We start from the raw sequence: 277,445 nt of genomic DNA on the forward strand, positions 1-277,445 counted from the left end.
TGCAGCTGTGCTGGTACTGACCATGACTGGTTTTTGTCTGCAGTTGAAACTTTACTGGTTTTTGTCTGCAGTTGAAAAATTACTTGTTTTCTCTGCAATTGAAACATTGTGCTCCACAGGTTGCCTTCATTTTCCTTGTTTTGAGTCTCATTATTTGGCCCTTGGTCTGCTCCCTCTTGGGGACTTTCCACAATGCTGTTCAATTGCTGGTTCCTCCCCATATAAGCAACTCTGTTACTGCCAATAAACGACATTCTCTTAGCACGAATGACCCACTGTTGTGCAGTCTGCAGAGCGGGCACTGCAAGTGGAGGTCTTACCGAGATACAGGAAGCAGGGAAAGTCTGACAGATTGCCCGGGAAAGCTGGCCAGCACCTCTTGGAGGTAAGACACGGGTGTATTAGGATGGGTGCCGCTAGCTCTTCCACCGTTCTGGTGGGGCAACTAGTGAAACTGCTTAGGGAACAAGGCATCGGGATTAAGTATAAGATGATAAGAGATTTTATCCAAATTGTGGAACAGAGCAGCCCATGATTTTTAGTCTTTGGGGGCCTAAATCTTTCTGATTGGGACCAGGTAAAGTCAGATTTGCAAAAGGCCTTACATAAAGAAGGCTCAGAGATGATTCCTATAGCTACCTTTTCTCTCTGGAGGTTAGTGAGAGATACTTTACTTGGTGAACATAGGAAAGTGAAAGAAAACCTTGGGAAGGCAGCGATACCAGAAGATTCACAGAGAAATAATTGCTCCCCACTGACATGCCATCTCTGCAGCTTTTAGACTAATGAAGAAACAGCTGTTGTTCAAGTTCCTGGGATTGTGCCTTTACTTTGACACAAGATTTTGGTATCACTGCAGCTATTATCCTTGCCATTTCATTGGCTGCAACTGCTGGTGCAGCGGCAAGGATTGCCATTTCCCAATCAGTAACCGTTGTCAACATTGTGGATAAGTTGTCAAGGGAAGATTCCAATGCTTTGGCTACTCAGAATCATTTGAATTATGTGATACAGTATGGCATTTTGAATTTGAATCAGCAAACTGCATTGTTGCAGGAGCAGTTTGACATGTTGTGGGACACGCACATGGTTACTTGCTCCCCTGTGTAATCCCATACTTGTGTCACCCCTGTTCCAGCCACTCAGGCTTCCCATCACCTTCACATAATCAATCAATATTTGGCCGGACCTTTGGATGTAAGTTTTACAAATTATATAGGGCAATTGGTTACCCAAATTATTAAAATTAATGGGACCCAGATTCCCCCCCCCCCTATTATGGGAGGCACATTTTTGCAAAGATAGCAGATTTTTGGCAACCTGGTGAAGGAGTGAGATGGAACCTTGGCCATTGGTATTATGGCTTGTGGCATTAGGGGAGTTTTTTCCTTATGCTTCTATGTCAACTCTACACACAACACACTGCTCAACAATTCAGGCAAAAGCAAGCAGTCTTGTCCCTAGCTATGGACAATCTCACTTCCCAATTCTGGATAAATGAGTCTTCAATGATGGGTAAGATCCAGGGGATGTATGATCAACCTAAGACAGGAAGTTCATAATATACATGGGCTCTCCCATGACAGGTAAGACATGCATTGACATCCCGGAGGACTTAAGACAGGAGCTCATTTTATATACAGAAGGGGGACCTGTGGGGAACTGTAGCTGTGCTGGGACTGACCATTACTTGTTTTTGTCTGCAGTTGAAACATTACTTGTTTTTCTCTGCAGTTGAAACATTGTGCTCCACTGGCTGCCTTCATTTTCTTTGTTTTGAGTCTCATTTTTTAGCCCTTGGTTTGGTCCCTCTTGGGGACTTTCCACAGTGCTGATCGATTGCTGGTTCCTCCCCCATATAAGCAGCTCTGTTTTACACCCAATAAATGACATTTTCTTAGTACGAATGACCCACTGTTGTGTTGTCTTTTCAATCTACAGACCCTCCCATAGCCTAGACTAGCAGTGCCGGCACTGCACCCAGGTACAAGATGCCTAGGGTGTGCATAAATTTAATTAAGGCTTAATGTCTCTTCTTTTGCTCAGGGCAACCTGCTTGTCTCTAAAATGGGGGAGACAGGTAGCAGCTTGGCCTATCCATCAGGAGCCACAGAGTGTAGAGGAGGACATTAAGAACTACACAATCTCTGTTTTGATTTCAATTAAACAATGATTGTATGTTTTTTGGTAATGTCAATATTATACTTCCTTTTTGAAAGAGGTCGAAATAAAACAGACCTGGATGAAAAGGAGACTGACTTAAGTCAGTCTATACATACATGAAATCAACTTCAGTACTAGCCTTGATTGCTCTGTGCATCCTGCATACCTCATGCATTTAAAGTTTTAGAATTGTATAATGCTTTGAGAAATCATATAATTTCAAAACAAAAGTACCAGACACTGATGCTGGATCAGACCCAACAGGATTCATCCTCCAGCATGCTGATATGCTGACATCCTGCATTCCTCATGTTCCATCCACAAGTGTTTTGGTTGCTGTTGTCTTCAGAACAGAACATTTGCCAGGACAGCTTTGGAGAAAGCTCCTGGTTCCAATTGGTCCAGCATTTCCGACTGTCCTACACAGTGTGAACATGTTTTCTCAACATTTAGAGACTGGACCAGAAATGCTATCTCTAGCTTGTTAAACCATTTTCCCGGTTTTATTTGGACCCTTGTATAGGTATTAATCATCCCAAATCAGCCTAAAGAACCCTTAAAAAGAGAATGTCATCCCATTTCCCATAAAGGGGGTTTGGGTAAGGTTTTGGGCTATGGATGTTTATCTTATTGGGAATTGATTTGTTATTATTGGTTTTGTTCAGAGAGAAAACGAGGTTGGACTCAGGGATTTTTTTCTGAGAATATATAAGTATATAGGAGTGATAGGACAAAAGGTAGATTATTGAATCTACTTTTCAACTTTAGGCCTTAATTGTTACTCACAGGGCTATTTTTTAATTCATTGGTATAGAATATTAGATACTGATATAAAATAAGTTTATTTTTAATTCATTGTACTATTCTATTTTATCACAAGATTATACATGCTAGGTTTAATAGATAAATAAGGTAAAATATTTAGATAAAGTCTTCAAAAACCTCAGAGACCTACAGAATATGGCATTTAAAGAAAATTTTTTGAGGATTCTATGAAAATGAGACAAGCTGACTCCTGGCAATACCCAGCCTGTCTCAAAGAAGGTGATGAGCACTGAAGAACCTCCTTATGGAGATGGCTTCAGATGTGGCAAATCAGCCACTGGGCAAAAATGTCCTTGTTTTTTTGCCACAGACAGAATTCTGCCTGAAATGGGCAAGCTTGGATGCAGGTGGAGTTGACAACCTAACTCTGCCAAGAAATGGTAAGCAAGTCCTCAATAGTCCCTGCTTCACAAACATGTCTGTCATATAAATTAGGCCAGAAGGCTGGAGATGTTGCTCCAACATGTTAAAGAGTTTTGAGTGACTGTTCAGTTAATAAGGTGTCTCTGTCATTTTTTTTTTCCATTTTAGAAGCTGCTAACCTGCACTTCCTATTTACTCAGCTAATTAATTTTATTCCTTCTCAAGTCTCTGATGGAGTTGAAGACAGTGAAACATTATGAGTATAACCTAAATTATAATAATTGTTTTGTGGTTCTTGTTTATGTATATTGTATATTGGTGTAATGATATAAATGTATATGTAAAAGTTTGTTTTGTTTTGTTTTTTTAGACTAAAAAGGGGAATTGTAAAGGAATGCTGAGTGGATGTAACAATTGTCAATAAAGTGCTGTTTAGCCAATCAGCTGGGCAGAAGGACAGAAAGTGGGAGGTGGGGCTTGCTGGGGAGGGAGGAGCAAGTTTGGCAGTTGAGGAAAGAGACAGTTGACTAGGGAAGAAGACAAAGGGGGAGAGATGACTGGAGAAGCATCTTAGTGCAAATGCTTGGGGTATATGTATTATATATCAGTTTAGAGTAGTTTGTTTACCATAGTATAGGAGTTGATTTGTATTAGTTTAGATTTCTGCTCAGCTTAGAGCTGAACCGATACATTTTTACTGTAACACTTCGCCATTCTGACACGTGTAAGATGGAATCTCAAAATAGTTTTAATTTTTGGTTTCCTGGGGGCTAAGGTTGTTGAACATGTCTTTAAGTGATTCTCAGCCATTTCTCTACTAAGAATCCTGTTTAGATCTCTACCCCATTTTGGGTTATTTGGTTTTGAGATATCTGGTTTGTTTTGTTTTGTTTTGTTTTTTTAATAGTTATTTATACGTTTTGGATATTGGCCCTCTATTGGATGTGTTGTTGGTAAAAATCCTTCCTCATTCTGTAAACTGCAGATTTGTCTGAATCATGGTGTCCTTTGCCATGCAGAAGTTTCTCAGTTTCATGAGGTCTCAGTTATTAATTGTTGATCTTAGTGCCTGTGCTAATGGTGTTATGTTCAGAAAGTCTTTTGCGGTGCCAATGAGTTCAAGCCTATTCCCCACTTTCTCTTCTATCAGGTTAAGTGTGTCTGGCTTTATGTTGAGGTCTTTGATGCATTTGGAGTTGAGTTTTTATAAATATGGGCCCATTTGCCTTCTCCTATATGCAGACCTCCAGTGTGAGCAGCACATTTGTTGAATATGCTGTCCTTTATCAGTGTGTATTTCTGGCTTCTTTATCAAAAATTAGGTGTTGTTAGAGGTGTGGTTTTATGTCTGGGTCTTCAATTTGACCCTGTTGGTCAACATGTCTGATTTTATGCCAGTATCTTGCTGTTTTTTTTTTTTTAATTACTGTAGCTTTATAGTACAACTTGGAATCAAGAATGGTAATACCTTCAGCATTTTGTTTTCGATATCCTAAAGGGTTTTGTGTGTGTGTGTTTACGTGTGTGTGTGTGTGTGTGTGTGTGTGTGTGTGTGTGTGTGTGAATTCCTTTCAAGATATGGGAAGAATTGTGTTGGCATTTTGATAGGGATTTTATTGAATCTGTAGACTGCTTTCGGTAGGATGGCCATTTTTACTATGCTAATCCCACTAGTACATGAAATAGGAGATCTTTCCAGCTTCTGATATCTTCTTTAGTTTGCCAAAGATTTAAAGTTTCTATCATATAAGGCTTTCACTTACTTGGTTAGAGGAAGCTCAAGATATTTTATATTATTTGATGCTATTGTGAAAGGTGTTGTTACCCTGTTTTCTTTTTCAGTCCGCGTGTCATTTGTTTTGTTGTTGGTTTTTGTTTTGTTCTGTTTAGTTAATTTTGTATCCTGCCACTTAAAAAAAAAGATTTATTTATTTATTTATTATGTATACAGTGCTTTGGCTGCATGTACACCTGCAGACTAGAAGAGGGCATCAGATCACATTATAGATGGTTGTGAGCCACTATATGGTTGCTGGGAATTGAACTCAGGACCTCTGGAGGAACAGTTAGTGCCCTTAACCTCTGAGCCACCTCTCCAGCCCCCTGTATCCAGCTACTTTGCTTAAAGGGTTTATCAGCTGTAGTAGTTCCTGGGGGGAATTTTTAGGTCACTTATGTATACTATCCTGTCAGCTGCAATAAAGAAACTTTGATTTCTTCCTCTCCAGTTGTATCCCTTTAATCTGCTTTGGTTGTCTTATTGCTCTAGCTAGAACTTCAAGTTCTATGTTAAAGGGTACACAGAGAGTGGCAGCCTTGTCTCCTTCCTGATTTTAGTGGAATTGCCTTGAGTTTTTCTCCATTTAAGTTGATATTGGCTGTGGCCTTGCTGTAAACTGTCTGTATTACGTTGACGTATTTCCCTTTTCTTTCTAATCTCTTTAGGACTTTTATCAGGAAGAGGTCTTGGATTTTGGCAAAGGCCTTTTCTGCATTTAATGAGAGGGTCCTGCCTTTCAGTTTGTTTATATTGTGGATTACATTTGTTGATTTTTCTATCTTGAGCCATGCCTGCAACTCTGAGATAAATCTTACTTGATCATGATGGATGATTTTTTTCATGTGTTCTTGGATTTGGTTTGCAGGTGTTTTGTTGAGTATTTTGCATCTATGTTCACAGGGGTAACTGGTCTGTAATTGCCTTTCTTAGTTTCATCTTCCTGAAGAGTGGGTATCAAGGTAACTGTGGCCTCCTAAAATGCACTGGGCTATGTTCCTTCTGTTCCTATTTTGTGGAATAATTCGGTATTAGAATTTACTTTTCTTTGAAAGTCTGGTAGAATTCTGTGCTAAAATCATCTGTCCCTGGGCTTTTAAAAATTGTTATTATTATTATTTATTTTCTTTGTGTGATTATTTGTGCACAATGTGTTTCTTCATGCCTGAGAAACCAGAAGAACATGCTAGATCTCCTAAAACTGGGTTTGCAGATGGTTTTGAGCCACCTTGTGTGTGCTGGGAATTGAGCCTGGCCCCCTGGAAGAGCAGCCTAGCTCCCGGCACTGGGCTCCCCACCTCCTCCCCCAACCTTCAACCCCACTCCCACCCCCTAGACTGAGAGACTTTAAATGAAGGTTCTAGGTCACCAGGTGTTTGGGTCTGCCTAAAATGCTTGTCTGATCTTAATCTAGTTTTTGGTAAGTGGTATCTCTTAAGAAAATTATCCTTCTTTTTTTATTTTCTATTTTTTAGGTGTATCAGTTTGATGGAGTACAGGTTTTTTAAAGTATGTCCTTATGATTCTCTGGATTTCCTCAATGTCTGTTTTTATGTCCTCTTTTCATTTCTAACTTTGTTAATTTGGATATTCACTTTATGCCTTTTAGTTAATTTGGATAAGGGTTTGTCAACATTATTGATTTTCTCAAAGAAGCAACTCTTTGTTCCATTGATTCTTTGTATTCTTTTTGTTTGTTTGCTCTTATTTTACTAATTTCAACCCTGAGTTTGATTGTTTCTTGCCATCTACTCCTTTGGGGTGTGATTTCTTCTTTTTGTTCTAGAGCTTTCAGATGTGCTGTTAAGTTGCCAGTACGAGAACTTTTTATGTAGACATTTAGCGCTGTGAAGTTGCCTCTTGATGGGCTGGAGAGATGGCTCAGCGGTTAAGGGCACTGTGTGCTCCTCCAGAGGTCCTGAGTTCAATTCCCAGCAACCACATGGTGGCTCACAACCATCTGTGATGTGATCTGATGCCCTCTTCTGGTGTATATGCAAGCAGAGCACTGTTTACATAATAGTAACTAAATAAGCCTTTTTAAAAGAAAGAAAGAAAGAAAGAAAGAAAGAAAGAAAGAAAGAAAGAAATCACCTCTTAGAACCACTTTTATTGTGTCCCATAAGTTTCAATATGTATGTATTTGTTTTAATTCAATTCTAGAAAATTTTTTTTCTTGATTTCTCTCTTGACCGACTTTTCATTCTGTACAGAGTTTGTTCAGTTTCCATGCGTTTGTAAGGTTTCTGTTGTTATTAACATCTAGCTTTAAGGTAGCGTGATAGGATGCAGAGTGATATTTCAGTTTTCTTGTATCTGTTGAGATTTGATTTGTATCTGAATAAATGGTTAATTTTGGAGACTGTTCCATCAGGTACAGAAAAGCAAGTATGTCATTTTGTATTTGGGTGAAATGTTCTATAAATATATTAGGTTCATTTGGTTTACACTATCTGCTAAGCCCAGGATTTCTTCGTGTATTTTTTGTTGGATGACCTAGCTATTGGTGAGAGTGGGGTATTGAAGTCTCCCACTTTTAGTGTATGAGGATCAATCCCAGGTGATCTCACTGTTGGGAAATGGAAAACCTGGGAATAACATTATTTTGAAATATTCAAAACATACTGAAAATGGATTTAGCTTAAGAGTTGAGATGAGAAGCCAGGCATAGTGATGCACCCCTTTGATTCCAGCTCTTGGGAGGCAGAAGCAGGTGGGTCTCTGTGAGTTCGAGGCCAGCCTGGTCTACAAAGCAAGTTCTAGGACCTACACACAAAGAAATCCTGGCTGGGAAAACCAAAATAAATAAATAAATAAATAAATAAATAAAATTAAATAAATGAAAGAAAAGAAAAAGGTTTTGAGATGTCTAGTAAACAGCACTCACATGATTGTACACAGTATTATATTGCTGACAAGGCTGGCCTGCTGAAAGTCAACACCAAACATCCGGGCAATCACTGGAGGGGTGCATTTGTTCCTGGAGACTATTCCAAACCCCAGAGCTGATTGGGCTAGATACGACTGAGGAGGAAACCATCGAGCTAGACGCTTTCATTCTACTTTTCTGGGGATTGTACAATATGGATCATGACTACAATTTGTGCGAGCACCAAAAGATCATCAGGATGAGTGATATATGTTCACGAGATTGGTCTGAGACAACTGTTCCCAATTACTATGTCTTTTAAAAGTTTTGATGATGAATTCTCTTAAGCCAAACGTTAAGCCCAACGTTCTTCTTTTGTTGTCATGGAGTTTACTGTATTAAGCACACACGGATTGCCCCCACCCCACCCGCATTTTAGAAAGAAAAGAGAAAGATGCATTGCTGGTATTCTTGCTAAAATCACTTCACTCCAGTAAATGGATGTTTTAACTAAATTCTATGCCCTATAATTAGAAGTTTGACTTACCTTGATGCTGATGACAGCCTTTTCTCTAGGCAACAGCTACTTCCACACCCCTTTGAGATTTTGATGAAATTGGAGGACGGTATATATGCATTTCACCCCACAGGATGTAGGTCTACTTCCAGCATTCAGTGTTTTGTAGTTATTTTAACTAATTTTGACAGCACATGCTTTATTTTTCATAATTTCATATTGTAACTTTAAAAAAAACCAACACAAAAGAAATTTCTGAGGCATCATAGACAGGAAAAGTTAAGGGGGACATGGGGAGTGAAAGAGAACCCTCCCCCTCAGATCTAGTCTGCATTTCCTACTGGCCGAAAGTCACAAAATAACACAACAGATAAAACCATGATTGCCTAAGAGGTCATCTTTCTTTCCGTTAGTAAATCCCAAACAACAACTCTGCCTTTCCTATGATAACAATGCTTGTCGCCTTGAGCCAAACTGTACTACTAGTGCTTCCTGTGTGTCCCTAAATCTAAACAGTGCACTTCATAAAATCTTCAACTTAAAAGAATGAAAGCAGAACAGCAGATTCGTGGAAAAGAGTTGGCTAGAGATAACCCTTCAGAATGGTCTTCATTAGGAGAATCTTCAGCCCGCAGGGGCCAGGCAGGCCCTGATGGGAGCAAGCATTAGGAAGATGAGAGAAATAGAAAAGAAAGCCCATTGTATTGAAGGCAGTGGAGACTTCCCTTTAATGCTAGGCAAGGAAGGAAGTGCACTTTTGACTCTTATAAGTTTCAGTGGGGTGGGTAGCTTCAAACCAGCGAGCTATCCTGGCGTGGCTGCAAGGCCCCTGCGCTAAGTACTTTCTTACCGGAACAGCTCTGAGGGGAAGGAAGCGGGGAGGGAGAGAGGAGATAAAGAGGGGAGAGAGGAAAGGAAAGGAGAGAGGGAAAGGGGGTGGGGTGAGAGGGGGATGCAGAAGTGTGGCTTGGTTTCTGAGTTAGAGACAGGCACTTGGGGGCTCTGTGACCTAACAAAAACCAAAACCACCTTACAATACAGTCACAAAAAGAAATGCTTTACGATAAGAGAAATAACGAAACGGGTTCCTACACTTTCGCTTAATTTTCAAATTGCATTTTAATTTGGCTTAATCTTTAAACATTGTTGGAAGGGAGGGTAGTTTAGAGAACCGCAAAGTCACCGCATATGTAACCATTGTAACATCACCTAAGCGTGTGACATCTGCCTTTGTATGCTTGTCCTTTTCCTAAGCCTTTCAGTCTCCCTCCACTTGTGTGTGCGTGCGTGTGCGCGTGCGTGTGTGTGTGTGTGCTTTCGTACTTAAATCTGTCCCTGATCTTACTTAATAAATTCGATGACTTTGATTTACTCTGGTTGTCGTAGGGTTTCCATTGCTGCAATGAAACACCGTGGCCAAAGCAAGTTGGGAGGAAAGGATTTACTTGGCTTACCCTTCCATATTGCTGTTCAGTATTGAAGGAAGTCAGGACAGGAACTCAAACACGGCAGGATCCTGAAGGCAGGAGCTGATGCAGAATCTGTGGAGAGTGTTGTTTACTGGCTTGCTCCTCATGGCTTGCTTTCTTATAGAACCCAGGACCACCAGCCCAGGGATGGCACCACCCACAATGGACTGAGGCCTCTCCTATTGATCACTAATAGAGAAGATGCCTTACATCTGGATCTCACCGAGGCATTGCCTCAACTGAGGCTCCTTCCTCTCTGATGATTCTAGCTTGTGTCAAGTTGATACACAAAAGCAGCCAGTACACTGGCTTATTCTGAAGAAAAAAAAAATTTTTCCCCCTGTGGCTTTTCCTGAGAATAGGTCCAAAGGGTGGGCGCTCCTCAGGATGTTCTCAGCTCTGTCTCCTTCCTGGGGGTTCTAGATGCAGTTAACAGATGGCTCTGTAAGATTAGTAGTTGCAGGAATTGAACACAGGGTGGCATCGCAACATAATTTAAAGTACTAATGTAGCCACTTTAAAAAAGCAACATGAATGGAAATGTAAACAAATAGTTTTAATTGGTTTGTAGTTGTTGTTAGTTTGTTTGTTTGAGACAAAGTTTCACTGTGCAGCCCTGGAGGGATTAATATTCACTGTGTAGACCAGGCTAGCCTAGAATTTGTAATCTAGTTTCTGCCTTGCATGTGCTGGGTTTGAAGCTCTGTGGCCCAGTGCACAACCAAAAGACTGTCTTTTTAATCCAGTGGCACAAATGGATTTTTAAAGCTTTTCTTGGAAACCATTTTAAATTTATAAAATTATACAAAAAAACTAGTACCACAAGCCCAGCATTGGGCTGACTGTACCCTAGCATTACTTTCCTGAGCCATTTTTCAATAAATCTACACATATTCTAATATAAGAATTTTCTTTGAGAGGAGATGGGGTCGACCTGGGAGGACTTAGGAAAGGAGTGGGGAAAATAAGACCAAAATACACATGCATGCAATTCCCAAGGAATTAATAAAGTAAGAATTATATTAAAATAAAAGAAAAAAAGGTCTTCTTTTAGTGATTAGCATTATAAAACTCTTTCATTTGTTATCGTGGTGGTGGTTTGAGACAAAGTCTTTCTGCACAGCTCTGGCTGTCAGGGAGTGCTCTAGTAAGACCAGGCTGGCCTTGAACTCACATAGATCCATCTGCTTTGCCTCCCAAATACTGGGATGAAGGTATGTCCCACCATTATAAGACTACCTTTAAAGAATAAAAGGTTTTAATAAAATGATCATGTTTTAACAATGAAACATAACTTCATTCTTATTTCTATAAATTAAGCTATATTAGGCTTTCCCCAAATTATTCCTAAATTGCAGAAAGGGAAGGAATTAGATGGAATAAAAATATGACCTCTAGTTCCTAAACTCCAAGCTATAACCAAACTATCATGCTGCTGAGAGATACCTACTCTTAAAAACAAAAAACAAAACAAAACAAACAAAACCAGAATGGGATTCACCCAGTGTTAGGATATAAGTAAGCCAAATCCAGAAGTTCTGAATCTCGGTCAATCCAATGGAAATAAGTTAAAATAAGTGAAGTAACAATGTGATAAAATGAAAATAAAACACATTCTCAACACAGACTTGTACTGGAATACCCATAGCAGCATTATTCATGACATCCTGAAGGAGAAACAACCCAAATGTTCGTCAACTGATGGTCGAAGAAAAATAACAATAAACAATGTTGATCCTCATTGGGAAGCAAATAAACCTTGAAATAATTATTCCAAGTGAAAGGGTCAGGGACAAACAGCTGCACACTGTATCGTTCTGCTACTATGGAAAGTGAAAAATGAGCAAAAGAACAAGACTGGTGGTTATGAGGAACCGGGGGGGGGGGGGGGGGCTGGGTATCCCTGCTATGGCTAGATAGACATCCAACAGACACCGGGTCTCATGTAGATGACCAGGAACTTGTATCAACATTGCACAGGGCAGAGTGAGTGCAGAGAGAAATGAAATGAAAGCTGCTCAAATTTGGAGTGAAAGAAGTTGTGGCTGTTTGCAGATAATAGAATCTTATATGTGAAAAAGGAATATACTAAAACAAAGAAACAAACAAAATCAGTGGGGCTGCAGGATTGACACACAACACATTGTATTTATCTACACACTGGTACAGAGTAGACAGAAACAAGCTCAGGGTAAAACAAACAAACAAACAAAAAAAGAACAACAACAACAAAACCAAAACCTACTTACAATAAAGTTCAAGAGAATAAAATGCTTAGAAACAAATTTCACCCAAGTACAAAACATATACTTAATAAAAACTGCATTGTTGAGAGAATACCTCAATAAATTAAAAAAAAAAAAAGACTGCCTTGTTTGTTGGTTGGGAAACAGTGTTGCCAAGGTTGCACAGAGATTGATGTGCAGAAGTTACAGAGTGTGGATGCTAGCTGGCTTCCTGGTAGAGGCTGCCAAACTGTTCTGAAGATTCATAGGGAAACTCAAGAGGCTCAGAATAGCTAAAACAACCTTGAAAAAGAAGAACAAAGTTGGATGACTTACATATACTTCCTGATTTCAAAACCTACCACAGAGCAAAGCATTCAGGACATTGTGGACTAAAATTAGCCCAAACATACAGATCATGGTAAGAAATGTAAGTCTAGAAACAAACCAATGTATGTGTAATCAATTGGTTTTCAGCAAGATCGCCAAGACAATTCAATAAGGGAAAATATTGTTCAACAAACGCACTGGATAAACTAGGTAGTGACATGTGGACAAATAAAAGCAAACTCTTACCCTGTACCACACACTTAAAGCACCTGTAATCGTGAATGTGATTTAGATTGCCCAAGGTCAAGTAAATACTGACAAAAACCTGGTGCAAACCCAGGCTTTGTGGCACCTGCAAAGTCACTCAGCATTGCCAGTAACTAATGACAATGCAGTGAGACCACCTTGAAAGTCAACTTAAAACGTGGGCAAAAGTGAGCATATGATAAACTAATAGATTGGGGTGCAGGATGGCTCTGTGGTTAAGAGCACTTGTCAGTCTTGCAAACGAGCACAAGTTTCATCCCTTTCTACCCGGAGACCAACGGGGCCCTCCCACCTTCGCACCTTCCACTTGGACCTTCTGGCAGGGAACAGGGCACTGATGCTCTGTGCCCACAGCTTCCTGAGGCTCTTCTGAGAGACGAGGAGCCACAGCTCACAGCCATTTGTAGCTCTGATTCTAGGTGGCCCAGCTCCCTCTTCTTACCTCCAAGGGCACTAGGCACACACACATACATACATGGAGGCAAAACATTCACACATAATACTATAAATAAACCTAAAGCAGGTTAAATGTATTTTTATGAACTCTTGCTCATTTAATTTTTTAAAAAGATGAGAGAAAGAGAGAGAGAGAGAGAGAGAGAGAGAGAGAGAGAGAGAGAGAGTGTTAATGTATGCTACATGTTTGGGACTGTTTGTGGGACCAGAAGAAGGCACAGGATCCCTGGGAGCTGGAGTTACAAACACTTGTGAGCTACCGTGTGGGTTTGGACAATGTACATGCTTATGTGGGTATGAACAGCCCACACTGATTTCAGAAGACAAAGAAGGAGTGTTCGCATCCTAATTTACCTATCATACATCTATTTGTCGATCTATCTGTCTGTCTGTCTTTCCTATATCTATCTATGCAGCCCTCATATATTTATTCAGCTATTAGGTGGCATTAAAAGCTGAGCTCAGAGCCTAGCCCATACTGAAACACTGAAGCAGCACCCAACCCTTATTTCCACCTCCACAAGGAAACATTTCAAGCAAGCATGACATTTTAACCACTGTGGCATACGGACATCTCATTATTTACACATATTTAATTCTTTTTTTTTTTTTTTTAGATTTTTTTGTATGTGTTTGCATGCTTTGCTTGTGTGCATGTATGTGTACCATGTGCATGCTTTGAGACTGCAGAAGTCAGAAGGCATCATCAGATTCTCCTGGATCTGGAGCTATGGATGGTTACAAACCATCATGGGGGGGGGGGAGTAAGGCAGTGGGGGGGGGGAAGTTGGCGGTACTGGAAACCGAAGCTGGATCCTCTGCAAGAGCACCAAGTGCTCCTAACTACTGGTCTGTCTCTCCAGCCCCTGAAGATGTTTGTAATTAAAAAAATATTTTGGAACTCAACGAACAAACTCCCGTCTGTCCTTATAACAATGTTACAAATAAAATGAAACAGAAAACCAACAAGTCCACAGAAAGGAGCTGACTGGTAACTACCCAAAACTAGGGCGGTCTCAGGCTTTGAGAAGGAGAGCACCCCCACCCGAGGCAGCATGAGGGACCATAAAGAGAGAGCAGCTTCCCTCCAGATCCTGGGGGTCCTCCTAATCCAAGGGAGGAGCTGCTATGAGGACATAACTGCCACATACAGCATGACAGGAGGAGTGCTGAAGCCTTCAGTCCCCAGAACAAAGGGGTTTCAGAGTCCTACAGCTCTCCAAAGGAGGCCAGTGGTCAGGTTCTGTGGACTAGCCTGTGGCCTGGAGATAGGGACTGGGTTGGGCCATAGTTCACAGGTGCCCTGCTCCTGGACAACACGGTGGGGAAACTGGCCTTACCCACCAAAGCTGACTTAGCTGGGGTTCTCCTGCTGTGAAAAACTCGGGGAGGAAAGGGTCTGTTTCATCTCACCACCCTCAGATCATACTCTGTCATGGAGGGAAGTCAGGGCAGAAAGTCAGGGCAAGAACCTGGTGGTGGAGATGGAAGCAGAAGCCATGGAGGAGTGCTGCTTACTGGCCTCCTTACTTTCTTTTCTCTCTCTCTTCCTTCCTTCCTTCTTTCCTTCCTATTTTTTATTAATTTATTCATATTACATCTCAGTTGTTAGCCCATCCCTTGTATCCTCCCATTCCTCCCTTCCTCCCGCTTCCCCCCCCTACTCCCCTCCCCTATGTCTGTGACTGAGGGGGACCTCCTCCCCCTGTATATGTTTTTTTTCTTATACACTCAAGGACCACCTGCCCCGGGGTAGCACCACCCACAGTAACAATACATCAAAGATTTGCCTTATTGGACAATTGTTGTTGTTGTTGTTGTTGCTGGTTTTGTTTGTTTGTTTGTTTAGACAGGGTTTCTCTACGTAGCCTTGACTGTACTGGATTCGCTTTGTAGACCAGGCTGGCCTCGAAATCACAGAGACCCGCTTGCCTCTGCCTCCCAAGTCCTGGGATTAAAGAAGTGCATCTCCACGCCCAGCTCTTACAGGCCAATCTTATGGAGGCATTTTCTGAATTAAGTTTTCTTCTACTCAGATAACTCTAGCTAGTTTCAAGTTAACAAAAACCAGCCAGGCCAAGGCCTGAAGTGTCTGTCAGGTCTTTGATCTGAGGGATAGACTACAAGAGGGTGTGGTCTGACACGTAACTGTGGGAGCGAAAAGCAGTTTTGAATCTGCACTTTAGCATTCCAGGCTGTTTATAGAGAAGAAACAAAGGATTACTTTTATGGAAGTGGAGGTATAAGAGGAGGTCCTTGGGGGTGACAGGCATAGAATTCCAGCCCCTGGCTTTTTCTTTTCAGTTATCAGGGAGTAGGAATGGGGTGAGGTCTTCTAGTGCATAGTCAGGTGTTGATCTCTGAGTCAGAGGCTGGCATCCATATGTACGTATCAGGAGGACATTGTCCTGAAAAGCCTGTGGAGCATGTTGAACAGAAGTCTGAACATACTGAGTTAGAGGGTTAATTAAAGAGGTTCTACAGCTATTATAATCAAAACAATGATTAAAGGAGTAGTCACAAGAATGTCAGGAGGTCCATGAGGAATTTCAAAATGTGTCGATAAGAGAGTCAAGGGATAAACAGAAGAGCTCAGGGCAGCACAGGCCCCATTAAAGGAAGGAGTGCCCATGAGCACTGGCTCCTTTAAGGAACATTTTTAATATTTACGAGGGTTAGAGAAGACTGGGAAAGGCATTGGAGAGCAAAGCTAGGTTTTAGTAGATCTGTGATTTATTTATTTTTAATTAAAAGTGTGTGTGTGCACGGGCATGCACATGTGCTGAGGTAGCAGGACACCACACCTTCAGGACAGAAATGATTGCCAAAGCCACCAAGGCAGACATTCTTTATGACATTGTAGAAACACCTCTCAAACTAAATCAGGTCTACAGAAGCAGAGATGGCAGATGGAGGAAACAGGTACTTTGATTAGAATTGGAAGCGATGGTTTAAAATAGAGTACCTAACTATAATGTCTCAAGGACAGATGACCTTAAAAACCGTTGTCTGGATTTATTGAGTTTATGTATATGAGTGTTTTGCTAACATGTATGTTTGTGCACCATGTGTATTCCTGGTGCCCATAGACTTCAGAAGAGGGCCTCATATTCCCTGGAACTGTAGCTATAGACTGTTGTGACCTGCCATGTGGGCACTGGACATGAAACCCAGGTCCTCTGTGAAAGCAATGAGTGGCTTTTAACCACTGAGCTATCTGTCACGCCTAGAAATAACCCTTTAAATAAAATACCTCCTACTATTATGGCAGTGGTTATCCAGCAGGTGGCGTCTTTCAACATAATGTTTAAGACCGTGGTGAAGATCAAATCAACATTTTAGGAAAACTGCATTGACTGGTGCTAGTGGTGCACGCCTTAAATCCCAGCACTGGGGAGGTAAAGGCAGGTAGACCACTAAGTTCAAGATCAGCCTGATTTACAGAGCAAGTTCTAGGATAGCCAGGGCTACATAGAGAAAACTTGTAGGGCAGGGGAGAGACTTGCATTAGTTTAAATAGAAGGTTCCTGATCTGGAACTCTTAAGTAAACTAGGCTGGCCTGGAACTCACAGAGATCTGGCTGCTTCTACCTCCCAAGTGCTGGGATTAAAGGTGTACCACCATGCCCAGCCATATCTACTACACGGGTTAAAATCAGTCATAAGCCTTTTGTGAGTTTAGAAGTAACCACAAGTCTTATTACTTAGATTAGTTTTTTAAAGCACAAAACAGCAGGCAGAACACATAAAACAGAGGCCATAACAAGCTGGCCACCAGGCGGATGATGCAGCAGTATCAGGAGCAATTTGTTTTATTAAAAAAAAAAAAAAATCAGTGAAGGTTAAATTGCAACTTGGTAACTTTGCATTCTGAAACAAATAAAGGAACATCAACACCTGTAAAATCCAAATGGAGTGTGAGTTAAAGTATTGTTCCTGCTAACCTGACCTGTTTCATGTGAGATGGAAGTGTTAACTCTTTGTAGCTCAGGCTGGCTTCAGAATTGGTGCCCCTGCCTCAGCCTTCCTGCAGCAGTGTTGGGGTATGGGCATTTACAGCCATGGCAGACTACTGCTAATGTCTTAATATATAAGATGTCAGTGTTAAAGGGAGCTGAATGAAAGGTACACGAGAACTTTGTATCCCATTTGCACCTTTTCTGTAAGTCTAAGGTTATTTTTACAATGATTACGGTACCAAATCATAGCCTATTCTTTCTAAACGGTTTTAACTTTTAGAATGAGAATTTAAGAATTTCTAAGGACAAGTGTTTGAGCCTGTACATTGGCACACTGTCTTTTTCACACACAGGGGGCAAGTCTGTTGTACAGTAATGGAGGGGTCATAAGGGTCTTTGAATAAACAAACGTTGAAACCATTATTTCCCCTTGCCAGATGCTTCCTCTTTTTTTTTCCCCCCCAGTGCAGCAGATCTTTGAGGACCAGGTGTATGCAAAATGCATTTAATGATGAGGGCGAAACAGTTGAATATGAATCACAATCCTGCAAGTTTTCAGTAGTTATTCAATAGGGAAAGTTCTGGAAGGTGAATTACATTGGAAAATATATGAATGGCTATTGGACAGAAGGACGGTGACTTCGTGCCAAGCCTATGGGAAGGCTGCTGTTTCTTCTGCCTTCAGTGAGGAAGTCCCTAACCCTATCAGATGTCTTTGTTTTTGAAGTTCACATAGTTGGTGGTGTCTTATTTGCATGGAATATTTTAACTATGCAAAGTGCTTTTACCATATGATTTCATAACGGCTGTTTGAGGCAGAGGGATTTCCTTTTCCTCAAGTCAGGCAAAGAAGGGAGGCTGTGAGATTTCAGGCCATGGGGCCATTTAGTGCCACAGCTAGATTTAGAAATCTAGTCTGTTGGGATGCTGGAGAAATGGCTCCGCGGTGCAAAGCTCTGGTTGCTCTTCCGAGCAGCTGGCAATTTACAGTTGTCTGTAACTTCAGTTTCAGGGGACCTGACACACGTTTGCCACCCACACAGACACTGCATACATATGGTGTACACTCATTCAAGCTTACAAAAACACCCATTCATATGAAATAAAATCACACACACACACACACACAAAAAAACAAGTGTTTTTCCAACATGTTCCAATGTCAGTATGCAGACACAACACATGGGAGACCCTGGGAAAACTCAGGATCTCAGATACAGAGGGCCTTGGCCAGGGTAGGACACTATTTTCAACAGGCTTTCAGGTTAACAGTGGTAACCGCACACTGATCTGAGTAGCAGGAAATTAGACTAGGTTGGGCACGGCCTTCCCTGAAAGCACTTGGCAACGAGGGTGGAGTTTCATGCCATGCTTGACAGAAGAAGAGGCTCTTGCATTAGAAGACATCTTAGTACTGTTCTCGGACAAGAACGAGTGACTTCGAGCTTTGGGAATGGGCTTTATGCTGTGTGGTAGCTTCCTTCTCCACATCATCCTCCGGGATTAACTCAAAAATTGCGCTCTCGCAGCCAGAGCTGCAGCTAGTATGCTTTGATACTCTGGGCATTTGTTTATCTTTATGACAAGCCTTTGGCAGAAACGATCATCTCCAACTCAGTTCCTGATTTCATTTGTGCTCTGGAACTCGCAGTTGTGTTCTTATGTACAAACAAAACAAAAAAAAACAAGCTTGCTCTACCTGGAGTCCCCAGCCTCCTGAACACGGAGGCTAAGTACACAGAGTCAGGGGCTCTGTACACCAGGCATTTCCCAAAAGGACCCAGAGAATCTTTTGCTCAATGTATGAGATCTGGTTTGGTAATCACCATCCATCCTAAACGCCCGTCGCTATGGGATGGCTGTGAGGAACGCTTTGTGAAGAGGAGCTATCTGTTCCTAAGGGATAGAACTGGTGTAGGGCACAGCCATCAGGATTGCAGGGGTCTTGTATGGAGGACACATGGGCACCCTTTTCCCTCCCTCTAGCACAGATGGAAGTGGAACAGAGCGCAATCTGAAGACCCTAGGCACAGGCTCTCTCTAAACGGCAAACACGGCGTCTCACTCATAACCAGACTGACTGGTATGGTAAGGTATTACCTTTCTTTGATAAAATGCTCTTTGCTTTTCTCAACACTTAAGGTGACCTTTATAAATATGACTAAAGGACAAGCATCATGCTGTTGCTGTATCTCCAAATGTCAAGTCTACAAGCTGTCCTGGGTGAGTTTGTTGTGAGAAGCTGCATTTTAGTGGCGGCCATACCTCTTAACTAGAGGTCACCAGGGTTTAAGCGCTGGGGTGACTGTCACTCTAGCGTTAGAGGATTTTACAGGAACACACAGCTTTTCTTATGGTGGGCTTTTTAACGTTTGCTCTGATGCTACTGGGGTTAAGCTGAAGGCTTCGTGAATGCTGGACAAGCCATCTGACACTGAGGTATGCTTTTTTCCACTTTTTTTTTTTTAAAATAAAGTTATTGCTTAACTGCCCAGCCTAGACTTGAACTCTCGTAGCAGAATAGCTGGGATTATGGTACTACATTTTGTTTATTTGGAGTTAAGAATACAGGGTTCAAATATGGCCCAGGCTGACCTTTACTCTTCTTCTTCTTCCTGTCTCTGCCTCGTGAGTGCTGGGGTTACAAGCCTGCACCACCGTGACCAGCAAAAAGATAAAGTTCTTACAGATGAAGCTGTTACCACCATAAAGCACTCACTGTTTCTGTACTGTTTCACTCAGGAATCCGCTGAGCCTCACTGTGTGGAGTTTTGGTGGAAGTGGGAGAAAAAAGAGCCCTTGTCCTTAAGTAGCCCACACTTAATCTAATAAAGTAAGGCAAAAACCTAATAAGCGTGCAGTATACTAAGTTCCAACAGGTTCAGCATAGCGCTGCAATGACAACTGATCTCAGAAAGCACGTAGCCATGCATTGTGTGCATGCGTGCTGTGGGAGGGAACCAAAACTGCAGGGTATCTGAAAAATGTGGACTACAACAAATTCTACCGTGAAGGACCAGGCTGAAAAGGCAAGTTGATCCATGTGAAGTATCCTCGGAAACCAAGGCTAAAGAGTTATTTCATCCCAAGAGAAATGAGACGCCCCGAAACTTTAATGTATTTTCAAATTTTACCTCTGGAAAATCATGGGAATTCCTATCTTTCAAGTTAAAAGGAGACATTCTTTCTTTTCAGCCTCACTTTGCAGGACAGGCTGGCCTTGAACTCTAGGCAATTTTCCTGCATCAGCTTCTCCAGTGCTGAGATTATAGACATGTACTACCAAGCTCTGAATAATTATTTTAAAAATAATTTTATTTTGGAATTATTTCTCAACATCACAGATGAAAATATTTTAATAACATACAATGAAATTATAGCAGTTTTTAGACGGGTACCCTGGAATATGTTGTGCTGATAGCATTTCTAACGCAATTTTGCATTTTTCTATTACAGGAAAAAAACAACAGTAAATGTCGATTGAATTTGCTTTCAAAAGAAACTGCATCAATGAAACAGTTTTTTCTTTCTTCAAATCAGTAACTTGAAAAAAATAAAGGCTTTTCTAAAAGCATATATGAAATTGATATAGGTTTTGTGATCAGGTCTGTTGTTTCTAGGGAGCTAGTGAGTCAGAAAACCTTGGTTTTCAGTTCCCTGGCAAAGCTGTTATCGTGCATCATTTTCATGTTTTCTTTGAACCACTGTAGCAGTTAGGGCCATCCCTTCGGTAATTGCTTGTAGTACTCTATTCATAGCTCTATCTTCGGGTTACTTAGTAATCCCTGGATAAATGCGTATTTTGTTTGTAAAATTCCACTTTTGCTCTCTTTATTTCTGTAACATGTATGCATTTGAATCATAAAGGGCCTTTTTCTCTTTAGCTTCTAGTATTTCATTGCTCATTAATACTTTTTTTCTAAATAAGGTCATGCTATCTTAATCCAATTTGCAGCATGGTCAGGTGCAGTGGAGCTGGGTTTAGATAGCAAAGCTGTAAGGGAGTGTGATGGTCTGTGTTGCCAACTTCATAATATCTACAATCACAAATACCTACAATTACCTACATAAAATCTACAATCTACAATTATCTGAGCATGTCCTGACTGGGATGGGAAACCCATTCTCTGAGGGGCAGCATCTCCTAGGCAGGGGAACCTGGGCTTTGCAGGACTGGAGGAAGCAAACTGAGTCTGTGCACATACGTAGCCATTGTTCCTTCCTTATTACAGATGTGATGTGAACAACTTCCCCAAATTCTTGCTACTGTGACTCCCCTGCTATGCTGCACTACAGCATGGAACTCTGAGCAAAAAGGAACCCTCGCTCACTTTCTCCCCATATTGCTTTTGTCAGAGTAGTTTATCACATCAGTCTGAGAGAAACTAAGGCCCAGAGTGATGTAGTTTAGTGGAGAGCAAAACAAACCTCAGTATACTTTCTAAACAGAGAACTTCATGACGGAAGTTTACAGACGTCATGCAGTTTCCTGGATAGGTGTAGGAGTAAGTCCTAAAATAAAACAGTTCTGAATGGTAGTTCTGTGTCCAAAAGCCCACAAGTTGCCTCATGGAGAACCCAAGTTGGCCCTACAGTTGAATATATATAGGTATACACATTAATGTAAAATCAAAGCCCAGGACGATGCATCCAGCTACAATGAAAACCTTGTGCCATCTTAGAAGCCTACTTATTTCCAGCAACACTGTATACAACTCCGCACATGCAACAGAGTGCTAACTCCTTGTTCTCTTAGAGTTAAATCATCGAGTACTTGGGTAAATTTATTTCCTTGCTGTGCTCAACATTACATGATAATATAAAATGAGTAGGAAAGTGGGACCAAAGAAATGTGCTTTTTTCCTTGAACCAAACTTGGGTAGTAACAACTATATGCTAAATGAGTATGTGTTGAATTTTCTTGCTTCTTACATTTTTCTTGCTACAATGTCCAATTACAGACCGAGCGGGTATCTTTCCATACTGTTTCTTTTGACTTAACGTGCTGGCTGGTCTTATGTTAACTTGACACACAAACCAGAGTTATCTGAAAGGAGAGGAAAAACCTCAATTCAGAGAGTGCCTCCATAAGATCCTGCTGTACGGCATGTTCTTAAAAAGAGAGTGAGGGGAGAAGGCCCAGTGCACGAGCCAGTAAGCAGCACCCTCCATGGCTGCTGTATCAGCTCCTGCCTCTAGGTCCCTGCCCTGCTTCAGTTCCTGTCCTGACGTCCTTTGATGATAAACAGCAATAGGGAAGTGTAAGACAAGCAAACCCTTTCTTCTCCAACTAGCTTTTTAGTCAGGTGTTTAGCTGCAGCAATAGGAACCCGAAGACACCTAAATACAGGAATTCCTTTTCTTTCTTTCCTTTTTTCCCCCTTCAGATTTTCAAAACAGGGTTTCTCTGTGTAGTAGTCCTGGCTGTCTTGGCCTCACATAGTAGACCAGGCTAGCTTAGAGCTTCTGTCTCTCAAATGCTCGGATTAAAGGCACACATCACCACCACCAAGCCAAGTAAGTACAGGCATTTCTTAAAATAATTTGCTATGAACTATGAAAAATACTCAAAAGCACTGCAAAATCATTTTCTTTTACAACAAAAGCATCAAATATCCAGGGAACTTTATTTTTAAACCATATATCAGACACAGCTTTCAGTGACCCAAACATGCATAATCCAACCTGAATATAAAATGTACTCAATAGGTAAATTACATGAGACACAAAGGGAATGTAATTTTACAAATGTGAAATGATTGCTGGCTATCGCAATTAAACAAAGTAATTAAAACACTGTATGTCTGAAAACAAAAGTACCTTAAAGCCAATTATCTACAGTGAACCAAGGGAAATTCTGATATGGAATGATTTGATTCAAAGGAAATAAGGCACCTGCTATAAATTTAGAGAATATCTTTTGCTTTTAAAGTTATAACAAAATAGAATCAGTTAACCAGGACTTGCTTCAGAGGGAATCAAGTGCAGGGATTCACTTCCTGGGTGAAAAGAGGCAGGAACACATCAGCTGTGATCCTGGGGACCCACAGCAGCTTTCTTTCCAGTTCAAACACACACGTTCCTGTGTGTCCCTAGCCACCTTCACTCTCCTCATCTGAGGGGATCCAAAGTCCCCTGTGAGGTTTACACTGCTTACAGCACAGGTGGCACGTTTCCCTTCTGTTCCTTTGAAAACAGCTTATTTCAAAAGAGATCTCCTGAGGCAAATAACAAACATAAGCAGGCTTCTTCCACCCCATAAGCAGACATCGCTCCATCGCTTGGCTTCTGCACTAAGTTCTGGCTAAGTACCAGAAAACCCCAAACCTGCCTCATCACTCTCACCCTCACTATTAGTAAAAAGAAAATTTGATCATTCACAACCTACGAAGTCACACAAAGGAAGACTAGACTGATCCTTATCAGTAAATTCATGTAATTCCAAATGCTACTTTAGATTTACCTACAGCCCTAAGGGCATTTCAATCATAACTTTTTAGCTGATGTGCCTTTTTGGTTAAAAGTGCAATTAACATGCTAGGATATCATATGGCACACTGGACTCAACATGATCCAACGAGGCATTCATTTCTTGTAGTCTTTCCCCCTTAATTGTGTCTAGCACAGTAAACCCCTTGATGAGTTAATTCTGGTGAAATTCATATGACATAGGCAAACTGTCCCTAATTTCATTCCATCATGATAGCTTTTAGCGAACCTGCAATTACTGATTAAGTTACAAAACACTCAACTGAGTTTCAAATGGGCTCATAGGTGACTATACTTACTCATGCAAAATTCAAGGCTGTGTAACAGAAACATTATAGCTAAAACAGATGCGGCTGTCAGCATCTTTACTTAAATTATGTCCTTGAAGCTTAAAAAAAAAAATTTAGATGACAATGATTGTGGTAAAACTAGGCCGTTGTAGTTGTCCATTTATAAGCACCTTATTATAGGATAGTTAGATGACCCTATAATGGAGTGTGCTTTCAATTCAAGAGAGTAATAAAGTGCCTAGCTATATAAAACCTTAAGATTCCAAAATTTAAGTTAAGCTAATTGCATTTACACATTAGGGTCAACAAAATTTATACCCTGTCAACACAGATTTAACCTAATTAGCCATACGTTTTAATAACCACATAAAACTCATTCTGTACTGACGAAGTATGGTCTACTACTAGAACTTAATCATCAAATTTTATTGCTTTATTCATGTGGTGCTTTTGCAAGGCACTGTGGTATGGACTAGAAAACCTGGAATGACTCTTGAAGAAACCTTGGAATGACACATGAAGGATGATATGAAAAAGTCATTCTGAGGCAGGATGATTTACTGAATTGTTTTTAACCAGGGCATCGAACATCAGGAATGAGTTCAAGTTAAGATTCACAGGAGAATGGAAACATCTTAAGGTCAGTCACTTCACATGCCCATCCTGATACTTTGAATAATCTGGAAGATTGCTGTAAAGAGAAAGAGCAAATATTAAAACAAGTTGAATAGAACAGGCCTCTCAACTAAAAAATAATCTATTACAGTAGCTGCAAAGTCCACAATAATCGAACAGAAGGTTAAAAATGATAATCTGACTTTACTATAATAGGAAATGAAGGCACATTTATCATAATTAAATAATTAAGGGCCTGTATACGATTATTTAAACTATTATTATCATCTTGTGGTGCTGGGGATGGTACCCAGGGCCTCATGCCCTCTGGGTAAGTACTCTGCAAGTGAGCTACATCTCTAATTCAAATTATTTCTTCAATCGCAGCCTCCTTGAATTTTACCTGTAAGGTGTCCAAGAGAGCTTCCAGACACGAAATTATTTCAGAAATAACTTAAAATCACCCAAACAAACAAGTTTTTCTACCACAGACTTTTTTCTCCCCCAGTTCATTTCTAACACATCCTTAAAGGCCTGGTTTCTAACATATGCACATTTCTTCATTCTCAAAAGCTGAAACTCAATAACCTTTGGGTTATATAAATTGGTTGGCTCTTTGCCATATGTCAAGAACACTTCCAGTTTTTAGTTTAGGGGAAAAAAAGCAAGGTGAAATGTTTAATGGAAATCTCTGTAATTGTAGAACATGGCAAATAAAAGCATTTGTCTCAACAATAACAGCTTGCATAATACACACAGCAGAAAGACGCTCTGTAACACATCTGCAGAGGCAAGGGCCTATCGCCCTAAGTGCTGCCTTAGTAACTAATGTTTCTTAACATACATTTTATTAACCTGAAGACATTTGTCTCATACATTACACTGCCAAACAGGTACGTTTCCTCTACAGACCATCAATTCTTTGTTCTAGCCTTTCTTTTTATTGACATCGAGACCTTAGATACCGATACAGTTCAATCGAGTTCTAGTATCCAGATGTTTGCGACGTTCGTAAGATTTTTTTCGCAACACCACGGATAATGGCGTTATAATCCAAATCATACTTATTCCAAGAGTTATCTGGTCTTTATTTCATTTCTTCTAACTGATCATTAGGAAGACCTCATCTCTCTTTTTTGATCTTCTGTGTTCACCAGTCAAGGTGAGAGAAATTTCTGGGGGCACCACCCTCTGTGGCACAAGTAATCTGCTTCCCAAGAAACAGTTCTGTGAAACTCTCAGCAGGTGGGTTGAGAACCACGCGGGTAGGACTCACCACTGATCCGTCACCACGTCATTCCAAACCAAGGGAGCCCCCAAGCACTTACCAGAGCCACAGACAACAAAAATGAAGAGGGCCAATAACCAGGGTCCTACCGACGCCTTTTCTTCGGGGGCATTTCTCTGCAAAAAAAAAGAAAATCCAGTTTCAAATGCAGAGAAACCCCTTAGATCGATCCCGAGTTCCCACGGCCCGCACCCCAGGCCGGGTGGTCAGCCCGGGAACTCACAGATCTCTCCACCCGCCCCAGATTCCACCGCAGCTGGAGTCCAGAGTCAGGCGGGTCTCGGGAGAACTCGCCGGGGCCCCGATCCCGGCGCGGGCGGGCCTCGGCCCCCGGCCCCCGGCCCTCAGCTCCGGCCCCCGGCCCCGGCCCGGAGCAGGGTGCCCACTTTTCCTTACCGAGGTCTTGGCAACGTTTCCGCGCTGCGTAATGTTCTTGCTGTGCTTCTCGTTGGCCATACGGATCCTCTGCTTGGCGACCATCTTCGCGGCGCCACCTGCCCCAAGAACCCCTCGGACTCGCTCGCTCGCTCGCTGCTCCCGGGCCGCCAGGAGACTCGGCTCGCGGTAGCAACGCCGCCTACGGCCACTGGGCCTGGACGCCGAGCGCTGGAGCACCAGATCACCGGCAGCCGCCGACCACGGCGTTCCGAGCAGCGAGGGGCGGCGCGCCGTGGGAGAGCGGGCCCGCGCAGGGACGAGGAGCAAGAAGCCAACCACCGGGCAGTGCAGCCGGCAGCAGCCTCGAACTAGTCCGGGTTCGGCTGCCAACGTCAGCACTGGACAGACCCCGCCCCGCGGAAGTGCGGACTCCGCCCGCTCCAGGGAGGGAGGGCGAGGGCCGGCCGCCCCGCAGCCGGGCCCTTCCACGCGCAGCAAAGCCAGGAGCCGGAGCTGCGCGTGCGCGCTCGGGAACCGGAAGTGAATTGGCCGGGAGGCTGGCGGCGGCGGAAGCAGAGACTCCAAGTCTCTGCGCTTTGGGGAGACGTGTAGGGGCCGGGTTCGGCCTTCCTTGAACTCTCACCCTGGCGCGTGGGTTTCTCTTTCCGGGACAAGATGGCGCCGTCCACACCGCTGTTGACAGGTGAGTTCCGAGAGAGCGGGAGACTCTTTCTTCCGAGCGGTTTCTTTCTGGGTCTTTCCGCTGGAAAACTGCCTTGCAAGCCTTGGGAGTCCGACTTGTCTTTTTTCGTGGCTTGTCGAAGGACCCGACCGTGTTTTGGTTTATTTGGTAGTAGCATGCCAACGGGAAGTGAAGTCTCGGTCTCCAGTATTCCCTCCTCCCAGTTATCCATCCATCGCACTTTTTCTTCCACCGGAATAGCCAGATGACAGACCGTGCTCGTTAGATGTTGGACATCTGGTCCGTCATCTGGTATTGCTTGGACCTCTCTTAAATCACATGCCTGTGTAATAGAAGAAACGTGACTCCCCACGTCAAACTCACCTGAACTTAAGTAATTTAAAATTATGTACTCCCTGTTGTTTTTTTTTTTAAATGAGGGTTGTAGGACTAAATAAGGAACGAGAAATTGATAATATAGGTTACATTTCATGACGAAGATGTGTGGCTTAGGGTGGCAGCGGTGAGCCGGATAATGATGTTTTAACGTTTTCAGTTGAAGCAGTTGTGAACATTTTAGAAGTAGACCATTAGAAGACTCTGGGAATTTGAAGCTGACACAATTTGTGGTGCTTTAAAGAAAACAAACTCTTTGACAACACCGGGAAAGGTGTTTTACTATGGTATGACTTGGGTGTGTAAAGTTGAATAAAGAAAAGTATTGAGAAAAGAATGGGCAAAGGAAAAAAAGTCTTTGGTAACTATATAGGAAGAAAGACAAAATCATTAGGAAAACATTATTTTGAGAATTGGGAGTTATGTCCTTCTGAGACATGCCACCCTAGGAATGCATTTTAAGATCCATCCTTACTCTTGTTCTGTTAGACTACCACAATTTATTCACCAAATATTTGTAAGATAGTAGCTGTGATCTTCTAAACGTTATGCCAGACAGAGAGTGTTTTGTTTCCTTTATGTTTATTATTTATGTATTAGTGTGTTGGAATGTGAGCGTGTACACAGGGATGCAGGCCTTAAGAGGCTCAGAAAAGGGCATCGAATTCCTTGGAGTTCCAGATGTGAGCCCTAGCCTAAGTATGCGGGGAGAACTGAACAGAGTTCTTCTGGAAGAGAAGCAAGTACTCCTAATACTGAGCCATCCCTCCAGCCCTCTGAGACAGTTTAAATGGCATAATTATGTAATTAGTTTCTCTAGCTTCATAAAGATAACTTTATTACTAAAAAGTTTTAATATTAAAAAAAGTTTAGTATTTAGTGAACTCTTGAATTCTGTTTCAGTACATTAAAAATCTATTAAATGTTCTGCCCTTTGAGGCAGTGTAAAGTCCATCTTGTTTAGCCTAGCATATGGCTCACTTTTAATATTGACATTATTGTTTGCCACCCTCTAGGCATATACCCCCATCTTATTTTGTGCTCCCTTGGTACTTAATTGTTGGGTGAAGTCCTTTATTGTTTTGGATTATCCTGTCCTTTCTGTTGTTTTGGCAAGCTTCTTCCAAGCAATTTCCCACATTTTCTGGATAGCCACTTTCTGAGATCTTTTCCCCCCACAAAGGGAAATAAACAATAAACAAACAACCAAACAAATAAATAAAATTTTCACAAAGGAAATTCTCTGTCCAGGTATTTTCCTTCTCTGCCAGACTGTAAACTTGATGTTAGGGGCTATGTCTTATTCATCCCTGTCTTTTCAGTGCCTAGTCCAGAACCCAGCAAATAATAGACATTAAGTACAGGAGAAATAGATTGTGTCTAATCAAATTAACAAATAACCATTTTTATTACAGTATTCAAAGTTGAAGTCTTTGTTCTGACTCTCATCATGTATTTTTTTTTTTTTGTGGCTACTATGCTTTTAATGGAGATAGAAAACATATCAATGGAAAAGAGCGCTTTATGTATCATTAGCATAGTGATTAACTTGTGTTTTAATAATGTGAAATACAGTGTGCTAGACCTCAAAAAAGAAACTACAAAGTTCCCTGCAACCCAAATGTTGGAAAGGCTCCTTAATTTTTGTTTTTACCCCCCAACTTTATAATACTCAGTGGCATCTGGGGGACATAAGAAAATATGAGGCTCTTTTTAGCTGTGGTTCAGAGCTTTAGTAAAGCTGTATGGTATGTCGTCACTATGGACCCATAAAGTCTTCATCACGTATTCTTAGATGCCCCAAGATTAGTTGGCCAGATTTATACTATAGATTTGCAGGGTCAGTATTATACTCAGAGATTTCTATCCCATGTGTGTTCTCCCGCCCCCTCCCCCCCCCCTCTCTCACCAGCAAAACATACTGTTTACTCACTAGACATTCTTAGTTTAAAAATTTTAAATCCCCAAGTTCTGTTAAATTATACTTATGGGATTTATAGATCTGTGAATAATTTGGAGCTTAACAGTAACTCTTATTATTATTATGACTCTAAGTCAGAAATGGAAAAAAGACCAAAACATGTAAAAAGTCCATTTTGGTTTTTGCTTGTTTGTTTTTAAGTTTATTTATTATGTATACAGCGTTCTGCCTGCATGTACACCTACAGGCCAGAAGAAGGCACCAGATCACATTATAGATGGCTGTGAGCCACCATGTGGTTGCCAGGATGCCAGGAATTGACCTTGGGACCTTTGGAAAAGCAGCCAGTGCTCTTAACCTCTGAGCCATCTCTCCAGCCCGAAAAGTCCGTTTTAAACACTTGTTAAAAATTCAAGTATTCACATGACTCCAAAAATCTATTTTCTTTATTTCCTGTTTCTTGCTTTTATTAAAGGAGACAAATTTATCCTCAGGCAGATATTCACCAAGCTTAGTAACTGTAAAGGAAAGAACTTTTCTTTGTTTGGCCCACATTCCCAACAGAAATCTCAAGGCTGGCTGTCTTTGCCTTGGCTTAACTCTTCTTCATCCTTGCATCGGTCAGCTATTAATCAAGAGCTCAGAACCAAATTAATAGTCTCAAAATCAGGGATTCATACAGAGTGTGAATACACTATTTAATCAATACACTATTTGTATCTTGTTCACTTTGTTACATTCAAATACTTGTAATTATTCAGAATTCCTTATCAGGATGCTATATAGAGAGAAAATGTGTTACATTTTATTTAAAAGTTTTGAGTCCTCGGGTTTTTGTTCACTGTTCTAAAAGCAAAGCCATTTTTGGTAAATGTTGAAGATTGATTGATTGATTTATTCAAGACAGGGTCTCTCTGTGTTAGCCTTGACTGTCCTGGACTTGCTTTGTAGACCAGGCTGGCTTTGAACTCACAGTGTGATCCACCTGCCTCTGCTTCCCCAGTGCTGGGATTAAAGGTGTGCGCCACCACGTCCGGTGGTAAATGTTGAAGTTTTAAAGTTTCAGTTTGCTTAATTTCTGCTATCCTGTCATCAAAGTATTACCAAAACTGATTTTTCAAAATCTTTTTATTTTGATATTATTTAAAACTCATTGAAGTTGCAGAACAGTTAAAAAAAAATAGTACCTAGCTTTCTCCGATGATAACAATGTAATATAAACATTGACTATTATCAAAACTAGGAAGTTGACAATGGCACAGCAGTATTCACCAAACTACAATCCCTGCCTTGATTCTTTTGGTTTGTGTATGTGTGTGTTGCTAAGAACTTTTTATTACATTATGTCAGGTGCCAAAGATACTCAGGACAAATGAGTAACTATGGTACCTATTAGCATAGTAAAGCTCATGCTGGCCTCTAGGCTCCCTCAGAATCACAGATCCCTGGTAGAGTCCTGTCTCATCAGCTCTTCTCACCATGCCCCCAACCCTAAACCTCTCTAGCACAGGTGCCCTCCCTTCCATAGCCTCCGAGGCCTATAAAAATGTGCTGTTTTTATTTCAGCCCCACTCTCTCTTGATTATCTCCCTTTACTCTTTCAGTTCTCCCTCTCTCTCTCTCTCTCTCTCTCTCTCTCTCTCTCTCTCACCTCAGATGCCTCTGGCTGTACTCTCCCTTATACCTACAATAAAACCCTTCTCAACCATAACATGGAGCAGTCATGCCCTCATTTCATTCAGTACACAAGTTCATGAAACCACTGGCAGAATGTAGCACGAGAAACTCTTCTACTTCCTTTTTACAGCAAAATCCATCTGGTTCTAACCCTTGCCAACTACTGTTTTGTTTAGCATCACAAGAATTTTGTCATTTCAAAACTATTGTATAAGTGAAATCGTCAAAAAGATAAGTTTTGACTATTTTGCTTTTAGTTTCCTCTTTTTAGAATGTAAGTTTGTACAGCTGGCTGTGGGGTTGACTCCTATCATCCTAGCGCTCAGTAGCATTGCTGTGAATTCCAGGCCAGCCTGAAGTGTAATATGAGGCTCTGTCACAAAAGGAGATAAATCAAAATAAAAATCAAATTAAGTAAATAAGAACATGGGTATATGCATGTTGGAAAGCAGTTGACTAATTTGGCTCAAGATTTACTTGTCCAACAAAGGCAGATACCAAGAATAGGAGACTGCACGAGACACCGACTGTTACTGAGCCGGGAAAACACAGCAGTTTCTGCACTGTCTTCTGAAATGCCACATGTTTTTTTCCTAAGACTTCGGTTCTGTGGGAGAGTGTGGTTGATGTGGATTTTATTTTTCTTGCTGTTTTTTTTCTTACTACTACTATTTTGGGCTTTACCATCTGCCCTAGTATGATGTATAGATCTTAAATACAAATTTTAGAAAAACCCTTCTGGTTGTCTAGAACATCCTGAGTTCCCATAATGTTGCCAGAAATGAACAATATAGAGGACTGTGCTACCTGTTAAAAGTGCCACTAGAGCTGGGGAAAAGCTTTCCCCTTCCAGAATAGGTGGTGAGAAGATGAGATGGGGAAAAGCTTTCTGCTCTTTGTCAGTTTAAGCACATGTACTTGGGCTGGCAGTGATGGCAACAGACCAGTTTGATCACATCCGCGTGTCATGGTTGCATTGCAGCCTCATTGGGATGGTACTGACAGTTTGCCGTTCCATTCTAGATCTGTATGGAAAGCTCTTAGTGTGCTAGATTCTACTACATTTCTACATAATGTACACCTAAGTTATGGTCTTAATAAACTCCCTAATATGAAATTTCTATTTGTGGTTTATCCCTCTAATGTTTGTTAAAATGTGACTTATGCCTTTAATCCCAGTCCTAGAAGGCAGAAATAGTTGGATTTCTGTGAGTTTGAGGCCAGTCTGGTCTACTTAAGAAAGTTCCAGGACAGCCAGAGTTTACATAGTGAGATATTGATTTTTTAAATTAATTATAGTACTAAGAAAATATAGGAGCTGGGCGCTGTGGCAGCATACATCTATAATCCCAGCACTTAGGGAGGTAGATGCAGGCAGATCTCTGTGAGTTTGAGGCCAGCCTGATCTACAAAGTGAGTCCAAGACAGCCTAGGCTGCACAGAAAAAACCCTGTATCAAAAATCCCAGCATAATTAAAAATAACAACAATAATAATGTGTTTTCTTTACTTACCCTGGCCATGGTAGCTTATAGGAGGGAGATCTTTGTGAGTTCCAGAACAGTGTGGTCTACATAGAGAGTTCTAGGCCCCCTGAGCCTATATCATGAGGCCTTGTCTCAAAAAAAAAAAAAAAAAAAATCACAAACCTTTTCAAATCACAGTTTTAAAATCTAGGACATATTTTAGCACAGGAAAATTTACAAATTTCATTGTTGTTTTTTAGTAAGTATCTTTAGCATTTGATTTGAGTTATAGCAGTGAATCAAACTGGCCTCAAACCCTATGTCACTGACTCAGCCACTTGAGTATTAGAGTGATAGGTGAATGCTACCACACTCACTAGAAATCATCCTGAACACAGTGGCAAAGTTGTTTTAATCGCTAACATTTAGCATGTAGTGGGCCACACAGAAGCACATCAAATACTTTGTAAGCCACTGTGTACAGAGTTTAAGTTTTGAAATGTACAGTGCAGCTTAATAGGCTCCATTCTATTGGCAGGTAGTAATAGGGGATACCTTCCCAAACTACCTCAGCTGGTATTCTGCATATGGGAAAGTGGCATGCAGCTGTTTGCTTACATATGTCTAACAAACTTGGAGTTTTTAATGTGTTTACTTGCTTTCTATTGCTAATTGGCAGCTTTATAAAGATGTAGATATTACTTTTATTATAATTATAAATTATTTACTGTTCTTTTAAATTTTTTTCATCTCTCTCTTGCTTTTTTTTTTTTTTTTTTTTTGAGACAGGGTTTCTCTGTGTAGTCTTGACTGTCTTGGACTCATTCTGTACCCCAGGCTAGCCTCGAACTCACAGAAATCTGCCTGCCTCTGCCTCCCTGAGTGCTGGGATTACAGGCATGTGCCACCATGCCCAGATTTTTTAATGAATTAATTTTTATTTTATGTGCATCAATGTTTTGCCTGCATGTATATCTGTGTGAAGGTGTCTGATCTAGCAGTTATAGACAGTTGTGAGCTGCCATGTGGGTAGGAGGATTTGAGCCTGGGTCCTTTCGAAGATCAGTTAGTGCTCTGAACCACTGAGCCATCTCTCTAGCCTCTATTTACTGTTCTTTTGGACTGCCTGATATCTGAAATTGAGCTATTTAGTTCTTAATCAGGGTATTTTTCTAATAACAGTCTCTTAACAGTTTTGGGGGAAGAAAGAAATGAAAGGATTAGAACTAGAGCCAGGCCCCACCTCATCTATTAGTTGCCTTGCTTTCCTAGTAGCTAGGAGAAGGGTGGAAGAGTCTAATAGCAGAATCGGGAATGTAGTGGAAGCCGTGGCTTTAGTTAGTTAGTTAGTTAGTTAGTTAGTTCTCCTGGGTGCCTTAAAGTAACACTGTAGCACTAAGTCCTGTTAGGTTTTTTACAGGGTGCATCCTCATTGCCTGCTTTTCATCCCGCTGCTTCACTCTGAACCAAATGCCTACAATCTTCTGTGTGACTACTACAGACTTTCTCCACAGTCAGCTCGTTTTCTGTATTATACCACATTGGTTTTTCAAAATGCAAATCTGGTTTTAGAAATCATCCTGAAACTCTTGAGCTTTTAATCTTAAGATACAGACCAATATTACTTAACTTTGGTCTCCGTCTGAGGCCTGCTTTCTTTTCCAACCTCTTTTACCCACATACGTTTCTTTCTGTTTTTGTTTGTTTGTTTGTCTGTTTTTTTAGTGTTCTTTCTCATCTTTGCCTTGGAGTGTTTGAATTTGTTACTGCTCTCTTTGCTTAATTGTATCCAGCTAAGTTTGTGCCCCTTCCACAATGACAAAGTAGCTTTTGTTTTCATGGTGATACTGTTTTGAAGCTTTTTAAGTTGCATATGTATTCCTATCCAGTTACATGATTTTTCTGTGAAAAGGCTAGAAAGTGGACTGAAATGTTAACATTCTATAGTATAAGAAACGTTTCATGATTTCACTATATTTTGAAAGCCTTTGGCTTTTCAGTAACCTTCAGTAATAAAGCTGGATATTTCTTAGCAGAGTAACCAACCTTTTTTCCTTTGTTTCTTTAGTCCGAGGATCAGAAGGACTGTACATGGTGAATGGACCACCACACTTCACAGAAAGCACAGTGCTTCCAAGGTATAGCGTTTGTCAAATGATATACAGGAAACATACAATACGCACCAAAAGGTTTTTTGTTGATGGTGTGTCTCTTAAGATATTTTAGTTTTTATTTTATGTGTATGAGTATTTTCCTTATGTACATGTGTATGCAACACTTGTGTGTGCAGTGCCCATGGAAGTCAGAGGAGGGTGTTGTATTATCTGGAGCTGCAGTTACAGGCAGTAAGCTGTTAAATGGGTGCTAGAAACTTAACCTGAATATTCTAGAAGAGCAGTGAATACTCTTAATTGGGAAACCATGTCTCCAGCCCATTGACCAAGAAGGAAAAAGAATAGATAAGCTAGTTTCTTGGGATATTTTATTAACAAGATGGGAAGAATACTTATTCTTTGTCAAGAACAATAATCCAGATTTGAAAATCAATGGCTTAGGGTCTGGAGAGATGGCTCAGCAGTAAGGGCACACACTGCTCTTCCATAGGATCCAAGTTATGTTCCTAGCACCCACATCTGGCAGCTACACACACACACACACACACACACACACAAAGAAAGAAAGAAAGAAAAAGAAAAAAAATGGCTTGGCAAGAAAAGTATAGATGTTAGTGTAATTGAGTTTGCATTTAGTTTGGAAAGATTTCATCTTAAATGAGAAAAACTTGGAAATATGATAGTTAAATCACGATTAGTAATCATTATGCTGTCAGATAAAAATGGCACCAAAAAAGAGGAAAGTAAAATATATGTGCAGAATTTGTATCTAAACAGGCTTAATTTTTTCCAGAAAGAAACCATGGAAGATTAAGATAAAACTGAATAAAATAATAACCTGTAATTCATTACAAATTATACAATTCAGAAGATTTCTACAAATGAACTTTGGTGTGCATATAGTTATATTGTTGGTACATATAATTCCTTTAAATAATAGAATTAGATAAGAATAGAATAATTAAAATGGCTAAATGAAACATAAACTTAGCTTATGTTGGGGTGGTAGTATAATCTTTTTTTATTAAATATTTTTACATATGCATTTATATTATTACACATATATATAATAAACTACCTACAGCAAGAAGAACCATGAAACAATCAAGAATTATATATTTTCCATTCATAGTGTTTTGGCTATTTGTATTTGGCAGCCTTAAAGAAAACATCTTTCCTATCTTGGTGAGTCTAAAATTCTGAATATAAATCAATATCTATCATATCTCATCATTATCAACTTAAAACATTTTTCTAGACCTAAAAATATCTTAACCTCTAAACAGCTAAGCTTAATTGCAAAACTAAACTATCTGGTCTTCAACACCATCACAGACTAAAATTGATTACCTGAGTACACAGGGAGTAGCTTCCCAAATGAGAAGATGATAGAGACAGTTAGCTGCCTGAACAGTCACCCAAAATTCTGTATAATGTTGGAGCAGGTAGTATAATCTTATAAAGATCTGCAAAATTAATTGACTACATTCAGCAGTGTTATTGTTAGCTAAAAATTGTTATTGTTACTTGAGGCTATTGAAGGATAAAATAATTCTATCTTTATGTTAGTATGACCAAAATACCCAGGAAAACAAAGGAAGGAGTTACTTGGGTTCCAGTCAGTGGATGACTGGTCCTTTGCACTTGTGAAGACATATAGTGGTGGGTCTCAGAGGAAGTTCTTCACATCACGGAGGCCAGGAAGCAGAACTGAGCAGCAACTGAAGGTACAGGGCAAGAGGTGGCCCCAAGGAATATACCCGTAAGTGACCTTTCTCCAACAAGAGTCTGTCTTCTACAATTTGACCACCTTCCACTACTCTATTCACATTTTGATGCAGTAGATTAAGCCATTTGTTGGATGAGAGCTCTCATGACATGCTCTTATGTACATAACCCCAGGTGTGCTTTGCTAATCTTTTAGACATTTCTCAAGCCTATCGAGTCAAAATTAACCATTAGGGTAATTATATCAATTTAATTAGGAAGTACGTGATTTTAGCATGAGAGTAAAGAGACTTGCATATATCCATATGAACTCATGATTTCTTCTTATAAAGTTACTTGTGGGACTAGAGAAGTAGGTCAGTAGTTAAGCCACTTGCTCTTTCAGAAGACCGAAGTTCAGTTCCCAGCACCCACAGTGATGCGTACAGCCCCCTATAAATATAACTCCAGGGGATTCAACTCTTCCTCTGGCCTCCAGTGGCAACAATTCGCACATGGCTTGAATGAACACACTCACATACACATACACTACAAATAAAAACAAATCTTAAATAAAACGTTTGATTCCTAGTTCTGTCCAGTTAAATGGCAGAAAGTAGTAATGAAAGAATAAGGGGCATTGTGAAAGAGTGAGGAATCAACTAAAAGAGTTTAGTGCTAAAGGACAATTTGAAATTTTGAGCATTGAGATTATTCTGGAGAATAAAAATATTGATATAAATACTCCAGGATAATAAAAATATTCTCCACCTCATACCTTATATATTCATGGTATAAAAACCCTACCCCACCCCACCCCAACCCGCCAAACAGGATTTCTTTCTGTAGCCCAGGCTGCCCTGGAACTTGCTTTATAGACCAGACTATCCTCAAACTCAGCCATCTGCCTGCCTCTGCCTCCTGAGTATGGGACTTAAATGATGTACTGCCATACCTGGCTTACACATGTCACAGTAACCCGATAATTGATGAGTACAGGTTCTTTATAAGATTCATTAACAAATGCAGAAAGAATAACTGCATATTTTGTAATCAGAAATTATGGGTTTACACTAATGCCTCTCATGTTTTAGGATGTATCAAAACTGTCTGAAAGGGTGAGAATATGGTTGGGTGGAGTACTTACCTAGTCTGCAGTTGGAGCCCTGAGGCATCTGTAACAGATAGTGGGTTGTAGTCTCGTTTGAATCCAAGTGTCAGAGCCACTCCTTTCCACAATGAGGAGCCATGATGGAACCAACATGCTCAAGTGTGGCTCTCAGCCACTAGAGTGGGAACAGGTCCTGGTATTAGAAGACGAGGAAGCCTGGTCTTTTCAGGTGAGTGGTTGAGGATCAGGAGTGGATGGTTGAACTCAGCACAGCCTAGCTATGGGTAAGAGCAGAACAAGGAGATGCAGCAGCTTTCATAGGAGTTGGAACTTCCCTTCTTATAAACAGGGCTTTTGTTTTGTAGTCTTGGGGTTCAAACCCAGTTGGTACATACCTTTAATCACAGCACTCAGGGCTCAGAGGCAGGAGGATCGCTGTGAGTTTGAGGCCAATGTGGTCTACAAAGTGAGTCCACCACAGCCAAGGCTACACCAAAAATAAAAAAGAGAAAGAAAAATTTAAAAATATTTCAAAACTGAATCTTGCCAAGATTTTAGATGTATAGTTCTAGCTCTGCGCTGGAATGACCTGGAGAGTCCTTCAAAAACAGATTCAATCCAGGCCTGCTTGGGCTTTTAGCCTCAGCATTTTGATGTGGAAAAAAGAAGGGACTGGGGATATAGCTCAGTGGTAGAGCATTGCTTAGCATATGCCAGGCACTCGGTTTAGTTTCCCATACTGGAAAATAAACAGAAACCTAAAAAACGAGAAAACCCAAATCCAATTCAAGTACTCAACAATTTTATGAGAGGGTATGGCATGGCTTTCATTACAATGTACTAAAACTCCTTATCAGTTAGGGATGTATGTTAAAGTATTTGCATTAAAAATGTAACATTTGATTGAATATTTATTTATTTATTATGTATACAGTGTTCTGCCTGCATATACACTCACAGACCAGAAGAGGGCATCAGATTACACTGTAGATGGCTGGGAGCTACCATGTGGTTGCTGGGAATTGAACTCAGGACTTCTGGAAGAGCAGTCAGTACTCTTAACCACTGAGCCATCTCTCCAGCCCCTTGATTGAATTTTTAAAATATTTATTTTATGTTTTTGGGCAGCCCCACACCTTTAATCCAAGCACTCAAGAAGCAGAGGCAGAGAGATTGCTGTGAGTTAAAAGCCAGCCAGGGCTACATAGTGAGACTCTGTCTCAAAAAATAAATAAGTTATATTTGTATTTATTATTTATTAGTATCTATTAGTATATATTTGTATGGAAGTAGCCAGCATTTTTCGTTTACCAAGATTAAGAAAAGTAAGGAATGAAGAGAGAGCACAGTGGTTAAGAGTACTGGCTGCTTGCTCTTCCAAAGGGCATGGTTCAATTCACAACACTCTTATAGCAACTTACAACCTACTGGGACTCCAGTCCCAGGAGATCTGATGACCTCTTCTGGCTTCCTCAGGCACTGCATGCATGTATGCACAGATTTATATTCAGGCAAAACACTCACACACATAAAGTAAAAATAAATAAAATCTCAAAAAAAAAAAAAAAAAGAAAGAAAGAAAGAAAGAAAGAAAAGAGTTGATTTCTGGATTCCATAATGTAGTAAAATTGATATCAGTCCTAAGCATGATTCTAATACAAGTTATTAAAAATAACTATTTGTGGCCAAGTGTAGTGTCACACACCTTTAATCCCAATACTTAAGAGGCAGAGACAGGCAGATCTCTGTGAGTTTTAGGCCAGCCTGATCTACAAAGTGAGTTTGAGGATAGCCAGGGGAGATACACAAAGAAATCTTGTCTCAAAAAACAAAACAACACCAGCAAAAATCCTGTTTGGGAGGTGGGCATGGGGGTGCATGCCTTTAACTTCAGCGTCTGGGAGGCAGAGGCAGATATCTGAGCTCTAGGCCAGCCCAGTCTATATAGCAGTTTTCAGGACAACCAGGTCTACACAAAGAAACCTTGTGTCAACAAATAAACAACTGCTATTTATAACCATTGAGATAAGGGTATGATTAGGGAGTCAAAGTGAAGAAGGTAGATATGAGTATTTTGGAATAGGCTAAAACATGGGAAGAATTAATAAGGATAATGGAAATGTTCTGTCTTGTGGTTCTTGAGAATGAATTGTACTACAATAGGACAGGAGACATTGTTCATAGATTTTTTTGTGTGAGAAAGATAATTTTTAAGTTTCATTGTCTGTAAAGTGAGTGTAAGCTACCATTATTTAGTGAAACACAAAAAATATCTTAAAGTAAATTACTGAGGTAGTGCTGTTTAAAAGGCTGTATGGTCAGCTCTTGTTGTGTTTGTTGTTACCTAGCAATGGAAATATTTGTTTGCTACAAAGTTCTCGTTTAATGTCACTATACCCGTAGACATGAACATGTGTACTCACACACGTTTATACCTGGCTGGTCTTCATTGTTGTTACGTGTATTCATGTGGCCATCTCCAGTGAGTTGGGGTACTTCCTTGGTAGAATGTTGACACTGGTCACATTTCCATGGATGATAAACAGAAGCCTGCATTGCCATTGCTTTCCTGAGCTCTTTCTATTGCTTCTATATATTAAGTCTCCACATAGGGAAATTAGTGGAAGAGCGTAGTCTTTCTAATCAGGGGTTCTTTGGCCCTTGGGGGTTCTTTCCAGCACTGTTTTGTTGTACAAATAGTGTGGGCCAGTCCCTCCAAAGCCTCTGCACTGCAGCCCCTCAGCTTGCTCAGACTCAAAGACGACAGCCAGTAACTTTCACATTCAATTTCATTGTTTTGGCTTCTTTGGTTACTGTGTCAGTCTGTATTGTGCTGCTGTGGAGAGACACCATAACCATAGCAACTCTTATGAAATAAAGCATTGAACTGGGCCTTGCTTACAGTTTCACAGCTTTAATTCATTGTCATCATGGTGGGGTGCATGGCAGCATCCAGGCTGACCTGGTGCTGGTGAAGTAGCTAAGAGTGCTACATCGGGATCCACAAGAGAAAGCCAAAGGGCCTGCCTGGGGCTATTGAAACCTCAAAGCCCACCCCCAGTGACGCACTTCCTCCAGCAAGGCCACACCTCCTAATGTTCCAATCCATGAGCCTATAGGGGCCTTTCTTATTCAAATGACCACACCAAAAATTGATCTAGTTCCGAAAGTTTATCTGCTTGAATGAAACAAGTTTGCAGCATAATTTACAATGCTTGCTGACATTACATTTTAAAAGGTAAAGTATTTAAATAGACAAAACATTTTGGATTATTTTCTAAAATTTGTGTAATTATTAAGTCATTGAATTAATAGATGGTAGATGTTTTAATCAGTTTTTTAAAATTTAAAATTATTAATGCCTTGTAATTTATACTTTGTTTCAGAGAATCTGGGAAAAATTGCAAAGTCTACACATTTAGTAAGGATGGAACATTGTTTGCCTGGAGCAACGGAGAAAAGTTAGTGCTCATTTACCAACAATTTTATGTGCGCCATTAATATAACCATAGCTGGCATGATTTTAAATGCATGTACTTGGTTATCATTGATAAAGTCTATCCTTGATTGTCATGTGTAGTGAGAGTACTTTAAACACCCTGTAGGGTAGGGGTGTGTGTGTGTATTTGTCATAAATTCAGTTTCATAGTCACTTAGAATTAAAAAATAATGTGAGAAAAATTATTACTAAGGAAACCGAAAAGTTATTTGAAGTAATGTTTTAAGTTATTGACTAGGGGTTAGGGTTTCTTAAATTTACTACTATCATGACAATAATTATTTTTCACTTGTTTACTTTAGATTAGATATTTTATATTTTTGCTGTTAAATCAGTTACTAAAGTTAGTACTATTGGTTTTATTCTGTATAGAATCACAGAAATTATTCAAGTATAGAGTACAAAATTGGTCTTGTAAGAAAATATTTTCACTAAATTGTCACGTTTTTCTAAAATCAGTTTTTTGTTTTTTTGTTTTTTGTTTTCGTTTTCGTTACATTTCATAAATCAAGAAACTGCTTATTTTTCTCTTGTTGTTTTCAACCACATTATGGACACTTTTCAAAAGAGAGACGACTATATGTATTAGTCTAGAAATATGAATAGTGGTAATATATCTTAAAATCTTTAAAAAATCAAATCAAATGTGATTTTTTTAAATTAAGCATTAAAGATTGTATTAAAATATTTGATTTGCTTTTTAAGTTATTAGCTCTAATAAAATACTTGCATTATATAAACAATATAATCTGAAACACATATTAAGGGTTTTTGGGGGGGTTGTTTGTTTGTTTGGTTTGCTTTTGAGACAGGGTCTCCCAACATAGTCTCGCTAGCCTCAAACTTACTATGTAGACCAGGCTGGCCTGGAACTCACAGAGGTCCACTTCTGCCTCCTGAGTTCTGGAATTAAAGGCGTGTGCCACTATGCCTAGCTCAATTTTTATTTTTTTAATTATTTACTTGTTTACATGTATATGGGTTATATGGGAGTTTTGCCCACATGTACATCTGTGCATCATATGTGTAGTGCCCATGGAGGCCAGAAGAAGCAATAGACTTGGGACTGGAGTTCATCATGTGAGTGCTAGGACGCCAACAAGGGTCCTCTGGAAGAGCAGCCACTGCTCTTAACCTCTGAGCTGTCTCTGCAGCCCCAGCCCCAGCCCTGGAGCGTAAATGTGATATAGGAAAGTAAGTCAGGACACACTGATTTCCAAAGCTTGGCTCTGGCATTTATCAGTAGTATGCTGATCAGATCGACTTATATGATTTTTTTTAAGTCTAAATGAATTTGTTTATAAAATCAAGATGATCATGCTTATAAGGATTCAAATGAGAGATTTACAGAAAGTTGTTAGGCCACTGTATGGGATTATATAGGAAGCTTACAATATGAAATTATATTGAACTACTTTTATTATATGATTACTGCCATTTTATCATTATCGTATCACAGTAATTCTTAATAAGTCTTAATTAACTCTTAACGTGTTAGACTGCTTTTAAGATTTTTATAGACAGGGTTGGAGGAGAGAGGGCTCAGAGGTTAAGAGCACTGTTTTTCCAAAGTTCCTAGGTTCAATTCCTAGCAACCACATGGTATCTCACAACCATCTATAATGAGATCTGGTGACCTCTTCTGGCATGCAGGCACACATGCAGACAGAATGCTGTATAATAAAAACAAATAACTCTTTTTTAAAAAGATTTTAATAGGCATGCTTACGGATTTCCCCAACTATCACAACTGTTTACTCAAATTTAAAAAGTGTGCTTTGCTGTTCTGCCCCATGCCTGATTTCCCCTTGACTTGATGGCCCTCAGGTTCCCTGCAGCCTAGCTGTCTGCTCACTCCACTGGAAGTCATATCACTTCCAGATCATTCTGATAATTCTGTACTATTTCTCAATACCTTTTCGGTAAAGTTTACATTCTTTTTTAAGTCAAAGTATTCCCTTGGTGTGTTTTGAAAGTTCTTGAAGAATAGTTTTATGAAAAGTGAACAATTTGGAGCGTTCTATATTTGAAAACAGGAAGAATGTTTTGGTTAGTGCTGGCTGTTATAGATTGGTATTTTTGCTGAAGTAATTTCTTTTGAAACCAGAGTAAACATAATCAATGTCACTAACAAGGGACTACTGCACTCCTTCGACCTCCCAAAAGCAGTTTGCCTTGAATTTTCGCCAAATAACACGGTCCTGGCATCATGGCAGCCTTATACTAGTAAGTATTTTCCCCTTGGAAAAATATTCTAACAGGAGCAATTACATTTGGTGGGAGAAAAACTAGGGTTATAACCTACAAGATGGTAATGTAAGGTCAAGCAGGACACCCCCCAAACCCCTGCCAACCAGCACACACATATACACCACGTACAAGGAATATGATCTTAGTGTATGACTGAGACTGCAAGTAAGCCACAGCCTTTAAGTCGTCTCCATACCAGTAGCCTAGACTGTCCTCAAAGCCTCTGTAACCGTAGATGGCCTTGAACTTCTGATCTTCCTGTGCACGCCCCCTGTATGCTGGATTTCAGGTGTGTGCCACCGTGCCCCATCCATGTGGTGTTGCAGACTAAACCCAGGACCTCATGAATGCTAGGCAGCACTCTACGAACTGAGCCACATTCCAGCCCAGCCTTTTCCATCTAACTAAGTGCTCATTGTACTGTGACTATAACTCTTACTGTTTGAGAGATCACAGAAAACAGCACAAAAACTTTGTTCATACATTCATGGATAGAAGATTCCTTTTCATTGACAGTCTTAACACCTGTAAGCATGCAGCCTTTGCTTACATTAAATAGTTAAGACCTTTCGCCATTTCAGTTTAAGGAAACTCTTTGTAGCTTTTCTACTTACTATGCAAAGTAAAGGTTTCTTGTTAGCTCCCCTCCCAAGGCTGTTGGATGGGTAGAAGCATATGGATGTAATATAGATACACTGGACACAAGGATGATTTCTGAGGCAGGTGGATCTCTGAATTCAAGGCCAGCCTGGTCTACATAGTGAGTACCGAGACAGCCAGAGCTATATAGTAAAGCCTTGTCTCAAGAAAACACAAATAAATAAAATTTTTAAAAGATGATTTATTAAAAAGAAAGACTTATGTTCTAGTTAGAACTGATGGCTCAAGATTTTATCACTCAACTTGATATGTGATATAAAACTAATGAGTTATTTCTGGGATTTTGCTTTTAATACTTTTGGTCATGGTTGACTGTAAATAACATATCTTAGCTTATGAAGTGAAAATGTAAGTTATAAGATAAAGGAGAAGAAAAACTGCAAAGAAAATAAGGAAGGAAGAGGGAACCCTATTCTCTAACAATGACAATCTTTCTAAGTAAGTAAATGGTATTAGTTCATTGTTGGGTTATAAACATTGGGTCTTTATTCTTCAACAAGGCTTGGACTCTAATGAATCCTATTTTCCAAGTATATTAAAGGGAAATAAAGCATCATGAATAAACTTTACATAATTACAAACCTTCATGACTTAATCTCTTTGTCAGTAAAATATGTCAGAATTAATAAATAAGAAATCCCTCAAGTACTCACAAAGCTTCCCGTAACTAATCGTTCAGAGGTGTGGGCTGTCCCTCAAACGGCGGTCACAGTGTCTTGGCTTTAGCAGTAATGACTAACCCCATAACAAAGACAAGAAGGAAAATTGATGTAAGGCAATTCTTTTCAAGATTTTTGTGAGACTGAAATCTTGTAAGTGCTAGAAGACCAACACTATAAAATTACTTTTATTGTAGCTTCTAAAGATGGCACAGCTGGGATACCCAACCTACAACTTTATGACGTGAAAACTGGAACATGTTTGAAATCTTTCATACAGAAAAAAATGCAGAATTGGTAAATATATGCTTTAAAGTGCTATTTTTAATAAATTGTAGTTTTACAAATGTTTTGCCTGTATGAATGTATGTACACTTATGTATGCCTAGTACCCTTGCAGATCAAAAGACATGAGATCTCTGGAGCTAGTTATAGAAGATTGTGGGCTGCCATGTGGGTGCTAGGAAGTGAACCCTGGTTCTCTGCAAGAGCAGGTGCACTAACTGTTGAGCTATCTATCCCCCCGTAACGTGATATTTTTACTGTACTGATAATGTCATTGTATATAATTGTTTCTCTGGTATTGACGGAAAATAAGTTAGATCAAAATTTAGGTCTTTAAGGGTTTTTAAGTATATAGGAATATATTATTGTAAAAATAGTATCTTTTTTAGTTTTTAAAAAGAAAGGAACAACTTACTTTTTAAGATTCATCTTTTAATAAGACTATTAGTACTCTTGGTAGCAGATATAATGTAAGTGCTTTTATCTTAAACAGCATCATAAGCTTTAACATGATTTTACTTTTTTCTGATTCTTTTTCTTTTGACATAGGTGTCCTTCCTGGTCAGATGATGAAATTATTTGTGCCCGGAATGTTAACAATGAAGTTCACTTCTTTGAGAACAACAATTTTAGTATGGAAAGACTTACTAAATAACTTTATTATGTAACTTAAATACAGTTTTCAAAAGTTTTTTTCTTTGGTTTGTCTTCAGTGCTAAGAATCTATCCCAGGGCTTCACACATGTTAGCTAAGTGCTCAGTAATGAGCTTGCCCTAATCTAAAAAGGTAGTTTCCCTTTTCTCAGTCACCATAGGGCTGCCCTAAATATAAATTGATGTGTTTTTAATTGTTATTTATATGCATTTGCATAGATCTTAATAAACCTGAATGCCAATGATATTCTGGAGCATAAAGATTTTCTTTTTATAATAACTATATTATTAGAAATAGACAACAGCTATTAATATTAGAATATTTCTTTTGTTCTTAATTGCTGTTGAAATTCTGTGATACAATTTTAAATTTTATGTTTATTTTTATTTGTTTTTAAATTAATTTTTGAGATGGATTTACACTACATAGCCCTGCCTGGCTAGAAACTCAGAGATCCTCCTACCTCTGCTTCTCAAATGCTAGGACCAAAGGCATGTACCATAAGCAGAGGCAGATGCATCTCTGAGCTAGAGGCCAGCGTGGGCTACATTGTGAGTTCCAGAACAGCTAGATCTGTAACCCCAGCTAGCTTGGAGCTAGAGTTACTAATGGTTGTGAACCACCGTAGGGTCCTGGGAACTTAACTACTGAGTCATCTCTCCAGCCCCTATTTTTATTTTTTTTTAGGAGCTGGAGAGATGGCTCAGAGGTTAAGAGCACTGGCTGTTCTTCCAAAGGTCCTGAGTTCAATTCCCTTCAACCACATGGTGGCTCATTACTATCTATAATGAGATCTGCTGCCCTCTTTTGGCTTGCAGGCGAACTTGCAGGTAGAATGCTGTATAAATAATAAATAATAAATAAATCTTAAAATAAAAATAGCAAGAATAACTTAACCTTATCTATATTACATACTACCTATGTCAAGAGTCCTATTTCTTTTGTATATCAAAGATAGTGATTTGAGAATATCATAATCACATAAGTGTTTGCTTTGTTCCACATTATCCACATAATATTCTGAGAATAATACCAGTAGTCATACTAATAACACAATTACTGAGAATAAAGAAAAAACCATTGCATTCCTTTGTATGTACAGCATCTAATTAGTGATTGCACACTTAATTAATTCTAGTAATGTAGGAATTGGTAATTGTGCTTGTATGTGCCAAAGAAAGCATGTAGCCTCCTTTTGTGCAGCATCTAGTCACTAGACACTACAGTAGGCACCACATTTCCTTGTTTATCTATTCCTACCCTCTTGGCTTTTGCCTTAGCTTGCTTGTTTGTCTTTTTGGATCCTTGTTATCTTCCTGTTCCTGTGACCACCTTGGAGAAAGAAGGGGCTTATTTTATCTTACAGGTTATGAGTTCATCATGAAGGGAAGTTGAAGCAGGAACCTAGGGGGCAGGAACTGAGGGAGAGATTATGAAGGAATGCTGCTTACTCTCCTGTTCCCCGTGGGCTCTGTTTGTTTTCTTATAGAACCTAGGACTATGTGCCTGGAATGGCACCACCCACGGTGGGTTGGGTCCTCCTACATCAGTCATTAATCCAAAAAAGGCTCCACAGACTTGCCTACAGTCTAATTTGATGGGGGCAGTTCCTCAAGAGGTCTTCCCAGGTGATTTTAGTTTGTTTCAAGTTGATAAAAACTAATCAGCACTTCTTTAGCTTGCTACAGAAAGGGAAGTTACAAGTTTGATAGTTTCTTCTGCTACATTTGAATACCTCTTTGTTAAATGCAAGGGTTTTTTCTGTGTCTGCCCTAGTTCCCAAATAATGACTTGGAGCTCTTTATATTTATTAAAAGCTTCAGGCACTATAGCTGGGCAGGAACTCAATTGTTCTAACACTGTCCTGGCCTACTTCCTGCCATGTGTCCTGTTGCCTGCCATCTTAGTCTCGTTATGGCACCTGCTTCTTCATCCATGTTCTGATGGTGACTTCCTTGTGAGACCTCTCCTGGGCCTGGAAGTCCTGCCTTTTCCTCTCCTGCCCAGCCATTGGCTATTAACCTCTTTATTTGACCAATCAGAAGGTGATGGAGCACAATGTTGAAACATACCAGGACAGGAGATACTTCATAATAATGACTATAACCAGATCTCTGGGTACAGAAATCAGCATTTGAATACACAGTTCACAAAAACATCCTCCAACACCTTTGGACATCGGAAATTAAATAAAGAAAATAGCTCTTTATCTTATTAACTATAGTAACACTTTTGCTTATTAACATGGGTTTTTGTTGCTTAATATAGGGTAATCTATATCATCTATCTTTGTCATTATTTATCATATAAAATTTCTATATGCACATTTTACACTAGCAGCCTGAGGCCAACCTTTCTCATCTAATGTGTTCTGTGACTTCTTTTCTATGAGCTTGGCATTCATTGGAGCATATACCATGACATTGTGTTCTCAGTCCCTGAGAAATAGGTGGTATAATTAGTATCGTGTTAGTTCTTGCCCAAGTTCACACACCCAGTAAATGAGTGAATGGAATTCAAGCCTAGGTCTGTCTGACTCCCACCCCATGCCTTTTCTACTGGATTCCTCTGCCTCATCTACATCAAACTACAATAAGCATTTGAAGTTATAGTAGCCTTTTAGAATGAATTCAGAGTGTGATTTGTTTTGCTAACTTATTATAAATCTCTAATTCATTTCCTCTCATTTTAGACACAATTGCAAATAAATTACATTTGCAAAAAGTTAGTGACTTTAATTTATCACCTGGAACCCAACCATATAAGGTAACTCTTGCCTTTATTTATTAATATAGCCCATAAGTCCTTTTTTTAAAAAAGTATTTCTAAAAACATCCATCTTCTGAAAATTAAGTACTGATTTATACATGTGTATCTTAGGTGGCAGTTTATGTCCCAGGAAGTAAAGGTGCACCTTCATTTGTTAGATTATATCAGTATCCCAATTTTGCTGGACCTCAGGCAGCACTGGCTAATAAAAGCTTCTTTAAAGCCGATAAGGTTACAATGCTGTGGAATAAAAAAGGTATGATGAGTAATTTTTTCATTTTTGTTATTAAATATTAATTTCAGCATCCATATATGTATAAATAAAGGAATATAGGTGATTTTTAACTTCTAGTTTATATCTCATTGAATACTGTTTTACTGTTACAGCTACTGCTGTGCTGGTAATAGCAAGTACAGAAGTTGACAAGACAGGAGCTTCCTACTATGGAGAGCAAACACTGCACTACATTGCAACAAATGGAGAAAGTGCTGTAGTGCAGTTACGTGAGTACTCTTTAACAGTTTTCCCATGCTTAAAAACAAAGACAATAAAAATGAAAAAAAATTTTAATGCCATAAAGGCAGTACAGTCTAAATTCTCAATTGAGTGAGTAAACTCAAATACCATAATGTTTGTGATAAAATTACACTTCATTAGGAGAATAGGATGAAATGGGGGAGGAAGGGGGAAGTGGGAAAATACAAGTGAGGGGATAACAATCCGGATGTAATCTGAATAAATTATTTAAAAAGTAAACAAATAGAATTACTCTTCATTGAGAAGCGTAAAGTCATCCTCGAGCATGCCTGGCTTTGACAGACTCCAGTCAGTCTGCTAGCATTCTGCCAGCACTTGAGTAGAAGTAAATCTCTGAGTGATGTGGTTTGCTGTAGCAGCCCCGCAAGCACTTAGCGAGCACAGCAAGTATATGTAATGAGTTCAGTAATAGCTGCAGAAGCGAGAATAAAGTCCACCAATGCTGCCAGTTCACTTCTTATTTTGATAAGCTAAATTAACTGCAGAATAATAGTTATTTTACTTTAAAAATGTTTTTAGGTGTATTTATTACTTTCGTGTATGAGGGTTTTGCCTACATGTATATCTGTACATTCCATGTCTACCTGCTGCCAAGGAAGTTCACAAGAGGGCACTGGACCCCTGCAGCCTGAGTTACGTTGGTTCTGAGTCACCATTGGGTGATGGGATTTGAACTCCGGTTCTCTTTGCAAAAGCAACAAGTAGCTCTTAACTTCTGAGTCAACTCTCCAGCCCAAAATAATGGCTTTTAAATTCTAGCAGCTCCCTAATTTTTCACTTTGTATTGAGCATGTGTAAGTAGAGAAATATTCCATACTTCCCCCTCCAAAAGCCCCATATTCCTACTGAAATAAGAAATAAAACAACTTGATTGTGTCATGGTTCTTCTTGCTATAGGTAGTTTATTATATATATGTGTAATAATATAAATGTATATGTAAAAAATTTTTAAAAATTAAAAATAGAAATAAAACAGCAACATAAAATACCAAGTAAATAAAACAGATCAAAAGAAGGAAAACACTAAATTTTGTGTCTTTGTATAAATGAAGACACATTATAAACAACAGCCATTTAAACAAAGTAACATATACCAGGAAACATATAATCTATAAGGACTGTGGAGTAAAGACTTCACACTCTTCAGACAAACTCTAAACTTTAATAAAAACTTATACATGATGGCATTTCTCTTCTGATGAATGTAAAATTTAATGTTTTAATGCTAGTAAGGTTTTTGTTTTGTTTTTCAGACTAACTTGTTCTGAAGTTTGGTAATGAAAGCTAACACACAAGAACATTTTGAAAACTGTTAGGGGACATGGGAAATTCTGATACTCTGCATTTACATTTTACATGTCACTCAAATACATTGAGAGTATTTGAATCTAGCTTATGAAAAAAGTATGGATGTGTAAAAAGGAAGTATCAAAAATATACCTATATATTTGGAGACATTACTTTGTGATGAAATTAGCAGAAGAAAATACTGGCTATTTACTTTGTGGTTCTTGAAAAATTGGCTAGTCATTTGGAACATAAATTTGTTACTTCTTTTTACCAAAATAAATTCAGGTTGCTCCTCAAAATTATATATGAAACTTTAAAGGAACTATTTATTTATTTGTTTGTTTGTTTTGTTTTGTTTTTGAGATAGGGTTTCTTTGTGTAGCCTTGGCTGTCCTGGACTTGCTTTGTAGACTCAGAGCAATCTGTCTCTGCTTCCCTAAGTGCTTGGATTAAAAGCATGTACCACCACTCCTGGCTGTTCAAAGGAAGGAACTTTACTAAAGAAAATATGAGAAAACTTTTTTCTAACCTTAGAATAAAAAAAGAGATTTTCTAAACAAAACAAAAATGCTAAGAAAAAATGATAACTTTGTGATAGATAAATTATAGATTTCTGTATTAAAAGAATGTATTAACTAAGGTAAACAGCAAAAAATTTAAGCCAACAAGGGTCGGGCATACTAGCGAGTACTTTAATCCCAATATTTGGAAGATATAGGAGGGTCAGAGGTTTAAGGTCATCTTCACTTACATAGCGAGTTCAAGGCTAGCTTGAATTAGAAGAGACCATGTCCTGACTGCTCCCCAACCCCTCACCCCCACCCCATCCAAAAATAGCAAAGCATGCAAGGGATGTATTTCTCAAGTTACCTAAATGGCTAGTCAGTTACTACAAAGAAAGATAAGAATGATACAGGAAATAGTGAAATGATACCAGAAAACAAGTGAAATTAATTATTAAAAGATAACAATAATTAAACAAATGAAAATAAAACCAAGTCATAAATTTTAACCTAATAGGTTAGAAAGGTAAAAATAAACTGTATAGTGAAAGTGACAAGGAAACTAATGGACCCAAAAAATATGGCCTTGCGGGAGGTGGGGCTGCAGAGACTGATGCATCAACCAAGGACCATGCATGGTGAGGACCTGGACCCCTTGCTCAGATGTAGTTGATAGCCGGCATAGTCTCCTTGTGGGTCCCATAATATGGGGAGTAGGAGCTGTTTCTGCCATGGACTCTGGTGCCCTCTTCTTGATCACTTTCCCCTGGTGAGGCATTCTTGCCAGGCCACAGAGGAAGAGGATGTAGGCAGTCAAGATGAGACTTGATAGCCTGAGGTCAGATGATAAGGGAGGAGGGCTTCCCCTTTCTGAGGACTAGGGAGGAAGAAGGAGAGAGGGGGGATGGGATCAAGAGTAGATGAAGGAGGGGGATACAATTTGGATATAAAGTGAACAAATTAAAAATTAAAAAAAAAAAAATTTAAAGAAAGCAAGGGAACCCCTTTTAGCTCCTGATTTGTATCTTATGTTCTTTTTCTAGCAAAAAATGGCCCAATTTATGATGTAGTTTGGAATTCTAGTTCTACAGAGTTTTGTGCTGTTTATGGTTTTATGCCTGCAAAAGCAACAGTTTTCAACCTGAAGTGTGATCCTGTGTTTGACTTTGGGACTGGCCCTCGCAATGCAGCCTTCTATAGCCCTCATGGACATATATTAGTACTGGCTGGATTTGGAAACCTTCGGGGACAAATGGAAGTATGGGATGTTAAAAACTACAAGCTTATTTCTAAGCCAGTGGCTTCTGATTCTACATATTTTGCCTGGTGCCCAGATGGTGAGCATATTTTAACAGCCACATGCGCTCCCAGGTTACGTGTTAATAATGGGTTTAAGATTTGGCATTATACTGGCTCTCTCTTGCATAAGTATGATGTGCCATCAAATGGAGAATTGTGGCAGGTTTCTTGGCAGCCATTCTTGGATGGAATATTTCCAGCAAAAACAATAACATACCAAGCAGTTCCAAGTGAACTACCTACTGAAGAACCTAAAGTTGCAACAGCATATAGGCCTCCAGCCTTAAGAAATAAGCCAGTCACCAATTCCAAGCTGGTAAGTATAGCACAGAAGAAAGTGGTTCTCTGTGTGTGACTCTGCAGAACCTTTCCTCCTTGCTTGTGTTGCTTCACACCTACATAGAATATACTCCAGAGAAATCACTAAGGGCCATAGAAGATGAAGATGCCTAGCAGCTTGTATAATAAGCTGGCAAAATGGTTAATTTAAAGGGGCTCACAGTTTAAAAAACAATTTTTTTTATTCTTGCATTCCACACACAATGAAACATAATCGTGTACACCCTCTGTCTCCCCATCCAACTATCCTCATATTGCCATCCCAACTTTGCGTCTTTTTAAAAACGTAACCTGAGTCCATTTAGTGCCGTCCGTATGTGCATATAAGTATGGGGCTATCTATTGGCAAATGGGAGTCCTACCAATGGCCATATCTTCAAAAGCAATGATCTGCCTCGCCCAGCAGCTCTCAATTTCCATTAACACTTCAGTAAGGGCATGGGTTGCCCTTGTGCAGGTATTCCCAGCTGCTGTGAGTTTCTGAGTGCAAGAGCCCTGTCCTGACAGAAGACAGCATTTCACAGCACTCCTCCCCATCCTCCAGCTCTTTTCAGCTCCTCTTCTATAATGCTGCCTTGGTGACAGGGTGGAGTCGATATCTTCTCCTCTTCAGGGCTAAGCATTCATCTCTTTTTCTTAACACTTTGACCAGTTATGCATCTCTTCCTTGACTTCTGCCCATTGACAAAGGAGGCTTTTCTGACCAGTACTGAAAGCATCTCTGGTCTGTGGGTGTAAATATAAAAATTTAGAAGGCAATTGTATAACATTACTATTTAGCAAAATAACAATCTCAGGACTTTGATCAGGATATATAGTAGCAGGCATGAAATTTTCTGTTGAACAAGCCTCAAATCCAATCAGAAAGTTGTTACTGTGTAACAGGCATGCAGCTGTTGCAACAGTAGGCACATCTTGCCTAGAAGGTCAGTGTTACACTATGCAGCAGCTAGTACTAGGTAAGACCATTGATGTCTTTTCTCCCCCTGTAGTGTGCATAGCACTCTCTTTTACCTTGTTCCTGGCTTGCACAAAAAACAAAACAGCATGCTTCCTTCTTGACCAAAAAATTCTTAAAGCCTCTCAAATCCTTATTGAGATGCTTTGTTTCAACATTGCTTAACCTTTCAACTTCAGACTTTATCAGTGAAGATCTGTCATGTGATTCTTGGTGTGAAGAAAACAAAGGAGGTAGCTGTTTTCTAATGATATTAATCTCATCAAAAAGACCTCAAAGAAACTGTTGTTACTCAGTTTCATGAAAACTATGTGTCCCTAGTAGTCCTGAGACAAATTTCGTTTTTTCTATAAATCAAAAGTGAATTTGCTAGGGCTTATATAACTAGAAGATACATATCAGCTAATAGGAAGGCCTTATTTAACTCTGTTCTAGGAACAGATTTGAAATGGTTTTTTTTTTTTTTTGGGGTTTTCTTGGTGTTTTTTTTTTTTTTTTTTTTTTTTTGGCCTGTTTTCCTAAGTAATTCTGATAAAAATCATCATATGCTAGTAAAAGTGCATAATGTGCTATTGCATATGCTTTTCAAACCACGGACTCCACTTCAGATGTACTTGCTTTATATTTTCCGTAGCACGAAGAGGAACCTCCCCAGAATATGAAGCCGCATCCAGGAAGTGACAAGCCATTATCAAAAACAGCCCTTAAAAATCAAAGGAAGCATGAAGCTAAAAAAGCTGCAAAACAGGTATTTAGAGTGGTGAACTCTTCAAACCCAAGCAGAAATGTACTTAATCTACCTTTAACCAGTACGTTTTTAACAATTCTATTGCTAAAGATGGGGTTATGATGTGTATAGTTGGAATTGATGTAAGTAACTGGGTAGCTTTCTTTTGTGTCTGCCTGTGAGTTAAAACTGTTAGCATCTGTCACTTCAATGGAGTACCTGGGATGATAAAGTTTTAAGGATGGAAGATTTAATGTCTTTGGTTTATAACAAGGTCTTGTCCTGTAGTACAGGGCTGGCCTTGAACTCAAGATCCTTCTCCTCCTAAGTATTGAGGATAAATGTGTACCGCTGTAGCTTACAAACATAAAGTCACCACCACCACCTTACTTACCGTGCTGCTAAAGACTGAAGCCAGGGCTTTGCACATGATAGGCAAGTGATTTGCCTCTGGCCTACATCTCCAGTTCTTTGTAAATCAGTTTGGAGGTTGTAGTACATGATTGATTGGCTTTGTTACTTTGGGCTTGTAGCATGTAGGATATTATGGCAGAAACCTGCTGTGCAGCGAAGAGGTTGTATCCTTATGAGCCAAGGAGCAGAGAGAAGACGAGAAGGGCTAGAGACTCTGTAGGAAAGAGAAACATATTTTTGTGTTGATCCCAAGTGTGGAATTGGGAACAGACTGGTGAGAGAACAGGATGTTTATTCCCTTAGAAGTCAAACCACTTTGTGGGGGAGCTTGGATGTTGCCAGCTGAAAATATCCTAGTAGAGACTCTGAGAGGATATATATGTGCCCAAAACAAGAGGCTGAGAGAGAGAGGACTTAGGATTGTTTTAGCTGTTCATCCCTGCACTTCGAGAGGCGCTCCTAGAGAGGACTGCTCCAGAGGACTGCTCCAGGGAAGGCTTCAAGGCTTTGGGCTCCGGCTGAGGCTCTGGGCCTCAGCTGCTGTTCCAGGTTCCAGCAGCAACCTTGGTTGAATTGCGGGTTTGCTGAGGGCCTGCTGACTCACCAGGAGAATCGTTCCTCAGAACTGATATCCTTAAGGTTTCATTATTGTGCTCTTTAATATCCTTTCCCTCTTACTTAGGCTAGTTGGGTTGTAAGAGAGGTTGGCTTGTTTAATAAGTTCATAATAAAAAATAATTATTAAAAAAATTGAGCTTACTGTACTCTTCAAGAGCATTCCCCCAATGACATGAAAACCTTCTCTAAAGCCCACCTCCTAAAGGCTCCACTGTCTCTTAGTAGCACTACTTGGAAACCAAGCTTTTAACATGTGAATCGAAAGTGTTGGATTAAAAAAAGAAAGAAAGTCTAAAGACACTAGAGCTGGGCTGGAGAGATGGCTCAGAGCTTAAGAGCACTGGCTGCTCTTCCAAAGGTCCTGAGTTCAATTCCCAGCAACCACACAGTGGCTCACGACCATCTGTAATGAGATCTGGTGCCCTCTTCTGGAGTACAGGTGTACCAGCAGGCAGAGTACGGTATACATAATAAATCTTTTTTTAAGAAAAAGAAAAGAAAGAAGCTAGAGCTGACCTTGAAACCTGAGCGTTCACTGGGATTCTGTAGTATGTTTCTTACTGTAGTCTCTTGATGGAACTGTAGAGTGGAGTGTCTCTTTTTCTTGAGGCATATGTTTATTATGCCAGGCATGCTGGGGTGCACCTCTAATCCCAGCAGGCAGAGGCAGGCCAATTTCTGTGAGTTCAAGGCCAGCCTGGTCTACAAAGTAAGTCCAGAACAGCCAGGGCTACACAAAGAAACTCTGTCTTGAAAAATAATCAGAAATAAGAAAAACCTAAAAATACTAAGTAATCAGAATGGAAGTTGTGTAAAAATTTTTGTTTACATACTTAAACAAAAAACACTTATATACTTATAATAATTGACATAAATTACAGTGTTTTATGGTTCATTGATTCATGGTGACAGTGTGTTCAGCTCCACTGGGAATATCTAGTTGGTGAAGTCAGGGTAACCATCTTGTAGAGATTTAGGCAGAGCAGGTATCTTACTCTATTTAGACTACTGGGTCCATATACCTTCCTTAGTATGGATAGTTTCTAATCAATAGAAGCTCTTGCCCACAGTTCTAATGGCTGTAGTCTCTCAAGGTGTGGGTAGACTCACTCTTTGGAGGAGGAAGTAAAGCTTCCTAAGAGTATTTACTGAATGATGTTGGAGCACTCATGACCGAATTATTTTGGGTGGTGGCAGTCTGTGGGTGTGTGTAGCTTTCAAGAGCCACCTTCCAACCTTGCTGAGCATGGTCTCCTTGTTTCTGCCACTGTGCTGTGTACTCTAGGCTAGCTAGCACATGCCTAGGATTCGGGGTGTGACTCTTCTGTCTTCTGTCTCCTTGTCAAATGTATCTGGCTTTCTAAGTGGGTTCTGAAGATTGACCTTGTCTGAGCAAGCACACATAGGTAGAGGGGTATTTGATGACAGGGTTTTCCTGGGGAGATGTAGCACACACATCTCCTCACCCCAGAAAACAGAACCCACAATAGCCCAAAGTAACAATTGTACCAAAGCCCACGTTGCTCAAGCAGTAAGTTTCTACTGGGGTACTAACAGGACTATGGGTGAAGGGTACACGTATGAGGAGCAGGATGACTCAAAACGCTGCTACAGTCCTGCGAAGCCTGCCTCGAACAACCTGGCTCTCTGCACAGCCAGCAGACCGCTCCACCCTCTAACATCTCTCTCTAGGTGGCTTTCTAGAATCTTTCCCCTAGCAGTTGTTTACTCCTTTTAGAAGGCTGGGAGGGGCCCCGCCTTCAACTTTGTGCTTTTCTAAATCTGTGGCCCTTGGTTTCCTTCCTCCCCTCCTGGAAGGCTGTAGGAGGAAAATGTACTTCAGTAAGGTCAGAGGGCAACCTAAGGGGTTAGCTCTTATTCCACCTTATGGGTCTTTGGGATAAACTTCAGGCTGTCAGAATTGGCAACAAGCATCTTTACTACTACCCCATCTCACTGGTCCAGTTATGTTATTTGAAAGGTTAGAGTTGCATTATCTTCTTCTAAAGTTTGAAGTGTGAAAAAAAAAAATCATTGCTCCTTTTTCAGCTAGTATATTTCATCTCTAGGTAAGTGTCAGATTCAATAGTCCATATTCCAGTTTGATCCCTGACCACACAGTGGGAGGAAAGGACCCACTCCTGCAGGGTGTCCTCTGACCTCCACGCATGTGCCCTTGCAGGAGTCAGCTCTCTCCCGCGTGAGCCCTGGGGATTGAATTTTGGTTGTCAGGCTTGGCAACAAGCTCCTTTACCTACTGAGCTGTCTCATATACACAGAGAGTAAATAAATGTTCATATTTGTTTTTCCTTTAGGAAGCAAGAAGTGAGTTAGCTCCTACTCCTGCCCCACAGAGTGCACCACGGAACACTGTTGCCCAGTCCGCTTCTGGTGATCCTGAAGTAGACAAAAAAATTAAGAATCTAAAGAAGGTGAGACCCTTGAGTGGAAAACAGGCTTCAGAGGCTTTTACATGAGAATTCCATAATTAATAGTGGAGTTCAGGTACTTAAAACAGGGATTTAAAAGTTGGTAACAATTCTCATTGTTACTTTGGTTCTATAAAATGTAATTTAGGCGAGAATCTCAGTTCAGCTCCATCACAGATACTTCAGTGACTGAAGCAGCTTATATTGTGAATGTGAAGTAACCAGGGATAATTGCCGTCTGTGTGGGGAAGGCAGGTTTGTTGTCACTGCTGCAGGAGTAGCTCCATCCCCAGCCCTGAACACTCAACCTCCGCATTTCACTGGAGTATTTGAAATATTTTCAATTCAAATATTCATTGAAATTATTTTAAATAAAAAATAATACTTTATTCCAGTTTTTAAAACAAACACACAAAAATGGAGCTTATGGAGTATGGGGCAGCCCAGAGGATGGGGCTTCTCTTAAATCCAGAGATGTTGTCCTGTCACAGTGGAATGTTGAAATAGATGCTGAAATCTGTCTTGTACTGGTGTCCATACCCATATACTTAGACATCAGTGAAAACCTTACTATGCAAACCTGACAACCCAAGTCTCATCCCAAAACTCGGTGTTCCCTGCTCTCCACGTGTATACCACAGCCTAGGTGCCTACACACATGCCCACACAGAGAATAATTAAACAAACAGAAAACTTGAAAAACTTGTTTTGCCCAATCCCATATTTTTTTAAACTATTTTTTTTTTTAGATTTCTGTATTTACTATGTATACCATGTTCTGTCTGCACGTACACATGTATGCCAAAAGAGGTCTCGTCAGATCTCATTATAGATGGTTATGAGCCACCATGTGGTTGCTAGGAATTGAACTTAGGACCTTTGGAAGAACAGCCAGTGCTCCTAACCTCTGGCTGTTTCTCCAGCCCTACAATCCCATATTTTTAACATGTAATTTTATAGTTATATTTAACTTTTTAAAAGATCTTTATCCTAATATTTTAACAAATCATTTTTGAAAGAATTGTAATATGGTTGTTGTTAATACATAATTTACATGAGAAAGTAACTTTTTCTTCCTTCTCCTTCCCCTTATTTGATTTCACAGAAACTGAAAGCAATAGAGCAGCTGAAAGAGCAGGCAGCTGCTGGGAAACAGCTAGAAAAAAATCAGGTAAAAATCCACTTGGGGTTGGGTAGTGGTGGCGCACAACTTTAATCCCAGCACTCAGGAGGCAGAGGCAGGTGGATCTTGTGTGTTCGAGATCAGCCTGCTCTACAAAGTGAGTCCAGGACAGGCAAGGCTACACACAGAAAAACCTTGTATTGAAAGACCAAAAAAAAAAAAAAAAAAAATCCAAAAATCCATTTGGGCTCAGTCACTAGCACCCTCTCTTGTTTAGTATAAGCAGTTGTTCAGTCAGCAAAAAAACAACACAGAACTGAAAAACTTGTCTGGGAAACTATTTGCCAAATTCTTTTTAATACTTTTTAAAACTCTATGAAATGCTCTTCATGCTTTCTCTATGATGGGGAAGATTGGCCGTAGATTATGGTGGTTGATAAGAGTTTCCTCCTGTGTGCTGCACTGTCCTGCTTGCCTTTTCCCTCCTCTTCTTCTCAGTGCTTTTAAGCCCGAGGTGATGCAGGAAATGTTGCACTGGAAGCGACAGTCAGACAGCTCTGTGCATTGCCCCATAATTCAGAGCAGAAACAGTAGAGTTGCTTTCTAATCTGCTTCCCAGTGGGTCTGACAAAGTGTAAGAATAGTCATTCCACCTCTAAATTTTATCCTTTATACTGCTTTTGTTACAGATTCAGTAATTATTTTTTGTCCAATAACTTTATTGTCTGAAATGTTTCTAGTTGGAGAAAATTCAGAAAGAGACAGCCCTTCTCCAAGAACTTGAAGATTTGGAATTGGGAATTTGAAGATTCACAGAAAGCAAATTTATTGTGAGCAAACAGTATAAGCAAGCCTGTTAATCCCATGGTGTTCATGGAATGGCCACATGCTCACCTTTGACATCAGTCTGTATTTTTAACCATTTATCCTAGGTTGCATTTGTGTGATTATTTAATGATGTCTATTAAATTGACTTTTACATCTGCATCCTATATCATGTCTATGCGATAGAGAGATGATTTTTTTTTTCCAGATAAGCTTAATGAATTGACATTTGTTTTTAAATAGATAACAGTACTTCCTATATAAACAAATAAAGACATTTTAAATTTGTTTTTTGCCTTCAAGTTGTCAGTTAAGAAGTTCTAGATAACTGGGCATAGTGGTAGACACCTTTAATCCCAGCACTCAGAAGGCAGAGGCAGTTGGATCTCTGTAAGTTCAAGGCCAGCCTGGTCTATGAAGTAGTCCAGGACAGCCAGTGCTACGCAGAGAAACCCTGCCTCAAAAAACAAAAACAAAGGGAGTTCTTTACTATAAATGTACAAGATGTATTATTCTTATAAAACTATGAAGTAGATGTTTTAGTGAGAATTTTTGGTTTCTTTAAAAACATAGAAATGGCCAGGCATAGTGGTACACTCCTTTATAATCTCAGCACTCAGGGAGGCAGAGGCAGGTGGATCACTGTGAGTTTGAGGCAAGTCCAGGACAGCCAAGGCTACACAGAGAAATCCTGTTTCCAAAAAACCAAAACAGGACAACAACAAAAATCACCAAAAAAAAGCAATACATTAAAACATAGAAATGTAGGGCAATATGTTTTTGTTTTAATCCTGGGTGTGTGGAATAAGGGGCTGCTTTGGATTGCCCACAGCAGCCGACTGAGGTTTGCCTTGTGCTTTAGCAGGAGGTGTGATTTTTACCAGCTAAAGATAATTTACCTTTGGAATTCTGGAGACTCTTGAGAGGGTATAAATTCTAGAGTCCTGAGAGGGCATGTGATGGCTGCTGCCTCACCTGTTGCTGGTTGCTGGATTGCTGGTTACTTGTTGGAGATCAAATTTGCCCCAAGAAACTCAACATCCCTAATCAGCAGGAAGTAGTCTAATGAAACTGAGCCCCCTTTCCCATCTAACCTTCTTTCTCTCCTACTCAGTGTTGGTGGGTTGGAAGGGACAGGGGTATGTGGAGAAGTAGAAAAAAGAATTCAATAGAGTAGCCAAAACTCTGGCTACAAGATGTTACTATAATGTCTATTTTATAAATGAAGAAACGCGTAAGTCCAGAAAATTAAGATACCTATTGGGGCTTGAAAGATGGCTGCTTGGTTAAGGACACTGGCTGCTCTTCCAGAGGATCCAGGTTTGAGTCCCAGCACCTACGTGTGTCCATGTCTCTAAGTCCAGCCCTAGGACACCTGACACCCTCTTCTGGCCTCCATAGGCACCAGGCATGCAAAAGAAATATCCATACACTTAAAATTAAAAATAAATACTGAAGAAAGAAAGCTCCCAGTGTGAGGAAATGGAGTTGAACTCAAGTAGTCAGCCTCCAGAGCCAATATGCTAGGTTCTGTGGAACACTGACGGTGTCCTGACTGTTGGAGCATAAAATGCATTTGGTTTTACTTTCATTAACACTGCCAAATAACTCTGGCAATTTGCTCTTTCACTACTGAAGTTCTTCACTTTTATCAGTGTTGACTGTAACAAGGCCTTTGATTTTACCAAATTTAGAAAGGAAAAATGATTTTTTTAATTACTGTTACATCATCTTTTTATGTGCTTATGTGTTTTGCCAAATTTGTCAGTTCATATTTTAGTGGATTGTTTTTCCTTTATTTTTCTATTTGATTTTTCCAAAGATTTTTGTTGGTAGTAGGCTTTTTTGCTTTGTTTTGTTTTTTGTTTTAACACTTGTCTATTGGATTTAGGTGGATGTATGAGGGCAAACTGTGAGAGTCAGCTCTCTTCTATCATGTAGTTCTGGGAATCAAACTCGGGTCAGCAGCCTTGCCAGCAAGCATCCTTACCCACTGAGCCATGTTGACCATTTCAAATATTTCTTGGTTTCATCTAGGCATGCCAGAGAATTATACCTCCCTGAACTACGACTTATCAATTCTGGATAAGTGATTTGCTACAGCTAGTCAAATCTTAGGACTGAGGTGTGTATTTATAAGCAAAAGCATTTCTGTGCCAGTGATTTTTTTTTTAGTTTTATTGTTTATTTTTTAATTTAAAACAATTTTTAAATTTAAATATATTTTGATCTTATTCTTTCCCACCTAAGTCCTTCCAGAGCCTCTCCCTCTCCTTACCCACCCAACTTTTTTATTTCTCAAAAACAAAACAAAACCAATTCAACAACAAACTTTACAAAACCAAGAAAATAAAACAAACCCCCAAAAGAAAACAAAACACCAAACTGTAACCAAATAAAAGCAAGCAAGTAAGCAAGCGCACACACACACACACACAGAGCCTGGTCTGTTATGTGTTAGCTACTGAACATGAGACCTGTCCATTGGTAAAAACAGATTTTTCCCACTCCCAGCAGATATAAATGGTAGGTCTGGTGTTAATCTTTACTCCAGTGCCTGGGTTTTCATTCATTTGTTGATTTTTTTAAAAATATAAGATAAATAAAAAATTATCATATTGAAGTTGGACAAGATAAACCAACAGGTCATCCTAGGAAAAGGCACAAGAATAACAGACTCACTCAGGAATCCCCAACAACACTAAATAGGAAGCCATCACATACATGAAAAGGACAGTTGCAGACCCAGGCAGGCCGTGTGCATGCTGCTTCTGAGTTCACAGGCGCTCTGCTCATGGAGATGTAGAGGGCTTTCTTGATGTCCTCCATTCCCCTTACCGTTCCTCCTACACACTCTAACCTCCGTGACTTCCCTAGGGTTCCTGAGCTCTGAGGGGAGGGATTTGATTGCCACAGACCGGTCTCGGTCGGGTATGGGTCCTTGGGAATGAGAGTTCTCGAAGTGTCGGTGAACAAACGGGAATGACAAACAGACCAACCCAGGGGAAAGTTTAAGTCTGAGTGTATTTTGCAGGCAAGCAAGCTAGATTTCTATACACATTTTGAAATGGGGAGTGTTTTTGTGGTTACATTTTTTTTCATTCAAGGAAGTCAGCGAAGCAATTCAGGCATACAAGGTTCAAAATACAGGATGCAAAGTAACAACGTTATCATGGAGCTTGAGTCACCATTGTTAAGTCATTAGCTTGGTATCAATAAGCATGTGCTCTCTTTACCAAAGGTCAGTGTTCTCTCAGTATGCCAAACATCTGTGTGCCAAGACAGTTTTTTCTTAGTTCTACTTTTTGTCTGGAGTCACTATCTGGGGCTTTCTTAAACACTTTATTTGTAAGTCATAATGTAAACTATTAACTGGAGAGTAATTCTTAGCCATGTTTGTTTTAACAAGTGGAGCTGAACTTGGTGGTAAATTCACCTGAATGGCCCTTGGCTGCAGTCTCAAGTTAGGGTGTTCCCTAGCAACACAGTCATGTTTGAAAAGTTCTGATATGAAAGTAGGTTAGGAGAAAAAAACAAAGACTATTCCAACACAAACGAGTAAGAAAAAAAGGGGGGCTGCAATCAGTTACTCCTGGCAGGAACATCAGACCCTTTCCAGGAGGCTCTCCCTGGGCAGGGGTCGTCGCCTTGGGTTGTGCAGTAACATTTGTCACACAGACTCCACTTATACCTGTTATATGTTAACCTTGAGTAGTACAGATAATAATCCCCTCAACTATTCCCATATTGTGGCAGGTATCCTATACCCTGCCCTAATCTCATGCCATCTGCTTCTAATAATTTCTATTGAGCTATCTCTCGCCCTTCCCTAATCCCAAATACTTGTTAATTATTATCATCTGGGCCAAATCTTCATCCACACTGGCCATGTGCTTCTTCTCCACTTAACCCATCATGCCAGCTTCCTTCCTCCTGTTCTTCTCTCCTGGTATCTTTCCCAAAAGCCCCCAAACCTTAGTCATGCCTATCCCATTTGCCCTGCACAAGTGTGATGGCTTTTTATTGGTCAAACAAGAATAAGCTTAGGCAAGGTGCAAACAATTTGGGGTAGGTGAGTCTGCTCATTTGGGCAGCAACCAGACCAACCTCTAACAGGAACCTCAGAGTTAGGAATGGAGATGTGCTGGGGGTGGTGGAAGGCCTTCACTTGAGTGAGGAAATCAAGATGTTCCATCAGCACCTGCTTAGTTTGTCCCACAGGAATGGGGGATTTGAGTGAAGAGAGCCCACAACAGAAGGTCTGCTACAGAGCTGGGGACTTGAAGAATGGAGAAAGGGGTGACGATCTGCAGTTAGTTTACCTGCTTCACGGGCAGGAGTAGCCTGTTGGTTTCCAGGCAGTGTCTGCTGGAACTGGGTGCTGGCACAAACAAGGACCTTGAGAAAGGAGGTTTGGAGGGGAGGAACTGTGTGATCCACGGGAGATGAGGCCCAAGGTGAACGGAGTCTGCAGCAGTGTTCTGCTGCAGAACAGGCAGTGAGACTGGGAGCTTGGACTTAAAGGAGCAGACGGAAGGTGAACACCTGTAATTAGCCTACCTACTTCCATGCCCAGCATAAATATTTTAAAGTTTGTTTTATAGGTCTATTATTCACTGTACAGACAGATAGTCCTTGACTTACAATGGTTTAATTTTGAAGGGTTTCTTTTTTTAAACCTTGTAAGCGTGTTGATTTATAAATCGTTATAAATACACTTTCAACTTACTTTGTTTTGGACTTAGTTTCTTACAGGAATCTAACCCATTTTTAATGTAGTTACAGAATTCTAGGTCATTTTTTTTTCTGTTCTTCATTTACACTGGAACATATCAGCGACCCTGTGGTGTATCTAATGTCATATGTTTTCTGCTTCTTTCAATATTGAGTTTTCACTATGCTTTTTTTTTTTCATTGTCCAGTTACTTCAGTGAATATAGTGAGATGTTAGATACAAATAATGGCTGGTTCCACTGATATTTGTGAGTGGACCAAGAAGGCGGTACATTGGAAGCAACATCACTCATCACTCATTTGCACTTACAACCGTGTAAATTCAAATTGGTGGAAGACCTTTCTGTTGGATGTGTCTTGGGTTGAATGAATTCCCACAATATCCGTTGCTGAAACTCAGTCTCTAATAGGACAGCATTTGGAAGTGGAAAGTTTTGGGAGGTGAATAGTGCTCAATGAAATCATGAAGGCAGGGATCTCTTTATAAGATTAGGATTCTGACAAGAGACAGTAGACAGCATACATACCAACACACACACACACACACACACACACACACACACACACATTTTAAGAAGCCTTAATTGAACACTTTTTTTTTTTACCCCCTGCTAAAGAAAAGTAGTATTTGAACTGGGTGTGGTGGTGCACATCTGTAATCCCAGCACTCAGAGAGACAGAGGCAAGAGGCTCTCTGTGAGTTCAAAGCCAGCCTGGTCTACAAATGGAGTCCAGGACAGCCACAGCTACACAGAGAAACCCTGTCTCAAAAAAGCAAACAACAACAACAACAATAGTACTCATAAGTCCCAAGAGATGTTTCATAGAAAGTCTGCAATGGGGGATAGGAAGTACATATGGTGTATTCTTGTGTTATGATATGACTCTAAAACTGCTGTAAAAACAAAACAAAATATTAGCTGGGAGTGGTGGTCCAGGCATTTAATCCTACCACTCAGGATGCAGAGACAGACAGATCTCTGTTTCAGGCTACCTTGGTCTACATAGAGAGTTCGAGGATAGCCAGGACTACATATTGAGACCCTGTCTTAAACAAACAAACAAGCAATCAAGCAAATGAACCCTAATATTTAAACATCAGTGCCAAAATAAGAAAACGGGTCAAGAAGACGCTTTGATGATAAAGTGATCTGAGTTTGGGTCCTTAGCATCTACATAAAAAGCTGAGTGCTCACTAAGTCCTAAGCTCTCCTTGTTTGTGCTGGTGAGATGGCTCAGGGGGTAAAGGCACTTGCTGTCAAACCTGACAATCTGTGTGCAATTTTCAGAAGTTATATGGTAGCAGGAGAGAAACTGTCTTCATAGGTTGTTTCCTGACCTCCACACCTGCCCAGAGCACATAACTACACACACACCATAAATAAATATGAAAATTAAAAAGCCAGCCATAGTGAAATATGCCTTTAATTATGAGGCATTCAGGAGGAAAAGACAGGTGGATCTCTGTGAGTTTGAGGCCAGCCTGGTCCAGACAGTAAGTTCCAGGACTGCCAGAGCTACATAGAGAGATTGCCTCAGAGGAAAAAAAGCTGGACACTGTAATCCCATCACTTGGGAGCAGAAGCAGGAAAGTCTCAAGTTTGGGGACAGTCTGGGCTACATAGAGAGATCCAGGACTACTTGTCCCAATAGTAAAAATCTGTGAAAAAGACCAATCCATCCAAACCCAAATCATTTAAGTTGAAGAAACAATAGGAGAAAAGGACTTTCTTAGGAGATAATTGAGGATACTTTTGTGTTCCCAACCACATCCTCATTTTTAAACAGCTGAGAATGTATTTGTGATAATTCAGATATTCAAGGCTATAGTTGGCTACATAGAAGCCAGTCTGTACTATATGACAACGTCTTTAAAACAAAAAGAGAGATGTCGAACTCATGCCTGCCAAGAGCAACAATTACGGGCCCCTTTAACATCCCACCAGCAAAATCTCTCCCTCTCTCCCTCGTACCCTTCGCATTCTTTGCACACATCCAAGATGGTGGTGGAACAAGCTGGCGAAACAGGCCAGCTCTCCTTCCCAGAATGGGCGCAGACCCCGGCTGCGCAGGCGCATTCCGGCTTCCCTCGTCGACCTTGGCGGAGCGCGCCTGCGCAGTGGGGAGCAGTTCGTGGCTAGGTTTTGGGCTGGCTGCAGTCTCGGTCTGAAGGCGGCCGGAGCGGCTGTCTCGGTTAAGATGAGGCTCCTGCTGCTCTTCCTGGTGGCGGCGTCGGCGGTGGTCCGCAGCGAGGCCTCGGCCAACCTGGGCGGCGTGCCCAGCAAGAGGTTAAAGATGCAGTACGCCACGGGGCCGCTGCTCAAGTTCCAGATCTGGTGAGTACCTGCGCCGACCCCGGCCGCCCGGCCCGGGCTGCGAGCTACCCGAGGCCCCGGCTTCGCGGCCTAGCTTTGCTGCTCGGGAGAGCGGCGCCGGCGCCCTTCCGCATGGACGGTCCCGAGTCTGGGCGCTTCGCCTGGCCGCCGCCGCCGCCGCCGCCTTCCGGGCGCTGTCCCCCTCCCCCCGGCCCTCGGCTCTCACTGGTGTTCCTGACCGGGGCTGCGGCGGCCGACGACGAGGGTGGCCGAGCGGCGGGGCTCCGCGTCACTGTGCGCCGGTGGCCGGGCCGGGCCGTGCGGCAGCGCGGTGAGGACGCGAGGTGGAGCCAGCCGCTCCTACAAGCCGCGGCTCGCCTGGCTCTCCGCGGCTCCCGCACGCCTCCTGGGCGGCTCTCCACTTTTAAGGGTCTTGTGCATTCATAGGAAAAGGAAGGGAACCGGTCAGTTTTCGACGCCGCTTGGTAATTGACTTTGTTGTTGAGGACTAGCTGAGCATTTAGAACCAGGACAGGGATCCATTTTACTGAGGCGACAGGGCTTGGGGAAGATTTGAAAAGCTTTGGTTTAAAAAAAAAAAACAAAACACGTCAAAAGGCTGGAGACAGTGAAGCCTCAAACGATGGTGTTTTCTCTGGGATGCCAGAACAGTAATCCTTTTTAGAATCTGGATACTTTGCAGTGTTGTTATTGTCCAGAATTCATCTAAAGCCGACTTTTCAAAACGTGTGCCATTTAATCTTAAGTTTAGATTTTTACTTAATTATTTTGCTTAATCACTGAAGAGAAAACAAAAATTATTTCTAAAAAAATGTGGTGTTTAAACCAGAGAATCAGAAAGTAAACGGCAAGGCCTTAATTTTAGTAACTTTCTAATTACAAACAAAACTCAACTGCTACCTTTACTATATAAGCCTGGCATTTATGACAGCACGGTCGCTGATTTCTACTGACCTACACCCACAGCACCTCATACTTTTTTTTTTTTTTAAAGGAAAGTAGTAGCTACGTAACCAGCTGACAAAGGTAGTTAATGATTAAGTATGATTGTTGGGATTTAACTAGGCTTTAAAACGCTGGAGTTTTCAACACATGTACTATTTCAATATCTACTGTCCTATCTGCCTTTTCTAAGCACTTTTGTTTGCATTGGAATTCTTCAGTGTATATATATGTATATACATGCACACACACACTCGCACACGCTTTTATTTTTCCCACTTGCCGGTGCCCGTGGAGAAATCACAGGACAGCTTTCAGGAGTTGGTTCTCTCCTTCCACCATGTTAGGGATTGAGTTCAGGTCCAGTTTTCAAATCTCTCTCACGCAGCATTTATTTGGACTCTTGTTACAGTTTTACTGTGTGCATTTTCCTTAAGGTTTCCGAAAGAACAAACTCGTTTAAAACCTCACAATTGCTTTCAATGCTTACTACCGTATTTTTTTGTACATTAGGCACAGACTTGTTTAAAATGTCAAATAAGTGTGTTTTGCAGTTATCCTCAGCCCATTGTTGTTTTAGAATATATACCCCAGGAATAGCTGTATTATCACACCCTATCAAGTTGCTAATTTAGATTGGTGCTATTCCCTAGAGGTTAATCTACTCATAATAAAGGGAGCAGTAGGCTTCTGGTTTTGACAATCTTAAACACCTACTTGCAAGTTTGGGAAGGGAGAAGAAACAATATAATTGAATATAAACACCTGAAAACAAAACAAAACAAAACCCTTAACTTTAAGTGCTCTAAAGCTCATTTTCCTTTTTTCTTTCTTTCTTTCTTTCTTTTTTTTTTTTTTTAGCAACAGTACTAAAAAAGTTCATTACAGTTGATTTTTGTGGTTTATATTTATTGTAAGTGCTTTTTCTTAAATAGTCATAGCTCAGCTTACCCACCTACGAGCAGTTGCAACACAATACATAATGGCATGGGATTTGAAAGAGATGGAGCTGTGGCCAAGTTCTGCGTTCTTGTGCCTTTCCAACTGTTCATTCAGAATCTGCTGTGTCAGTAGCTAAAGATTTCACAGTGTGTGAAACATGGTCACCCAGGAAACTCCCCCCCCCCCCAAATTTTGTTCTCTGTACATGAACTCTTGTTTTTGTTTTTTTTTGTTTTTTGTTTGTTTGTTTGTTTGTTTGTTTTGGTTTTTTTGGTTTTTGTTTTTTTCAAAACAAGGTTTCTCTGTCTAACAGCTCTGGCTGTCCTAGAACTCTCTCTGTAGACCAGGCTGGCCCCTCCCAAGTGCTGGGATTAAAGGCATGTACCACCACCGCCCGGCTTTTTAACCCTTGGTTTATTATGTTAGTTGACTGAACAGTAGAATTGGGTCCTTTTGGTGTCATGGATTTCATACTGAGTATCTGGGTGTTTACACTGAATGCTGAAAAGACAGTCCTCTAGTCAGACCTGTGCTCAGCCCTGCCTCGCCTTCCTTCCTCTGACTGACAATATGCGTTGTGGAACATATTGGCTAATGGACACTTGATATTTACACAACTTAAATATTTATGCACTTACTCTTTCTTTCTAAGTGTGTTTTGTTGTTTTTATAGGCAAGAACAAACTAGCACATAAAATTGTAATTCTACTAAGTGCTTTAAGGGAAAGCTTTGATGCTAGGAGAGTCCCAGTCTGGGATCAGGAAGATTTCCTTAAAGAAATGTACTTGGACGTGAGGGGGAAGGAAGGGGACAGGGAGAGGGAGGGGAAAGGGGCAGGAGGCTTGTCATTTCTTTTCAGGACCTTAGGAGGCCCATCTTGTTTTTGAGACAAGGTCTCATACTTGGGACCTGGCACACAAACTTGGCTTTTTTGTTTTTGTTAGTGCTAGGGATTGAACTCAGGTCCTTTTGCCTGCTTGGCAAGCACTTTCAAAATTGAGCCATCTCCTTTGCCCTTGAGCAGAGATCTGATAGTGAGACTTGTTTCTGTAGGGCTTCATAGACAGTGGCCTTATTGAAGAAATTACACTTTACGTGAGAAGGCCAAGACTAATATTGACTCTAAAGAGTGGGTAGCATAGACCCTTGAGGTTTCGGCGAGCATCAGAAAGCTAGGGTTGTTGTGGAGAGGAGGAGAATGGAAGGAAATACTGAGAAGAGAGGGGGCTTTTTAGAGTTGTCCAGCTGAGAGGTGATGAAAAAACAGTAATGGAAATACAAAGAGGTTTGAGGGATCTTTAAGAGGCTGGTAATTTAGCAGCTCAAGGTGGTGAATTATAGTTGGCCACATCTGTGGACTTAGCCAATCTCAGATTGAAATATCTGAAAGATGGCAGGGTATGTGTGTGTTGGTGGTCGTGTGGTATGTGTGTTGCACTATACTGGCAGTCTCCAAACAGTAGAATGAATACACAACTATTGTGTTGAGTGTTAAAAGTAATCTACAGATTACTTCAGGCACACAGGAAGTGAGTGTAGGGTCTATGCAAATGATGAGCCTTTTTGCATTAAATCTAGCTGAGCACCTGCCACTGAGAAATCTTGCACTTAGTCACAGTCATTGTTAGTGTTTGGTGAATTTCTGTGGTTTCAGAATTTGATAGAAGCTATAACTAAAGCTTTCTTAAACATTTTCAGGCCAGTTGTGATGACACACACCTACTATCCCAATGTGAAGGCAAGTGAAGACAGCCCAGGCAACTTAGTGAGACCCTGTCTCCACAGAGAAAAAGACAGGGTTGTTCTGAACCACAGTGCTTTCCTAGCATAGTAGTTTAATGTTCTAGGTAATTTTGGCAGGTGGAAGAAAATGAGAAGCAGGGGGTAAAGACTCCTGTAGTGGTTGTTGTAAGAATGAAAACAAAACCTGGTGGTTTGTTCTGTGTCCTGGTCTGACAGTGTTTGCTTTCAGAGGCCAGAGAACTCCTTTTGTTAAGCTTAGCATCTGTGTCACTCACAGGCAGGCTCTTCCTTGGGTGGTCTTTGATTTTGACTAGTTCATTTGCAAGGTGATTGTATGGTCTGTGTGGAGTTACCTTCCTGTTGTGACTTTACTTCTCAGTTCACTCTTAACGTTCAGTTACTCTAGTGCACGTATCTATGTCTGTTACTGCCAGTTTTGCTAATAAAGAGTAGAGGATAGAGATGATTTCATAACCTAAGAAAAGAGTGCTAGAAGGTTATATATAAAACAGTGAAATTACAGCTACATTTTCACATTTACATGTGTTTGAGTTATGCACTGCATTGTGGACTTCGCTTATGTGTTACCTTATAATTGTTCCCCAGAGTTTGCTGTGTATTTGTCTCTCTCAAATTGTATTGTAAATGCCTTCAGGAGACTAAGAAATGTAATCATTTTTTTAAAATTTTTTTATTATTAATTTATTCTTGTTACATCTCAATGGTTATCCCATCCCTTGTATCCTCCCATTCCTCCCTCCCATTTTCCTCTTACTCCCCTCCCCTATGACTGTGACCGAGGGGGACTTCCTCCCCCTGTATATGCTCATAGGGTATCAAGTCTCTTCTTGGTAGCCTGCTATCCTTCCTCTGAGTGCCACCAGGTCTCCCCATCCAGGGGACATGGTCAAATATGGGGCACCAGAGTTCTTGTGAAAGTCATACCCCACTCTCCACTCAACTGTGGAGAATGTACGAAATGTAATCATTTAAAGTACTGTTGATATGTCTCTAGTAATGATGATACTCGTTTTTCTACATACCCTGTGTCACTTTTACAAGCTTATCTTCAAAATACAGGGAGAGTTGGGTAGTCCAGGTATTCTCATTAGAGCAGAGTGAATGCTTTGTCAGAAGAAGTTAATGGACTTACACTGTTGATAGTTTGCGAGCCTATTTCCTGACTCCATCCATTGATACATATTTAGCAGCCTTCCCATAGAACTGCTGCATTAAAACATTTTTTACTTCATTTTATGCATGGGGCTATGATCCATGTATGGAGGTCCAGAGAACAGTCTTAGAGAGTTGGTTATCTTCACCATGGGTTGTAGTGATTAAGCACAGGTCATCAGGCTTTCATGGCAAACACTTTTTACTTGTTGAGCGATCTTACTGGCTCATAACATTTTTTTATGTCCACCAGTCTCTCTATCTGGAAATCTTTGGCTTTATTGTGTAGAGGAATGTTAATTTAGATCATGGCTGTTCTGGCAAGAAATCACATCCAAAAGTCTTCTAGATCTGTGTGATCTGGCTGTAATACAAACACACCTTTAATCCAGGAGACAAATGCAAACAGATCTGAGTTTAAGGCCAGCCTGGTATAGATCAGGTTGCAGGTATAGAATAGCTTAGGTCCAGGCATGGTGGTACACACCTTTAATCCCAAACAATGAAGGTAAAGTTACTTTGTAGAAGAAAGCACCCATGTTTGAAAGTGATGTCTAATTGAGTGGCAGAAAAGGTGACGAATCAGAGATTTGACAGAATGGGATACGCCCCACTCTGACGTGAAGAGAGAGGAAAGGGAAGCTACTTGAGAGGCAGTAGAGACAGAACAGGCGGTTTTTACCAGGACAGTAATAGATGGGTTGCAGAGAGAGAACTCAGGTGAAGACAGAACGAACCAGAAAATGAGAAGCCAGAAGACTAGTGCAGATTGCCGAGTTAGTTTGAGGCTAAGCAGAGCAATTCAGAGGTCGAGAGAAAAGCCAGATTGAGTAAGTCAGCTGGGAGAAGAGTTTGAGTCAGAATAGCTAAGTTGAACCAGCCAGCCCAGCGTTTAGGAAGAACAAGCAAGGATGAGCTTATTAAGCAGTAAGTCTCAGGCTGAAAACGTTCTCGGCCTAGGCTAGAAGCTTCCAGGACTAGGCCTAGGGTAGCAGAAGGAGGCAGTAAGCCTCCCAGACAACAATTGAGCCAGGAGAATAAAAGTTACCTTTACATTATTGTCCTTTGAAGAAACTGGCATTCCTTTGTTGATGGGCTCACACAGTTTGGTTTCCAATCTGGTTCTGTCCTGTTAAAGCCTTATGACGATGAACAAACCAACTCACCTTTCTGGGACTGCTCAAGTCTAAAGCAGGGGAGGCAAAACTCCACAGGCTTGCCTCATATTAGAGCCTGCTTCTTTGATCGGTTTCCATGGGAATTCAAAAGAGAAATAAGAATTGAAAAGCGGAGGCTGTATTTTGCCTTCTTTCTTTTCTTTTTTAAAAGATTTATTTATTATTATGTATACAGTGCTCTGCTTAAATGTACACCTGCATACCAGAAGAGGGCATTATATCACATTAAAGATGGTTGTGAGCCACCATGTGGCTGCTGGAAATTGAACTCAGGACCTTTGGAAGAGCAGACAGTGCTCTTAACCTCTGAGTCGTCTCTCCAGCCCTTTATTTTATTTTTTAAAGATTTATTTATTTATTATTATGTATACAGTGTCCTGCTTGCATGTACACCTGCAGATGCACACCAGAAGAGGGCACCAGATCTCATTATAGATGATAGTGAGCCACCATGTGGTTGTTGGGAATTGAACTCAGGACCTTTCAAAGAGCAGACAGACAGTCCAGCCTTCGCCCAGTTTCTTGTCTTACCTGTAGTTAAAATTTCATTTGTTACATTCTGCATTTACCTCAGTGTTGCTTTAGCTTAAAGCATACATGTTTGCTTTAACACAGGCACCTGTGCCATGTGGGTCAGGCTTGGCCGCAACTACCTTTGCCTGCTGAGTCATCTTGCCCAGGTTGGTATTGACCCTGTTCAGGTCCTGTACTTTACTCTTTGGAAGTAATCCAATTCACAAAGCCATACATATCAAAACAGTGAGTTCACAGGAGCTGTTATAATAATGAGTATAAAGGGAAGACTGCTAAGGAACGAGCAAGCATATGATGACATCAGGGTCATGGGATGAGCTATATGTGGGATGGCAGAAAGTAGTGGACAGGCAACAAATCGGGCTTACCTCCCAGCTGGCAGATTAGACTTTAACTGTCCTGTTGGAAGGCTTAGCCTGAACCAAATGGAATAACCAGAGCACTTAATAAATAGTTGACTCAGGGTGTGGACCAGCATGAATTTGTATGAAATTTTTTTTTTTTTTTTGGTTTTGTGTGTGTGTGTGTGTGTGTGTGTGTGTGTGTGTGTGTGTTAATGATTTCGGGAACAGAGTTAAGCAAATCAAAGGTTTCTTGAAAACATAAGATGACAAGAAATGGAGCATGTGTTGGCTATAATAGTGTTTTGGGAAATGACTGTAGAATTTAGTATTAGGAAAGATTTCATTGGAGAATAAGCAAACTTGAAAAGTTTTTATAACATTTTATGGTTATTTATGTAGACTAAATACTTGTGTCTGTAAAACATATTAAAACTGATTGTTAAAATCATGGTCCTTGAGTAAATCAAACTATGTCAAAACTCATGAACTGTTACCTTAGTGTAGACTAGGCTCTGGGAGCTCCAAAAAACAGTAAGAGGTGGTTCTGGTCTTGAGTGACAGTGTATTTGGGGAGAATTCATGAACACAGTGGAATTGGAAACAGGAATTCTAGAAAAGTCTTTAGACTGTGCTATCTCAACTCTACCAGCTTAGTTGCCTAACCAGATACCAACCATTTCACTTCTCTTTCCTCTACCATGCCTGCTAACTATAACCAAACATCTACTTATGCTAAACTCAGACCTGTTACAAGTCCTTATGGCCTCCAAACTAAAGGTTAAAACTTGGCCAGGCTAAGGAGTGTGACTCGGGGGAGAAGGGAGGAAGAGAGGACAGAGGGCAGAATCTCAGGCCTTTACATTTAGGAAAAAATAATGTGACTTCTCCCTACCCTTTTCTTCTACTCCCTCGGTTCTGTTTTTCACAGTCCAGAGGCTACCTCCTACTTACAGGAGATGCAGCCCCTGGCCATCCCCACCATGGTGCAGAGTGCTTGCCTAGCAGAGGGCAGCCTGGAGTGTCTCTAGAACTGAATATGGGTTTTTTACAAAGTTATTCTCTATTAAGTAACATTTGATACCAGAGTCTTTGGAGGAAGTACAGTCAAAATCTTTCAATAGGACTGAGAAGAGAAAAATACATTTTATTGGAGAAATACAGGTGTGAATCAGAAAAACTGTAAGGGAAGCCTTCTCAGGTTTTCGGATTCCCTGTTTGGTCTCTCACAGTCCCTGCTGTGTATTTGGGTCCAAGTCACTTACAGAACTCTTGAGCACACGTCCAGGGTGCTGTGTAAGCAGTTCCAAAGGGCTTCTGCCACTTGCATTTCAATCAATATTTTCTGTACTCTTTACAAAGGATCAATTGATGTGAGACTTCATTATGCAGACATACATAAATTGGTGTTTGCTCTTGTCTAGCCCAAAGCTATGAAATGTAGTGTTATAACTGGCTGGTTTATCTGCTAGGGACATAATTATATGAAATTTATAAAATATATATCTGTAAAAATATATCCCTGTATCTATTGTCTGGGTTTAGTCATTAATTGTGATGGACTCTGAGAAAATGTCTTAATCTGACTTTATTTGACTTTTAAGTCTAGATACATCCACAACAGTTGATGGGAAACTTTTTTTTTCCAGCGTTTCCTGAGGGTACAGGCGGGTGTTTGAGGAGTACATGCGGGTTATTAGCCAGCGGTATCCAGACATCCGCATTGAAGGAGAGAATTATCTCCCTCAACCAATTTATAGGTGAGTGAATTTCTGTGATTTGAATACACACTTAGAACTTACATGTTTTGTAAATACGTTCAGTCACCTTTGTTGGGTTCTTGTAATTTCTTGTTTATAATAATACACAGAATACTACTTCATAGATAACAATGGGATGATGTTTTTTCTTTTTTTAAGATCTGTTATGTAATTTATGTTTGGGAATTAGGCTAAGATTGAACAAAGGCTGTTGCACCTTCTAAGCATCCATTTTCATAATTGAACCACACCCTATGCCTCCCAAATTTCCTAGAAAAATCACTGATAGTAAATTTAATGTAATTAATAACTTAGCTTTTATATCCAGAAAATGTCTTCTCATAAACATTAACAATTAAATTTTAAAATAGATAAGAAATTGTGTTTTTGATTAACTTGTTTCTTTTCTTTTGATAGGCACATAGCATCTTTCCTGTCAATCTTCAAACTAGTATTAATAGGCTTAATAATTGTTGGCAAGGATCCTTTTGCTTTTTTCGGCATGCAAGCTCCTAGCATCTGGCAGTGGGGCCAAGAAAATAAGGTATGTGGCTTTGGTGACTGTGGGCTTTTAGGTTGTAGCGAGTGTGTGTGTGTGTGTGTGTGTGTGTGTGTGTGTGTGTGTGTGTGTGTGTAAAAGAGAGAGAGACAATGGAGTGTGTATGTCCTTGGAAGAGTGAGTGAGTGTGTGTGTGGTTGTTGTGATTGTGTCATCACTATTAGATTAGATTGACCTGTCCATGTGTTCTGTTTCAACTTGCACCGTTTGTGTGTCTGGGAAAGCCTTGTACTGTCCTTTGCTTCAGCATAGAGTTGCTGAATACCTTTCAGGGCAATTGTGATACCCTTTTGGTTTACTAGGATAGGGCTGTCTCTCTAGTAAAACCTAGGCTCATAATAACTTAGTACCTGATTTTGATTATAACTTAGATCAAATCATATCTAGCAGAGCTTTTATATGTAATGTCAGCTTTTTATGCCAAATAATGTTGTTGTTGTTGTTGTTGTTGTTGTTGTTGTTGTTGTTGTTGTAGTAGTAGTAGTAGTTGTAGTGGGTATGAGTTTCCATTAATTTGTTCTTATAAAAACTCTTTTCTTAGTATTTATCCTTTGACTTCTCTGTTCATGGAGGTTTATTTAAGAAAGTGCGACCAATCAAAGAATCACTGCAAAGATTCAGTGTGAATACAGTTGGAAATTAAGCACTATTTTTTCATCTGTAGAATTTTGAAGCCCACATTTTAGACCACTGTCTGTCTGTCTATCTATCTCATTTTTGGGGGGTGGAGGACAGTTTTGTTAGCATTCAAAAGAGAAACAAGCTATAAAACCTCAGCAGCTGCCTGGAGGAGAGAAGGAAAAGGCCATGTCATTTAAGCTGGTGTGGAAGTCAGACCCGTGGTTAGTGAGCAGCAATATGGTAGAGGGGGAAGCTTTAGAGAAAGGAAGGCCAAAGTGTTAAGGAAAACATGCGCAGGATCGAGGAAGAAGAAAAAGGCGTTCTGCCTTTGTACTCTTAGGCTTGTCTTAGTTACTCAGCCAGGTGGGCAGGCTTATTGCCTACATGGCTGCAGCCTGTAACCTGCTGCCAGTTAGTCTTGTCTTTTCACTTAAAATCTGTTTTTTCCCAGTCATTTGCCATCATTGGAAATGGGTCTAATATTATTTCTCTCCTGAATGCAAGTGTTTTAGATACTTCCCTTATGAAGCAAAGTATCTTTAACAGATTCCTATATGGTTCTTCTCGAACAGGCATTGTTGACATAGACATCTTTAGGTGTCTCTAGGAAAAATGTGTCTGTACCTCATTGTTAAGCACATGTGGGTTTGCAGATCAGTGCTTAGTGTATTCTGTGCTGTGCTTACTTGAGTGTATATAGCACACTCTGTCTATTGCATTGGCTTCTATAGGAATAGTTGCCATTCTTGGTTGGCCATGGAAGAGCCAAAAGAGTTAAGGATAGAGCTTTTATGACAATGGCTTCTGTGTTCCTGTAAAAAGGTGTGACATCAAATACCACCTGGCTTAAATAGAATAGGCAGGCAAGCCCTTTCTCTTATGGACATTTACTTTTACTTTCTGAACAATGTGTTATGAATTTACATCTTCACCATATTCAACTTTTTACTATACTAAGATGAAGTGCTTCTTTTTGTTCTCCTTTTGAAGAAGGTAGATTTGCCTTCGAAGGGTGAATGCATGTGCTTCTATGTGCTGGGGCACTCTGAGCGTACAGGTGGTTTTAAAATGAGTTTTTAAAAAGCCCTTAAATAGTTTGTATGTAATAGACAAAGTTGCCAGTGATTGCATCACTATTCTCTTGAGAATACAGACATTTTGCATTATCAGATTGGTAAAGCAAACCATTCTTAAGTTGGCATTTTAAAAATTTCTCTTCAGTTACTGGATATTTTAGAAATTCTATATATAATGTGAACACTGTGTGTATGTTCTTTCACTGGTAAAGAACTGTGAACTTTTGATGTGTAGATGATATCCGAACCTGTGAGATACCAATTTATATGGACATTTTTAAAGTATATTAAAAGAAAATACTGTCAAATTAAGATTGAAACTGTATATCCACGCAAATGAACATGTCTCATGCTCTGTGCTGTCTGACTTCTAGGTTTACGCATGTATGATGGTTTTCTTCTTGAGCAACATGATTGAGAACCAGTGTATGTCAACAGGTGCATTTGAGATAACGTTAAATGGTAGGTTATGAGCAGTGTGCGTTTGTGACGACTTCTCCACGCCGAATAACAAATGCTGGGCTTTGTACTTTTCGTGAGAAAGTTCTTTGATGTTCATATAAAAGCGTTTATATGATAGGAATTGAAACCTCAAGAGAAGACTTATTGCTGCTACTTGAGGTTTTAGGGTTCCTGGACGACTTGGCTCCCATGTGTTAACTGTCTGGCTAATATTTTCAACTCCAGGGCTGTAAAATAAAACCTGTAGGGCGATTCTTGAGTGCATAGCTTTAGGGTGCTCTAGACCTGTTTTGAGTGCTTTACTTGAGAATCTTTTTAGTTTTTCAAGACAGGGTTTCTCTGTGTAACGTGGCTGCCCTGGACTTGCTATTTAGACCAGGCTGGCCTTGAATTCCCAGCAACCCACCTGCCTCTGCCTCCCAAGTGCTGGGATTAAAGGCGTGCACCACCATGCCTGGCTTTACTTGGGAATCTTAAACAGCTTACTTCAAAATAAGCTCTTAGCTGCCTCCTTTGATTCCTGTGTGCTGCTTTGCTTTTCCTCTGGGATTCTTTGTTCATTTAATTGTTTCATCATTTGTTTGCCTAATTTCCCAGAAACCTAGGATTGTTCTCCACTCCATGGTTAAGGGATTACCAGATGCCCTCAGTTCTATCTCCTACATTGCTTATAAATCTACTTCTGCTAATCTTCACTGCTGGCATCCTAGTCTGTGTTACATGACCTCATGGTTCTCCGAACAGTAGGCTGGCAAATACACCTTTAATGATAATTTAAGACGATGTCTCTGTGTGACAGCCCTGGCTGTCTTGGGATTTGCTTTGTAGATGAGTCTGGACTTAAACTTATAGAGATCTACCTGCCTCTGCCTTCTGTGTTATGGGATTAAATGATGAAAATAATACATGAAATTCAGATTTCTGTGTTTATAACAAAACATTGGAGTTTCATCAAGGAGCACTTCAAAGAAATTTATTCTCTATTTATACAGATATACCTTAATGCCATCCTTGTTTTTGCTTTTTGGTCTATAAAGCCTAAGCTATTTGCTGTCTGGCTTCTTAGAGAAAAGCTTTCCTATATCTGCTTTATCCCAAAGTTAACGTGTTTTTGTTGTTTCTGGTGTCTCGAGGATCTCTGTGTCATAGCCCCCACTGACCTAAAACTCTCTGTCCTCTTCCCACTCCCTCAAATGCTGGACCTGTGGGCACGTGCCCCGTGCTGGCTACAGTTACTTGCTTAATGAAGACTTCCTTGTTTCACTTGAGTGTTTAAAAGTCCTTAAGCAAGTTTTTTTTCAAGATAAATGTCAATGTATTCAGTGTGAGCAAAGGTCCTGCAAAATCTGATTTGGGGTTAGCTGACCGTAGTCCTGTGTTTCATATCCTGTTGCCTGTCTGATAGTTTTATTCAATACAACTATGCCCAATGTATTCGCATTGCTGCCTTGGGCTTGCTGTGTGAGTTGAATGCGACAGACACTCTTCTCTAGGCAAAATGTTTACTTCTTGGCTTTTTGCAGTTTTTTGACCCCAATTTAAATATGTATGCATCCTCTGTCTCTCTCGTATATCATCCCTTGCATGTCTTGTGCAGGCCTGCACTCCTTTCCACTTCCACAAACCTTGACTCTAGCTTAGTGACCTCTCTTTTTCTTTCTAGATCTAGTTTAGCTGATGTCCTTCCTTGACCAGTCAACAGGAGAGGCTAGTCTTTGTGCTCCTTGTAGCACTGTAGCACTCTGGTTTTAATCCCAGTATCATTTTGTAGTGATTTTGTAATGCCCTTGTTTCTTTGCTGCAGCAAAAACTTCTTAAGAGGGAGAAGCAGCACACTGTTGTATCCCTAATTGTGTATGAAACTCAATAAATATTTGTGGGTGTGATGTCTGTTGTGGAATCATCTTTAATGATTTAATGTGTTGGGCGTGGGGTTCTGGCTGTTTATTTTTGCAGACGTGCCGGTGTGGTCTAAGCTGGAGTCTGGTCATCTTCCTTCCATGCAGCAGCTCGTTCAGATTCTTGACAATGAAATGAAACTCAATGTGCACATGGATTCAATCCCACACCATCGGTCATAGCCCTACCTATCAGCACTGAAAACTCTTCTGTAAGTAGTTTAAACGTACACAGGCTGTTCATGTGTTGCCATTCATTCTTAGCACAAACGCTAGGTTATGCTGCATATATCATCATTTAGATTTCCAACTTAAAGTCAAGCAGATGGCTGGCTGTATCCTGCAGATTCTGAACTCCTTGTAGCCAGAACTGATGTGCTTTATCACATAGCTTCTCCTTACTTTCAAATAATAGTTCCTAAGTATGCGCACCATTGTTAACATATTTAAAGTAGAAAATTTATGAGCAAATGTATAAATGTGAAGAGGCTTGGCTAGCTTTTGCTTAGTAGTACCAATGTCTGGTCCTTTCTGATCAGTGGGTTAGCTTCCCAAGAGTTTTGACTACTGAAATAAAAATGTTTTTTTTCCCATTTGTTTCAGACACTAAGGGATTTTGCAAGAGCAGCGTGACTGACACTATGAAGGCCTGTACTGAAGACAGCAAGCTGTTAGTACAGACCGGATGTTCTTGGCAGGCTCGTTGTACCTCTTGGAAAACCTCAGTGCAAGACAGTTTTCCATGCTGGCACATGCTGAATTCTGCACACACATGGAGTGCAGTGATACTGTGCAGTGTCCCCGAGCCCACTGTTGATAGTTTCGTCTTCTTGACATAGCATTATTACTTGTAACTCTTTTCCTGGTGGTGTTTGAGAAAGTACAGAATTGAGTTACAACTTAAATTTTTTTCAAGATGTGTGTTAAGTCTGTTGTGCTTTTATATGAATTTTCATTTTTAAAAAATAGTTTAACATCAGTTTTCTTGGGTAAACACCTGAAGTTCCCAAATAATTTTTAAAGAGTTTACAGATAGCTCTAATTTGGCCATGTTTAATATATAGTTTTCAAAACATTGCAGATTGTAAACAGTGAATTATACAGGATTAGGGGAGGGAATCCAGTATCCAGAGTACTCTACCAAGTGTGTACCAAGTGTGTGGTGTGTGTTTGTGTGTATATTGTGTGTGAGAGAGAGAGAGAGAGAGAGAGAGAGAGAGAGAGAGAGAGAGAGAGAGATTGAGATTGAGAGGTTGAGATTATCAGGAACAACAAAACCAACTGCTTTTGAAATCCTATTGTGTAGTTCAGATGTCTTGCCTTGACCAGTCTAATGAATTGATTAATGGGCCTTTACACTAAACTAATAAAAAAAAACCTGAGCAGATGTAAGTTAAATGGGAAAATTCACTGCTTGGTGTATATGCTAACATTATTTTTAATAACCATCTGCCTAATTTTTTTTGACTTACAGATAATTTCATAACATATTTTAGATTTACACACAAGTAATGAGCTAATTTACTGTTTTTAGAACAGTTGAAACTCACCTCACTAAAGAAAAATTCAGTGAAACCTCTTTACAAAGTATGTATTATGTAAACGGAGATCATTTGACTAGCAATTAAATTGTCTTAACATCGTATATCAGAATTTTATTGTATTAGAAAGACAACATTTAAAATATTTTAATGTTTTCATACTGTTCCAGAGTTCTAAAAGGAAACAGAGTTGATAAAGACAATAAGAATGATTTAGCAGAAATAGAACTATAATTTTGAGTAGCAGTACCTAAGCTGTGGTAACAGACAGGGATTAAGAGGACGAGCCAAATGTAACCCTGGGTTTATGAGCAGAAGTTGAGAGCTTAAGGGAAGGAACTGCAGTGGGTGGCTACTAACTCTTAGATGTTAGGAGCAGCTTGACTGCAGGACGTACATGAAATGCATTCAGACAGTGCATCTTAGTGTGACAGCCTAAAGTGGACGCTGCTGTGATCTTCAGGACAGCAGGAAGATTACTGAAGTGATTATTGAAGGAAACTATGCACTATCACCCTTTTGATTAGGGTTGCAGCACTGCTAGCCCAGGCTCTTCTGGGGATAGGCATTGTCATTTAAACTGAAGGCTCCGTATATATGTACATATTGACTAGATCTTACAACCTGCTAATATGGTTGCCTACCACTTCAGACTCCACATCCCGCAATGTGTAACATCAGGGGGGTTTTCTACAAGTAATGGACATTCCATTTGTGACACAGCTAGCTTTATGGCACATAGACATTCAGAATTTGTGACGTGGATGTTCATGTGTACTCGGCAGGTCAGACTATGAAGAACCTAATGTCAAATCCAACTTTCTCCATGTTTGCCTTAGGTTGAATAATTTGTCTCCTAGTTAATAGCTTACTGGCTTAGACATCTAGTAACATTCAGCTGTTTTATCCACACTCATCTCCATTTTATTTTATGCTTAGTCATATTTAAATCCAGAATTTAAATAGTCTTCTAGACAAATAAATGAGATGCATGAATATAAAAATATATAAGGAAGAGGAGAAAGTAAACTATTTATAACTATTATATTACTAACAATTCAAAATTTATTAGTTGTTTATAAATTGTATAGTTACAGAATGTCTGCTCTATTAATCAGAAGATCGTGGACTTGTCAACAGGCTGGCTAATTATATTGGAGTTTTCAACACAGTTGCCATTGTGGAAGGTTTCGCATTAATTTAAAACTTGGTAAAACATGGCTTTAACCCTCAGTGTGGAAAGGTACAAAAACACACGTTTTAGAATGTGAGTGGCATTGGTTATGGCACCAGCCTAAGAGCTGGGAAATGTGATGAGATCCAGTGATGGTTGATTCCTAACTTGAAAGGTTTATTAGTTGGAATTTTGATTGACTGGCGCATTCTATCATTGTCATAACTTAAAATAATTCAGTTAAACTTTTTTTAAACATGATTTGATATTCTAGGGCTTTTCTTTTTTAAAAAATGAGAAGCAGGTAAAGAATTGTAAAGATTTGGGACTTCTTTGTGGCATTGTGAAAATAAATAAGCCAATGTGAAAGAGACCCTGCTTTGTATGATTAATTCTGTACTAGTGTATTTTATATAGTAAATGTGTTCAGGGAATTCTGCATTTCAAAAGTTGGTATCCAGTAACCTTTACTTTGCAAAGGCTTCTTAAGCCAGTCAATGTTTTTACCTGCCCCCTCCCCCAACCTCTGGTTGACACTAAATCTTAAAACTGTTAGACCTTAAAATTGTTTTCTTAAGCCTTCTAATTTGCAGGTACAGTGCTGAACATCCAGTGATGTTCTGGGCTGCAGTATAAAGGAATAGCATACATTGTCCATCTTCAGTTTTCCTGAGAAATTTATGTACTAGCATCCCCGAATCTAAAAAGAAAATAGCCGCATTCCTGTCTTGGTCAGCAAGTGAATTAAGTAATCTTAGAAGTAAGTAAAGATCATTTTGTTTTTAATTAACCCAGTACTTAACTTTACCATAAATGAGAGAGACCCCCCCCCCCCTTCCCCATCTCCTTCAGAATACTAGGCCTAGTTTTAAAACTCTGTCTCAGAGAAAAAACAAAGCCATTTCGGATGTAGTGTGAGGACTGGAAGCCTTGCACTCTGTGCCAAAGCTAGTGCGGTAGATTTCTGCTCTGCCTCTGTTAAGAGCGAGCAACGTGAAAAGCATCATGGTGGCTGCAGTGTGCTTCCCCACACTGCCCTTTCCGTTTCTGCCTAAGCATTTCTAGGGCAATCTCTGGAGACTCAGATTCCCTTCTCTGAAATGGAGCCTAGTAATTTGCATTTCTTAGTAAGGTTCAAGATAATGTTGATAATCAGTTTGAGCTACACTGAGCGGCTCATGGTTCAGCCCAAGAGGGGTGGGGAGGGACCTGGAAAAATTACTTGTTTTTTCAGAAAAACACTTAATAAGTCATTTGGTAAAAAGGTAATTTAGTGAACAGAGTAACACAAAAGGGGGTTGTTTCTTAGAAAATGTTATCCCAATTAATATTCTGTGACTGCTGCCTATCCTTTCCTGTGGTCTATTTGAAAGCTTTCTGGATAAAATAATACAAATCTCTTGAGATGGATACATTTTAAATTACATAAACATGATTGCTCCATGGTATAGTTAAGGGGAAGCTACTTATTACAGAACAGCCAGAGGCATCTGGAGGAGTCCAGAGCAGGAGAAAAGTAGACTGAACATGGCCAGGGCCGTGAGAGGAGAATAGCGGGTGATGGAGAACAAAGAAAAAGTAAGTGGAGCAGAAAGATGAGGGGGGGTGGGGAAAGCAGGGTTATAAGTTCAGGGTAAAGGAAGAGATGAGAAGGGCTAGGAGGGCAAGGTAGAGTGGGTTTTGAAATGTGTAACCAGTACTTGTGATGCCAGCATGAGCTTTCGTGTACTTACGGGTAGGTACCAGGGTAGCCATGTATTCTTTCTGCCAAAGGTAAGGGAAATGACTCCTTTTGGTAGAGGGGAACTGGCTTCATAGTTGCTTTTATCTTACTGCCAGAAATTCTGCAGTCCAGGTTGAACCCGTTCCTGGCTCTTTGGACTGTCTTTGGGAGTTTGGGGAATTGGAGTCTCCTTTGGACCCAATGAAAAGGAAGTGGTCATTGATTATAATATAATATAATATAACTGATTTGAATTGGTAGGTTTTCTCAGGAAATAGTGAACTTGATTTTTATATTAAAAATCTTCAAATTCTCATGATGCTGAGTACAGGAAAATGAACACATTTGCTTTTACTTATGTAATTAGCCATAATAGAACTCTGAATTAGTAGGGAACACTAAATCTGGACTATTTTATACCCATCAGAAAGAAAAGGATCCATTTTTTCATGTAATTAAAAAGTCTCATAGGGCTGCCTTGGATTCTTATACCTCAATTGTCATAACTCCTCGCTGTGCTAGTTCAGGCCTCCCCACGAACCAGCTCCTTGGCTCTGCAGAGGAGTGGATAAGGAACCCAGGACCAGGCTCCTGTTTGTGGCTCCTGCCTTCATTAATTTGTTGGGTTGGGTTTTTGTTTTGTTTTGTTTTTTGATGCTGAAGATTGAACCTAGTTTTGTGTATGCCAAACTACACCTTATGCCCTGCCATTTCCTGTTTGTTTCTTACTGGATATCCACTTGCATTTATTTATTGCTTATTCATTCATTTTTGGTCTGATACCCCCATTTCCCTTCTGCTTTTCCTTCCTTCCTTTTTTTTTTTTTTTTTTTTTTTTTTAAGACAGGGCTTTATTTTATATCCTAAACTCAGTCCTTGAACTCAGGTCTGCCTGGCTGCTTCCTTCCAAGTGCTAGGATTAAAGAAGTGTGCCTCCATGCCTAGCCTAGCCTCATTTCTGACTCTGCCTCCACCTAGCCTCATTCCTATATGAGATTACATTTCTTTTAAGATTTATGGCTTTCTAATTATGAGCTGCTCAAATCAAACACTCAGCAGTTTTATATAATCCAACTGATGGTTGTCTAGCGCTTGGTGGAGTCAGCACTTGGGTGCTTGCTTAAGAAAGGATTTGGAGCCTCAAGGGCATGTTGCTGCTGATACTCCCTTGAGCCAGCGTCTACTGAACTGCCCTGTGTCCTAGCAACTCTTAAAAGAAAATAAAAAACAACTGCAGGTTCTTTATCATTCCTAAGCTGCTAAGCACAAGACTGTAGGAAGTTGTGCTCGCTTTACCTTCCTCTTAGTCCCTAGACAGTATTAGCAAGTGCTGCTACATTTTATCATTTAGTAGCCCATAAAATCTAGAGCTGAGAGGTTGTTTTAAAGATACTAAATTACAGGCTGGGGTGATAAATCACTCATCTATCTGTTCATGCAGAAGACCCAGTTTCATTTCCCAGTACCCACATGGTGTTTCATAACCTTCTGTAGCTCCAGTCCCAGGGCATCCAAAGATACCATAAACTGCATGTGGCATACTGACATGCATGCTGGCAAAACATATACACATAAAAATCATATGACTATGTATATGTAAATGGTGTTCTATGTATGTAAATAGTACCCTATATAACCACCATCTTAACCCTAGCCTGGCCCCAGTCCTAGCACTAATTCTAACCCTCTCCCACACTTAGCTCTCTATCCTCAACCTAAATCCAATCTCTAACACAAACCACTTAACCCTAGCAGTAATCTTGGCCCCAGCCATAACTCAGGTTCTAACCTTGCATTAGTCCTAGCCCTATCTTTAATCCAGGCCTGACCGTAATCCTAACTCTAGCTCTAACTCTTAACTGTAGTTGTAGGTTGAGTGCTAACCTTTGGCCTAGTCCTAACTAGCTCGAATCTTAACCCTAGGAATAAAACTACCCTAACCTAGCCTAACCCTGATCATAACACCAGCCCTAACCTTGTCCCTGAGCCTAACAGAAATACTAGTGTAGTTACACTGATTCTACTATTAACACTAGACTTAGCGCAAGCCTAAAACCCTAACCTTAGTCTCAACACTGTAACCAGGTCCTAGCCACATTCCTAGCCTGCTCTGGTTTAAGTCATAAACCTACCCTAACCCAAATCTTTGCCAAGCCTGGCACAAACCTTAGTTCTAACCCTTATCCTGGCCTAGGCTTAGCCAACGTTAGCCTAAACTTAGCTCTAGCCCTAGTTATAACCCCAGCCGTAATCTTATACACAGACAAGTCTATTTTATATCATCTTAAGCCCTAAATTTAGCCACAGCCATAGCCTAGCCCTAACTTTTCTATTGTAACCCCGAACCCAGCAGCAGCCCTGGCCTTTACCATCTTCCTAACCTAACTCATGCCCAAACCCTACCAGACTTTAGCCCTGCACCTAGCAGCTACACCCTTTCCCTAGTCCATGCCTAACCCTAACTCTGATCTGAGATATAGTTTATGTCCAAAAGGAATCTTGACTTTTGGTAAGGAAAAACAGTAAATCATAAAACTTTGTCAGAAAAATTTTCAGCTGAGGGATGTATTAGTTACTCTTATCATTCCTGTGACAAATACCTGACAAAAGCAACGTAAAGAACAGACGGTAGCCGGGCGCGCCTTGAATCCCAGCACTCTTTCAGGAGGCAGGGGCAGGCGGATCGCTGTGAGCTCGAGACCAGCCTGGTTTACAAAGAGTCCAGGACAGGATTCTGTGCAACAGAAAAAGTCTGTCTCAAAATACCCCCCCTCCCCAGTAGAAACAAAAAATAAAAGGGTTATTTGGGGGCCACAGTTCAAGAATAAAGACTATTATTATCACAGGGTGGTCCTGGCAGCAGCTAGGAAGCCATGAGCAATGAATGCTAAAGCTCTTCTCTCTCTCTCTCTCTCTCTCTCTCTCTCTCTCTCTCTCTTTTCTCTCTCTCTTCTCTCTCTCTTCTCTCTCTCTCCCTCCCCCCCCTCTCTCTCTTGACAGGGTTTCTATGTCACCTTGGCTGTCCTAGACTCGCTTTGTAGACCAGGCTGGTCACAGCAATCCACCTGCCTCTGCCTCCCAAGTGCGCCATCATATCCAGCTTCATCGCTTTTTTTTTTTTTTAAAGTCAGTCCAGGACTCCAGATGATGGAAAGGTGTTATCTACAGTTAAGTAAGTCTTCCCACTTGAGTTAACTTAGTGTAGACCAATGGTTCTCTACCTTCCTAAAGCTAAGACTCTTTACTACAGCTCCTCATGTTGTGGTGACCCCAACAAAATATTTATTTGGTTTTTTGAGACAGGATTTCTCTCACTTTGCAGACCAGGCTGGGCTGGAACTCAGAGATCTGCCTGCCTCGGCCTCCCAGTGCTGGGATTAACGGTGTGTGCCACCACGCCTGGCTTGGGTGGGAGACTTTAATGACTGTTTCTGTTTCCATAGGGGTTATGGGTCTATTTAAATGTTTGTGTGATCTTGATCTAACTTTGGAAGTGGTATCTGTTGTGAAAATTGTCCATTTCTTTTAGATTTTCCAATTTTGTGGAGTACAGGTTTTTAAAGTGTGAAATTGTTGCTAAGAGAAAGTTATAGTAAGAAATACCTTTAAATGAGTTGGTATAAACAGAATGACCACAATGACAGGTCCACAGCTACATCATATTTAATGATGGAAAGCTGGAACAATATTCCTCTCAATTTCAGGAGCACACAGAACCTCTTACTCTTTACTACTTCTAATTAACGAAATACTGGGATGTCCTATCCAAAGCAGTAAAGAAAAAAGCCAAAAAGACATAGAAGGAAAAAGTCATGGTTTATAGATTGTATGGTTGTATAAATAGAAAACTTTACTTCACCCAAAAACTGTCAGAACCAATTGATTCAGTGAAGTTGAAGGATAAAAAAATCAGCATGCAAAAATCTTCATGATGTAACTATTTGAAAAATGAGTTAAGAAATTAGTTTCACGTAGACCTCATCAAAAGCCATGAAATAGAATACATTAATACAAGTGAAAATATTTGAAAAACAATTTGAGAAACAGATAAATGAGAACATTTCTTATTTTCATGAACGGGAATTGGTGTTCTCAAAATGTCAATGATCTATCGATTCAGTATCATAAATACTCCACACCAAAGCCACAAGGGTAAGTTCCACAAAAATAGAAAAGCAAGCCTAAATTTCATATGATGCCATGAAAGACACTAGATAGCTTGAGAAATCACACAAATGTTTGCTTCATTACGTTTCAGATTTCAAATTCTATTTCAAGGCTCTTATAATCAAAATGGTATGGTGCTAGTATAAAACAGATATATAGACCAACGGAACATAATTGAGAACTCAGAAATAAAAACTGTGTGTGTGTTACTATTTGATAACGCCATCAAGAGTAAACAGTGGGTGCATTCAGAAATTTAGATGCACCAAGATAGGAAAGATATCTTCTTCAAGGCTGTCAAATACAAATAGCCAAAACACTATTTATATACACACAGTGTCACGGTTCTTCTTGCCATAGGTAATCTATTGTATATGTGTGTAATAATATAAATATATATGTACAAAAATAAAATAATTAAAAAGAATAAACAGTGGGGAAAATAGCTATTAACTAGTACTGAAAAAATGTCATGGCTACATGTAAAGAATGAAATTGAACCTTAATCATACACTGCTTATAAAAGTTAACTTGAAATGCATGAAAGACTGTGATATAAATCCCAGAATTGACTGGATGTGCTAGTGCATACTCTTAATCCCAGCACTCAAGAGGCAGAGGCAGGAAGATCTCTGAGTTTGAGGCCACCTTGGTCTACATAGCAAGTTCCAGGACAGGCTGGGCTACATAGAAAGACCTCATCTCAAAAAGAAGCAAACAAAACACAAAATAAAACAGCTATTATCATGCCTATAATCCCAGCACTCAAGGAGGCAGAGACAGGCAGGTTTCTGTGAGTTCAAGGCCATCCTGGTCTACAAATTGAGTCCAGGATGGCCAAGGCTACACAGAGAAAAGGAAACAAACAAACAAGCAAACCACACACCGAAAGCAAATACGCAAGCAAAAATAAAGCCCCAAACTGTCAGTCCCCTCCAAGGTGTAGAATAGGTGTGCCTGAAGCCATGGTGCATTTTGAGACTGGTGTGAAAGCATTGATGGAGATTTTAGACTAGAAAAATATAAAACTCAACAGATGCAGGACAATCTTAACTGAATTTCCTTATTGAGTTCCCTGAGAATTCCTATTCCCAGAAGGTTGTGGAAAGAAGTTATGCTTTGTGAAATTTCAATACTATCCCCTCTTCCATTCTCCAAATTCACAGGCACCAGCACCTAAGATGATAGCAAATTTTCTTCCCAGTGTGCATATGCGTGTTCTCTCTCCTCCTACCGTGTGTGTGTGTGTGTGTGTGTGTGTGTGTGTGTGTGTGTGTGTGTGTGTGTGTTCTGCTTCACACTGGTGGCGACATCAGAAGCACTGTACTTAAGAGGTTAGTAACACTTCGGTGTTGAGCTGAAGGTTTCACTCTGAGGGGGTTATTCAGTGATCATCACACGAGGGGCAGGGAGGCATCAGGAGCACTAGTTTCCAGGTGCAGTGTCATGAGTGGTCTTTAGCGGTGAGTAGATAGATTGGACACGTAGTGAACACTGTCTGTGACTCCCACTAGAAGAAGAAGGAAGAAGGAGGAGGAGGAAGGGGAAGGAGGAGGAAAGATGAAAGAGAAGGAAGAAGAAGAGGGAGAAGGAAGAAGAAAGGAGGACAAGGAGGAACAAGAAGAAATGCACCCCTACTCCGTATAGGGGTTCACTGTGGAGTGTTCCAGGGTTCCACCCAAGGGTGCATTTCTTTTTTAAATTTTAAGTTTTTGAAAATTTCATACAATATATTTTGATCATATTATTTCCCCTCCCCCAACTCTTCCCAGGTTCTCCCCTAACTACCTACCCAACTTCATGCTGTGTCTCTTATAAAAGAAACAAAACAAGCTGACTTGTTAAAAAGGCAAAAGGGGACAAAACAAAGCCAAACATCACACACACACACACACACACACACACACACACACACACACACACACACACACCGTGGAGTTTGATTTTGATTGGCCGGCTACTCTGGAGCATGCGGCTTGCGGCTTGCCCTGGAGTTCATACCGTTGAAGTAATTTCCCCTTCTAACAGCACTTACCTATTACAAGTAGCTTCTTGGTTAAGAGTGGGACTTTGTGCCCACTCCTCCTCCTCTGTGCTGGTATGTTGTATGTCTTGAGAGTGTGTTGGTCTGGTGCACAGTGTCACAGTTTCTGTGAGTTCTTATGTGCATCAGTCTGGTTGTGTTTGGAAAATATGCTTCCTGGAAGGCATCCACCACCTCTCTCTCTTACCATTTTGCTGCCTTCTCTTCTGCAGGGATTCCTGCGCTTGAGGGGAAGGAGAGTATGGTAGTAACAGTCCGTTTAGGGCTGAGTGTTCAAGGTCTGTGAGCCTCTGTGTTAATTAGGATCTACTGCAAGAAGATATGTCATTAGAGTCCTTTTATTGCTTTGTTCACTTAGCAGAACAACAAGTTCTTTGCTTCATTAACTGTGGGAGGGGGGGCGAGAGGCGCTATGAGACCTCTTAGGCCAATGACTTAAAAAGATGGACCCCAAGTTGGGCACAGTGGTGTACGCCTGTAATCCCAGCACTTAGGGGGGCAGAGGCAGGCAAATCTTTCTGAGTTCTAGGCCAGCCTGGTCTACAAAGTGAGTCCAGGACAGCCACGGCTACACAGAGAAACCCTGTCTCCAAAATAAACAAGCAAACAAAAATTTCTGGAAAAGATGTAACCCACACCTAGTGCTGGAGTTTTATTTAGTAGCATGTGGTGTTTAATTAGGGTAGTGTATCCCCCATTATATAGTAATTAAATTTAACCTCTTTTTATATGTATGTATTTTGGAAGCTTCTTCAGTAGAAGGTTTCCACCTGGCTTTTCAAAAAGCCTTGAGTTTTTGTTGTCCTTCCTTCTGTTCCCTTCTCTACCCCAATCTCCCATCCCCCACTCCATTTAATCCTATTCTAATTTTCCTTTACACCATTATAATACTGTATTATATTTTCCAAGGAATAATATCTTTGTAGGAAATATATTTATTGAAAATAACTTTTTTTCTTACATAATATATCCTGATTACTGTTTCTCTTCCCTCTATTCCTCCCAATTCCCATGCCCACATCTCCTCAGAAAAAAAACAGGCTTCTAAGGGATAAGAATAAAACAAAACAGAGTAAGATATAATAACAGAAAACAAAACTATCACATCAGAGTTGGACAAGACAATATTTTATATTACATATGTACTTTAAAATTTTTTTATTGATTCTTTCTGAATTTCACATCATGTACCACAATACCACTGATCTCCCAGTCCCTTCATATCTGTTCTTAGCCCTTGCAAAAGAAAACAAAAGATAAAAATGAAAATAAAGCAACAATGACAACAACAACAAAGCCCACCAAAAAATAGAAAACCAACCAACCAAAGCCCCATCTCCCTGTGGAAGCTGTGATGTGTCACAGTGTATCACACAGTATACCCTTTTGTCCAAACATCTTTACTTGCAAATGTTAATTGCAACTTAAGTCACTGGTGTAGTTCAAGCCCTCTGGCTTCTACTATAGCAATACTGGATCCTCACTGGGACTCTGGATCCTCGCTGGGACTGTGGATCCGCACTGGGACTCTATCTTGTTGTTGCTCTGTGTCATGGAGATCCTGCAGCTTTGGATCTGCAGGACCAGCCCCTTCACATACTCTAGCAGTTCAGAGATGGGGGTGGGGGGGTAGATGTTGGGGTGGGGGGGTAGATGTTGGGGTGGGGGTAACAGCATGGCCTGGTGCTTTATATTTGATTGTTATTATTTTGCTTCCCAAGATCTGGTTGCTGCCCAGAGGAGCACATTCTCACATACACCTGTTCTTGTTGTCAAAACCTTGCTCTACCTAATTTAAAATTGGTTCTTTTTTAAAAGGGCCTACACCCTGGGCAGGGCAGAAGTGCAGGGCGGAGCTAAGGTTTGCAGGCTTTGGGGAGAGAAGGATCTTGGGTAGGAGGAGAGAGTTGCCTGAAGGGAGGGCAGGAGGGAGAGGGAATAGAATCACCATGGGATAAGTAAGGACCACGTGGGCCAGGAGGAGGAACTTCAGTTCCGCATGGAAGAAATTGACCCAGATGAACAGAGTAAGCAAGTACTTTGGGATTATGGATGGGAAGGAGCTCAGATAAAAATGGTTAAAGCAGATGACATGGGATGGGGCTGGGAGGTAATGGCAGGTAATGTTGAAGGTTAGTATCTGTCCAGCCCCAGGTAAAAGAAGGCTTATTCTAAAATACAACAGGTGTCTATGTCTTTTATTGACTTATGATAGCAGGTTAGATAATATCGCCTAATACCATAATAAGTATAGACTATTAAATAATAAACATTATTAGTTATTTTTAAAATTTAATACAAGTGGGCCAACTCAGAGCCCCGGAGGTTGAGTTGGTTAGTCCTCCAGCACTCTTGTGCCCAGTCGCCAGGGCCAACTCTACTGTGCTGCCAGACAAGGTACAGGACCCACTCTACAGAGTGTTACAGCCATGGAGGGGCGGGGCCAGCTCTCCCACTCTCCCACTCTGGGGCCAGCTCCATTGCCTGCCTGCTGCAGGTGGTGGTGGGAACATACGTACAATTTTAAAAGTAACTCTAGTGACTGAGTGACTTGTGTTAAGTGGTTGACAGGTCCTTGTTTTTAATCTTACTTAAAAATGATTTAAAAAAAAAAAAGAATGCATTGGTTCTAACATTTAACTTTGAGATTTTCAAATTTTTTCTTTTAAAAAATATGTGTGCTTGGGCCGGAGATATGGCTCTTCCTCTTTCTCTGTCTGCAAACCCCCCCCCCATGACAATTTCCATGATCTTATTCTCTAAGACTGGTGAAACTACCCGAGAGCAGCACCCCCACAAAAAAAAAATAGTGCTTCCCCCCCTTCTTTTAATTTGGCTTGAATTGGCTTATATCTTTGGCAGAGAAGATATTACCTCTGTCTTAGTTGGGATTTCTAATGCAGTAAAGAGACATAATAACCATGACATCTCCCTACCCGCCCCCCTTTCTCTCTCTATCTCTCTCTGTCAGGGTTTCTCTATGTAACAGAGCCCTGGCTGTCCTGGACTCACTTTGTAGACAGGCTGGCTTTAAACTCACATAAATCTGCCTGCCTCTGCCTCCCAAGGGCTGAGATTAAAGGCAGTGTGCCTGGCCTCACAGCAGCTCTTATAATGGAAAACATTTTCTTGGGGCTGGCTTACAGTTTCAGAGGTTTAGCGCATGGCAGGAAGCAAGGTGACACACAGGCAGACACGATGCTGAGTTCTACATCTGGATCAGGTGGCAGAAAGCTCAAGTGAGCTACACTGGGCCTAGCTTGAGACCTCAGAGCCCACCCCTAGTGACATACTTTCTCCGACAAAGCCACACCTACTCCAACAAGATCACACCCCTAATAGGGCCACTTCTTTCTCTTTTTTTAAAGATTTATTTATTTATTATGTATATAATGTTCCACCTGCATGTACACCTGTATGTCAGAAGAGGGCACCAGATCCCATAAATGGTTGTGAGCCACCATGTGGTTGCTGGGACTTGAACTCAGGACCTTTTGGAAGAGCAGCTAGTGCTCTTAACCTCTGAGCCACCTCTCCAGCCCTAGTGGCACTCCTTGTGGGCCAAGATTCAAACATATGAGTCTCTTAGGGTCATTCCTATTCAAACTACCACACCTTCCCTGGTTTGATGGGAACCCACTAACACACGTCTCTATGCCATGTTTATTTTCTGGTGTTGAAGATGTGACTTAAATTCCCACCTAAGAATATAAACCAACAAGACTCACAGTGATTCTAAATGTTTACATGAAGTATTCCTTGATATTTCCTGGTCATTTGGTCTAGTCTTTGAAACCTCATGTGTAAGCATTACAGCTTTGAAGGAAAAGGTATCCTGGCAGTTGAAAGCCAAGAAATACCACAGTCAGCACTAGTGAGATGGCTCAGAGGTTTGGAGCACTGTCTGCCCTTCCAGAGGTCCTGAGCTCAATTCCCAGAAACCACATGGTGGCTCATGACCATCTGTAATGTCAACTAATGCCCTCTTCTGGCCTGCAGGTGTACATGCAGGTAGAACATATACATAATAAATAAACAAATCTTTAAAAAAAGAAAAAGAAAAAAGAGGGCTGGAGAGATGGCTCTTCCAAAGGTCTTGAGTTCAATTCCCAGCAAACACATGGTGGCTCACAACCTTCTATAATGAGATCTGGTGCCCTCTTCTGGCATGCAGCCTACATGTGGGCAACACATTGTATTCATAATAAAATATATATATATTGTTTTTTTGAGACAGGGTTTCTCTGTGTACCCTTGGCTGTCCTGGACTCACTTTGTAGATCAGGCTGGCCTCAAACTCACAGTGATCCGCCTGCCTCTGCCTCCCGAGTGCTGGGATTAAAGGCGTGCGCCACCACGCCCGGCTGCAGCATAATAAATCTTAAAAAAAGAAAAGAAAAGAAAAAACAAATACCACAGTCACACTGAACAACAAACCTCACAGTAGATTTATTGGGGGTGGGGCAGGAGGAACCCAGGATGGTGGCTGCCTCTGTTCTGGTGAGAAACAGCAGAGAGCTGAAGAGAAGACAGTTTATATAGACTTTTTAAGGGTGAGTGTGTGTGTGAAGCTTTCCAGGATGGGATTTGAAGTCCAGAGCTTGGGCTTTTTACTCTGTAGAGTGGGGGTAGGGTCCAAATATTAGGGCAGTTAGAGTATTCTGTGGGTGGAGCCTGGTGGTTGGAGGTCCTCTGGGGAGGAGCCTGGCCATGTGTATGCCTCCAGGAGCTTTACATGAATGTCCCTTAAAAGAACCTTAACAAAACAAACAAAAAGCCATGTGACACTTCTTTAATCTTTTTCGTTTATTAGATTTGTAATTGTTTCCAATATATTCTCCTTTACACCGGAATTCTGGCAGAGGGCAAGCAGTTTTAGAGAGAGTGAAGAAAGGTAGGAAGGTTGCTTTAGCTTCTCCCAAGCTTGACTCGAGGGGAAATTCATGCACCCTTCCAGCTTATGGAGCAGCCGCCGGATCTTTATTAAGCTAGCCAACAGCAGCAGGTCATCTCCACTCAGGAACCTCAGGGTTGGGATCTCCTCTAGGTTGTGGAGCTTGTCAGCACAAAAAGAGAAGGGGCGAGGTGAGTGCCCAGGAGTGGGAGGGAGTGGGCAGGGGGGAGGACCTAGGCACTGGTCATCTGGAGTGGGGGCGATGGGACCATCTTACTCCCTCTGAGGAACAAGATTGTCATGCGGTGGAGACTTGAGAGAGCAAATGGGCTTTAGATGCTTTCACAGCTTTTAATTTATTCAGGAAGTTTAGCCAACATCTCCTGAAGGGAGCGTGAGGCTACCTTAAATAGTCTCTTTCCTAGAAAGTGCCTCGTGGGGGGTGGAGGGGAAGGGTGATGACGTATGCTCTGAAGGCCCAGGGTGACTGACACTTTTTTTGTTCTCTTCAGTGTGTCTGGACCACCAGAGTCTATTCCAAATCTCCTCTTCCTTAGCCTCACTTGCCTTCTTCACTTCATTTCCTCAGCTACTGAAAGGACCTGTTAGGACAGCCTGCAGCTTCCGGTTCACCTGAAGGACCCCATCCTCAGTGGGGGCATTAGAGAGCAGTACAGCACAGCATCTTTGAGCTCCTACCTCCCCCCCCCCAAAGAAATAGTAACTGAAAACAATGGGGAAAGTAAAAATCCTTAGCATTGTATTCTTCATTTTTTTTTGCATATTTGCATCAAAATGTCTTTTTCATATTAAAATCCATTTCCAATCGACGAGAGAAGCAATTGGACTGGGGGGAGGGGTGTCCAAGAGAGGAGACATTTTTGTGTTTTTGAGAAGAATGCACTTACCGTGAGCGTAATGTACCAAAAGGAGGCTATACATTACTGTAAAGGCTGGAATTAGTCGATTGCGTTGTATATTTCTAACCAAGAAAGAAGTTTCTTTTTTTTTCTTTTTCTTTTTTAACATATATTTATATTATTACACAGATATACAATAAACTACTTACAGCAAGAAGAACCACAAACAATCAGGAATTATATAAATGTTATACTCTTACTGTTTTGGCTATTTGTATTTGGCAGCCTTGAAGGAAACATCTTTCCCATCTTGGTGGGTCTAAAAGTCTGACTGAAAGTCAAAATCTATCATATCTCATCATTATCAACGTAAAACATCTATCTAGACCTAAAAACATCTTAACCCCTAAACAGCTAAGCTTCCTTGCTAAACTAAACTACCTGATCTTAAGAGCTGATCCAGGTAGCCAGCGAGCTGGACTGACCAGGGCCTAGAGTCATGCTGAGCACAGTTCAGGTTGAGTCTGAGTCTCCCTCTCTTTGATGGTCCTAAGCTATGCTGCCTGTGCTGAATAGTGAGGTGCCATTTCCATATGAAACGCGTGAATTTTAGGAGCTGGAGTCACTTGGGAAGTTTGAGATAACCTTCTCCTTTACACACACACACACACACACACACACAGAGAGAGAGAGAGAGAGAGAGAGAGAGAGAGAGAGAGAGACAAAAGGAAGCTTTTCAGAGCTTAAAGAGGTGTGCTCCAAGTCATTTTGCACATGGAAACACACCAGCTTCTGAGGTTCTCTCTCTGCAACTGTGTGGCAGCTTTTTTTGCTCAGTGCTTCTCAGTGCTTAGTATTTTACATTTTCACAGACTCCTCACAGCCACTATCAGACAGGAATCACTATTTTACAGTTGAGAAATTGAAGCTAAAGGTCCCTTGCGTAGCCAAGGAGCAGAGCTGAGATTTGAAATCACAGACAGTATCTTGCTGTCTGCATTCTTAACCACTGCAGGATCATCATCATGGAATGTGTGCTTTGACCAAGCTTGGGCAATGCACCAGGATAAAGGAAGCCTAGAGAGCCTGCCCTGTCCTTCCGGAGCTTGTTGTCTCTGAGAAAGGCAGCCATGATGGCAAGAGAGTAGCCTGGCTCAGCCAGGGCAGGGCAGGGACAAGTCCTTGGGGAGCTCAGAGCATGGGAGATAGTGACTTGGTGAAGACCTGGGCAGTCTAGCAGTGTCTCCAAGGAGTCAGAACTTGCAATTATCTTAACATGATTAGATGTGCCTTCTTAACATGATTAGAACCCAGGTTTCCTGGGCCAGCCTAGTGCTTTCAGCCATAGCACGGAGGAAAGAGAAACCTCACAACACACACCCTAAGACAAAACTGACAAGGCAGCTGACTGCAGTCACACAGTGAACACTCATGGGCACTACTAGGAATTGAGTCTGAACTGAAAGGAATTTTAAGAGAGACAAAAATGTAAGGTTGCTGAAATTATACAGGAGACCTTCATTGTGAACTCCAAAAATTCTCAGTGCACAGATTATGCATAAGTAGATTCGATCAGTAACAACCTCAACTTTGCACTTAAAATCTAAACGACTTAAACTATTTTTTAATGCGCATACCATGACTTTGGTTCCAACGCTGATTCTCGCCTGTTGGCCCATTGCTAGAAAATTAACAGAGACCTTGTCTTGGTCTAGGATGCGAATGCCAATGAAACGGTTCAGAGCCAGAAAGACCGGTTTAAATGAAACGAAGGATGAGGAAGGCATGGAACTTGACCAGTTCCAAGTTCGTATTCTATTGCCAGCTTGATCTGAGTATTGGCCTCCCAAGATGTTGATGTATACCCTGGAAGGAAAGCAGAATCATCAATAACAGAGCTGGGAGTGCTGGCTCACACCGGCCATCACAGCATTCAGAACGACGGAGACCTTGCCAGACCGAGACCTTGGTTCAAGAAAACAGAAACAGAAAAGCCTCATCAATAATAATAGCGCTATAATTCAAGGCTGAGTTAGCTCTGTCACTTCCTATAAAGGCGTATGAATGGTGGAATCCTTAGGTAACTTTAGAAGTAATAACTATTCACTTTGCACTATTTGAGATACTGGGTTCCAATTGGAGCATCCTCAAACTAAAGTAGGTATTTAAAAAAAGGCTGGGAGGCAAAAAGGAAGCCCCAGAGGTTTCATCGTTTCCCTCTGCTCCTGACAGAGGGAGGGACCAATGGTTAGATTTTCATCAGGCCAAAATTCAGGACCATGAGTGTAAATTTGGGGAGTACCCAGATTAGTCCTTAGAGAGACAGCTACAAGACAAGTAAGTGCCCTCCTTTTCTCTTTTTTGGGGGGATGAGAGAGTGCTGGTGATTGAGCCCAGGGCCTGGGGTTCAATGCATGAGCTGGGCTGCACCACCGGCCATTGAGCATGAAGCTTTAGGGGCCTGGGTATGGAAAGCAGGGGGTATGGTGGGGGGACGACTCTGAGTTCTGAGTTCACTGCAATGGAGAAAAGTTCTACAGCAGAGCAAAGACATGACTTGAAGCAAGTACAGATACTTCATAGTGTTGCAATTTTATCAGCTCTGGTAAGTGTTGCCAGTTATTGTCAGTTGTCCAAATGAAATTGAAAAGGCAACTGTGATGGCTTACTACCACAATCTAGCACTTCAGAAGATGAGGGCCACAAATTTCAGAACAGCCTGCTCTGTTCTAGGCTGGCCAGGGCCACAGAATGAGACAGTATTTTGTTTTGTTTGGTTTGGTTTGGTTTTTTGTTCCTGACAGAGATTCTCTGTGTAGCCTTCCTTGGATGTCCTGGACTTGCTTTGTAGACCAGGGTGGCCTTGAACTCACAGCGATCTGCTTGCCTTTGCCTCCCTGAGTAGTGGGATTACAGGCTTGTGCCACTGTGCCTGGCTGAGACCGTGTCTTTAAAAAATATTATACACCTTTCTGAAAGGCTTGAATTGTACCTGAAGTTGGAACCCAAATTTTTCTTTTCAGATTAGATGAAATAATATAAAGTCATAGAGTGTACATATTGCTAAAATAATCAGGAACCATGATCTTTCTATAGAAATTCCTATCTCTATTATTATTATGTGTGTATGCGTGAGCTACATGTGGTGGGGGAGCCTGTGAGCCACAGTGAGCGTGCTGAGTCAGGAGATGACTTCAAGCACTCAGTTTTCTCCTACCTTCATCAGCAGATTCCAGGGATTGAACTCAGGATGCCGGGGGTGCATGGAAAAATGCCTTTACCGGCTTTGTGGCTCTAGGGATTTTGTTTGTATGTTATTGTATCAAGCAATGAGCAACACAGTGTTGTGTGTCTCTGAGCTCTGTTACTATCTAAAGACCACTAACTTCAGCCAACCTTTCTAAAGCTGTTCTTCTTATTGAAGAGAAAAATAAAGTCAAACAATAACTGTAGGGGAAAAAAAATAATCAAAAAACCAAAACAGCAGCAAGGACCTAAGAAACTTACCAGACATTTCCATTGGGGTGGTAGCAGGAGCTCCTGCCAGAGGAGTCGAGCAATGCCAGAATAGCGGGGTTGGTGGGCGTGTCTTCCTGGATGATACAAGTAAAACCATTTGTCTTGTTGGGCACTTGGATAATGGCTAGATTTCCAGAAGGATAGCTGAGATCAGATAAGGTCCTATGAGTGATGTTGGACTACGCGTGGATTAAAGTTAATTTACGAGGGGCTCTTACGCTTCATGATTTCAAAGATCTTTCAGAAAGATCTTTCTCTGTTACTTTTAATACAAAATAATTGTACGCCTTTGTATGAATCAAAATATATTATGAAATGTAAAACTTCCCAACAATATAGTGAACAAGAGAATTTAGAAATATGTGAGAGGATTGTGCATCATGATAAAATTAAATTTATCACACGAATTTAAGTTTGGTTCAACATCTGAAAATCAATTAATATAATATATTACATTAATAGAATAAAAAGCAAAAAAAGCATGATAATTTCAATAGGTATTTATTTAAGTGTGTGTACGTGTGTGTGCATGTGTGTGTGTGTGTGTGTGTGTGTGTGTGTGTGCGCGCGCGCGCGCGTATGTAGGAGTGAGAGGACAACTTGCAGGACTGGGTTCTTTCTGCATCATGTGGGACCTGGGGATTGAACTCGGGTCATGAGAGTTGGTGGAAAGCACCTTTACCCACCAACTTGCTGGCCCCATCTAGTCAATTTTACATGAAAGTTCTAACCATGGAAAGTTTAAGTAAGGAAAACAGTCAGATTGAAAGGGGAGGTAAAAACCATATTTGGAATCTGTGTGTACAGAGATCCTTAGGGACACCACAAAACGAAATTTCAGAACCAATAAGTGAGTTCAGGCAGACTGTAACTGTAGGCTGCAAGAAATCAACCGGACTTCTTTATCTAGCAGAGAACATTCTGAACACCAAATTAAGCAAATGAGTCTACTCACACTGGCATCAAAACGAAAGCACACTAGGTTTGTCTCAGTGTTGATCTGGTCCATTTGCAAAGGCTGTTCGGAGATAACGCTAATCCAAGACTGATTTTGAGTCATTTTGAAAATCAGCCACAGCCTCTAAGAGAGCTAAGACTTACATGAGATAACTAGTAACAAAAGCTGGGTGAATTCCAGATGAGGAAATGGATGTAGAGAGGTAACTGGGTAGGATGGGGTATCGGACGGGAAACCAAGTGGGGAGTGGTCAGATGTGGGGAGAGGGCTGGGAGAGTAAAGGGAAACTGAGCGGGGACATCTCTGGGACAAGCTGGACACATGCCACAGGGTAGGTTACAGGGAGGGTATGGCGATGTCTCTAGCTGAGCCTCCTAGCAGCGGGGGACATGGAGGAAAAGGAGGCCACCTTCTAGCCAGGCAGGACTTATAGAGGTGGGAGGGAACACCAATGCACCCACAAAACCTTTAACCCAAAACTTACCCTGCCTACAAGATGTGCAGAGCTAAAGACAGAGACGGAGGGAATGGCCAACCAATGCCTGGCCCAACCTGAGACCAACTCCTGACACCAATAACAATACTCTGCTATGTTTACAGACAGGAGTGTACTGTCCTCTGAGAGGCCCCACCCAGCAGCTGATCAAATCAGATGCTGAGACTCACAGTGAGCATTAGGCAGAGCTCAGGAAGTCCTGTGAAGGGCATGGGGGTGGGGGTGGGGAGTGAAGGTGGGGGGTGGGGGGAAGCAACATGGTCTAGAAGGACCTGGAGTGGACAGAAATGCCACAAGAAAACCAACACAGTCAACTAACCTAGACCCATGGGAGCTTTCAGAGACAGAAGCACCAAGCAAAGAGCATGCACGGACTGGACCTAGGCCCCCTACACATATGTAACTAATGGGCAGCTTGATCTTCATGTGGGTCCCCTGGTAAGGTGAGTGGGTGCTGTCTCGGACATAGACTCTGTTGCCTGTTTTGGCTCACTTTCCCCGAACAGGGCTGCCTCGTCTGGTCTCAGTGGATGATGATGAACTTCAGTCCTGATGTGACTTGATGTGCTGGGGTGGGCTGGTTGGAGGGAGGCTCCCCTTTTCTGAGGAGACGTGGAGGGGGGAGAGGGTGGTAGGGAGGGACAGGAGGAGAGAAAGGAGGGGGCTAGATCAGGATGTAAAGTGAATATATAAATAAAAAGTAAAATTTTAAAATGTTGGGTAAATTATTTAATGAAAACAAAACCTCTGTTTTTTCACAGAGGTTGGGGGGGTGCTTTGTCAATTGCGACCATGGATGCCCCTTTCTGGTTTTCTGTTAGGGTTTGGCTAAACATTTGGGATATTGACTGAAAATGACTGTTCCACAAGGAGGCACTCAGTTAATGGAGAAGGGTTTCTTGCTTTTTCTTTTTCTTTCTTTTTCTTTTTCTTTTTCTTTTCTTTCTTTCTTTCTTTTTTTTTTTTCTTCCTGCTTTTCCAGAGATACTTTTATCTCTGGAAAACTCCATGGCCTGTCTATCTGAGTGACCTGCGATGAAGTGGCTAATGACTTTTGCTACATGGGTGTTGGGGGCCAGAATATACCAAAGCTGAAAAATGTTCAAATTTCTTATGTATAACTTCCTCCCAGGTATTTAATGAGAGGAAATAAGGTGTCCGACTGTAGCAGGCAAGGCAGAGCGCTGTCCTCTGACCGCTGAAGCAGGCTCACAGGTCCTGCATTGTACAAAAAGTGCTGTGTCTCAACATGTATTGCATTTTGCATGCTCCTAACATTACATAAAAGAGCAGGTACAAAATGAAATATATGCTCGTTGATTTCAAAGAATAATACGTGTAAAAGCCTATAGACTGGGAAGGCAAGATAAGGGACATTTTTAAATGCTTTTTTCTGGGTGGTAGGATTCTAGGAGTGTGTTTTTCTGTATTTCCCTCCTCCTTCCCCTGGTCTCTGTCTTTCTTGTGCTGTCTTTCCCTCCCTCCCTCTCTCCATCCCTCCCTCTCTCCCTCCCTCCTCCCTCCCTTCTTCCCTTTCTTTTCTGCTGGGATTGACACTCATGCCCCTGCACAGCTCTTTTTTTTTTTCTTTTTTTCTCTTTCTTTTCTTTTTCTTTCTTTTTTTTTTTTTTTTTTTTGATTTTGGGATAGGCTCACTCTGAGTTGTCCAGGCAGGCCATGCACTTGCTGTCTTCCTGCTTCATCCTTCTCCATCTCAGCTTCTCCCACCTCGGCCTCCCCCACCTCAGCCTCCACACTTCAGCCTCCCCATCTCAGCCTCAGGCTCCCCACCTCAACCTCAATCTCCCCCACCTCGGCCTCCCCCACCTCAGCCTCCCCCACCTCAGCCTCCCCTACCTCGGCCTCCCCACCTCAGCCTCCCCTACCTCGGCCTCCCCACCTCAGTCTCCCCCACCTCGGCCTCCCCCACCTCAGCCTCCCCTACCTCAGTCTCCCCCACCTCAGCCTCCCCCACCTCGGCCTCACCTCACCTCAGCCTCCCCCACCTCAGCCTCCCTGCACCTCAGCCTCTCAAGCAGCTGGGTCTACAAGCCTACGCCTTCAGGCCCTGCCCGTTTTTCTTTTCGTGAAGTAAAGCTGATGCAATAACACATGGAAAGGAAGGATACAATATTTGCGTTGTCCCATCCGGAAAGGAAGTGAGAAACTTGCTTCCGTGCTTGTAATACTTCTCCAGGAGCTCGTTCCTTATGTCCTACACGCACAACAAAACAACACAAGCTGAGGGCGATGAGCTGATGCATGGAGCACGGTGCCACAGAACATTTCTTTACTTACTGTGCTTGGTCTTCTTCAACAACATGGCATGGTCAGCAGCAACTATAGATCATCCCTCATGTCTGCAGTATAACCTAATAAACCCCTTCTGTCACCACTTACGTGTTGACTTTTTTAAAAATTTAATTTAATTAATGTATTTATTTTTGGTTGCCCAAGACAGGGTTTCTCTGTGTAGCCTTGGCTGCCCTGGATTCACTTTGTAGACCAGGCTGGCCTCGAACACGCAGTAATCCACCTGCCTCTGCTTCCCTGAGTGCTGGGATTACAGGCGTGCATCACCATGTTCAGCTCCTATTTAAAATTTGTATTTTTTTAATCTCATATATGTTACCATTAAAAAGTGAGAAAAAGAAGGAGCCACATCACAAAGATAGCATTCATGTCCTGACTATAATGGCTTTCCGTATCTGTGGAAGTGTGGAAGGAAGGTCAGAAACCTGACCTACTTTACCCACTTACTTGCTTTTGTACTTGTATGCTGGGGCTTGACCCAAGGGCCCTGCACATACGAGACAAGCCCCTTCCACAGAACGGCATCCCCAGCAGTAAGCCTGCCTTTAGGATGGAAAAGTACCCCAGGCTAATGTACAGGAGCTGCTCCATTTATTTGAGCATATGACTGTGGTGGGCACGAGATGGTGGAAACAGGCATACGGGAGCATCGCTCTTTAGTATGGCTCCAGGCTCTGCCACTTTAACATGGAAGTTCAGGGTGAAAATGAATTTGTATCTGAGAATATGAAAAACCAAAGATTTGGCTTAGTGCTATACATTCCTGATCTTGAATTGTACCGAAATGGACACAAGTATTTCTGGAGCGAAATGATCTAAGTTTTCTGATAAACATTGTCATTTACTTTGGGAACTCATTGTTCCATCTGGAAATGATAGCTTCTCCCCCCTTCACTTCTGAAGCTCTGAAATACGGAGTAATTCTAGATAAGCACTACAGTGCACTGTGTCAGCAAACAAACACGTATGCCATCGCCACACAAGCTGAGGCGTGGAATAAAAGATTCTAATAGCTCTGCCCCCAGTGTGCCCACTCCAGTGTGCTCACCCCAGTGTGCCCAGTTCAGTGTGCTCACCCCAGTGTGCCCAGTTCAGTGTGCTCACCCCAGTGTGCCCAGTTCAGTGTGCTCACCCCAGTGTGCCCAGAGAACAGAGTCTACTCCAGTGCGTCAAGCCAGGTATCAACGCTCTGCCAGGATGCAGCTGACAGTATGATTTCATGGTAATTTTTGTGCGCTTTTTGTCTGTTCGTCATTTAGCCTCTCCCGTGGGCTCATCTGTTGTGTAGTGTAATGTCTTCTTTCTATCAAAGAGACACCCCTCCCCTCCTCTCAGTGAGTAGCTGCAGTGCAGTAGCGTTCCTTAGTGCATGGTTGGTGTTCTAGTTCTGTTTGTCACTACTCACTCTGGGTGGAGGGAAACTGGGTCCCTCCTGGTCCTTTTTTTAAAAAATATTTTTATATTAATTTATTCATATTACATCTCAATTGTTAGCCCATCCCTTGTATCCTCCCATTCCTCCCTCCTGCTTCCCCCCCCCCACTCCCCTCCACTATGTCTGTGACTGAGGGGGACCTCCTCCCCCTGTATATGCTCATAGGGTATCGAGTCTCTTCCTGGTGACCTATTATCCTTCCTCTGAGTGCCACCAGGCTTCCCCATCCAAGGGACATGGTCAAATATGGGGCACCAGGGTTTGTGTGAAAGTCAGATCTCCTTCTCCACTTAACGGTGGAGAATGTCCTGTCCATCGGCTAGTCTGGGTAGGGGTTCGAAGTTTACTGCCTCTATTTTCCTTGGCTGGTGCCATAGTTTGAGGAGGACCCCAGGGCACAGATCCGCCTGTCATACAGTTTTCCAGGACCCTCTGGATCCTTCTATTTCCTCATTCTCCCAGGCTTCTCTCACCTAAAGTCTCAATAGGATGTCCTCCCCTCTGACCCACTTTCCTGGTAGGTAAAGTTTTTCATAGGGACGTACCCCTTGGACTAGTGTCTCGATATAAGCGAGTATATACCATTTAATTCTTTTTGCTTCTGGGTGAACTCACTCATTATGATAACCGGCTTTGGTCCTTAGAAACACTGCTGAGTTGAATGTCCCTTCCTGTGTATGCATGCTGGCATCAGGTTCCTGTAGGGCACCGTCGCACTGCGATGGCTGTGTAGTTCTGGCAAATGGTGGTCGGCTACTGTCTGGTCCTCTCCCCAAAGCTTAGCACTATCAGAGTTTTTATTTTTGCCAGTATGGTTAGCATGGAACGAGCGCTCATTTCTCAGGCGACTAAGGTGGTTGAGCAGGCTTTCATATGCTTTTAGTCAACCGCATTTTCACTTGTGAAAAGTTGCTGTTCAAGTTTTGGGAACTGGCTCACTTTCCTCTAAGGTTCATGTCACTTGTTTGTTTGTTTGTTTGTTTGTTTTCTGAGACAGGGTCTCACTATAGAGCCCTGGCTAACCTGGGACTTGATATGCAGACTAGGCTGGTCTTGAACTCAGAGAGATCTGCTTACGTCTACTTCCCGATGCTGGAAAAATTAACTTTTTTTTTTTTGCATTGATTTATAAAAATTCTTCATAAATTTAGGGTATAAGGCCTTTATATTCCATATGTAATTTAACTGATTCTTCAGTTTCAGCCTGTTTTCAAATTTTTAATTTTAATTAATCAAATCCTTAGCAAACACTGCTTTTAGATCTAAATCCATTCTATGATGTTAAAAAAAAATACGTTGTGGCAGCAGAAATTGGACTGAGTTATAAAAAAAAAAAAAAGACAGGAAGTGAGGGTGGAATGGGAGTAAGAGTTGGACCTGGGAGGAGTTAGGAGGAGGAGCTGGTCTAAGCCAGTCCAGGCCAGGCAAAACTAACGCAGAGAGACCCTGCCTAAAAGAAACCAAGATAATGAATGAATGAATGAATGAATGAATGAATGAATGAATGAATAAATAAATAAAGCATATGGCTGCCCCATTGAGACTGGTCTAGAACTACACATTAGAGAGGCTTTGTTTCGTCACAGTTGTGCAGCGGCACTGCTGTCCTCAGTTAGGGACACAGGCTTGCTGAAGTCTGATTGTAGGCTGTGCTGTGGCTCAGCTCACCCCTCCCAGCATCGCCCTGGCTCCATCACCATGCTCTGTCGAGGCCTACCTCTCTATTTGGTTTTCTTCCAGAGTGTCTTGGGGATTCTAGGCTCTTTATACTTCTACATAAGATTTAAAATCAACGTAGGAAGACTTCCCCCAATATATGTAAAATCCACTCTCCTCAGAACTTGGTGGAGATTGCATTGGGTCATTTAAAGGGAACAGTGTCTCCTTTAGAGGTCTTCCTCTTTAACTTCAGGAGCTAGCGAGCGTCATCGGGGTGCAGCGCAAACACAGAACACTTCAAATGCTAACACCACGGTTCTGAGGAAGTGGTTAGGGCACTGGTGATTTTTCTTCCTTTCTTTTAATTTTTTAAGAGTTCCAGATAGTCTTTCATGTGTAACTGCCACATTTTACGGCCAAAAGGCTTTAGCTAAGAACACCAATGAGACAAAAAGTGTAGACACAGTTGCAATCTCAAATCTGCATCAGTTCTTTCTAAGAGATAGCAGACCAGCCGTCAGTGAAGCTCTGGGGGTAGTTTTGTATGTTTTAAGCAAAATTGATTTCTTAAAAAAACAAAAAACCAAACTCACAAGCAAAAAGTTGTAAAAGAATTACCTTCCCACACGTCTTTCTGGAGTCACAGCAGGTGATGGAGGCGGTGCTGATCTGAATGTCCACTTCTTCCTCAGTGCTCACCCTTGGGGCCACATCCACAGAGAGCTGGAAGGAAATTGTTTTCAAATGCTTCGGATCTAGTGAGAGAAGAACAGCATGAAAGTACATGTAATTTAAAAAAAAAAACCTTTATAATAAAATAAAATTCAAATCCTGTTGCAAATGTATTGATTATCAAACTTGTTTAAAGGAAGAAAATAAGGACCTTTATTAAATTGAAGCTAGGGAGGAGATTCTTTGATTTAAAAATGTTAAAAATTTCTATTAAATAAATAAATAAATAAAAGAACATTCCTTTGAGAGAGCTTTCATTATTTGGAATTTCCAGGCTTTTAGTTCCCTCCCCCTCTCTCTCCCTCCTCATTCTAGTTATTTATTTATTTATTTATTTATTTATTTATTTACTTTTGAGAAAGGGTCTCAACTATATAGCCCCAACTGGCTTGGAACTCACTATGTAGACCAAGCTGGTCTCAAACTCCCAGAGATCTGCCTAGGTGGAGTTTAAAGGTGTGTGTGCCACCATGCCTGGTGGCTGTTAGTGTCAATAACAAACCATGGGGTTTCAAGAAACTCCCTACAATATTAGATATTTCGTTACAAAAATACAAATACAAAAATACAAAAATACTTCCTTAAGTACCCTTTTAATAACAGAAGAGACTTGATGCCGATGCTGACTGGAAAATTAAATTATTTCTTCTAAATCAGATGGCCCGTGAGGAGGCCCTCAAACACAAAAAGCTAGGATTTCTGGTGCTGAATTCAATTCTTCTTCAACTGTCCCAGTCCTGTACCCACACTGACTAGCCCTGGTGAGTACAGGAAGGGTGGATTCAGGTGTCTTTTAACAGACTGTCCACATCCAAGTCTGAGAGCAGCGCAATGTATACTTTCTAACACAAGAGACACAAATTTGATAACATCCAGCTACTATCTAAGAGGTGTTCTGAAGATGATACAAATTTATTTCAACCAATAGTGATGAGACAGAGACCAAGAACAGAGGGCGTTTAGACTTCTTGACCCTGGATTTCTTGACCTATTTCACCAGATACAGATGTTATGATGCTTTCAAATGAACATTTCCAATATTATTTTAAAATATGCCAATTTTATGGGTTGGCCCAACACCCGAGCTTTCTGATGCTGCACAACACCCATGACAACAGGCTTACCTTCATCGGGTACCGTGGTGCTCGGTTCAGTAGATAATATGGCAAAATGTCTAGCCATTTGACGCTCTTGTTTTCTACAAAATCAAAACCATCAAGCATAAGTCTGAATTGCGGTTGAAAAGTGGAAATAGTGAGCTACAAATTTCAGCTGCTCCAATCCCATCCTTTGTTATTTTAATATTTTATCACTTATGAACCTAGTTTATGAACCAGAGCATGCAAGTGGGCTTACTGGGCACGTCGCTCCGGCATTAGGAATTCTGAGTTGCCCTGGTAATTCACTCTTGGCAATGTGTACGTGAAAGCAGTGAGCCTACTAGTTTTTTTTTTTCCTAATATCGTCATCATATGTATTACTATTTATTATTTAGTATCTGCGTGTGTGTGTGTGTGTGTGTGTGTGTGTGTGTGTGTGTGTGTTTGTGATTGTGGTGCTAGGGATTTAATTCGGGGCCTTGTGTACACAGGGGAAGCGTTCTACTACAGAGCTGAGTCCCTGGCTCTTCTGGGACCTTTTGAAGCTCATGACATCAACCAGGAATTACAACGAGCTTGCTTTAGCTCATTTCTGTATCTTTACAAGGAACACATTCTCATAATTGCACATTTGGAGAAACCAGGACTCATTTTATGAGATGCTTTTCAGTTAGCACATCCTGTCTGGCTCAGCACCAGGGCTGCGCGTTACCTCTGCAGAGCTTTTTCCTTTGCCTTGAGTATATCGACTTCACTGCCACGGGATGCATGAGGCGTAATACTGATTAATTCCACATCAGGGCTTTTGATGTTTAGCCTTTCCTCACTGATATAATCTAGAAGATTTTGTAACTGAAGACAACAGCAGTCCTGAAAAAACAAAGACGCTATGATCTTGCCGTGGGTTCTAGGTAGAGAAGATTACAGGGGATAAAACCTCCAAACCGCCAGTGAGGTGTGAACAGCAAGGGGCCATAACTCCTTTTTCTTCTCTTAGTAGCTTTGGTGAGATAATGTTCACACACCACTACACAGTTCACCTGCTTCAAAGAATCATTTCAGCTGTTTTTTTTCCCCCCAGTATTTTCAGAGCAACCATCACTAGTCATTTAAGATGAAACCTGCACCCATGAGCAGTCCCCTCCCTCTCCTCAGAGCTGCCATAGTAGTCACTAATCTGCTGCTTTGTTTGCTTTTGAGACAGTCTGCTTACTCTCTATGCAGCCAAGGATCACCTTGAGCTTGTGGTCTCCCTGGCTACACCTCCCAAGCACTGGGAATACAGCATATGCCGCAATATGAAGACCCAGCCTGCCGCCTCCAACTTAGGTTTAAAAGCCATCTGATAGTAAAGACAAACAAGGTTCGTTCCTGTTCTGTGATTCAACCTCTGTTTTGCACAGATTAGGCTCCGCCCCACTCGTAGCCTGCCTGCTCCAGGAATGGCAATCTTGTCTTCGTATAAAAGAAGCTAGTAACTATCTTGGAACTCTACCTTTGTTTCAAAAGGGTTGTTCTGGGTGTTGCTAGGATCACCTTGCATCCCTGTCTGTGTTTTAGGAGGTCCTTAGGACTAACTTGTTATGACATTCTGCTCCTATATATAACCCTATTTTGCCCACCAAATACCCCATTTGGGCACCCCCCCCCCACCATGAGCTATAAAAACTTTGTCTTCCTCACATCCAATGTTGACCTCTCAAACCCCACCCCAGGGAGCCTGCAGCTTGTGCACATGAATAAAAAAAGCTTGTTTTAATTAATTGATTGTTTTAACTAACTTGGCCATGGTGATCTGGGTTGGTGGTCTTTCTCCTCCTACCTTTGGGATTAACACCTGCCCTCCTCCCACACCTTATGCAGAGACAAAACCCAGGGCTTTGTGCATGCTAGGCAAGCACTGCCAGCTAAGCCCAGCCCCAGCCCCAGCCCCTAACCTGCCTTCTGTATAAAGACCACGTTAGCCACTAGAAGCCCAGCCCCCAACTCAGACAGAGACTCCCTGTTAAACACCACAGGTCACAATAAAGCCCAGACCAAAGGAGGGGGGCACGACAAAACAGAGACCAATAATAACTTTGGATAGATGCGATTTGATCAAGTCCCCTTGGTGGGGAGGCCCTGCGGACACACAGAGGAAGGGGGGGCAGGCTATCCAGATGAGACCTGATAGGCTGTGGTCAGATGATGCGGGGTAGGGGGTATCTGATTCTTTTGCCTGCTTTTGGGACCCTTGTCCTCCTACTAGGTTGCCTTGTCCAGTCTTGACAGGAGGGTATGTGTCTAGTTTTACTGTAACTTGTTGTGCCATGTTTCGTTGATCTCCCTAGGAGGCCTGCTCTTTTCTGAAGGGAAAGGGAGGAAGAGTGGATACAGGGGAGAAAGGGTGTGGAGGATGAGGGGCCAGGAGGAGGGGAGGGAGGGGAAACTGCAGTTGAGATGTAATAGATGAATGAAGAATGAATCTGTGTAAAACAAACTCTTAGAAAGCATATTCTTCATTATGTTAATCATGGAAGTGTTTTTTCCTGCAAAAAAAAAAAGTTGTCAAAGTGTTTAAAGAAGTGGTAGTCAGTTGGCAAGGAGTCAGGTGAATGCAGTGAATGAGGCAACACCTTCTAGCCCAAATCATTCAACTTTTGAAGCAACGCTTATGCAAGGTGCTAGCATGGACAAGAGTCACACCCTTTCTGCTCACCAGTGCTGGCAGCCGATGATGCCTTTTTATCTTTTTTTCTTTTTTTACATCTCTCCAATTTACTGAGCACACTTCAGATACAATGGTTTCACCTGGACTCATAAAACACCAGCAGACTGCCAATCAGTGATCTTGACCATGACCTCTACTTGGTGTAAGTTTGACTTTAAGAAGTGCTTTACAGCTGGGCATGGTGGTGCACGCCTTTAATCCCAGCACTTGGGAGGCAGAGGCCAGCAGATCGCTGTGAATTCGAGGCCAGCCTGGTCTACAAGGCAAAGTCCAGGATAGCCAAGGCTACACAGAGAAACCCTGTCTCGAAAAAATAAACAAACAAAAAAACCCAACCAACCAACCAAAACAAAACAAAAAAACCCCAAACCAAACCAAAACAAAAAAGCAAAAAACAAAACAAGAAGCGCTTTGGAGCCTTTTCTTGGTCTAGCCACAAAGCTGGGTGTCACTGGTTGTCATACAATCCACTTTTATTTGCATCTCACAATTTGATTGAGAAATGGTTTGTTGAAGTTGCGTAGAATAAGAAGTTAGTTCAAAATGGCACATTTCTCTCTCTCTCTCTCTCTTTTTTCTTCTAGTTTTCTCGTAAGGCATCCATGTATCAAGTTTTTTTTTCCTCACCTTTCTGGTTTGTTCCAAATGTGGAGTGAGCTAACGGCTAACGGCCTCTGAATGGTCTGTGTTGAGTTCTGTGGCAGCTGTAAGACGATCAGCTTTGGTGATGCTTTCAAACGCTCCCTGTCAACTTCACATGCCCAGCCACTGCATTCCTCATGCTCAAGACTCCGTTCTACTTTGGGAAATCTCTTGCATGACCACAAGACTGAAAGCAGCAGTTCTGCTCTTCTTCCTTCCCTCCCTTTACTCTCTCTTTCCTCCCCCTCCCCCCCCCCCCCGACTCCTGAGCTTTGGGATGACATGTGTGTGCCATAACACCAGGCTAAGCCATATGTTCATTTCTCTACAGCTTTGTCAACATATTATCAGTCTTTTAGGTAGTTGGTCTGAATACGATGGGGTTGTGATTGGTATTTCCTTGACATAGCTGTGAAGAAAAACCATGTAATCCTTAAAAATGATAATGTAAGAGAAAGAAGAAGGAGAAAATACCACACATATTTAAAAATAACCCAAGTGCCCCGGCCATATCTTATTTAGAACTAACTTACACGTACTTTTTGTTTAGTGCGAGTGCTGTCAGAACAAATGTCTATATTAGCAAGACATGATGGTATCTCACTTCCGCAAAATTCACACCTGAGTACCAGGTCTTCTTCATCCTTCAGAGAAAGGGAGAGGAAGAGAAAGAAAGTGAGGAAGAGACTTAAGGCCCAGTAGGCTTAGGAGGAATAGGAGTGGGGTTGGGAGCAGTGACTCTCCAGCAGGGATGCAAAAGCAATGGGGGATGTGCCAATTTATTTGAGAACACTTGTCACAGAAATACTTGATGGAGAACTTTTAAGGATCTGAGAGATCTTGTAGCTGAAGGGACCAAGCCGACAAGATCTGTATGGTCGAGTACGTGTGTGACATCATCTCCACTCAATGGCTGGAAGGGAATAAAGAGCCGGAGATGCGTTTTGCATGCTGCTCTCTGGTACAGCTCTGCAGATCAGAGTCCAGAGCGTTGGAGCTGTGCAAGTGCAGAAAGGATGACCTCAGAGTCCTCTGGAGGGGACAGAAGTATATAGTATGTAACTACAGGTAGTTTTTAAAAAAGGTCTCAGGTGTTTAGATATATAAACTTGTCCTGTAAGTGCTAGTTAAAAAAAAACAAAAAACAAAAAACAAAAAAACCTTGCCATCCCTGCATACGTGCATGCTACTTTTCTTTCTCTGTGGCAGAATGCTTGACAGAAACCACTTAAATGAAAAAGGGTCTCTTCTGACTCATGGGTTAGAGGATACCGTCCATCACGGCAGTGACTGCATGGTGGTAGGGGTGGCTTGTGCTGGTGGCAACAGGAAGGTGAAGTTGCTGCTTATATTACCTCAGCAGTCAGGAGATAGAGAGCTCGGGCCTGAGTGGGGCAGTCCATGTGGCCCACAAGATCCACTCCTAGTGATCCACTCTCGCTAGCAAGGCTCCATCTCCTAAAGAGTGCACAGCCTGCGGAAACAGCTGGGGACCAGGTCTCCACATACAATGAGCCCACGAGGGACATCTCACCTTCACCGAGTACAATTACCAACATTCTACAGCAAGCCAGTCTTTCCTTTTGGGGACCCCTGCTTGGAGTTCTGAACTCCACAAGGAAATTCAAGATGAGAAGAAGCAGATGAGAAGAAACAACCAAGACAGAAGTCATGGTGGGTCAGGTAACTATGAGGGGTCACTACAGCAAGGCCATGTTGGCATCTGCTACAGCTATGATTGCAGAGGATCATGGGCAGGTGTGTTGCTGAGCCTCAAAGAGATCCTACAGAAAAAGACTCAGAGCTGCCTTTCTGGTCATGAACATCACTGGCACCTCTGTATTTTCCATCAAGATCATTTTCTGAAACAAGTATCCAATTATAAAGGTAGTGAGTTAGCTAGGGCAGCTAGAGATTGGCCACTTAAGTAAAGACATCTCTAGGCTGTTAAAACCATCTCACAGGGCTGGAGAGGTGGCTCAGTGGTTAAGAGTTCTTCTGCCTGCTCTTTCCTGAGTTCAATTCCTAGCAACCATATGGCGGCTCACAACCATCTATAAGGTGATCTGCTGCCCTCTTGTGGCCTGTAGGTGTATATGCAGGCAGAGCATTGTATGCATACATTTTAAGGGGAAAAAAAATCCCACAATAAGCTTGATGCACTGCCAAAACCAGTGTTTAGTGAGCAAAATCTTGCAGTGGAGAGATGATGGTGAAAAACACAGAACTGCTATGAGAGGATGACTATTTCCATACAGGAGACCTGGCAGTGCATTCTTTGTCTCATGGTTCTTTTGTTCCTGCACCTGAGAATGAAGCGAAGTGGAGATTCTCTGAAAGACCATGAGTGGCACTGGCATCTTCATGTGAAGAGAGCGTGGAGAGGAGGGCTAGGTAGGCCAGCTGCTACTGGTCCTGAACTCAACTAATATGAAGAAGAAGAAGAAGAAGAAGAAGAAGAAGAAGAAGAAGAAGAAGAAGAAGAAGAAGAAGAAGAAAAAGAAGCCACACAGCTTTTCTTTTTTCTTTTCTTTCTTTCTTTCTTTCTTTCTTTCTTTCTTTCTTCATTACATTCTTTCTTTCTTTGCCATTTCCAGCCCTTTATTGGGGGTTATTGGGGTTATTTGACCCAAATAAGTATAATATATCAAACCCAGAGATGAGGGTATTGTGCACCCCAAAAGATGAACACCCGCAACCCCAGCTGGGCAAAATAAGTTAGCTGGCTGAGCAGGCAGTGGCAGCTGGGCTTGCACACACAGATCTAAAGTGCATCTTGGTCCTATGGTCCCCAGGTCTGTATGGCTCTTGGCAGGGCCACTGGGAGGGGCAGTCAGGAACCTCCTGGCGGCATTAACACTGTGCCAGCAGTGGCTGCACATGGCCTTTCCTATGGTCAAGGCCATCTCTGGGAGCAAGAGGAAGGGGATAACCCTACCAGATTAAGAGACTTCTCTGGATATAAGCACTTCTGGCTTGGAGGAAGGGAGAGAGCTTTGTTCAGTTAAAAAAAAAATCCAGTGTGAAGAATCTATAGAGTGACTATCAAGTTTTCAAACTGGGGCAAACAGCTCATCAAATAGTTGTTGGTGCTATGCTGCAGGGTGTTTAATGTGTTGTCCTTTGCTAGAGCCACACAGCTCAACTGCTGTGCGAGATAACAAGGCGCTGCACATCAGCGCATTCACACAGAGGCTCATCAGCCCTGCATGGGTGTTGTGGTGGTGCTGCGGCAAAACTGGGGTCTCCTTACTCTGCCCAAGGCAACACCTGGTATACATATCCAAGAAGAAGTTGTCAAGGGCCGTTAGAGCCAGGAATGCACATCCTCTTCACATGGTCATATACTATCCAGATTTGGGGATGACCATTCTTCCAGTGGTCCCTTCACCACTCTGGCCCAGTGGAACGACTAAGGAAACCTTTATCTAGCTTATAAAACCCAGGCATTAGTTGGTTCCTTAATATCATTAATTACGCCACAGTTTTGCCTGGGTTTGCAGGCTTTGCAACTATGATTAATGGTTGAATTACGTCTTCCCAGAAGATATCTAGAACATCTAACATCCGGTACCTAGGAACGTGACTTCATTTGGTCGTTATGAAGGTCGCTAAGTTAGAATGGAGTTATGGGGACAGGCCTTAGTCTAGGTTTACTGGCGATGTCAGTAGAGACATTGGACCTAGGGACCCCACAAGAAGCCATCAAACACTGAGGCAGAGACTGGCAGGGTGAAAATGCCAGCCAAGGATGGTTACACACTGCCCACCAGCCCCTGAAGCTGGGAAGAGTGAAGAGACAGTCTCCTTACAGGGGTGACCCTGTTGATACCTATATCCAGACTTGTAGCCTCCAGAGTAATAGGGCAGCGGTTCCTTTGTTTTACAGCATTTAGCTAGTAGGACTTAGGAAACCACCTTCAAAGCTATTCCAAATAAAGGAAACCTGTGCTTTGATTCTTTTAAGGTATATTCACCTCGATTGTACAAATCACTGTGTGGCCCCATAGAGCCCTTTACAGAAATACTAAAGCATATGAAGTGAATTACCTTGACCTTGATGTCCAAATAGGGTTGATCTTTTCTGTATGCCAGAATGGTTGGTGGCCCAATGCTAGGTAATGTCCTTAGAGGAGATTCAAACAATTTCATGAATTCTTCTTTAAACTACATATTAAGAAGAGAGAGGGAGAGAGAGAAAACAATTGAAGATTGAATAAGTCACTTTACAAGAACAATGAGGAAATAGCTCTTACCTCCATCTCACAAAAAGCCTGTAGTTTGGGCTCTTCAGGATTAATTATCCATTTTTCTGAAGAGAAAGGATAGACATTATACTCAAGGATAAATACACACACACACACACACACACACACACACACACACACACACACACACACACACACACCCCAAGCCCTGCTCTGCTTAACCATATACATTCTCAGCACTGTGCAAGTCAGGTTTGTCCCTTACTGACAATTTGTCTTTTCCAGCAGAAGAGGATGAAAACAAAACATCCATTTACCTCTTAGCTCAGAAGCCGACCTTTCTTGCTCTTTCTTTGTGTCAAGGAATTCTTTTGCTAAAGACAACAGAGAAGCATATATGTATCATCAATCTTAAAAAAGGAGAAACAAGTTGAAGTGAAATAAAATGTATCACAGAAAAGTAAGTGCCCGTGTTTGCTTCATGGTGAACCACGCTCCCCTCCTAAATACTGACTGAGCAATAGGAGCAGCAGCCAACCACTCTGCATAAACTTCTAGGGTTTAAAGCAGCTCGAGCTGGGATGGTGACTCCAGGGATAAAGAAGATGACTGCTGAGATGGGACAGCCATCTGTCTCAGAGAAACCAGGGGCAGGAAGAGTCATTAGGAACTGGATTAAAAGGTGGTTGTCAGGGGCAATGTGTGGTGTCTGAAGAAAACACTAAACACATTTTTTAAATTTTATTTTTTAAGTTAATTCAGCCATATTACATCTCAATTGTTATCCCATCCCTTCTATCCTCCTATTCTTCCCTCTTGCTTTCACCCTATTCCCCTCCCCTATGACTGTGACTGAGGGGGACCTCCTCCCCTTGTATATGCTCATAGGGTATCAAGCCTCTTCTTGTAGCTGGCTATCCTTCCCCTGAGTGCCACCGGGCCTCTCCATCCAGGGGATGCGGTCAAATATGGGGCACCAGAGTTCGTGTGAAAGTCAGTCCCCACTCTCCACTCAACTGTGGAGAATGACCTGTCCCTTGGCTAGATCTGGGTAGGGGTTCGACGTTTACTGCACGTATTGTCCTTGGTTGGTGCCATAGTTTGGGCAGAACCCCTGGGCCCAGATCTGCCTGTCATAATGTTCTTCAAGGACCCTCTGGATCCTTCTATTTGCCCATTCTCCCATACTTCTCTCACCTAGAGTCCCAATAGGATGTCCTTACCTCTCTCCTGCTTTCCTGGTAGGTGAAGACTTTCATGGGACATGCCCCTTGGGCTAATGTCCAGTTATGAGACTAAATATGTTTTAAGACATCGTGTTCAACAGAAACGCTAGCATAAGCATAAGAATGAATGCAAAAAGATTATCATGAAGGCCTTATCTGGACATAATGAAACAGCTAACCTGGGAATGTCTAGTGGCCCTATGAGGGAGTACTCAATAGTCATTTCAGAGAAACAGTCACTCATGACATGCAGAGGTGGCCATGCTTTTCATGTGGGCTGCTTGTAACAAAACACCTGGAAGTGCCAGCAGACTTGGTGTCACATGAGGCCCTGTTTATGGGCTCACAGATGTTGCCTTCTAGCTGTGTTCTTCTCAGATACCAGAATAACAAGGCAGCTCTCTGGATCCTGCTACAAGGGCTCCAACCCCATTTGTGAGGGCAGAGCTCTAATGACTAAATGAACTCCCAAGAGTCCAGCCTCTGGGCATGACTGTGTTTCAGTGTAGGGACTTGGAGGAGAGGCTCTGGTACACAAATATCCAGAATATAACATTCTTCTCTGGCCTGCTAACTCTCATAGCCATCTCATCCACATAAAACAAACTCATTCCAATTCACTAGTCTCCAGAGTCTTAACCATTCAGGACCAACTTAATGTCCAAGTCCAAAGTTTCATTTAAGCATCACCTAAATCAGGTCAGGCTGAGGCATACATCAACTGTCCTCCAGCTGTAGATAGAGGAAACAAAACAAACACAGGCTCCCCAAATATAAAGCTGGACTATGTAGAGGAGTGACTCCTCAAGGGAGAAAGAGAAAAGAATAAGTGGGCAGGGGTCTCTAGTTAAGGCTGAACCCATCAGAGAAAACCTTCAGTCTAACGTTCAAGAACACAGGAGGATGTTCTACCTTCTAGGCCCCTTAGGGCTGAGACCTCACATCCTAGACCCACCCAATGGAGGTAGCCTTGCCCCAGAAGCAGTTTTCTGTCAGGTCATGAAGCTGAGATTCCAGATGGCTTTCAGGTTGAGATCTAGGAGGAAATAACTGTGATCGTCTCTGCTAGTGTCTTCCCTTCTTCTTCTTCTTCTTCTTCTTCTTCTTCTTCTTCTTCTTCTTCTTCTTCTTCTTCCTCCTCCTCCTCCTCCTCCTCCTCCTCCTCCTCCTCCTTCTTTTTCTTCTTCTTCATTTTTGGTTTTTCAAAACTGGGTTTCTCTGTGTAGCCTTGGCTGTCAGGGACTTGATTTGTAGACCAGGCTGGCCTCTGCCACCCTGAGTGTTAGGTTTCTAGGTGTGTGCCACTGCACCCGGCTCTTAGTGCATTCTTTAAGCCAGTGGAGATGGTATCAAATGGACACCATTAAGGGTTGGCACATATCCCTCCAGAGGGGCAGCCCCGTGACATGCATTATACCTGCCTGGGCCCTGCTAGAGCTAAACCTGGACAGCCAAAGACTACAGCTGCAGAACGGAGAGCAGAGTCTCGGGGAGCAGAGACTTAGCAATTCTCTTCCTCCTGTCAGGACCCAAAGGTGATCTAGGGATGTGGATTACTGAATGTCTTTGTTTCTCTTCTCAATGTGGTCTCATTGAGTAAATCTCCTGTACCTGCTTTTAATATAACTTGCATGTTTAATTATCCTTCTGAGGACAGGTGGTTGAGCCTGGCTTGTGGGAGTTTCCAGAGCCAAGATTCTGACCCTAACAATTCTTGTAACAATCATAAGACATAGTATAATTTCTATCTACAGGACTCTGAGAGCATTAAAAAGAGCAACCATATAAAATACTGGGGAGGTAGCAACGGGTGGTCTCAACAACTCCTGTGATAAAGAGACACATGGGGATCAGCTCTTTAGGCAGATGATTATAACACACGACTTTTCCCTCACGGCGCCACCTTGTTGGTATCCTAGTAAGCTTTACCTACCAGCTTGACACAACATGGAGTCACCTAGAAAGGACTATCAGTGGAGGGGTTACATAGATCATACTTGCCTGTGGGCATGTGTCTTACTTTTATTTTCTTTCTTTCTTTCTTTCTTTCGTGTGTGTGTGTGTGTGTGTGTGTGTGTGTGTGTGTCTTACTTTTCTATTGCTGTGCTAAGATACCAAGATCAAGGCAACTTATAGAAGAAAGACTTTATTGGGGCTTACAGTTTCAGAAACTGACTCCATGGCCAATATGGCAGAGAACATAGCAGCAGGTAGGCAGGCATGGTATTGGAACATTAGCTGAGAGTTTACATTCTTATCCAAATGTAGGAGAAAGAGAGTACTAACACTGGGTGGTATGGGCTTTTGAAACAAACAAACAAAAAGACAAAAAACAAACAAAATTCCACCTCCAGTGACATATCTCCTCCAACAAGGTGAAACTCCCAAATCTTTTCAAATAGTTCAACCAACAGGGGACCAAGCAGTCAAATATATGAGCCTATGGGGGTCATTGTTATTCAAACCACTACAGCATGTCTATTAGGGGGTTTGTACTGATTGTTAATTGAGGTAGAAGGGCCATTGTGGGTGGCTCCATTCCCCTGGTCAGGCTGTCCTAGGCTAGGTAAGCATGAACCAGCGAGCTGAATTCCTCCATGGTTTCCCCTCTGTTTCTGTTTGAGTTCACCTTCCCCGAGTTCCCGAGTTCCCTCAACAATGAACTGTAAAACCTATAAACTGTAAAACTTCCTTCTCCATGATTTCCTCTAAAGATTTATACTAGGTAAGTTAATGTTTAATTTTTTTTTTCTTGTTGTGCTGGAGGTTGAGCCCACGGCCTTTTGCATCCTAGATAGGCACTCTGCCACAGTCTCTGTTCAACCTCAACCACAGCTTTAATACTAATTATTAATGGTTTGGAAAGTTTTTAAAGAGAGTATGTATGACAGACATATTTTATAATAAACATTAAGATATATATCAGAAATACAATGAGATTTTCAATCTCTCTCTCTCTTTCAAGACAAGAGTTTCACTATGTATCCTTGGCTGGCCTTGCTTGTCTTAACTTTCTGAGTGCTGTGATTAAAGGTAAGTGCCACCATACTCTGTCTCAATGGCAGATTATTTTTTTTATGAATAAAAACATTGCCATTTATCAAATACTATGTGCCAAGTACTTAAATATTTAATCTCATTTTGATTATCAACATTCCTGTGCAGGGTTATTTTTGCTAAGATGTAAAGTGATTGAGGCTGGATGAGATTAACAAATTCACTCAATATCTTAATGATTATTTACCTGCCCAGGCTCCGCATCAGCTCTACTGCTATTCCACATCAGTTGAGTTTCCAGTTTGAAACCCACCCTCCCAACAAGCGCTAAGCAAACTACTCACCTGCAATTTTTATAGCAGAAATTTGTTGAAGCCAACTTTCTTCTGTTTGTACTGATGTCTGAACTCTTTCAAATAAATTTGGGTACATTCTGAAATTTAAATCAAAATGTTGAGTATAATTACATGGCAGTTAACCCATCTACTGTATATGTTTTTAGTTGATAACATATGCCCATAGGAAGTTCTGATGTTTTAAACTCTTTTCTTCCATTCTTATATTTTTCAGTAAAGTTGACATGATATGTGAATTAAATCAATTCTTTGTAAAGGCTTCCTTCCTGAAAGTCCTCAGATTTGACGTCCATGAGGGACAGTGAGGAGAACTGACCTTTGGGTCAAGAGTTTTATTAGGAGCTATTTAATGCCATAGGCAGGCAGGCATGGTGAGGCATTCTAAAATGAGTTCCAGTCCATGGGGTTAAGTGGTAAAGGGGAGGCCCCATGACATGTAGCTGATGTGGACAAGTAGGCCACAGTGCAGGTCAGTTATCTCTGATTCCTAAGTGGCAGAGAAAGTGGGAAAGCTTTGGCCTTTCCATGACTGTCCGTTATACAGGATGTGACCTGTTGCTTCTGGTTGCTTACGGTGCTTGGTAAACTTCCTCTGAAGAAATGAGGATTACAGACTCAGACAGCCACAGGAGCATGCTTGACATTTCTTTCACGGCAGCTATGAGGATAGAGAAAGAGTCATGCATAGATTGAGTAGGTTTTCGGCGAGTTTTCTGACGTCATCTTCTCTCATAGGATTTACTAGCACCGGAGCTGTGCATATGTGGAACTCTGCTTGCTTGTGCTGGTGATGTGCACATTTAAGCATTGATGTGAATTTAAATTAACACAAAGTGTTCACTTTCATTAGTTTAAAAAATGATATAGGGCTAGGCTTGCTGGCCAGGCAGTCTTGGCGCAATGGTGAACTCTGGCTTCAGGGAGAGACTGTCTCCGAAAAGACAAGGTGGAAACCAATGAGGAAAGATGCTGCTGGCTTCCACAGGTTTATGCAGGCTTACCTGCACTGGCACACAAACATGCACACACACACACACCACACACACATGTGAGCACACACAAAAAATTATACAAACTTTTGTTTTGTTTTATTTTTCCAGGCAAGGTTTCTCTGTGTAGCCAGGGTATCCTGGAACTTGCTCTATAGACCACGCTGGCCTTGAGCTTGCCTGCCTATACCTCCAGAAAGCTAAGAAATTATACAAACCTTTTGTTTAAAAAGTGCTAATGTTAAGGCAAACACATTTTAATTAAACAACCTTATTCCTTCTCTGCGTGGTCTAATCCGTTGAGATATCACTGATATGTTAGGGAAGTAGGAATTTAATAACTCTAGTGGTAATAAGTAAACATTTTTTCAATCTCCTTCATGTCCTTATATGTTAATTAAAAAACTGCATCTTCTAAAATGATCAAACAACTTTGTTTTGTCCATTTCACACTGTTACTTTTTAGCACAGTTCAACTGTCTTCACCTGCCTTTGGATACTTTGTTCCCCGCACATTGCATCAGTGAGGTGCTTTTGTTTTTCAGCTCTGAATCAACTGTGTCCTGGAATAGGCAATGAACTCCTCTGTAGAAGCCACCTGTGCAAGTCTCCGAGGCAATCCTGTTTATCTCACCTTCCTGAGAGACAAGCTGTGGGAAGTACCAGTAAAGCACCACGGGAGTGAAATCCCTAGGTATTTGCTGTGTATCCCCCCACCCCCAATGCAAGAGCTAACAAAAATAAATCCATTATTCCTTAAAGTGTCCTTGCCTTCCTTACTCTTCCACCGAAGATTTTTCATGGACCTTTTAGGTGGCCTTTTCACTGGCCAGGAAATGGAGACCCCTGGAGACAAAGGGGCCATCTACAAAGTCAGGGAGGCCTCTTTCTCCATCCAAAACTTGTTTTGTCACTTTTGTCTGTGTCTTGATCCATCCCATATGTGTCTATGGTTCCATTGTTGTGAAGAGACACCATAACCAAGGCAACTTTTATACATCATTTAGTTGGGGGCGGCTTACAGTTTTAGTTCATGATCATTATGATTGGGAAGGAAGCTCGCAGGCATGGTGCTGGAGCTGTAGTTGACAGCTGATCCTCAGGCAGCAGGGAGAGAGAGAGGGAGGGAGGGAGGGAGGGAGGGAGGGAGAGAGGGAGGGAGGGAGGGAGGGAGAGAGACAGACAGACAGACAGAGAGACAGAGACATAGTGAGAAAGAGATGGAGACAGAGAGAGACAGAGACAGTGAGAGAGATATGGAGATCTGAGAAAGGGGGGGGGGGAATAGATCTGATAGAGCTGACATGGGCTTCTGAAACCTTATAGATCACCCTCCACTGATCCACTTCCTTCAACGAGGCCACACCTCCTCCAACAAGGCCACACCTCCTCCAACAAGGCCACACCTCCTCCAACAAGGCCACACCTCCTAATCCTTCTAAACTTTCTCAACCACTTCCACTCCCTGATGATTAAGCCCTCAAATATGTGAGCCTATGGGGGGCATTCTCACTCAAACCACCACAATCCGCCTTCTAAAGTTTGCTCCGTTTCAATGAAAATAGCAGCAACACAAATGAAAACAGAAGTTGAACAGATGTTCCTTGCATTTTTTAGGGTATTAAAAAAAATTCCACCCATAATCTCACCAAGTTCAGTAAAGAATACTTCGAAATGCATGTGTGTGTATATGTGTGTGTATGTTTAGTTTAGTTGTGTGTTAACATCTTAGACTTATGAGGCACAAGAATCTTGTCTGGAAGAGAGAGCTCTCCATGGGCTTGAAATAACATAGCCCAAAACCAGGGCAACATAGCAGCTCAGTACACAATCCTCTCCTTTCTTTCTGCAGATTTTACTGGGAAAAAACAAAAAAAAAATACTCTTTAAACACCTGGTGCTAAAAACATGCTCCAACTGATATATAAGTAATACTTATCTCCCTGAAAAAAGAAAACATGACTATAGGTCAAAGGAAAACCAGAGCAGAGAATACAATATCTTAAAACAAGAGAAAGGTTTTCCAAAGGAAATTTCTGAGTAACTTCTATCTTCATGCAATCAAATATAGAAAGGAGGGCAAGTTGAGTACTCATGAGAACTACATTGAAAAATATCACTTAAAAATTTCCTCAGCAAACAGAAAAGAATGGAAGGTGGCAAACTGGGAGTCAAGGTATGTGGCTACAGGCACTGCCCAGAGAAAGTGAATCGGAAATCTTACTTTTTAGGCAACAAGTTTTACTAATGTCAGATTTCATGTTCTGTAGAGGAATTTTAATTCAGAACCTGCCTGCTCTGGCAACAGATGACAGCCAAAGACTTCTAGGTCTGTGTGATCCAGCTAGAATGCAAATATGCCTCTAATCTAGGAGACAGAGGCAAACAGATTTGAGTTCAAGGCCAGCCTGGTATAGAGCGAGTTTCAGGGAAAGAAAAGCTTAGGTCCAGGTGTAGTGGTACACACCTTTAATCCCAAACAATGCAGATAAAGATAGTCTGTAGAAGAAAATTCCATGTTTGAAAGTGATGTCTAATTGAGTGGCAGAAAAAAATGACAAATCAGAGAAAGATTTGAAAAAAAAAATGGGATATGCCCAACTCTGACCAGAATAGAGGAAAGGGAAGCTAAGAGAGCAACACTGAAAATGAAAAAGGGAGAGAGGAGGCCGTTTTACTGGGACAGTAATAGATAGTCAGGAGAGAGAGAGAGAGAGAGAGAGAGAGAGAGAGAGAGAGAGAGAGAGAGAGAGAGAGAGAGAGAGAAAGAGAGAGAGAGACAGAGAGAGAGACAGAGAGAGAGACAGAGAGAGACAGAGAGAGAGAGAGAAAGAGAGAGAGAGGGAGAGAGAACTCAAGTAAAGACAGACCGAGTGAGCCACAGTGTAAGAAGGAACCAGAAGATTAGAGCTGGACAGATGGAGTTAACTTGAGGCCAAGCAGAGCAAGTCAGGGGCGGAGAGAGAAGCCAGATTGAATAAGTCAGCAAGGAGAGGAGTTTGAGGCAGAACAGCTGAGCTGAACCAGCCAGCCCAGAGCTCAGTAGGAACAAGTAAGGGTGAGATTATGAAGCAATAAGTCTCAGGGGCTGCACACATTCTAGGCCTAGGTTAGATTGTACAGAGGCTAGAAGCTTCCAGGACAAGGTCTAGGTTAGCAGAAGGAGGCAGTAATTACTGAGACAACAACTGAAGCAAGCAAAGAAAAGTTCCTTTTACAATGTCCTTGTCCATGGACTCAATATACTGGCTTCTTAACATGTAACTCAGGATGTTTATTAGTTTTCAGTTTTTTAAAATCAAACCATACTCCAAGTACAATCAATTGTCACTAACAACATACATATTATAAAACTGCAATGTAATATAATTTTATATGACTGTGTAATGTAATTTGGTTCTCTCCCTACCTCTCTCTACATGTAACTTGTTAATTAGAAAAACTAAATGAAGAGAGATAGAAGAAAGCAGTAGTGAATTTGGTGTTAATATTTTATAAGCCAACACTGATGCTGATAAATCGAAAAGGAGAGTATTGGTAGAAACTTAAGACCATTGTTTGACATTTATTTAATGTATTATACATGTACAACTTATTTGAAAAGGTGAGAAATAATGTTATAACTTTTTCAGGATGGTCAGAGATAGAAATTGGTAGTCGGGTCTTTTATAAATCTTACTAGATACTAAATTACTTAATTATAGAATAAGCTTTATTTAGTTTTTTGTATATGTTTTCAAAGGAATAGATAGGTGGATAGAATAGATAGATGGTCTTCAAACGCTTCAGAGATCCACAGAAAATGACATTTAATAATAAAGGCCTTTGATGACAGAGAGACACATCCGTTCCTGGCAGCACCTCCAGTCTAATTATGCGGGCATCAAGAAACGATAGGGGCAGATAGCCACTGGTCTGAGGAACTTTGCTTATCTCTATTGCTGATGACAGAATGACCATCCACTATGATCAAGCCTGATACTGAGAAATTGGCTGCCCAGCCTTGCAGAGATTATATGAACCATTCCTTTAGGATTCCTGCTTCAGAGCAGTCTGTGAGATGCTTTGGGCCTGCTGGCTGAAGACTGGATGCCCTGATGATGGAGAGGAACTTGTGACTATCCAATCAGTCAGCTCTCTGTCCTGTCAATATTTTTAGAAGTTGCTTGCCTGCACTTCCTTCATATTAGATAGTTTTTCCTTCTGGGGTCTCTGATGAGGTTGAAGACTAGATAGCCACAGTATTAATATAAGTTTACTTTAAAAAACATTAACCCCCCCCCAAAAAACTTTAGACATTAGGATAAGAATCAATGGCATAGGATAGATAGTGGAATAATTTCTTAAAAATTGTTAACTACAAATGGACTGACTGGTCTTTGTAAATTTAACTTTCTGGATAATTCTTATAAGTACTTTCTTGTATATAGCTTATTTTATTTAATAGAAAGGGGGAGATGAAGGAAAGATAAACATGTTTTTTGTTTAGATCACAAGTGGGGAATGAGAAAAAGACTTATGTGAGACTAGGCAATGTTTATCCCCTTAGAAATTGAACCACCATGTGGGGGAGATTGGCTATTAACCAGCTGAAAAAAAATCCTTGAACAAATCCTAAAAGGAGGTATAAATGTGAGCCAAAAGCAAGAGGTGGGGCCTTTGGAGACTTGGGATAGTTCTGGCTGTTCATTGCTCCACTTCAAGACACTCCTAGAGAGAACCGCTCATGGGAAGGCTTCAGGGCTCCTGGCTCTGGCTGCGGTTCTGGGTTCTGGCTGCTCCAGGTTCCAGCAGAAGAAATCCTGCTGATTACATCAGGAGAATCGTTCCTCTGAATTGATATCCTTATGGTTTCATTATTGTATTCTTTAATCTTCTTTTCCTATTGTTAGTCGGGTTATAAGTGAAGTACTCTCAGTTAACACGTTTGTAGTAAAATATATTTGTTAAGAAAATTGAGCCTACAGTAGAGGTTTAAATTTTTTTTATAATTCTAAATCCTAGGAAGATAAAAGTAATATAAATACGAAGGAAATCGGAGAGGAACCCCATATTTAAGCCAGAATTTGATAAATCGACTGAAAATGTACTTTAAAACGATCATTGATGGGACAGAGAGGCACCTTCACTGGTAAAAACTTGACTTGTGAACACAAGGCTGTAGATTCCATGCCCAGAATACATGTTAAGAAGCTGGGCACGGCAGTTAACATTTGTAATCCCAGCAACAGGGAGGGAAAGACTAATGGGTCCCTGGGTCATGGCTGGCCAGCTAATCTGACATTTTGGCTGACCTCCAGTCTAGTGACATAGTACCTAAAGATGATGTCTTAGGTGACTGTTGGCCTATAAGTTCACTTAGACACATGGGAACACATGCAACACACACACACACACACACACACACACACACACACACACGCACGCACACACACGCACATGCACACACAAATGGAAAATCAAGACTGTTAACATGTCCCCTATGCCTGGGTGAGTCAGGGAAGAGAGGGTGTGGGGTGGAGAAGGTGGGGTGGGGATGGTGTTGGGCGTGGTAAGTACAGCTGCCTGCTGAAACCAGAGGCACTTAATCCTGCTGGAGCCTGGAGCTGGATTTACAGACAGTTGTGTAACTTCCAGGCCCAACTCAGTGCTTCAAACTCAGCTCAATACATCCCCTTAACTGCTGAGCCATTTTCCAGCCCCAGCGCTTACTGCTGTGTCTGCAGGGTCTCTATTTACTTTGTATCATATTGATAACAGACAGGTCATATTTATAGTTGGATATCAAGTGAAGACAATAATTTCATCTTTATCTCTTACCAAATGCCTACCAATGTGTGTGTGTGTGTGTTGCTTGTTTTTTTTTTTGTTGTTGTTGTTTGTTTTGTTTGTTTTTGGTTTTTTTGGGGGGGGTATTGTTTTTCGAGACAGGGTTTCTATGTGTAGCCTTGACTGTCCTGGACTTGCATTGTAGAGCAGGCTGGCTTCAAACTCACAGGGATCATCCTGTCTCTGCCTCCCGAGTGCTGGGATTAAAGGCTGTGTTGCTTGTTTTTTAAGTCCTTTGTTTTATGCTATGTAAGCCAGAGTGGCCTTGAATTTGGGGTCTTCTTGCCTCAGTCTCTAGAATGTTGCGACTAGCATGTACTAGCATGCTTGGGAAAAACACAAACCAAAAACTTTTGAGTAAGTTCTAAGTGCCTTGGGTTACAAGTCTATCTAAAAAGGTAAACATTATCTGTGTTATAAAAGTCATGACAATTGGAAACATTTTCTTACCTATCTCCAGGAAAGTCTTTCTTAAATGTTTGAAATATTTTAGGGTAACCTGTTGAATGAAACATTAAACAATTTAGCCACTCCATGACACGGGTTCTCTAAGGAAAAAATTGTCCCCAGGGAAAGACAATCGAGTTGTCCTAGGAGTGTGTGTATGATTTTGTGTGTGCACGTGCTTGTGTGTAATCAGGGATAGAGAAGGTCAGGGATGCCGATAAATAAAATATTCTAAAATGCACAAGGAGACCACCCTACCCCCCCAAAGTAAAGATATACCCGCAGTAAGAGGCGAACTTTCAGAGTTTGAGAAGCCTGTTGTAAATGCTCTGCATCCCTTATGAATGAGACCAGTGGTCCAGTGGTGCCAGCAAGGAAGTTCAATGCACAGGAGAGAGATGTGTGTTGGTGCAGAATTGCTTCAGTAGCTCACTACCCTACAGGCACTGGTGCTCCCTGAGAGACCCCAACGCAACTTCCGCCTTTTGCATTTACTATGAGATTTCCCCTTATACCCTACACTAGGAGCCAACAAGGCACTCAGCCAAGACTTGTAGTGTATGTGCAGTGAGCGTGTGTGTGTGTGTGTGTGTGTGTGTGTGTGTGTGTGTGTGTGTGTGTGTGTGTGTGTGTGTATGCCAGCCGCCCCTCAGGCCAGGATCCCAAGGCAGGAGAAGCCAGACGCTACTTTTATGGGATGAGGCGCTGCTGGAAGCAGAAAGAGAGGCCTCGCTGGTTAACATTGGTCCCTCATCGCTCCATAGGGGGCTGGACAGCTCGCTGGGCGGGGGTGTGGTGCTCAGGCTGGGGCTGCGCACGCTAGTTAGACGCGGACGAAATTTTGGTTCAAGGCCTTCACTGATGTTCATGGCCTTCCAGAGGCCCTCTTCGTCCAACAACTCAGAGAACGGGTCCAGGTTTTCCTGGTCCTCGCTGAGCCCCTCCTCTCCCCCCTGTGTTCCCTCTGCCTCCGCCTCCTCCTCTGCCTTCTCTTCTCCCTTTTCCTTCACCATCTCCTCTTTCCCCATCAAGTCATCTTCTGGCTCCTTTGGGCTGCCCTTCCGGGCATCCCACAGGCTGGGACGCTGCCGGCGCATGTCTGTCCACAGTCCCTGAGCACGCGCAGCTATTGAGCGTCTGTCTCCCAGGGCAACCTCCGATCCTTCTAGGTTTAAATACGCAGGGCCCGGTGGTGTTTGAGTTGGAGCCTAGGCAGGACCCACACCACAGGGCCCCACTCCGCACTAAGCTCCTTTCTGCTGCAGTTATCTAAGGTTCTGAGCTCCTCCCAGCCTGCAGAGAAGCAGCACCCCCTTTCGTTGGCGCAGCCCTTCCCTCTTCTTAACAGGGTGTGGTTTCTGGAGATGGACACACCCACAATGCCGCTTGGTATTTGAAGGAGCAGTGGAATTTGATTTTTAGTAGAAAGATACCTATTGGAAATTCCAGTAAAACTCTGCTTACGATATGAGACACCACCAAGCCTTTGGTCTGTAGTTTGCTAACTTGACTTACAAGAGTATTGTCTTATGTTTTTTAGTGAGAGTTTTTAGAATCCTGTATATTTTGCAGCTGAGATATTTCGGGTCACTTTAGCCCTAGTTCAGCTGATAGCCCGAAACATCCCTTTGCCTTGGAAATAAAAAACACTTGCGGAATCTGGTCATCGCTGACCCATTCTGGGGCTTTGGTTTCAATTCATGGTACTTAAAAAAGTGTGTGTGTGTGTAATATTTGCTCATACTCAAAAAGGTATCCAGGATAACAGGATAGTACAGTGGACATCTGGCTGACTCAGTCATCAGATGCCCAAGGTCAGGCCTAGATGTCACTTGACCTCTGCCGGCCTATTCTGGATAGAAACTGGGGAAAATGATGCCGTTAAGATATTTGTGAATATGGAATGGGTGACCTGTAACTATGAACAGAGTTCATCCAAAGACCACTGGGAACACAACTGTAGGGACAGAGATGCTGGGTTTAGCCGCAGCATTTATGCCTTTGGGAGGTCCAATCAGAGGACAGACTTCCTTCAGGTGGTTTGGGAGAGGCTTTATGGAAGGGCTTCTGTCAGAAGCAAGGGCAGCTCCATGATGGGGATTATGTGGGGGTACAGTGGCCCTAACTTTTATTTTCATATCGACAAGCCTAAGCCGTTTTGTGGTCGTTCACTGAGCAGCGTTTTATGGACGTTAATTCAAGACTATATTTATTAAGCGCTACTGTGAGCCAGGTCTCTGATGGGTGCAGGACCAGGACAGTAGGCAGATGAAGCCTGCTTAAGTAGCTGGCAAGTGTACCTAACTACTTTTCAGGGTTCAGCAAGAAAACCGGCATTAGGATTTAAGAGAGGGGAGTGGGTGGCGTAAATTGTCCAACACCCCAGGGGGGCAGGGCAGACAGAAACCGCATGGAGTGAGTGTCTTGAGAAGAATGAAGGATCTTGAAGGCCAGTGAAACACCTGTCACAGGCTAGTGAGGTGGTCCAGATGTTTGGGTGGCATTGGAAAAACGGGTCAAATGTGTGGATGGACAGGGACATGAAGGTCACAGGTCCAGGGCACTCCAGAGACCCTGAGGAACTGGGGCAGTAAGATAAGTGACACATAAGAGGAAAAAGTCCTCTTCAGACATATTTTAAACTTTGGGGTTGGGGGCTAGGGACGAGCCCAAAGCCTGTAGTAAGGACCTTACAACTGAGCTTAAACCCCAAGAAGAGCGCTCTGGCGTTATAAGCAGTTTCTTAGATCCTGAAATTCAGAGGGCCCTCTATGTAGGGAAGTACTGATGAAAGAAATACAGCTGTGTTTCTGTTTCCAGGGATCTCACCGGCGGTCAGGCTGTGGGGAGAGATGGGGGTCACGGTGGGTATGTTTAGTCAAGGCTACCTGTCTCTGAAGGGCTTCTGAGATGGTAACATTTTCCCACTTACCTTGTAAGCTACATTTAAAGGTTACTCTTTTAAGTTTATTTTATTTATTTATTTATTATTTATTTTTTAGCACTGTCCAGCCTCTTTTAAAAAGTTTTAGGGACTCTCTTTCTACAGAGAGCAGGGTCTTGTTTCCTTAGATGTCACCCTCTGATCATTCTGACAAGGAGTCACTTGGCACTCCCCGCTCCCGAGTTCCAATGTCCTCTCAGGATCTGGCACTTGAGGTTATATAAACTCCACGACTTCATTCCTTGATGTGTAAACTGGAAAACTCAGCCAGTACCTTTCTACTTAGTTGTTCTGTTAGGTTTTTTTTTTAATTGATCCTGTGTTTTATTTATTTAATTTTAGATGCATATAATTGTTTAGAAAATACCAATAACTTCTATAATCTATAAAATAATGTCTTGAGAACTTCAGATGAACACTCATATGTATTGCTTTGTTTTGTTTTTCAAGACAGGGTTTCTCTGTGTAGCCTTGCACTCATATGTATTTTTAAAACCCACATTTTCCCTGACACAAACATATAGTGTCATGTAGTTGTTTCTCTGTTGCCACGTGTCGTTTTGTTTTGTTTTCCTTTTTCTGTACTGCCATGCTATCAGTACTTTGAGAAAGGCAAGACTTCAATTTCTGTACAATTCAAATTTCTTGCTGATGCGCAGAATATTGGAGGTGTTTCTACATTGTCGAGGCATCTCGGGTGTAGCCTCCCTGGTCATTTTTACGAGACACATTCTCGGAGCAATTTCCTGGCCGTTTGGCTTTTCCGTTTTTTCTGCTTCTTCTTCTGCTGACGTAGCAGACGAGCTGACGGCGCAGGAGCGGTCACGTGGATGTATTCCCTCGGGGCTTGGGCACCCCATCCGCACTTGTTCTCTTCTTTTTGAGCAGTTATGTTTTTTTCTGTAATGATCCCTGTTGCAAAGAAGAGTTTTCTTAATGAGGAGTGAAAAACAACACTTCTCTGTGGGTGTCCGCATGAGTGTTTAGAATGTGATTAAGAAATACGCTGGTTTAGTAAAGTGGCAGTAACAGGTTCCTCTCTAAGATCCCTGACCTCTTGGTTTCCCCGCTACTGAGCAGGCCTGAAGTCCAATTAAAGAACTCCTTTTAGAAGGTGATTTCAGAGAGGCCACATCTGTCTCTTGATCAGCAGTGACGTCATCGTCTGCTGTATCTTTGTTCTTGATACTCTATTTGAGACTGCCTGGGAGGGCTGAGAGGCGAAGGAATCAGTGTTCTCCTACTTTCTCACTCCCTCTGTTCATCTGCTTTCTGTTCTTGCATTCAGTTCTAACGTCAAGCCTCCACTTATCACCCTTTGGATCTGAAAACCCAGCTCTACTTGTTGTGTTTGGCCTGCCTGTGCAGTAACAAAGACATAGATGCTATAGATGCTCTTTATCCTAGCTGATGCTAACGACTCCAGGGCCAGCTCTTCTTCTCCTTCACTCTTCCAGGCTTTGTACTCACTCCTGGACTAGGCACACTGAGCTCATTTTAAAAAATAACGGCAGAGGGTTGCACCACTGGTAATTGTTCTCAACATCTGGGAAATAGAAAAAGAAGATTTCTGCTGTCACCCACAAGCCTTTTCACTGAAAAGGGACCATGTGACAATTACTATATCAGAATGTTAGACGCGCGATGGATTAAAAACGAGGTGTTGAGAAATGGGTGCAGTTATGAATAGGGATTTTTGTTTTGTTTTGTTTTTTGCACAAGAGACAAATAGCAGAGGGCATTGGGTTTGTTGGGCACCTCTAGAAGGGTTACCGGTTGCCTCTGTCCCCAAACAAAGAATTGGATGGGGACATGTGAGTAGTACCGGAAACAGGAGCAGTTTATTAGACAATGGTATATTTCCAAATGAGGAAGTGGCCTGAACAGAGAGAGTTTATCATATGGACCGATATGCACACAAAAAAAATAAGAGCTCTACATGCTTTTGGTCATTTGCACAGCACAGCATAGGCTTTCTTGTGAATGCTCCGTTACATGTAGTGCTATACAATTCTACACATGGAGTGTCTCATTAACATCTTAAATCTCCGCCAAAGCGTGTTTGTTTTACGGTTATCATGAACCATCCATGACCTTCAGACTCTGAAGTGCCAACTAGTGGTTTTCATATAACAGGTTTGCAGCTTTTGAGTAAGGCTCTCTGAATCTCACTCTCTCCGTGACCACATAAGACCTTTCTAGGTTATTTGAACCAGCCTTGAAGGAAGGGAAGAAGATGGCTCAGGGCATCATCACCTGGAAAGATGTACATGCACAGCAGGGGCAAATATGACTGATGTGAAGGAAAAGCCCCGAGGAAGGGCTTCATTTCTACAAGCTGCTGTTCCTCTGAGAAGGATGTGGCCTATGTTTAATACTGCCCTCTGCTAGCTTCAACTAATCCATTTAACTGGACTCACTGTATTCTGGGGGCACAGAGACTCAATGAAAAGATATGGTAGAATGCTACAGACCTCAAGTCAAATGTCACCTCATAGGAACCCCTGAGGTGTTACCGTATCACTCTTTTTTTAATTTTTTAAAAATTTCTTCTCTAGAGTGGCCCTGTCCTGTTGACTCCTGGCCTTAGCCACTTTAAGATTCATTGCAGACCTGTAATCATGGAAAGAGAAGAGCCACCTAGCGGGTGGGGGCAGGGTGAACACCAATCAGACTCTGTTATTTGCCTGGGCTGCTAACACAGAGTACCATAAACTAAGGGACTTAAAGAACTTTTTTTCTCCCAGTTCTAGAAGCTGGGCATCCATGATTGAGAGGTTTCAAGAAGGTGGAAATCCTGTCACACCAGAGTCCTATAATTAAGATGTCACTTAATAGCAACCATTTCCGTAGAAGTGATATAGTCACATCAGGAGTTAGGGCTGTGTGTGCAAGAACCCGGAACAGCCCCTAGCACAGTAAACACAAAATCTTCCATTTCCAGTTTTGGTTGTCTACAGTCAAGAAGACAACAGTGTGGAGACTACACGTGTCTTGTTAAACAACTTCCCAGGAAGAAGAAACGTAAGCAGCAGGGTAACAGCTGTAGGCGAGGCATTAGCTGAGAGTATTTATAGAGGAGAAGGAAATGGCGGTACGGTCGCAAGCTCCTGCCTGATGGACTGAGCCATGTTGTCCGTCTACCGCCCCAAGTTTCCAGCAAATGAGCAAGTTAATGGAGGGTTAATGAAGTTTATATGTCAGGGCAATGCTATGTTATGGGAAGATTTCAGGGCACAGCCTCTATGGATATCATAATATGAAGTTTTGGTATTGTTTGTTTCTTTGTTTGTTTGTTTTACTGTTTTCTGGATATGCCTTTTCTTTTCACTCTTTGATGTAAATAATTTAAATTTCCATTTTTTTTTCTTTAGGCAGAGTCCCACTATGTAAGTGAAACTGGCATTGAACTCACAACCCTGCCACCTCATTCTTCTGAGTGCTGGGATTACAGGTGTGGGTGTGCCATACCAGCTTAATCCCATTCTTTGATCTAAGTGCTGACCGTGCAGCAGCTCCTGGCATCCAAGGGCCGCACAATGGAGTGCTACAATCTTGTGCTATTTCTTAGGGCAACTTTACTGATGAGGCTAAAGCCTGCAGCACAGCAAGTGTGTTTTAGGAGTGTGGGAGGTGTTCACATCTTCACTGGCCTAGCATTGATGTGTATTTGTGGATAGGTCAGCAAGGCCTAGGGCCATGTCCCTTAAGTCTCTTACCTACTCCTGTGTTCAGACCCTGTGGAGGTTGTGTTCTCTCTAAATCAGCCGCTACATCTTGCATAGCCTGATGGTCCTCCTGATGTATGCCTCCCCCTCTGTGCCTTGCCCACCTAACACCTCTTTATCTTTTATAAATTCCGGGTTACATCCCCAACCGCACAATTTTCTGCTATTATTCCTGTCAGAGAACATAGACCATGCATAGTTTCTGCTCACACGTTTGTATGTTTGCACTTGCTATGATGCTGCTATGTCGTGATTGCAACAAAGATAGGAAGTGAATATATCTTTTCCTCTTTCCCGTGCCAGTGGCCAGATCAGGGCAAAGTTAGTGTTTTTAGGTGAAAGTTAACACAACCCCATATTTCAGAGGTAAAGAACTGGGATTCAGACCCTGACAGTTCTTCTCAGACCATGAGCTGGTTACAGTGCAGGCACCAGAATGTAAGTCCCTTGGTTCCCATGGTAAGGCTACCTTCACAAATCACAAGATTTCAGTGTGTCTTTGGCGTTACTGTGATCAACCCAGAAGAACTTTTAAAAATGTAACTTATATATGTCAAGATGTGTACAATTTACGGGTCTATAACTTGACAAATTTTGTATATTTTAAGGCATATTTTAAGTAAATATGTGTGCATATGTATATATGTATCTATACATAAAGCTAAGCTTCTCCATAAGCTATGTGGTAATACAGTCACTCACTGTTTTCTAATAAAACACATACACCCTTACCTGCCTGGGTTGTGCAAAGTTATCCACACAGCCTGCTGTTCTGAGACGTGCACATGGGATGATCCTGCTTTCCTGGTGGGTAACGTGCGTCACCGTGCCCTCCAGGTTATAGCAGCTGGCCTTTTCTTTTCTCATTTCAGCAGCTTTGGTTGACTAGGATAGGCCTCATTGGTTCGCTGCCTCACAGTTCTAGAATCCCAGTCATCTTCCCTCCATGGCGTGGGTACTCTGCAGATAGAGTTTCTAGGAGAGACCCCTAGAGGGCGCCAGGTGCTCTGTGCAAGCCCGTGAGGAGTCAGGCACATGGAATAGCTGGTCTCAAGTGCCCCTCCTACCTGTGCTATGCTCCTTTGCAGTATCAGTTTGTGATTCCCCTCATCCTCGTTGTCCTCCTCCTCCTTGTCTTCCTTCTTTTCCTCCTCCACCTCTCCAGCCCTTGGCTCTGCTTTGGTGAAAATGGCAAATCACAAAGCAAGCTGGACGGCGCCTTTGCAGAGGGAAGTTTACCTATGAATATCACGTGCCAGAGCCTGCGCTGATCCCCAGCAGATGACAGGCCATGTGGGGGTAGAGACAAGCTATTGCAGCTGAGGGCCCTTCGATGGAACAGTGTGCCACCCAGCTGAATGTAAAGGAGCTCTCCAGTACGTAACCAGCTAGCCACAGGGGTGAGCCAACTGGCTCAGGTCGGAACTGCAGAGCGCGGCGACAGAATTGCGAACTGTTTTTTTTTATTATTATTAATTTATTCGTATTACATCTCAATTGTTAGCCCTTCCCCTATTTCCTCCCATTCTTCCCTCCCTCCCACTTCTCCTCTTCTCCCCTCCCCTATGTCTGTGATTGAGGGAGACCTCCTCCCCCTATATATGCTCTTAGAGTATCGAGTCTCTTCTTGGTAACTTGCTATCCCTCCTCTGAGTGCTGCCAGGCCTCCCCATCCAGGGGAGGAGGTTAGAAAAGGGGCACCAGAGTTCGTGTGAGAGTCAGATCTCACTCTCTACTCAACAGTGGAGAATGTCATGTTTGTCGGCTAGGTCTTGGTAGGGGTTCGAAGTTTACTGCCTATAGTCTCCTTGGCTGGTGCCTTAGCTTGAGGAGGACCCCAGGACCCAGATCTGCCTGTCATAAAGTTCTTCTTGTAGGTTTCCAGGACCCTGTGGGTCCTACTATTTCTCCATTCTTCCATGCTACTCTCGCCTAAAGTCTCAGTAGGATGTCCTCTCCTATGACCCACTTTCCTGGTAAGTAAAGTTTTTCATGGTATGTATCCCTTGGACTAGTGTTTTGATATAAGTGAGTATATACCATTTGTCTCTTTTTGCTTCTGGGTGAACTCACTCATTATGATAATTTCTAGATCAATCCATTTGTCCACAAATTTCGGGAATTCCTTGTTTTTAATAGCTGAGTAGTATTCCATAGTGTAAATGTAGAGATTCCATCTTACAACCATCAGAATGGCTAAGATCAAAAACTCAAATGACACCACATGTTGGCGAGGATGTGGAAAGAGAGGAACACTCCTTCATTGCTGGTGAGAATGCAAACTAGTACAACCACTTTGGAAAGCTATCTGGTGCTTTCTCAGAAAAATGGGAATAGAGCTTCCTCAAGACCCAGCTATCCCACTCCTTGGAATATACCCAGAAGATGCACCAGCACACAACAGGGACATATGCTCAACCATGTTCATAGCTGCTTTATACATAATAGCCAGAACATGGAAACAGCCTAAGTGTTCCTCAGTAGAAGAATGGACTAGAAATTGCGAACTGTTAAAGGCTGTCTTGTTTGAGTTGAAAACACAAAAATCACCGTGTTTTGAGAAAGACTGTTATGTAGCAATAGACCTAAAGCCTGTGTCTCAAAGCTCCGATGCCTAGAATCTTCAAGGTCTGTGTCTGTTGCCTATTTTTTTCTGCTTGTTTTTGTTTTTATTGCTCATGTAACTTTATCTCCTTGATATTTATTATTTGTCTTATATACCAGACATTATTGGAAGCTCTTCTTGTGGAGCTCCTGTCCTCTCCAAGTCCTTCTATAGAAAAAAATATTTCAGGGCAGCAGAGTTAAGAAACAGAGGGGCACCTGAAAGGAAAGAGTCACCATCCCTGTCTGATCTCCACCTCTACCTGGTTGACACCCAGGAGTTTTGACATAACGGACAAGATTGTTTGCAAAAGGATTATACGCCCTTTCTGACAAACTTTGCCAGTGAGGCTGTTAATGGTTTATGAACTATGCCTTTTGTCTAACCGCCTTGTGACCTATTTATTGCTGATATCCCTTCGAGGATTTATGTCCACTAGGAGTCCATTCCTGGCCTAGAGACCCGCACAATGAGCATAAAAGTCTCCCCCCCTCCCCAAGAATAAAACTGAGGATAAGAAAAATACTTTCCATAATAGCTCAACATTAGAGTTCCAAAACATGCAGTTTGCTACTTCTGAGGCAGTCAATGAACCCTCTCCTAACACCCACACACGGTTTTCTTATGTAGGTCTCTTTGTTTGTTTGTTTAATCACAACATACATATTTTAATTAATGTATTTATTCACTTAACATCCAGATCATAGTCCCCTCCCTCCTCCCCCCGGTTCCACTCTCCCTCCCTCTTCCCTCCTGACCTCCTCTACTCCTCAGAAAAGGGAAGTCCACCACAACAACCCACCACAGTACACCTCTTCCCCTGGGGCCTGGCAAGGGAGCCCCTCCAGGGAGAAGTGACCAAAAAGCAGGCAACAGAATCCATGTCAGAGACAGCACCCGCTCAACATACTTGAAAACGCACATGAAGCCTGAGCTGCCCATTGGGTACATCTATGTAAGGGGCCTAGGTCCAGTCAATGCATGGTCTTTGCTTGGTGCTTCAGTCTCCTCAAGAAACCACCCAGCCTCCCCGGGCCCTTGTTAGTTGGCTGTGTTGGTCTTTTTGTGGAGCTCCTGCCCCCTCCAAATCCTTCTATCCTTCCCAACTCTTCCACAAGCCTCTCTGTGCTCCACCCAACGCTTAGCTGTGAGTCTCAGCATCTGTTTTGATCTGTTAGTGGGTGGAGCCTCTCAGAGGATATCTATGGTAAGCTCCCACTTACAAGCACAGCAGAGTATCATTAATAGTGTCAGAGGTTGGCTCTTTCCCATGGGGTGGGTCTCAGGTTGGGCTAGGCATTGGCTGGGCATTCCCTCAATCTCTGCTGTATTTTTATCCCTGCACATCTTGCAGGCAGGGTAAATTTTGGGTCAATATTTTTGTGGGTGGGTTGATGTTACTCTCCCTCGTTAGGCATCCTGTCTGGTTAGAGCGTGTCCTCTTCAGTCTCCATGGCCCCTACTGCTAGAGGTCTCAGCTAGAGTCCCCCTCATATTCCCCCAGAAGCCTACTCTGCTCTTGGCCTCCAGCTTGTCACAGAGATATCCCCACCCATGGTTTCTCTTTTCTCTGCAAGCCCTCTGTCCTCCCGCTCACCCCTACTCCCCCCAGATCTGATCTCCACCCTATTTCTCTCTGCACTCCGTCTCTTACTCTGTTACTTCTCTTTAACTATTTCTGCTGCCTGTTTTTACTTCCCCTTCTTAGTGAGATTTAAGCAACCTCCCTTGGGTTCTCCTTGTTATTTATCTTCTTTGGGTCTGTGAATGGTAATATTGTTATCCTTTACTGTAAGTCTAATATACACTTATAAGTGAGTACATACCATGCATATGGGTCTGGGTTAGTCACTCAGGATGATCTTTTCTAGTTATAACCATTTGCCTGCAAACTTCAAGATGTCCTTATTTTTAATAGCAGAGCAGTATTCCATTGTGTGAATGTATACAATGGGATGTTCTTATTCATTCTTCAGTTGAGGGACATCTGGGTTTTCTCCAGTTTCTGGCTATTTAGAATAAAGTGTCTATGAGCACAGTTGAGCAAATGTCCTTGTTGAATGGTGGAAAATCTTATAGGTATATTCCCAGGAGTGATATAGCTGGGTCTTGAGGTAGATCTATTCCCAATTTTCTGAGAAATCTCCAGATTGATTTCTACAGTGGTTGGACAAACTTGCACTCCCACCAGCAATGGAGGAGTGTTCCCCTTGCTCCACATCCTTGACAGCATGTGCTCTCAGTTGTATTTTTGCTCTTAGCCATTCTGATGGGTGTAAGACAAAAAAAAAAATCTCAGAGTCATTTTGGTTTGCATTTCCCTGATTACTAAAGCTATTGAGCCTTCTCTCTCTCTCTCTTTTTTAAAGTGCTTCTTGGCTATTCGAGATTTCTCTGTTGAGAATTTTCTGCTTAGCTCTGTGCCTCATTTTAAATGGATTATTTGGTTTGTTGGTGTTTAATTTCTTGAGTTCTTTATATATTTTAGATATTAACCCTTTGTTGGATGTAGGGTTGGTGAAGTTTTTTCCCAATCTGTATGCTGCCGTTTTGTCCTTTTAATGGTGTCTTTTGCTTTGCAGAAGCTTTTCAGTTTCATAATGTCTCATTTATTAGTTGTAGATCTTAGAGCCTGAATTGTTGGTGTTCTGTTTAGGAGGCTGTATCCTGTACCAATGAGCTCGAGGCTCTTCCCCACTTTTTCTCCTAATAGGTTTAATGTTTCTGGGTTTATGTTGAGGTCTTTGATCCACCTGGACTTGAGTTTTGTGCAAGGTAATAAATATGGATATATTTGCATTTTTCTACATCTGGACACCCAGTTAGACTAGCACCATTTGTTGGAGATGCTTTTTTTCCCCATCGTATGGTTTTGGCTTCTTTTGCAAAAATTAAGTGCCTGTAAGTGTGTGGGTTTATTTCTGGGTCTTTCATTTAATTCCATCAATCAACCAACCAGTCTAATGCTATGCCAGTACCATGCAGTTTTTATTACTATTGCTCTGTAGTACACTTTGAAATAAGGGATGGAGATACCTCCAGAAGTTCTTTTATTGTATAGCATTGTTTTAAATATACTGGGTCTTTTGTTTTTCCACATGAAGTTTAGAATTATTCTTTCAAGGTCTGTAAGCAATTGTATTGGTAGTTTGATGGGGATTGCATTGAATTTTGGTAAGATGGCCACTTTTACTATGTTAATCCTACTGATCCATGAGCATGAGAGATCTTTCCATCTTCTGATCTCTTCTTCAATTTCTTTCTTCAGAGACTGGAAGCTCTTGCCATACAGGTCTTTGACTTGCTTGGTTAGAGTTACACCAAGATACTTTATATTATTTGTGGCCATTGTGAAGGTTGTCCTTCCCCTAATTTCTTTCTCAGCCCATTTGCCATTTTTATACAGGTCTTCATGTACATCTTGTCTTTCTTTTTAACCAGTACATTTTCTATGTCCGATCCACTTCAAATCATCTTGAACTTTGTTTCTGGGCAGACTAGCTGCACCCAAGTAGCAGCCTTGCCCATCCCAGCCTCCTCAGACTGCACTGCAGGCAACTTCAGTTGCATTTCCCGCTTCAGGTGGCAATGTGAGGTTGAGGATGATATAATCTTTCTTTGGAGAGAATTATGCTTGCTTAAGAAGATATGCAGCCATGCTTATAATAGCAAACAGTATAGAACCACCCAGCTCTATTGGTGATAGCTGTGATTTGTAGCTAAAGCAAGGCTGTGCATATTTCTACATAACTCCTGTGCTTAAAACACGATTGCTAATGTCTCTGTCTCAGTTCTTCTGGGATGCTATAACAAAGAGGAATACACCAGGCAGCTTATAAAACACGGACATTACCTTCTCTTTATTCTGCACAGAGGTGAGGCCCAGAGAGGCGGCTGCCACTCAAGTCAAGACTCAGCAGCACAAGGCTCATGCAGGGCAGTCCTGGAGTCTAAATCAGGGGGCCAACATGGTTGGGTTCTGGTAAGGTTCTTCTTCCGAGTTGCTGACTGCAGTCATTTTTTTAATGTTCAAAACAGGCTAGCTAGAGCTCACCATGGAGCTCTAGCTAGCCTGGAACTTGCCATCTAGAGCAGGCTGGTCTTGAACTCACAAGGCTCTCCCTCCTTACCTCTGTCTCTTCAGTGACGGGGATTAAATATGAGACTACCACACCTGGTTCCAATCTCAACTGGTTTACTAATTTGAAATGAAACATTGGCTTTTAATGGGAACAAGGTTGAATCCATGGAGCCACGCCGTGATACCTTGCATGCGCAGGCTCACTTCTTCGGCCTCTCCTTCCCTTGGTCTATGCACTGTGGCCAGGTTGGCTAACTACCTTGACCCCTATACCTGTCCAGATCCCTGGGGCCCATGCCCCACCCCCATCAGTGCCTCCTTTACATTGTCCTCACGCTGAAACTCGGTGAAGCTCCACTCAGCCGTGGCTTCCCTTGAAGAAACCGGACTCTTGGTTGCTTGTCTCGGAGCTTCCGTGGGGAGTTCTCATGAGTGTAATTATTTAGTTGCATAAGCAGCTACTTAGAGAGATCCTGCCTGACAGAAACTTAAGCTCCACCAGGGCAAAAGGCGCCCCCTCGTGGTTGCCGGACTTTGTTCCCAGCGTATGACACGGTCTTTCGCTTCACTATAAACCAGAAAGTCTCATTGTCCCTCTTGTCCTCCTCCCACGCCTGGAAACTTTCCTCTTCCCAACAGTCCCCACCCCACCTCCATTTCTCTAGCTAACTGGGCTTAATTAGAGTTGAATGTATACACACGGTTGTGGGGTATTTTACTGGATTATGGGCAATTTACCAGTGGCTACACTACTGAGGAATATGACTTTTCCCCTAGCATTAACTGACAACAGTGTCTCAGTTTGTGGTGGGAGCTTGTAGTCCTCTTTCCTAATTAGTGCAGGAATATTGGCAGATGCATCTTACGAAGATCTTGTCCATGTAGCCATGGCTGCTATACATTTATGAGTGCAATGGCCGTGCCACAGACAGAAGACAGAATTTCACAGCACTTTCCCTCATTCTGCACTTCTTCTTACTGCCTCCTCTTTCACAATGTTCCCAGAGGGTAATATAGATATGTCATTTGGGGGCAAGCATTCTATGGTCACTTAATATCATCACTTTTTTCCAGTTATGAGTTTCCTTTATTAACTACCACCCAATGTAAAGGAAAAAAAAAAAGCTTCTTTGAGAAGTATTTTGAGAACAGTACTAATGTATGGGTATAAACATAAACATTTAGAATCATAATTGTATGTATCTAGTTAAATAACAAAAGTAGGTCTCCCCCCCCCCCACTGGGGTCTATGACTTTGCCAGTCATGGGCTTTCAGGCTTATAGTATCAGGCATGAATTTCCTCCTGTGTAATGGGCCTCAAAATTCAATCCAAAAGTGACTGGCTATCCCAATGGTGCTCATTCCACTATTGTACCAGCAGACACAATTTTGTCTGGGAGATTGGGAGATTGGTCCTGTAGCACGCAGGGTCCACCATTTGATGGGATCGTTGATGATGTTACTTCTCCAGGGGCCCGCATAGCATCTTCCGGTATTTAAAGTTAGCTAGCAGGCAGGATGTTTTCAAGCTGGTCCTAAGTTCATCTATCTATATCCTGTGAGCACAGTGTGTGATGTCTTCAGCAATAGGGTCATACCATGCAGATCTGGTAGGCAAACAAGAACAGTGGACGGCAGTAACCTGTATTGTTTTGGGGGCCTCTGGGTCCTCTCCGACCAGTAACTCACAGGGAGGTATCCCATGCTTGGAACTGGAATTTTTGTTTAATAACCAACCTATGCCTTCTAGGTGCAGTATTATCCATGCGGGATACTTCTATTCAAATTCTCTCTCTTTTAAAAAAAAAAATTTATTTGGCCAGGCGGTGGTGGTGCATGCCTTTAATCCCAGCACTTGGGATGCAGAGGCAGGTGGATCACTATGAGTTGGAGGCCAGCCTGGTCTACAAAGTGAGTCCAGCCCAGCCAACGCTACACAGAGAAACCCTGTCTCAAAAAACAAAACAAAACAAACAAAAATTTAACATAAATAAATAAATATTTATTTATTTATTTATTTGCCAAGTAGCAGGTTTCCATAGACTTTTCATATATCCCCAGTCTTGGTTCTCTCCCTCTGTCCTGACCCCCACACACCTCCCAGCATAAACCCTTCTACATCCAATACCCCCCCCCCCCCCCCGCCCTAACCCTCCACTGATGTCCTTTTGAGGTGGAGAATGGCCTCCATGCATCATATATTGAAATACTCGGACCCAGTTGGTGGAACTGTTTGGGAAGGATCAGTAGACGTGGACGTGTTGGAAGAGTTGTGCCACTGGAGGAGGACCCTGAGCTGTTAAAAGTATGGACCGTTCCCAGTTGGCTCTCTTTGCCTTGAGTTGTGGATCGGACTGTAGCCCTCGGCTACTGCTCCAGGTCTCTGCCTGTCTGCTTCCTGTCAGGTTCCTCGCCGTGATAGCCATGGACGCTGAAACCGTGAGCTCAGAACTAAATGCTTTCTTTTATAAGTCATCTTGGTCATGGTCTTATCACACCAATAGAAAAGCAACCAAGCCACCTTGCCTCACCCTTTAAGCTACAGTGTCCCCTCCTCTACTGCCATGTCATGTGTGCTTTACTAACCCTCTCCATCTTCAAGACCCACCCTGCCCCTCCCATAGGCCCTTTCTAATTTCCTGACTTCTGTAGACACACCAAATTTAACACATACTTTTAAAATTTGAAACTAGGATGTACAAATAAAGGAGAATATGCAGAATTTATCTTTGGGGACAGTTCCACCCATTTACCTGCAAATTTTATGTTTTCTTTATAGAAAAGTAACACTCTATTTTGTGCGCACACTACGTTTTCATTATCCATCCACCAGTTCGCAGGCATTTGGCGAATTCTACTTCCTGGCCTTAGTGAACAGAGCAGCAGTTGATATGCATATGCAAATACCTCTGCTGCAGGATATAGATTCCTTTGAGTGTGTACCCAGAAGTGAAAGAGCTGGATCGCATGCTAGTTCTTAACTGCACACTGACTTCCGTGGGGGAATTTGTAGTTCCAATAGTAGATAACAATTCTCTTCCCAGCATCCTCATCGACATTCATTGTCAGTTGTCTTCTTGATGAGAGCTATTCTGACTGGGATGAGATAGAATCTCTAAGTCATTTCAACTTGCACTTCCCAAACCCAGGCAGACATTATTAACAGCAGCTAATAAGACACCAACAAAGCGCTGACCCTGACATCTTCATGTGGCCCCACGTTCTGCTTTCTTTGTGCATATCACATGAGATATTTTATGTCTTCATCTTTTGAATTAGATGAAATCTTAGAGAAACTACTAGTTCTTCCTTTTTAGGATATTGAGAAGATTAAATGATATGGTATATGTAACAAACCTAGTATTGTGCTAATTCTTAGTTATTATCCTAAGAAAAATTTACCATTTTTATTCTTAGAGGAAAAAAAGAATAATGGATTACATTTTACAGTTTAATGTCTGCTATTTGTATGTTTTTGGCAGTTTTGTCACATTGTCAGTTTATTTCTTTTCTCCCTTTTGTGAAATACACATTACAACAGGCTGTAGTAATACATATGAACAGGAGGGGGCAGCATACCGTCACACTAAAACCTCAGCACACAGTACCAAGAAAAAGCGAAATTTCCCGCCCCCTCCTGCCAACATAATATTCCATGGGAGGGAAGTACTATGGGAAGTCACTCTGGAGGACAGCACTAGCATTGTCACCACGCACGCCTGCCTTAGGGAGGGCAGAAGACCACCTCCCCAAACACTGTTCCCTGTGCTCCAGTTCTCATGGGTGCCCTTGGTACTCCTGAGCCGTTCTCCTCAGGTAGGAGGCGCAGACTCGGTATCTTTCCTTTGGAAGTGCTGTCTTAGACAGTGCTTTAACATAGTGTCTTGTCCCTGGAGCACCCAGGAGGGCTCCAAACCCAGTGTTTCCTGGCAATATCTGCCCAGCTCCTGTTGGAAAGTAACTGTCTGTACCCTCCGCTCCCCCCCCCCCCACACACACCCTGACACTCCCCTGCTCCCCCACCTTCCCATCCCCCGCCAGGGACTTGCTCATCTTTATGGCTTAGTAGTTTGCAGTGGTGTGTCCTAGTGAGGCAGAAGCTGGGAGAAGAGGGACAGTTATGACCATGTTGCTCTGGAACAGTATGACTTTCTCATTATGACCTGCCTAGTGAACTGTCTGTAGTAACTGTTTCTGTTTTCACTTTACATTTTTCATGTTTTTGAGCATTTCACACATGAGTACTATATTTACATTATTCCTGCCTCTCCTGCTCCCACCTCCAATTTCTCCCTTGTTCCTCCTATCCCTTACTCTCTCTTGAGTTCATGACCTCTTCTTCTATAATTATTATTGTTATGCACACACACATGCACACACACACACACAAAGAGACAGAGACAGAGAGAAAGGGACAGAGACACAGACAGAGACAGAGAGAGACAGATAGACATACACACACATACACACACACACACACACACACACACACACACACACACAGGGAGGGGAGAAAGCCTACTGAATCTATTTATTTAGTGTTGCTTATATGTACATGTGTTTAGGGTTTAGGGTTGGCCACTTGGGACTGGATAACATATCAGTAGAAAACTGATTCTCCCCCTCACAGAAGCTATTGACTCCCTCCAGCTCTTCATCTAAGGATGGAGCCTTGTGAAATTCCCCCATCCATGCTGGTATGCCAGCTGGTGGTGTCACTATGCAGGTCTTGTTTTGGTGACTACATTGTTGAGATTTCAGGGGCGCAACACCCCTGTCATGTCTGGGAGGTAGCATTCTGGCTCCTACCATCATCTTCCCCCTTTTCCATGATGAGGTTATGTTGTAGCTGCACTCACTGAGGCTGGCACCCCACACTCACGTATATTCTCGGCATTTTGACCAGTTGCAGATCTCTGTAATAGCTTCCATCCTTTGCAAAACGAAGCTAAGTGAGAGCTACATTTACCTGTGGATGTTAGGACAAGTGCCTATAATGCAGTTGGAGAAGTTATATTGATCTTGGAAAATGGCAATAGTAGGATCATCTCTTCTGCCATGGATAGTTGGCTAGGTTTACAGTACCAAATATGAGTCCCCTTCTATTTTTCAGGCCTTAGATTCAATTAGAAAGTTGTTGGATTCTTCCAAGTTCTACTGTTGGACCACTGGGAATGTCTTGCCAGGCCACTCATTTGCACTCCTAGGTTTTACAGATGGGTAGGGTTGCTGACTGCTTCTCTCTCTTGGCATCTTTCATAGCACCTTCTGATTCAGTGGGAGGCACTCTTCGGGAAGAAGGCTTTTCTGTCAGTTCTAGTGTAAGACTCGTGTCGGGAGAGCCTTTTTCTAGAAGCTCCAATGAGACACAGAGTCCGAGATCCATCTTTTATTGATCTGACACGATGGGGTCTAGCTGCATTGAAGAAGGAAAAGACCCTGAGCAGCAAAAGCAGTGGGTTTTTACACCCTTTGCAGCCGCAGACTTCCCCAACAGCGGTTAGTACAAACTTGATTGGCTAACAGGGTGACCTTTAAGCTGATTGGCTGGGTGAACAGGGCTAAGGGAGGGAATCAGGGCCTGACTGCAGGAGGGAATTTTTCATTTGTTCTGGTCTCTATGACCTGTAGCTCTGATTGGTTGGTCTCGGATGTGAGCTCCTAGGAACAGGTTGTTAGCTGTATGTTTTGTGGCTCTCCCTGAAAATGGTGGAAATTTACAGCTTGTTCCTAAGCTGGCCTATACAGGAGGTCCAGGGAAAATGGCATTAGCAAGGGTAATTTCTTCACCAGAGCAATTCCTTCAACTCCTGTGACTGAAGTGTGTGTTTCTTCAGCAACAGGTCTTAATTCCAAGTTTTGGAGGGCAACCAGGGCCAATGGCAATAGCTTATATTGTTTTACATATTGCCTGGACTACCTCTAACCAACAACTGGTGGGGAGATTTCCCATACTTGGTTCTGGGGTTTTAGATGTCTATTCTTGAGAAGAACATCACCACTCTGTGTGGTATAATCACACACACACACACACACACACACACACACACACACACACACACACCTTGTTTCCCTATGGCTTTTACAAGCCTCTTTTATATTATTTATCTGTCCTTTCTTCCCCAGCTAATTTCCCCTTCATAGTACCTTGTCCTACCCTCCTTGCTTCTAAAGTTACTTCTGCATACGGTCCTATTACTATATATACAGAGCTAGAGATTTGGAGCTACAATGCAAAAATAAAAGAGTATGAAGTATTTGTCATTCTGTGTCTGGGTTACCTCCCTTACCATAATTGAGAATACGTTTTTAAAGTATTCTCTGATAATATTCTGAATTACTTGGTGCGTGGGGTAATGTTTGCCTGTTTGTCTCTGATTTTGTTTATTTGGGTCTCCAAGTCCCTTCATTTGGTTAAGCCAGCTAAGGGTCTATCAGTCTTGTTTATCTTTTCAAGCAACTGGCTCTTAGACTGGTTCTTTGTTTGCTCGTTTCTATCCCACTGATTTATGCCTTGATTTTGATTATTTCTTTTCAGTAGCTGGACTTGGAATTTAATTTTAGTATCTTTTTTTCTTCAAAATTCTATATTTTTATTCATTCATTTATTTTTATTGTCTTGAGATAGGGCTTCTCTGTGTAGCCTTGGCTGTCCTAGAACTTGTTCTGTAGACCAGGCTGGCCTCAAATTCAGAGATCCACCTGCTTCTGCCTCCTGAGTGCTGGGATTAAAGTTATGTGTTACCACTGCCCAGCTACTTCTCTCTCTCTCTCTCTCTCTCTCTCTCTCTCTCTCTCTCTCTGTTCCTATTTTTAAATGTAGGTACTTAGAACTACACATTTTCTTCTCTTTTTTTTTCTCTTTTCAAAACAGGGCTTCTCTGTGTAGCCTTGGGTGTGCTAGACTTACTTTGTAGACCAGGCTAGCCTTGAACTCACAGAGATCTGCCTGCCTCTGCCTCCTGAGTGCTGAGATTACAAGTTTCGCCACTGTGCCTGACTACATTTCCTTCTCAATACTTCAATACTTCTTTTTAATATGTCTTGGAGGTTTTGGTGTGCTGGTTTCATTTTCATTAATGCCTCAGAATTAAAAAAAAAATCCTTCTTGACTTCTTTGACATTAAGTAGTGTGTTGGTCAATCTCCTTGAGTTTGTGTGCTTTGTGGAGATTCTTTTGCTGTTGATTGCAAGCTTAATGCACTGTGGTTACATAAGATACACAATGTTATATGTTTTTCTGTATTGGGATTTGGTTTTGTCCCAGTGTGTGGTATATTTTACAAAGGCTTGCACAGGGCACTGACTCAAGCTTTTTGGTGTTTGGGTGGAATCTCTATGATATGTTAGATCCATTTGGTATATGGTATTTAATTCTGATATTTGTCTATTTTATTTTTGTCAATATGACCTGTCTACTGGAAAAAGTGGAGTATTGAAATCACCTAATGCTACTGATAGGGGGTCAATCTGTGTCTTGAAATCTAGCTGTATGCTTTGTGTTAAATTGGGCATGTCGGAGTTTGGTGTGTTGATGTTTAGGAGTGTAATGTCTCTTGGCTAATTCTTTCCTTCATCAGAGTGAAAAGTGTTTATCTTTTCTGAGGAGTTTTTGGTTTGAAGCCTATTTTTTCAGATATCATGACAATACTGTGTGATTTTCCCAGGTACAATTCACTTTTCCTTTTACTCTAAAGTGGTCCTTATACTTGAAGATCAGATGAATTTCTTGTAAACAACAAAAACATGGTTTTTACTTTTCAATCCAACCAATGGACCTCTGTTTTTGGCTTGGGGAGTTGAGACCACTGATATTTAAAATCATTACTGAAAACTGTGTGTGCTTGCTGTCATTTCGTTGTTCTTTCTGAATTCTTAATTCTATTTTGTGTGTCAGTAATTATAGTTTCTTTGTTTCTTTCTTTTTTTCCTGTAGCCTCTTAGTTGGACTCGGTCAGCTTGACCCTCAGTTGGCACTGTTTGGAAGGTTATGAAACCCTCGAGGGTGGAGCCTTCCTTGCTGGAGGAAGTGTGTCACTGGGGTTTGTTTTGAGAGTTTATGGTCTTGCCTCATTTTTAGTTTGTTTTCTCTGCTTCATGTTTATGGCTCTCTCAGCTTCTTTCTCTGACCACCTGCTGCCATGCCTCTCCACCATTATGGACTCTTTCTGTACCCTCCAGAACTGTAAACCTCAAACAAACTTCTTGTTTTATATATAAGTTGGTTTTGGTCATGGTATTTTATCATAGCAACTGAACAGTAACTAATACAGTCTTTATTTTCATTCAGCTATATGTGTATGCTTTCTTGGACCTTTATTAGGAATTTATTTCTCCCTCTACGATCATTCAAGTAACTCATGTCTTCTGTACAATTCTTGAATTCTTTTACCATGTTTATAATTTTTCTATTAAGTTCTGTATACTGGGGATCATCTAAGCAATTGTAATTGAAGAAAAATTCTACAGGATTAGTTGGTTTTTAGGGAGTGGTAGTGGTGAGGGACATATTGTCATAGTCTTTCATATTGTGTTCTGTGTGATGGAATTTGAGCATACAGACTTATTTTGTTGGCTACATGGATTTATTTTGTTGGCCACATGTCTGAAATGACAATCTAGCTGCCTGTGTTGAGTGGAAGTTTTGCTGTTTCTCAAACTTGGTTGATTTCGGATCAGAAATGAAGAGTTTGTAGGTCAGCCCTTTGGGTATTTAGTATTCGTTTTTAATTGGAAATGCTGGGTTGGTTCCAATTTGGTGGTAACTGGGAAAGCCTGCGCATGGGCTTTGCCTGAACATGGAAGGGACAGACTCACTGATAGAGCATGTGAGCTTGACTCCCTGCAGGGCCTGGACAAAAAAAAAAAAGGGGCGGTGCTGCGGAGACTCACCATGAGAACATGTGTGGACGCAATCTGGGAGTACAGAGATGCAGGCCAGGGTGTGGGATGACTAATGCAGAGAGTCTGCTCAGAGGTTTGCCTCCTAGCTGGGCCTGGGGCATGGGGATGGCGAGGGAGAAGGACTAGGGAACTCACCTAGTAGGCACATATAGTGATGCGACCTCAGCATGCAGTGACCCAGCTGAGCATAAGGGGCGGTGTGGGAGAAGACCTAGGTGTGGCAGGGTTGTGGGAGTGGCATGGGTGGACGTCTGGAGCAATGAATTACTCAGCTGGTACACATGCAGGTGCTGTGGTAGCTGGGTCTGGGCTTGTTGTAATGTTTTTTTTCTATATCATAGAAATAGTTCAGATTTGTAATAGAGGAGGAAAACAAAAAGAAAATTTGACGTGCTAATAATCATTCACCCAATATTTAATAAAAGGAATATCACATTCCTCCCACACTGTGCCAGTGACCATTTATGTCAGTGTGGACCATGGAGGGAGGCTACTGATGAGGATGTTGTCTTTAACTGTTTCCCATCTTTTGGGGGAAGTTGTTTCCGGATGTTTGCACTGTTAAAGATAGTCTGGAGACTATCTCTGTAGCAAAGCCTTAGCCTACACATTTAAGAGTGCTTTAGGATAAATTCCCAGAGGAAAAACTTTTGGGTGATAGGTAATTTATACTGTCACCAATAGTGCCTTTAATCAGATGAAAAGTTTTAATTAAACATCACACCAGAAAGCTATAATTTTGTCTCACTACTGTCATCACTGCTCAAAACATTGGGTGAACTCTATGTTTGGTGATCCCCAGCTATGACTCATACAAGAAAATAAATCATCTCTCATCCTGCCTTTGATCTCTGACTCTTCTGGAAAATCTAATTTACCATGAAAGCTACCATGGAGGATGTTCATGTCAACATGTCACCAGCTCCAGGAGGGAAAATGAAGCCTCTCACTGCACGGAATAGTGGCACAACAGAGAAGTGTCCAGTGTCCCCAGAGGCTAGCTCTTCTTGCATGTGTCCTGGTGGAATCCTCAAAAAGGAGTGATAGCCCTGTTCTCTCACGCTGCCCAGGTGTGGCATTCACTCTCAATTGTTCAGACTGAGAATATTATTTCCTCTTTCAGCAATCATTTCTTTAGGCCATTTTAGAGATTAAAGAATACACTTCATGCTCCCCGCTGTTAACTGCCTGCACATGCACTGTGTACAGTGGTCATCACCTTTTGGAGCCAGGCTATAAGCAAATAATGAACATTTACATGTCTATTTTATTTTTTAAATATATTTTATTAATTTATTCATATTACATCTTAATTGTTATCCCATCCCTTGTATCCTCCCATACAGGACCAAGAGTGGCTCCTGATCTGCCCGGCAGGACTAGAGATTGCGTTGGGTTTGCCTGTCATTATATGCTAGCCTGGAAAGTCCCGGGGAAGTGGTGATTAGGTTTAATGAGGGAGGTGGCTAACAGCAACCCACGCCGCTCCCTTGGTGCTGCCATTTGCCTGACTTCATCATGTGGACATCCTCAGTAACTCCTAGGAAGTTTCCAAACAAAGCTTCAGGTTGTAATTCAGGGCCCTTTGCCCCATGACCTTAACCCTGGTTTTCCACCCTTACCAGAAGCAGTGTGGCTGTACCACCACCAGGAGGCAGCACGAAGGGCAGGGAAAGGGAGGCTCTGCCCCACTCCTCCCACCCCCCACCCCCACCCCCAGTACGGATGCAGGATCTTCCCCACAACCTGCTAGTACGTCTTGTTCCACGCTGCTAGAGGAGGAAAGATTGTCACTACTCTCCTGTATACCTCAAGTCATCAGTGTTGGGACACACAGTGCTTGGACCTCTGGAACCAGGCAAGGAAGTGGCCACGCAGGGCCTCAGCTTCCATTTGTAAACCCCCGGCTAAGCTGATGTCCCTTCCCAGGGCCGTCGGAATGACTGAGTAGGATGACGAACATAAAATATGGAGAGGAGGCTGGCATGCGTTAGGCATACTGCTGACAGGTGGCAGGACAGTGAAAAATGGTGACAGAAGAGAATAGAAGGGACTACAAAGGTGTGGACAGACTAAGGGCATTGACAAGGGAGTCTCGCAAAGCTGGCTTCACAGGCCTCATGGCACACGGCGAGCTCCATGGAGGGTGCAGCGTAGGGACTGTGCGCTCTGCAAGTTGCAGCTGGGCTGGACTGGTCCTACCGGGTGGACACGGAAATGATGGCGTCCTTAAGCCTCTGTCCTCACTCTAATCTCCAGTCTACACGCCCCACTCCAAAGTTCAGTTTAAGCAAAGACCAAAGGGAAAAGCAGGCGAGCTATGAAACCAGAGGTGACAAAGCCTGAGGCAGAATGTGGAGGGGCCGTTTGGAGCCAAGAGAACTCGCTCAGCACAAATGCTGGTCGATAGGGTTGTAGCTGTCTGTGTAACAGCAAATAGCTATCCGTTGAGGATTGACAGAATCTTTATTCCTGGCAAACACACCAGGCCAGCGTGAAGAAGAGCGGTGAGAGAGTTCAGGCAGATGACGTCTCGAGGTCATGCCGACCTGTGGTAATCTTGATCTGCTTCTCTTGGCCAATTCATCCTCCAAACTGGATGGTAAACACTCACATGGTATCCTGAGTGCACACGCAATCCAGACCACATCACTGAGGCCTCTTGCTGGGGTTTGGGGCTGTTGCAAGTCTCAAAAAGCATCAGAAAACCTAGGAATCAGCTTTTCCTTCCGGCAGCAGGAAAACCACGTGAGATCTCAGACAATGCTGAGTCATAGAAAGGAGCTTGCTGAGGTTTTGAGTGATCACAGAGAGTGGGAGAGAGATAGACAGAGGCACAGAGAGAGACAGAGACAGAGAGAGACAACTCATTATGGTGTGAGGAAGTTAGGGTTAGAATAGTTTACCGACCAAACAGAAGTTATATGTAAAAGGAAATTCCTGGTCTGTAGTCTGTATGACTCCCAATTTCTCTTTAAAAAAATAATTTTTATTAGAGTTTTATTTATTCATTCGTGTGCATGTAAGCTATGTATATGTGTGTGGGTATGTGAGCACCATGGGATGGATGGGTGTGTGACAGTAAGAGGACAACTTGTGGACCATGTGGCTCATGCTTTAGCTGCTGATCCATTTCACAGACCCATTCTTGACCAAAATGCTTATGAATGTAAAAAAAAAAAATGCTTGCCTGTCCCTGCAGGCCTCTCTCCCCACTATCTGCATGGTTTCTAAGATCTATAAAATTGGATTTGAAATTGGATTGTGAATGTGCTAACAAATGCATAACAACAGGCATCCTTACACACATACAAGTTTCGGGCAAATCATATTCATGTATGTTGGAGATTGGTCTGATGTGTTCTGGTGCTAACTGCTGGCTCACAAGAGCTTGTACATACAGCCCTGAGCCTTCCTCCCTGGTTAGCTGGATAAATATACCAGGGCAAGGCAGAAGGATGGGGCAGAGTGAGGGTCCATGGGACTTTGGGCAGACGGAATCTTGGGAGAAAGGAGAGACCGGACAGAGGAAGAGCAAGGAGGAGAACACCATGGGACAGAAATAGAATCACTTGGGCCCAGAGGAGGAATTCTGAAGTTCCTCGTGGAAAGAGATGGAGAACATTAGCAAGTATTTTGGGATTATGGATGTGACGTAGCCCACAGAGAAATTATTAGAAGCAGATGGAATGGGATGGAGAGTGGGAGTTATTGGAGGATGACTTAGGGGTAATATCTGCCTAGCTCTAGGTAAAGGCTTATTCTTTTTTTTTTTTTAATTATTTTTATATTCCACCCAAGAAATATCCCAAAATCCATGTTTCTTCCATGTAGTAAATGCCTTTCTCTTCTTCAGTTGTTATTGATGTACACATAGTAAACAATTCATAGAAAGTGTTGAATGAAATAATCTCTCCTAAAGGAATCTCAGTAACATCTGCAATTCCCTTCATTTCTTCTTTAAAAGGGCCAAGTATGTTGCCAAGTAGACCAGGCAACTTTTGATCCACCATCTGCATTAATTTTCCACTTGGCACAAATGCATTTACTAAATTCACCATAGAATTTACCATAATCCTCACCTAAAAAAATAAACAAAACAGTTGGTCCAGAAGGACGGTAAGTTGATTTTCTGCAATCCTCTGTCCACGGCGGCACATGCTGCACCTGGGCGCAGGTGACAGCCGTGGCCAGGAGGACCCAGGTGAGGAGACTTTGGCCCCGCATCTTTCTAGCTGCCAGCAGCTCCAAAGGACTCCCGCAGCAAACCTGACATGGACCAGCTCTGCCCAGAGTTCATGTGAAAGTCAGTCCCCACTCTCCCCTCAACTGTAGAGAATGTCCTGTCCATCGGATAGATCTGGGTCGGGGTTCGAAGTTTACTGCACTTGTTGTCCTTGGCTGGTGCCATAGTTCGTTGCTCACAGTTTTAGAAGGTTAGCTCCTGATCATCATGTTAGAAAGCAGACAGGATGGTAATGGAGCATTAGCTGTGAGCTTTACATCCTGATATGGAGAGAGGAGAGAGAGAGAGAGAGAGAGAGAGAGAGAGAGAGAGAGAGAGAGAGAGAGAGACACAGAGAGAGAGACAGAGACAGAGACAGAGACAGACAGAGACAGAGAGAGACAGAGACAGAGAGAGACAGAGAGAGACAGACAGAGAGAGACAGACAGAGAGACTTTTGAAACTTCAACTCCCACCCCCAGTGAAATATCTCCTCTAACAAGGCCACACCTTCTCCAATAAGGCCACACCTCCTAATCCTTTCAAATAGTGTCACTCCGTGGTGACAAACATATTCAAATCTATGAGCCTATGGGGGCCGTTCTCATTTAAACCACCACAGTGACTGTTTTCCTTTGATCGTGTGTATAGCAATTAGGAGTAAAGTTTCCAGGTCAGCACCAGCTTGATTTCTCCATGGTCTGTAACTCCATTATGTGGTGTCTTTAGCAATAAGGTCTTACCATTGAGTTCTGGCAGGAGACAAAAGCATTGGCAGTGGTCTGTGGCCAACAACTCCAACTCAAAAAAGGTAATCCGTTCCTGGCCTTTTTTTTTTCTTTAATTATCATTAGTGTTTGGTGTCTAGTAGAGCATTGCCACCTGCCCATAAATGTACATAATTATATATGGAAGCTTCTACAGTAATAGGTAAGACTTTTTCAAACTTTAATGCTAATTATACTTGCCTATATTCCAGCTCATTTCTAAATTTAAATGAGGATTCCAGAACAGCAAAGATTATGAAGATGCTTCCTATGCTTGTATATGCAGGAAGAAAGCTGCTAAAAATATTACACAGCTGTGTGAATTTACTCAACACCACTAAGCAGGACACTTAAAATGACCCCAGTGGGAAATTTCATACGTGCATTTCACAACAAAATAATTCAGAAATATCAGTAGAAAAGTATAAAAAAATTATACTTGTGTTTTCTTCAAGAACTTCAGAGTTAGCAAATGAGTTTCCCCAAAGGGGCTATTTCCTGCCTCTGTTAGTTGTATTGGTCTTATCAATTAAAGATAAAAATGCAGTACAGGAAGAGTTTTTGTGTCTTACCAAGAGCTGATTTGGGGCAGGAACCCCTAGAAGGGGAGCCCCCTCAGCCTCCTTTCTGTGGGCCACTAATCCTTACCCTTCAAGGTTTTTCATCATCGGCTCAGCACACGTTCTATCAGCAGACTATATCCTCGGAGAATCTGGGGAGGATTTGCTGATGCCTTGGCCATTTGCTCTTCCAATAGTCATTTGGTACTGTCTCAGGTGGTCAGAGAAGGACATTTGTTGTCATTTGTTTTTTTTCTTTGTTTGCCTGATAACCATTCGGACTGAAGTGAGATGCAATCTCAAAGTAGTGTTTAAAGGGTGTGTGTGTGTGTGTGTGTGTGTGTGTGTGCGCGCGCGCATAGTGCCACAGTGCCCACTCTGACAACTTGCAGGAACTGCTTCTCTCATTTCACCACCTGCATTCCAGGGATTGAATTCCTGTGGACTGGCTCACTAGCAAGCGCCTTTACCCTCAGGGTCATCTCACTAGCCCGCAAAGCAGTTTTATTTCCATTTCCCCGGAAGCTAAGGATATTGAACCCGTTTCTTCAAGCATTTATTAACTCTTTGTACTTCTTCTTTTGAGAAACAAATGTTGAGTTCATCAGTCTATTTGCTGGATTGGGTGATTTGGATTTGGAGTAGTTAATTTTTGTAGCTCTTTATTTATTTTATTTTCTTTTTTTTGTTCTATTTTTGGTTTCTTGAGACAGGGTCTCTCTATGTAGCCTTGGTGGTCCTGGACTCACTTTGTAGACCAGGCTGGCCTCAAACTCACAGAGATCTGCCTGCTTCTGCCTCCCGAGTGCTGGGAGTCCAGGCGTGCGCCACCACGCCTGGCTTTTTGTAGCTCTTTATACATTTTATGAACCGTTAATGCCCTGTTTGACAAAGACTTGTTTTCCATCTAGCAGGCCTCCTCTTCACTCTCATGATTACTTTGTTTCTCATGAAGAGGATTTTTAATATCCTATAATTGCATCCATCAATTCTTGGGCTCGGTTTCTGTTTTACTGGAGTCCTTTGTAGGAAATGCTTGCCTGCACCTATATCTTGAAGGTATAACTATGTTTTCTTTTATCAGTTTCAAAATTTAAGATCTTACCTTAAGGCCTATCATTCAGATCCAGATGTAGTGGTGTAGGCCCATATCCTAGCATTTGTGAAGCAATGACAGGGGACTCAGAAGTTCAAAGTCAATTTCTAAGCTACAGAACAAGTTTGAAGCCAGCACAGATTACAAAGGACATCAACTAAAAACACAAACAAAACCAAAAAACAATTTTTATTTTTGGATTTATTTTGAATTGGTTTTTGTGTAGGGGGAGAGATGTGGTTCTTATTTGTGGAAATCTAAGTTTTCCTAGAACCACCTGTTAAAGTGGTTGTCTTCTTTCCGATGTGTTTTTGACAGTTTTGTGATATACTTAAGACTCCTCCTCCCCCCTCGGGTCCTCTATCTTAGTCTACTGTGCTGTGTTTTTTTGTTTGTTTGCTTGTTTGTTTTTGTTTTTGTTTTGCTTTGTTTTGTTTTTGGTGCCAGCACAGTGCTTTTCTGTTTACTATTGCTTGGTGGTTTAATTTGCGTCAGTACTGTGATACCTCCAGCATTGGTTTCTGCTACAGATGCCTTGGCCACTCAGGGCCTTACTTGGCAGTTTATTTTCGTTCTGTTCAGGAGAATAATAGATGCAGGTAGCCGTGGCTTATTTGGTCTAGTTATTGGTTCCAGGCAGATCTTGTGGAGCAGGATTTAAAGCCAATCAGAAAGTGATTGGTTACTTTGGCCCTCCTTCCCACTTCTCCTGAGTTTTGGGATTACAGGCATGTGTCACCACCTGAGCCTTTGAGTGGCCTACTTTGGAAGCCTCAATCCCAAGTATTACTCGTGGAGGATGGAAACACACTGTGGCATGAAGCCATAGATGTACAGTAACTTTTCACCAGCGACCATGCAATGGAACGTGGGTAACTGCTGCTCACATGAAGTAGAAAACCATTTATGCAAATGCGAAGACAGTGAGACTTAGACAGAGGGTGGAGTGAAAAGCAGAGCAAAGTTCAATACGTGGAAGGAGAAAGAAGGTGAGTGGAAAATATCACAGAGGGGAAGAGAAAAGAGGAAGAGACTAAAAAAAAAAAAAGTTAAAAAAAAAATAGCAGGACAAGAGAGACAGTTCGATGAGTAAAGTGAAAGCACCAGCCACAAAAGCCTGATGACCTGAATTCAATCCCCAGAAGCCAGAGTTTGTTTTCCTAGCAGGCCTCAGGCTGAATCAAGTTCCAGGATGGCCACCAAGGGCAAAGTCGTCATGTCCATGTCCTGCCCATCCCCCAACCCGCCGACCCACATAAAACTTTCCCGGTGTAATTCAGCCTCAGGCTGCCTGGACCTTGTATCTAGTCACTGTCTGGCCCTCACTCAGGGCCTGTGGCAGGACAAACTGAAGCTCCCCACCTTCATGTTTCCAGATCTTTGGCCCCCTGGGGCAGCTAAGTTCTTAATAACAGATTTTCTCAAGACCCGCCCCCCCTCCCGCCCCCATACCCACCTTTAGAGTCACAGAACATGGCAAAATGAGGTTCCTTTTTCCCCAATCTGCTCTTGGTGTCTAGACTGGTGTGTAGCTCTCACTGTCCAGCCTTCATCTGGCTCAGCTCTAGGGAGTGGTCTGCCCCACCCCAACCCCAGGGGAATTACAGCTGTTTTACTTCCTTCCTTCTCAGTGTCATGGTTCCCCACCCCCACCCCCACCTTTTTTTTTTTTTTCTGGTATCTTTTACTTCCTTTTATGATTAATTCACTTCCAATACTTTGAAAGAGCTATTGCAGGTTGTTTAGGATAATTAAGTAATGCAAGTCAATTGTTAGTTGATCAACTCATGGTCATGTTAATCACTAGTCTATTTTTGTTACAAGTATATACATCCTAGGTTTAACAGATAGATAGGATTCTATAGACAGATGAGGCAAAATAGGTAAAGTCTTCAAAAACCTCAGAGTCATACAGAATATGGCATTTAAAGATGTTTTAATTATTCTAAGGATTCTTTGACATTAAGACAGGTTAACATCTCAAAGAAGATGATGAGAATCAAAGAACCCCCTTATGGAGATGGCTTCAAATGTGGCAAACAAGCCACTGGGGGAAAAAATGTCCTTGTTTCTGCCACAGACAGAATTCTTCCTGAAATGGGCAAGCTTGGATGCAGGCGGAGTTGATGGCCAAACTCTGCCGAGAAAGGGTAAGCAAGTCCTCAATAGTGCCTGCTTCACAAATATGTCTGTCAGATACACTGGGCCAGAAGGCTGAAGATGATGCTCCAATGTAATAGAGAGTTTTGGGGTGACTGTTCAGGAAGCAAATTGTCTCTGTCATTTTTTCATTTTGGAAGCTGCTAACCTGCACTTCCTGTTTACTCTGGTAATTAATTTCACTCCTTCTCAAGTCTCTGATGGGTTGAAGACCAGTAGTTTAGTCTGTAAATTAAGCTTTAGTTGCTTAGGAGTTAAGAAGATGCTCTTAGACCCAGATATATGGTTTTAGGTTGATAGATAGGAGCTTTGATAGATATTGATTTAGGTTCAAAACTTTAGACTCACCAAGATAGAATATAAAATATTTTCTTCAAGGTTGCCAAATACCTTTTGACTAGGCATTTTGTATGTAAGTCTTACTTACCTATTGGTTTTTCTGCTTTTTCATGATTGTTCTTAATGTATATTTTTAAAATGGCCTTCTTATTTAGACAGAAAAGGGGAATTGTTGGAGGGTGGTCTGTTGTATTTTGATATGAATTACTGCTTACTGTCTCTATACCCCAAGGTTGCTATGTAACCTTGTCTAAGGAACTTTCCATTTGGTCAATAAAGAGCCATCACACCTGGGCAGGGCAAATGGGATAGGCATGGCTAAGGTCCCTCAGCTTTAGGAGACAGAGAGAATCTTGGGAAGGAGACCAGAGAAAAGCAGGAAGGAAGGAGGCTAGTGCCATGGGTTAGGTAGAGAAGCACATGGCTGGCATGGATGGAGGATTTGGCCCAGATGATAATTAGCAAATATTTGGGATTATGGATGGGAGGTAGCTCAATAGAAATTATTAGATGCAGATGGCATGGCATTGGGGCAGGGTATGGGATACTTGCTCCAATATGGGAGGTAGTTTAGGGGACTAACATCTGCCCAGCCCCAGGTTAACCAAGGCTATTTTAAAATATTAACAGGTGTCTGTGCTTCATTGATTGCTGGTGTGTTAGAAAATACCAGCATAATAATAATTATAGGCCTGATAATAAACATTATTAGATCATACTGATAAATTAGCCACAACAGGAAGCCCTTTATGTCTCTTTTTGGAATTGTCTGTCTGTTTTTTAGTTTGACAGTTTCCTTCCCTAGGCCCCCACTAAGCCAGCCACCTGACTCAGAATCTCTGACGTGCAATCTTTGATGCTGGAAGAAGCCCTACACATTATGTTTGTTTATTTATTTATTCATTCATTCTTGAAATGGAAACAGCGATGGTGTCAGTGTGCATGGACTCCAAGTTCTTGTATGTCATTTGGAGACTTGACATGAACAGCATTCATTTTAGCTGGGTGCATGCCTATAATCCCAGCACTCGGAAGGCAGAGGCAGGCAGATCTTCGTGAGTTCCAGGCCAGCCTGGTCTACAAAGTAAGTCCAGGACAGGCAAGGCTCCACAGAGAAACCCTGTCTCAAAAAACAAAAAACAGAAGAAGAAAGAAAGGGAAGGAAGAAAGAAGAAAGGAACGAAGGAAGGAAGGAAAGAAGAAAAAACATTTTAAGCCTCAAGTGAGCAGCAGCAGGTTATTTGTTTTAAAGATGGTGTCAATGGGTGGCTTCACGGTTTAAGGGGGTCAAGGTCACAGAATACAAGACTACAAAGCAAAGCTGCTCTCTGTGCCCAGGCGCCACCTGCAGCTCTGACTCCTGGGAGTCAAGAGCTGAAACATGACTCTCCTGTCACAGACATCCCAGGCATCCCAGCGTCACTGCCAGCAGAGGCTGCCTGCATGGTGTATCTGCCTTAACTCTGGACTTGAGTGCCTTCTCACGGAAGTTAGTGCTACATATAACATGCGGAAAATAGCTCTTTTACGTTGCTGGTTAGGGATCACGGGCCTGGGGCTGACTCAGGGCCACAGTGCTGGCCCCGTGGCAAGTTCCAAGAAGCTGAAAGGCATCACTGCAGAGATGATTTCCGCAGAGTTAGCTCTGAGGCGCCGTTGTAAGAGAGTTAGCTGTGTGGTGCTCACACAGCCCTGGCTGCTCTTCACACTGGCTGGGCCTGAGGCTTGAGAATCCTAGCTAGTTGCTGGCTCAGGAGCTTTTCAGGCGTTTTCTGTCATTCCTACTGGGCAGCTAGCTTCTAAGTCCTAAAACCACACAGCCCAGTTCCTCCCCAGTGACGATGATGGTGCTAATAGGCAACTTCTGTTCTCAAGGTTGGTTTCTTTAAAAAAAAAAAGACTAAAATATTTTCTTCTAGACTCTTTTGATAAATTTGCTACAAATGGATTGGAATATCACACAACCCTCCCTAGGCCAGATCCACCACTCCAATCAGCCAGGTTTTAATCAAGGGCAGGACAAAGAAAAAAAAAAATCTTACATAAAAAAAAAAAAACAACAACAACAACCAAAAAACAAAAAACAAAAAAACCAACTTAGCCAATAGATCACATGATGCCTTTTTGGCAATTATTCTACATACTGTTTAAAACTGCACTGGCAGTTGGAATTACGTAAGAACCAATTTTGACTTACATCTTTTTCACTGTTTTCACTTCCTCTTGAAAATCAAATCTGGGGAGTCTCAGGTTTTTGTTGTTGTTTCCTGTCAGAAAATATCATTTCAGGAAAGCCAGAGGGTAAAGGTCACGATTGGTGATCTCCAGTCCAGACAGGTTATGGGCCCTTCTAACTGGAAGAGCTCGGCTGTGCTGTCTGTGGGTTTACTGAACTTCCTTAAATCCTACACTAGGGCCTGGCGGTTTAGAGCACCTCAACTCCACGCCACTCCTGTCACTTGCCATCCTGGCTACCCCTCTTTACCTCTTCTGCCGATCTGAACTGTGCTTTTAAAAGGCTGTGTTTCTACCATGTCCTCCTTTCAAGTCTTCTTTGTAGCTCTTTCCCTGCATTGCGGACTCCAGGTAGAGTCCTGACTTCAGGTATAACAGGAAGGGTTAGCTAGGAAGCAATGCTGCCGGGCTCAGTTCCTTTATACTCACGCTGCCTGGGTACCGTGGGACCACCTGGGAGCAGATAGGTCCTCACCTGCTCCTGGATGCTGGCTCACTTCCACCAGTGTGAGATATGATGTAGTTAGCGCCAACAGTGGTTTTTCTTCACTTGCAAAATGTATTGTACCTAATTTTGTACATAATAAATCTTTTTTTTAAAATTTCATTTGAAGAATAGCCTAGGATTTACCTTAGCAATGGTTTAGTTAGGGTTTCTATTGTTTTAATAAAACACTGTATCCAAAGGCATCTTGAGGAGCCAAGGGTTTATTTTTCTGCTTCCACACCAGAGCCCATCACTGAAGGAAGTCAGGGAAGTAATTCAAGCATGGCAGAAACCTGGAGACAGGGAAGGGCCAATGAAGAGGCCACAGAGGAGTGACTCTTATTGGCTTGCTCGCCCACCTTTCTTATGGCACCCAGGACCACTAGCCCAGGGGTGGAACCGCCCATGACCTGGGCCCTCCCACAGCATCATCTGTTGTGTGCATTTTCTCAGTTGGGCTTCCCTCTTTCAAAATGACTCTAGCTTGTGTCAAGTTGGCATAAAACTAGCCAGCACAGGACGTCCTTACTTGCCAGAACTCTGTTATATAGCTTAGCATGTGCCTCGTAGAGACTGAAGACAAAGCCATCACTTCCAATGGCTGTGAGGTTAGCTTAACCACTTCACTGAGGGGACACTGAATTCTCTAACGAAGTTCAGGGCCAATCTGAATTCTTTGATTTCTTCGGGCTTGGAAGGGGAAGAGTGTGGCACCATGAATGGGCCTCAAGATTTCTGGTCTCTAACTGTGCCTCTTGTTTATTTTGGAAAATGGGAGGAATGTTTTTGCAGGTGACAGCTGGCAGCCAGACAGCAAATGGTCCTGGGGATGAGATTTGCACCACTAATGACAACTCATAGCATAGACAGGGGTTTAGACATGAAGTTTGCCCCCAACCTTGGACAAGAGATTTGTCCTCACGGAGGCACAGTGGACGTACCAGCTTAGAGGTAGTGGTGTAGGTTTTATTCCATCCGTATATAGTAGATGCTCTGTAGATATGTATGACTCAAGCAGGAAAATAAAGCGTTAACATTCATTTTTTTGGAAAAAATTTTATTAAAAAATTAAAGTGAGTGTGGAAGTGGGGAAAGAAAAAACCAAAAAACCAAAACCAAAAACACCAAACCCACACAACTGACACATGCTTTTAGAATAGCAAGCATGTGACACTGGTTATAGAGTTTTCCCAGCTACTGATCTACTTTTTCACATCAGTCACAGTCAAGGAGGGCTTCCAAGGGAAGCCATATGTAAACAGGTCATCCGTACTATGGTGAGCAAGAACTATGTGAGAACCCCCAACTCTCTGAAAGCCTGAGAGCGACCACACCTCAGGAGTGCGTCCACGTGGAGTTAAGAGTTCTGGTTTGGATGTGGTGGGTGTGTGCAGAGGTTGTGGGAGGAAAACAGTAGAGACCAACATTGTCAGCAGACGATGGCCTTAAAGCACCTTTAGATCCTGGACCCTTTCCCACAATTTAAGCCAGCAACCCTCATACTCTGAGAAGATGAGGCTGGTCAGCTTTAAAGGTTCTCTATAGCCCTGTGCTGGAGAGGAGTGCTACAGGTGAGTCTGTGTAAACTGGTCAGCCACTCGGCCTCGGCCTGAAAGGTAGTAAAGCAATCCCTGCCTCCTAAATATAAAGGGGACCTCATGGAAACCATGGTGCTTTTGTGAGCTCAGGATGAGGCAGGTGGGAGGCAGCCCTGAGGAATCTGTCAAGAGCTGTTTCAGGAAGTAAATAGAATAGAGTTGATTTGAGATCACAGAACAACTTCCGAATTACTAACAGGCCAACCCCACTTCTAACAGGTTCAGTGAACTTTCTTTCATCAGTGCCAGACAGGAAGCTGCCGTTCAAACAAAATATAGGACAGTCGTGGGTCCTGACTTGGGAAGACGTACTGAATAAAACGTATTAAAAAAAACTTTATTAAACATAGAGCACTATGCCCAAATAACTTGCCAGGGTTACGAAAGCCTCCTGGAGCCTTACTGACAGCATGTGGATATTGTGACATTGATTCCAAGGTTCCCGTTATCTGCAAAGAGATGTGCTATGGCTGTGTCAAAAACAAGGCAGTCACTGTTCATGATGGCCGCAGCCACGCCATCGTGAATGGAGCGGGGTGTGGCCTCCCAGGTCAGTCTCCGCCGGTTCCCGTTCAACTCCAGTCTGTAGGCAAAGTTCTCAGCTTGCTTGCGGGTGCCGATGAGGAGGACGATGGCGAAGAACTGCTGGTGACCCTCGTACTTCTCTTGCTTCTCAAGGACCAGCATGAAGTGGTGGCCGAAGCAGGACTGCATCATCACCCAGTCCACAGCCCCTGGCAGGTTAATGTCTGTGGCCAGAAAGACTATGTCCTCTCCCTGGAGGGTAGTGATGCTCTTGTGTGCATGCATGAGATGGGACATCACGGCTTCCAGGGACCCCTGCCACTTGCAGGAGGCACCAGGACAGGGACAGGAATAGGGACGGTATTCACAGATGTCTTCATGCTCCGGTTTTTCCGTATGGTGGAGAGTCAGGGAACAGCCCGTGGTAGCATACTGCAGAGACAGAAAGGAACATGCTGCGTCATGGCGTCTTCTCGAGACCTCCTCCCCCTCCATGTCAACATCTATGCATACCCACCCACACAGGCTTCCTGGGCTCAACTTCTATCTTTATCTAAGCTACTTTTGTTCCAGCAGAGTCGACTATTTAATCAATTTCTACTCGCTGCCAGTAGCATCGTGCCTAGAGTCCCTGCAACGGTAAAGGATGAGAATTAACATTCTTTCAAGAGTATCAAACAAGCACAACTACTGAGAGTACACGGCCCCTTTCCCATTTTCGATAACCCCGACTCCTTTTAAGAATACAACTGCTTGGAAGTGGGGTGGGCAAGGGATCCTGCATCACCCCTAGGCTTCTCCTGCGAACAGATGACTTGGGTGATAGCACAGTCTCGCCCCACTCCTTCCTGACTTAGACTGATGGAGGTCATCCAGTGGAGAAGGGTCCCTTGTGGCTCCGTGTTCTCGAACGCTAGCATGGCCAAGCACGGGTGGAGGAGGCTGGAAGGGGGAGCAGGCTTGCTGTCTCCTTTGTACCTACTGCCCTGCAAGTGCTGTGCCTACAAGTTTTTGTTTTGTTTTTAAAGAAATCGCATTTAAGACTAGTTGAGGTGAAGGGCACCTACCCTCTCCTTGAAGCCCACTAGATTTCCCTGAAATCACTCTCCCCCGCCACCCGTGATCAAGAAGAGCACATCTCTTCCTGATGAGGTTGGCGAGGTCCTCCTTCCAGGCTGGGAAAGGGGCAGCTGATCAACCTGTAAACACTCTGCCCTTCAGATACTCCTTATTCGCATAGGAACAACATACTTATTTTCCTTCCTATTCAGGACACTCTCAGTAGAGACATCCTGTCTGTGATGGCAGAAGGCCAACCTTCGTAAGAACAGCAATGGTCTTTCTAGTTGCTGGCGAGAGGATCCGTCCACAACAGATACCTACCCCGTGCTCTGCACTGTGGTCACAGAAAGAAGTAAGAAGCAGCAACCACTCTTTAGGTAAGAGGAGGAGTTAGCCTCCGATCCTTGGAGCACAGCGCGGCAGAGCGACTGTGTAGCTTGCTGCACTGATTCTCCAGTCCTCCCTTGAAGCATGCAGGTACCAAAGAAGGGACTGCATGCACCAGGCCATCTTTCTAAGATGCTAAGAGAAAAAAAAAAAGCAAAACCACCAGCGAACTCGCAGTTGGTTCTGCTTCTCCTTAGCCTGACTTAGACGCCCCTTATCAACTTAGCACAGGTCCAGTTCCATTCCTTACAGAATGTCTTTCTAGCAACTCTGTGTGTGTGTGTGTGTGTGTGTGTGTGTGTCTCGTCTCCACACGGGGCACCAAGCTGACGTCTCTGAGAGGATACAGAAGCCAAGACAACAACAGCTTCTCCCCACGGGGAACTCAAAGACACTGGAAGAAATACAGCACATGGGAGTGGGGCATGGGGGGCGGGCGTCTGCGCGCCGTTGCTATGGAGGGTGAGTGAGACAGAAAGCTTCTGTGCTTCAGGCTCTCCCTAAAATACACAGAACTCTTTCAAAACAACAAAACAAAACAAGAAAACAAACAAACAAGCAACAAAAACAAACAAGCAAAAATTAGCTCACGCCTCCACCACCTTGGCTGAAGTGTCTCTGTTTCTGGTTTGCTGAAAGGAACTGCTTGTTCACATTTCAGAACAGTAGACTAATTTTAAAAGTTCAGGTTTAAAAAAAAAAAAAAAGTCTTGGTCAGAAAGAGAATTAGAGTTACCCATTTCTATTTACATTTTACGTGCTCAACTTTTCAAAGCCTTATAAACAAGTCCCTGTGAACTGTTTTAAATCCAGGGTGTGGGCAGGACACGGAGCCTCCTGGTGGCCTCCTGTGGACAGTGGGTGAGGCACTTCAGTCCTGAGTTTGTAAAGCACACAGAGAGACAACAAAAATAGCAAGATCTTCTTCCAGCCTGGCTCAGTGTTTGAACCTGAAGACGGCTTCAGAATAGGATGCTGACCTTAGCTGCCAGGGTGAAGCCCAGGAAGGAGACAAAGTTTGGCACAGAGCATCCCGAAGAGCATCTCCTGAGCCTCTCCCCACAGCCTCGGACCACTCCACCTCCCACAGCCAACACCCACAGCGAGTGTTTCTACCCTAGCGCAGCTTGGGAACTTGCCCTGCTCAGGCAGCAGTATTTATGTGCTTTTACTTGGTTTTCACACGTACAACTGAGGGTAGCTCCCCAAGTCACCCAGAGAGAAGAGGCATCTCCTTACAGCTGCATGGACAGCGGCTTTCTGAAAATGACCTGCTATAGCCTCTACTAACTTAAACATGCTTTTAAAGCCTTGGGTGTTTTAGTCTGTTTCTTCTAGCCCAGCTGAACTTCAAGATCAATCTGTTTCTCTCATTTTACCCTTGTGGTAGTTTAGGATCACTGAGGCCATTTCTATGGTAACTGGATTAAAGATGGTCTCTAAGAAGAAAACACTCAAACGTTGTTTTTGTGGTGTCTGTGTTAAGTCACATTACCCCGTTGTCTGGCTTATCCATGCTGTATGTGCTGTAGTGGCTGACTACTCCACACAGGCACGGCTCAATGATCTAGGGCCATTTGAAGCAAACGATTCTCTTCCTGACATTTGGGGTGAGAGGGCTTCTGTTTACAGGCCTGGTTCTTTCCTGTACCCAAGTGCTGCTGAGAGGGGCCCCAAGGCTCCTTTGCAGAGAGGCTCCTGTGTCCTGGGACACACCCACAGCTATAAATGAGATTTCTCCTTTGGGAAAGATGTGCTCATTTCCCCCAAAGGGCGGGGGTTATTTTTAAGTAAACCTCTCTAAAGAAGGGGGGAGGGAGGAGAAGGAGGAGGAGAACATAGAGATTGGGGGGGGGGGGGGAAGAGATGAGAGAGGACCAGTGGGGAGGAGTGAAGCAGAAACAAATGCAGAGACATCAGGCCTAGGACATCTTTGTAGCATCTGTCAGGTGCTGCCATGCAAAGGTTTTGTGCAAACATGCTCTGCCATTGAAAGGCTTTGTGTTTAAGTCATTGCAGAAAGCAGTAAATATTTCCCATTCTTTTCCAGGCAAGAAGTGTACAGGCTGGTATTTAGGGTGGAATTTAGGCAGGGTTTCCCTTTTTGGCACAGAAATCCTTTCGTATATAAATACAGAACATGTTCATACACAAATACATATAATGAGACACCATGGCATACTGAACACTAGACATTTACCTATAAACAGTAACACTATTTGTTTATAAAATGAGCCTATAAGCTAAATACTCTTCTCAGCCAGACTGCCAATGAAGGCTGGATGCTGAAGAAGGTGTAGACCTGCTCGTTTAATCCATTTCATTACATTTGACTCTGTGTAATTGCAGTGTGACACGTTGAACACCGACAATCAGGCATCACCGACAACAGAGGTGCCAGGAGCTCCATGGCAGAAGTCGGTTCCTCTGGGGCGCCATGAGGTAACTGCCCTGCCTCCACCTGCTTACCTCCAAGGAAACAGCTCAAACTCATTAGCAGACTATCTGCCAGTGTCTCAAATGAGAATGCTTCAAACAAATACAAACTAGACCATAACCGATATTCTACTGTTGGATGTGAATCAAATCCAAGAAATGACCTTTTTCAGAGTAAGCACAAGCAAAAATCATGCTGCTCCAACGTGAATAAGCTGCAGTGATCACAAAAGGCACAATGACTCTGCAAAGGCCATTTCTAGGACAGCCACTGAGCGAGCTGCACACACTGCAGACTGGAGCCCAGCCTCTGCTGTCTTATTTCCTGATTCCGGGAGAAGATGTCCTAGATTTTAAGAGAGACACAAGGAGAGACTTCGGAGTCAGGCAGGGTGCCTGCAGGTTACATTTAAATGTTTAACAATATAGGTCTGAGTTGAAAAAGCATAATGAAAGCACACATGAGGAAGAAGGAACTAGCTACTCTAGATAAAGGCTATTAGGAATGTTTTTTTTTTATACTATTACTGCAACCTTTTACACCAATACTGCAACAGTTTTCTATGCTTAAATCATGTCAAAACTTAAAATGTAGGAAGGAATCCAGAAGAGATGTTACCATGTTTACATTTTAAGGGACAAAGGTTTCTAATGAGTTGGTTGAATGCATTGAACTTTCTCCTAGTGTTTTCCTAGCATACAACATCTATGTGGAAATAAACCAAAGTTATTCATTTATTTTTTTTTCAAGGTTCTGTTAGACTCACTGTAGTGAAACAACATAGTTTTGCAATGAAGAGATAAACTGTTATAAAACCACCACCACCACCACCAACAACACAACACTGCTTCTTTGGTCCTCATAAAAGACAAGCATTCACTGTCACCTTCTGATCCTTCCAAGGCTGGAAGTCCCTGCTGGTTTGTGGCCTGCTTTGCCATTTCTGGCCCCTCCAGTTGCATCATCACCAGACAAGTCTAATCCATTCTAAGACCCCATCTAAAAGGTGAGTTCCAGGAATGAAATCAGCCCAGTCCACCATTTTCTCTCACAGGCCCCAGTGAAGTGTGTGAGTTCAGCAGGAGGGACCTGTAAGTTATGAGTGACCAGCAGATATGCAGGGAGCACCCAGCTGCTGTCCGTCTTCTCAACACTCTTCAGAGCTGTTCAAATGGGAAGTTCAGGTGAACCCATAATAGTATGGTAAGCTCAGCATGGCCAAGAGGACTTAGGTTTACCAAGCTGGTAACCCATACTGGGGACTGGACTAGGGCCCTATACACATGAGGCAAATGACATACTCTCAAACTACATGTCCAACCTCAAAATAACCATTTAAAAAAACACAGAAGACGTCTAGGGCCTGGAGAGACAATTCAGTGGTTAAAAGCACTGGTTGCTGTTCCAGAGGACCCAGGTTCAATCTCCAGCACACAACTTACAACTGTCTGTAACACAGTTTTAGGGGGATCTGACACCCTCATACAGACATAGAGGCAAAACACCAATGCATGTTAAGAATAAATCATTAAAACATTTTTGACCTTAAAAACAAAAGACAGTCTTCTAGCAATTCAATTTAGGGGTGTGTGTGTGTGCATGTGTGTGTGTATGTATGAGATTAAAATGTTTATTTGTTCCCCAAATACCACCAAGTGATCATAGATTACTGCTCATCTTTTTATAGGCCTAATCATTTTGTTTAAGTTCTGACTTACTGGTTCTATTACCTGCTCCTTGCCTACCTGGTACTCATTGATAAATGAATAAATATTAGGTTTATTTTAGATGATGGACAGTCTCACACCTTGTTGATTTTAACTCCAACTGGAAATCTTACTGTAGGTTTTAGTATTAAGGAGGGATTCAGTAGTTTTGGATCATGTAAAAAAATCTTCATATTTTTCAATGTCATAATTACAGGTTTCTTCTATCATTCTTGGTAAAGATGTTTCACATTATTTTATTTATATAAAGGACTAGAGTAGGTGTTTATAACTCTTCTGAAATGTCCCACAGACTAGAAACAACAGTGCTGCTGTCCCTCTGATGGTTGTATGCTGCTCTTGAAATAGATTTATAACCACGGGTGGAGTTATCTGTGTTTAGAACGCCAGTCCTTGGGCCTCGTTTGACCCTGAGCCTGTTTCTATGATTAACAGTGAAAGAGTGTATACTTGCTGAGTTCACCCCTGAACAGCAGGATAGAGTGAAGTCGTCCAGCCTGGGTCTGGTTAGGTCTTCCTCTGACTTTCCCTGCATACTCCCGTTCACTCCAATGGTAAATTCCTCCCCTCCCCTCCCAAGGCAGGGTGAAGCCATATTATCAACTAGCCCGGCAGGAATGGTTGCACAGATAATAAATGAGAAGACTCTATTAATCAACCCCAGAACTGCCACACAGTGCCATCAAACACTGGTGAGCCTGAGACCGTTCTAATTAAAATCTCGGGTTCACAAATCCATCCTTTGTTCCTAAGACAAAACAGATCACACACTACAGATAGTTTTCTTAGTAAATGGTGTGTTGGTAGGAGATTTTGGGGGGGTAATTACTATCTCAGAGATCTGAGAACATTCTGTGTTGGAGGCAGGGAACATTTGGCCCTGCACATGTGGACATGTGGTCAGCCACAGTCCGGTTTTAATCTCAGAAACTTTGAGCAAACGTTGACTCCTGACCATGTGTTTCCCATCTGCCCACAGGAAGAGTTCGTGAACAAGTACACACCATCACTGGGAATGGCTGGGTGAGATCCTTTGGGTGCAGACTAAAGCACTCGAACAGACCGCCAGAGGCAAAGGCTTTCTGCCATGCTGGGAGCAACCGACCCAGTCCCTTTCAGTGCCAGGTTCCCACCTGCACAATCCTACTGACACACACACACACACACACACACACACACACACACACCTCCTTCCAGAATTATTTGTTGCTTAATTGAAGCTCAAATCTAACTAGGCATTCTGAATTCGACCTGGCAACCTTAGAAGAGGACCCCTCTGTTAGCACAGCCATCCCCTCCCAAAGCCAGCACTTGAGTCTGCAGTGGAGCCAGGCAGAGTGAATGGAAGACAAGACAGGTGGTTCTAAGAAAAAGCTACTGCTTCAGACCCGAGCCTGTGTTGTGGGGACCAACAAATCTAAGCGTATGCGTATCTTACAAGGCAGGCTAATTGCGTCTTGTTTTCTTCTCAAAGAGGTTAGGAGGGCAACAGGAGGCAGCGCACCTGTGAGGCACCGAAGAGGAAGCAAGCAGCTGGCCTCCTTGGAGTCCACAGGCGCAAAGTGCAGCCCGCACCCCTGGTGACTCCTCTTTGTTCCTCTGTTTCAGGTAGGGTACTGCTGCTCTGTTAGCCTGTCTGTCTGCTCTTAGACTCCAGGAGGGAGAATGCGGACAATGGCAGGTGAGGCAAACAGGCGAGTCACTGAAAGGAAAGGACCTGGGGGTGGAGGAGGATGTCAGACGTGACTGAGGTGACTAAAATTAAGTGGGTCATGAGCAGCAACCAGCTCAGGTCTGAGTTCACTGGAGGGAGCACTGAGTCACCAGCAACACTAAGGCGGGAAAGGATGACACCACTGATGGGGATGACGGAAGAGATGGAACTGCAAACACTTTCAGGGTGTAGACTACTTTGGCTTTACCAACAAAGACTTGACCCTTTCCCGTGTACTACATGCGAAACCCTAGAGACAGCATCTTTGGGAAACGGTCATCTTATGCCCATGGATTCGGGTTAGTAATAATTAAAAAACATCACAGCAAGGAAAGGAAAGTAACAATGACCACTGAGAGCATCCCGATTGAGCAGTTCTGGTGCTGTTAGGGAACTGCAGTGCAATGCAGCCAGCGCATGTGACCTCAAAGGGTATTTATCAGTAGATCGGAAAAGCCAAGAAACAGCATGAAAACCTGCATTCTCATTTGTCTTGCCTCTTCTTGTTGGAGGAAGGTATGAGTGAAAGAAACCATTATGTTACAGGCATGTTTGCAAGGAAATTTACAGAATGGCATCATCCTTATTTTTACCAGGGGGAAACTATTGGGCATTTTGATTTTATATCATTTTCTGTTCAGTTGTACATTTGAAAGGAATGAGCACTGTTTCCCCAATAATAAAAATGCAGATAAAAGTTATAACATAAAATGTGTAAAACGAGATATATAAAGTAAATATATATATAAAAGTGATGCCTAACCAAACCAGGCTTTAAAAGATTAGAGATCTTGTTAACAGTGCCACATAAGTAGCAAGGCCTTATCTTTCTCAATTAAACAAGGAAGCAAGGAGAGAAAGAAAAATAGATTACAGAAATTAGAAAAATGAAAAAAGTCTCATTCCATGATCTAATGTCAGGGCCATGTTACCTGGCTTTAGGAAACCCGTTGATGGGCAGACACGATCAGGAGAAAGTGAAAGAATCTGTGGGAGAAAATGATTCTTTTATTTTTTTTCTTTCTCACATTTATACCTGCAGTGACACTACACCCATCCTTTGCTTCCACTGAACATCTGACTGTGTGTGTATTTAGTGCCATGGCAGGCCTAGGTGCTTTGCATGAATTATTACCACCAATCCCCAACATCACCTTATTTCACAAATGAGCCACCATGGAGGGACTTAGGGCAGTCACCAGCCAGCCACAGTGGGATGGAATGAAGACGTAAACCAGGTTTGATTAGGGCCTGCTGTTAAAGCTATCACAGCCAGGGAGCTTGGCTGTAGGAGGGACCAAAGATAGCACCTTTGTTCACTCCAAGTTTTAGAGCGACACAAACCCACATTTTGCCATGGGAATGCTGTCCATTCTATCTCTATGGCAACTTCTAATCCCACAGATGCACACAGTCTAAAAAGTCATTGCAAAAAAATCTTTACCAAGCTGGAAGTGAGTAGTGAAAAATGATAACCTGGCCAACTGTCAAGGAGCCAGAAGGAAAAGGTGACTGGTGCAAAGTTAATGGAGTACTACTAGGTCGTTTTCAGGAGCTCCAATAAGACCCGGGAAGAACCTTTCGTACGAAGACACAGGTGCGGAATGGAACCTCATTCGAATATCCCAGGGATGATGGCATCTCACCAGCAGTACCTGGTGGTGGTGGGCGCTGCCATTCAGGTGAGCAAATGCACAGCTATCTTGTGCCTCTCTGAAGTGAAGGCCTTACATATTGGAATAATAAACACTGCTTAGCCTGGCCTTCATACGGTCACACCAGCATGACATTTTGCACAGGGCTTACAAGAAAGAGCCGTGAGGAACAAGGACAGACTCCAGTTCAATCTCAAGATGCCACTGCATAGGCCAGATTTGCTGTATCTTCCGGTTGGCCTCTGGGCTGTAGGCTGTAGTGACAGTTTACTCCAGTTCCAGATCATGGCAACCCTGGTAAAAATTCTTTGGTTGGCTCCATTAGAATGAACATTAGACTTTAGCACAGCTATGCAATATTCTAGCACTTTGGTTTTATTGGACATTCAAAAGCTGTATTGTCAATCTTGTTCTTGAAAGTACTGAGCCTTGGAGTAATGGGCCTGGGTTCTCACTCTTCGTGTGTAATTGTAAGGCTCTGAGACCACCTGGTCAATTGCAGGCGGCTGTAAAGGCTGCAGAGGCGGCTTCCAAAGGCAATGACTCATGGGAGAATTTTTGAGATTAAGAAGAAATGTTTGAAACTATTTTTGCTAACGGGGGTCCCAGCACAGTACCCCCTGGCCTCTATGGCCCTTTTAATTGGATGTCAAGGTACCCACTATTTTAACAATGAACTAATTGACTTAGGGAAGTTCATGCCTAAACCACAGCCAGGACTTCCGAGAACCCAGCTCTTCTGCCCTCTCTCTAGTGATTTTGTTTCCCATGACCACTTACCAGGTTCTAGAATTTTAGGGTAGAAAAAAAAAAAGCCTCTGGTGTAATCATTTAGCCCTAGCCCTGCTTCTAAAGACCCAGATGTCCAAAAAACATGCTACTTTGTACAAAGTCAAATATCTAATCACTGCAGCAACAGTTACAGTCTGTGGGTGACCAGACTGAATACCCCCTAGAAAATAAAGATTAAAAGAACCTAGGTTACAAAAATCACTGCTAGGGCCCTCAGCATTCCAGATCAGGTATGCAGAGAATGCAGGAAGAGAGGCTGGCCTCAGTAAACACTGCCTAAAACAGAACCAATCAAAGGCGGTCTGTCCCCAAGCAGCAGGAATTTGGCCCGTGGATATGGATAGCTTGGCCTGTTAGTGCTGGCTTTACGTTTGACTTGGCCAAAGTGGAGAGAAAGACGGAGAGGGAGAGGGATCAGGGGTTGAGATCCGACATCCAAGTCCAGTTTCTGGTTTCTCCCCCTTTTGTCCTATGAACACCTGGCACAGCTGCCTCCACATTCCCTGCTCTCAGGCAAGAGCAAAGGATGCCCTCTTTGGGTTTGTTTTGTGATACAGGGTCTGACTATGCTGCTGCCTGCCACTGGGCTCAGGTGACTCAGCTCAGTTTAGAGCTGCCCTCTTTGTAGGGGGGGAGGGGTGCTGAGCTCCCCAGCCTCTCTGCTTCTACAACAGTTCTCAACCCGGGGGTCGAAAGACCCTTTCACAGGGGTCACCCTAAGAGCACTAGAAAACATGGGTATTTATGTTATGATTAAAAGTGGCCAATCAATAATTTTAACATTGGGGCCGAGACATAAGGAACAGATTAAAGGGTCGCTCAGTGGGTCAGGTCGGAGAGTTAAGGAGGTTGAAAACCACTAGTCCCCAGGCTTCCTGAGCCTCAGAGGCTATGTGTGCAGCTTCCTTTCCTCCTGGCCCTCTAGTGCCCGGGAGTGTTTCAAAAGTTTGTCTAGATTGGACTACCCCTTTAAAGAGTCAACTATGTTGCCTGACTTTATTTATTCATTTATTTATTACGAAGCAACATTCTTACAATCTAACCTCAGAAAAGACTTATCTAGAGGAGGCGGCTTTCAATTTCAGCAATGATATGCAGTCATATTACAGGAACTTTCAAAGAAGACAAGTAAAAAATGGAAAACATGTCATATAATTATACAAGCAGACCAGAGAGGATTACTTATATTCCTATGGTTGTGGAGAGAAACTCCAGGATGATGATACAAAAACGCTCCTGAGGGACCAGTGAGATGGCTGAGGGATGTCACTCAGCAGGTAGAGGCATCTGTTACCAATTTGATGACCTGAGTTTGATGCCCTGCCACGAAGCATGACCCAGGTGATGAGGCTCGGAGAGAACTGACTCCCACAAGCTGTCCTACAACACGCCACAGTGTGCCCCACACATGCGCAAACACATACAACAAATAAAAATACATTAGAAATACACTATCGAGTGGTGAACGATGTGTTGTTGCCATGTCAACCTTCACATGGGTGTCTACACCTGCTCTCACTGAGCTCCAGGACAGGCTGTCTAAAGCTCTCAGCTACACATGAAGAAGGGACCGAAACACCCCAAGTGAGCAATATTTTGATAAAAATCCTTAAAGGGGAAAAAATCTGAATTAATTCATATAGTCTCCTATACCAAAGGCATAGTAACACTTCAACATTTAATTATGTGGCCTCACACTTTATTTGTCAACACTTTCATTATTTATAATCCCATAGTCCAAAGCTGTGTTGGGACAGTGTCATCTGACGAACTCCTCCAGTAAGATGGGTTTGTTACTAGTGTCAGCCTTGAATTATAACTTGGAAGTTTGGAATCTAATTTCTGATTCAAAATTCTCATGTAGGAAGGTGTATACCAAAGATGTGTGCCTGACTGTGTGAAAGTTGGCAAGTTAAATCATTCCCCCCGCCAAGTTTCTCTGTGTAGTTCTTGCTGTCCTGGTCTCAGTTTGTAGACTAGGCTGGCCTCGAACTCACAGAGACCTGCCTGCTTCTACCTCCCTGAGTGCTGGGATTCCAGGTTTTCGACACTGCACCCGGCTTGACAAGTTAATTAACACTAATATGTCTACAGACATGAGGTTTTTCACCTGAAGACAAGTCAAACTAATAAGTGCTGCCTCCTGCAAGTTAGTTGAGACAAAGAAGAAATGTAATACATTTCACACAGCCTCCCTATTTTCCATGGAATGGAAACTGACTTCCTTAGAAGTCAAGCAGCCCAGTGCTTCATTTATAGATGAGGAACTCAAGGCTCCCTCTGCCCGCTGTCCACACTAGGTGGTCTCTCTCAGATATATGGAGAGAGCCAGGCAACTCTTGAGACTCTGGGCACTGAATACCAACACTATTCCTGCATGATTTAGCTCACGGAAAGACGAGTAGGTGGGGACAGTGACAAAGCAGTCCCCAGAAATTCCAGGAGCCTCAAACTGCACAGGCTAAAAAAAAAAAAAAGCCAGGTACACAGACCTCCCTTTCCAATCGGACATGGGCCTTATTTCTTAATATTTCTCATCTCCAATGAGTTGTTTTGGTTGCTGCAGGAAGAACACATCCAAATTTGGCTTACCCAAACCAAGTGGCTGAACTGCACTGCTTATCAAATGTAAGAGGTGCCCACTCCAGGTTTATAAATATCACAAATATGCACACACAAAAGTAACCCTAACACCTACTGTAAGCTTGCTTCCTGGTCTGTGTGATGTCTTGGCTCAGCTGCATTCTTACAGAATAGATTTCTAAGAAAAGTATTCACACCTGTGCTCTTATTTGCAGATGATGTGATAATATACAATAATTAACCAAAAAAATTCCACCAGGAAACTGCTACACCTTATAAACAGTTTCACCAAAGTAACTGGATACAAAATTAGCTCACAGAAATCAGTAGCCTTCCTATACACAAATGGCAGACTGTGTCAAGAAAATGTGGTACATTTACACAATGGAGTGTTACTCAGTCATTAAGAAGAATGAAATTTGCAGGTAAATGGAACTAGGAAAAAACTACCCTGAGTAGTCATGAGGGATGGAGGGCACACACACAGACACACAGCACGCACAGGGCCTGTAGAGCTCTGCAAAGGGCCTTCTGTGTACATTACAGCTTCCAGTTTAGTGTTTTTATGGGATTCCTGAATGTAAGAACAAGTGAGTCTCTGAATCTTGTGCCTTCTTCTGGGCCCTTTTACTTCTGTTTGTTTGGTCCAATTCTTGATGAGTTAGGCAGTCTTTTATCTTATTATTATAATCCCTTAGGAGCTTTTTCTTTTCTAATGAGAGAAAGAGAACGGATCAGGATGGGAGGTGGAAAGGGAGTGGGAGGAGCAGAGGGGAGGGGAAACTAATCAGGATGTATTTTAGGAGGGGAAAAAAAAATCTATTTTCAATAAAAGGAGAAAAAAGCCATGGGAATATTTTATCCAAATTGCAGAGATGCAAGCACTTGAGCTGAGTGAATTAGTAAGCATTATAAGGGGGGGGGGGGAGAAGGAGGCTAAAGGCAAACAATTTAATAAGGTGACCCTACAGCCTAAACCCTCATTCAAACCCTCATTTAAATCAGCTATTTTAGCAGGATTTGTAGCTGGGCAGAAAACCAAATTAAGTCACTCATTTTACTGAGTTGACTCTGAAGCCTAAAATTAAAATCTCCAGTGAACTATTTTTAATTTAAAACAGCTCTTGCCCTAAAAACTAATCATTATGCAAAGATATGCAAGACAACTTAAACAGTCGCAGGTAGAACAATTACTTTCATTAAAAAAAAAAATCTCAGAAGTATTATTTCCACATATAAGCTCAGAAAATGTAACTCCTTGGTACAGGTCTAGATTATAAAGAGGTATATAAATGAGACTGCGAGGATTTTTTTTTTAAAGTAAAGGGATTGATTCAGGGTAGGTAACAGGATGTTACAGCAAGCACAACTGCACAATGTAATCCTATCAGTCAAGTTTCAATGTGAAACAGGTGAGGATGTGAAAAGCTAGTTGTTAGGGGAAAAAAAAAAAAAACCCAAAACCAAAACGAAAAAGAAAACCCCAAACCCATTATCTCTGTGTGGGTCTTTCACAGCTTTCAGACACAGACATTAATGATTCTATATTTAGTTGTAAACACAGGTCCTAAACACAAACCGGTGGAGACCCGAGACAAAGTCCATGAGCTTGGACTTTCGCTTGTGGTTTGCTCTCAACGCCCCCCTCCCCCACCCTGAGAACACAGGTACTTTTAAATAAAATGCTAGCACCGAAGAACACTAATTAATAAAGCTCCTGGGTGTGAGTTCCTTACACTTACTAAAACACAAGCAAAAAACAAAACAGCAGACACAACTTCAGAGTCCTTCCCAAACCCTGGGAAGCTGAGAGAAGGCGTGGCTTGCAGGGTTTTCACTGTACCCTAGAAGCACGCACCCTTCCCCTCTGTAGCTCCATTTCCCAAGAGCTTCCAGATATAAGGTGCTGGGTCCAGGAGGAATTCAAGACCACTCCTGCCGGAAACTAGTGCTGGAAACTGTCTCTTTCCCTCCTCCACAATCCCCACGGCTAGCTTCCCTGTCCACGTTTTACTTTAAGCTGTCCAGATCTACAGAGCACACGCCTGCAGTGGACGCTGGCGGCACTGGGGTTGGGAGAGCCGCGATGCTTCTAGGCGTCAGCAAGTGACACTTATCTAGAGCCTGTGCTCTGGCAAACATCAACCCTGAGCTAGTTCCCAAAATGGACAGGTGGGCATGGAAACAATGGGGAAGGTATACACGCACACGCGTGCGCGCGCACACGAGAGAGAGAGAGAGAGAGAGAGAGAGAGAGAGAGAGAGAGAGAGAGAGAGAGAGAGAGAGAGAGAGAGACAGACAGACAGACAGAGAGAGAGAGACAGAGAGACAGAGAGACAGAGACAGAGACAGAAACAGTGATGTGCGTGATGTGCCATTCGCCTCTTAGGGCTTTCGAGTGCCCTGGAAGACACCGGAACTCTGGAAGGTCGCTTGACAGATTTGCGGGTGGTCGCTGGACTTACCTTACAGGGGAACAGAACTGCCGAGGCCACCTTCTCCATAGCCAGGTTCCTGATACTGGGCGTTAAGGCGCCCCTGCACGTCGGGCAGCAGCTCAACTTCTGGCGGCATTGGTTACACACCAGGTGCCCGGCCTGGCACTGCAGAATGGGGGGCAGGACATAGTCAAAGCAGACCGGGCACTCGAAGAGCGAGGTCAGTTCGTGGTGCTGCGGGGACACCGGGCCGGCCCCGCCGCCGGCCCCGGGGGCTGAGATCACCGCTGCCGCGGCGGGCACCGCGGACGAGCCGGGGCCCGCAGCCGAGATGGTGGCGGCGGCCGGGGGCGCAGCCGAGGACGGAGCGTGCGGGGTTTGAGGCGGCGGCGGCGGCGGCGGTGGCTGCTTGCTGCAGGGTTTGTTAGCGCTGGGGCCGGTGGAGGACGGGCGGCTCATCGCGCTCCGAGCCCACCATGGACCTGCGGGCGTCTGCCTGCCGCGGGGCCGCCCAGGTTAAGGCGGTGCGCGCCCCGCGGGTGGCCGGCTCCGGGACAACGCCACGGCGCCCAGCCAGGGGACCCGGCGCGGACCCGACCGGCACCAGGGCGGGGAGGCGCGGGAGACCGGACCACGCCGATCCTTTCCGCGGCGCCCGAAGTGGGTCGACGCTCTCGGGGGCTCGCGGCCGTGCGGTGCCCTCCTCCGGCGGTGTTCTGGTGCGCAAGAGAGCCCTGGCCCACCCGCTTCAGGAGCGGCAGCTGACGCAAGCCCCGGGGGCGCGCGCGGACGTGACGCTAAGACACGTGTGCGGCCGACCCGGCGCGCTGGGACTGGCAGAGCCACCCGGGCGGCCCGCGCAGCTCCGCCCGGACCAGCTGGCAGCGCCGGAGCGGTTTCCTGCTGAGCCACAGAATCGCTCTTGTCGCCTCCGCGCGGGGTCGCTTTCTCGGCGGTTGCAGAAGCCGGCAGCCTAGGAAGAAGTCGTAGCCGAAGTCCTCTGACCCTTCCCACAGGAGCTACGCCAACCAGCACCCGGCTAGAAGAGCAACTGCTAGTGGGGCGGGGGCGTGGATCGAGCGCGAGTGCGCCTGGGGGCGGGGCAGGGGCGGGGCTCGGAATCCCCACGTTTCTCTTGGAGTTGAGTCATTGATACGCGGGAGAAGCCTGCGAACCAGCTGCTCGGCGGGTAGCCTGCCACGCGGAGGCGGGGTGGGGCGGGACCCGGAGATGGGTGGGAGCAGCGCGAAGGCCTCCGGCGAGGGCCCGGCAGTTAAGTGAGCTGTCCTGTGGTCCTGCCTCGAAGGCTAGGAGGTAAACTCGGTTTTCCTTCGAAAGTCCACTGTCGAAAGCTGCTTGGAATTAATTGTTTGCCTCCGATTTAGAGAACCTGGCTGGACCTCTTGGGCATCTCTGGCTGACTGGAGAATGAAAATCTCCAAGGAATACCAGTAATATGGATTGGGTTTGTGAGGCCCAGAATGACATGAGACCCTTTAGTACCCGAGTCCCTTAATGCTTAGTCCTGGTCCAAGCCTCAGGCTTTGAAGTTTACCTGGGGCTTGAAGAGGAAGGAAATGGGTGAGCTCAACGCACCCGTTACCAACTTTCAGCTTGGCAGGATTGGTGCTGGATTCCTCCTGGGTCATCCCTGTACATCTGGACATGTGGAAGGTCTCATAGATGTAGACTCAGGTAATAAAGGACACCTATGGGGGCTGGAAAGATGCCTCAACTTGCTGCTCTTAGAGTACTAGACTTTGGTTTCTAGCACCTGCAACTGCCTATAACCTCAGCTCCAAGGGATCTGATACCAGTGTGCTCGCGCGTGCATGCACACAGACACAGATGCTCATAAATAAAAATAAAACATAAGGCAGGGCATCTACAGCCTACCTTCTCCCTCTAGTAAATAAGAGAACTCTACAAGGGTTCCCCTAATCTCAATAAAGTTCGTTTCCTGGCACTCAAATATGTGGGACCCACAGAAGTTAAGAGAGGTCCTGAGAGCCTGGGAGTGAACCGCCCATTTTAATATACTGGATACATCCTGCTCATAATTGCTTGGGCAAAAGCTTTATGCTTGAACTGATGACACTGGAACTGGTAAGGCGAGTAGGATGTTCTTTGTAGAAGAAACAGATCAGTCAGGGCATCCTGAAAATAGTGCCCCTGTGATTTTGATCCAGTTCCTTTTATATTCCTGATTTAGTTTGTATGTGATTGTCTGTGTGCACATATGGAGGTCAGAGGACAGGTTTGTGGGAGTCAGCTTTCTCAAGTTGTCAGGCGTGGTGGCACCCTGCTGAGCCACTTTCCTGACACCAATTCCCTACTCTGTAAATGTGAATTTAAACAATTCAAGTGCGGGTTAAAGGAGTTTCCTGTTTGTTATTCTTGTAGAGCCTCATCTATCATAAGCACCTTGTAACTGTTAGCTGCAGTCTAAAATACAGTGAACATTATTAACATTAGTGAAAAGTCAGTGCATAGGATCTGTCCAAGAAACATGCCACTCAAAAGAAAACGTTAAATTTATAAAGATCGGGTGGGCTATCTAAAGCCGTAGAGAAACTTGTTAGGTGTAAATGTGATTTAGTCACCCAGCAAATACCCCCTAGCATTTGTGCATGCCAGCTGCTGTCCGGGCTCTGAAAACGGCTCTTAGGCAGTTTAGATACTAGGAAGGAAGCAAGGCCTGTAAAACCACTCAGTGGAAAGAAGCTCAGAATTGTAGGGGTTGGCCAGGCATGGGGGTTACAGTCCTGTAGTCTCGGCTTCCTGGGAGGCTGAGTGAGAAGGATGCCGAGTTCACGGCCTACCTGAGCTACAGAGTGACTTGAAGCCCAGCAAGAGCCGCTGGGCCATACTGACCTCAATTGTAAAGAAAGGCCAGGGGTGTGGCTAGCGGCCTGGGGCTTGTCTGGCTTGTGCAAGGCCTTAGGCTCAATTCCTAGGAGAGCAGAAGGGGGAAAACAATGTAGAGTGGGCATAGGGTGGAAAGGCAATGTGGATGCATCACGGGTGCACGGGTGGACTGGAAATGGGAGTGTTGGCGCCCAAGGCTAGCATACAAACAGCAGCCAAATGAATAAGGCATTTGCTTGGAATCACTGTGGATTTTCTCTCTCTCTTTCTCTCTCTCTTTCTTTCTTTCTTTCTTTTGTTTTGCAATATATGGAACTTGCACTTCTAGACTGGTGCTGTGAAAACTGCGAAATAACTGGTATTTCTTGAGCCCCCATGATGTGGACAAAGGCTTTGTAGATTCCGCAGGCACCTTATAGGCTGGATACTGTGGCTACAGCTGAGGAGACGGGGACCTAGGAGTTCAGTTTGCTCAGAGTCACACAGCTCCAGAGACCATCGTGAAGTGTTGCCTTGTGTGGGCCGTCATCACTGCCTCTCAAGAGGCAGATAATTATGTTTATTCACTTTTCACCTCTGCTGGGGACAAAGAATGTAAGAGCAATGGCAGTAGATAAAAGCGCCCACAGTCTCACCTTTGTGGGAGAATATGTTATATTATTTTCCACTCAAATTAGAACCTTAGTGGTTGGAAATTTATTACAGACTGCATTTCTTTGTCCCTGTCCTCTGTCAGAGACTCCCCATTTTTCAGAGTGTGCTAATGCAGAAATGGCCTCTTTGCCTTGGCCATACTGACAAGTCCTATCAGGCCCTGATAATGTAAAATGAAGTGTGGTTTCAGAGGCTGCTGAGAGGGAAAAAAAAAAGAAAAAGCAAACCAAACAACAACAACAACAACAACAACAACAAACCAGGAAAAGCAATTCTCTCCTAAGAGGATTTAGTTTCTAAAACTACAGCTGACCTATCAACTCTTACCCTGGCAGATGAATCACCTGGTCCAGAGCATCGTTTTCATCTAAACCAGGGCACTGCTGATTAAATGGAACAGGGTAATTACAAACAAAAGCAAAAGCAAAGGAGAAGTCTGTGTGCAGCTGCTGACAGTGGAGAAGAGGCCAGCTTGACAGCATCTGTAACCTTCCATGCTGCTAGACTGGGCTTTCCAGACTCAGTGCTCCTCCCTAAGGGGCTTGAATAAGAGGTGGCCTTTTCATTTTGTGAGCCTGAGCTCCTCTCTTATGTAGAGAACATTTAGCTCAGAGCTTCCACTTTATGAGTATTCAATGTGTGCTGTGTGCGGAATTGACTTGTTTTGAGATTCATTTGCCCTGGGGAACTGTTGGTGTTCCTGGGCCTGGGCTTAATGGGTGACCTTGCTGGCCTCAGAGAGAGGGGGTGGGCCCTTTTGTAATCTCTTGGTCCGTGATTCATTTTCCATATCTGGATGAGAAGTTAACCTCCTCTCACCCACTGACCTGCTAAGCAGGAGACTTCTCTTTATCCATCTCCTGTTCTGTGCTTTTTTTTTTTTTTAATGATTAAAAAAACGTACTCATTAAGCCGGGTGTGGTGGCACACGCCTTTAATCCCAGCACTCGGGAGGCAGAGGCAGGCGGATCGCTGTGAGTTCGAGGCCAGCCTGGTCTACAAAGCGAGTCCAGGACAGCCAAGGCTACACAGAGAAACCCTGTCTCAAAAAACCAAAAAACAAACAACAAAAAAAAACCAACAAAAAACGTTGTACTCGTATAGGTGTTTTGCCTGTTTGTGTGTCTGTGTGTGCCTAGTGCCAGAAGAGGAGGGTATAGGTCCCCTTGAAATAGGGTTACAGAGGCTTCTAAGTAGCATGTGGGTGCTGGAAACTGAACCCAGAATTCCTGGAAGAGCAGCCAGTGGTTTTGGTTTTTGGTTTTTGGTTGGTTTTCTCCTCCTCCTCCTCCTCCTCCTTCTCTTCCTCCTCCTCTTCCTCCTCCTCCTCCTCGTCATCCTCCTCCTCCTCCTCCTCCTCCTCCTCCTCCTCCTTCTTCTTCTTCTTCTCCGTGGCTCCAGTGGACATCTCCTTTATATGCATTTTATACATATTTTTTATTATAACTTATTTACCTCTCAATTGTTCTCCCCTTGCTTGTGTCTTCCTGTTCCCACCCTTCCTCCCTTTCCCACTCTATTCCCCTCCCTTAGACCTGTGACTGGTGGGGTCCTCCTTCCCCTCCGTCTGACCAAAGCCTATCAGGCCTCATCTGGATAGCCTGCATCCCCTTCCTCTGTGCTCCCACAGGGCCTCTCCGCCTAGGGGCAGTGATCAGATCAAGGGCACCAGAGTTCGTGTCAGAGGCAGTCCCTGCTCTCCTCTCCTCTTCTCCATGTGGAGAGTGAGCTGTCCATTGGCTACATCTGAGCAGGGGGTCTAGGTTCTCTGCTCACAATGTCCTTGGTTGGTGCATCAGTTTGTGCAGGGCCCCCTGGGTGCAGATCCACCAGCCTTCATAGTCTCCTTGTGAGGTTTCTGACACCTGCCCCACTCACTGCATCCTCCATCTCTTCTGTACAACTCACAGCTCTTAACCAAGAGTCGAGCTTTGAGTCTTAGTATCTGTCCCGATCCCCTGTTGGGTAGAGTCTCTCAAAGGACATCTATGTTGGGCCAACATCCACTTATAAGTAAGTTTGTACCATGTGTGTCTTTCTGAGTCTGGGTTACATCACTCAGGATGATCATCTCTAGTTCCATCCATTCGCCTGTGAATTTCAAGATTTCCTTGTTTTTGATAGCTGAATAGTAAGTATCCCATTGTGTAAATGTACCATACTTTCTTTATCCATTCTTCAGTTGAGGGACATCTAGGTTGTTTCCAGTTTCTGGCTATTATGAATATAGCTGCTATGAACACAGTTGAGCAAATGTCCTTGTATGGTGGAGCATCTTTCAGGTATATGCCCAGGAGTGGTATAGCTGGGTCTTGAGGGAGCACTATTTCCAATTTTCTGAGAAAATGCCAGATCAATTTCCAAAGTGGTTGTACAAGTTTGCACTCCCAACCAGCAATGGAGGAGTGTTCCCCACCAGCATGTGCTGTCACTTGAGTTTTTGTCTTAACCATTCTGATGGGTATAAGATGGCATCTCAGAGTCATTTTGATTTGCATTTCCCTAATGACTAAGGATGTTGATATTCCTCTGTTGAGAATTCTCTGTATAGCTCTGTATCCTATTTTTAAATTGGGATTTTTGGTTTGGTGGTGTTTAATTCTTGAGTTCATGATATATTTTGGATATTAGCCCTCTGTCGGACAGCCAGTGGTCTTACTGAGCCAGCTCCCCAGTTCTTGAGCCTCCTTGTGCATTTATGCTGGAGATGGACTGAGTAATTCTTACCTTAAACTCTCAGAGCAAGTCTGTAACTATCCTGGTAGGAATAAGGATATTTGAATTTCTATCTCCCCTGTTGCCTGTCAGACTTTGGCCTGGGAATCTCATGCTGTAAAAAGAAGGCTGAAACCTGGTGCTAGCCAGACTCAGACACCTGAGATTTCACACACTTACAAGACAGCTTGTTAAATCACCTTTAAGGAGAGGCCAGAGCAGAGACAGTCATGGGTCAGGGATAGACACCATCACACCTGGGCTGCAGTTATTTAGTTAAGCATGCCTTGGCCCTGTACTTGAACCTAAAGCTCCTGTCAGGACCCCCAAGATGGGCTTGGACGTGGTGGGGTCACTGGATCTCTTTGCTGTTCTTCTATAGTGTGACAGCACGGAGTGAATCTGTTTTCTCTGCTTTGTACTGTTTGCCCTTTTAATTGGCTTATTGAGGGTAAGTGGCCAAGTGCCTGGCTGGTTGGGAACGCCAGAGCACAGGCGTTGGCACTAATAACTCTGCTAACAAATCTTATTTGAAAACAACTATAACAGCAAACACTCAACACTTCCCTGGGTGAGCCCCTAATCTTACCTTGTCTGCTGAGCACAGTGAGAAATGCGACAGTCAGCAGACGAGTGGGCCCTTACTTCTGCAACTTACAAGTGGTGTGGTTTTGCAAACTGGGCAGCTTCTGCAGTTAGGCAAATAGTTTGCATCTGCAGAGCAGGACCTGGGAGGTCTTTCCAATTCAGGTCTAGAAATGACTATGGCTTGTTTTAGAGCTTGACATTTTCTGATCAGGGGAAAGTTTATGGGAAATTTGGTGATGACTATGAGACCCCCCCACCCCCTGTCATGTTGTTGAGTTAGGACAAACTTTGCTTTCAATGACTAGAATAACAATAAAATGCCACTTCTGAGATGATGTTACAGAAAGGACCATGATTTCTTCTTTTTTTTTTTCTGTCTGTGTCTCTCAAAGTCAGCTCCACTCACTGCTACTTCAAAATACTATAAATTAGGTGACATAAAGCAAGAAGCATTTATTTCTCACAGTTGTGTAGGACTGGGAAGTCCAAAATCAAGGCATACCGGTTAAGGGTCAGTGAGGTCTGGCAGTTCCCCTCCCCCACTGTCTTTATGCTCTGAGACAGGAAGCCTGCTCTCTGGGCATTCTTCATTAATTAAGCTCTGATATGACATTATATAATATTAATGTGCCATCATCCTAGGGGGTTTACTGTTGGGAGTATGCAAAAATTAGGTCCCCACTATTCTCCGAGCATTGTTTGTAGGTGTAACCAGCTACTATCTTGACCATTAACTACCCAAAGCGCCTCAAGGCCAGCAGCTGACGTCTCTGATCACCAGCTATTGAGCACCCCTGCCATCTGTGAGTGAGTTTGGGAGTGGATTCACCCACAAGCTGAACCCTGTGGCTACTGTAGCTCTGACAAACTATTGGTTGCACTTGTGAGACCAGGAGCCAAGAGCCCAGCTGAGCTGAACTTGAGGCCAAGCCTGTTTACTATTTTCAACCACCATTCCCAGATAAATTGTTACATAGACGTGTGTAATACACCTGTCCAAATTCACAGAGTGTGCGTGTAAAAATAAACCTGAAGTGCAAAGTTTATACTTTGCCCCAATAAATGATTTTTATTTTCTATGTAATTATGTGAGAGAAAAGCTATGATTACAATTTGATGAATATTGTCTATAGTTATAAACACAGAACCTGACTACAAATGCACGAGAGTTCTTTTTACTAAAAGGTAATTTTCAGAGACTTATCTTTCTCTTAGGTATATGAATGGTTTAAATAATCTGTACTGCCTGCATGTCTGCTGCCTGGGAAGTTCTGAAGAGGACATCAGATTTTCTGGAAGTAGAGTCTGGGTGCTGATAGCCACCATGTGGGTGCTGATAGCCACCATGTGGGTGCTGATAGCCACCATGTGGGTGCTAGGAACTCAACCCAGGTCCTTGGCAAGAGCAAGAAGTATTCATAACTACTGAGCCATCTCTCTAGCTCCTAAAATTTATATTTCAAATGGTAATTAAATGGGGTAAAAGATGTGATTGAATGCAGTCATCATTTAGATTGGAAACAGTTTCAATGTTTATCAACAGAAAAATGAACTAAGGGCAAGAGAAATGCATCCTAGAAAATCTTGTGCAATTTGTAAAAGGTTTCTAAAACTAATTGTTACATGAAGAGAAATTCCTCAAACCCCAAATGTTTCCAGTTATGTAAAAAGAACCACACAAAACCAAAGCGCAGTCTCATCATGAAAACATGGAAAGGTCTGAAAGACAGAGAAGGACGGCACAGAGTGAGTAAGCATGGAGGGTTTTTTTTTTTTTTTTTACCTTCTGTTTCTATGCTTCTGTAATTTCTCTTTTTATGCAGTGAGAATTTATGAATGTGTTTTTATGTTTCTACAAAAAGATGACCTTGCTTTTCTGGAATCATTTAGTGTAGGGTTTATTTAGCTGCAGGATTGGTACCAAGATGGTGATGCAACATCAGCCAGCCAGAAGAGGTGGAACTTGCACCGCCATGGTCTGCAGATATGACTCGCTAAAATCTTTAGATTTTATTTGTGTGTGTGTGTGTGTGTGTGTGTGTGTGTGTGTGTGTGTGTGTGTGTTTACAGATACTCACAGAGGTCAGTAGAGAATAATCAGATACCCAGAACTGGAGTGTACTGCCTAATGTGGATATGTGGATGCTGGGAAGTGATCTAGGGTCCTCTGGAAGAGCAGCAAGTGCTCTTAACTGCTCAACTATCTCTCCAGTATCTGAAATTGGTGCTTTAACAAGAGTAATTCAAGGACAGTGAGATAGCTCAGTAGGTAAAAGACTTGCTGAACAAGTGTGAAATTCAGAGCTCAATACCCAGAACCCACTTAAAAGTAGAACACCACCACCACCACCACCTCCACCATCACCACCATCACCACCATCACCACCACCACCATCACCACCACCATCACCACCACCATCACCACCACCTCCACCATCACCATCACCTCCACCATCACCACCACCTCCACCATCACCACCATCACCACCACCACCACCACCATCACCACCATCACCACCACCACCACCACCACCACCACCACCACCATCACCACCATCACCACCACCACCACCACCATCACCACCACCTCCACCACCTCCACCATCACCACCATCACCACCATCACCACCACCTCCACCATCACCACCATCACCACCACCACCACCACCACCACCATCACCTCCACCTCCACCACCGCCACCACCAATAACAACAAAACCAACAAAATTACAATTCAAAGACAGAATGACAGTAAAACTTGGAAAAAAGAGAGGTGGGGGAGGAGGGAAGATAGAGAGAGGAGGAGGGGAAAGTGTGCTAAGATGGCTTGGGGGGTCCAAGAAAGGCTTCCTGGGTCAAGCAGAAAATCAGCCCCAGGCAGAGATAGAACTGTAAGCCAAGTTGTTTCGTCTGGGTGTCCTCATTGGAGACATTTCTAAAAGATAGAGAAACCTGTGCATGTATCTTCCTCTCAAAGTTCCCAGGGCCCCACAAATATACTGTTTTTCTCCATATTCTTGGATTTAGTGCATGGCCCAGCTACTGCCCCTGTATTCCTGCTGACACAACCCCAGCGAATGCATAACAGGTGCCGTGTGTTCTGGTTGAAATCCAGTTTGTCCCATCTGAATCTCTGATTGAAGATCCGTTGTCACTACAGCAGTGTTAGTGGTGGTGGTGGGGCTGCTTCAGGAGGTGATTGAGTCCTTAAAAGGGATTGATAGTCTTCTCGGGAGCTAGAGGCAGTTTCAGTAAAGTCTGCCCCTTGCGTGTTCCCTCTTCCCCAGAGTCTGCAGTCTTTCTGCTTCTCCGTACACAAAGCCTTCCTCAAACACGGAGCAGATTTTCGTACCAGGCCCTTAGATCCATTGGTTTCCCGACAGAGGAGCCAAAATCAACTTTCATTCCTTATGAATCACCTTGTCTCAGGAGCAGCCAGCCAGCCATTGGCATCTATAAGAAATTGGTTTCAAGATGCCCTCCCAACCCACACACAAATCCACGCTCAAGTGTCAGGTATAAATGAGCAGTGTTTTCATATAACCCATGTCTGTGGATTACTTAAAATGCCTAATGCAGTAAAATGCTGTGCTGTTCGCACAGTGTGGCTGTTCTCCACAGGGAATAATGACCACTGATGAAAAGGTCTATGTATGTTCAGTATAGATGCTTTCCCATCAAGTATTTTCTTGTACGTGCAGAAGGCTGACTGTATTCCATTATAGCAGTGTGTAAAGAACTCTGCAGCCGGGAATAGTGAGACACACGCACATGTACTGTGTGTAAAAATAGATGTTTTCTTTGTGCTAGTCTTGAGTCAGGTCTGCTGTATCTTTTTTGGTGTGCACAACATGGAACTCGTTTCAGGCAGATCTGGGGATGTCTTGCCTGGAAAACTAGGGAAGGCAGTGCCAGCAGGTCTATGAACCTAGAAACAGGTGCCTGGAAGCTTCCAGAAGTAGGCAGCTAATGCTCTCCAATTCCTTCTCATGAATAATTTACTGCAGTCTTTCTCTGCAGACTGCTTCTTGCTGCTTCCCAGGACACAGGGTCAAAAGCAGGTAGCCCACAGTTTTCCAGTTACAGCTTTTATAGCCCAGGAAGGACAAGACATCTTAGGTCTTAGATTCAGGTTCAAGTCTCAGGAGAGACCATTTGCTTGGCCAGGCTAGGTCAGATGACTGTTCCCAGTACAGTCAGCTAAGGCTGGGCAGACGGGCTCTCTGGGCAAATATGGCTATTGGTTCCATGTTGGTAGATTTAAATAAAAAAAAAATTGAATGAGGGAAAGTTAGGGCTGGTCTCATGCTCCAACAGTTATCCCTTGTATCCCTGGGCCAATTAAGTGATGAGCTGTGGTTAGTACAAATAAATATGAAGTTTTGTGTGTGTGTGTGTGTGTGTGTGTGTGTGTGTGTGTGTGTGTGTGAAGTACTATAATTTAACATAGAAATATTGATGTGGTTTTAAAGAAACAAATAGTTTTGAGTTTTGTATGGCATATGTACTTCCAAAGACGATGAAGAGGTTCATAAAAAGAATGAGCGAAGGCAGTCGAGGCTGCTCAGGGTACACACAGTTTTGAGTGATGGGGATTGAGATTAGGTGGTTAGGTTGGTCCCTTGTCATGTTGCTGTGAGAAAATGCCTGACAAAAGCAAGTGAAAGGAAAGAGCTCGTTGAGGGGGGATGGTGGGGCAGCAGGACAGTGGCTGGATGAGCGCCTTGCATCCTCAGTGGGGCCGGGAAGTGCACTGCACTGAGTGCTGCAGTTAGCACAGTTAGCGCGCTCTTCTTTACCCTCCTGGACCCCAGGAAAGTCTGCTGCTCACATGTAGAGTGGATCTTCTTCCCTTGTGCAACCTAATCTAGACAATTCTTCACAGACACACTTTTAGGTTTAGTTCTGTGGTGATTCAGAATCTCCCCTAGTTGACAATCGAGAGTAACCGTTACACAGTAAAGGATAAACTTCAACTGAAAGGAAGTAAACACAAAAATACACAATGAAAGGAGAAAGTGGGCGTGTTCTGGGGGTCACACAGCTTTGGGTTTGGCTCCTGTGGTTTAATACTATCACTTGGAAATTGACAGTAATAGAGCTGGTGTGTAGTGGGCTGCTGCTGCTGCTGCTGCTGCTGCTGATGGTGATGGTGCATGTGCTGTGTACAGCGTTCACCTCGTGCTTGTTAAATGCTGTCAAGTGTCACTTTAGGGAGCCACTCTGGTTTCAGTAAGACTGACTTTATTGCTGGAGAGTTAGACACATCACCCAGACCAGGCTACCCATATAACACCCGAGTCAAAGATATTTCTGTTGGAAATTGTGGCAGTTCATATACAAGCCTATGACACATCTAACACTAACGAGGGCTTCTTTGCATGTGATGGTTTGTGTACGCCCCAGACTGCCCAGTCAGGTAGAACAGTCTACCTGGCCACAGATAGGAGGAGGGAAAGTTCCCCCACCAGGTAAATGGGAGGTACTCACACTACACAAAAGGATGTCTCAGAGTAATGTTGACACAGAGGGAAAAAGAGCTAAGAAGGGTATAACCAACTCATGAAGTACCTGGGGCCCTCGATCCAGCCATGACTAATGCTATTGAATTACCTCCCAATTTTAAAAAATCAATCATGTTATCAAATATTGTTGAAAAACATAGTCTTCCACTACCAAGAAGAGACTTGATACCCTATGAGCATATACAGGGGGAGGAGGTCCCCCTCAGGAACAGTCATAGGGGAAGGGAGTAAGGGGAAAATGGGAGGGAGGGAGGAATGGGAGGATACAAGGGATGGGATAACAATTGAAACGTAATATGAATAAATCAATAAAATATATTTTTAAAAAGATAATTTTCCATGGCTTCCTCCTGCTCTTGTTCATGTTGTCGGACAAGAACACAGGCCCCATCCCTACTCTTTGGCTTGAGCCATTTCACATACCTGGTAAGCAATTGTGAGGAATAAAATGGCTTCTTCCTCCAGGACAAAAAGCAAACTTACTTTCTTGTTTTGAAATACACTGCTTTGTACATTTTTTAAAAATTAAAAATAAAGTTATTTTAATACAGTACATTCCGACCATGGTTTCGCCTCCCTCGTCTCCTCCCAGATCCTCTCCACCTAAGCGGACTTCCTCACTGCTTGCTGTGTTTGCGAAATGAGATGGGTTTCATAAGCTAAGCCTGCTGCAACGAAGACTAAGGAAGTTGCAACGAAGACAGCTGTGTGAACATTGTCCATCTGGGCCATGTTATTTCATCTTGCAAGACTCAGCATGGCCCAAAGTGAAAGCTGATGCCAGGCTGCATGTGCCATGAATAGCAAGGTCATTAGCCATTGCTCATTGGCCATTGCTCATTGATCAGGATCTGCTACCAGCACCCTTAAAACAATTACAGACTCGCTGGTTTGCTTTAAGTGTGGTGTAATAAAACACCAGACCTGGCACCCTTCACCTATTTTTGTTTATATTTTCTAAGATTTATTTCATGTGTGTGTGTGAGTGTGTTGCCTGTATGTATGTGCACCAAGCACATGCCTGCTGCCTTTGAAAATTAGAATCAGGGGTCAGGGTTCTGGAACTGGAGTCATGGATGGTTGTGAGACACCCTGTAGGTGCTCTGAACTGAAACGGGCTCTCTGCAAGATCAACATGTGCTCTTCACTGCTGAGTCAACTTTCTAGCACTCATTTTTGTTTCCTAGGCGGTGAGGAGTTGAAGTCCTTTTGCTTACAACAGAGACATTCTAACAAGTGATCTCCCTTATCCACTGAGAGAGTGCATGTGAAAACACCCACCATTGCTTCTCAAGTGGACTTGACCTCATAATGGATTGTTTTACTAAATAGCTGCATCGAGGCTTAATGGATGTATGACCCCCCCAGTCATATTTAAAGTGTACGGTCTGGTCAGTTTGACACCCGTGACACAATCAAGTTGATAAAGAAATTGCATTTTAATCATAGTTATTTTTTATTTTTAAGACAGGGTCTCATTAGGTCAGGCTAGCCTCAACCTGAGAGAAATACATCTGCATCTGTTTCCTGGATATTGGGATTAAAGGTGTGCCAACACACCTGACATCTTTAACCTTTATAACAGGACTGTTCAAACCAACACCCTGGTGGAGGAAACCAAATGCTCACACACCCTCTACACCACATCAACATTCAGCCAGTTTTCTTTCATTTACAACTTTCCTACACTTTAATTTTGCTGGAATATTTTAAAGTAAATTCCATATGCAACATTATTTTACATGTAAATCCTTAAGCCTATATCTTCAATAAAGACTTATTTTTTTTTACTTCAATGTGATTATAGTAGTAGTATCAGCTCAAAAGAACAAAAATAAACCCCACAATAATTTTAAACTACCTTTTTTTTTTTTAAAGGCAGTCTCTGGCATTGGCTGTAAAAATGTCTTCCATTGTTTTAACACATCAAGGTTCAAGCCAAGTCTGCCGATTGCATCTGATTGATGAGTCCCTTAAGAGTCTTTTCATCAGCTGCTGGAGAGGTGGCTCATTGGCTAGAGTATTTGCTGCTACTGCAGAGGACTCCAGTTTGGTTCTCAGACTCTACATGGTGGCTCACCATCACTCATAATTCCAGTTCTGGCAATCCAGTACCCTTGAGGGCACCAGATGTACACATGCCACATATACGTTCACATATTCTCAGTAGATCTTTTTTTTTTTTTAAAGACCATCTTTTAATTTGTTAACATTTTCCCCCACTTACCATTTCCCCCTGTGGTACTGGGGATTGAACTCAGGGGCCTTGAGCCTGCTAGGCTTGCATTCTATCTGTAAGATATATCCCCCCCCCACCCCTTTTAATCAACTTATTGATTGATAAAATTTATCTATGTAACCCAGAGTGGCTTCATCATTTCATTTTAGTCTCCTATGCTTGAGATTGTAAATGTGCGTCCCTTTCTTTCTGTGCTGGTGTTTACTGGGTCTCTTCTTGGCGGGAACTTTTCTGGGGGTGATGTGGACTTGTTGCATCGTGTCTCGAGGTGTATAGTACCCTGTTGCCCTTGGATTACGATGATAAGATTGCTCGCTCACTACTGAGGATGAGAAAGGCAAGGCCTTCTGAGCACCCCAGCCAAAATATTGATCCTTCTGTCCTGAGGAGCAGCGTCACCAAAGAACATCCACCATCAGGCAAGGTTACTCTGTGTGTGTGTGTGATGGGTGAGACACAAAGTAACGCCAAGCACACACAGTAACCACTGTTCCAGCTGTAAATCCCTGTCTTGCCTTCAGAGGGTGGCTGCTGCTTCTCCATAATCTACAGCTTTAGCTCCATTTAATCCCTTCTGCCTTTCAGGTGGTGGTGTACACCTTTAATCCCAGCACTCGGGAGGCAGAGGCAGGTGGAGCTCTGTGAGTTCGAGCCCAGCCTGGTCTACAAAGAGAGTTTCAGGCTACACAGAAATCCTGTCTCAAGGAGGAAAAAGATTTTAAAGTAGGGACACAACTCAGTGTAATTAGGTAGAGGGCGAATTACAGAAGTGGTAGCCATCTCTGACCCTTATAAAACTGGATGTATACTCCAGTTACTGAAGCCTCTTTACAATAGTCCTAACCCCAATAGTTAGTTGTTTCAGTTTTCTAAGGGTGTTCTGAAGTGCAAACTATGCTACAAAGTGGGAGGGTTAAGCAGTAGTCTCTTAGTGTCCTATGGTTCTAGATGATAGAATCCCAAGGTAGAAGCCGTGCCCTGCCGAGGGCTGGGAAGCGCCCTCACCACCAGCTTTTGATAGTTTGAAGTCTGCCTCGCGGTTTGCAATAATTCTCAATGCTGTCTCCACCTTATGGTCTCATGGCATTGGCCTTGCATCTGCTTTCTCTAAGTTTGCCCTTTTATAAGAACACCAGTCATACTGGATTGAAACCCTCCTGAATGGCCTCATCAAAACTAGACTACCACCAGCCAAGGACAATATAGGCAGTAAACTTCAAACCCCTACCCAGATCTAGCCGATGGACAAGACATTCTCCACCGTTGAGTGGAGAGTGGGGTCTGACTTTCATGCGAACTCTGGTGCCCCATTTTTGACCACGTCCCCTTGATGAGGAGGCCTGGTGGCACTCAGAGGAAGGATAGCAGGCTACCAAGAAGAGACTTGATACCCTATGAACATATACAAGGGAAGGAGGTCCCCCTCAGTCACAGTCATATGGGAGGGGAGTAGGGGGAAAGCGGGAGGGAGGGAGGAATGGGAGGATACAAGGGAGGGGATAACAATTGAGATGTAATATGAATAAATTAATAAAATATTTTTAAAAAACCAAAACCCCAAAAACAAACAAACAACAACAACAACAAAAACAAAAACAAAAAACAAAACTAGACTACCTCTGTAAAGATCCCATATTCAAATCCTATATTCTGAAGTACTGGTTGGTAGGACTTCAACAAATGCCTTTATGGGGACATAATTCCTTCCTTAATTTATAACCATTAGAATCTTTGTAGTTGATGTCCATAGCCACCATTCTGAAGGCAAGTGATACTTACTATCTTTCTACAGAGATTTTATTTTTAAAGCGAGTCTTTGATCAGTTTTCTGCACTCATATAAACAATTCTGGTGTATGAACTTTTCCTAGGGAGATATGCACAAACGTCTTTTCCTATTAGAGGATACCACCGACAGACAAAGTAATGATTCTACTCAAGTCCAGCTTGGTGAATCAGTGGGCTTATTTGGATTCCTTATGGGAGCATATGCGAGGGACCGCTCACAGGGCCAAAACAAATGCATCACTAGAGTCCCACCCCAGCCCCGATGATAACTTCCCCACAGTTGCAGAGAAGGAGTTCCCTTTTCATGGCTACCCTATGCCCCTATATACTCCAAGACGATTCTCAAGACCTCATACAGCTGGGCTGAGGTAGAATAGAGGTATAGGCGGTGGTTGGTATCAGCTGGGATCTTGGGCGAGTGTCTAATGAACCTTCTCAACACCAACACCTGCTTTCAGTGAGGGGGGGGTGAATGTCTACTGGCTCCTTCTTGGGGATGTCTTGTAGGTACTTATAGCTGCTTTTTAAGATGACAGTGGTGGCAGAGGAGACCAGAATTCCACAGCCCTTAAGTCAACGTGTCTTTAGGCTCATAAGGATAGTTCAATAATTTTAGGAACAGGTCCCAGATTTCCTCTCTTCAGAGGATCTCACTTTGCCTTGAGTGAAGGATTCATCTGAGTTTAACGTCTTAGCTACAATAGAGGATTCAATTAACTTCTGCCTTAATGTCAACCAACCACGAGCCTTGGAAATAAGGCTGGACTGACAATCTTTTCCAGCCAAACTCTGCACGCTCTCTTTGTGAGGGGTTTGTAAATCTTCATATGAACCTGCAGGTAGAAGGACCCCAAACAGTGAGGTTCAGGGAGAGGACCAGGGATAAGAAATACAGAAGACAGATAGCTGGGACCAAGAGGTTCTTGCATAAGCCGATGACTTATGCCAAGCAAGTTTATTAAGCAGCCCAGGTTCTTACCAGACCTCGCCAAATCTGCCCCCTGGGCAAAGACGGAGAACAAGCATTCCCTTTGTCCTTTTCTTGGGGGTTCCGAGAAAGCCTTGGACTGAGCTGGCTCCCAGCAGTTCATCAGGACAGTGAAGACTTGGGATAGCTCTGAAACACAACAGTATTAACTTCACCAATAGAGGTCCAATTCTAATATCCATCATATTAAGTAACTACTCATTAATGTTTAAAAAAATTTCAAGTAATTGCCAGCGAAGGCCTATTAATAATGTTTATTATGATTAGGATGCTTTGAAAGTAGCTGAAGCCCATGGTAGTCATTTGTGGTGTGTGGTACTGGGATTACTTGTTGGCTTTGAGTTCTTGATTATGGCAACTTACTGTCCCTAGAGTACAGATTAGGACTTAACTAGCTCCCTTAGTTTATAGCACACTGTCAGAGCTGAAGTGTTTAAAAGTAAATTGCGGATGTTGCAACCAAGTCACATGTTCTCAGCGCACTTGGAAGAATACGTACTAACTACATGTATATCAGAATATAAAGATCAGGCGTAAAGGTGTGTTTCCTTTATCTGCTATTCCATGACCTTGGACAAAGCAGTTATGTTTTCTGGCTTTCAGTTTTGCTCTCTATAAAATAAAGGTCCCTGTTAGGTGCTCCTTTCAGCTCATGCCATCAGTTATAGAATTCAATTCCAAGACCTAGTATATTCATATTCATATGCATAAAATAAAATAATTCAAGGCAATTCATGATTGCATAAAGAAGTGGTCTGAGGGTGAAATTGGGCTGCCAGGAAAGACATTCTGAGAAGGTGAGGCATAATGAGTCACCAATAAATTATCCCCCCCCCCTGTGTTTTGGGCATTTGGTAATTTTATTGACCTTTAGAATTTGTGATTAGTGAGGAGGTGAAATGTTAGTTTTGCTTGAAGTTGACAACTATTGCAATGTAGACCTGTGTGTTGGCTTCAAGTTCAAGTGTCCTACTAGTATATAGCTTTGTCCCCTTTCCAGTGAAAATTCTGTTAAAATGGCCATTTCCCACAGTAAACTCTGCATAAAGGCAGCATATAACATTGTTTTTAGAAAGCAAAGAGACAAACACATGCTTCTAAGTGGTGTGTGCAAGTGGTTCCGATGTGAAGTGTCCCCATGGGCTCGTGCACTGCACACTTAGTCCCCAGCTGGTGGTGCTCTCAGGAACACTGTGAACCTGTAGGAGGTGAGGCATTGCTTCAGAAAGTGGGCACTAGGTCACTCCCACTTCCTGTTCATTCTCAGCTTCCTGAGATGCCATGTGACCAGCCAGCCTTCTGCTCTTGTCACCATGTCCCTCCCACCTTCTTTCTGACTCATCTTATCCTCCATGGACTCGGCATCCCCATGAACTGTGAGCTAACCAACGCTTATGCCTTATATTGCTTTTGTCAGGACATTTTATCCCGGCAGTAATAAGGAAAAAAAAAAAACTGAGACACTTTGATTGAAGTAGCATTCAAATCACGAACACTGCCTGAAATACTATTTGGGTGAGCCCCAGAGGCATATTTTCTGTGCTTCATTTGACAGCATATGCTTCATGATAGTTTCCGGATTTCCTGCTAGAGAAAGAATGTAACCACTTTCTTTGGTCTGGAAGGACAGCGAATACTGAGAAAGAGAGGTAGGGAAGTCAATTGACATGTTCCTAAGTGCTAAGCAAATGAAGTCAGCCATGAAGCCATTGATAGGACACAAGAAAGAAAGCCTGCAGCCATGAGAGACAGCAGTTTGCCCCTGTGCCAACAGCAGAGGTTCACTGACTCTTACAGTTTGTTTTCATGTAATGTTGGGCATCCAAGATTGTGTGTCATACTGAATATTTGTGATTAATTAGAACGTCGATTGTAAGATGAGCAGCAAATCAATCTGTTCAGTATGGGCATTTGGACATCATCATCATCATCATAATCATCATCATCATTATTATTATATTAAATAGGAACATTAGGCACATCTGAGAATGAAAGCCAGTAAACCTGTAACCAAACACGGAGGGTTCCTTGTAAGTGCAGTATCATTAATCACAACCAGAAGGTAACTGAGTGGAGGGAGGTTCATTGCCCACAGCATGTAAGGAGTCCCCTGAACTAACTCTAAAACTATTACACCTTCCCCTCCACCCCTCCCCTCTCCCTCCCCCAAACAAATCCAGGGATTTTGTTTGTGAAGGCTACACAGATTCATACTGAAAATACATTGGGGCAAGGCATGTTCTCAAGTATGTTCGGTTTAAGGTGTGGATTACAGAGCATGCTTAACAAGGTCTTGTTAATAGTTTTAAGAAGATGGCAGATACACTCCTGGATGTAGAGAAATGTTAATCCAGAACATCGCTGTTCTGGCAGGATATCACATCCAAAGATCTTCTAGGTCTCTGTGATCTGGCTGGAATACAAACACACCCTTAATCCAGGAGACAGAGGCAAACAGATCTGAGTTCAAGGCCAGCCTGGTATAGAGCAAGTATCAGGTAAAGAAAAGCTTAGGTCCAGGTGTGGTGGTATATGCCTTTAATCCCAAATGAAGATAAAGTTAGTTTGTAGAAGGAAGCGCCCATATTTGCAAGTGATGTCTAATTGAATGGCAGAAAAGGTGACAAATCAGAGAAGGTTTGACAGACTAGGATACACCCAACTCTCACGAGAAGAGAGAGGAAAGGGAAGCTACTAGAGACAATTTTACAGAGAGGAGGAGGCAGTTTTACCAGTCCGGTAATAGATGGGTTGCAGAGAGAGAAAAGACTGAACAGGCCAGAAAATGAGAAGCCAGATGATTAGAGCAGATTGCTGAGGTAGTTTGAGGCCAAGCAGAGCAATTCTGGGCTGAAAGAGAAGTCAGATTGAATAAGTCAGCTGGGAGAAGAGTTTGGGCCAGAACAGCAGAGCTGAACCAGGCAGGCCAGAGCCCAGAAAGAACAAGTCAGGGTGAGCTGATTAAGCTGTAAGTCTCAGAGGCTGAAAACGTCTAGGCCTAGGTTAGATTGTGTGGAGGCTAGAAGCTTCCGGGACTAGGCCTAGGCCAGCAGAAGGAGGCAGTAAGCCTCCCAGACAACAATTGAGCCAGGAGACTAAAAGTTACTTTTACACCTGGAGATGATTAGTTCAAGGTCACAGGACACATTGTGTGTAGTGATTTCCTGCAGATGGAAATATTTCCTCCTATCAGGTGAAGGAGCACTTACGAGATTTAGAAAGTAAATAAAACAAGACTCAGGCAGCTGAGGCAGTAGTCACAAGGCTCCTCCCCAGTGTTACATAATCAGTAATAACTGCCTAGGAAAGGATACCCTCCGACCTGTGGAACGGCCTGCAGGTGGGTTCCAGGGCTGCAGGTTTGTTGAGTCATCCCCCAAGCTGGAGTAGGTTGTAATGATGCAGCTGCCAAGTGATCCCTGATCCTAAAGTGACCCCTCACCCGCACTGTGTCAGTAACTCTAAAACTCGAGACGTCACTGAGCTAGACTTAAATGGAATTATTCCATCGGTCTCCTGTCCTCACCCTGTGTGTCGTGAGTAGGCATTTGTTCCTATCTCCCCAAGGCAAAGTCACACAACGTAGCATAAGTCTAAAAGGTTAAAGTGGTGAACAGAAACACGTCCAAGCATGCTTAGCTTGAGTTAGAAAGATGGCAGCAAGAATATTTGATGGGTGTGGCCATCTGTTTCCCAAAATGTTTTAGCTGACGCCTTGAAGCATTGTTAATAAAGGGTTCTTGCCTCACTTAGCTGCTAGCAAAACCTCTTGCAGGAATGTAAGATTATATAGTTATTTGAGATTTTTGGCTCTTATTTCCCTTATAAATGAATAGATGAAGATATTTTCATCCATCCAATAGGAATGTTGTGTCAAGTGAGAAAAAAAATGGCTTATAAGGTGTGCAAATACATTTAATTAAGGTTGGTTCTTATGTGTATTCTTTCCTGAAAGCCTTCACACCATCGGTGATAAAGGTCAAATCCAGCCCACAAATCCCTTTTTATGGCAGCCTTTGTCTGAAGTGTCAGCATTCGCCCTTGAGCTGAGGCCCTGAGCGGCTCAGCTGGTCCCTGCGTGCTGTTTTCCGCCTCGCTCTCTGGCTGACCCCTGAGACATCCACATGTACGGGGGCAGGATGCAGGATGCAGGAAGTTCAGTTGACCCTCAATACTAAGTGCTGTGTTCCCAATCTTCTTGTATCAGACTCTGTTCTGTGGTGAGAACTGGACAGTACCGAGTCTAGAGAGTCCACGGATACATGGGCGTGTACCGGAAGGACTGCAGCCAGGCAACGGGGCAACGGGGCAACGGGGCAACGGGACTCCCGCATCTCTAGTGCTTTCCACGATACTTAGTAACCTCTTGCTTGTCTTGCTGGTCCCCAGGATTCTGTTGCAAATTCTGGCTTTCCAACTGTACACTGTACTAAAACTGTGATACAGAAGTCCAGCAAACAATGTTTACTAGGCCAGGTAGTAATGAGAAAGCTGTGTTTTGGTGGCTCAGTTATATTTCCTCGAGAAACAGCCGTGGGAAGCAGTTTTCCTGTGGCCTGTTGGTAGGCGGTGTGGAAGTGAGTTAAATGACCATGAAGCTGTGCACAAACGCCAGATCATGGGTTTCACAAAATGTAGTGAGTCCTTGGTGGACCTTAACATCTCCAAGCCTGGGAGACTATTGCCTAAGTGGTTATATTGAGGCGGCGTATGGCTCTTAGCATAGAACGTGCAGTTCGTCCTTTGAATTCTCAGGAGGGAAGTGTGCTTTGATTGACAGTTTTCTGTGAAGGCTTGCCCTTGGAGTCAAAAGTAAATGCTGACACTCGCTCACTCACTTCAAAGGATAAGGGCCACAGTTAGGAAGACGCCTGCTTTGGGGGAGACCTTCTCACAACTCCAGAAGTGTTGCTTCTGTCACCTACCGCTAAGCATCTCTATGGCAACTTATCTACTGTTTTGGTCAGACTGCTAGGGAAAAGTGTGTGCAGGTGTGCAAGAGTCCCTCTTGTTTCAGGGACTCTCCTTTTTAGCTGTCTGTTCTGTAGCTGGTAAGAAGAACGAGTGATCTCAAAAGCTTTGAGCAGGATATTGTAAATGGTTAGAGCTGAGTGGATCTGAAGAACTTCTGGTGACCAGGAGTGACCCACATCTGCACTATTAAAGGGGGGGGGACAAGAAATTCTTATTCTTGCGATTAGAAGGAGAGCTATGGGATGTCATCCAGGCTCTCCTTACCCTTTGAAAGCCAGCTGGCAGGCAGGATGCTCAAGAGGACCTGGCGACGGAATGAAAGTGTAGTCTCAGCTTGCTTGAGGCTTTCAGGGGTCGGCAAGAACAGAGCAATGTCCACAATAATTCTGAAATGTCTTTTGCCATTGTTTTACTGTTGACATTTACACGCAAAACTTTCCAGCAAAAACTGCCCGAGCCCAACACCTGCTGCCGTGAAGCCAGGGCGGGGCAAATACCAGGTGTTTTGTTGGCATCCTTGTCAAGCTGGCTCATTCGGCTGTGTAGCACAGCAATGCTTCAGAGGACAAGCACCGGCCTCCTCCTCAGTCTTGAGCTGAAAATGACTTACCCTTCAGAACACCATTTTACTTGAGATGACTGGCAAACTATGGCTATTCAGATGCGAGCATTTTATTGATTTTTTTTTTAATGAAGTGATTGCGCATCAGGGGAACCAACTGCCATTTGTTACTAATGACAAAATTTATGCTTACCAACAAAATTTAGAATTTTAGAAAGCTTATATCCACCTCATAAGATGGACAGCTTTCCAATGCGTACTTTTCTGACCGTATTTGTGTTGCCATTAGAGAATGCAGTTGTAGGGTAACCGCATAAGGAAGTGTAGGACGATTTGGAAGGTCTGCTTAAGTTGGTTTGGTTTAAACCCAAACCTAAATAATGTAGTGCATGGTGTTATGGGTATCCATTCATGCTGCAAGGAAGAGAATTTTAATGTAACGGAGTTTTAAAAATTCATCAATATAGTGCAAGTAGCATTTAGGAAGCTATCAGTAGCTGAGTCTGAGTGTAGTACGTGAGTAAAATAGCCAGTGATCTGTCAGTATTAGAACACTACTCTCTGGTTTGTGTTTGTTGGAGACTGGGTTTCCTTCATCTACTTCAACCAAAACAACATGCCATGAAATTAACTGATTAAGTCATACAATTAGTGTATATTATATATACAAATGTAATATAAATATTACATATTTATATTTATTATATATTTTATGTACTAACACATACTATTTTATTTACATATTTATTCACATATAACATATATTTTTATATAACATATTATACAAATATAAATATTTATGTAAATAAATAAATGCTATATATTTATTTATATGACATATAATTATATATATTGTATAAATATATAAATATATAAATGACTGATCAGCTATGCCAATCCCAGGATACCCAGGAGCCAATGACTGAGTGACAAGTCCACTGGCCACAGTGGAAATTGGCCTTAAGGGTCAAGAGGAGGGATGTCAGCTAAAGCTGTGTGTTGGCCAGCCTTCAACAAATCACTTGTACAAGAATCTCCCCTTCTTTGGGCACAGGGAAGTGAGAAGCCAGACGTGGAGGCACACTCTTGTGATCTCAACATTTAGGAAATGGAGGCAGGAAGATCTCCAATTTGAGGCCAGCCTGTGCTACATAGCAGGGTTTTGTCTCATAAAAGCCAGTGTGCAAGAGGTGGGGAGGGGGGTTGGGGCTCAGTAGTTGAGGGTGCTTGCTACTCTAGTAGAGGGTTCAGATTTGGTTCCCAGCTCCAACACGGTGGCTCACAACTCCAGTTTTAGGGGCTCTGACACCACCTTCTGGCCTCTCCAGGAACTGCAGGCACATACACACACTTGCAAGCAAACACATAAAACATATTTAAAATTTTTTAAATTATTCTTTTCATATAATATATTTTGATCACGTTCTTTCCCCTCTCCAACTCCTCCCTGCCCACCCAACTTCATGTTTGTTTTCTGTCTTCAAAAAACAAAAAACAAAAGCAAAAAAACCTCCCACTCCAAACAAAAACCAAATATCAAACAAACTAATGAAAAGAAACACATCTGAACCAGTGTAGTGATGAGGAGAACATTAGGATAGATAACAGGAAGTAGCGGTGGGTTCCTTCTGCCTCCTACACCTCCACACTGGTTGGTTGTGTGAGCTGGAAGGCTGGGCCCCTCGTTGCTTTCACATCTCCCTAACAGCTCAAGAAAAATAAAAGTACCTTTACATTACATTAAAGTGCATTGTATTTAAGCCTAATCTTGCCCAGCCTTTTGTCTTTATCATAAGGACCCCAGTACCATCCCCAAAGTAAAAGAGTTACATTGACTAGCTTGGGAGTCAGGAACAGCGGCCCTTTGTTTGAGCGTTGATTCCTTGTACACATCACAGCCGCTCTCTGTGTCGAGGCAACTGTTCCCGTTTGGGGCCTGTGCATCTTATTATCTGTGAAAATAAAGCTTGTCTTTGGAGTAGTGAGCCTCCCAGTGACAGGAACACGTTGTTTGTAACATGCTGAACACATCAGGTTTATCTGCTGTTAAATGACGCAGTTCTACTGGATTTAGTGACCAGTCATGGCATGCACACTGTGTGCTGGGATGGTGGGACCTGGAAGATGATTCTGTCACAACCTCCCTCTCCAGGGTTAAGGCCAACGCCTTGTTTTTTTTTTCTTGTAGTGTTATTTTTGGAGTGCTGAGTGTGAATGCGGAGTTTCGAGTATGCTGAGCAAACAGTCACAACTTCTGTCTCTGTATGTAGAGACACTGGGGGTTACTGTTATGGATAACAATGCTCATCAAGTTCCCCTGAACTTTTGAGGGAAGAAGCAAGGATTGACTTCAACTTGGGTGTCTAAAGACGGCATCAGGGCGACAGAAAACTAATGGCTGCTGTTTGTATTTGTCATTTCCTTTCACCCGATTATACTATGTGAGTGCTAAAGTGTAAAGTCCTCGCACATGGACTAACTTACACACTCCTTGCAGCGTCTCGGGAGAGACACACTGTATACGTACACAGAGGTGAACTGACATGTATGAATTCACATGAAAATGTGGGTTTTCATTTTTCATAAAGAGTTGTGGAGTGCTCAGTTTGGGGTAGAGCAGAAACAGAGGGAGAAAGAGGAACCGGTGGGGCAGGAGGCTAAAAGTGGCTGCATTCTGTCTTGGCTTTCTCTGAGACAGAGAACAATTTGCCAAGAACAATTAACATAATCATCTTGATTTGGAAGAGTTTTAATGTCCGCCAGCAATCTTTTATTGTCTTCTAATGGCCTTTCCTGGGCCTCTTCCAACTCCATCAATTTATTGGCAGTCTGTCTGAATCAATAGCAGGAGGAAGGCTCTCCCTTCAGTGTGCAAGCCAAGAATAGTTTACCTGGTATCAAAGATGAAGAGTTATAGTGGTATAGAATGGAAAGATGGGATTTTGGCTCCATCTTATTTTCCTCTGAGCCTGGAGATGCTGTGATATAGAAGCAGAGATGAGATGGGAGCATCCCACAAATATGCACTGCTGTCCAATGTTTTATAATTGTGTCTTTCCTTCTTGCTGCCACTGTTTATTATTAGACACATTGCCGGGCACTTGGAGAAGGGCAGCACAGACACAAAGCCTGTGCTTTGTGGGATGCCACTCAAGCAACAGTGAAGTTCAAAGTGAGACACCCATTGTTGTCCTGGTCCCATCCTCCCCCTGCCCTTAAATGGCAGCAGGCCACTAAAATAGTGGTAGGCTGTTCTTCCTTCCCAGAATGTACCTGAGTATGCCTTCCTTCTTCCTAGAATGCACCAGAGTTCCTTTCCTGCCTTTCCCAAAGTGTAGCTGGATATACATCCCAGCTGAGACAATTCTCCTGGCCAACTAAATCCTGCTGCCTAGATCCTGCCTCCCCTCGTTGGATCTACAAAATTGTAATGCCCACACTGGCCACTACTGTCTCTGCCCTGTCCAGAGGCAGTCCGATTGTTTCTCTGGGATAATAAATTTCCTTTGTGCTAAGTGCTTGCTGTCCCAGTGTGTTTTGTGCTGACGCTGCAGTCTTCATTGGTTCGTTGACTCAGATCAGTCTACAGGACGCTGACCTTGTTCCCACCCTTTCTGGACCAAGCAGCGCCTGTTCTCTTTATTCTACATTGGCTGGGGTTCCCCTTATCAGTGGTTCTAAATACTCCCCAGGACACCGCGTGACTGCTGTTGATCATCTGGCATCTCAGCTCATCTTGTAGGATGGGGAGACTGCATCTGGCCACAACGGACTCCTCCAGATGACCTTTTAGGCATATTGTGTTTGGGCTCGGGGGTGGGGCAGTGTGTAAGTGTTCCAGCCCTGTTCCAGCAGGTGGAAGGTTTTCCCAATGCAAATGCAGTAACTCTACTCCAGGAAAAGACTCCCCCAACGCATGTGTTACAGCTCTACTGGGAAAGGTATCCTGGTGATCTGGAGCCAAGGAATACCACGAAGTCACACTGCACAACAAACCTGACACAAGAGACCTATTGGAAGAAAAACCCCAGGGTCAGAAGCAGCAGGAACTGAGAAGAAGGCCAGGTTCCCATAGTGTTTCCTAGGTGACAGGAGCTTTCCAGAGTGGCCTGGGATTTGTGGGATTCTGTGGCCTGATCTTGAAGCTCAGGGATTGGTCGTCTTTCTTGACACTGGTTCAGACTTGTGGTCAAGTCAGTGTCAGGGTGTTTTTGTTTGGCTCCCCTTTCTCTAGGTTCCTTCCCTATTGATCATCTAGATTAATCCTGAAATCTGGATTGGCCTCATATTGCCTCCTCAAAGTCCAGTTGACAGGCACTAGATTTTTTTCCTGGACATCCTCTTGCTGAAAGAGTTGTGGGGACGCACCCTCTTTCCATGACTTCCTCCTTGAGGTGCAGGACCGCCTTCCTTGAGACTACTTGACTGCCTCAGAGGCACACCTTTGACTTCAAGGGTGGCCCTCATCACCTCTACAGGTGGGAACTGCCCGCTCCATCCCAACCGTTTTATCTCTGGGATGTCTCTCCAAGAATCTCAAGTGATCCCCGCTCGACATTCAACCCTCTAGACTGGTGCATCTTAGCACTCCACAATAGCCCTTCTACCCTAGGTAATCAAACCAAATGGCTGCCTCATGGCTCCCAATGTTATTTGGGACTTTTACAACGTCAGTGAGTGCACAGAAGAATGGAAGAAGTTCCCCAACCCCCGTGTCTCCACGTTTCCCTACCTCCACTCCAAGATTTCCCTTTGTACTTTCTGTTCCCTGTCTCATGTCTTGCTGGCTATCAAACCCTCCACTCCCCTATACTCCAAACCTTCCACCTTTTGTCCCATGGATGAACCTCTACCCTACTCCATCCTTTTCCTCATCAGGGACCTTTCCTTGAATCTCCTGCTTCCTCTACTCTCCTCTTTCCCCCATCAGCTTGGAGTTCACCAGGGTTAGAAGGATTGTCCTCTGCATCCTTGGTCCCCACTTCCCCCTGTCCTCCTCTTCTGCTCAATCCAGTCAACCCCTACTAAGCCCCCGCCCACATACTCACTCATGCAGAACCCCTTCACACACACACGCAGCCTCAGTCTTTCCCCTTAGAAAGGGGGTGGTAATCCAGAGCCTCACTCGTGTCCACTCCCATTTGCCTTTAGCGAATTTTCCCAATTGAAAGACACCTGGGGTCTTTCACGTCACCAAGGTGGGGTAGTCCACCTCCACCAAAGAGTTTTGGTATCTTACCCAGGCATATGACCTTAGCTTTCATGACATTTATGCCATTCTTACTACTAACAACCTCCTGCCTGAGGAGCACAGATGTGTCTGATGAAATGCTCAAGACTGTGAGGACCAGATCCACTAAATTGATAACACCTACCATACTGGTACCTCAGTGGTTCCCCAACACAGACACTGAATAGGATGATAATGACAAGGACCACCACAGAGCCAGGATCACTTTGTCACTTGTCTCCTTTCTAGACTCAGGGGAGATGCCCTCAAGGGAATTAGTTTTTTTTTTAAAAAAAATCCAGGACATAACCCAGGATAAGTTCGAAAACCTTTCCCAATTTCTTCAGAGCTTCACTAAGGCCTTGCTACAACACACAAATCTTGACCCTGTCACCCTCAATAGCCAACAACTCCTCATGATTTACTTGTCTGTCTCATCTTATTCAGAAATAAGAGCCAAACTGGACCTTGGATCACTAACACCTCAGGCCAACATCTTGGCCCTGCCATTAAGGTATTCCATTATTGGGATGAGAGTAGCCAAAGACACAACTCCTAGCTAAGGCTCTCCAATCACCTTCTGGTCGTACCCACAAAAGAGTGTTGGATAACACCAAAAGGAGATGTTGGGTCACACCAAGGAGAGCTGCCAGGTCCTTGATTTAAGTGTGGTAAAGGTCGCTGGGCCCAAGCTTGCCCAAACCCTCACTGGTCTACCCATCCCAGCTGCAAATGCAGACAGGAGGGCCTTTGGGCTTCAGATTGCCTGGGGGTGTTCCTCTTCTGGGGTTATATGAGCCCACTTTAGCCTCTCCCTAAACATGCTTTGTGGTGAAAGACTGATGGGCCCCAGGTTCTTCTATTGACCTGACCAAACCCACACTAATACCCAAGCAAGAGCATAGGGTCTCACTTTTGGTATCCCGTTGCCTTACCTTCCTTCCTTCTGGATACAGGAGCTGCTATTTTAGTCCTGAGGGAATATTGGGATCCTCCTTTTTGTTCCCCTTCTTTGTAATTGGGGTCCATGACCTTATTATGCCCTCGTGTCCAGCTCTCCTCCTTGGCCAAGACATCCTCTCCAAGGTAGGCATGACTTTTACTTTTTATCCTAGGGATTTTTCCACAAATACTTTTGCACGCCTCCTCCTCCTTTAGTGATTATGTTGCCTCCATTTGCTCCCATTTTTCCTTACCCTCAAGTTCTCCTATTCTCTTACCTCTGTCTGTCATAGATCCCAAGGTGTGAGACACTGCTTCTCCCACTTTGGCCTTCCACCACAAGGCAGTTATCATCAAACTGCAAAACCCTTCTGCCTACAGTTCCAGACCACAATGCCCCTAACACTATCCAGCCTCTATGGCCTCAAACTCATCACCAAGACCCTTCTCTGAAAAAGTCTTGTAAGTCCCACATCCTCCCCTTCAACACTCCCATCCTGGTTGTAAAAACACCAGATAACTCTTTCTATATGGTCCAAGACCTATGCCTTATTAGCTCCACTGTCATCCCTCTACATTCATGTGGCATGTCTGTAATTCAGCCAGATCACATAGACCTAGGTCTTTGGGTGTGATCCCTTGCTAAAGTAGCCATGTTGCTGGATCAAAATTCCCCTACTCTACACACTTCTCCATTCTGGACCTTAAGGCGCTCTCTCTCTCTCTCTCTCTCTCTCTCTCTCTCTCTCTCTCTCTCTCTCTCTCTCTCTCTTTGTGCCAGGAGACCCCTACTCTCAAGACCACTTTGCCTTCACTTGGATGGATCCAGACACCCAACAGTCCCAACAAGTCACCTGAACTGTCCTCCCCAAGTGCTTTAGGGACACCCCTCACCTGTTCAGCCAGGTCCTCTCTGCCATCCTAGCCCTTCTCCTGCCTTTCCATTCCCACCTCCTTCAGTTGACCTCATCTGAAGGCCCTGCCTCTCCAGTAGCAAGACTGACACAGATACACTCTGCAATGTCCTAGGCTCCCAAAGATACCGTGTTTCCACCTCCAAGGTTCAACTTGTCTGTACCCAAGGTACCTGAGGTTCTAATTGACACCAACTGATAACTGCTTCACCTTTGGTTGCCTTTCTCATGCCCTCTTCATCCCCTTGCCCTCTCCCAAGTGTGACGTTCTGTCTTTCTTGGGGCTAGCTACTTTTCTCTGTTCCTGGATTCCGGGATATTCCATTCTCATGCACCCTCTATATCAATCAACTTCAGGCCTTCCTAGTGAGCCTCTCCATCCACAAACCCTTTTTTTAGAACTTAAACAGACTCTCCCTTCCACCACTGCTCTGCACCCCCTCAATTTCTTTAGGTCATTCTCTCTGTATGCTATGGTGAACCAGGGCTTTGCTTTTGACCTCCTGGGCCATTTTTTTTGGAGGGAGGGGGACCCCCTTTCTCTCCATTTGTCCAAATCTATGGAAACACTACCCATTGTTGCCGCCCACATCTTTGGGCTCTTGGCATGGCTTCCTTTCTTATAATTGAATCAGATAAACTAACTGAAGACGCTCTTCTCACTGTTCACTCCCATCACCCCTTTCATAGCCCCTCACATGTAAAGGACTCCATTCTCTCCCCGCTCCCATATTCTATCCCTTCCAACTTTCCTCATTGAAAACGCTTCTTTTTCTTTTGAAACCTGCCCCCTTAAACTCTGCCGCCCTCCTCCCTCTCCCACAACTCTCCTCCAGACCCCTCCACTCCTGCACTGAGACCCTCAAGGAACTCCTACCACATCCGTCACATATCCAAGAAGGCCCACTACCTACCCCAGACCTCAGCTTTTACACGGGTGACAGCTTTTCCTTTCATTGTCAGTGACGTCATCATCTCTGACAACTCCATCACTGAGGCGGCCCCTCTTCCTTTTTACACCACCAATCAGCAAGCAGAACTACTTGCCCTTGCCAGACAGAACTTCTCACCCCTCCAACGTTGCTTTTCTAACAGTCTACACAGGCTTTGAATATATCTTCCATATCACACCCAGCCATATGGGCAACACAAAAGGAAACTCAGTAACAATTCTTCGCACATCCTTAACCTACTCCAAGTCACCCTCTTACCTTCCAGGATTGGCTTGGTCCATTGCAAGGCCCACCAAACTGCCACCAAAGGATACAGTCGGGCCAATATAGCAGCGGGCCAGGCTGCTCTTCCCCACCTTTCACCTCCTTCCATTTCCCAACTTCAAGCATCCTTGCTTGAAGACCTCAACAATAACTCTTGCCCGGACAGGGAACATACCTCAAATGGAGACATGATCTGATACCTATAACAGCTTTTTCATCCAAAATACCACATCCCTCCTACCCTCCCTCCAAACCCACCTAACTTTCCTATGTGATCTGGCCCATACTTGGGAAATCTGCCAAGGAGCCAACCCAACCCTTCCCTGTGTCCTCCAGCTTTCCCCACGCACCAAGTACAGAGTTATACTTAGATGTGGCAGGCACTTTGATTTTTTACAGATGCCCACTGTCAGTGCTTCAAATGCCCCCTGGTCTGCCTTGATACCTTTTCTGGCTGGGCTAAGGCATTCCCTATAAGCAACAGGAGGATAACAGCCATAATGTACCTTTTAGTATCCAATATTATCTCTTGATTTGCAGTGCCCTCCTCACTCTGATCCACTAATGGCCCCGAATTCACCTCACATATCACCTTGGCCCTTACCCAAGCTTTACAGATTCCACTACCAATCTTCTGGAAAGGTAAAGCACACCAATAGAATGGTTAAAGCAACCTTTCCTTTGAACTATACTTAGACCGAGCCAAACTCCTCCCAATCCCCCCAGTGCTCCTTTGCCTCTGAACAATGCCCTGAAGACCACGTGATTCGTCTTCTTTTGAACTCATGTTTGAGTGACCCTTTCTCACCTCAGGTTTGGACCTGTCTCCCCATCCCATACCTCATAAATGCTTACCCCATTTCTTATAATTTGATCACTCATCTGGACATATCCTGACCATCTTCTCCCCCAGGGCACTCGTGGACCCTCCATTGCCCTTTCCAACCAGGAGAGAAGGTACTTCCAGCCCTTCTTACCATCCATCCATCCATCCATCCATCCTTGCTCTTGGAACCCAGGTGGCAAGGTCCTCATACTGCAGTGCTCACTACTCCAACCACAGTCACTCTGAGAAATTCCATTCTGGGTCCACGGATCCCATCTTAAACCCTTTATTTTGTCCCCTTTCCCATACCATCCCTCTGCCTCAACCCATGTCCTCATTATCCCTCTCCGGGCCTTGCTCCCTCAGGATTACCCACTCCTGGCTACCTCCTATTCCCAAACGAGATGATCTTTCCCCGTCTCCTCACACTGCTGCTTCTTCTCCACTCACATAATTGCCAGTGCATCAGGCAGTCCCAAGTAGAGGAATCTTTCATTGACCAAAAGGATTTTATTTAAATTACCTGTTGGGCCTCCTGTGCCAAGACTAGGTGCAGTGTCCCAGTTAGGATACCTAACCATCCCTGCCCTCTTTTTAGCAATCAACCAAACTTCATCACCTTACACATGTTTCACCTTCAACTAGACTTCCAGGGACTGCCTTACCTACCCCAACTATGGGGGATATCCCTACTATTCCTGTAAAAAAATCACTGGGCAAGAGGTACCAGAATCCCATCAGGAACATCTCTATCAGCGACCATCACCTCCAGGCCACAAAAGACAATGCCCTCTAAATATACATCGATAATTTATGGGAGGACAGATGGGTCACAAGGGCCCAGGGTAAGCTTTATAGCTCTTCATCCACACCCCCTGGCATGACTCATATCCTCTGTCAGCTGGTCCCTCTGACTCCACTTGTGTAAGTGAGGCCTGCCCCCTGGGTTCAGAATGTACCCAGACACCAAATCCTTATCACAAAGGAGATTTGCTACCCTAGAGTGGCAAGGGTGTGGGGTGCTGCGAAGGCAGACAGCAAGCAGCAGCAGCAGCAGCAGCAGCAGCAGCAGCAGCAGCAGCAAGCAAGCATTAAGCAAGCAAGAAAACGATTATTTCTGCTTGTTTTCTCAGGAGTGGGGTTTTAAGGAGAAAAAGGGGGAGTCTGTGTTAGGGTGAGTTGGTAAGTACTGATTGGACAGATTAGCCAAATAAAAATATTTGATTGGTGGAACTTGATGTTTTGTCTCAGGAATGAGTCTGTGGCCAAATAAGGGGATGGGCCTTGGGGGGCTACCTTTCGGAATGTAATCTAATGGTTTTTAGAGAGGTGGGAGGAGGGGATGGGAGGGAAGTGCAAGACCTGTCAGTGCCGTGTTTGCCATGCTCGGGCCTGTTAGAGCTTTTCAACTAGTTGTCCAGGTCTCGTCAGACATCAGGCACTCTGAGCATGTGCTACAGACACAATCAAACTGCACCCAACCGTGCCACCTACCTGTGGATGCTCTGACTCCCAGGGTTTGCCCATCACTAAGATCCAAACCATCTAGCAAACCCTCTCCCTCCTTAACTTTATGAGCCCCTCTCTCAACACTTTGTTTTCCTTGCACCTCCTCCTTTCAATGCCCTCTCCTAGCTTAGGTTCCTATTGCTGCCTCCGCCCTCATCCAGACTGCCCTGTCTATTTCCCCACGCACCTGCCTCCCCTCCACCCTTTAGCCCCACCCCCTAAATCTGAGCCCTCCCCCAACTTTCCCACACCAGTCTCAAAATTTTGCTATCTTCCTCCCCACCACCTGACCCTTCTTGGCCATCCCTGCTTTCAAAATGTTCCAATCTCTCCTCCTACCTGCACACCCCAGAGAAAGCTATTCGAGTGCAATGGAGCCTCTCTAATTGCATTACCCCCATACGACTGGCCCTTGCTTCTTTGCATCAGTCATTTCCCAGCTAACCTGTACAGACAGTCCAAATTCCCCTGGATTCTTCCGAGAACTTGCTTTCCTAGGGCACTCTTTCCATCACTCACTGTAGGAGTCAGACTGGCCACTGCTCTGACAGGCACAGCCATGGCCAGTGTCACTCTTGGATAGACATTTGGTCCTCACTGCCTAAGACTTTGAATCCAAATTGCAAGTCATCCTGAAATTGCACAGCTGGGTCTTTGAATTCCCTCCAGCCACTTTACCTTTGGCCTCCTTACCTCCCTGCCTGAATTACCTTACAAAACCACCGTACTCTAGACTTACCAACAGCAGAAAAAAAAGAGGGCACCTGCCTATTCTTTAGGGAAGAATGCTACTATTATAGCAGCGAATCACCTGGTTTTGGGAAATGTTCTTAAGTTAACAGAACTGCACAAAAGAACGGCTCCTCGTTCTGGGTCATCAAGTTGGTTCCATCACACTTGTGCTACTTCTAGGCTCCTTTATCCTCATTGCTCTCCTACAAGGCTTTGCTCCCATCTCCTTTAGTTGCCTTACTTCCTTGTCTCCAAACAAATCCACTAGATAAATAACCCAACTTTTCACCAGCTTCTCCCTTCTCCCCAGGGACTATCAACCCCTAGCCTTCAGCCATGACTTCATATCCACACCTGAGGCTTGAAAAGCTTGCCTGGGCCTACAGTGAATTCTCAGATAGTCTTTGGGGGAAGATTGACGGGTCCTGGACAAAAATGATCTCTGGATGGCCATTAGAGACCTGTGATTCCAAGGAGCCTTTCAACTCCTGGACCCAGACCTTATACTTTTTTTCAGCTTTCCTTACTATCCTACTTTTTGCCTGAATATATTAGCCCCCATCCCCTTGACTGACTGTGCCCCATGTCAGCAGGAGGTAGTCAGATGGAGAATTCCAAAATCCCCAAATTTCATCTGCGAACAACAAGAGGTGTTGATCCCTCCCCATCCTTCCCTGCCCTTTAGTAGTACCTGGCCACTAAAATGGTGGCAGGATTTTTTTTCCCTCATTTTTAGAATGCACTTGAGTACATTTCCCTGCCTTTCCCAAAGTACACCTGAGTATACATTCCAACTGCAATAATTCTCCTGTCCAATTGATTCCTAGACCCTGCTGTGCTTTTACTCCTCCCACTTCCTGCTTCCCATTTTCGGCTCCACAAAAATTGGTGCCCAGCACCCATGACAGTTGCTGCTACCTCTGCCACATCCAGAGGCAGCCCTTTTGTCCCTTTGGTGTAATAAATCTTTGTGCTGAGTGTCTGGTGTCTGGAAGTGTTTTGTGCTGACTCCAAGTTCTTCACACAACTTTTAGTTGGGAGATGGTTTTCTTGGAGAGAAGAGGTTCAAAATGGGAACTGAAAAGGGGTTGGGGGTTGGGTCAGAGTGAAAGCTGTCCTTGGAAAAGCAAAGGCTACACACAGACACCATACAATGAGAGTGATACACTTAAACAACTGAAAGAGCTTGGGGCAGGGGGAAGAAAGTGGAGGTAAGGTTCAAGTTTATAATTTACACTTTACAAAAGTGTATGGGATTCATTTTTATGCAGAACTGTCAGCAGGTGTATTAGCTACTTGTCTTGTTGCCATGACAAAATCCCCCAAATCAAGGCAACTTAAGGGAAGAAAGCTTTGGTTTTTTTTCACTATGGTTGAAATCTGTCATGGTGGTGAAGGCATGGCAGTAGGAACTTGAGGCAGCTGGTTGCATTGCACATGTGGCCAGGGAGAGATGAATGCCTGTGGTCAGTCAGCTTTCTCCTTTTTATGCAGTCCTGGATGTCAGCCTGTGGACATAATAGAGTGGCCCTTCCAACCTCAAATTAACCTTACGGAGACAACCCTGCACAGACTGTCCATGATGATTACACATCAGTTCAAGTTGACAATCCAGATACACCACAACAGCAGGCAGAAGCAGTACTCAGCAAGACCAGAATCATATTTGAAAGGGCTTACTCTGACTGCCACATGGAGAACAGATTGGAGATGTTTTGGGGGGATGGTCTTGTGCATTGTGCATTCAGATGGCTGATTCCCATGCCCTGAGATCTGGTTGCAGTATGGATGTGGGCATTGTTATGATCATTGAAGAATCTCCTGTCTTAATTTTGTGTAAAAATTGCTTCCCAGTTATCTCTAATTGGTTAATAAAGAAGCTTATTAAACAATAACTGGGCAGAGAATACAGAAGGCAGGACTTCCGGGGCCAGTCAGAGAGAGAAAGAAGAGGGAGACAGAGAAGGAAGGCCACTATGAGGAGTTTGCCATGTGGAAAAAGATGGAGCTGGAGTAGTCAGGGCAAGACTGAGATGGCAAATAACAGGCACATGGCTAGGAAGTAATCAGACTAGCATAGATGGGTCAGAATAGATGAGTAATGCCCAGTTATAGTGCTTATAGCTTGTTGAATAAATCTAATAGGTCTCTATGTCAATTATTTGGGAGCTATGGTGGGTATTAGAAAAGTCTTTTACTAACACCCTAATCCAATAGAGATGGGAAAGACCAGAGAAGATAAAGCAATCAGGAAGCCTTTGTGGCAGTCCATAGGAGAAAAGAGAGTTGCTTTAACCACATTATTGCAAAGTGGATAGAAGCACATCAGTATGTTTCAGAAGTACATCTTAATGGACTGACCTTGGGGACTACTAAGTCAAATGGGTACCAGACCCTGGGAAGGGCACAGATGCAAAGGGCAAGATCTGGGAGTAAGAATGAATGTGGTGATGCTGAGTGACTTTGGTACTCAAAGATGCACCTGAAGTTGATGTGCCAAGTAGATGCCCATTGTGAGCTGAATTGTATTCCCATAGCTGTAGAAAATAAGTGCATTCTCTCTCTCTCTCTCTCTCTCTCTCTCTCTCTCTCTCTCTCTCTCTCTCCCTCCCTCCCTCCCCCGCCTCTCTCTCCACCCTCCTAATTCTTTGATGTGTTGGAGATATTCAGTCAGGTGTATGCAGGGGTCTAGAGAAGAATCCCTGACTGCGTAGATGTAAGTGACATTCTAAGAGGTTGAGGTTACCTCCAGTGCCTCGGGAGAAGAGAGCCAGAGAGGTTGAGCTCTGTGTCATGGAACCCTGGAGAAGGAACTAATCAAGGGGTGGAAAGCTGAGAGGTCAGGGGAAGTCAGGCCATGTATGCCTCCCCCTACCCATTTATGTGTTGAAGACTTCACTTCCAACATGAGGTGGAGACAGGGCATATGAGAGGTAAAATGAGGCTGGGATTGTCATGGTTGGTATAGTGTCCGTACATAAAGAAAAAGATATGCCAGAACATTCACCCTCATGTTTGCACTCTGCACTTGAGGCCTCTCTGCACACTGCATAGGCTATTATCTTGATCTCAGGCAGCAGCTTTCTGAACAGTGAATTTGTGTCTCTTTAAGGCACACCGCCTGTGGTCTTTTACTGTAGCATCCTGAAGTGATAAAGGCAGCTGGTTCCCTTGGAGCACACTCCTAGAGATGTTGCAGGATGGGGGACAACTGTCAAGTGGAGAAGTGGGATGGGAGAAGCCAGCACTGCTGGGGTAGCTGTGGCTCAGTGAGGAAAGCCTTGAGTAAGGTAGAAGAAGAAATCTGTCTCTATCTATCTGTCTGTCTGTCTGTCTGTCTGTCTGTCTTTCTATCTGTCTATCTGTCTGTCTGTCTGTCTATCTATCTATCTATCATCTATCTATCTACCATCATCATCTTCTATCTATGTATCTATCTTTCTATCATCTATCTATGTATTTACCTATCATCCATCTATCTATCAATTCTTCTATCTAGTTTTTAAAACTGAGACCCTTGAGCAAGCCTCAAATCCATTCTAGCTTAGGGAAAGATTCACTATTCAAGTGAGGGAATAATTGTGGAGTCCAGACTTGAAAACCTAACAGGGATATGTCCTCAGCACTGGGCTATGGTCTCAGCACTGGTCAAATGGCCTTTTTTCAAGAGGAGCTTGAGCTGAGACCAGGTCCACATAAAGGGAGGTGGGCTGTGGGATGGTTGGGCCAGGAACTGCCTCAGGATGTTTCTTTTTATGAGTGTTGAGATCAGCCTGTGCTCTGTATTAAGTTACTATGCAGTCCTGCCCCTGGCTTCTCCATGGTTTCCTGGTCTCTGTAGCTCAACTCTGACCTGAAGCTGACTCGCAGCATCAGTTCCTCTGGGAGACTGAGTTGTTAGTAATTAAGACTGGAGTAAAAGGCTCTGTGTTTGCCTTTGCCAGAGCTACGCCTGCTACCAGTGAAACCCCTGTGCCTTGTAAATTTATCATTACTCAATGAATTCTAATGTTGAACAGCACAGACGTGTTATCTGTGTGTCTGACATAACACACTCATGACAGACAGCATAAAAAGGCATCTTGGAGGAAAGGAGTTGAAAGAGAACACTCTGGCATGGCTTTTTCTTAGTAGAAAATAGAGCTATGGGCAGAACATCCTACCACGGATTTGATGAGTGCAGTCTGTCTCCTCCAATACTGCTCAGCATGGAAGGAATGCAGACCCTGCCACGGGCCAGGTCATTGTCTAACCGAAAAATCTGATGATTAAAACAGTCTTATTTATACAGCAGAGGAATCTGGGGACTTACGAAGCAGCCAGGGTTCAGTACAAAGCTACAGAACTTAGAAGTGCCCCAGGCAAGACTTAAGTCTAGAATCCTTAAAGCCTTAGCCCATTGACCCCAACACACTGCCCTCCTAGGCCTGGAGTGGGCTGAGTGAGTGGGTGCCTTAGGCATGTTCATAATCTGTCCATCCTTCAGATCTATAGGTTTTAAAATTTATTTTTCGTTTTGTTTGTTGAAGGTGGTTGAGCTCAGTACAGCAGAGAAAGAAAAAAGAACCCCTTATTCCCAAATCTGCAGCCATTGCAGCACAGCCAGGGGCCTGAGGCTCGTGACCCCTCCTTCTTGAGTAGCTGCTGCCTGGTCACCTCTGCAACCCCCCAGTCTACGTGGGGATCGGAACGAGTGTCCCCTCGCCCTCCTTGTTCGAAAGGAGACTTCAAAGTCATTTATATAGTAGCCCAACTAGACACTCAGTAGAAAGCCACCCCCACCCTGCCAGAGGGATGACTTTCATCTGAGATGTGCTTTTCTGCATTTCAGAAATACCCAGGGGTGAGGAGCATTTGCAGCCTATCCAGAAACTCTACAGGAAAGTCATAGAAAGTTCTGTGTCATGACCCCCTCTCCCCTCCTCCATGCTTCCTTGGAAGTTTTAGTGTCTCTGTGAGAGTTTAGCTTCATAGATGAGTGTCCTGAACCACTATCTGGCTGAATCATCCCCAAGTCAGGTCTGGGCATACAGGGTCTTCGTTTCCCATGGGGTATCAGAGGATAGACCTGACTTGTTTTATGAATGTGGTGAGTCATTGCTAAACTTGTGCAATGCCTCACTCTTTAAGGATCCATCAAAGCTTCCATAATTGTACTTGTATGAATGACTCATGATTTGTCAAACCTCAGGCCTTTTATCATGGGAAATACTGAAAAATATGTTAGCAATATTAGATGAATGTATGGATGGGAATTCATTCAAAATATAACAAAATATAACAAAAGTATTACTAAAGGGGTAGTAAAGTGAGAAAATAATAAAATGGAGGAAAACAGAAACAAGAAAAAAAGATGAAGTTTTGGAGCAGTTTCCTTCTGGGACCTCAAGACCTAGAGACCGCCAGGGGTGGGGGAGGGTCAGTTGATCCTGTGACTCTGGTCCTTCCAGCTGTTTGTTCTGGGCCTTAGCTTGTTTCTGACGAGCATCTGGTTCCACCCGAGCTGTCTCCACCTTCAGAGCTTTCATCTGTGTACAGGGTCCTCTGATAGCCACGCCTAGCTTTGCAGTTGGCCGGCTGGGCACTCTCCAGATGGTACCTTCTATCTTGGGCAGATGTGGTGGGGGTATAAAGACACAATGATAGTGCTGACATCTGGAAAGCTGGAGGACTGGTCGTTGTACTTTTAGACCCTCTAGTTATAATCATTCGGCTGGAGGAGGGTGGCTGTGATGCCCAGTGCAGCTTCACAGTTCTTAGATTCGACAGCAGTGAAAGGCAGACATGTGGCTCCACAGGTTGATCCACACACTGGGCCTCCCGTCAAGGCATACATATCAGATCTCAGAGTTATTCTCAGCAGATGCATCTGCTCCTAGGCACCAAGGGTAGGACTGTCTTTAATGTGCACTTCGCTGATGGAGCAGAACCTCCTTACAACTTGCACCCAGGCTCCCTGCTCTCTGTTATTGACTCCTAGGGACTCCTCACCTTAGGGCTATAGCAGGCTAAATTCAAGCTCCCAGACTCATGGTCACTATACTCAAATCCCAGGGCAGCTCAGTTTTGAATTATAGCTTTTCTTTCAAGATGCTGCCCAGCTGCTACCCTGCAGTCCTATGGAGTGACAAAATGGAATTTCTTTATGCTGTTGACCCATCCATCAGAAGGATCGCTGTGTCATCTAAACCTGCACCTGGCCCTGGGGATTGGGAGGGCCTGGGCTCATCCTGAGGTTAGGGCTGCCAGACTGTTTTAGCAGGGTCACCTGCCTTGCCTTTTAGATGTGACTTTGCTCATGGGCCCCCAGGAGATGCAGAGCAGGAGCAGTGCTCAGCTCACTTCCTTTCAATGAGTTGCCATTCTTTTCTTGGTAGTTTTCAGGTGTTCTCTCACTATTTCTGTGAACGTTCAAAAAGCCCTTACACTCTGTCTCTTTGTAATAGAGTGAATTTCTTCTTCTAGCAACTGGGTCACATGGAGCCAGTTCCTAGTCTGCCCTCTAAACTCTGAGTTATTTGTTCAATTATTTCTTCATATCCATGTGGACTCATGCATGTTTACTGTTTTATTGGAGTCAAAGTAAAATACTGCTTTATTATTTTATCGGGCCTCAATTCTCTATGACAAATTACATACAAGATCTTCACACACACACACACACACACACACACACACACACACACACACACACACACACACACGATGTATGAAAGAGTGGGTTTTCAGGCTTTGATCTGATCTGAAAGATTCCATTTTACAAGCAGCTTTTGACTCTATTTTGAGTGCTATCACAGAGGCATGATGTTTCTGTGCCTTGTTGGGAACATAAGCAATGTCATCTGCTCAGCACCGACCACAGAGCACAGTCTGAAAATCTTTATTCCTAAAAGTAGAAAAGGTGCAACCATATACATATCGGGACAATATGAGCACACCAGACCGAGGAATGGGACCACAGCGCTACCTGGACCCATTAAGGAAGGGGGACCTCAACACTGGGGTGGTGATGACCTCTATGCATCTCCTGAAACAGTATGTGCATCAAGCTACCAACAGGCAGAGAACTCCCAAGCATCCCAAGGGCTTCAGTTTGGCATCATCTGCACTCTTGATGTGGCCAACTTGAACTGCCGCCTGTTTACGTACCAGCCGTCTGCCAGACCTAGCTTTGCCCTTTCCACTGTAACTCAGCACTTCACATCTACAGTGGTCTCAATCCTGGACCTCTCTGCTCAACTCTGATTCTGCAATGGGCCTGTAGCAGACCCCCAGCATGTTCTTTACCCAGCTCCTGCAGAGATGACCTTTGCACATCTCTCAGGTTTCTGCCTGCCCAGTTAAGCCTCCCTGGAATTCGGCTGCAGTCTAGTTAACCCTTTATCGCCATCCTGAACCCTACGTCTGCATCTCTGACACAGCCCACTCTTGACAATGGATAATTGCCATCTGCAGGTTTCCTTTGATTAGATCTTTGCTCATATTGTGCCCTTTTAAACACTAGGAGTCACTCTGCTTTTGGAATCAATCTGGCTCTTACGGTCAGTTTTTAGCGTGTGTATGGGATGGGGAATCTGGGAATGCCAGGGCTGGCTCTCTTCAGTAGTCCTTTCCCAGGAGGTCAGTCCACCCAGTTCCTGAGTCACCTCTGACTGAGGCGGGGTGGGATCTGGAAGCAGACGCTGCAGCTGACCTAGGTGTGGCTCAGTCAGCACCATTTGCCCTGGCTTTCAGCGCCTCTCCCTCTCTTGCCTAATGCTTCGTGAAATAGATGACACCAGCCACAGACTCAGGAATCTCAGAGTTCTGAGCACACTTTGGTTTCAAGGTTTATCCCATTTAATGAAAATTGGAGCAAGGAGGCCTGTGGATTGTGAGCATGTCGATGCTTCCTTGACTGCAGTGGCACTATATTGGCTGAAATGTTTGACTTTTGTTTTTATTTATGTGCATGCTTGTATGTGTCTATGCATACACATTCTGTGTGTGTGTGTGTGTGTGTGTGTGTGTGAACCCAAGGAGGTCAGAAGAAGGTGTTGGATTACCTGAAGCTGGAGTTACAGGCAGTTTTGAGGCATCCGGTGTGGGTGCTGGGAACAGAACTCCAGTCCCCTGAAAGAGCAGGAAGCTCTCTTAAAGGCTTAAGCCATATCTCCTGTCATCATCTCCATTGCTATACTCAAGGCTTTGGAACCTGAGTTTATGATCAAAGGAGAAAGCTGATTCATCAAAAAATCCTGGTTGTCCTATCACGTGACAAAGGCTTGCTCATGTCCTTTGTGTTTACTTTCCTCTGCTAATTTCTCTCCTTCTTTTTGAAGCTGACCTGAAAGCAGAGGCACGTTCTTTGCTAAGATAATGTGCACACATCAGTCAACAAATGTTCTGACAAGCCATTAGACGAAAGACGTCTCATCTGGTGCCACCTCAGGCAATGGCACCACTAGGGGTCAGGCTATGTCCTGATAAAGGAGGGACCGTTACTGGAGAAAAGAGGGGCAGAGATGGATGCCACTCCAGGCCAGAGCACCATCGATGCAGGCACCCTAAGGTTTCTGTATTTATTTCTTCTTTTCTGGCTTAAATAATAATCCTGCAAAGTGAATCAGAGTCTGTTTGCCGGTTATTTTTTTGCTACAGTTCTCTTTCTGCTAATTTGAGCTATCATTAATCTCTGACTTATAACCATGTAGTCTGGCCTTTCCTAGTGAATAGAGATTTCTGTCTTCTCCCTGTGTTCCACACTGTTTTTATTCAATTGAGTCTTGGATAAGATGAAACAGAGTCAAAGAAGGGGAGGACTGAAGAGGAAGGGAAGGCGGAAGAGAAAGAAGGTCCCATATCCCTTCCTGAGAAGGAGGAAAATGAAGGGACTTCCCCTGCTCCTATCAACGAGCCCAACACCTTGGTGCCCCGCCCCAAGCTTTTCCACTTCAAGTTTGGAGAAACAACGGGCTAAAGCTGGGATATGGCTCCTCTGTGCTCTTGTGCCCATGACACACGACACTGATCTCTATCTCTTTCTTCCTCTCAAGCCATCAGCCGCAGCACTCTTCAACCCAAACTCCAACAGTCACCATAAGTTTGTCACCATTTCAGATTAGGAATGCCTAGATGTCAAACCCATCGCATACTGAACTGGATAGTTATCTCTCCTGCTTCTGTGGCAGGGTTAACCATTTGTAATTTAGTAATCCCTAGGGGTTCCTGAGGGTCCTGAACCTCTCTTAACATAAGGCTGAGGTGTAATTATGCAATGGCTGCAGCTGGTAAGAGCTACAGGAGGTTTAGCTGGTCATTTCAACCCCTCCATTTTTTATCCTCTCACGACGATAGGGTTTGGCCAACTCCTAAGATACCAATTAAAGCTCATTAACAAGTTAAATAAATGACCTTATAACACTCAAAATTTCAAAATTGGAAATGCTTTCCCTGAGTGGCAAAAGTTAGACTCACAATACACAACCCATGCAGTTTGGTGAAACAGGCCTCCTCACACCTTGTAGCTCAGACTCAGTTATTGCTGCCGTGGGAACAAGAGTATAACAGCATCTGCTGAAATGAAAGAAGTGTGTAATCATTTCCTCCCTTCCCTTTGCACCTTAGAAACCCTCCCTCTCATCCCCATTGATCTCTTTCAAATTCATGGCCTTTTTCCTTTAATTGTTGATATATCAATATCAATATCAATATCAATATCAATGTGTGTGTGTTCCTAAATGCATAAATACAACCTAAGAAGTTTGTGTAATATCATTTGTGTGTGTGTGTGTGTGTGTGTGTGTGTGTGTGTGTGTGTGTTTGTGTGTGTGTATATATACACATATCTTCAGGATGACCACTGGTTTTGGATAACCTATTGGTTTGGTGCGCTCTTCCCTGAGGTAGACTATTTTTCTCTCAGCATTCCTTAGTTGCCTGTAATTCTTTGTCAACGCTTGAGCCCTCATGACTTTGTACAATTACTTCAGAGGCGAAATGAAAGCGACACATGATTGAATGCCCATCAGTAGTGTATCTTTTGATGTAAACATAATTTGGCATAATTAAAAATTTAATTTCAACTCAGGTGAATTAGATCTATATGAATTATTCTAGAAGATCTCTATAGTCATTTTCATGGGACGAGGAGAGTAAATTATAGTGTTGAATGTAATGTAGGCATGTTTTTGTAAGAACATAATATTCTAGCTCTTTCTATAGGGAAAAATGCTTGTGCACAGCAGGGTAAAGAAAACGGAGTCCAACACTTACCGGACACTTGTCTCTTGGGAGTGTGGTAAAGAGGTCTGCATGTGTTGGCAGGGATAGGAGTGTTAGTAACTTTTTCTCTGATGTATTTTAAACAGAAAGTGCAAGTTAATACATTTAGAACCTCATAAGGCAGATTAAGAAACACGCTTCCTAACCTAAGACTTACCACCTTTGGCGGAGGTCTTGACACTGGTTAATACCCAAGCATAGGCTGTTCCCAGGCCTGTCGAGCCCTTCTGTTCCTCTCCCCACTCCCCCACTGTGCTCTAGGAAATAACGTCACCAGCAGACCCCATTTCTGCTCCTTGCATTTGATGCCCCCACCTTGCCCTTCCCTCTCCATCAAATAACCAAGCTAAGCGAATAAAGCTATTAATTGTAGCCAAATCCTCTGTGTTCATCCCCAGGCAGTTTTCTTTTGGTAAATAAGTTCATTTCCATGGCTGGGTTAGCTAGTGAGTGGCAATTCCTAGAGTCAAAGGACTAAGGAGGTGACTGAGGATTTATTAATTTTCTCATTGTCCAGCCCAGACATCTCCTTGATCTGACAGTTTTCCTGAAGCTGGCATTTGATTTCATTTCTTACTTGTCATAAAAGCTATTGTGTCCTTGGGTTTATAAAAATACACAATATAACCGGTGACCTTCTTTTCATACTGCATGCTCTCCAGCGGCTTCACGGAACTTGCACTGTTTAATATGGGGTTTGCTATGCTTTCATTGGAGCCTTTTGAATAGTTCATTGTGCAATGGAATGCAATGCTGATTAGCTTCTTTCTTTTTATTTTGGTGGAATTACTTTTTTCTTGACTTTTTTTTTCCTTTCTGTCAACTGTTTGGAAATGTAGAAGCACAAAGTATGTGTCTGGGCCTGAAAAAACTTTGAGGTCTTTTTAAATTAAATTTAAAATTTTTTTACATATATATTTATATTGTTACACAAATATACAATAAACTACCTACAGCAAGAAGAACCATGAAAACAATCAGGAATTATATAAATGTTACATTTATGGCATTTTGAGTTTTATGGCTGGCAGAATTAATAAAGTCAAGACTAACTCCTAATCCCAGACACCCGTGAGTACCTTACTCGACAAAAGCAAATGCAGGAATGACCCATGAGAAGGCTTGAGATGAGAGCCCTTCACTGCTGGGGTGGGCCCACGCTCCTTACGCGGTCTTTGAAAGCAGAGGCCCTTTCCTGAGGGCAGTAAGGAGTATGAACAATGGTGAGACATTGCCAGCTTTGAGCTGAGAAGGAAGGGCTGCAGGCTACTTCAAATCCAGGGAAAGAAAGGGAAGGGGAGGGGAGGGGAAGGAAGGGAAGGGAAGGGAAGGGAAGGGGAGGGAAGGGAAGGGAAGGGAAAGGAACAGATTCTCTCGTGAGCCTTCAGAAGAGCCTCAGCACTGTCCACAAGGCTGTGAGACCTGTGCTGGACTTTCAAAGTCAGAGTGAGCCAAATGTGCTCCCGTGAGGAGTGTGGCCCTACGCCTCACTTCCCTCTACTCATATTTCCTTCCTGTCTAAGATGTTATCAGCAGTACCTGGGAGAAGTCAGCTTCCTTGACTACAGCCAGAGGAAGGGAAGGGAACCTTTCTTTCAACCGTGAAAAGAGGCATTTTCCGAAGTCTGACTAGGCCAAATTGGACTGCTCATCTCTGAACCAGCCCTGGGAAGTCCACCTGGGGATTCCTAAGGCCTATCTTTCCAGGAAATGAATACAACTGTGATGTACCATCCACAGGGAGGAAAGGCATCCAAGAGAAGGCTGAGCAATAAAACCAGAGCCCTCACTGTTCTGCACCTAGCTCACTTCTGCCCTCAAAGGGTTTTGAGGTGAAATAACACATTTCAATATGATCTAAACCAGTTCACTTGGGTTTTTATTGCTTGCTGCTAAAATAACCCCTTATCCGTGACCTCTGGGAGCAACATAACTGCCTGTTTGTTCACTGCACCTCCCTGAGGCCTGCAAGCTTTTCCACTTACACCTTTTGAACGTGACTATATATCTGGACAGAGATGGCATTCCTTTCAAGAGCTCTGTCTCAGGCCTGGGGCCAGCAACTCACCACAGGCCCAGTTCTCTCCTCACTCTCAACCCCCTGGACCGGGTTACTAATTAAACTTGGCACTTTTTTATTTTTTGACCAAGTCACTTGTATTCTTGCAATACTCATTCCATGTTCCAGGCAGCCCTGACTGATGGGGAGGAACTAGCAGAGTGACAGGCCCCACTTGCTCCACTGCAGCACTAGCTAGCATCCTCTCTCCAGTCTGTATTTCCTAGTGGGAAAAAGGCCACCAAAGCAAGCTACTGTAGAGACTAGGCTGGACGGGAACTCATAGAGATCCACCTGCCTCTGCTTCCTGAGCGCTGGCCTTAAAGGTGTGTGCCATCACTCCCGGCAGCTGTTTTCTTACAGTAGCCCCAATAGATGGAGAGAGCATCCCTACAACTTTGACCTGATAATTCAGGAAACTCACAAATTCCTTCCTAACCCCAATAGTGAAGACTGACCGCAAAGAGTCCGGATGCATGTCCCACTCTGGAGTTTCTGTCTGCATCAAGACCTCTACTATGGCTTCACATGGAGATGGCTGAGGTACCTGGGAGATGTTTGTGGTCACAGATGAGAACGCAGGTCATAAGGAAACAAAAGGCAGAACCTAGTGCCATCAGCTAGCTCACTGGGTAAGGAAATAGCTGAGGGCTTACATCTGGCCTCTGCAGCCAATTGCAGGCCCCGTATGGTAGTGTACCTGGCTGCTGGCTGTTTCCTATTAGACAAAGAGTGTTAGCTCCAGGCCTGGGCTGCAGTGAGCCAACCGAGACAGGGACACTGGCTCGCTCAGAGAAGGGCATATGGTCATAGGAAATTAACCTACTTCTGCTGCCTTCTTATGGAAATGGTGTGTCTAAGGACTGACAAGAGTAAAAATATGGCCACTTGCAAGTTAGAATTTTGTAAATAGGAGAAATGCTTGCATTTGTGAAAATAGCTTACTAGGAATTTGATTTTTTAAAAAATGAAAGTGGAAACTCGTTTCATGGCAATGTATTATTTTTGTTTGTGGAAAAACTAAAAAAACAAAAACAAAAAAAAAGGTCTTTCCTAATATGTAGCCCTGGCTGGCTATATTATATAGACCGAGATGGCTTTAAGGGAAATTAGACTGACTGTGGGCTTCACAACATCATCTGGACAAGTAAGGGCTGCTGCTGAGCTGACAGGCACAGGCATGATGGGTCTATAGACAGCAATCTCTGTTATTAGAAGATGTGTTGAAATCTTCAGGCTGGCCTCTGCAGATCCTGCTCGATTAGTTTATAAAGACAAATACAAGCAAAGGTCAACATTGGTGCCCTGAGTGGGAACGGAAATGAGGGCTCCGTGCCTTATTCCTCAATTTCCTAAATGTTTGAGGATTTTCATATAAACTTAAACAACTGGGTCCCCTTTGCAAACTCGCAGTGTGTGTTCGGTAAGTGTTACATAAACTAAACTGAATCAGAACCAGAGGTGAGCACCATAAAGTTATCTCCCTGTGTGTGATAGAGGCATCTTGTTCATCCTTCGTCCCTTGCTTAGAAAGCTCTTCAGGTGAGGGGCGACCGCCTGACACAGATAATTCTGAACCATGAGCCAAGAGGCTGTGGGTTTTTGTTATGCATGTGTTGTATTATATTTATTGATTTGCATATGTGGGACTAACTTTGCATCTCTGGGATGACCAGCTTGGATATGATGCATGTACTTCTACATGTTTTGTTGAACAAAATTTGATAGGATTTTAAGATCTTTATTAAGCTATGCTCATTGTTGAGGTTTGTCTATGGTTGGCTTTTCTGTTTTGTTAGCTAAGTTTGGTATCAGGATAGCCCTGGCGTTGTGGAATGAACCTGGTAATGTGCCTTCTCCCCCATTTTGTGGAACAGCATGAGGAGCACCAATGTTAGAGCTTCTTACATAATTTGGTAGAGTTCAGCAGCGAGTCCTGGGCTTTCTTTGTGAGGCACATTTACTATTGCTTCTCTCTCATTGCTTGTTCCAAATCTATTTAAGTTACTTGTCTCTTCATTCAATAGCGATGGGTCTTATGTGTTTAGAAATTCATCCATTTCCTGCAGAGTTTCCAGCATTTTGGTGTATAAGTTATGCATTTATTCCATAATTGTTTCCATCTGCTATGACCTTACCTTTGCACCTAATTTTATTAATTAGGGTCTTCTCTCTTTTTTTGTAGTTACTTTGGGTATGAGTTTGATCATATTGTTTATCTGTGCTTGTTTGAATGAACCAATATCTTGTTCCTTTAGTGACTGTTTCATTCACTTTTGCCTCAAGCTTGTTCTTTTTGTTGCCTACTGCACTAGACTTTGCCTTTTTTTTTTTTTTTTGGTCTTTTCAAGGTCTCACCTGCATTGTGAGGTTATTTGAGAGGTTTAAAAAAAAACAGTTTACTCTTGGAACTGTCTTATCCATCTCTCAAGGTCATGGTACCTCTGTGATTTCTTTTTGTCTAATTCTGGAAAATTCTTTATTGACTCCCTGGCCATTCAAGAGTGTGCAGTTCAGTCTCCAGATGGTTGTTCAGTTTCTCTTGGCTGACCTCTAGTTTCATTACACTATCCTATGATAAATCATTTCATTTCTTTTGAATTTTCTAGAACTTGCTTTTTGGCCTAGAATGTAGTTTGATCTAGGGAAGGTTTAACGGGATGCGGATGAGCTGTCCTGTAGAGTCTTTTAGGTCCATTTGATCTGTGGTATAATGCTAAACTAACTTTCTCCCTTCCTTCTTTCTCCCTCTCCTCCCCTCCCTTCCTCGCTGTCTCTTTCAGATGGGTAGGGAATGAGGGGTGTGGCCGAGAAAGGCTTTCACTGTGTGGATGAGATGGCCTTGAGATTTCTGGTCTACCTGACTCTATCCCACAAATGCTAGGATTACAAGCTTGCGCCACCACACCTGGCTGACTCTGAAGTTTGCTGGGTTAGTTTGAATAGCATATCTCAAGATAGAAGCATGGAACTGAAGAAAGCCCTGCTGCTGTGGTATGAGGACCTATCAGGCCTTCTAGGCCTAGGAGTGTTTGTTTTATGGTTTGGTGAAACCAACGTTTGGTGCATATGCTTATAACTGCTGTGTCTTCTTGGTGAGTCATCCCCAGCCATTCCCGTCATTAATATGTGACAGCCTTCTTTATTCTAAGGTTGGTTTGAACTTTACCTGATCATCTACCAGAAACAGTAAGTTCTCTCTTAAGATGTTCCTCAGTGCTGCCCACCAACTCAAACCGTAAGATTGCAATGAGGTTCTTCTTCTCCACTGTTGACAGCGGACAGTCACTATCTCACCAGGTTGTGCAACTCATTTTGCAGCTTGTAAGAGCTGCAGGCTTGCCCTGAGGATCTCAGTCTTTTTCCACCTCATCTTTTTGAAGGAGCCTTTCTTCCTTCTCCTCCCTGCGGAAGCCACGGGCCAGGAGCTGTGCCTGGCGTTCTTTTTGTGTGTCTCCCTTCTTTTCCTCCGCACTTTGTCATCCATTATCTTTGTGCCTTTCTGAAACTTTCTCTGACTCTGGGATAATCTCATTTTTTTTTCTCCCTTATTCTAATTCTTTATCAGTATCAGGTCCAAGAGAAAGTCCTCTCCCCCAAATTCTGGTGCCAGTTCCCCTCTACCAAAGGAGCCTTTTCCTCATCACTGTCAGGAGGGACAAATGACTATCTATGGTGCTTATGAGCATACCAAAGGGCGTGATGACCTCCAGGATCTTTCAGTATCACCTGTGGCTTTTCTCAGACCTTCTCACCCTGACCACTACCCTAAACTTGAGCTCATGGGCTTCGCTTTCCCTGCTTCTCATTCCATGTAACCCTACTATTCTCTCTGTGTGTTTCTCTCTGTGTCTCTGTCTTTCTCTGTCTTTCTCTGTCTCTCTGTCTCTCTCTGTCTCTCTCTGTCTCTGTCTCTGTCTCTCTGTCTCTGTCTCTGTCTCTGTCTCTGTCTCTGTCTCTCTCTCTCTCTCTCTCTCTCTCTCTCTCTCTCTCTCTCTGGTCTCTGACCACACTCTCTTTGTCTTCATCTCTCACTTTGCACCCCAGTCCTCCTTTCATGGCCAAATCCAGTCTCCGGGCCATGTTCAATCTATGACTTTCTTTTTGCTCTGGACTCTTCCAGATGCCTTTAGCTGTTTCCCTCTCTCTCATATTTAAAATAAAAGCCTTCCCCTCAATCATACCTCAGAGGGGCCATTGTTAATACTGAGATTTTCAAGAGAAAGACCAGTTCCACATTTTGAGCCCAATTTGAAGCAAGCTTTAATTAAATACTGGTCAGGAAGATGGTCTCTGGCAAGGCCCACCCCCTGGGCTTCCAGGGAATGGCCCCAAGTCATGTTCTGCAGAGGCATAAAAAGCCCAAACCTGCAATTTACCACATTTCCCATCTGGTACAATCAGGAGTGCTTTCTGCCTACATGGGGTCAAGAACATCTAATGTAGTTGGTTCCAACAGACCTGTTTAAGGGAGTGAAAACACATGGCTTGTTATTTCCCAAGGACTACAGCTCCCAGCATTCCAGGAAGTTATCCTGGGAAAGTGGGGTTTACAGGTTAATTTTGGCCCTTATATCATGTCTTCAGTTTATACAGTCAGATCATGTGGAAGCAATTCCTAGTCCACAGTTTTATCTGGATACCGACCGAAGAATCAGCCTGCCTCCATCTTAGGTCTGAAAGCCATCTTATAGTAAAGACAAACTAGGTTCATCCCTGTTTATGATTCAACTTCTGTTTCTCAAGAATTGGGCTCTGCCCCACCTAAAACCTTCACTACAAATGGTTCTGTACTGCCTGTTCCAGGAACAGCAATCTTGTCTTCATTTCCGAAGATTGTTTATAACATCTTGCAAAAGGTTATAATCACCGACAACTACCTTGTTATGACTACTTGGTGTGAGAACCTTGTTTTCTGTTTCTGTTTTCTGTTCTGCTCCTATAACTCTGCCTATTTTTCACCATTTGGAAACCTCATCCCTGTGAGCTATAAAACCCTTGTCTCCCTCACGTCCAGTGCTGGCCTTTCAAGCCCTGCACTAACGGGAGGGAACACATGTACATGAAGTTTTTTTTTTTTAAAAGCTTGCTTTAATTGATTGTTTGTTTTAAATAATGTGGCCATGATAATTTGAGTCAGTGGTCTTTCTTATCCTCTCTTTGGGATTAACACTACCACTCCACTCTTGAAGAAAAAAACAACACATCTTTGACAAAGTAATCTTGATGAAAAGAACACTGAATTATTGCTTAGAATTTGGTGTTAAGGAAATAATCCTGAATTCAGGTTATAGGTAGGAGTATGGAACCTTTTTTTTTTTTTTTTTTTACCAGCAATCACAGCTGCCTAGAAGCTGACACTGCTTTGCCAGCAAGCTATCTGGGGAGTTTCTTATATTTTTAGTCTAGGACTCCTAGATCAGAATCTATGCAACAGACCTTTTTGAGACTGTGTAGGTGTGAAACCATGAGCAAGCAGGAGATACCTCCTGTCAGGTGAGTGGCAAGCTTCCTCCCTCACCATAGCAACCATAGTGAGGCCTCTGCTTTCCAGCATCTGGGGTTGATAAACACATTGCCCATAGGGGCAAAGGCTTTTCTTTTTTGTGTCCTGCAGTGAGGGTTTAATTTGTATGATCCCTCCTGTGGGGAGAAGAGTGAGTCCTGCAGTTTGCTGCTGTCTTTGTTAAATGCTTCCAATAGAAAGGGCACAAGTCAAGCCCTGCTGCAAATTTCAAGCTGTCCTTTAGAACCAGCGCCTTTCTGGGAATTGGGTCAGAAAGTATCCTTGTGTTGTGGGCACAGATGTGTCAGTAGGAGCCTCCTTTTGTTTGTATAATGTCAGCATGCCAAGGGCATCTTGTAAATAATATTTAGCATGCCAGATTCCCTTCTCTATTCCTTTGCTCAATCTGCCCCACTCCACTATTCTGTCTTTCCTCCCTATCCGGAGCCAAATGTTTGATTTTGATACTATTGATTAGCTTCTTCAAATGTGTCACTCTTTGGATGTAACTAGCCTGCCCCACAGGAATAAGGATATTCTAGAGACACTTGTGACTCTCACTTTGGCTCTCGGGCTATTGAAATGATGGTCTCAGGAAGTGGAGTTTCCAGACAGTGGGAGAACTTGTCTTTCTAAAAGAAATTTTGTATTATTTCAGACCACCTTGCAGGAAAGACTGGAGCCCAGCAACGATGGGTCAGTCATGGGTTGGGACCACACTGTTTCATGCAAGGAACCTGAAGTAAACTTCGTGTGAGGACCCCAGAGATGAGCCTGGGACTGGGGCTGTTGAATCTTTTTGTTTCTTTCCCGTTGTGACCAATTGAGAAATTTTCATTGTTTTTTGCTTCTCCCTATTAGCATGGCTCTTTTAATTGTCTTCTTGAGGACAGGTGGCTGAACCTGGCTTGTGAGGACAAATAGAACACAGGTTCTGACCCTAACAATTCTGGTAACATTAGCACTATTTTAGCTATACAAATTAGCAAAGATCTTCATATACCCTTTATATAGATTCTCCAAATAGTAACATCTTGTATAGCCAAATGATTTTAAACGATTAGGAAGCCTGGCGTGATGGCATACATCTGTAATCCCAGCAGTTGGGGAGGCAATAGCAGGCAGATCTCTGTAAGTTAGAGGCCAGTCTTGTCTACAAAGTGAGTCCAGGACAGGCAAGGCTATACAGAGAAACCTGCCCAAAACAACAACAACAACAACAACAAAAAAAAACAAACAAGGTTAGGAAAACCTTTGATGATTGGCCCAGAATGAAAACAGTTTTAATTTAGACATTGACACATCTCATGCCTACACTCATTGCCTGTGTGGCTACTCTCCATCTTTTCAGGTCACCGTAAAGCTTCTTTGCAAGTTCTACATGGTGTTACAGAAAACAACAAATGCAACCTGCCCTCTATATCTGTGGGTTTCATGTTCCTGTGTTTTACTGTAGGCTGTGGATTAAAACTGTTTTTCTAAGTTATGAGTTTTTTTCTTGTTAGTGTCCACCAATTACTACAGCACAATTATAAATACAAAATTCACATTAGGTGAAAGTTCATCTAGATATGATTTGATACTTGTAGGAACATGCGCATAGAGTATAGGCAAAAAATTATACCGTTTTACATAAAGATCTTAAACCTTCTTTAATTTTTGTATTTGAGAAATTCTGAGCCCAATCTACCCTGGATATAGAGGGAGAACTCTATGTACCTTTCTCTTCTGTTAGAAAAAATTCGAGCATTGCATAAGTTGTTCTATAATTTTTCTATCTAACTTTTGATTCAGAAATAATTCCATAAAAGCATGTAGGGATTTTCCCCTGTGTAACTTCCCGTTACATGGATATCCTTTTGCCCGGTTATCCAGTTCCTATTGTGAAGACTATTGCTTGCCTTTAAAAACTGCTTTTGTTATTTTGTATTTCAACGAAGACACCTTAAGCAATGTACCTGCCAGAAATAGGCAGAGAGCGAATGAAATTCACCAGGCACATGCATCCTATAGCGGTGGGTGACCTTGGTACTTCTTGTTGGCTGGGTGGTACTGCTGGCGAAGGGAAGGTACTAGAAGCACAAAAGGAAAGGCCTAGAAGAATGTCTATTGTCTTCATTTGTGGTCAGTTAAGCGCTGCTCTGTGTGGTGGCCTCAAACTCAGGATGGGTATTTGAATTAAGAGATATCTAACTGCATTTATTACTGAATTGGCTGTTAGCTTTTTGCTAGTTTCAGGCCAGAAATCAACAGATAATTACATTTATTGCTACCATTTTGCCCTTTAGCTTTGTGGCCAGTTTAAAGCTCCAGGCTGTTTCTCTGGTTCCTTTTTAACTAAGCAGGGACAAGAAGTTTGAGAATTATTTGCTGGAGTGTCAGTGTGGAAATTTTTAAGCCTCATCTTTGAGAATCTACCTCCCTCTCCCAATTTTTTATCTCCTTGCTTATTTCTACAGGCCATTTCCTTCACATGGGACTCGGTGGTCGGGGCCCAAAACTGCTGAAAAAAACTATCTTTTGTTTTTCACATGGTACATAAAACAGGTAAGAGGAGACTCCAAAACTAGGGCACAATCTCCCCCTTCACAGCTCCTTTAAAGCAGAAGGCTCTGCAACTCCCAACCATCCCTCCTGCCCCGAGGCAGCTGGAATGGGGCCAATGGAGGTGGGAGCAGAGATTCTGGAGAGAAAAAGGTGAGTAGTAACCGTCACTTATGGGAGTGTGAGGTGGCATGGTTATTTATGGGAAACTATACATTGTTTACATTTTTTAAAATAATGACTCTGATAAACAGAAAGCTAACACATGTCCAAGATGTCACAACTCTCAGTCAGCACTTCTTGAGAATTTACATTTCAACTAAGTGTCAACCTTGTGGGTGGGAAGGCGACTTGAATGGCTCAGTCTGATCCACTTGAATTATCTGCTCTTAGGACTATAGAACACGATAGTAGAGGGCATGTGTTCAGGGTGGACAGCGCCGGGCTCCACTCCTGCTTTTAGCACTACTTGCTTTGTATGACCCTGGGCTTGTTTTGAAACCATTTCTGTGACCTCATGCCCAAACTAGCTTGGCCATGGGAGCATGAGCTGGCTGTGGGAGATACTGGGCACCCATTTAAGGTACTAGAGACCCGGTTATTGCAATTTCACCACTGAGTTTGAATGGAAAAAAGCCTCGGGTTGAGGTTTTCTCCGTGCACATTCACGATCAAGCAGGTACAAACAATGCACAGCTGGTTGAGTGAGCTTGATGGAATCCGAACTCTTGCTTCCTCAGCGCTCCATGAGCAAATGGAAGTTGGATCGGGGACAAATGCAGTCCTAGCGGCAGGATTTTGTGAGTTACTTCTTTGGAGTCCGGCAACCTAGAATCCTTCCAAGTTAGACGGGTACAGGACTCTTTAATGAACCAAGATGGGAGGAGATGCATAGGGGCCAAGCATTTTTATATGCTGCTCCTGCAAGTGGGCTCTTTAAATGATGTTAGCCATTCACTTACAACAAGCAAACTATTGATTTTATCAGGGGAAATGCATGTCGGCCGACATCTATTATGCTAATAAAAAAAAATCTAGAGATTGTTTAAGCAGCTGGGGATCTTGCAGTGGCTCCCTCTGGAGTGGGACCCTCAGATTAAATGCCAACAAACTCCCCCGGAGTGTATATTCCTGATTAGGACAGTGACTGTCACCTGGGTGTGGCCTAAAAACACATTAAGAGAACACAGTATGTTGAGATACTTGAAAGCAAATTAAAGAAGACAGGATGCTTTTGGCACCTTGTAAAGGGACAAAAGACCACCCACCTTACACCATCATCACCAGAAGACTTAATTACGAGGAAAGTGCAATGCAGACTCAGACTCGGAGAGTATTGGCTACTATTGTTTTATTTGTTTGGACATACATATGTAAAAATATTCTTTCTTTTGAAAAGATGTTGAAGACATTTTGTTGTTTTCTAAAAGGTTTTGTTATTTTTTTTTACCACAGACTTAAATAATATCAAAAGAGATAATTTCCAACATTCAACAATTATTAATATTTTAGTTAAAATTCGTGTGTCAACCCCTTATGTTTATTCAATAGAATCTTTATAACACTTCAATATCTTGATGCCAGTTATCTTTTGAAAACATGTGGATAAATCTTTCAACCTTTAGGTTGAAATCTTTCTGTAATTTTTAAGACAGATCACTTTTTTTTTTTTTTACATTTTCCTCATGAGCTTGTATTTCTCTACAGAAGTTGATTTTGACATGATACATTTGAAGATCCCTTATCAACTGCCTTATGATATTTTCAACAGAAAATTTATAACTAGTTTTATTTCCTGTGACCTTAAAGCTATAACTATTAAGAGCATTACCTACGTTGGCTACTGGTAAAGATTTTTTTGGGTATGATGTGGGTACACACACATGTGCAGTTGATCAAAAAAATTTACATAGCTATGTATGGTGGTACATGCCTGTAATACCAACACTCAGAAGGATGAGGAAACAGGATTATGAATATAAGGTCAGCTTAAGATACACAAGGAGACTCTGTGTCAAAAATAATCATACTATATTTTGGTGAATATATAAAAAGCAAAAATTGCTGTTAGAAGTAAAACAAAAACATTATGTATCTGGATATATCATTTATTTCTAGAATAAGATAGATATTTAACATCAGCATCATGCTATTTTATGTGTATGTGTGTTTGTGTATGTTCAAGTGTATATGTGTTTGCAAAGGCAACCTCAGGTGTTCCTCAGGTGCTGTCCATCTTCTTTTGGAAATAGGATCTCCCACCGACACAGAGATTGCCAGTTAGTGAGGGCTAGCTGGCCAGTGAGTCCCAAATATCCACCAGTGTCCACCTTCCCAGTGCTAAAGTTACAATTGCATACCACCACCCCTCAAACCTGCATTTTCATTTAGACTCTGGAGATTAAACTCAGCTCATCTCCCAGCCCAATAACAATACTTTCTTATTAAGTTAATTTTTGGTATTTTGTGATGTTTTCACTATATTGTTTGAGGCTAGGCTTGAACACACAATTCCTCTGCCTCAGCCTTCTAAGTGCTGGTATTACAAGCACGCACTGCACCTCAGAGTAAAGGGATGGAAAACTGTATGCCAAGCAAATGGATCTAAGAAGCAGGCTGGAGTAGTCCTATTCTAGTATCTAATAAAATAGACTCTCAGCCAAAACTAATCAAAAGAGATGGGGAAGGTCACTACATCCTCATTAAAGGAAAAATATGCCAAGATGATGTCTCAGTTCTGACCATCTATGCCCCAAATGCAGAAGCACTTACATTCATAAAAGAAACATTACCAAAGCTTAAGTCACATACTGAACACCACACATTAATAGTGGGAGACTTCAACACACCACTGTCCCCAATAGGCAGATAATCAAGACAGAAACTAAATGGAGAAACAATGAAACTAATAGATACCATGAAGCGAATGGACCTAAGTGATATCTACAGAACATTTCACCCAAACATAGAATATTATACCTTCTTTTCAGCACCTCACAGAACCTTCTCCAAAACTGACCACATACTTGGTCACAAAGCAAACTTCAATAAATACAAGAAAATTGAAATAATCCCTTACATATTATTAGGACACCGTGGATTAAAGCTGGAACTCAACAACAAAAGAAACAACCGAAAGCCTGTAATCTCATGGAAACTGAACAACTCCCTACTCAATGATATCTGGGTAAGGAACAAATAAGAAGAGAAATTAAAAACTTCCTAGAATTCAATGAAACTGAAGGCACAACATACCCAAACTTACGGAACACAATGAAAGCAGTGGTAAGAGGCCCCATATCCCTAAAGAAGGGGTTGGGTAGGGTTTTTTGTTATGTTTTCCTGGGCTTTAGATGTTTATTTTCATTGGGATTTGGTTATAAGTTACTATTGGTCTTATTCAGATAGAAAACAAAGGCTTCCCAGCAAAGCAACTGGAAATGGCTTCTCAGCATAAAGAGACTGTTGAGCTGCATCCAAAATGAGAGAAATTCAAAGTAAGAAAGAGGCCAAGAAGATGAGAGGTTGGCAGTGGATGGGGGAAAGGACAGATTACCCATCACTGGCATTACTCTGAGTGGGACACTTAGGGAGAGAGGAGCGCCAATGAATAGGACACCTGCAACCAGCACCAGGCATGTTAGACACAAAGCAGCCACTCTTGAAGATGCCTTTAAAAAGTCACCATGCAAGAAAACCAATAATTATGACTGCTCTACTGGGATACAAAACTCAGGAAATACAGAAGATCAACTATGTTGTAGAGAAGAAGATGAGAAAACTGAAATGCTCTCATATTGCTGATAGAAATGGAAAAGGTGCTTCCGTGTTAGAGGAGAGCTGACAAAGTTGTCGTCACCATTATACAGGCATTACCTGGAAATGACTAGACTGCAATATGCAATTACAGCCAAGGAGGGAGGAGGTGAGGCAGCCCTAATCTCATTAAACCAGGCAAGGGATGATGGCCTTCCCAGAACGCATCTGTTGGATGAGAACTGCATTTGCACTGAGGCCTCCTAGATGCTGTCAGAGGCCCTAGGTCTATGCCTAACCTTCTCCTGTTAGTCCTTCACTTCAGGATATGCTCCCTCTGCAGCTAGCAACACAGAACTGCCTGCAGTCTGCAGCTCTGGCATCTTCCTCAAAGGCTCTGATGGTGTCGAGAAGGCAAATGCTGGCACCTCAGGCAAACAACAGTGGGTCATAAAGTCTTCTTATCTCTGTGGAAGTCTTAAGCCCTCCGGGCAAATTTTGATGTGACATGGTTCTGCATAAACAGATAGTTATACAACCTTGTTACATCTGTGCTTCAAGACATATTTTCCTGGTTGTAGAAATAATGAGTCATTAAAAAAATATACCCCCCCCCCTCAAGTGGCTGGAGAGATAGATGGCTTAGTCCGCAGAGTACTTGCCATCCACGAGGAATGGAATCAGGTCCCTAATGCCCGCATAAAAGTTGGGCTTGGCAGAGCGTGCTTGTAATCAGAGCATGAGGGAAGTGTACAGGGCTTTCTGATAAGAGATTGAAAACAGACCTATGACAGTCAAGTGGATCTGCCCCAAAGCTGAGAGTTCACCAATGGTTTCTCTGCACAAATTGCATGGCATGTGTCATCTTCTTCTGTAGTGCTTTCTGGTCAGCATTCTTTTTAAATGTATAATACAAGAAGACTCAGGGCAGATGAGGACATGGCTCTTGTCATTTGGTATCATAAGGATATAGCTTAATTTTCTCAGTAGATAATATTGTTCCCCTGTTAGGCCTAGTATCGAGGCCTCTTTCTTCCAGTGTCTTGTACAGGAATTTAGCCTGGGGGTAGGTGAGACCTCTGCTTCCGCTCCTCCCATTGCTAATGTGAGATCCAAAGACCTCCAGGACCCAAGCTAAGTGGAGCTAGTGAAGAAGTTGCTTAGCACCAAGGGTACTCTGCACAAGCGAGCGCTTCCTGTGTGTACCCAAGGACCTGATGTCAAAACAGTAGGGAGGTCCCTCTTTCCACTGGTTCTGCATCGTGTGGTACCCCAGAATCCTCAGAGTGCAGGCTCAGATTGTCCCAACCTAAGATCCCAGCCAAGTACAAGCTGAGTTTCATCTCAACATGGCCATACATTTTTGGACAAAAGACAGAGGCAGTCCACAGGGTTTCTCAGAGCAAAGGAGACCATTTGGAGACACTGCTAGCTCCAGTTCCATGATTGCCTGAAGAGTAGAGTAGACTCTTCATGTGAAGGAGTGAGGAACTGAAGGCTGATTTTACAGCGTTGATTGGGGAAAGATGACAAAGAAAGGAGGTGAGAAACTGTAAAATTATAAAATATAAGACGCTTGTTTGCTTGTCCAGCCTTGCTTGCCCAGAGGCTTCTCCCAGTTCTCATTACTGCTAACCTCAAGAGTTCCACCCTAGTTCCCAGAATAGTTACATGCAAGCTTCCAAATATCAGACGTCCCCATACGGTTTCCAGTAACCGCCCTAGGGACCCAAGTCCCCACAAGAGGTCTCCCAACGCCAGATGTCCTAATGTCCATATGGTTTAACTTGATAAGCAACTCCACCTGCTTTGCGGTTTTTGCCTTTAAAACTAGCCTGTAACAGCTACTCGGGGTCCTTCACCTCCCGAGTGCTGAGGGACCCTGACACATTGACAATTGGGACTTCTGATGTGTCAGTAATACATTTTACCTATACCTCCAGCCTGTGTGACTTGAGTGGTCTCTCGTGGTGACCCCCTTCCTGAATTGGACTCCAGGGTCCAACAGAGGTACTTTCCCATGTCTTTAAAACTGAGGCTCCCTAGACCTGACTGCTTGTCTTCTAGAAAATTGAGGTGTGGTGCTTTTTTTTTTTTTAATAGGAGGGGAGCTTTTGGAATTCTGGAAAAATTGTCAAATCCTGTTTTATACTGATTTTGTCTTAACTTCATTTAGGAAAGAACAGCTTTCCTTCTCTCTATCTGGAAAGAACTCGCATACCTCATGCAGTCTCTCTCCACGCAAACGTTTTACAAAGAAAAATGCAGACCTCAGCTAGCAATTTCTATTTGAGGGAAAGGAGTAGAATTGTATTCGTGCCTTCTGTTGGTAAAAGAAGAAACCACATGGCATGGAAGGGGCTGGTCACTTCAGCTCTAGATTGTCACTCTGGGGAGCCCTTGCCCTCCCCAACCCTGGTCAATGCATTAGGTCCCTTTTTATGTGTCAAGGCAGAGTTTTGCAGGCTTTGAACTTGTGATTCTATTATTGCCTCCGCCTCCAAGTGCTGGAATTACAGGTGTGTGCCTACACATCTGGCTTGCATTAAGGTTTTCAGCTGACGTACAGAGTCCTGAGGGCTTTCCTTTATATGATTTCACAGAAGAAACAAACTAAAAAATTGTTACTTTTCACCTGAAAAGGAGCTTCAGAGAACTGGCATCTGCCTGAAAGGGACTCTTTCATAGCAGCTTAAGCTTAGGTAAAAGAAGGAATTTTTTCCCCCTGAAAGTTTATTTTAAGGTAGAAATATGTATTAAATTATTTTATTTGTGTATATGTGTGTGAATGCGTGCCATGTGCATGCAGCTGGTCATGGAAGCCAGAAGGGAGCACCAGGCCCCCTAGATTCTTGATCATATGACTAAGAGGGTTTTGTTGTTGTTTTTGTTTTTGTTTTTCCTTAGCAAAACATGAATTGAACACTTTGCCTGTGACTGGCAGAAACAGAGTAGTGAGACCTCAGCCGATGGGTTGTTAACTAGCATTAGCTGAGGAATGGTCAGGTTGTGAGATCTGTTCTCCTTTTTCACACCTAAAAGGTACCAAAACTATATGCCTAAGGGAAGAAATGTTTGGAATGCTTTTCTTGTGCAAAGCTACTGATTCTTTTTTTTTTTTTTCTTCCCCTTTTCTTTTAAGGAGGAATCTTAAACTGCCAGGGTGAACACTTTAAGGCAGAACTCCTGGTCATGCCAGTTCTCTGTTTAGAACCCCTTCAGAGTCCCCCCACCCCCACCCCATACCATCCCAGCCCCCCTACACCCCATCTCCACCCCCACCCCCATCCCATCCCATCCCCCCTACACCCCACCCCCTGGGCTTTAGGATGATACCCAACTCTTTGATCTGGCCATAACTCATTCCCTCTGACATCACTTTGGAAACTCTTCCCTTTGCTCTCAGGTTCTGGTCATACATAACTGATTTCAAAGCTCAATTTTGCTAGGCGTGTTTCATAGTGCTGATGCAACACTATGTTAAGGCCTTTGCACAGGCTAGTACGCTTGGTCCTACTGAAACCCTAGGTGGTGGACGCAGAACGCTTGGGTGAAGCACAGGCACTCGGACACCTAGTAAATGGTGGATGGATTAGCGAGGGGTTGAGCCTCCAGTTTGACCTCAGAGCTTGACCACCTGGGTTGACTGCTTTTGCACTGGAAAGCACCATGCTCTCTGTTGGGATGTGATGTTTCCTCTTGCTCTGTACTTCTCATTAACCCTGGTCTCTTTTTAGAATTACTATCAATATTAACCTTCTCCTTGAAGCTCTCTCTGAGGCCTCTGAGGCCCCCAGGGTCCCATAGCACCTTGTAGTTAATTTTGTCACAGCACTTGTCACACCCTAGTAAGTATGCAAGTATTTTAGAGCGTTTGTCCTCAGTGAGCTAACAGCTTTTGGGAGGTGTGTTTATACCTTTTATTTCTATATTCCTACTTTGTTCTCAGGACTTGGGGGAATACCTGGTCAAGTAGACAATATGGTATTTCTCCAGGAGGCAGTAAATGCATGTCAGTCTGTGTAGCAGTTCCCAGGACTAGGCTGTAGCATTGGCAGAAATTTCCCAAGGCTCCTTCTGTGTCTTTCCTCGCCACCTGAAGGTGCTGCTATTGTCCAAAGAGTACTAGATGGGCCATTACCACAATGTCCACTCACATTTAAGGCCGTGGGGGTGAGGAGCTGCAGAAGAAGTAGGAGAGCACGTACCCTTTCCCTTTAAGGAGCCAACTGAGTATCTGAACTTAGTATCTCCTATGCACGAGAATGGAATGACAAGGTTATAGCTTGCTGCACGAGAGCCTGGGGAATACATTTTGGTAGGCCATGTGCCAGGATAAAGTCAATTAGTAGCACTATATGCCTTAGTCCATTTGTATGCTCTAGCAAAACACCTGAGCTGACCCCGGTGGCAACGAGACAGAAGAATGGTACATTAAAGGGAAGGCAGAGCTACAGAGCAAGTTCAAGGGAAGTCTGGGCAACTTAACAAGACTCTGTCTCAAAAGGAACAGTAGGTTGGGGATACACCTTAGTGGTAGAGAACTGAGGCTCAACCCTTGGCAGCGCAAAAATAATATAAAAATAAACAAGCAAACAAAATAACCAAACACCCCCCTCACCCCAGGGAGGTGATTTTTAAGCAATCTAAAACAGTTTCTTAATTCTGGAGGGTAGAATGCCCAAGAAAGTTTCCAAAGTAGTTTCCACCTGCCCTTGTATAAGACATGAGCTAGCCACAACAGTCTGCCAAGTAAAATCAAATACGGAGTGTTGGGTGAAGAGTTAGTTGTTGGATACTTATTTTAATTTAGGGCTGGAGAGATGGCTCATCGGCTAAGAGCGCTGGCTGTTCTTTCAGAGGACCCAGGTTTGATTCCCAGCACCCAAATGGTAGCTCAAGCCATTCATAATTTCAGCCCCTCTTCTGGCCAGGCGTGTACAGACATACATGTAGACAAAGCATTCATATACATAAAAGTCAATAAGTAAAAAAAAATTTAAATATGATGCTGCTTGGCCTTCACACTGAAATGTATCTAGAGCGGCCTATATAATAATAGGCATTATTAAGTAAACCTACATAGAAGGACAGTGGGGAGGTGGTTTGGTAAAGAATGCATCCTGAAAAAGACATCTGGCTGCAGTCCTGAAGCACATGCAGGGGTGAGCCAGCTGGGAGGAGAGCAAGCACACTAGACCTGTTTCCATTCTTCAACTAAGGAGAAAGAAAGAAGTGGTTTTGGAGCCAGGACTCTGCTGTGAGGGAAACTCCTGGAGATTAGGAGCTCAGGGGATGACGGAAGTAGAGAGAAGGAAGAGCTCGGGGTCAAAGTGGTTTCAGGTTTGCATCTGAGCCCATAAAGGAAGCTGGATGAGCAGGGAAAGGAAGTGGCCTCCATAGGCTCACGGAAGTGGCTTGATTAGGAGGCGTGGCCCCTTTTGAACAGGTGTGGCCCTGATGGAGGAAGTGTATATCCCGTCTCTTTCTGCTGCCTGCCCATCGGAATGTAGAACTCTTAGCTTCTTCTCCAGCACTATGTCTGCCTGCATGCTGCCATGTTTCCTGCCACGATGATAATGGATTAAATCTTTTCACGGCAATAGAAAACCCTAACTAAGACAAGCAGGAAAGTTTAAGTTAGAACGGTCTCCCCAGAGTCTGCAATTCCCAGCAGGCCATGGGTTTGGAGGCCATTTTGATTACATAAAACCAAAGTCTTTCCCCTCCAGTGGATACATCTATTTAACAGAAAATGCTAGGAAAAAAAAAAAGAGAAATTGCTTTATAACAATTCTTATGAGCATGTTTCCTGTGCCATAAGGGGAAAATCTATTTTGGGTCTATGGTAAAGTCTTAGTTTTGGTTATAAGATTCTTCTACAGTAAACATAAGTTACCAGTGTATAATATTTTAAAAATGGCATTTAAAAATAGTCCAATTATTTTAAAACAGTATTAAGTTAAATTAACTTCACTTCCCAAGGTTTTATCCTTTGAATGATAACCTTTAAATTTATTTAACTTGTTATTTTTTCAGTTTTGGGTATGTCTATCTTTTAATAATAAAAAACTGAAAACATGTTTGTGTTTCATTTAGTTTAACTTACGAAAGCGGTTTTGGTTTTTGATTTTTCCATATCAATTTCTCTGTATCTTTTCTTTCTTACCTTGTTTCAGTAAAGTGAAGAGTTTCCTTATGGCAGTTTTGCATTTAGTATTCTAGCTGGATCTTCCTTGACTTCTACCACAACCCCCCCCCCCCCCCCCCCCCCCCCGCACTATCGTGTCACATGAACTACAGACGCTCCAGCACTACTTTCTCTCAAAGCCTCCAGTTCTGCTTTCATGGGCTCCTTCTAGTTTGCTCACATCTATTTCCTCACTCCCATGTAGATATACATATATAAAAATAAGAAGTGAAGATCTAAATGTGAGAGAATGTATAGTGTTTGTTTGCCTTTTGGAGTCTGGGTTACCTCAATTAATATTACCACTTATATCTCTTTTCCTGCAAATTTAACTTTTCTTTGTGTTTGAATAAAATTCTACTGTGGCTCCATATATGAAGTACATTTTCATGACCAAGTCATCTGTTGATGAACATCTAGGCCGAATTATTTTCCTTGCTAGTGTTAATGGAACAGCAATTACCATAGATGAGCAAGTATATCTACAGTCATTTGGGCATATGTTCTAGATTGCTATAGCTGGGTCATATAGCTGTGTTCTACTTTTAGCTTTTTGAAAAACCACTACATTGATTTCCATAGTCACTGCTTTTGCTTATACTCTGCTTCCCCCACATCTTCACTAGCAGTTGATATAATTTGTTTTCTTTTTTTCCTACACATTTTATTATTCAAGAGTTTCACATCATATACCCTGATCATACTCACTTTCTGGTCCTCCCAGGTCTTCTCCCCACCATTGTGAGCTTATTCTAAGAAAGAGGAGGAGGAAGGTGAGGAGGAGGAGGAAGAAGTAGAGATGGAGGAAGATTCAATTTTTGTTGCCCATATACTTACTAGAACATGATCAACCTCCCAGTAGCCATCCCCTTAAAGAAAACTGAGCCCGTCCCCACCTGCTCTCTGCCCCCCAGAAGCCATCAACCATGAAGAACTACATTTCAGCATCCTTATCACAATAGTTAAGAGTTCTCTTCAATGGTTTTCAGTCTAGGCTGCTATCTTTTTTGGAAGGGGTGCTGAGGTAGGGGTAGGGCTTGTCATACAGGCCTTCTACGTCCCTCTTTCTCAACTATGAGTCTGCAGTCATCAATACCACAGCAAAAGTAGCTTTATCACCAGCAGGAGCACACAGCATGAATTTCTGCATAGTTTCTGGCACCTACACATGCCACAGATGTCAGCATGGGTCTCCAGTGGCGGTGTAGAGCTCAGACATCAAGCTGGCTCCCTACTGCAGCATGGGCCAAGGACACTATCATAACCCTCAGTGGCAGCACAGGCCAAAGACATCAACATGGCTTCTGGGGCACCATGGGGCACCATGGGCCACAGACACCAATATGGTCCCCTACAGCAGCCTGGCTTATGGACATTAGCTGTAGGTGACAGCAGAGACTGCAGATATTCATATGGCCCTTTGTGGCTGCACAGCCCAAGGACATGGGTTCAGTGGCACAGACTATGGACCTCTGCATGGACTTCAGTAGAAGTATAGGCCTCAAACATCCACATGGCCCCCGCTGGCAGCCGAGACCACGGGCATCCATATGAACCTCAGGCTTCAGCACAGCCTCGGGCAGCAGACTGTGGACACTAACCCAGCCTCCACGGACAGCGCGAACCTTACAGGTCTTCTAAGGGGGTCCAATGAAGAAAATGAGCTGTTGTTTGCTTTCTCACTGTTTAATCTTTTGAGTTCTTTGTATACTCCAGACACTAACAAACTGCCACATAGAGCTGGCAAACATTTTCTCCCATTCTTCAGGCTGTCTCTCCACTTTCCTTTGCTGTACATAGTCTTTTTAGTTTTGTGAGTTCCCATTTGTCCATAACTGGCCTTAATTCCTAAGTAAATGAAGTATTAATCAGAAAGTCCTTACTTATACCTGTAACTTGAAGTCTTTTCACACTTATCCCCTCAGTTTCAGAGTATTAGATTTTCCATTAAGGTATTTGATGTATTTGGGACTGATTTTTGTGGAAGGGAAGAGTCCCTTAGTCTTCAGTATAGGCTCTTCTTCCCTTTAGTTTTCCCAGCATCATATTTTTTTTTAAGGCTGTCTTTACCTACTTTGAATACCGTTGTTATCTGCCTTAGTCACTGTTCTATTGCTGTGAAGAGACGCCATGACCAAGGCAACTTATAGAAGAAAGCGTTTAGCTGAGGGCTTGCTTACAATTTCAGAAGGTAAGTCCAAGATCATCAAGGCAGGGAGCACGGCAGCACACAGTCAGGAATGGTGCTGGAGGAGCAGCTGAGAGCTTCATCTCTCTCTGTCGGCAGCAGGCAGAGAGGGCAAGACACTGCCCCTGGAGGCCTAGCCCCAGTGACATACTTCTTCCACCAAGGCCATATCTCCTAATCCTTCTCCAAGAGTTCCACCCGCTGGGGACCAAGCATGCAAACATACAGCCTATGCAGGCCATTTGCATTCAAACTACCACAGCATCTTAATACAAATTCAGGTGGCTAGAGATACAGAGGTTTATATCTAGGGTTTTGTTTTTTCCATTGATTTACATGTCTGTTTAAAAATTTTTATTTTTAAATTTATAATTATAATTATTATAATTATTATAAACAAATAATAATATTTTGGTGGTGGTGGTGGTGCTAGGATCTGTAGTATAATTTATCTTTTTTGTCTCCTACATTCTGTACCCTTGGCTAGCCTGAATCTCACTATATAGAATAGGTTGCCCTCAAATTCGCAGAGGTCCACCTGCATCTGCCTCCTGAATGCTAAGATTAAAGGAGTGCACTACCATACCCAACACCTGTAGTATGATTTGGAATTAAGTGTGATGACAGCCTCCAACATTACTACTTTGCCCAGGGTTTTTGGCTATCCAAGACTTCTGTGCTTTCAGATGACTTTTAAGACTTGTTTCCTCTATTTCTGTGAAGAATGCTATTGTTGTTTTCAATCTTTTTTATGTGTATGTGTGTCCTGTCTGCATGAATGTCTATGTAATATGTACGTACAATGTCAGCAGAGGCCAGAAGAAGATGTTAGGTCCTCTGGAACTGAAGTTATAGATGGCCATGCACTGGTGTTGTAGGTGCTTGGACTCAAACCTGGGCCCTCTGGAGAGCAGCCAGGGCTATTAACCACTGAGCCATCTCTCCATCCCCTGTATTGGTGGTTTGATGAGGATTGCATTAAATATTGAAGATTGTTTTTGGTAAGAGAGACATTTTCCCCCAGCACTCGGGAGGCAGAGGCAGGCAGATCACTGTGATTTCAAGGCCAGCTTGGTCTGCAGAGGGAGTCCAGGACAGCCAAGACTACACAGAGAGACCCTGTCTCAAAAAACAAAACAAAACAAAACAAAAACAAAGGGGGGGAGATTTTCACAATATTGCTTCTAGGGTCTTCTACAATTTTTCTCATAAAGTTTTGGAGAATTGGAAGTTGGAAAAACAATTAATTTTGGTGAAGGGACTGTCTTGTTATATACACTTGTAGCAAATATGTGCTTTTTTTCTCTATAAAACAAGGGGTTTATTACTTTAAAGTAATTCTTGATGACTATGTTTTTCATAGTTCATCTAAAATAGCAGAGTTCCATGAAAGGCCGTAGGATGGCAAACTACTTCCAATGAGCAAAACAAAACAATATGAAAATACATTTCATAATTTTTTGAAATCCCTTCTGTTGAAATACTGATATGAAAAGAAATAATCTTTATTTAGCCCATGGCCACTTTAAATTCCCAGTTAGTTAAAAAAAAGTTTTGAGTTTATTGTTGAAAGATATATTAATTCTTGATGCCAGAATGAGACTTGACAATTTGATTTCTATATAAACAACTGAATATATAAAGTCTCAAATATAAGCAGTATGGTAGCAAGAAAATAACTGTCAGGAGTAACTATTCAACCAGTATTGATAGATAAAACCACCAAAACTATTTCTACGCACAACAATCAAGAATATATTATTGAAGAGTCTTGATCTTAAATGACTGCTCTTATATACTTTTTTTTTTCAGAATGAGTGAACCCATGCTATCTCCTGTCAATTCATTTTGTTTATTCTGGGACCTACAATACACTGCTTTAGTAAGACACAGATCTTCAATGTTTATTTAATTCACTACCCTGGGACTTTCTTTTTGCCCGTTGCGCTTCTGAAACCAGAGCGGCTGTGATCACCCTCATGAGAAAATCCCAAGATGACGTCTACTACCTTTCCTTTATGGAGGGCTCACAGGGCACTTGAGACAGCATGGTGTGGTAATTCTCACCGAGGTGTGGGAGGCCCAGGTCCTGTGGAGAATACGTAGGCAGTTAATCATTGTACAGTTCTTGAGGTGAGCTCTTATTTTGTGATGTAGACAACTGTAAGTTGTTCCTGCTTCCGTAGGGCACCCTCACCCGTGACCTGTAAGTAACGCCAATAAAATTAGTTGGCTAATAAGCCAGACTTATGTGGCCTTGTTTCTTTGCTCTGTCACTAGAACCCTATCCGGGTTTGTTTGTATCTCCCCAGGAAAAGTTCAAGGAACATTTCCAGGGAAAACTCTGAGAGTGGCTACAGAGCAAAACATTGGCAGAGCTCCACTCAGCGTCTGCAGAGGTTTGCTCTTTCCCCTTGTTCTTCCCTTTCCTTCTTTTCCAGACATCTTTTTCCTTTTGCACAGTTCTAAGTTTCTGACAACTTAGATAGTCTTGAGAGGTAAACGTTAGCATATTCCTCTGAAGGAAATTCAGCCTTCTTGGTGCTTCTTTCGCTATTCCTCACCAGTTTACCTTTTCTTAGCGCTCACAGTTTGTTGATGAGCTTTTGTGTGGGTTTCTGTTACTGGGAGTCTCTTTCCTCCTTTATCCATAAAAGTCACCTTTTGAGGGGTGGAACTGCAGGAGGTGAGCCCTTGGTCTACCTCTGACAATGAGCTAAATGTTTCGTTTGTTTGTTTTGCTTACACAAATGTTGTTAAAACAGCTTCTTGAGAAATCTTTCTAGATTTAGCCTATGTGCTGTTTTTGTTTTTGTTGTTGTTGTTGTTGTTGTTGTTGTTTTGTTCTTTTCTGATGCGTTGATGAGCATCATCGGCTCAATCTTGTTTCTCACGCCTTAAATATCTTATGTGTGCTTTTTCATTGTCACAGCTGGATAGTATAAAGTTCCTTAGGTCACTAACTGCAGCATTTCTCTCTTTTCTCTAACTCTTCTCTTTCAAACATGATTAATACCCAACATTCAGGCCATGGAAAAGTCTGACTGACTGGAAAAGAGCAGATCTGGTCCAGTTGCGAAGTGGTGTCACGTTACACACCTGCAGAGGGCTAGGTCTGCTTTTTGTGTCCTAAACTGGTGCTTTAAGCAGAATTATAAAATTAATCCAACCATTAGGATCAGAGTCTTGACATGCACATCTTGGCCGACTCATCCTCAAATCCTCTAAACATGAAAGATATTTTAATAAACACATTATCATTACTTGACAAACTGAGGCCAACCTGCTGTTTTCACGTGAAAATGAGGTATGATTCTTTCACTCATCATGAATTTCTTGTGTTTATACTTAATAAACCTTGTGATATTGACAAGTTGATGAAAGAATCCCCCCCCCCCGTTAGAGTGGAGTAGAAAAGTTTATTTAATACATTGCAAAGAAAACAGCTGTGGGATAGCGGCAGAGCTGCCTGTGTAAGGCCGTGGGCTATGGAGCTCTCCAGTTTGGAGCAGTCCTTCCTCAGCGAGGATGAGCTCTGAGATTTCATCTCTCAGGAGATCTGTGGAATCAAGCTGTGGACCAACCCTCCTACTTTGCACGGGGGAACTGTTCCCTTTTTGGCCTCTCTGTCCTGGCCTTCTTTCTACATTTTTCTTGGATGCAATGACCAACCTAACCTTGGGAGGTTGGCAGGATGTCTCTTCTTCAGTGGCTTGTTGTCCTGCTTGCCATTTGTCACTCTGCCAGGGCTTCTGAAGGGTGTCATGAAAACAGAAGCACACTTAGGGTCAGTTTTAGTCTATGTAAGAGAAGTGAGCCTTTTCATAGGAGGGGCTGAAAGCCTGGTCACAAACTGTCATTTGGATTATTGAGAAATAACCTAAAATGAAACACATTTGATAAATAGGCTAAAAACTCAGAAATCAAATATAAAAAGTAGACAGATGGTCAAATTTAAAAACAATAGTAAGTCATGGTTTTTATAGCTAGTCATCTTCCTTTCTGGGGCCACTAATGGCCATCTTTTAGTATATCAAACTTAATTATGACCTGGTTATTGTTCTTATTTGGAAATTAAATATGGCTTAAGGAGATAGAAGCATCAAATTGGCAATGGCTGGACTTGTAATAGCTATTCTTGGTTGTCAACTTGACTGCATCTGGAATGAACTAAAACCCAAATATTTGGGCACATCTGTGAGGGATTATTTTTTTTAACTAAATCATTTAAAGTGGGAAGATCCACTTCTAATATGAGTCTCCTATACATGTGTGTATATACTCCCACACATAAAATATATATTATGATCATATATACTATATAAATAATTAAAAGATAATAGCCAGGTCAGCTTTGCTGAGTAGGAAGCCATGCTGTTGAACCCATGCCTAAACCTCATCTCTGCCACCATGGCCATTTTTTTCATGTGCCCATTGGGCAATGACAGGAATAGGTGGAGAAAGAGGCCAGTCAGTGGTCCACAGAACAGGTCATCCTATCTACTTGATTACTGAACTCCTCCTCAGCTAAAGTCACCTTTTGACAAACATTTATATAGGATATAAATATCTTCACATCCTTCACCCACTTGGTGAACTCTGTTCCCCAGATGTCTCTCTCACCAATTTCCCAATCGTTCTCTTTCCAAGTCCCTGACCATCTAGCCAATCCATTGGCTACCACAGTCCACAAATCAGTGAACAACTGCACATTTGACAGATTCTCCTTTCAGTGGCCAACTTACTACCCAAAGTCATGCCTACTGTGAAGATTTCCCTTCACTGGCACCTTTTGGAGTTGTCCCAGAAAGGGTTGTAATGCTGCAGCTGTCCACTTCTGGGTGGTGCCTGCATAACATACAGAACCATCAATAACCCAGGCCCTGGCCTTCTTTCCCTCAGCCAATCGATTATAGGACACACCCCATGATGCAATAGGTACATGTTTGGCAGCAGATGGGAGGAGGAAACAAGCATTTGGGCAATTTCTTCATGTAATTTGATTGTGCCTTTGGGACTTGCTTGGGCCAATTACACATGTAGCACTTCATTTGATTATGCTGTGAACATCCTATTTTAGGCCTTAGTTGGTCAGATAACATCCATCTCATGATGGACAACTCAGGTCACTTGGTCACTTGGTGTCTCATTGTCAAACATTCAGTTTCTGCTAAGGCCCAAAAGCAGGCCAAGAGCTTTCTTTTGAAGGGATAATAGAGTCTTGCTCCAAAATCCCACAGGTCTCTTCTGTGATTTACTTATAGGGGCCTGCCAAAGGCTCCAAACAGTATCTCTATCTGCCACTGACACCATAAGAACCATCAAATCTTCTAGATCATATGGTCCAAATGGCAGAGCAGCCTGCACAGAAGCCTGGGCCTGTTGAAGATCCTTTCACTATTTTAGGCCCTACTCAAAACTAGAAGCTTCAGAGTCCTTATAAACTAGAATAACACACCCAAGCCAGGAAGGTACTGTCTTCAAAATACAAATAGTGCCACTAAACACTGTGCTTCTTTTTTGGTGGTCAAATAACTCATACCTCACCTTAGAAGGATACCCCACACCACTGGACTCCTAAGGAATTTCACTGAAATAGAAGGCCCTTGAATTTTGGTTGCATTCATTCCCCACCCTTTTATGAGCATACTTGTTACCCATGAGTCCAAAGTGGTTATAACTTCCTGATAACTTGGTCAAATCTATATAATATCATCTATATAGTGGAACCATAGGATAGTCAGTGGAAGGGACAGACAGTCAAGATCCCTTCTAATTTAGCTGTGACACAGAGCTGGAGAGTTAATATATATCCTTGAAGTAAATCTGTAGAGGTGTACTGCTGGCCTTGCCAACTGCAAGCAAACTGCTTTTGATGGTCTTTATAGACAGAGACCAGAGAAAAAGGCATTTACTGCATCAATAGCTTCATCCCACATACCAGAAGATGTGTCAATTGGCTCAAATAAGGACATCTCATCTGATACAGCAATTTCAAACAAAGCCACCACCTGACTGAGTTTTCAATAGTCAACTGTCATTCTCTTTTATCTGTCTGTCTTCCGCACTGGCCAGATAGAAGAGTTAAAGGGAGATTTCTACAGTTCCTCCAGGGATGCAATACTGTTTTGGATTCACAATTTTCTTTCGCAGAGGCAAACCTGGGAGCTGAGATGGTAGTGTGTCAGGCTTAGTTGAATGTATGAGTAACGGTGGTCACCCCATGTTTTGTTTCCAACTGGTCATATTTGAGGATGCGAGATCTCTGTGTTCTGTGGTTTTTGATTTTGTTTTTTCTTTTTCTGCCACTGCCAGCCACTATCACTAATGACACTTGCATGGCTGCATTTATGTCCAGGACTCAGAATTTATCTCTAGGCTTTCTAGTCACTAGACTTAGTTTAACAGGGATTCAAGTGTCTCTTGAGTATAGAGAATATTACTGTTGTTCTGCTTTACTGGAAAGCTGCCTCTGGAGTTGGATCGTGACTCTCCTTCTCTTGACCCAAAGATGTTTATTTAAAAGTCTCCTCCTCCCCACAAAAAAAATTTCCTCCCAAATTTCTGTCCCATGTTAGGTGGGCCATCTGACAGATAGAAGGAAGCAAAACAAAAGGATTTAAAGTAACCTGCTTTTCAATGACTGCTATCAGTAACAATTATCCATGTAAAAGCTAAAGTAAGTTCTGAAGGTCTAAGAAAGTATATAAAGTTCTGAGGAAACAAAAGCTTAAAGTTCTGAAAGTATAAAAAAATGTTTTAAAGTGTGTAAAGAAAAAGTTCTAAAGGTCTAAGAAAGTGATGTGAAGTAATGAAAAAATGTTTCAGATTTCTTCTCCCTTTATGCTATTGTTATATTAAGATTTTAATGATTCAGGGAACCTACACTTAATAGTTCAACCCAACCACTCATTTGGTGGGGTGTGAAGACTGTTCACCAACAGGTTGCCAAAAGAAGATACTTGACCCTATAACATTTTAATCAATTTCTCAAACAGCTGTCTCCTGTGCTTGCTTTCACTATGGTCAAATTAGACATTACTGTCAATATTGGCCAGGGACTTATAAAGCCTGCCCATATTGGACTGGTAGGAGACATGATGCATTTTCAGAAAGGGATTCTACATTTTATGAAGAGTGGAGCTTTTTTTTCTATTGAATAATGCTCCAGCCACTTCAGAGAATGTTTGATTGTGTATCCTTCCTGTGTTAAGCTCAGGACTGCCATTTGTGGCCTTGCCTATTGGACTATTAGATTCTCTTGCCTTGTTGCTTATTAACTCCTCTGAGCCAAATATCACTACTATTCCTATCTTTCCCACATCCTTTTCTGGACTCCTCAGATTATAACAATACCCTGCCCTGAGTACTACCACCTACCTCCTATGTCTGACCAATCACAACACCTCAATCCTCTATGGGGCTCATGTCTACTGATGCCTACCTGCTGGGTGGTCTGGGACCTGTGCTCTGGTGGTCCTTTTTCTAAAACTAGTGGTGGTACCCAGTGAAGAACCTTTGCCAGCTTCTATCAGAAGGTTAATAGCAACACAACAGGACAAATGAATGGTTCAGATCCTACCTTTTCTCACAGTCCTGGGTATAACTGTTGGTGTTGCCACTGGCATGGTAGGACTGACTTCTTCCCTATCTACTTACCATTTGTTTTCTTCTAAGTTCATCCAGGATCTTCAATGGGTGGCTCAGACCATCATTACCCTCCAGTACAAATAGACTCCCTGGCCACTGTCGTGCTATAAAATTGGTGACAGTTGTGTTTACTTATAGCAGAGAGAGGTGGTCTTTGTCTCTTCCTCAGAGAGGAATGTTGCTTTTATGTCAACCAGTCACGTATAGTAAAAGATAAGATCCAGCCCTTCCAGATGGATCTCCAAAAAGGAAAAACAACAACAGCAACAACAATGCCAACAAAGAGCTCCATGACTCTAGCCAGTGGCTCACTAGCCGTCCAATATGGAATTATTGATATCCCAATATGAATACTACCCTTCTTAAACCCCTTTGCTCCTCTTTTTCTAGTCCAACTAATTTCACCTTGCCTCATAAAATTGTCTAGATCTGTTCAACAAAAAGTCTGAATGATTTCTAATGAGGCATTTAATCAGTTAGTATTACAGAATTACCAGACTCAATAACAGGACTGGAGGCCTGCAACCTCTGATATGCCCTGATGGTGAAGATAAAGTTTGCCCCAAGGACTTTGATGCTCTTGATAAGCAGAAAGTAATCTAATGATAGCCCCTGACTGCTTATTAATAATAAACAAAACATGGGGATCATAGGGTAAAAAGTTTAAGCTCACTTTCTGGTTTTGAAAACCCACCAATCCCTGAGCTTTTCCCAAGATCAGGTCACAGAATCCCACCAGTTCCTGAGCTTGTTCCAAGATCAGGCCATACAATCTCACTAATCCCAGGCTACCCTGGAAATCTCTACACTGGAAAACTCTGTCCCCCTGCCTCCTGCTCAGTTCCTTACTGCTTCTCACCTAAGCAGAGGCAGCCACCCTCTTGTGTCTTTCCCAATAAATCTCTGTGTGGTTTGTTGTGAGGTATGACTTTGCGGTATTTCTTGGCTCCCAAGTGCCAGGATACCTTTCACCTCTGAGTTCCAGCACTTACACTGAGGAACTTTCCCCCTGAGAGAGGCAGCACTTGGGAAAACCTTTCCCCTCAAAGCTGTAACATTTACAGGTGCCACCTTACGATAGAGGCAGGTATTTTACCTCTTTGAAAGGACTTCCTGATAAGGCATTCTCAAGGATATTGATGTACACATTTTAAAAGGGGTGCTTCTCTTTTCCACAGGATAGCCTGGTACCGAGCCAACATCACAGGACAAGAATACTGTAGGGCTTGTTAATAATACAGGGTCTAGGTTGAAATGGGAAAACTCACTAATTTGATTTATGGAGAAGAACTCAGATGAATAAAGTTAGTCTTAGGAAGGCATATTAGAAGAGAAGGAATATTACCATCTACTTTTAGTGTGGGTCTTTTCCATCTTAATTCAAAATTTTGTCTCCCAGGTGATTTTTTTTTTAGTCCTATCAACAATATTAACCATTGCTATTGCAAAGACCGCAGATAACATAGCAGACAAAGAAATCACAAACAAGTGTAAGATAGCGGAATGAGACAGCCTTCACTTAAGAACAGCCCCCATTCAATTACAGTAAGCAATACAATTTCTCATCATGAAATATTTGATATGCAAATGAGGGAAGAGGCAATTGACTGATGTTTGCCTCACTGAGGAATTGGTAGAAGCTGCGTTTACAGTGCAGGCAGCTGGATGTTCACCCAGCATCCTTGCTATTGTGCTCACAGTTTGGCTGGAATCAGCCGCAGCTTTCTGTTTGGGGATAGTTTCTGGACCAAGTTTGCTTTGGGGAGCTGGTTCTGTTTATGGTGTTTTTTTTAAAAATTATTTTTACTTTTTTTACATATTCATTTATATTATTTCATATATATACAATGTATTACCTATAGCAAGAAGAACCATGACACAATCAGGAATTATATAATTATTACATTCTTAGTGTTTTGGCTATTTGTATTTGACAGCCTTGAAGAAGACATCTTTCCTATCTTGGTGAGTCTAAATTTCTGAATGTAAATCAATCTCCATGACACACTGTCATTATTAACTTAAAACACCTATCTAGACCTAAAAACATCTTAACCCCTGAACAACTAAGCTTCATTGTAAAACAAAGCTACCTGGTCTTCAACTCCATCAGAGACTTGAGAAGGAATAAACGTGATTAACTGAGTATGCTGGGAGTGCAGGTTAGTAGCTTTCCAAATGAGAAGATGACAGAGACAGTTTTCTACCTGAATAGTCACCCAAAACTCTTTATAACACTGGAGGCACAGGAAACTGTGGACCCTTGCTTGGTACATGACCAGGTGTAAAGAGCAGGCGTGCAATTAGGAGTCTTTTCATCCTGAGCAGATGAATACTGTTCTCCCTTTCCCCATGGGGTAAGTGACTTGCAGCAGATTTAAAGGCAGAGGCGTGCAGTGAGGTCAAGGGCCAAGTGTGCCCCACAGTTGTATCCTACCCTTGGCTCTTCTTCTTTTCTCAAGGGCTCCCGTTGTCCATTATTTCTGATTTTTAATGCTATACTCTCCAATAAAAGAAAAAACAGGTAGTGTTCTATCTTTGATAAGTTGCTATGGGTATTTGATCTAATAATGTCACAAATGCAATGCCCATTCATCCAAAGCCATATTTTGCAAATTCCAGTATTTTCCTGTCCTAGCATTTTGTGGTATAGGTCCTTTTGATGCTGGGTGGTATCAGTGTGTTGCAGCTCCCAGGCAGCCTCAGTCATCAGTGAGCGTCCTGTGACTCTATAGTACACCGTGTCATTATGCTATAATGTTTATTCAATTTATTTGTGGCTTACAATGCCTTCAATTTACTAGTACTTATTAGGATGAGCTTGGAAGTGCAGCTGCTAAGTCTTCTCCTCTTAGACTCTCCCCTGAAGAATACTGTTTCCTCAAATCCATGTCCATCCTGTCAGCAACAGGACTCCATTCTCCTTTATGTTCTCTCCATGAAAAAGGCAACGTAGGAAATACCCAACCATAGGTCCATTTCTTTCTCATTCCCCGAAGGAAATCTTAAATTCTATAAATCAGGAGGCACAGGGAATTTCAGAAAGCCATTCAAGCACACATTTCAATTTAGAGCTCATTGATCCCATGTTAGCATGCGGGGAGGAAGTTATTAAAGACTGCCCGCATCTTTATCTGTCACAGAAAACCTTGTCATTTGTGTGTGGGGAGTGGCCAGCCAGGTAGACAAAGGTGTCAAGCATTCCTGGAGGCTTCCAGGGCTTGGAGACAAATCTCCGTGGAGGAAGGTTAACATCACCTTCCTCTCCTGCCTCATTCCGCCAGCATTTCCCTTCAGTCAGCAAAGCAAACAGGCTCAACCATCATGGGGACTCTAAAGCTCCCTCGTCAGTAATACTCAGAGGAAATATCACTTATTACCCGTTGCCTAGTTTTCTTTTCATTTGAAAACGCACTTGGGTAACAAACATGGTGCTACCTACGGGTAGGAATTGGAGGGTCCTTTCAGTAGCTGTGCTGTTCTTCCCTGTGCCACTGAGATTGGTGGGCTTCATGCTGTCTCCGCCCAGGTGTGTGCACTCAGCCTGATTGTTGCCTTTCTCTTTTGTGCCTGTTGTGAAGCAGATTGCACAGCTGGAAACAGCCTGAATCCCTCTCATTCGTAACGTTGATATCCTGGAGGTTGGAAGTGTCTTTCTACTACCAAAAGGTATAGCTTCATCAAATCCCTTCCCTCAGGGTTGGGGAAACTGAGGAAGAAGAGACAGAAATACTGTAAGATCCAGAAGGGATGGATGACACCAAAGAAACAGTGTCTTTCAGACACAACAGGACTGGTGCACATATGAACTCACAGAAACTGAGGCAGCCTGCATAGGGCTCCACACAGAACCAAGCCAGAAAGGGTACCAGTGCTAAAATGGGATCACATTTACGCATCATCATGCCTAGCTTATTTATTTATTTTTGCTTCCTACATGCTATACTAGCCCTGCAACTGAGCTTATGCTCCCAACCAGTTTTCATAGCAAGATGTGAATATCTGTAGAAGACAAATGACTAGAAAATCATCTCAGTGATATAATCTAGTAATAATCATTCTTAATTGGATATGGCTTTGTGTGTACACATAGAACACACCTTCTGTGTATCATGTAAGTGCTGGAGAGCATCTTTTGTTAGCGAGAAGCTCAGTGTATATGAGATAACCTATGGTAAAAGTCGATGGGCCTACATAGGCTTTAGTGGCACCCCTAGAGTGATAATCATTTCTGCCCTACCCGTTGCTTTGTGTTTCATGACAGTGCTGCCTTGGCCATCAACTCTTGCTATGTAACACCTGGTGTGGGGACCATCTAAGGTACTACAGAGGTGCCTCACAGGTGTGGATTTCCAAAGAATTAAATGATGGAGGCCTGAGAGAGCTGGGCATCTTTAAGGTCTCTCACATATCCTTGGGGACTTTTGGTTGAGTCTGGACCAGATCTAGACCTCAGAATGATCTTACATCATGAACTTTCTGCTCTTTTCCCACCACTGGGCATTGTTTGGAACAGCTATATTCTACAGCATCATAGATGGTCACTGCTCAACATTTTTATTTATTTATTTATTTATTTATTTATTTATTTATTTAATGTATGAGGGTACTTTATCTGCATGTATTCCGGCATGCCAGAAAAAGGCATCAGATCACATTATAGATAGTTGTGAGCCACTATGTGGCTCAGGAATTGAACTCAGGACCTCTGGGAGAGCAGGCTGCACTCTTAACTACCGAGCCATCTCTCCAGCCCCTGCTCAACATCTTTGCTATTCAAATGACTTCAAAGCAGTCGTTTATTGAGTCATATTTAATGATTGCATCTCTAAAAGAAAAGTCCTGATTTATAGTGTTTGTTGATTTCTATGATGGAAATAAGCTCTCCAAGGCCGTGTTAGGCCATGAAGGTAATACCCTTGGGAGCTGGGAGATGCACACATTATAACATCATGCTCTTGAGAGTCCAGTCAGCTCCAGGATACCACTGCCTCAAGCAACCACTCATGGCAGAGATCTGCTCTGAGGATGTCAAATTTGACCCATTGTCCTTGCCTATTAGGAAACTGTTAGAGGCATTTTCTAAGTAACGTACATATCTCATCTTTTAAAACTGGGTTATACTGTAGTAAATTCTCCACACATCACTGAGAGAAAGGCTTAGAGAACTGAAGTTTTGTGTGTGTGTGTGTGTTTGTATGTGTGTGTATGTGTGTGCATGTGTGTATGCATGTGTGTGTGTGCACATGTGTGTGCATGCACATATGTATTGTGTGTTAATTAGGCTTAAAAATGTGCTAACATCCAAGAGGTGGCTCAATGGATAAAAGAACTTGCTATGCAAACATGAGGGTATGAGTTTGGATCCCAGCACTCATGGGAAAAGTCAAGAATGAACGCACATACACCTGTAAACCCAGTACCGGAAGGGGATTCCTGGTCACCAGCTTAGCTCCAAGTTCAGTGTAAGACTCAACTTAAGGAAAGATGGTGAAGAGTGACAAGGCAGGATGCCTTGTGCCCTCCTCTGGCCCCAACATGTGTGCACAGGTGCATACACCACTCCTCAGCAACCTGTATCCATTTCATAAGGCTCCTTCTTCCCAACCAATTCCTACATTAAAGACAATCCATCTTTTTTATCCTCCCTTCTCTTTCTTCCTTTTCTTTGTAGCTTCTGGGGAAAGGAAGTACTACAAAAGCATACTTAGTATATAGCTGGCACTGAGACCCATTCAGACACCCAAGAACCGGGCTTTTCCTAGTGTCTAAAGTCACACAGCTTTTCAGTGGGATTTTCATTATTTTCTAAGTGTTTAGGCCAGTGGTTATAACCAATATCTGCTATAGTCAGTTCTCTTTGAGAATCTCAGTTATAAATTATGATACACATCTACTTTAATATGAAAGTTGACAGTTTCCCCCTAAAAGACTACCTAGAGATTTTTCTTTGAAATGAAAAAACAAAACAAAACCTAACTTAGACTATAATCTGTCCTGGCCAATCTTTCAGTGGCTGTTTAGAAAGATGATTATGGTCACTGAGATGGATCCCTGTATGAATACAAGTCCCTTCTGGATTTTCCTTCTAGTACGACCATTCCCTGGTCTTCTGGGGATGCTGCCTGTGGTTTTATCAACACACATGATGACGGGATGTAATTTAGTCAAAACTGAGATGCTTATAGAATCAGGCGTTTATTCAACATTTTCCTTTAAATTCAGTGCTTGCAATGTACCAGCCCCAACATTAACTGCTGAGCGTCATCACTGGACAAAGCAGACAAGATTCCTGTCCTCACGGGGTTCATAGCTTAGGGAGAAGAGGCAAGCAATGAATGATGGATGGGCAGGGTGAAGGAATGAATGAGTGGATGAATGAATGAATGATGTGCAAGCACAAACTGTAGCCTTTGGGGGGACAGTATTTAGTCTTTGCTTCAGGAAGTAAGTCAGCCCTGGACCCTTTAGGGCATGCATGCTCACCAAAGATTGACTCGGGACCATAGCTCCAAGCTTGCTGTTTTATACCAATGAAGATTAAAGACATGGACAGTTGTAGGAGCAAGCAAAGCAGAAGGGGAACGAAATAATTGGGGTGCTAGTTTGAATGAGAATAACCCCCATGGGGTCATATGTTTGCATGACTAGTGTGTACTTAGTCCTCAGTTGATGGAACTGCTTGGGGGAGGATTAGAAGGTGTGGCCTTGTTGGAAGAGGTGTGTCATTGGGGTGGGCTTTGAGGTTTCAGAAGCCCACACTACATGTAAGGGTTTTTTTCCCCTAGAGGAAGGGTATCTTGGCAGTAGGGGGCCAAGGAATACCACAAAGTCACACCAGGCAACAAACCTCACATGAGATTATTTGGGAAGACGAACAGAATGGCGGCTGCCTCTGAAAGGGAGGAGAGACAACAATGGGCTAGGTGGAGGGGCAGGCTTTTTTTAGGGTCCTTGGAGAATGCACAATGAGCTAGTGGTACAGGCACAACAAGCTAGTGGGAGAGCATGCTTGGTTGTCAACCCTAAGTCATGAGTGTGGCACTTTCCAAGTCCCAGGTTCTGGCACAGGCCAGGGACAGTGTGATTTTCCCACTGCCTGGCTAGCCTACGTTCCACCCGTTTTTGTTTACTATTGAAAACTAATTAGGACTTTGGAATAAGTCCAACATTATCAGTAGACTGTAGCCTACCACTTTGGAATAAGCCCAACATTATCATCAGTAGACTGTAGCCTACCCCCTGCTGTAGAGGGATGTCAAACTCCTTGGGGTAAGCTTGAGCTCTGCCACCTGGGTATAGTTGGGAATTACAGGCCTCTAGTTCTATAGCCAAGGACCAAAAACTGTGTAACTACAACTACTTAAGAGCCTGGTTAGAAGCCTTTTGTATCTGTTGTTGAAGAAATCTAGACAAGACATTTATAAGACAGGGAGCAATAAATAGGGTTAGGATGAGAAGGAGAACGGGGGTTAAGAAGGACAATAGAAGGGTTAAGGAGGACAATAGAAGGGTTAAGGAGGACAATAGAAGGGTTAAGGAGGACAATAGAAGGGTTAAGGAGGACAGTCCAGTTCCATGTTGAACAGCCAAGGATACACCAGCCAGTCCCTGAGCTGTTCCATATGGTTTTGGCGATCTGTCTGGAGTTTTGTAGGGTATTGTCTTTTGTCATCCCAATTTGGTGACATAGAAGCAATATATTCCTCCTTGAGGTAAAGGGCAAAAACCAACCTTCATTGTCCTTAGTAGATCTAATCCTCTCTGATTTTCCCTATTGGTTTTCAAGTGGTTTGCATCAAAACAAGAATTTTTCTTAAGGCCCCACAATAACCTTGTTTTGCATAGTAAAACAAATCAAGTGCCCTATTTTATTCTAGAACTATTTTAACTAATGAATATACCTGTTGATAGATTTGGGTCTCTTTAGTTTAAACAGCTTCCTTTCCTGGTATGCAAATAGGCACTATAGGTGGCCATTTTGTCTCCCATGCCTAACAGGCCAGCCTTTTGTACAGGGTAAGGAGGGATGTAAGCTCTTCTGCAATTATTTCCTGCTGAAATTAGGACATTATTATCAGGACCCAGGAAGCCTAGAATATTAGTCAAAGGCTATGAAGGGATTCAGACATTCATCAGAAGCAGCTGGTTAGCTGATACAGCTGAAGTGAAAGGGAGCAGTCACATTGACTGGACTGTTTTATGTCAGCTTTCAGTAAGTCTAGGGATGGAAGCCATTTGGAGCAGTTTATAGTTAGGAACTGATTCCTGGATAGTGTCTGTCAGCCAGGTAGAAATCTTCTGAGACAAATATAGACTAGGGACAGAAGTTAAAAGTTTAGGAACTTAAAGGAAGATCATACAGATGAAACTTTCAGGTCCATAGTCCTGGTAGTTGGGGGAGGGGAGCAGTCCCAGGACCAGCAGGAGAGAGAGATCACACCCTTGGGAATAGACAGGTGGGGAAACAGGCTATATTTATCTTGAGTCTGTTTGACTTGTGAGAGGTAGATCCAAGTCTTATGACCCCCTCAATACCCTGAAGCTTACATTTTTTTTGTTGACAAGAAGAGATAGAAGTTTTAGATATATTAGCATTACCACTATTTGCAATCTGTATGAAATCCACACTGTAGAAAAAGCAGATAACAGGTGCCATGCCTTTGAATCATAGCAAAAACTTTGGGTTAAAAAGCATGAACATTTCCCCCTCTGTCTTGAGAGCTGGACATATAGATTGGACATAGATGATTTTTATCACGATGAGAAGTACCTTTAAGTCTATACTAAGAAAACAGTCAAAGGATATTTAACTTCCTGAGCTTGTTACTGAATTGTAAGCAGTTAGGGCTTTATCCACTTATCAGAACTCTGAACCTTCAAAATAGTGGGGGAAAGAATTATGAAATGATTTTCATTACCTTAGATTACTTTCTTATACCTTTACACTTTGCATTAACATACCCTAAAGCACTATTTTTCACATCCTCCAACACTTTCTTAGACCCTCAGAACTTACTTAAGCTTTCACATCTGTCATCTAACCATTAACAAGAGACACAAGTAGTTGTTACTGAGAGAAATCATTGCTAAGCTTTAAATTCTTTTGTCTTGCTCTCTTTTCTCTGTCATAGTCAGGTGGCTGCCTCACCCAAGACAGAGCTTTTTGAGGAAACCTTTAAACAAAGGCTTGAGTCTAGAGAAGGGGGAGCAAACCCAACCCCAGAGCCAGCTTTCTAAGAAAGTAGAACGGCATAAAACCAGCTCTAGTATTATCCACACTCAAAAGACATTTAAATGCCTGATAAACCAAATCTAGGAACCAGAAAACCTAGAGATAAATTCTGAGCCCTGGCCACCAAAGCAGTCATGGCAAGTGACATTAGCAGTGGTGTGGCCAGCAGCTGGCAATGGCTGAGAAAGCAAACACAGAACCAATAAACACCCAACACAGAAAGCTCACACACTCAAAGGAGACCAGTCAGAAACAAAACATGGGGTGGCCACCATCTTTCATACATTCAACTGAGCCTGTCTCACTTCTGCCTCACTCACAAACCTTATGGACACCAAAGAAAGCACAGACCCACCTGCACACACAAAACAATTTTCTAAATAACGAGAACCAGGTGGGAGGGGGGATGGCTCACTTTTTGCCCTGAATGGGAGTGAAGGGGGTTTTGTAGCTCGATGATGAGAAAGAGATGATGTTTAGCTATCAATGGGTTTTGGATGTCCCGTACTCAGGATGAGTCTAGGAGGCTGGCAAGGAAAATGTATGTCATACTGTGTGATTTGGAGGAGGAAAAGAAGGAAAGGAATAGTCAAGCAGATGGAGGATCAAAGAAAATAGAGGCTCCCACTTTGGCTTGGTCCCAGCAAGTCAGGGATGGGACAAGCTGGTACCACTAGGGAGGAGTGGGGTGAGGGAGATCCTCCTAAAATTACAACTAAGTGGTAGGATTTGGTGAGGCTGGTAAGACTGTCCCCTGCCCCAACAATAGGAAAACAAGGAGAGATGGGTCCTCAAAACTTAGTCAGGACTGAGTAAGTGTCCCCAGTATCCAGAAGGACAGAGATAGGTTCCACTGATACTGTAATAACTACCAGGGGCTCCTTGTCAGATATGGCTGTGGTCAGGCCAAGGGAGCCTGGGCCCCTCAGCTAACCATGGCCTTACGTGGAAGGTCAGTTAGACCACAATCTAGGCCCGATGTCTGCACACCACATGGGAGTAGTCAACAGCCCAATTTCCCTTCTGAAGGACATGGTCTTGATGGCTTATGAGGGCTTAGGCAGGCCTGGGCCCAGTGATCTTCGGGGCTGCATGTAAATCAGGGGCCAAGGGGTTCTTGGGCTTTGGGAGGTAAGGGAGCCTAGGCAGTTGCTATGGCCATCTGAATGGCCTTAGACAACGTCAGCTAGTTTTGTTCTCAGAGTTTTATATATCACTCATGGTACATCTTCAAACCTACCACAAAGTGGGATCAGAGCCCCGTGTCTAGGTATTTAAGTTTGGTCCTAATGTCAGAGCCCCCCTGGGAGACGAAGTAGATCGTAAGGAGTTGTTTCTCATCTTAGGTTTTGGCATCCAGGCTAGTATATTGTAAGAGGTCCTTTGTAAGGCAGTCTAGGAATTAAGACAAGTTTTCATGTTTGTCCTGGATGACCTCTTGGATTTTTTTTTTTCATAGTTTACCACTTTAAGGGTAGTCTTACAGAGACTGGTCAGGAGACAAGTTATAAATCGATTCCTAGCTAAAATGACCCCTATCAGGGCATTGCAGATCTCCCAACCCCCACAACTGCCTCAGCCCTGAGTGGGTGGTGAGTTTCCTCTGCATGTACCCTAGCCTGTCCTCAGAGTTGCCTGCACTCCTTGGGGAGAAGGTTGTTGGTGAGTCTTGTAAATGTCATGAAAATAAAGGTTGTCAGATCGGTTGATATACTGGAATTCTTTAATAAAGGTGGAAGAATTAGTGGCATATGGCCCCAATCTTTTTTTCTATTTGAGAGAGTTTGCTTAGGGAGAAGAGGACAAGTACCCTGATGAAGCCATCCACCCTGGCCATCCTCGGCAAGGGAGATCCATGGCTGGATGAGGCTTGCTAGAAGGAGGTAGAGGGAGTCCCGTAACAGAGCAGGAGCAAGTATCAGGAGGACTAAGGGATTTGGTGGAATGAAAGCGGGGGAGTTGATTTGGATGTCCTATCAATGGGAAGGGAGAAGGGGAAACTGGAGAGGTCAGAGGAAGAACTGAGCTGTGAGTTGAGGCTGATGGGGAAAGCTCTTTAGCTGGATCAAAAGCAGTAGAGGAGTCATCTGTTTTGGTTTCATAGCTAGGAGGAGCTGGTTTCGGAAACAGAAAGAACACTGAGAGTACATGGAGTTGAGATAAGAGAAAGCCCCGGACATACACAATTTCTTTCCAGTTCCCCGGTGGCTCACAGTAGCTGTAAAGGTCCAGATTACTATTAGGATCTAGGGTGCCGTTATGCAGCCCTTTGGTTGTCTAAGGGCTATTGAGGCCAAAAGGGAGCACAGGCACCAGGAGAGCCTGTCTGAGTCATCACACTAATAGAAGGGGTTTTCTGGCATAAGGCTGTTTTGGCAGTTAGGAGCCAAAGAATACCACAAAGACACACCATGAAACACACCTCACACAAGAGATTTATTGAGGAGAATGACACAATGACAGCTGCCTGTGAACAGGAAGGGAAACAACAGCTGGCTAGGTGGAATGGCAGGCCTTTATAGGGTCTTTGGAGCATGTGTGTTGAGCTAGTGGAAAAGTACATTGTAGCCAGAAGTATTAGCTGAACTAACCTTGAATCATGGGTGTGGGGCTTTGAAGTCCCAGGTTCCGGGATGGGCCAGGACCAGGGCCAGGGCCAGGATGATTTTCCAATGGCTTGTTACTCTACATACACCAGGCTTGTTCTTATATTCTCTGTCTCTGTCTCTGTCTCTGTCTCTGTCTCTGTCTCTGTCTCTGTCTCTGTCTCTGTCTCTGTCTCTGTCTGTCTCTGTCTCTGTCTCTCTCTCTCTCTCTCTCTCTCTCTCTCTCTCTCTCTCTCTCTCTCTCTCTCTCTCTCTCCCTTCCCCATGTCAAATCATGTTTTCTTGTAGAAGAGTTGCCTTACCATGCGATGCCATTCTTATCAGCAATAGAACAGTAACTAAAGTATTGCGAGGAAAAGAGGAAAAAAATTTTCAAGAGATAGAGGAGTTTGAAAAAAGAAAAAAGAAAAAAAAACACAAAAAGAAAAGAAAAGCTATTCAACCTTTGATCTACATGCTCTTATTGGGCCATATCAGAAACTGGACTAGGAATGAGGCTATTGTTATGAGATTGGTTAATTCTCTGGGATATCAAGGTATGAGAAAATGGAGAGCTTGCCCACTGTATGCATGCTCTCCTGCTCAGTCAGAATGGTGATCGTGTAGTGCCCACTCAGGAATGGCCAAACCTCTCTCTGTCCATCCCTGATTTATGCTTTGTCAGTTGCTGACCTTGACTACACTTGGCCACTGTTACTACCCTCCAACACTTTGGGCATTTTTCTCTTAATCTTTGTTCTCACATTTGCAAGATTAGCTTGTAGCTTTGTCATGGCAAAGAGGAAACCCTGCCAAAGTCACCAAGGCGTACCTACAGGCTTTTCTTGATTACTGCATCCTTAGCTCCTTGTCTGTGGGGTGGCCCTAGGCAGAAGCTTCTGGTTAGAAGCCATTCTTACTTCCAGTTTGGTCTGCTACATTTAGTTGCCTTAGAAGCAAGGACATATGGAAGGGAAATTGTGCCTTATACTTCTTTCTCAAAGGTTTTTGGGGGACCAAGTGGCCTGCCACTACTATCTATGCTTAATTGGATTATCTTTTGATACTTAGTTTCTTGAGTTCTTTATATATTTTGTATATTAGTCCTCTATCAGATGTAGAGATTTGGCTGGTGCTTTGTCCAAGCGATGGACAGTGTCCTTTGCAGTACAGAGGCTTCTCAGTCCTATTTACTGTTTATCTTAGTGCCTGCACTAATGATGATCTGTCAAAAAGTCTTCTGTGCCAATGAGTTCAGTGCGATTCCCCATTTTTTTTTCCTATCAGGTTCAGTGTATCTGGTTTAATGTTGAGATCTTTGATCCATCAGGAGTTGAGTTTTGTGCAGGGTGGGTGATAAGTATAGATCTTCTTGCATTGTTCTATGCGCAGACATCCAGTTTGACCAGCACCACTTGTTGAAGAGGCCATTTCCCCCCCCCCCAGTGTGTATTTCTAGCTTCTTTATTAAAACAAAACAAAACAAAACTAGCAAACCTACAAACAAACAAGGTGTCCATAGATGTGTGGATTTAGCCTGGGTCTTCAATTTAATTTCATTGAACAATATATCTGTCAATCTGTTTTTAGGCCAATACCATGCTGTTTTTTTAAATTACTGTATCTCTGTAGTACAACTTGAAATCAGGATTGATGTTGCCTCCAACAGTTCTTTTATTGTTCGGAATTGTGTTTAGGTATCCTGGGTTTTTGGTTTTGTTTTATTTTGTTTTCCACATGAAGCTGAGAATTGTTCTTTTAAGAACTGTAAAGAATTGTGTTGACACTCTGATGGGGATTGGCTGAATCAGAAGATTGTTTTTCGTAGGATGGCCAGTTTTACTATGTTAATCCTACACATCCACTAGCATGGGAGAGCTTTCTATCTTTGAAATCTGCAACTTCTTTCTTCAAAGGTTTGAAGTTTTTAATAATACAAGTCTTTTACTTGCTTGGTTAGAGTTAATCCAGGCTATTTTAATATTTGATGCTATTGTGAAAGGTGGCATTTCTCTGATTTCTTTCTCAGTCAGTTTGTTGTTTATATCTATGAGGGCTGCTATTCTGAGTTAATTTTGTATCCCAGCACTCAGGAAACAGAGTCAGGTGGGTTGATGTGAGTTCGAGGCCAGCCTGATCTACAATGTGAGTCCAGGACAGGCAAGGCTACACAGAGAAACCTTGTTTGAAAAACAAAACAAAACAGAAAATTGTACTCAGTTACTTTGCTGAAAGTGCTTGTCATCTTTAAAAATTCCCTGGTGAAAATTTTAAAGTCACTTACTTATACTATCATATATCTGTAAATAAAGGGATTTTGAATTTTTCCTTTCCAATTTTTTATCTCCTCGTTCTCTTTCACTTGTTGCTGTAGCTTAGACTTCAAATACTATGTTGAATAGGTCTGGAGAGAGTGGACATCCTTGTCTTGTTCCTGATGTTAGTGGAATTACCTTGAGTTTCTCTCCATTTAAGTTGAAGTTTACTATGGGCTGGCTGGAAACTGCCTTAATTATGTTTAGGTATGTTCTTTGTATATCTAATCTCTCCAGGACTTTTATCACATGAGGGTATTAGGTTTTGTTAAAGGCCTTTACTTCATGTAATGAAATGATTATGCTGTTTTTTTCTTTTAGTTTGTTTATTGATTTTCATATATTGAACCATCTCTGCATCTCTGGGATGAAGCCTACTTGATCATGGTGGATAATATTTTAACTTTGGAAAGTGGTATGTGTCAAGAAAAATATCCCTTTATTTTAGATTTTCCAATTTGGTTGAGTACAGCTTTTAAAAATATGTCCTTATGATTTTGTGAACTATCTCAGTATTTGTTGTTATGCCCCCTTTTATTTTTGATTTTTAAAATTTGGATATTTTCTCTCTACATTTTAGGTAATTTGGATAAGGGTTTGTCAATATTACTGATTTTCTCAAAGCACCAAGTCTTTGTTTCATTGATTCTTTGTGTTGTTCTCTTTGTTTCTATTTTATTGACTTGAGCCCCAAATCAATAAAATTGACTTGCCATCTATTTCTTATGGGTATGATTTCTTCTTTTACTTCTAGAGCTTTTAAGTGCACTGTTAAGTTGCTAGTATGAGATCTCTCCAATTTCTTTATGAAGACACTGTGAACTTGCCTCTTAGAAATACCTTCATTGTGTCCCATAAGTTTGGGTGTGTAGTATATAAATTTTCTTTCAATTCTGGAAAGTCTTTAATTTCTTTCTTAATTTGTGTCTTGACCTACTTTTCTTTCAGTAGGCAACTGTTCGATTTCCATGAGTTTGTAGGCTTTCTGTTGTTTCTGTTGTTATTGATATCAAGATTTAATCCTTAGTGGACTTATAGGATACATGGTGCTATTTCAATATTTCTTGTATCTTTGTGTACACATATGTGATCAATGTTGGAGAAATTCCCAGGTGGTTCAGAGAAGAAGGTATATTATTTTGTGTTTGTGTGAAATGTTCTGTAAGTATCTGTTAGGCCCACTTAGTTTATAATATCTACTAGCTCTAGTGTTTCTCTGTTTAGTCTTTGTCTGGATGACTTATCTATTGGTAAGATTGGGGTATTAAAGTCTCCTATTATCAGTGAATGAGGGTCAACATGTAATTTAAGCTGTAGTAGTGTTCCTTTTACAAACTTGGGTGCCCTTGTGCTTGGAGCATAAATGTTACGAATTGCAATGTTCTCTTGGTAGATTTTCCCTTTGATGAATATGTAGTATCCTTTACTATCTCTTCTGATTAGTTTGAGCTCAAAGTCTATATTGTAAGATATTAAAATGGATACACAAGCTTGCTTCTTATGTCCTTTCGCTTGGAATATCTTTTTGAATGAGTATTCAGACATTACCCTGAGGTAATGTCTATCCTTGAAGTTAAGGTGTGTTGCTTGGATACAGTAGAAGGATGCATACTATTTTTGTATCCATTGTGTTAGTCTGTATCTATTTATTGGGAAATTGAGACTACTGGCCATACCAATGACCAATGATTATTTATTCCTATTATTTTGTTGTTGGTGGTGGTGGTAGTGTGCTTGCTCCCCCGCCCTCTCTCTTCCCCCCCATGCCGTGTGTGTGTGTGTGTGTGTGTGTGTGTGTGTGCGCGCGCGCGCGCGCGCGCGAGCACGCTTGCATGTGTGTGTGCATTTTCCTTCTTTTGACTTTGCTGGCCTGAGATTATTTATTTCCTGTGTTTTATTGGCTGTAGTTAATGTCTTTAGATTGGAGTTTTCCTTCTAGAAACTTCCATAGGTCTGAAAATGTAGATATTGCTTAAATTTGGTTTTATCATGAAGTATTTTATTTTCTCCCTTCATAGTGATTAAAAGTTTTGCTGGGTATAATAATCTGGGCTGGGGTTTGTGGTGTCTTAGAATCTGCAGGACATCTGTTCAGTCCCTTCTGGCTTTTAGCGTCTCCATTGATAAGTCAGGTATAATTCTAATTGGTCTGCCTTTATTTGTTACTTAGTCTTTTCTCCTCTCAGAGTTTAGTATTCTTTCTTTGTTCTGTAGGTCTAGTGTTTTGATTATTATGTGTTGAAGGGACTTTCTTTTTGGCCCGGTCTATTTTGTGTTTTGTATTCTTCTTGGACTTTTATAGGCATCTCCTTCTTTAGGCTAGAAAATGTTTCTTTTATGATTTTGTTGAAAATATTTTTAGTGACTTTGACCTATGTTTTTTTCTCCTTTCTCTATTCCTATTATTCTTAGATATGTTTTCTTTTCATAGTGTCTCCGATTTCTAGGATGTTTTGTATCAGGGTTTTTTTTATATTTAAATTTTTTCATCAATGTATCTATTTCTTCTATCATATCTTCAATGGCTAAGAGGTTTTTTTCCATGTCTCGTATTCTGTTGGTGAAGCTTACCTCTGTAGTTCCTGTTTGAATTTCAAAATTTCTAATTTTCAGAATTTGCTCCGTTTTGGTTTCTTTATTGATTCAATTTTTACTTTCAGATCTTGAATAATTTTGTTCCTTTTTATTTTCTTTTAACTGTTTGTATTTTCCTGGATTTACTTAAAGGATTTATTCATTTCCTCCCACTGTTTGTGTTTTCCTGGGTCACTTTAAGAGATTTATTTTTTAAAAAAAAGAGAGATTTATTTAATTCTTCTTTAAGGGCCTTTATTATCATCAAACAGGTGGTTGTAAGGTCTTTTTTGTGTTTCAACTGTGTCGGAATATTCAGGGCTTGTTGTAATGTTGCTGGGCTCTAGTGGAGACATATTGCTCATGGTGTTATTGTGTTTTTATGCTGGTGTTTAGGCTTCTGGGTTTGGGATGATTATAGGTCTAGGTGCTGACTTCTGGTTTCTCTTTGTTGGGTGGGTGTTTTGTTCCCTAGGTTCTGTTTCCCTTCTGGATTTTAGGAGAATGTGATGACTGTGTGCTTCCTGGTAGGAAATTTTCTGTGAATCTGATAGTTGTGGCCTCTGGGAGAGCCAAGTAAAATGTGGTTTTGGGTATTGGGGAATGACATGTGAGAATGAGGATGGGCGGGAAGCTGCTGGGCTTCACAGGAGGAGGGGGAGCAGTGTGTTCAACCAGGAGCTACTTATTTAGTCTCCTTGAAAAGGGACTCCATAGTGAAGAGAAGTCACCTCAGAAGTTCTCCAATAATGATGATGATAAGACTAGGGGACTGAATCTGTTACCCTGGCCTGCTCAACTGGTGTGTTCTCAGGGAACGTCTACTGGTCCTGGAGGCTGGAATAACGGGATGAGTTGAGCAAGAAAGGTTGGAGGAGATCTTTGTGATTGGCTTGGCACGGGGGTCAGAGGGTAAAGAGAAATCACAGCAGGGGATGAGACTGTGGGGACTAAGACTGGAGGAGCAGAAAGAAAGGAGATGATGGCAGGCAAGTAGCCTATCTATCTCTCTGCCAGGATTTGCCTTTGGGCTAGTGGGGAGGTGGGGGTTGCCTGTTGACATTGGGGGCTGGGATACAACAATGAATCGGAGAAGGAGGTGAGGAGAGGTAGATCTGTGAGATCCACATGAGATGGGGGCAAGGGGAAAGGGAAGGCTGCAGTGGGTTTTCTGTTGCAGATCCTGGGGTGAGATTGGGGAGTTGGGTCTGGAGAGATAGAGAGGTAAAAGTCTGCCGTCTGTCTACTTGACTCCCTGGCAGGAGTGGCTTATGGGTGAGCAGGGGTTGCCTGCTGGAGTTGAGGGCTGAAATAAAGCTCTGAGTTTGGGGAGGGAGGTGAGGAGGGGAAAGTCTGTGGGATCTACAAGAAATGTGTGCAGGGTTGGGGGAAAGCGAAGGCTGCAGCAAGTGTTCTGTCACAGAGCTCGGGGTTCGACTGAGGGTTGAGGAAGAGGTGACAACCTTCAGTCATTCTACCTGGTTCCCTGGCAAGGGTGGCTTGTGGGTTAGCATGGGGTGCTTGCTGGATCTGGGTCACAACCCAATTTTAGATCATCATGATCAAATCCCAAAGAGAGCATCCCCTTGTCCCCATCTTTCCTTTTCCACATCTCTGCCCTCCCTCCAGACCTAGTAAACAGCTAAACAATTTTTATCCTCTACTTTTGTCTGCTATAGTAAGTTGCTGCACACTAGCTTGTGTGATACATAGTCTTTCACTTGGCATAACTTTTTCAAGTTCATCTAAGAGATAGCCAACTATGACGTGGTCATCAACATACACAATTCCTTTTTATTTCAGGAACTATTCTGTTGTATGGGTATATTGCATTAAAAAACTTTTTTTCGTGTGTGTGTGTGTGTGTGTGTGTGTGTGTGTGTGTGTGTGTGTAACTTGCTCACCTTTACCTGGATAAGTCTATTTGATAATAGGATTGAAAAGATCACTCTTGCAGCACCACCTTGTGGACAGTAGTGAAAACACTTTCTTTATTGTTGGGTTCAGTTACAGAAAGAAGGAAAATGATGCAAAGTTTTGCTGAAGTTTAGCATATACCAGTCACCACCAAGTCCTTTTTTAGAAAGAGATAAGAGATGAATACTTTAAATATGGTTAAACCATGGCGGTGGAAGTGCATCTCTGTTGGTAGAGTGCTTGCCTGGAACGTAGGAAGGTCTGGGTTAGATCTCCAACTGTATAAACCAGGCTTGCTGGTGCTTGCCTATAATCCCAGCATTCCGGAGGCAAAGGCAGGAAGAACAGAAGCTCAAGGTCATCCTCAGCTACAAAGAGTTCAAAGCCAACCTGGGATCCATGACACCTCATGCCTCGTAAATAAATTAGTGAGTAAATTAAGTGAAACTGGACGCTATGAAAGTAACTAGCTGAGTTCACTCAAAGTTGGTCGTCTTTGATTTTTTTAAACACATTTACTAAAAATACCTTTTATTTAGATTGATTCTGGTGACTACTAATAATGCCTTAAAGATTTATGACAAGATGCATTTCTGCAATCCAGTTTTTAGTTTTTCCTGAACTCGTGGCTGAGTTCCTGTGAGGCCACTGACCTACACCCCAGGTCCAGCTCAAACACATCTATCAATAACCAACCAGATGGAAGCAACTAGAAATGAACTGCTCCTGCACCTGGCCTTCTCTGGCCTCATCTTGGGTCTGGATTATCTTTTGCCACCACATTTTCTTTCACTGGTGCCATCTGTGTCCCTTTCTTGTGTCCCTTGGGTGGTCACTCCTGCTCTGTGTGTATTTGGGAAGGGGAAGGCTTTTCCCCTGTGAAATTGGTCTCTCTCTCTCTCTCTCTCTCTCTCTCTCTCTCTCTCTCTCTCTCCCTCCCTCCCTCCCTCCCTCCCTCCCTCTCTCCTTCCCTCCCTCTCTCCTTCCCTTCCTCCCTCCCTCTCTCCCCATTCTCTTTTTTCCCTTCCCCAAAGAACACTGGACCAGAATATTCAATATTTAAAATGTTACACTTAAACAACTACTCTGTCAGAAATGCCCAAGTTTATTTTACTTGAGGCCTGTCTCTCTTCTGAGAGGTCCCACGACTTGAACATGTCCCCCAGTGTTGGTCCAGGCTGTGTGCAGCCCAAACCTAGCCAGCGGGGAGAGATTCTCCTCCTCTTCATGCCTACTTTCTTCTCCCTTTCTCCACCAGTTATCAAATCAGACCCTCAGAAGGCAGCACTCTTCTTCTCCTTAGCTTCCTCATGCAGCCTAGCTCCGCCTACTTTTTCTTTCACCCTTAAGGGGCTCACTTCAGTCTCCTGTAACTGCCCTCAATAGGCTCTGTTCATCTCACCCACATAGTACTGACAACCGTCCAGCTGGTTTACGCACGTACTCTGGGCTTCTGCCAGCCTGTTTCCACACCGAGGCATTTGTTCAACACGTAAATCCTGCCAGTCCAATTAAAATCCTTCAAGATTCCCCTACTCAATCTAACCAATGGACAGGAGATTATCCACAGTTGTGTGGAGAGTGGGAACTGACTCTGACATGAACTCTGGTGTCCCCTATGTGACCACTACCCCTTGGTGGGGAGGCCTGGTGGCACTCAGAGAAAGAATAGGCAGGCTACCAAGATGAGACTTGATAGGCTGTGATCAGATGGAGGAGGAGGAGGTCCCCTTCTGTCACAGATGGGGGGGGGGGGGAGGGAATAGGGTAAAAGAGGGAGGGAGTGAGGAACAGGAGGACACAAGTAAGGTGATAACAATTGAGATGTAATCTGAATAAATTAATAAAAAAATAAAAATCCTTCAAGATTTTCTAGGCCCCCTCCTGTAGAAGGCCTTGTGGCGGGCCCTTGCCTGTCAGTCCCACTGCTTCCCACCTGCTGTCCGCCTTGTTCGTCCTTCTGGCTTCTCTGTTCTCCCTGCGAACTTCACACCTGCTTGTATTGCACTCACCGTTTCCTCTGTTCAGCCTTGCCACTTCAGCCTAGCTAACTCTCCCTTAGATATGCCTTTTCCTATTAAAAAAAGTGATATTGGCCTATCAAGACTCCTTTCCCTCTAAACGCTAACCTCAGTTTCCCCTGTGGAGTAACGGTGGGGTTTTAACTCATGCCACCTTCCTGGGAAAGCCAGAGCCCCGTGACAGCTGGAAGGAGGCTTGCTGATTTTGCTGTTTTCAGAGCTGCAGCACAGTGCCTGGCACACAGGGACGAAATGGCCCCCATAGCTCTGTATTCTATCCTTGGCCCTCAGCTGGTACTGCTATGCTGGGGGGGGTTGGGGGGGGCTCTGGAACCTTTGGGAATTAGAGGCTAGGTAGAGCAAGCAGGCTACTGAAGATGAGTCCTTGAAGCTAGCTGTTGGCCTGGCCCCTTCTAGTGTCATCTCTACCTTGATGTGAACAGCTCTGTCTGGCTCTACTCTTCCTACCATGACTGAATCCTATGAGACAGTGAGCCCAAAGGAAGAATTCCTTAAGTTGTTATTATATTTTTTGGTCAAAATGACAAGGATACTAGACAACTTGAATGAATGAATGAATGAATGAGATGGCTCAGTAGTTAAGAGCGCTGCCTGCTCTTCCAGAGGTCCTGAGTTCAATTCCCAGCACCCACATGGTGGCTCAAAACCATCTATAATGTGATCTGATGCCCTCTTCTGCAGATAAAGCACTCATATACAATAAATAAATATTAAGAAAAGAAGAAATGTCTCAAAGTTCCGACCAAGGCAATTGTGACAGTTAACATATACTTATTGTTTGTTATTCATGTTTTAGTAAGGTTATGTCCAAGTGTGACTGAGGGTTACCTGTGATCTGGAAAAGGCAACAGGAGCCTCATCCAGTTGCTTTGGGCTATTTCTACAAGATGAGGAACCAAGGCCTGCCAGCCCCTTGTCTACCCCAATCTGGTCTAGTGACATCAGTAAGCTTATAGTTGAATTTTTTTTCATGTTTCACCTTTGATAGTATACTATTCATCTGAGAAACATACTAGTCTATCTTTGTCTTAGTTAGGGTTTATATTGCTGTGATAAAACACCACGACCATAGCAACTTGAGGGAAGGGTTCCTGTTAGCTTACAGCTTGTAATCCATCACTGGAGTCTGGGCAGTAACTCAAGCAGGAAAGTGAAAGCAAGAACAGATGCAGAGGCTATGGAGGGAGTGATGCTAACTCGCTTGTTCCCAGTGGCTTGTTCAGCCTGCTTTCACATAGCACTCAGGACCTCCTGTGCAGGCATAGCACCACCCACAGTGGGCAGAAGCTATGGAGGGAGTGATGCTAACTCGCTTGTTCCCAGTAACTTGTTCAGCCTGCTTTCACATAGCACTCAGGACCTCCTGTATAGGGACAGCACCCCACACAGTGGGCTGGGCCATCTCACATCAATCAGGAGTGAAGAGAACACACTAATAAGTTGTGTATGGGCAAAGCTTATAGATATTTTCTCAATTAAGAGTCCCTCTTCCCAAATGATTCCAGCCTGAATCAAACTGACAGATATTTCAAAAAGAAAATATCTCTATGTCATTATCCCATTCTCACTTAAAGGTATAGTCAGTTTAGGTCGCTACTCAGAAAAAAAAAAAAAAGTAATATACTCACCTTCATGTAAATAGCTTCCCCCTTGTTTGAGGAGCTAACGGGGAAAGCAATGAAGTCATTTCCTTTAAAGAAGTTTAAAGGTAAACTGATAGCCTAAGAAATGTACAGCCCGCGGGGAAGGTTGGAAGTTCTGAGTGAGCAAAGTCCTGAGTCAATGTGTGTTGTTGACATAGGCATGCTCATGTCAAGGGCCATGGCTTTAGACCATGGGAAAATGGCAAAGCTTTACCCCACTTACAGGGACGGCAACGTCTTTCGTTGGTTGGTGTGTGGATGTTTATAGGGTAGAAAGCGCTTACTAGTCTTCCTTCCTAGATATTTACAGCCGGAGCACGGCTCCCCTACAGATACTGCTTCTATCTAGATTGGCTAAACCTGTCTCCTTGACCAGCTGTATATCATAAATCCTGCCCCTTGTTTGCCAGTATTAACAACCCTGCCTGCTTGTGCAGCTGTATGCAACAACCCACCTCCCTATTCCGCTGTGTAGTAAACACGCTGAGCTTCCGGGCTTCTGAGCTTCTCCATCAGAGAGCCCTGTCCACCCACCTTGTCTGTGTATCTGTCTTTTATTTGTTCCCTCACTGCGACAGTCAGGTTCCTCTCTGGAGCCACATTGGATGAAAAAATAGCTACTTATAAATAACATAGCTCCATCTTAAAAATAAATCCAGATATGAGTGGGTGCTTCGCTTCAAGATAAAATAAAAACTCATTTACCCAGAATATTGGCATGTCATACATAGTGAAGAATACCTTTATATATAACAATTATTATCTTCACATGTAAACATAAGAGCTTAATCTTTCCTTCACTGTTTTTTTAACAATAGAATTTTGTTCCAGGAATAATTTAACACAGATTACAACATGTGAAACATGGCAAGCTAACATAGCTATAAACAAAGTATAAAATTAAAGACCATGAAGCAAACAAAGAACAAATAAAAGTAGGAATAGAAATAGAGGAATTAGGCTATTTAAGGATCACTGTGCTTCAGGTAAGAGTGGTTAGTGTTTTCTCAACAGTCACCCCACTCTTCCTCCTGCAGAACCCTGAATTTCTTTGTGTAGCAAGTGCACCTATGATCAGTCATAAAAGGGACCCACAGTTGACTAGAGAGAGTCATACATTCGTCAAGGACCAGGCCCTAGAGAGTTCTTGTGCCAAGACAACATCCTTATTGCTTGAGACTTGGCAGTATCTCTCAGACTGACTGCTTCCTGACATTTGCCTTCAAGCTTTCTGTCATCAACTCCCAAGGAGACAACTTAATACACCTAAAACAAACTGAATTTTGTTTCAGACCAAAACCTCCCCCAAACCACAATGTAGCTAAGACTAAAGGAGACCAGGGTTTGTAGGGTTGCACTCACTGTCTGCTCTATTTAAAATTCTAGATGAGAAGATGAAGGTGGCATAACTGGCCATCCAAGCCAACAGACTTCCTCTACTGACACAACTTATTATTCACATTGAAGCTTTGTTCACCACATTCGTTTCAGGTTATAATACTATTCTTGAGCCAAATGAAAAGGCATTTAATAAATTAATGTGGACACTGAGTGCAGAGAATTTCCTTGGAATCTGCCCTCTGGTTTCCACATCCAAAACCTATATCATCAGATAGGGTATAGGGATGGAAAACTGTCTAGATGCTTCTCCCATACATCTTCTAGAAAGAACGTGTGATAGTGTGTTTACCTCTTCAGAAAATGTGTGAGAATTTAACATAAGAGAAAAACGATCCCATTCTTTAAAGGATGTTTTCCTCTTTGAACACCGGGATGTGAAGAAATTTTATTTTATGTAGGAATAAGACTGTCTCCGTTTCTGTTTATGATATTATTTATATCTAGTTTAGGAGAAAGGAACAAACAAAACACCAGTAGGAAGAATGTCTTTTTCTGCCTGAGCATCTGCAGAGCTCCCGCCCACAGGGCACAGGCCTGCTCGTGTTCTCCCAGCAGGAAGAAACCCCTTTACTACTTAACCGCAAAGAATCAGCTAAGGCGGCCATGTGCCCTTGAGTCCTTAGAGAGAAACATTGCCTGTACCAGGAGACTTCAGAAGACTTGAGATCTTGCCATGGCTAAAAGCTGATGACACATTCCTGATGACTTCATCCCCAAATGCAAGTGAACTCCCAGCTTCAGTTC

General features: G+C 42.8%; 6 protein-coding genes across 9 annotated transcripts; 3 read left to right on the forward strand and 3 right to left on the reverse strand.

Moving 5' to 3' along the window:
* Positions 1–22,828: 22,828 nt before the first annotated feature.
* SERP1 (stress associated endoplasmic reticulum protein 1) lies at positions 22,829–26,793 on the reverse strand. The gene is made up of 3 exons (XM_084768373.1): positions 26,299–26,793; positions 25,943–26,018; positions 22,829–24,690 (listed from the first exon to the last, which is right to left on the reverse strand). The coding sequence occupies exons 1-3, from the start codon at positions 26,380–26,382 to the stop codon at positions 24,650–24,652; spliced, it is 201 nt and encodes a 66-aa protein (XP_084624499.1). The 5' UTR covers positions 26,383–26,793; the 3' UTR covers positions 22,829–24,649.
* Positions 26,794–26,822: 29 nt separating this feature from the next.
* Positions 26,823–59,481, forward strand: EIF2A (eukaryotic translation initiation factor 2A). 3 transcript variants are annotated; one of them, XM_084768352.1, is made up of 14 exons: positions 26,823–26,983; positions 34,490–34,559; positions 40,740–40,814; positions 42,960–43,078; positions 44,619–44,718; positions 45,256–45,338; positions 48,054–48,127; positions 48,242–48,386; positions 48,518–48,634; positions 51,505–52,076; positions 53,692–53,805; positions 57,132–57,248; positions 58,351–58,416; positions 59,109–59,481. In XM_084768352.1, exons 1-14 carry the CDS (start codon positions 26,956–26,958, stop codon positions 59,172–59,174), a joined length of 1,746 nt encoding a protein of 581 aa, XP_084624478.1. In that variant the 5' UTR covers positions 26,823–26,955; the 3' UTR covers positions 59,175–59,481. The 3 variants fall into 3 exon arrangements, with proteins under 3 accessions (XP_084624478.1, XP_084624479.1, XP_084624480.1); XM_084768353.1 differs by lacking the exon at positions 42,960–43,078 and having other exon boundaries at positions 26,824–26,983; XM_084768354.1 differs by lacking the exons at positions 26,823–26,983; positions 34,490–34,559; positions 40,740–40,814; ... (1 more) ...; positions 44,619–44,718; positions 45,256–45,338 and adding an exon at positions 46,857–46,989.
* A 6,444-nt stretch (positions 59,482–65,925) lies between these two features.
* SELENOT (selenoprotein T) lies at positions 65,926–82,581 on the forward strand. 2 transcript variants are annotated; one of them, XR_014776640.1, is made up of 7 exons: positions 65,926–66,263; positions 74,767–74,877; positions 75,295–75,421; positions 77,508–77,595; positions 79,552–79,705; positions 80,097–80,669; positions 80,702–82,581. XR_014776640.1 is itself a non-coding variant. In XM_084768371.1 (6 exons), the coding sequence occupies exons 1-5, from the start codon at positions 66,127–66,129 to the stop codon at positions 79,674–79,676; spliced, it is 588 nt and encodes a 195-aa protein (XP_084624497.1). In that variant the 5' UTR covers positions 65,926–66,126; the 3' UTR covers positions 79,677–79,705; positions 80,097–82,581. The 2 variants fall into 2 exon arrangements, 1 of the variants encoding a protein (XP_084624497.1); XM_084768371.1 differs by having other exon boundaries at positions 80,097–82,581.
* LOC311589749 (uncharacterized protein) lies at positions 66,270–73,308 on the forward strand. The gene is made up of 2 exons (XM_084768372.1): positions 66,270–66,727; positions 72,858–73,308. Exon 1 carries the CDS (start codon positions 66,375–66,377, stop codon positions 66,687–66,689), a length of 315 nt encoding a protein of 104 aa, XP_084624498.1. The 5' UTR covers positions 66,270–66,374; the 3' UTR covers positions 66,690–66,727; positions 72,858–73,308.
* Positions 82,582–94,637: 12,056 nt separating the features above from the next.
* Positions 94,638–128,624, reverse strand: ERICH6 (glutamate rich 6). Its single transcript, XM_084768351.1, has 14 exons — positions 128,201–128,624; positions 127,516–127,564; positions 120,236–120,324; positions 115,986–116,042; positions 115,717–115,772; positions 115,511–115,627; positions 112,000–112,104; positions 108,821–108,978; positions 108,133–108,206; positions 106,895–107,031; positions 102,999–103,084; positions 99,404–99,559; positions 97,534–97,762; positions 94,638–95,198 (listed from the first exon to the last, which is right to left on the reverse strand). Exons 1-14 carry the CDS (start codon positions 128,607–128,609, stop codon positions 94,935–94,937), a joined length of 1,986 nt encoding a protein of 661 aa, XP_084624477.1. The 5' UTR covers positions 128,610–128,624; the 3' UTR covers positions 94,638–94,934.
* Positions 128,625–163,558: 34,934 nt separating this feature from the next.
* Positions 163,559–179,592, reverse strand: SIAH2 (siah E3 ubiquitin protein ligase 2). Its single transcript, XM_084768366.1, has 2 exons — positions 178,591–179,592; positions 163,559–164,199 (listed from the first exon to the last, which is right to left on the reverse strand). Exons 1-2 carry the CDS (start codon positions 179,020–179,022, stop codon positions 163,642–163,644), a joined length of 990 nt encoding a protein of 329 aa, XP_084624492.1. The 5' UTR covers positions 179,023–179,592; the 3' UTR covers positions 163,559–163,641.
* Positions 179,593–277,445: the final 97,853 nt, after the last annotated feature.

Source organism: Acomys minous, assembly GCF_964271855.1.
Source record: "Acomys minous genome assembly, chromosome: 19".
Classification (NCBI taxonomy): Eukaryota; Metazoa; Chordata; class Mammalia; order Rodentia; family Muridae; genus Acomys; species Acomys minous.

Bases quoted from the DNA above. Each gene is read 5' to 3' on its own strand.
- SERP1 (XM_084768373.1), bottom strand. From the start codon at position 26,382: ATGGTCGCCAAGCAGAGGATCCGTATGGCCAACGAGAAGCACAGCAAG. The intron at 26,019-26,298 runs GTAAGGAAAAGT...TTTTTTTTGCAG, and splicing joins GAAACGTTGCCAAGACCTCG to AGAAATGCCCCCGAAGAAAA. The intron at 24,691-25,942 runs GTAAGTGCTTGG...TTCTCTTTACAG, and splicing joins TTTTGTTGTCTGTGGCTCTG to CAATCTTCCAGATTATTCAA.
- EIF2A (XM_084768352.1), top strand. From the start codon at position 26,956: ATGGCGCCGTCCACACCGCTGTTGACAG. The intron at 26,984-34,489 runs GTGAGTTCCGAG...TTGTTTCTTTAG, and splicing joins GTCCACACCGCTGTTGACAG to TCCGAGGATCAGAAGGACTG. The intron at 53,806-57,131 runs GTATTTAGAGTG...TTTTTCCTTTAG, and splicing joins CTAAAAAAGCTGCAAAACAG to GAAGCAAGAAGTGAGTTAGC.
- LOC311589749 (XM_084768372.1), top strand. From the start codon at position 66,375: ATGGACGGTCCCGAGTCTGGGCGCTTCGCCTGGCCGCCGCCGCCGCCG.
- ERICH6 (XM_084768351.1), bottom strand. From the start codon at position 128,609: ATGCGCCGGCAGCGTCCCAGCCTGTGGGATGCCCGGAAGGGCAGCCCA. The intron at 115,628-115,716 runs GTAAGAGCTATT...CTTAATATGTAG, and splicing joins AGGCTTTTTGTGAGATGGAG to TTTAAAGAAGAATTCATGAA. The intron at 108,979-111,999 runs GTACGTGTAAGT...TTGTTTTTTCAG, and splicing joins GCACTCGCACTAAACAAAAA to GACTGCTGTTGTCTTCAGTT.
- SIAH2 (XM_084768366.1), bottom strand. From the start codon at position 179,022: ATGAGCCGCCCGTCCTCCACCGGCCCCAGCGCTAACAAACCCTGCAGC. The intron at 164,200-178,590 runs GTAAGTCCAGCG...CTGTCTCTGCAG, and splicing joins CAGTTCTGTTCCCCTGTAAG to TATGCTACCACGGGCTGTTC.